The 272,500-nt window shown below is 46.3% G+C and overlaps 2 protein-coding genes across 4 annotated transcripts; both read left to right on the top strand.

Annotated features, from left to right (window-relative positions):
* The first annotated feature begins 33,362 nt into the window (after positions 1 to 33,362).
* Positions 33,363 to 116,577, top strand: LOC137437647 (SUMO-specific isopeptidase USPL1). Of its 3 annotated transcripts, XM_068132125.2 has the most exons (10): positions 33,370 to 33,473; positions 41,253 to 41,285; positions 53,454 to 53,596; positions 54,450 to 54,974; positions 60,479 to 60,607; positions 79,144 to 79,273; positions 84,445 to 84,570; positions 109,852 to 110,006; positions 113,494 to 114,508; positions 115,654 to 116,577. In XM_068132125.2, exons 4-9 carry the CDS (start codon positions 54,548 to 54,550, stop codon positions 113,766 to 113,768), a joined length of 1,242 nt encoding a protein of 413 aa, XP_067988226.2. In that variant the 5' UTR covers positions 33,370 to 33,473; positions 41,253 to 41,285; positions 53,454 to 53,596; positions 54,450 to 54,547; the 3' UTR covers positions 113,769 to 114,508; positions 115,654 to 116,577. The 3 variants fall into 3 exon arrangements, with proteins under 3 accessions (XP_067988225.2, XP_067988227.2, XP_067988226.2); XM_068132124.2 differs by lacking the exon at positions 41,253 to 41,285 and having other exon boundaries at positions 33,363 to 33,473; XM_068132126.2 differs by lacking the exon at positions 41,253 to 41,285 and having other exon boundaries at positions 33,369 to 33,544.
* Positions 116,578 to 127,434: 10,857 nt separating this feature from the next.
* On the top strand, positions 127,435 to 189,704 carry LOC137437323 (uncharacterized). The gene is made up of 5 exons (XM_078766111.1): positions 127,435 to 127,919; positions 186,188 to 186,381; positions 186,525 to 186,673; positions 188,497 to 188,720; positions 188,885 to 189,704. The coding sequence occupies exons 2-4, from the start codon at positions 186,190 to 186,192 to the stop codon at positions 188,525 to 188,527; spliced, it is 372 nt and encodes a 123-aa protein (XP_078622237.1). The 5' UTR covers positions 127,435 to 127,919; positions 186,188 to 186,189; the 3' UTR covers positions 188,528 to 188,720; positions 188,885 to 189,704.
* The last annotated feature ends 82,796 nt before the right edge of the window (positions 189,705 to 272,500 follow it).

Here is a 272,500-nt window from a genome sequence, read left to right as displayed (position 1 = left end):
GGCCCCGCCCACAGCGGCTTCACTCGGCCCCGCCCACAGCGGCCTCACACGGCACTACACTCCTCCTCTCCCCCCCCCCCCCCCCCTTAGTTAAGTCACATAGTCTTTCAAATATGCTGGTCGCACTAGAGAGGCACGTGGGCATTTAGCCGTGGACACGACCGGCGACGGTGAGGCATTTTTAACAGACGACGGCTCCCCACCAGACACCAACTAGTCTCAACCGAAACCTGAGGAACATCCACACTACTCTCACTGCATCTTTGACGCCGTTTTGACCCTGGCACACTACACAGATGGATGTGCAGCTGACCAAAACATGGTCACGGGCACCTCAATGGATGAGGACACATCACACGGTGTAACGAATTGGTTGTGTGTGAATGTCTGGACCCGCGAGCCAACAACTGATTCGCATGACGTTTCCAGATAAGCCCGTCCGAAGTACGAACAAGGTAGTTAGGCGGACCGAAAACTCGGACCACAACAGCCGGCACCCATTTCTGTCGGTGTACATAGTCCTGTGCCAAAACTGGCTGGTCCAACGTGAATGATCGAACATTGGTCACCGTAACAACTTCAGGTGCACCAGGTCGAAGCAAATCCAGGCGCGACCGCAACTGTCGGCCATACATGCGGAATGCAGGTGTTTCCTGTGTAGTAGAATGCACTGAATTACGATAGGCATGCAAAAACACGTCAACCCTACTCTGCACAGATCAAACCCCTTGGCCTCTACACAAGGCATGTTTCAACCTTTTGACAAATGACTCAGCCTGGCCATTTGTAGCTGGGTGGTAAGACGCCGACCTCAGGTGTTTGATACCATCAGCACGCATGAACACAGCAAACACCTCAGATACAAACTGCTAACCATTATCCGAAACTAAAATCTCCCGAACCCCCTTCTTCGCAAAAATACTCAGCAGATGCTCCACCGTGTTCTCTGCTGAGGTGGACTCCATTATAACTACGTCTGACCATGTTGAGTAAGCGTCGATCACCATGACTCGCCCTGCAAAATCTACATGAATGCGCTGCCACGCTCCATCAGCAGGCGGCCATAACAACGACACACGTGAGGGATTATCATCATCAGTTTGACATGTATCACATGCTTTTACCGTCCACTCGATGTCCGCATCAAGCCCGGACCACCACAACAAACTCCGGGCTAAACTCTTTGTTTTGACCAAACCCAAAATGACCCTCATGCAACTCATTGAGACAGTGCTGACGTAAAGCAGCAGGAATGACCACCCTCATGCCCCACATTACACAACCTTGAGCTAGAGACAGCTCAGACACACACGGCACATATGGAGCATATTCTGATGTCGGGGGCAACTCGTGCCAATAACATGACAAAACAACGTGCGCAACATGTGACAGCACAGGTTCACGACGAATGGCAGCGGCCACTTCCACAGCGATTACCGGACCAGATTGAATCTGTTCCTACATGAACACCTCAACCTCATCCGCAGGTTGGGCACCGGCCTTTGTAGACGGCAATCGTGACAGGCCATCACAGGTAGCGTGCCGTTCGGAAGCACGAAATTTTAGTTCATAGTCGTTCGCACTGAGGACAAGACACCATCTCTAGCCGAGCAGCGGTAGTGACTGGAATGCCCTTCTGAGGATTAAACAAGAACTGAAGTGGCCGATGATCAGTTTGTCAGAGAAAACACCGACCTATCAAGTACTGATGAAATTTCAACACGCCCCGTACCAAACTCGATGCTTCACACTCAATCTGAGAATAGTTCTGCTCTGCAGCTGTCAGAGCACGTGACACAAAACACACCGGACGCTCAGCACCGTCGCTCATCACTTGAGACAAGACGGCACTGATGCCATACGACGAGCTGTCACAAGCCAGAATGAGTGGACATGAAGGTTCATAATGTGTGAGTTCCGTGTCTGCAGTAAGGCGAGCTTTGACTCATTCCAATGCTGCTTGTTCCATCGAACTCCACCTCCATCGAACATCTCAACGCAGCATGCGAGTCAGCAGAGCAAGCTCAGTGCTTAGGTAGTCGACATACCTCTGGTAATACTGAGCAAGCCCAATGAAGGAACGAAGCTGAACTTTGTACCTTGGGCTGGGCATGTCAGCTATAGCGTCGACTTTCTGAGGGGTCTTGACAGCCCCTTTGGGGTGATGACATGCCCCACTTGCCCCAAGTACTCCACTCGCTTCTGAAAGAAGAAGCATTTGTCCTTGTTCAAGCCAAGGCCTTGAGCAGCTAACTTAGACATCACCTTGTCAATGTTCTCAAGATCTTGTTCAGCCGTGGTGCCCGCGATGAGGATGTCATCCAGGTAGCATTGTGCAGGTAAGTCGATACAAAGATGATCCATCGCCTTCTGTCACATTACCGGAGCTGAAGCGATCCCGAAACAGACAGGTATACTGGTATATACCCTGACATGTATTGACGGTAAGGAGGTGATGATCCTCCTCCGCGATCTCGAGATGAAAGTACGCATCACGCAAGTCCAACTTCATGAAGTACTGACTGCCCGCCAACTTTGAATATATCTCATCAATGTATGGCAGTGGATACTTCTCCACACAAAGGTTGGGGTTAACAGTCGCTTTAAAATCACCACACAGGTGAATGTGTGAGTTCCGTGGACCGAGGCTTTGACCCGATCACGAAGGGCATATGGCACCTGTCGAGGCTTTCAGAATTGCGGACTGCCACCCTCCTTCAGGTGCAGGTAACCTTGAGCACCTTTGAGCTTCCCAAGTTCAGGCCTGAATTGAATTTGGTGTTTTTCCAAGATCCCCTCCAAGCACGTAGGAGATGGAAATGACGTATGCACACTGTAAGTGTTTGCCCAATCCAGACGAATGGTGTGCAACCAATCACGACGAAGTAGAGATGGTCCAGAACCATCAACCACATGCAGGAGCAATACCGCTTGCTGGTCCCGATAACGAACCAATACATCCATCAAGCCTAATGGCTTTATGATCTCCCCTGTGTAAGTACGAAGGGTAATGTGTATCGAGGCTAACACCGGACAACCAAACTGATGCCAGATCCGTCTACTCACGAGACTGACTGATGCCCCAGTATCCACTGTGAAGTTGACTGGCCTGCCATTCACACTGGCAGCCACCACAAAGGGGTGATTCGCAGCTGACGTCATCAGAAACATGCCCCGTTGATCAAACTTACTGCCAGCCCCGACCACATCAACTGATGATGGTGCCCGGCACCGACAGACCCTCCGCACATGGCCCGTCTTACCACACCGACAACACACCGCAGTCTGAAATGAACAGCTCCCACGCGAATGTGAACCACCAAGGCTGCTGTGGTAGTTGTTCCTGTAACGCACTGATTGCATGTACTCGGGAAGAAGAAGAAGAAGAAGAATAACAATCCTGATCCGCCGACCCAGTTGGAGAATTGGGAACACGTGACCCTCCAGCAGCTTTGGCATTAACCGCAGAGTCCTCCCCAACAATGGCGTGAACATCCTTTTTAGCTTGTTCCACAACAGCCGCAGTTTCAACCACTTTAGCAAATGTAATCTCTTCAAACTTTATCCGTAAAATAAACGCGACCAGCTTCTCATCTTGCATCATTCTCATCTCGCAACCCCACGATAAAACGATCCTTCAATCTTTGTGGTCGTTCATCATCACCAAAACGACAATCCCTGCCAAATGCTTGAGCCTGGCCACGAAATCAGCTACCCTCTCATCGGGAAATCGAACCAGGTTTTCGAACTCATACCGCGATAACTGTGGTGACTTGCCTGGTTTAATGTGGTCGTGCAACATCTTCACGATGGAATTGTAGGTAACAGCATCATCCGACGTCCTCGCCGGCGAAATCAAGTCACAGCAAACGGAAAACCTCCGCCGAGAGGGACGATAGAAGAATCGCTTCCTGCTTCCCCACCTCGACAATGTCGTTGGCGATGAAATATAAGCTGAGTTGCTCCGCAAAAAGTTCAAAGTTGTCCCCAGCATACTCTGGGACCTTTCTATACGATACAGCCAGGGTCCAAAAAATCCCATCCTCGTCGCCAATTGTAATGTCTTTGTTATAATGATGTCAAATCTCCTCGGGCAATGATGGCATTGCCTTTCTATGGCTGGTAGACATAGGTAAGTGTGTGGTATAGACGGGGGTCGCCACTCCTCTCCGTCTCTCTGCTGGCCGTTGGGGAATTCATCCTCTTCCGCCCAAGCTGTTGGAGTCGACTGGACTCTCATCCACCAGATGTGCAGAGCCATCTGCCATTTAAACCGCATGGCTGCAGACCGTTACCCTGGTAGGGGGTGGGAGGGGGCTGACAGGTACTACGCCTTGCCCACAGGTGACCTGGGGTTATGAAAGGTGGGGGAATCCATCTCCCTGAGGTATCAGCAGACACCCGCATACCCAACATAAAGAAAGGATGCGAAAATTATTTGTTATAAAGATGCGGGCACGCAGAGAGGATTAAGCACCATCTTTATTCCAGGCAACAGCAACAAAGGCCTCACTCGGCACCGCCCACAGCGGCCTCACAGTCATGGCATTACAAATTGTACGATTGCACCCGCAATAATCACTGATACTATAAACATATAGGAAGGCAAGATGTTCATGGCTTTCAGCTCACTGCAATATGAACATCCCAGAGGCAGTAAGTCTGTTACGTGTTCAAATAATAAACCCATAAATTAAGAGGATAAGCCTGTAGTGTGATGTCATTTGAGTTGCTTAACCTTCGCTGCAGATGACGTCATCTCATCAGCGCACGGTCACTGCAGCTTACACATCTCAGATAAATTTTAAAAAACGAGAACAATGCGACCGTGTCGCCAATATGCCTCCACATAGTCCCACAACGGGTAGATGCCATCACTCTGCATATGTATGGGTAGGGGATCACATTTGTGAAGTTTCGTGTTGATCAGATAAGGTTCATTTTTCTATCCAAGATGGCTGCCAAACCACGGGACCGATGACATCATCAATTTCAAACTATATGCAACAGTGCTGCTAGATGATATTTGTAAAATTTTGCATTGATAGGGTGAGCGGTTTCAGACATATAATTATTTAATATTTTCCTTCAATCCAATATGGCTGCCAAACCATGTGATCAATGATGTCATAAATTTAATATTTCAATAAAAATGGGTCATAGATCATGTGCATGCAATTTCTGATTTTTGGCTAAGGAATTCGATTAAAACATTTTTGCCTGGTATGCCACTTAACATATGATGTCATCATCATGCTTTTGTTCCCCATTGGGAGTTACTTGACAATGCACCAAGTTTCAAATTTTTCCATTTGGTGGTTTCCGAGAAATAATTTTTTAATTATTTTCTTTTAATCCAAGATAGCTGCCATACCACGTGACCTATGACGTCACAATTATCATAAAACCATTATGCATGGGTGTCACTCCTACCCTGAAAGTTTCGTCTCAATTGGACATATTGTTGCTGAGAAAAACGAGGTTTAGCTGGTACGGAAGGATGGACGGACGGACAACCTGAAAACATAATGCCTCCGGCGACTGTCGGCGGAGGCATAAAAATGTGCAGTATTTCGTATTAATTAGAATGGAAGGAAAACACAGTAAACTGTTGCAAAATGACGTCACAGCGCCCGTGCAAACGAAGCTGGCGATGACGAAGTGCAATTTGAAGGAGCACGAGTCTCAGACGAAACATGTAAAGTTATAGGGAATGGTGACGGTTGTGTAACTGCAAGAGGTGATGCGGCTATTGCTCCTCCATCCGAATTCCGCACTGGGAGGTCTGGACATTGTTGCATGAGCTCCCGCCAGACGTCCCCTCGCCTCCTCATCCATCTCGCCCCTCCTTCCTCCCCACTCTAATTCCCCCCTCCATCCTGACTGCAGCTTTCATTCCAAAGTATCACAGAGAGGGCGCGACGGCACGAGTTCAGCGTTTCAAGTTGTCATATCGTGTGTGTGTGTGTGTGTGTGTGTGTGTGTGTGTGTGTGTGTGTGTGTGTGTGTGTGTGTGTGTGTGTGTGTGTGTGTACATATAACAAAACGACCCCATATATATATATATATATATGCGCACACGTGCCTTGGATTGAAAGCATGTGTGTATGACGTGCGAGCGAACCATATGACGTCACAATGTCGATCCATGGTTCCCGCGTCAACTGCGTGCGTCCGAAGGGCATCCATCGTGCGCAGCGCAGATATCGCAGGAAAAGCACGCAAATTGCTCGGGCAAGTGCTGATGGAAAGCAGTGCAGAATGATGTCATAAAAAGATTGATGAAGAATACACACGTCGCGAGACTTGGGTGCACCAAAGAAACAGGATCCTGCCATTTATAACTCCTCGCGACAGTGTGCGCCAGACTAGACTGTGTGTGTGTGTGTGTGTGTGTGTGTGTGTGTGTGTGTGTGTGTGTGTGTGTGTGTGTGTGTGTGTGTGTGTGTGTGTGTGTGTGTGTACACATGCAACTTTATAATTTGCTCGATCTATCATACACAACATGGTATTTAAATACCACGGTGATTGTACTTGTGCGGTGTGCCCCTCGCTCTGTTGCTACTGCTGCTGCGTTATTTCACAATCGCAGACACGCATGGGTTACCCAACATTTTGATCAGTGACACCTGCGGGTTGCAATGCGATAATGTATTTGAGAAATGGCCGCACACCCCGGCCGCACATTTATGATGTTCTCTTCTTTCGGTTTTACTGCACGTCAGGTTCCTTATCATATACACAGGGTGAGCCATAAATATGGTCATTTTTTAAATAAGCGCGAAGGAAATAAAAAATTATATTTCAAAATAAATTAATTCATGATATTGAAGTACATAACATGCATTTTTATTATCCTTTTTTTTTACTGATTTAGTTTTATTTTTTTGCAGGCAGAGCACTTGAGTGACCATGTGGAACTGGCCGGGTGAAGAACGCACTGTCGCTATCAAAGCTTTTTTTACAAGAATAATGATCATGCAACTGCTGCACAACGTCAATTCAAACTACATTTCAATGTTCAACGTCATGGAAATGTGCCGTCTGTCTGTGCTATCAAGTTATGGGTTCAGAAGTTTAAGAGGACTGGTTCGACTTTAAAAGAGAAACCGTCGGGAGTACCCAAATCAGTAAGAACGGCACAAAACATTGAGCGTGTAAGGGAGTCAGTTTTGAGAAGTCCGCATCGCTCCAGCTGAAAGCATGCATCGGCCTTAAGAATTTGTCACACGTCACTACGCCGCATATTGCATAAGGATTTAAACTTTTATCCCTATAAAATTCAAACTGTCCAGGAATTAAGCCATGATGATGAGATTCCCCGCCATAATTTTTGTGAGGGAATGCTTGGCCATGTTGCAGAACGTCATGAATAATTGGCGTTCAAGATTGGAGGAATGTGTCAGATGAAATGGCGCGCATCTCTTAGATGTTCTTTTCCATAAATAAATGGCATGTTATGCACTTCACTTTCTTGTAAGAATTTGTTTTGAAATACAACTGTTTATTACCTTTACACAAGTGTTAAAAATAACCATATTTCTGGCTCACCCTGTATATACACTACATGACCAAAAGTATGTGGACACCCAAACATCGAACATCTCATCCCAAAATCATGTGCATTAATATGGAGTTGGTTCCCCCTTTGCTGCTATAACAGCCTCCACTCTTCTGGGAAGGCTTTCCACGAGATTTTGGAACATTTCTGTGGGGATTTGCTTCCATTCAGCCACAAAAGCATTAGTGAGGTCGGGCACTGATGTTGGGTGATTAGGCCTGGCTCGGTCGGAATTCCAATTCATCCCAAAGGTGTTCGATGGGATTGAGGTCAGGGCTCTGTGCAGGCCAGTCAAGTTCATCCACACCGATGTCGACAAACCATTTCTGTATGGACCTCCCTTTGTGCACGGGGCCATTGTCATGCTGAAACAGGAAAGGGCCTTCCCCAAACTGTTGCCACAAAGTTGGAAGCACACAATCATCTAGAATGTCATTGTATGCTGCAGCATTAAGATTTCCCTTCACTGGAACTAAGGGGCTGAGCCTGAGCCATGAAAAACAGCCCCAGACCATTATTCCTCCTCCACCAAACTTTACAGTTGGCACTATGCATTCGGGCAGGTAGCGTTCTCCTGGCATCCGCCAAACCCAGATTCGTCCGTCGAACTGCCAGATGGTGAAGCGTGATTCATCACTCCAGAGAACGCATTTCCACTGTTCCAGAGCCCAATGGCGGCAAGCTTTACACCACTTGAGCCGACGCTTGGCATTGTGCATGGTGATCTTAGGCTTGTGTGCGGCTGCTCAGCCATGGAAACCCATTTCATGAAGCTCCCGATGAACAGGTGTTGTGCTGATTTTGCTTCCAGAGGCAGTTTGGAACTCGGTAGTGAGTGTTGCAACAGAGGACAGACGATTTTTATGCGCTTCAGTACTCGGTGGTCCCGTTCTGTGAGATTGTGTGGCCTACCACCTTGCGGCTGAGCTGTTGTTGCTCCTAGACGTTTCCACTTCACAATAACAGCACTTACAGTTGACCAGGGCAGCTCTTGCAGGGCAAAAATTTGACGAATGACTTGTTGGAAAGGTGACATCCTATGATGGTGCCACATTGAAAGTCACTGAGCCATTCAGTACGGCCCATTCTACTGCCAATGTTTGTCTATGGAGATTGCATGGCTATGTGCTTGATTATATATATACCTGTCAATAATCGGTGTGGCTGAAATAGCCGAATCCACTAATTAGAAGGGGTGTCCGCATACTTTTGGCCATGTCGTGTATATATAAAGCTCTTTCTAACCCACTGACTGACTGATTGATATTAATGTTCGGTTCCTTTCGGGTGATGTAGAAAGCTGAAATTTGGCGTGCCGATGGAAACCGAAGCCGGTACACCAGGAAAAATCGCAGAACCGTCGGAGGGGGGCGCCCGTAAATGGGAATTTACGTTAAAAACCGGAAACGTATACGTAAAAAAAAAAAGACTTCAATCGATATCTAGCATTTGAAAATTGTAATTTCTATAACTAAACTGTGAAATAAAAATTTCAATGAAAATTTACGTGAAAACAGCAAACACGTCTGTAAAATAAACAAGACCAAAAGTCTAACAGCAGCGTAGCCGGGCTTGTAAAATATTATAAGCCACAAACACACATGATTAGCTTTTAAAACAGTGGCTAATGCTGTTGATAACATTAAACAAAGAAATTTGGAGGTATCCAGACATCCGTGAGGTAAGTTTTACTTACAGAACTGAGCGAAGATTTACTGTAATCTAGATTATACCCCACAGGGTTGGTGGTGTGCTCATTTACCAAGTAACCGTTCCTTAAGGGTTTTGAATGGAGTGCTTGCGCGAATGCTTAAACCATTTGGCGCACTCTCCACAAGAAACTTGGTAAATTAACACACACTCAATGTTCTTGAGACCCGATCATAGAGAGACTGTAATCTATATACCCCAAAGATTAATGGCCCTTCCTGCCACTCCCATTGTGAGCGGGTGTACTTGTAAATTCAAATGTCGGTCGGTGCAGTCAGCCATCATAATGACATGGTAGACGGATTGACGTAACAGACACAAAACTGATATATTTTAACTTCCAGTACGTTTGCAGTCACTACGAAGGGATTCGTGTTATGATTAGATTTACTATGGTATTAACTTTAACGTTACGTTATCAATATTTCGAAAATGATATTACTATCCAAAAACCGAGGCGAATTCCTTACTTCCTCGGTTATTAATATTAATGCCGAACAACGCTCATCACTGATCATGAACCATACACCGCTTCAATCTATAAACCTTCAATTCACGACATTGGGATTAAAGTATTATGGTTATATTCACTATATTATTATTGTTACTATTACGAAAACGATACGACTGAAACGATACACTACTGTATTAAGAAACCTGGGCTTAATTTGTCTGAGGCGGTCGAAGATGAGGCACAACGCCTTTTTTCAAATAATGCACCATTTCTTCCTAAAAATTGTTGAAATTAATCAATCTTTTGGTATCCACAAATGTATTTCTTTGGTTTGCAGTAGAACAAAACAAATAAAGCTGAAAAATTACTAAATTGTAGCTTATTCCACACAGAAATCCTAAAATGGCCCGGACAATATTATTGGCACCTTCTAGAAGTTGTTAGAAATAATTAGATTTCAAGCTGGTGATTCTCCTTTACTTTGGAATTGAACTCAACTGTAGTGAGTTGCAGGTGCCTGCAATAGAAAAATCACTCATTCAACCAGTTTGAATAGAGAAAATGAGTTATTCTGCTGTTTTGTATCACTGTGTACCACAATGAGCATGGAGAAAAGAAAGAAAACCAGAGAATTGTCTGAGGAGGTCAGACACAAGATTGTAGCCAAGCATGGATGTCCATCTCCAGTCAATCTCCAGATGTCCATCTCCAGAGACCTTGATGTTCCTGTGTCCAACGTACACAATGTTATCAGGAAGTTTAAGACGAATGGCACTGTAGCCAACCTCCCTGGACGTGGCCACAAGAGAAAACTTGATCGAATATTACAGTGAAGGATTGTTTGAATGGTGGAAACAGCACCTCATTTAACTGCCAAACAGATTCAAGTTGACCTTCAGACACAAGGCATGACCGTTTCAACTCGCAGCATCCGTCGCCAACTCAATGAAAGGGGGTTCTATGGTAGGAGACCGAGGAGGACCCCACTGCTGAGAGAGAGACATAAGAAAGCCCGACTGGAGTTTTCCAAAACACACCTGAACAAGCAAAAATCCTTCTGGGAGAATGTCCTGTGGACAGATGAGACGAATTTAGAGCTTTTTTGGTAAAGCACATCATCTCTATGTTTACAGAAAACAAAATTAAGCCTTCCAAGAAAAGAACACCTTTCCTACAGTCAAACATGGAGGAGGTTCAGTGATGTTTTTGGGTTGCTGTGCTGCCTCTGGGACTGGGTGCCTTGAATGTGTGCATCGCATTATGAAATCAGGAGATTATCAAGGCATTTTGGAGCGAAATGTTCAACCCAGTGTCAGAAAGCTGGGTCTCCGTCGAAGGTCATTGGTCTTGTAGCAGGACAATGACCCCCAAACACCCTTTCTGACTGACAATGACCCCAAACAAACACACACTGTTCTGAAGTGGCCAGAAATGAGTCCAGATCAAAAACCCATTGAACACCTGTGGGGAGATATGAAAACAGCAGTTGGAAGAAGGGACCCTTCAAATCTGGGAGAACTGGAGCAGTTTGCACAAGAAGAACAGGCCAAATTGCCAGTGGAGAGGTGTAGGGAGCTCATTCACGGCTATAGGAAGTGCTTGACTGCAGTTATTTTGTCCAAAGTCTGTGCTACCAAATATTAAGTCTATGGTGTCAATAATTTTGTCAATGCCATTTCTTTTTCTTTTCTGATTTAAAAGGATATATTAAATTCTGAACTAAAAACAATGGTTCTGTAATATTAACAGTGAAGTAAAGAATTGTGTAGACCAAATACTTTTGTCAATTTCAACTTATTTTTAGAGAAAATTGTGAGTTATTTGAAAAAAGTGCAAAGGTGCCAATATTTTTGGCCACGACTGTGTATATATTGTTACGTTTGTGGGGGGTACCAATGAAATACCTAAGGGCCAGGTAGGATTGCATAAGGTAGTGTGCTCCGACTGTCATGAAGAAGAAGAAACCTGTAACTTAAGTCAGCTCCATGTGTCCAGTAAGGTCGTATATTTGTCTCCATGGCGAGGGGTGGAGCTATGTTAATTAGTTAGGGTATAAGAATAATTCCCTGCATGTAAAACGCCTCTGATTTTTCCCTTGTTCCTTATGACAAACACCTCACCGTAGTAAGGGAAACATATGAAAATCTGTTAACTAAATTGTTACCAAAAAATTTCTTCACCAATATGTTTGTAAAGGTGTGTAATAACATGTGTTAAAATGTTGAAGGTCAACTCCCGTGGGAAACCCAGAAAAAAAGCTGTTGAATTCGGGTACCGAAAAATTATTTTCGAGAATTTTTATTTTTTTAAATCGGCCCTTAAGTAACTTATGAGGGGTCAAATAAGGGTTTTTCATGATTCTGAGTTGATTGTTAACATTTATATTTCACCACAGACACTCCTTTGTGGAAAAATAATTTCTAAATATATCTCATTTTCTACTTTGCAGGACATGGAGTCTAGCAATATGGATGAAGACGTTACTCCACCTGTGCTCAATTGCTTCATCTGTGCACGCTCGGATACACCAGCTGAAAGGCTCATACAGGCAACTCCAAAGGGATACTCAACTTTATTGAAACAAGCAGAAACTGTCGAAAATGTTACTGTTGTGGAACGTATGAAGGAGGCTCAAAAGGAAGGAAAACTGAGGTACCACCAGAAGTGTAAAAATGATCTGTACAACAACTTTGTTGCAACCACCAAGAAGTCAGCTCAAGCATCAAAGGCAGAGAAAGAGTCATCAAAGTTGAAGAGAAGACGCACTACTTGTGAGTTCAGTTCATCAACTGGCTGCAGTTCTAGAAGATCACAGTCAGTTGACCTCCTGTATAAGGATGTATGCATTCTTTGCAACCAACCAGCCCAGCTCTACAAAAATAATCCAGCACAAGCTAGAAAGAAATAGAGTGCCAGATAATTTGACTGCAGATACACTGAAGGCAAGCTTGCTGAAGACAGCACGGAGTCGCGGGGATGACTGGGGCACTGAAGTCACTGGACGCCTGGAAGGGATCAACGACTTGGTAGCAGAAGAAACACTGTACCATTTGCGATGCAAACTTATGTTTGCGAGAGGTGACAGTTTGTCCAAGACTGATGAGGAAGGAAAAAGGAAGAGAGGACAGAGGAGTATTGATGAGGAGCGAGAGGCAGTTTTTATTGAATTCTGCGAATGGTTAGACTCAGAATTAGAGCATGGGGTAATGAACATGGACCAAGTCCATGAAAAGCTGCAGGAGTTTGATCAGTCACCAGAGAAGAGCCTTTCTTATTCAAAGCATTGGCTAAAGATAAAACTTCTAGAGAAATACGAAGACACCTTGTATTTCACAACACAGGAAAGAAGGGCAGATGTACTCTGTCTCAAAGATGGCACCGACAATATTCTGCGAGAGCATCATGCTAATCTTGACCATGGAGATGAGAAGACTCAGATCATAAAGACGGCACTCAAGTTCATATCCAATGATATTGCCTTGATTGATTTAGGTCCAAAGTCATACCCCACCACACACAGTATGACTGACATCGATAGTCAGCTGACACTTGTTCCTGCATGCCTTCAGATGTTCTTGAGACCGATTGTCAAGACAGACGAAAGAGTTGCCGTTTGGGGGCAGAATTTTATTAAGGCCTGTCGACCTTGGTCTGGAGTATTGCCACACCAAATGGGGCTTGCCATACAACTTGATCATAGATTTGGGTCAAAATGGATGCTCAACAAGTTCCACCGGCTGGGATACACTGAGTCTTACACGGAGACACAAAACTACAAATACTGCTTCCTTAATAGTAGGAGTGGAGATGATATTCCAGATACTTCTGGCACTCTTGACACCATTGTGGAGGAAACCGATGAACAGATCAATGATGAGGTTGCGGTTGATGCTGCGCTTGAGGATCAATCAGTGATGACAGCCAAAGTGCCAGCCAGTGAAAGTGAATTGTCAAGTAATGATCAGGTGGTCTTTATGGAGGTTGGGGAAACAAACAATGCAGTCACTCAGTTTGTTGGAGACAATATAGATTTAAACATTGTCTCTATTCACGGAAACACTCCCTTTCACTCAATGGGTTGGATCGAAGTCACCTCTCCGGCACCACCTTTGCCAGATCCACAGACAACAGCAGCTTTCCCCCGGGTGAAGTTGAAGGCACTCGACAAAGCTAAGATCCTGAGAGGAACTGAAGTAAAGATTATTCCATTTACGAACAGGAAACAGATAGGAACGAACGCGATCATGTTTCTCCCCCTCGCTGAGCTTTCCTCCTCCCTGGCTCATGATCAGCCACTCCTCACTCCAGGTGACACACTCTGGGCAGCGGGGTGGGTGATCAAAGCCAACGATCCTGAGTTCCCACACTCCAACTGGAATGGCTGGATGAAGAGAATCCATGCTAATGATGCAAAGCAGAGCACACAGATCGAGTTCCTCCCAGTTATTGAAGGAGACCCGAATGACCTCAACACCATCTTCACCACTCTGAAAGAGTGCATACGGCACGCTGGGGTCGCTATAGTGACCTTTGGTCTTCCGATTTGGCTGAAGGCTGTGAATATAATAAAGCAGGCAAATCTACCCATCATTCCAAGGTTGGGTGGTTTTCACCTGCTGAAGTCTTATCTTGGATCAATGGGTAACATCATGGAAGATTCTGGAACACTAGATGTGATCCAGTTGATCTATCCTGGAAGTACGACAGCCAACCACATCATGGATGGAGGATGTTTTGACAAGGCAATCCGTGTTCACCTCCTCATCGATGCAGCCATCTATCAACACATCATGAAACTTGCCTTCACTGAGGAGGAGCGTGGTGACATGAAGACCTTCATGGAGAAGGTGGCTGATGGGAAGATGGGAGCCAGACACTCAGACCCAGTAGCTGCAAGAAGAATGGGGTCACGTGCATCTCGGCCTGTGGAGTCTGTAACGGCATTACATGCAGAAACTGCAGTCATGATGTTGTTGAGTCTGAAGAAGACATAGACAATGACTGTTGAAACTTCTGACATTGTGAATGAGAAATAACCCTTGAGTATTATATATGTATGTGAAATAAAAGCTACTTTGTGTGTAAATGTAAAAGTGAAAATATAAATGTTAACAATCAACTCAGAATCATGAAAAACCCTTATTTGACCTCTCATAAGTTACTTAAGGGCCGATTAAAAAAAATAAAAATTCTCGAAAATAATTTTTCGGTACCCGAATTCAACAGCTTTTTTTCTGGGTTTCCCACGGGAGTTGAACTTCAACATTTTAACACATGTTATTACACACCTTTACAAACATATTGGTGAAGAAATTTTTTGGTAACAATTTAGTTAACAGATTTGTGAAATATCTCATAAAATGCCCTTACTACCAGCCATGCACTATGCACCTAAATGAATAACACTAAATAAAAGCCACCAGGATTCAGACATTGAACGCTGGCTGCCGCCAGCCGAGTCATCGCAACACCAAGCATGCAGGGCCGTGGGGCCCCACCCCGAGAGGTGATGATTGGTCAGGGCGATGGACTGCTATGATGGACTCGTTGATTGGATTGTGCGCGGACGTCATCATATGACGTTGGAGACCGGGGAACAAAGAGGTGAAGTGGCCGCCATTTTATTCTCTTGCACTGGGTTGTCATGAGAAGCGGACGCATCTCTGGGAGTTCCAAGATTCGTAGCGAACAGTCGCACGGCCTTGCAGCTTCTTGACTCGGACTCTCATAAAAGTCGGTGGCAGTTCGTGTACTCTCTCCCTCGTGCTGGCTTTGTGGCGAGCAGAAGTTGTTACCTCTGACTCTCGGCTGCGCCTGGCTCATGTGCGCTTTTGTGATGAGAACCTTTTGGAGCTTTGGGGAGCCTTTGCCTCGTTGAAGTAGGGGAGGCTGTGCAACTTGGTGCTCTTCGGGGGAGCTGAGGACCGTGTTGTGCTAGCTGGCCCGGGATTGAGCACTGAGACATTTGGCTGCCTGCGGCATGGCTCGGTGCTCACGTGATTGACGGGCGGCATTGGTTGAGTGCTCCAAAGCGGTTGGTTGAATGGTTGAGTTGATTGTTGGATTGGTTGAGTGGTTGAGCGCGGTCCTCTCATCGACCGACCCCACCAAAGTGCTCGTCGAGGCCGGAGCTGAGTATCAGGCAAACGCACCTCATGACATTTCGTTACTTTCGTTATTTTATCATCCCCTTGTGCTGTTTTACGAGTCTGTGTGGGGGTGCTCCAATTTAGGAAATATTTAGTTTTACAGTGCATTTCTTGTCCTTGGCATTATTTTCATTAAACCTGTTTATTTGTTACATTTTAATTCCGTGTCGGTCTTGTTTGATTGTCGTGGTTCGAGGACGCTCCAGTGGAATCCATGCAGGTAAAAGCTTCATCACCCTCCGCTTCCGCGTGTGTAAAGAAGAGCTGCCATTTTTTGATTGAACACCTCGGAGTTTCAGCTCTATCGGCCGTTCGTACCCAGGGGATCTTAATACCCGGGAACAGGACAATAGAAAAATATATATTAGGGTGGTCCCGAAAAATGAGGTTGAAGATGTTATTGCAACCACCTTGCCATTTCTTTACATAGTCTGAAAGAAGTTAGAATACAAAATTTGGTAGAGATTCGACAACGTTTAGAGGTGCCACAAAGCCATTGCAGATTGAGCTCACAACAGTATACAGTACACTATAGTGTATTTGTTATTTAATGTTAATACAAACGATGCATCAAATTAACCACTTTTGTTCAACTAAAAAAGCTTTATAGCAATGCCTAAAATGTGTCTGTGACAACTAAACTTTTTCTCTCATAACTGACCACAGCAGGGGCCTATTCAGATCTTATTCGAGTTCTTACAACCCAGCAACAAGTCTTTTTCTTTGCATCAGGGAAGTTCTTTTGGTGGTTGGCCACCACTTGAACAAGGCATTGCCTTTGCTCTTCATCTTTCGTGAGGAAATGTATGTAGTCTTGAATGAGAGCAACACCTCTCTCAGCTGTGTCATTTAATACTCTCAACTGTGTTGCTTTCTTTTGTCCCTCACAGTAGCCATCATCAGAATGCCACAATGACGGTGCCAAGGACAAGAAATCGGTGGACAAATTCAGAGAGTTGAAGAACTGCATTGTCCTTGCTGAAACAAAGTCTGCCATGTCACTTTCTTCAATTTCCTCCATTGTCAAGCTGGCTTTGATGGTGCGACTGCCTTGTTCAGGCTTTTCCAGGTTATTGACCATCCGTTGCTTTGTTTCTTCATCAATACCATCATCGAAGAACGCAAAACCCACGACTTCTTCACTCAAGTACCAAAGGTGGTTGAGGAATTTTCTGCACGTCACCTTGGAGACGCTATTGTTGACGGAGGCATAAGCTTTCAGCTTTTTGAAGAAGGCCAGGTCATTGGCTGGTGCTGAAACGGCTACCGGTGCCTCAAACCAGGCTCTGAAGTATGCCAAGACTGCGAACATCACGACTTCTGCAAGCCCGTTCTTTTCCCGTGCTGTCAGTTTGAACTGTGACCGAAACATCCAAATCTTAAGAGAATAAAGGACTTTGGTCATATACCTGGCTCTGTGGAAAGCTCCAGGCTTTCTGAAAACCAAACGAACCCGGTCTGGCATTCCACCAAGGAAGAGTACAATTAATTCCAAAAATTCTCGGTAATCGTCTCTTGGTTGTAGTGTACGGAGGTATTTATTTGCAGACATCAGCAAAGAATCACGTTCTGGTGCAATATGAACCTCCATTGAAGGGTCACTTGCTGCAGTTTCAGAATTGTCTTGCACTACATCTGGCCAGTGTGCTTGAAACCGCTTGAAAATCCGTGTTTCAGGCCCAGATGAAAGTCCCATAGTGTGCTATGATTCACCCATCTGGGGAACCTTCTCTTGTCCTTTATTCCCCTCCTGTCTGTCGTTTTTCACATCACTTGCTTGTTCCCTCAGGAACTGGAGCTGTTTTGGGGTTTAGAGAAGTTCTTCACATTGGTCTACTCGGGACCAATCCTCACCTTACTAGTGGCCACTTGTGGCACCTCTAAATATTAACCAATTTTGCTGAAATGTTGTATGTTAACTTCTTCAAGTCGATGTAAAAAACTGGCAGGGTGGTCATAATGTTTTTATGAATTTAATTTTTTCCCATTCATTTGGGGACCACCCTAATGTGTATATATATATATATATATATATATATATATATATATATATATATATATATATATATATATATATATATATATATGTATGTATATATATGTATATATGTATATCCGTATATATATATATATTATATATATGTATATATATATATTATATAAAGACGGCATTTAATATGGAATATTTTTTTGTGGGGGTGAACTTACTTCTCAAGTTGACTTAGAACCAAAAGTTCATTAGAATTATGTTGAAATTATTCGAGATTTTGTTGATGTGACCTTTAAAAGAAACAAAAACCACATTTGACATTTTGAAGCAAATAAATTGATCCTTGAAAGTGATGGAAACTGATATCGAACTCAATTGACGGACAGTACTGTGTTAAACTTCTGTACGTTTTCCAGAAGTATCTCTTTATTTTGCACATTAGCCAAAAAATTTTTAAAGAAAAACAAAAGCTAAAATTACGACTGGGATTACGGACAGTAAAATTACAGTTCAGTACTTCGTGTAACCCCCACGAGCATTCAGGAGAGCACGTACACGTTGAGGCATGCTGTTCACGAGATTTGCCAAGGTTTGGACAGGAATCGCTTGCCATGCAGTGACAATAGTCTGCTGCAATTCACGCACAGTGGTAGGCTGCTGGTCAAAGTTGTCGATTTGATGCGTTAATTCTGCCCACAAGTTCTCTATCAGATTCATATCCGGGGACATGGCAGGCCACTCCATATGCTCTACACCACTGTCAGCAAGAAAGTGTTGAATCATGCGAGCACAATGAGGCCGTGCATTGTCATCTTGGAAGACATAGTTTCCTCGAAAGGCTGCATGAGCAAATGGAAGCGATTTTTCTTCCAGAATGGCCCTGTACTTGAACTGCTTCAGGTTTCCATTCAGAGCAACCAGGTCAGTTTTGTCCCCTGCATGAAAAGCAGCCCAAACGGTCACCCCACCACCTCCAGCTTGGACTCTTGGCACTATACAATCTTCGTTGTAGGCTTCATGCACTTGTCTGCGCACTCGGACACAGCCATCTTGACGATAGACCAGAAATCTAGACTCGTCACTGAATATCACGTGATTCCAGTGTGCTGGCTGCAATTGACGGTGCTCTCTGGCCCACTGCAATCGGCACTGGCGGGGTTGTCTGGTCAGGTGTGGCTTTCTCAGGGGACGCCTGGCACAATAGCCTGCTTGAACCAGTCGATGGTTGACTAGCCTTCTGGATACAGGCACATTTGTCAGTTGCTGCCACTTAGCCCTAAGCTGATTAGCTGACTTGGTACGCCTGGTACGGCCATTGTGGACTAACCGGTGCAGCTGGTGATCATCCCTCCTTGTGGTTCTGCGGGGATGTCCTGGCCTCGGTATTGGAGTAGGGACACCCCTCTGAGCATTTCGTTTCAGGATCTTTGACACCTGATCTTGAGTGATGCCAGACTGCCGAGCAATATCATGCTGTTTCATGTCAGAATTTCGTAAAGCCACCACTCCATGACAAACAGCATTGTCGAGTTGACGGACCATCTCCAGAGGAAGCGGCAATAACTTTTGTAGATGTGCAGCAGTTGTTTTCCACGAATACAGAACGCAACAACCCTTATATATCCGATTGTGAAGCCAATCGTCAAATGTACCTGTCCGTACATTTTGTCACGCCACCTGTGATATAATCCTGTCATTGACTTATTGCTGCGACAGACAATCAGTGACATGGTTCTTTTAACAAAGAAATCACCGAAGCGTAAAAGCAACTCACTAGATTGATATACTGAGTTCAGAAAGTAAACCCAAGTCAAGAAAAAAAAATATTCCATATTAAATGCCAAGTCTGTGTATATATATATATATATATATATATATATATATATATATATATATATATATATATATATATATATATATATATATATATATATATATATATATATATATATGTATATATATGTATATATATATATATATATATATATATATATATATATATATATGTATATATATGTATATATATATATATATATATATATATATATATATATATATATATATGTATATATATGTATATATATATATATATATATATATATATATATATATATATATGTATATATATGTATATATATATATATATATATATATATATATATATATATATATATATATGTATATATATGTATATATATGTATATATATATATATATATATATATATGTATATATATGTATATATATGTATATATATGTATATATATGTATATATATGTATATATATGTATATATATGTATATATATGTATATATATGTATATATATATATATATATATATATATATACATACAGTCACATGAAAAAGAAAGTACACCCCATGTAAAGTTTTGTTTTTTCCAACATATTTCAACATACAGCTATTTGATCTTCATTTCAACAATATTGATAGATAAAGGTGATATAATATAACAAATATCATGAAACATTTACATTTTGTAGTCCATTGTATAATTTAAATAAACATAAATGCAAATTTCGCATGTGGAAAAAGTATGTACACCCCTACATTTATCACTACTTTAAATACCTAAAATTATAATCAGGTGCACCAGCTCAGGTGCAAATGATTAGAAAATCGTTAGAGAGGATCTTGGAGGAACCTGTCTTATTTAAACCTCAGACATTTGGTTTGGTTTGCTCTTTGTTGTTGAAGTGTGCAGCATCGCCATGCCTAGATCAAAAGAGCTCTCTGAGGCCTTCAGAAACAAGGTTATAGATGCCTACGAGTCTGGGAAGGGATTTAAAAAGATCTCCAAACAATTTCAAATCAATCATTCAACTGTCCAGAAGATCATCTACAAGTGAGATTCCATGCAACTGCCAACCTGTTCAGGCCAGGCTGCCCCAGCAAGTTCAGCCCGAGAGCAGACCACAAGATGCTGAAAGATGTCTCTAAGAACCCCAGAATGTCATCACGGGACTTACAGGTAACTCTTGCCACTGTTGATGTCAAAGTGCATGAGTCTACCATTACAAAGAGGCTGCACAAATTTGATCTACATGGGAGGTGTGCCAGGAGGAAACCTTTGCTGTCCAGAAAGAACATCAGGGCAAGACTAAAGTTTGCCAATGAACACCTCGGCAAAGACCAGCACTTCTGGAACAATGTGCTCTGGACAGATGAGTCAAAGGAAGAGCTATTTGGCCACAGTACCAGAAGACATGTTTGGCGAAAACCAAAGACAGCATTTGACCACAAGAACCTCATACCAACTGTAAAGCATGGTGGTGGAAATATTATGGTTTGGGGCAGCTTTGCTGCATCAGAGCCTGGGCAGCTCACCATCAAAGAATCCACTATGAATTCTTAATTGTACCAGGGGGTGCTTGAGGATAATGTGAGGCCATCTGTTGGAGAGTTGAAGCTCAACCGAAGGTGGACCTTGCAACATGACAATGACCCTAAACATACCAGTAAATCCACCAAGGAATGGCTGAAAAGGAGATTGCCAAACAGGAAATTAGAGCTGTCTCCCTTGACATATCACGTGCCTTCGATACGGTCTGGCACACTTCTCTGCTCACCAAACTCTCCTCCTATGGTATCCATGGAAATCTCCATGTATGGCTTGCGGACTTCCTCTCTGGTCGTAGTCAACGTGTGGCCCTGAATGGATTTCTCTCATTGCCCCTTCCTGTCCTGGCTGGAGTTCCTCCATGTAGTGTTCTGGGCCCTGTGCTTTTTCTGGTCTTCATCAATGATCTATCTGACTCTTGAAAATCCTCTCCATCTCTTTGCTGATGACTCCACTCTCTGCCGCTCCATTCTTCATCCCTCAGATTGGCAGTCTGCAGCCTCCTCACTCTCTGCAGACCTGGGCAAAATCACAGACTGGTCAAACAAGTGGAACATGTCTTTCGATCCTGACAAATCTCACACTCTTACTATGTCTCTCCGAAAAGACCAACTCGACAACCCTCCCATCCACTTTCTGAATAATCCTCTCCAAGAAGTTCTGTCACACAAGCTTTTGGGTCTCACTATCTGCCATGATCTTTCCTGGGAAACCCATATTTCGAATCTGGCCTCGAAAGCCAGTCGCCGACTGGGCATCCTCCGTCGTGCGAAGTCCTTCCTTGGTACACCTGAGCTCCTCACCACATACAAGGCTTTCATCCGCAGCTCAATGGAATACTGTTCTCCCCTCTGGGCTGGTGCTCCTGTCTCACACCTAGCTCGGCTTCACGCTGTTGAAACCAAAGCTTTCAGAATCATTGGAATCTCCCGCGATGAAGCAACTCCGAGGGCCTTTCACTTACTCACAGCAGGCAGGTTGGTGGTCTTTCTGTCTTTTACCGACTCCTCTCTGGCCTTGCTCCCCCAGCTCTCTCTGGGCTCTGTCCCCCAAATATTCCTACAGGTTGCACAAGATCTGCCTGCAACCCTCTTATGGTGAAATTGCCAAAATCAAGACTCTCTGCTCACCTTTACTCTTTCATTCCTCTTTTCTCCCACGTCTGTAACAAACTCCCTCACTCTCTTCAATCCCACTCCTCCCTCCAGGTCTTTAAAACAGCTGTTCACCACCATCTCTATTCTTCCCCCATCCAAAACCTTGATCTTTTCTACCCCCGCTAATTTCACCCCAGATTCAGTTTTTTGAAATACCAACTTCCTTCCTGGAAGTCCTTGCAGTGTCCTTGTGTTTTATACTTCTCCCACCCCTCCTCCCCCTTCCCATGCCTCCTCCCTCCAAGCCCTCTCCCTCCCACAGATCTCCCGATGTCCCTGCTCTCAAATGTTGTGTTTGTGTGCTTCCCCTTCTGTGCCCATCTTGTCTACCGCTACCCTTATTTTATGTTTTGTGTGCCTGTTTGATTTTTTGTGTGATAAGTGTTAGCTCTTTCATGAGCCTCGATGCTGTATATATTAAAAAAAAAAAAAAAGTATGTATATATATATATGTATCTTGGTACTACATAGACTGATCTGTGGACTCGGTGGTATTATATTAACTTGCAACAGGCTTCAATTGGGAGGCCCAAATGAAAAGGCAAAATATCATAAATTGAAGGCTTTTTATTTTTATTTTAAACGATTTATATAAACATCCGTTAAATCATATCACATGCAAATCATCAAAATCTAAACAGTATTTGTAGAATTTCAATAAAAGCCACATCACTGTTCATATCGGTAAATATTATTTCATCGTGTTTGTGAAATTTGGAAAAGTTGGGGAAAGAATTCGAAAAACAATATAGCCTAATTTACTTACTCCAGGGGGTCCCAGGATTACCCACCCAAAATATCGTTGCGATCGGTTCAGCCGTTTTTGCGGTACCTGGGAACGGACAGACATTTGGTAAATTATCGTAAGATTGAGAACTTTGAAATATAACTTTTTAAATCCTGGCATACAGAAAGCCGCCCTGTTCTTTCATTTCTGACACTGAAAGGTGTTACTTATGCTGTTTTCCTGGACCATCCATCATAGGTCAGCAAAACATCCATCATAGGTCAAGTCCGGATTTATCAACTTTTAGCAGATGGTCCCATGACATATCTCCACCCTACATGGTACCCCAACATTATATTAACCGTTGCTGCACATACCAATTTCCCCTAGTACCTACCACATTTAACTCCTCTTTCGCTTCCCTTTCCGCTTACTACCTTCCAATTGCTCTTTCTGTTCTCTATTTTTTTAAGTTGTTTCTGCATTATTTATTTCAATCAGCATTTTGCAGCCTGCTCTGAACAAATATCTATCAGTCTATCTATCCACCATCATTTTTCTGTCAAATAAACATCATTATCCCCACACTTTTTGAAAAAAATACAAAACGGGCAGATATTGTAAATTACTTTGGTGTAAAGGACGTGAGGAGAGGGAGACCCTGGGTAGAGTGTACAGCAAAGTGTGCGAAGCACAGAGCATGCTGTGCCCATTCAGGGAGCACAGCTGAAATGGTTGTGGAAGCCACGGCTGCTGGGTCGCCGTGGGGAATCCTCGTGGTCCAATGCGGAAATAAATACCAGGTAGAAGACAGAAGCAGGCAGGTTGATGCAGTGAAGGGAGACGTTTGGAATAAGAAAGGATTATAGAGACATAAATGGAAGACATTTCAAATTGTAATGAGAAGAGAATTAGAAATTGTAAGAGCTCCAATTGCAGATGGTTGGAATTTGGATCAAATTGGCTGACATTTGGTTGGAGCCCGAAGGTGGCCGGAGGCATTATGTTTTTGGGTTTGTCTGTGTCCGTACGGGCTAAACCTCGTTTTTTCTCAGCAACCACATGTCCGATTGAGACAAAACTGTCAGGATAGGAGTGGCACCCATGCAGAATGTTTTAATGATAATTGTGATGTCATAGGTCAGGTGGTATGACGGCCATTTTGGATTAAATTCAAATAATTAAAAAAATATTTCTCGGAAACCACTGAATGGAAACATTTTAAACTTGGCACTTTGTCAAGTAACTCCCAATGGGGAACAAAAGCCTGATAATGATGACATTACAGGTGAAGTGGTATACCAGCCAAAAATGTTTTAATCGAATTCCTTATCCTAGAAATGTGAAATTGCACGCACGTGACCTATGACACATTTGTATTGAAATATTAAATTTATGACATCATAGGTCACATGGATTGGCAGCCATATTGGATTTAACCTAAAACCCCAAAAAACATCTTCTCCCAAACCACCAAATCGATTGACTCGAAACTTTACCTGTGTCATTGACTTGGCATGGCGATTAAAAGATGATCATGAAAACATCATTGATCACATGGTGTGGCAGCCGTATTGGATTGAAGGAAAATATTAAATAATTATATCTCTGAAACCGCTTACCCTATCGATGCGAAATTTTTACAAATATCATCTAACGCCACTGTCGCATATAGTTTGAAAATGATGATGTCGTAGGTCACGTGGTTTGGCAGCTATCTCGGATAGAAAAATTAACCTTCTCCAAATAACACGAAACTTCACAGACGTGATCTCCTACCCATGCATATGCAGAGTGTATAATTTAAGGTCATATGTCACATGGTGTGGCAGCCATATTAGCTTGAAAGCCGATATTTAAAAACATCCCAGCTCTGAAACTGCTTCACCGATCGATGTGAAACCTGTCATGGCTGGTGAAAATGTGATACTTGAAAACAGCTGAAGGGATTTAAATCAAACTTGTTTATTTTTAGGACAGTGAACGATGGCATCTACCCGTTGTGGGACTATACAGAGGCATATTGGTGACAGTCACATTGCTCTAGTTTATTTATTCCTCTCTCCGCCCTGACGGCGTTCAGAATGAAAGGACGAATGAGCGACGAGTTGATTAATGATGGGTGGTGGTGTGTATGATGAAAAAGAGGAAGCACACTCCTTCATGGAGAGAATCCTTGCGTTTGTTAGCGATACATAGTGGGGTTCAGCTTTGTAACATCAATGCCATCCCAGTGCTTGCGCTGGAAGAAGTAAGTTATTTTATTGCAGAGTATTGAGGGATTGCAAGGGTGCAATACTTTGTTGAGGGGCTGGGCATGTAGCTCATTGGGTGTAGGTGTTTGGCAGAAGGGCATCCTGGGAGCTGGGAGCTCGCTGGCATGGAGCAGGCAATGGGTACCACAATTCCTCAGCCCCGCTCCCTCACCTCTTACTCATTGACTCATTCACTGATATAAATGATAAGTACTTTCTAGATGGGCTAGTAAGCTGAAACTAAGGCATACTGATGCAACTCAAAGCAAATATCCCAGGAAAAATCAGAAAACAGAAGGAAAATTTCCGTGAACAAAAATATCCACAAATACAAGTTGGCCGGTGTAGACTCTGTCTGCTCACTGCTGGTCACGTGACGCAAGACAATGGAGTTTACACTGGAAATGGTTGCTAGACAATGCTAACACGCATCTCTTCCTCCTCTTATTTTATAACTTAGGTGCGTGTTTGCATTAAAAATTAGTACAGCTGTAAACTTTTAAAAGAAGAGCTAATTCTAATCACTAATTGTTGATTCACTTGAGTTATTGATTCACTGAGATTGAAGAACAATTACACGATGGTGATGCTCGTAACGCTTGGAGGGGACTCAGACATATGATCGGCATGAATGAGAGGCTGAAGGACAGAAGATTGCCCACCAATGTTCCCAATTCCAAATTTGTGGATGAATTGAGAGACTTTTACGCTAGATTTGATGTTCCGGGAAACCGAGTAAAATGTGAAGCTCTCTGTGAGGATCTAGATACTCGAGCGTGTCCCATACCTGTAATTTGTGAACCTGATGTCGTCAGGTGTTTCAAGGGGTTGAGTAAAAGGAAGGCTTGTGGTCCAGATGGCATCAAGTCTTGTATTCTGAAAGAGTTCTGTTTAAAACTTAGTAATGTTTTTACTCGATTGTTTCAGTTACTTTTGGCTACTCATATTGTTCCTATTTGTTGGAAAAGGTCTATCATTATTCCCGTGCCAAAAAAGGTTCACCCAAGGCAGCTCAATGATTAATAGACCTGTTGCCCTTACCTCCATCTTGTGTAAATGTATGGAGAAATTTATGGTGAAGTTTATAACATCAGATGTAACTCCTAAACTGGATCCTTTACAATTTGCATACAAAGCAAGACGAGGTGTTGAAGATGCCTCGCTCAGTTTACTTCATCTAATCACAAGTCACCTTGACCAGAATGGAACCTATGTTCGTTTGTTATTTACTGATTTATCATCAGCCTTTAACACTATGCAACCATTTACCCTTCTGAAAGTGTTGAGTGACCTGTGCCTGAACCCCCATATCCTACTGTGGGTGGAAAGTTTTTTAGGAGACCGTCCTCAGCAGGTGAGGGTGAATGGTAGCTCATCAAAGTTATCAATCTTGAATACTGGTGCTCCACAAGGCGGTGTATCGTCACCCCTACTGTTCAGTTTGTACACCAATGGATGCGTAGCTCTTAAAGAAGTTTGTAACTTTATTAAGTACACAGACGATACCGCCATTGTTGGCTGTCTTTCCGATCAATCGTCCTTTGTATCTTTACCTCGATGAGATTGACACATTGAAAAAGTGGTGTGGGGGACTTTTGTTTTACTCTAAATGTGTGAAAAACTAAGGAGATGATTTTGGACTTTCGGAAAGGTCACAACCATGAGCCTGTAACCAGAAATGATGATAAGGTAGAAATTGTTAACAAATTTAAATACCTGGGTACCTTTATTGATAACAAGCTAACTTTTGATGGAAATACTGATGCTGTGTACAAGAAATCAATGCAAAGATTGTATCTTCTCAGGAAGTTGAATTCATTTGGTGTTAGCTCTCGTGTGATGCGGATGTTGACCAATTCCTTTCTGATCAGTGTTTTGTCATTTAATTTGATTTCCTGGTGCAGTTATCTAAATGTGCGGAATAAGTCACGATTGAGAAAGGTCATTACACTGGCATTTAAAGCTGTAGGTTGGCCTTCAACCAGTCTGGAGTCTCTATACTTGCGAGCATTGAAAAGGAAGTCTGTGCAGGTGTGTACCGATGAAAGTCACTTCTTGAAGGGACTTTTTGAAAAACTGCCATCAGGGAGACGCTTTTGTGAAAGGAGAATTAAGAAGAACATTTTCAAAAAGTTATTTGTACCATGTGCAATTCAAATGCTAAATTCTAATTATAATTCGTAGCCATTTTGATGTTTAGTCCATCTTCCATATTTTATATCTTTTTATTTTGTTTCTTATTCTCTTTGTGTTTTGTTTTTTATGATGGTTAACTTACGGTATCACCAAAGAATAATTTCCCTGAATATGGGACCATAAAGATTATTATTATTATTATTATTACTAGGACGTGCCCGTACGTGGGTGCCCGTTCCTTGGTGCGGCCCAGCATCTAGTCGAGACCCAGTCACCCAGGCCGATCACCCATTCCGACCCCAAATTCCTCATCGACGATAACTAAACAATATATTATATGAATCGCACCGTACATACCTCCTTCTAGATCTTGTTCTTGTCTTGATATACTCACTCAGGCTCACTCTATCACGACTGAGTCCTCCCAGCTCCTCCAAATGGCGCCCGCTACGCCTCGAATTACTATCCGTAACGGCGCACGCGCTCTCGCATCGGCCACGCCTACGCAACAACGTGTTCTGTGATTGGCTGGCGTACCCCGCTACCTGTTCTGTGATTAGTTTGGTAAATAAATCGCCATAGCTCGGTAACTACTTCTCCGATTAATATGAAACCTTGAAAAGGCACATCCTCAGGTCCCCAGAGCAATATATCTGGCAAGTTTCAATTAGATCGGACCCGTGGTTGTCGAGAAACAGCGGTCACAGACACACACACATACACACACACACACAGACACACACACATACACACACACACACATACACACACACATACACACAGAGATTACTGGAATTATAGATAGATTATTATTATTATTATTATTATTATCTACCAACATTGAGCAGACAGAGCCTGCCGAATCTTATTCATGGATATTTTCATTTACGGACAATTTCTGATTGTTTTGTGATTTTTTTTTCTTACCTGGGATATTGGCTCTGAGTTGCATCAGGATGCAAAGTTTCAGCTTTCTACCCCACCCATAAGGTGCGAAACATTATATCGGAGAGTGAGTTGGTGGTTAGAAAGAGCTTTATATATTAGATTCTATATATTGTGTACATAGAAAGTTTACTCCCCCTTTCAACTTTTTCACCTTTTGTTGCCTTATAGCCTGGAAAGGAATTGCATTAAATCAGACTTTTTCCACCTTTATTTACACATTATAACCCACAACTTCCAAGTGAAAAAACAAATTATACAAATTTCAGAGAATTAATAAAAAATACAAAACTAGCATATCTTGGTTGTCGGCACTGTATATCGTGCACACTGGCATGATTGCCTCAAGGTATCCTGCGTGTGTGTTTTCGACACAGATATGGAGAGTTCGTAGAACGTACCTTTTGAACGACCCACATGTCATCCGAATCGTTCATGCTAATGTCATAGAAACAGTCGTTGTGGCCATTAGAGGTTTGATATCGTGGAAACGAGCCAAATGGAGCGGAGACTCGATAGGAATGGTACTAAAAGCTTCGGGCCCAACAGCTGATAGCGCTTTATCTTGCTGGAGGAATTCGTCGTTTCTCTGGGGACTTTGAAAACGTTCCCACGGACACACTCAAGGCGCGTATGGAGTCACCACGTGGTATTTAGGTACAAGCAAAATAAGGGATATCAGCAGTGAAAATTTGTGCAGTAAATAATCTTTGTTTTGTAATGTACAACTAAGTGCCCATTTTTGTTTTTGTGGTTTGTAGTTACAATAGGGCTGAGCGACATTTCCACTCATAGGAGTGTGGAGCAAAAGGCCTGCAGTAGTTGTCCCATTTCAGAGGATCCTCGACTGAACGCATACTTACCAATGGTGAATAGTAGCGAAAAATACTTACAAAGTACCTGGCAGAAAATGACAAATGCTGCCTCCTTTTACAAGCATTTATTGATCCGGAAACTTAGGATGTTGCTCATTGTCATTGGTTGATTGATATGATGTAATTCAGAGCAAAACATTGTATCAACTTACTAGAGTGACACCTCGGTAGAGGGCACACCTCCGCCAGGTTGAACAGTTTTGTATCCACTGATAGGGTGGATCTGGATTCGAACCTGAACCAAAATCTAATCAGCTTTTTCTTGTCACCTAACAAAGTCATTCACCTAGAGTAGTCATAAGTCATTCATAACTTTTTGAAATATCATGTTATATATCGCTTTTCGCCCAATCCCTCAATGGTGAAGAATCACTTAAAAATAAAATATTTGTCGTATCCGAAACCATATACAGATCTTTACCAAAATCGAATCGATTAGTCCTTGTCACACACACCACCTGTCCACCAAGTTTTGTCCAAATCTGTCCACACCTTTTTGAGATATCGTACTATATATCGTTTTTGGCTCTATCTCCCAATGGTGAATAATCACTTTAAAATTCTACTAGCCGGATCCGAATCCTGATCTTCACTAAAATCGAATAATTTCGTCCTTGTCACATACACTACCTCTCTGCCAAATTTCGTCCGAATCCATCCATAACTTTTTGAGATATCTTGTTCAAACAAATAAACAAACAAACAAACAAATGAAAAATCGGTCAGACAGAGGACTTGCCGGAATGTACTTTTTTATCGGCCATTTTGGACAAATATAGCGGCCGAACCATGTGACCGATGACGTCATCATTATTTGTTTTCTAAACTAATTTATTCCTTGATGATGCTCAAGAAATTTCATCTTCATCGGATGAAGTTTTGTACTTGTCGAATTATGACGTCATAATGGAGGCACCTATGACATCATCATTAACATCTTTTATTCCCCAATGGAGAGTTATTTACAATGAGCCATGTCTCAATTTTTTCTATTCAGCACTTTCGGAGATATAGTGGTGCAAAGGTTTTCCGTTTTTCCAAGATGGCGGCCGAACCACGTGACCGATGATGTCATCATTATTTTTTTCTCCACCAGTTTATGTCGACATGGCGCTCAATAAATTGCATCTTGATCGGATGAAGTTTTGTACTTGTTGAATTATGACATCATAATGGAGGCACCAATGACATCATTAACATATTTTATTCCCCATGGAGAGTTCTTTACAATGAGCCATGTCTCAATTTTTTCTATTCAGCACTTTCGGAGATATAGAGGTGCAAAGTTTTTCGGTTTTTCCTAGATGGCGGCCGAACCACGTGACCTATGACATCATCACTAACATATTTTATTCCGCATGGAGAGTTCTTTACAATGAGCCATGTCTCAATTTTTTCTATTCAGCACTTTCGGAGATATGGAGGTGCAAAAATTTTCGGTTTTCCCAAGATGGCGACCGACCCACGTGACCGATGACGTCATCTTCTTCTTTCTTTTTTTCTCCACCAGTTTATGCCCTCATGTTGCTCAAGAAATTTCATCTTGATTAGATGAAGTTTTGTACTTGTCGAATTATCGAATTATGACGTCATAATGGAGGCCTTGGGCCGAGAGAGTTAAAAATTGGGCACAGTCTATTCCAGGGCAAGACAGATATGTGTGTAAAGCTTGGCGATTCTACATGCAACAGTGTAGATGTAGTACTGCGCACAAACAGACAAACAGACAAACCAACCAACCAACATACTTGCCGGAATCTTTTCCGTCAAGTAACAAACAAATGAAAAATCGGTCAGAGACCAAGGACTTGCCGGAATAAAAAATATGGCGGCCGAACCACGTGACCGATGACGTCATCATTATTTGTTTTCTCCACCAGTTTATGCCGAATTTGCGCTCAAGAAATTGCATCTTGATTGGATGAAGTTTTGTACTTGTCGAATTATCGAATTATGATGTCATAATGGAGGCCTTGGGCCTAGACTAGAGAGTTAAAAATTGGGCACAGTCTATTCCAGGGCAAGACAAATATGTGTGTAAAGTATGGCGATGCTATGTGCAACGATGCAGACGTAGTACTACGCACACACAGACAGACAAACAGACAGACAGCCAGACAAACAGACAGACAAACCAACCAACCAACATACTTGCCATAATCTTTTCCGGCAAGTAACAAACAGACAGGGGTGAAAACATAACCTCCATCCACCTTCGGTGGCGCGGAGATAATTATCTTCCTCTCCCCCTCCCACCCCCACCCCCTGTGTTTCACCCGTCCAAACACCTCCCCCCCTTTCATACACTCTCTCCCAAACCGTTGTCTTCACACACCGTCCCACATCCACACCACCTACTCTCACACCCCCCTTTGTTTAACACCCCATTTGTTATACACCCCCTTGGTTATACACTCCCCCTTTGTTGTACTCCCCCTTTGTTGTACTCCCCCTTTGTTGTACTCCCCCTTTGTTGTACTCCCCCTTTGTTATACACTCCCCCTTTGTTGTACTCCCCCTTTGTTATACTCCCCCTTTGTTATTCACTCCCCCTTTGTTGCACTCCCCCTTTGTTATACACTCCCCCTTTCTTGTACTTCCCCTTTGTTGAACTTCACCTTTGCTGTACTTCCCCTTTGTTGTAATCCTCCCTTTGTTGATACTCCCTCTTTGTTGTACTCCCCCCTTTGTTGTACTCCCCTTGTGTTGATACTCTCCCTTTGTTGTACTCCCCCCTTTGTTGTACTCCCCTTGTGTTGAAACTCCCCCTTTGTTGTACTCCCCCTTTGTTGTACTTCCCCTTTGTTGTACTTCCCCTTTGTTGTACTTCCCCTTTGTTGTACTTCCCCTTTGTTGTACTCCCCCCTTTGTTGATACTTCCCCTTTGTTGATACTCCCCCTTTGTTGTATTCCCCCTTTGTTGTACTCCCCCTTTGTTATACACTTCCTCTTTGTTGTACTTCCCCTTTGTTGATACTTCCCCTTTGTTGATACTCCGTCTTTGTTGTACTTTGCACTTTGTTGATACACCCTCTTTGTTGATACTCCCCCTTTGTTGATACTCCCCCTTTGTTGTACTCCCCCTATGTTGATACTCCCCCTATGTTGATACTCCCCCTTTGTTAGTACTCCCCCCGTTGTTGGTACTCCCCCTTTGTTGTACTCCCCCCTTTGTTTGTGCTCCCCCTTTGTTGATACTCCCCCTTTGTTGATACTCCCCCTTTGTTGATACTCCCCCTTTGTTGATACTCCCCCTTTGTTGTACTCCCCATATGTTGATACTCCCCTCTTTGTTGTATCTCCCCTTTTTTTTGTACTTCCCCCTTTGTTGTACTCCTCCCTTTATTGATATCTCCCCTTTGTTGATACTCCCCCTTTGTTGTACTCCCCATATGTTGATACTCCCCTCTTTGTTGTATCTCCCATTTTTTTTGTACTTCCCCCTTTGTTGTACTCCTCCCTTTATTGATATCTCCCCTTTGTTGATACTCCCCCTTTGTTGTACTCCCCATATGTTGATACACCCCTCTTTGTTGTATCTCCCCTTTTTTTTGTACTTCCCCCTTTGTTGTACTCCTCCCTTTATTGATATCTCCCCTTTGTTGATACTCCCCCTTTGTTGTACTCCCCATATGTTGATACTCCCCTCTTTGTTGTATCTCCCCTTTTTTTTGTACTTCCCCCTTTGTTGTACTCCTCCCTTTATTGATATCTCCCCTTTGTTGATACTCGCCCTTTGTTGTACCCTCTTTCCCCTTTGTTATACACTTATTGAGTTATACTGCCCCTATCCCCTTTTGCTCTACTCCCACCATTTGAAGTTTAAGATTGGTGTAAGTGGTGTAACATTTAAGATCACAAGGAAAATTTATATTAATTATGTATTTATAAAGTATATTCAGCAGGATGTTTTAAAAAAGTAATTTCATTTTTGCCAGGTGACGGTTATTGTTTGGGCTGTATTCCAATTTCTTAGTGGTTTACCTGGTGTGACGTCAGCACCCACCCATGTGACACCCTCCCCCTCCGGCTCGCATCGTTTCCTGCGCTTGCGCAGTAAGTGCAGGCGTTCGCGTGTTCTCGGCGTTGTGCGGTGCGTGCTGTTTTGACCTAAAACAAAAGCGCAAACAAAAGCAAGTGGCGGCTAACACGAACAGTAAGGATTCACAACCTTGTGGGAGCTGGCAAACCGATGTGCTCGGGTCGTCGGGCTTTCGAGGCCTCTTGGTGGGAGTGGGAAACACGAACGAACGAACCTCTTAAGTCTTATTGTTAAACGTGTGCTTAGGCCTAGCATGTTGTTCCTGCTTTTGCTTCGCGTGTCGCTGTTTTAAAACGCTTATTTCCCTCATTTATCTGTCGGTTTATCCATGTACCTCTGACTTGTCTTTTGCGAGTTATTCCGATGTCTAACTAATGCCAATGGGTTATGTGTGCATATTGATATGCTTTTGTTTGACATTAAGTTCGACAGATCCATCTTTCCGTTTTCTCCTCAGTGAACCTTTAATCTCTGCTCTTCTTCAACCTTCCTTATTCTCCACAGTCACTTTGTCTATGTGACGTTTTGCTCCACAGTCACTGTCTGTGATGTCCTAATTCTCCACAGTCACTTTGTCTATGTGACGTTTTGCTCCACAGTCACTGTCTATGTGATGTCCTTATTCTCCACAGTCACTTTGTCTGTGTGACGTTTTGCTCCACAGTCACTGTCTATGTGATGTCTTTATTCTCCACAGTCACTCTATGTGATGTCCTTATTCTCCAGTCACTGCCTATGTGATGTCCTTATTCTCCACAGTCACTGTCTATGTGATGTCCTTATTCTCCACAGTCACTGTCTATGTGATGTCCTTATTCTCTACAGTCTGTCTATGTGATGTCCTTATTCTCCAGTCACTGTCTATGTGATGTCCTTATTCTCCACAGTCACTGTCTATGTGATGTCCTTATTCTCTACAGTCTGTCTATGTGATGTCCTTATTCTCCAGTCACTGTCTATGTGATGTCCTTATTCTCCAGTCACTGTCTATGTGATGTCCTTATTCTCCACAGTCACTGTCTATGTGATGTCCTTATTCTCCACAGTCACTGTCGATGTGATATCCTTATTCTCTACAGTCTGTCTATGTGATGTCCTTATTCTCCAGTCACTGTCTATGTGATGTCCTTATTCTCCAGTCACTCTGTCTATGTGATGTCCTTATTCTCCACAGTCACTGTCTATGTGATGTCCTTATTCTCTACAGTCTGTCTATGTGATGTCCTTATTCTCCAGTCACTGTCTATGTGATGTCCTTATTCTCCACAGTCACTCTGTCTATGTGATGTCCTTATTCTCCACAGTCACTCTGTCTATGTGAAGTCCTTATTCTCCACAGTCACTCTGTCTATGTGAAGTCCTTATTCTCCACAGTCACTCTGTCTATGTGAAGTCCTTATTCTCCACAGTCACTCTGTCTATGTGATGTCCTTATTCTCCACAGTCACTTTGTCTGTGTGACGTTTTGCTCCACAGTCACTGTCTATGTGATGTCTTTATTCTCCGCAGTCACTCTATGTGATGTCCTTATTCTCCAGTCACTGTCTATGAGTCTACGCAATGCGTATTTTCATATTAAACTTAACTTAATAATCGTTTTTAACTTGATTCTTACTTCCATGGGAACTTGAGACTCGTTTTTGAATGAAACGTTTTTAGCAAAGAACACTATTTTAGTAGTTAGGACAGCTGTTACTGTTAGTCAATTCTGAAGTTGGAATTTTGAAGATCGGTTCGGATGAAGAGTTTGTGGAGCTTATCGCATTGTGGGTTTTAACCGTTTGCGGAAATGTAATAAAGGGGTGGGGAGGGAGGGGAAGGGTGGAGCAGGACCAGTTGCAACTACTACACCAGAAAGCATCTGAAAATGCAAAGCCCGTCCGAGTCTGTTTGTAATCAGACATAATCTTCTGCTTCTCCTTCGTCTCCTTCCTCTCCTTCCTCTCCTTCTTCCTATTCTGCTTCTTCTTCCTATTCTGCTTCTTCCTCCTCTCCCTCTTCTGCTTCCGCTTCTTCTTCTTCTTCTTCGGGCTCAATGTAACGAAAAGAGTTTTTAAAAATACAAAATGAAAATTGATGATTTTATGCAGCCTTGACCTTTGAGCTTTAGATCTAAAAAAAACAACAATCTGTTTCTAGCTTTTGATTGGTGAACAAATTAATTGACCCAATATGCAAATTATTAAAATTTCAGGTCAATCGCATGAAAATTGATGATTTTATGTGGTGCTGACCGTTGACCTTTTGACAAAATTATTAATTTACCTTCTTCATATTTTCATAATAAAGCTTTGGTGAAATTTGATGACAAAACTCAAATGGTAAAAAGGTTACAGCCCTGACACAGACACTGCGCATACACACACGGACACACAAGCAGGGGCACACACGGGAACACAAATGGACACACACGGGGGTGGGGGGACACACATATATATATATATATACACACACACCCATGGGGACACACACAGGGACCCACACACACCCACACGGACACACACACACACACACACACACCCCCATGGGTACACACACACAGGGACCCACACGGACACACACACACACACACACACACACATCCACATGGGGGCGCACACACACAGGGGCACACACACACACACACATACACACACGGGGACACACACACACACGGGGACACAAATGGACACACACAGGGGGACACATACACACACACACACATACACACACACTGGGACACACATACACATGCAGACACACACACACGGACACACACACACACACACACACACACAGACACAAACACATTGGACAACACACACACACACACACACACACACACACGGACACTCACGCACACACACACCACACACCACACACACCACACACACACACACACACACACACCATTCAGAATAATGGGAAGTTACGTGGGGCGGCAATTTGACATCTTGCCCCGAGCGTCATATTTCCTCGATATGCCACTGCTCCACTGTACTTGCGATCTGTTTTTTAAATTCCTTCTAGGATCTAGGTCATGGACCCAGATTGCATATGTCATATTCCCGCCATGAAGCGCTGCATTGTTACCCGGGTACTTTTGCTAGTATATGTATATCTATCTTCTATCTATCTATCTATATATATATAAAAGAAAGTTTTTGTTTGTTTGTTTGTCTGCACGCACAAATCTCCTGAACGGTGAAAGATAGGAGGAAACCTCTGAAACAAAAAATGTCGGGACACACACACACACACACACACACACACACACACACACACACACACACACACACACACACACACACACACACACACACACACACACACACACACACACACACACACACACACACAGGGACACAAATGGACACACACAGGGGGACACATACACACACACACACACACACACACACACACACACACACACACACGCACACTGGGACACACATACACATGCAGACACACACACACAGGTTATATAACCCCGGGAAGGTTATAGGTTAGGTGGCGAGGCCGGTCGAGGCCGCTTCGGCCGGGCTGGGCCCTTTTCGCAATTAAAAGCTGAGCTGAATTATAGTAGTCAATCTTCTACGGCCGCGAGTAAAAGCTGAATTATAGTAGTAAATTCATTCAAAAAGAACAAAAAATGTCGGGACGGGCCCCAGGAAGGCTATAGGCTACGTGGTGAGGTCGGTCGAAGCCCCTTCGGCCGGGCTGGGCCCATTTCGCAATTAAAAGCTGAGCTGAATTATAGTAGTCAATCGTCTACAGCCGCGAGTAAAAGCTGAATTATAGTAGTAAATGAACGAAATGTGGCCGCGGCCGGATAGTCAAACTCCGCTGCTTCACATGGCCGCATTTTATTCCTTTTTTTTATTTTTATCGTTGAGCATGAACTGGGCTCGCGTGAGACCTATGTACAGAAGATTCAATTCATTCAAAAAGAACCTGGGCAACGCCGGTGCATTCAGCTAGTCTACTATATAAGAGAGCCGTTGGTCTGTCTGCGTGTTTGTTTGTCGCCATTGTTCTCAGAGATGGCTGAATGGATCTTTGTCAAACTTTCAGAGGTTGATCAGTGAGTGCCTGGGAGTGTTTTAGGCCAAAATAATAAATAAAAAAAATTGAAAAAGAAAAGTTCGTTTTTTTGCATTAAAAAAAAAAACCGCTCGATATTGCCTAAGCCTTTTTTAAATGAATGACAGTTATATACAAGTACACATTCGCATAAATAATTACAAAACAATCACCAGACATTTGAACACAAATAAATCAAACAATTCCGGAAGTGTACGAAGGTGGTAGTGAGGCTTCATCTTCTTCCTGATCAGCATCACACTTAACTCAGAAACGTGATGAACGGCACATTCACCAGCATATATTCAACGAAAAGGTGATGAACCCCCTTCCACTGCCCCCACTCCCTTCCTCACCCCATCCCTCTTCTGCCACCTCCCTTCCTCCTCCCCTCCCCTCCCCCAACGCCAGGTACTCCTGCTAGTATATGTATATTCCTACTAGTATATGCTAGTCTCCTCCTATATAAATAATACAAGGGTGTGTGTGTGTGTGTGTGTGTGTGTGTGTGTGTGTGTGTGTGTGTGTGTGTGTGTGTGTGTGTGTGTGTGTGTGTGTGTGTGTGTGTGTGTGTGTGTGTGTGTGTGTGTGTGTGTGTGTGTGTGTGTGTGTGTGTGTGTGTGTGTGTGTGTGTGTGTGTGTGTGTGTGTGTGTCGTTGGTTATCTCCATTTGCGGGTTTCAGGAGGTGGAATGGAGCCCTCCCAGGACCTAAAGTATCCATCTCCGGATGTACACTTGTCCGGCTGGCTCAGTCCCGCCATCTTTTAAAATCAATTGGTGTTGTGTCCTTGATCTTGGGCATTTATTATGATTCGTTCGCTGTCCCAGTTGAGCTGACCTTGTCTTAGTCATTCCAATGAGCCTTCTTTGTCTATCCCCTCTCTGTCCATTTAAAAAAAAAAAAAAATCCTGCTCTTTTGTCATTCTCTCAGTAGTTGTTGTATATTTTTTGATATTTATTTTTATGTATTTCTTTTGTCTTTTTTTGCAATTGTTCGGGCTGTATTTGTTGCTGCTTCATATACCTGTGTGGCATCTTCTATTCGCACCTGTTTTTGGAAATTTTTGCAGAGTGAGTTAGGGATACTTTTTCAGGTTTATTGTGTTCATGTTTGTTACTCCCGCCAGGGAGTAATGCATTCACTCGTGTCCGTGTGTGTGTGTGTCCGTGTGTGTGTGTGTGTTCGTGTGTTTGTGAACAAGATATCTGGAAAAGTTCTGAACGGATTTGGAAGAAAGTTGGTGGGATGATTGCCCTTGGGATGAGGAAGAATTGATTAGTTTTTGGTGAAGCTCAGGATATTATTCCCGATCCAGGAATTTTTTGAAGGATTTTCTTACCATTGGAAGATAGGGCTCATTTTTTTTTAACATTATCTTCTATATATTCGATATTTAACATTGTGATATGAAAATAGTTTTCATATTTGTTGTAAATATAGTTTAAACTCGTGGTTATGCGTTAGAGCGGTGTATTTTTTTTAGCAGCGTCGTATTCAATGTTCATTTTTTTTTCTTTCTAATAAAGACATATTCTGTCATTTTAAAACCACCAAAGTGTGTATTAGGTTTCGCCGTTTCATAAAATGTATCGTTTGATCCGTATAATGCTTTAAAACATTTTTTTTTAAACCTCAGAAGAGATCAACATTTAGCTCAGCGAATGTCATTCGCAATGTCAGTATTTGATGAACTTGTAAAGACTTAGTTACAGATTTGTCAATGGCTGAGGTATATTAAGAAACGAATAAAACAGATTTGGCAGAATTCCAACTTTTAAAAAAAATATCGCATATTCACCCAGGGTTGTGAGAGGCTGAAGAAGAAGAAACCTCACATGGGCTTCCCAGACCAAATAAATAATTCTGGTTCTGGCTCTGCGATTTTCAGGTTTATTACTCCCGCCAGGGAGTAACGCATTCGATCGTGTCCGTCCGTGTGTGTGTGTGTGTGTTCGTATGTTCGTGTGTTTGTGAACAAGATATCTGGAAAAGTTCTGAATGGATTTGGATGAAAGTTGGTGGGATGATTGCCCTTGGAATAAGGAAGAATTGATTAGTTTTTGGTGAAGCTCAGGATATTATTCTGGATCCAGGAATTTTTTTGGGGAATTTTTTTGGGAAAGATTTTTTCTGTTTTACTGCATTAAAGCTTTTATTCTTATTCTTAAATGATGTTTTTCTCCTCTAATTCCGAGATATATCAAAATAAATTATCTGACAGTTAGGGCCTACTTTCTTTTTCATTTATTGTTTTGGGGAGAGGGGATGTTAAACAAAACGTATTATTCCAACTAAACCCACGGCGGGAGTATGCGCTCTACTGCGTGGCGTTTTAGTTTACAAATGGCATCCGATAGTCTGTTGAACATTTCACATACTCATCTTTTCCTACACTCGTCGCTCTGTGCATCTGGTTGAGTTCCATCAGGCCGCTTCCTCCCTCTCGTCTCGGCACGTACATTCTAAGGATACACTGTTTTTTGTAAAACATTTTGCGGATGGTTTCAGGAGTTTTTTTGTTTTGATGTCTAACCTGTTGATTTCTGATTGGGGCCAGTTTATTATTCCGCAGCTATATTGGAACACTGGTACTGCGAGCTGGTTTATGGCTTTTTAATTTTGTTTTTGGGGAGATGTATGTTTTCAGGATCAGCTTCGTTCTACGTGTGTGTGTGTGTGTGTGTGTGTGTGTGTGTGTGTGTGTGTGTGTGTGTGTGTGTGTGTGTGTGTGTGTGTGTGTGTGTGTGTGTGTGTGTGTGTATGCGTGTGTGTGTGTGCGTGCGTGCATGCGTGCGTACGTACGTGTGTTAGTCTCTTCCATAATTCCAAAACCATGGAACCTAGTGACCCCAAACTTTGCATGCATACTAAGGGAACTCCAAGGTGTTGCATGTTGCATGAACGAAAACTGAGTGTTTTTGTGTGATTGTGAAAATCGTTTACGCGAACAGGCTTACCTTTGGTCAGCCTGTATTCAAGTCGCGCTGCTTTGGATGTTAATTCCGCCATTTTGTCTACTCAACTCAAGTATGCCTTGCCTCAGAACAGGTCGGTTTCTGCAACATAAAGCTTCATATCTACGAATGGTAATATAACAGATCTTCCTATGTACAAAGAAAGAACCGCCTTTAGAGGCGATTTTTTTCCCCCGCTCCGCGGGGGTTGGCCTTTTTCGGGCACTGTGGTCCCCTTTTTGAAGCCATGTTTGATGGCTTCCTGCTGCCAACCCTGTTAGCTGCCTCTTGCGACATGCAGAGAATTACCAGTGAACTGGTCCTCAATTTGCCGACCTCGGAAGGATGACAGGCTGAGTTAACCCCCCTGTCGTTAATTCGGCGATTGGCCATGATTCAAACCCAGGATCCTAGGATCCCAAGCTGGCACCCTAACCGCTAAGCCAACACCAGGCTGATCTTCGTATGTATGAATCGCTGTATTCCTGTATACATCACCATGCTTATAAACGCCAGCATTTGTGCCTTTATTTAATTTCTGCAAGGCGATTACAGGAGACAGCGCTCCCTTGGAATTCATCGTGTTTGTGTTTGGAATTCCACCATGTTGAACTGCAGCTTTGCAGATTTCACCATTTCCTGCTCGATTTTCACTTTTCTAGACCGAATACTATTTCAAGGTAAATATTTGTGGCCGTTTTTGTGCTGAGTAAAAATGTAAATTTGTGAACAATTCGATTGTCTTCTATTGGGTCTACTCAACTTATATTTCCATTTTTAGAGGTCCCTTGAAGTGCTCCACATGAAATGAAAACAAATCTGGTGGAAAACGTATGTTTAAAAATGAAATCGCATTGTTCTGTGCATTCTCCAGGCAAACCGACCAAGTGATTACACGGATGTGCAGGCAAGATGACGCGTTTCCTGCGTGGTTTATCTATGTTACACGTGATTGTATTAATGGATGTACTTGAGGCTGTTACACTTGCGCTAAAATATATTTAGGGGAAAATGTGAAGTTTTTGAGGGATTATACACCTTGATGACGATGTAGAATTTGGGAGATAGCACATGCATGCATGCGTACATGCATAGCACATGCTTGCCCGTTTTGATATAACTTGATAAGATACCTGTTCTATGCCTGGGGAATTCTGAGTATGTGTGGGGCAGGGGGTGGTGTTGTGAGGGAGTGGGGGACGCAGGTTGTTGGGGAGTGAATGGGATCAGGGGGGAATCTGGAGGAGTTTGGTGAGGGTAGGGGGAAGGGGCTGTGGAGGTAGAAATTGGCGTGGGAGAGTTATCTGGTTGCCCAGGTGAACCTGAGTTTGGGGTGGAGTTTGGAAGGGGTGAGGTTGAGGGGGGCATGGGGGTGTTGGGGTGGGGTAAAGTCAAAGTGCAAAACCATTCTGGAGTAATGGTCACTTGATGCCAATTGAGAGCTCTGTGGGTCAGATGGTTTGGCCGGTGAAGCAGAAAACACGCACACCCGCACACCCGCTCACCCACTCACCCACATATGGAGACTACAGTGCAGAGGGGAAGAAGGAAGGTGGGGGATCCAGGAGGGGGAGGGGGAAGGGTGGGAAGCAGAAATGTTACTATGCATGCTGAAAAACATGACAATTGCAAGTTTAAAACAGCATGGAATATGACACATAACATAATTTGACAAAATCTGTGCAGAGCAAAATATGTAAGTTTTATATTTTGTTTGTAGGATGTAAAGGTGGCTTGGCTTTTTCATGCTTTTTATTTCATTGTCAAGTCTAGACGCCCTGAGCACATTACATCAACAGCACTGTGTATTTTCCTCACATTTTATGTGTACACATGGCAAGAAGGGGTACATTACCCCCTCCTGCATGCTATAAATAAGGCAGCTTTTTTTTACTGACGACCTGCTAATGATATCCCATGGTAATTATGAAATGACTTCAGTTCCTAGAAACTGAGAATGCAAATCCCTTATAATTCTGCTCTTATCTGTATTTTAACTGACACCATGTAATGTGCCAGGCAGTTCCCCACCCATCTTTGCAACGAGTAATAGTGTCACAAAACCCAACGTTCTTTGACCGATGTCCGACGTAGTACAAGCTTGCATTTATTTATACCATAAAACATGAACACGCCGACACGGGTCACTCACTGTACACAGCAAAGCAAATGGTGACTCACCCTTCTCCCTCTCCCACTTGGCTCACCTCTGCTTTATTATTCACTTGTATACTCGGTTCACGAACATTACCGAAATCCCCTCCGCCTAGTAAAGCACTTGTAAATCCGAGACAGTTCTATAATCAGATGGAGCCAGAAACCACAAAATAGCTCTGGACATATCCAGAAGCAGTTCGAACTTCCTTTTGCTCTACTCCGCATTTACATTCCTTGACGACCCTGAGCAAATGTCACAATTTCTTCCACAACTAATTGTAGGTAAAACAATAAGGCCAAACAATGAACGCAATAAACCGCCAAAGAATAAGATACCACGATCTCGCAGTCACTTGTAAAGAATTTGACAAATAGATATGCAGGTTGATAATTTAATGTGGGGGGTTTTTCCCCGGCCGAAAACGTATCGTGCTTTTCAATGTACAAATCCACTGCTTGCATGACTCAGCAAAAAGGTTTTCACCCGCAAAACCCGCAAAAAACCCGCAAAAAGGCACGCAAAGCAAAACGCGCTGTTCTTGGTTCATGTCGGTTCTACAAACGTCAGTTTATGATCGAGTAACAACTTAATTTCAGTTACATTGTATATTTTGAACATGAATCGGAAAACAAACCTGTAGTTTAACAGTACTTTGGCTCTGAATTTGGCCCGATCGCACATGATCATTCATTCATATTTTTTTCACATGCGCAAAGATGAATGAGATGATTTTTAACCAGTGAAGCTGTTTCTATGTTTGGCTATGTCCTTCCTTCCATCCGTCCATCCACCTGTGAAAAACGAAGAAGAAGAACCTTTATAATCCACCATGTTTGATTCTAAAGTGTAATTCTAGAGGGTTCTAAAGGATAATTATAAAGGGTTCTAAAGGGTAATTCTAAAGGATAATTCTAATGGGTAATTCTGAAGGGTAATTCTAAAGGGTGATTCTAATGGGTAATTCTAATGGGTAATTCTAAAGGGTAATTCTAAAAGGGTAATTCTGAAGGGTAATTCTTTAAAGGGTAATTCTAAAGGATAATTCTAATGGGTAATTCTAAAGGGTAATTCTAAAAGGGTAATTCTGAAGGGTAATTCTTCAAAGGGTAATTCTAAAGGATAATTCTAATGGGTAATTCTGAAGGGTAATTCTAAAGGTTAATTCTAAAGGGTAATTCTGAAGGGTAATTCTGAAGGGTAATTCTCCAAAGGGTAATTCTCCAAAGGGTAATTCTCCAAAGGGTAATTCTCCAAAGGGTAATTCTCTAAAGGGTAATTCTCCAAAGGGTAATTCTCCAACGGTTAATTCTCCAAAGGGTAATTCTCCAAAGGGTAATTCTCCAAAGGGTAATTCTCCAAAGGTTAATTCTAAAGGGTAATTCTAAAGGGTAATTCTAAAGGGTAATTCTCTAAAGGGTAATTCTTTAAAGGGTAATTCTAAAGGGTAATTCTAAAGGGTAATTCTCTAAAGGGTAATTCTCTGAAGGGTAATTCTCTAAAGGGTTATTCTAAAGGGTAATTCTTTAAAGGTTAATTCTCCAAAGGGTAATTCTCTAAAGGGTAATTCTAAAGGGTAATTCTCTAAAGGGTAAATCTCTAAAGGGTAATTCTCTAAAGGGTAATTCTCTAAAGGGTAATTCTCTAAAGGGTGATTCTAAAGGGTAATTCTCCAAAGTGTAATTCTACAAAGGGTAATTCTCCAAAGGGTAATTCTCCAAAGGGTAATTCTCTAAAGGGTAATTCTCCAAAGGGTAATTCTCTAAAGGGTAATTCTCTAAAGGGTAATTCTCCAAAGGGTAATTCTAAAGGGTAATTCCAAAGGGTAATTCCAAAGGGTAATTCTCTAAAGGGTAATTCTCTAAAGGGTAATTCTCTAAAGGGTAATTCTCTAAAGGGTAATTCTCTAAAGGGTAATTCTACAGGGTAAATCTCTAAAGGGTAAATCTCTAAAGGGTAATTCTCTAAAGGGTAATTCTCTAAAGGGTAATTCTCTAAAGGGTAATTCTCAAAAGGGTAATTCTCAAAAGGGTAATTCTCGAAAGGGTAATTCTACAAAGGGTAATTCTCAAAAGGGTAATTCTCAAAAGGGTAATTCTCCAAAGGGTAATTCTAAAGGGTAATTCCAAAGTGTAATTCCAAAGGGCAATTCTCTAAAGGGTAATTCTCCAAAGTGTAATTCTCCAAAGTGTAATTCTCCAAAGGGTAATTCTCCAAAGGGTAATTCTCTAAAGGGTAATTCTCCAAAGGGTAATTCTCCAAAGGGTAATTCTCTAAAGGGTAATTCTCTAAAGGGTAATTCTCTAAAGGGTAATTCTCTAAAGTCTAAAGGGTAATTCTTTAAAGGGTAATTCTTTAAAGGGTAATTCTTTAAAGGGTAATTCTCCAAAGGGCAATTCTCCAAAGGGTAATTCTCCACAGGGTAATTCTCCAAAGGGTAATTCTCCAAAGGGTAATTCGTCAAAGGGTAATTCTCCAAAGGGTAATTCTCCAAAGGGTAATTCTGAAGGGTGATTCTGAAGGGTAATTCTGAAGGGTAATTCTTTAAAGGGTAATTCTGAAGGGTAATTCTCCAAAGGGTAATTCTCCAAAGGGTAATTCTCCAAAGGGTAATTCTCCAAAGGGTAATTCTCTAAAGGGTAATTCTCTAAAGGGTAATTCTTTAAAGGGTAATTCTCCAAAGGGTAATTCTCCAAAGGGTAATTCTCTAAAGGGTAATTCTCCAAAGGGTAATTCTCCAAAGGGTAATTCTCCAAAGGGTAATTCTCCAAAGGGTAATTCTCCAAAGGGTAATTCTCCAAAGGGTAATTCTCCAAAGGGTAATTCTAAAGGGTAATTCTAAAGGGTGATTCTAAAGGGTGATTCTAAAGGGTGATTCTAAAGGGTAATTCTCTAAAGGGTAATTCTTTAAAGGGTAATTCTTTAAAGGGTAATTCTCTAAAGGGTAATTCTCCAAAGGGTTATTCTCCAAAGGGTAATTCTCCAAAGGGTAATTCTATAGGGGAATTCTAAAGGGTAATTCTAAAGGGTAATTCTAAAGGGTAATTCTAAAGGGTAATTCTAAAGGGTAATTCTAAAGGGTAATTCTAAAGGGTAATTCTAAAGGGTAATTCTAAAGGGGTAATTCTAAAGGGTAATTCTAAAGGTTCATTCTAAAGGGTAATTCTCCAAAGGGTAATTCTCTAAAGGGTAATTCTCTAAAGGGTAATTCTCTAAAGGGTAATTCTCTAAAGGGTAATTCTAAAGGGTGATTCTAAAGGGTGATTCTAAAGGGTAATTCTAAAGGGTAATTCTCCAAAGGGTAATTCTCTAAAGGGTAATTCTCTAAAGGGTAATTCTCCAAAGGGTAATTCTCTAAAGGGTAATTCTCTAAAGGGTAATTCTGTAAAGGGTAATTCTCTAAAGGTTAATTCTCTAAAGGGTAATTCTCCAAAGGGTAATTCCAAAGGGTAATTCTTTAAAGGGTAATTCTCTAAAGGGTAATTCTGTAAAGGGTAATTCTCTAAAGGTTAATTCTCTAAAGGGTAATTCCAAAGGGTAATTCTCTAAAGGGTAATTCTCTAAAGGGTAATTCTCTAAAGGGTAATTCTCTAAAGGGTAATTCTGTAAAGGGTAATTCTCTAAAGGTTAATTCTCTAAAGGGTAATTCTCCAAAGGGTAATTCCAAAGGGTAATTCTTTAAAGGGTAATTCTCCAAAGGGTAATTCTCTAAAGGGTAATTCTCCAAAGGGTAATTCTCCAAAGGGTAATTCTCCAAAGGGTAATTCTAAAGGGTAGTTTAAAGGGTAATTCTAAAGGGTAATTCTAAAGGGTTCTAAATGGTAGTTATAAAGGGTAATTCTAAAGGGTAATTCTCAAGGGTAATTCTAAAGGGTAATTCTAAAGGGTTCTAAATGGTAGTTATAAAGGGTAATTCTAACGGGTAATTCTAAAGGGTTCTCAATGGTAGTTATAAAGGGTAATTCTAAAGGGATTCGTTTGTTTCTCAGGTTTGCCTATTTCATATTAAAAACTAGCAGAAGTACCCGGCATTGCCGGGCGGGGGAGGGGGAAGGGGAGGGGAAGAGGGAAGGGGAGGGGAAGGGAACGGGGGGGGAGGGGAGGAGAGGGGGGGAGGGGAGAAGAGGGGGGAGGGGTAGGGGAGGGGAATGGGGGGGAGGGGAGGAGAGGGGGGAGGGGAGAAGAGGAGGAGGGGAGAGGAGGGGAGGGAGTGAGGGGGGAGGAGGGTGGGGAAAGGGCGAGGGGGAAAGGGGAGGGGGTAGGGTGTAGGGGGAAAGGGGAGGGGGTAGGGTGTAGGGGGAAGGGAGGGTGGAGGGGGAAGGGGAAGGGGGGGAAGGGGAAGATGGTGGAAGGGAGGGCCGAGGGGTGGGGAAGGGGGGGGGAAGGGGAGGATGGAGGGGGGAAGGGAGGACGGAGGGGGGGAGAGGGGGGTGGAGAGGGGGAGGGGGGAGGGGAAGGGGGGGAAGGGGAGGATGGAAGGGGGAGGGGGGGCGGGGAGGTAACATTACATTACACACACACACACAAACTGTGTTTTATGTTCAATGGTCTGGCGGCGGGGATGGAACATCACGTGATCGCTCTGAGCGAATCAGCGCGCTGCTCTGCCACCGGCTCAGATTCCGTGTATAATACTCCTCGCTGAAAAAAAATCTATGTGAAACATGCTACTATCTATGCTAAATCATGCTAAATCATGCTAAATGCTAATCATGCTAAAATCTATGCTACTTGCTGTGAGTTTATGGCGACAAGGAACATCACGTGATCGCTCTGAGTGAATCAGCGCGCTGCTCTGCCACCGCCTCAGATTCCGTGTATAATATTCCTCGCTGAAAAAAAATATGGATCTAAAGATGAAAGAAAAAAAAACCTATGTGGTGTGAATGGCAATGTTCCTCGCTGAAATGTGAAAAAATGCAATCGCTTTTCGCTCTGAATTACGTGCGAACGCATAACTGTAAGTTTATGGCGGCAAGGAACATCACGTGATCGCTCTGAGCGAATCAGCGTGCTGCTCTGCCACCGCCTCAGAATCCGTGCATAACATTCCTCGCTGAAATGCGCTGAGGTAAAAATAATATGAATATTGGTAAAAAAATATTATGAAATATTTTTTTTTTAGGTCGGCCATGTTCTTCCCAGGCTCAATGGCCATGTCTATGCCAAATATCAAGCACGTGAGCCTCTCCGTTTAGGAGTCTATCGGTAACATTACACACACACACACACACACACAAACTGTGTTTTATATATATATAGATGCCAAAATGAACTACTTCAGAAACGGGTGCGATTTATTTATTTATTTATTACTCTGTCTCTCTGGCAGTCAAACAAAATTGAAAATCATTCCAAACAGGATACTTGCTGTGTTGAAGGATGTCCTAAAGGACACAAACAATAAGCACGAATAACTCGTGTAATGTGTTCGATCGGGTGGTGCAATCAACACTGTGTCAACGGCAGTAAATTCCGGAATTTATTTATTTGTATGACTTTTGAAATCTTTATTTTATTTAAAATTAATTATAAACTTGAATGCTATAGAATTCAAATGACCTTCTTTGCACTTCCAAAATCCTTCCGTAGCAGTACTTGGACATGTTAAGCGAGATGGTGTATAGCGGCGATGTACAAGACTGTTTCAATAGCGCTAAACGATTTTTTTTAAACGATCTTTAAAATCATTATTTTTTTTGAATTGAAGTATACACTTAACACTGTGCGGGGTAACTTGTTCTATGAACTCCCTAGTTCGCTCACCTGTAATGAAGTTCAGGGGAGCTTATGCGAAGGCACGTCGTCTGTCTGTCCGTCCGTCCGTAAACACTTGAAACTTTTTCTCAGAAACCGCTGATGGGATTGCGACCAAATTTGGCACAAATTATATTTGTTGTGTTGTGACTAAAGTTTGTTCACGGCGTTTAAAAAAATCGGGGTTAAGGGGGTCTACTAGGGAGGGGTCAAAGTGCATCCAGGTTTGACCCCCCAAAGTAGGAATTTGCTTTTTTCTTTGAGACTACAAACACAATTTCGATGAAACTTGACCACAACCATCATCACCCATGATGTACCAAAGTTTGTTCACAGCACGAAGAAAATTGAAGTTTAAAATGGTCAATGGGGGGGTCAAAGTGGGTCCATGTTTAACCCCACAAAATAGGAATTTGCTTTCTTCTCTGAAACTACACATACGATTTCAATGAAACTTGACCACAACTTTCAGCACCCGTGATGTACCAAAGTTTGTTCGCGGCATTAAAAAAATTCGGGCCCTGAGGAGGTTTATGCGGGGGGGGGGGGGGGGGGTTCTCCCCCAAAATAGGTATTTGCTTCTTTTTCCAGAATATACACACGCAATTCTGATGAAACTTGGCCACAACCTTAATCACCCGTGTTGTACCAAAGTTTGTTCACAGCATTAGAAGAAAATTCGGGTTGTGGGGGGTCTAAGGGGGCGGGGGGGGGGGGGGGGTTGTCCCCCAAAATAGGTATTTGCTCTTTTCTCTGAAACTGCATAAACTATTTCAATGAAACTTCACCACAACCTTCTTCACCCGTGATGTACCAATGTTTGTTCAAGGCGTTGGAAAAATTGGGGTCTGAGGAGGTATACAGGATGGGAGGGTATTGGGGGAGGGTAGGGGTTGCCCCCCAAAATAGGTATTCTTTTGTTTGTTTGTTTAAAATATTATAATTATGTTAGTATGACTCTCTATGCTGCCCTTTCTTCTAGAAACAATTCAAATTGGTTTAAAATACCTTTAGTCAGTGTAGTATACTGTTTATTCTACCAGGTGAGCACCAGAGGTATTGCCCCTATGTTTATTATAGTGGAAGATGACAACCTTTCTAAAGAGTCTTCCTTATGCACGTCTAAGCTTTTAATTGTTTAAGCAGACATTGGAATTGGACCTGTGCCTTTTTCACTGCTCTTTACCAATCCCCCCCACCCTCTCCTCACCCACATGCCCCCTCAACCCTCTACCCCTATTAAATATCTCAGACCAATGGGTTTATAAGCCATCTGGTCACCCACATATTTTAAAAGCAGTGCATCATAAATTACCTACTGGCTTTTTTCTACATTTTTCTTCCAACCTTTCCACTTGGGGGAAAAAAAAATGTAGGCGGTGACTAAGGTTCATGGAGGAGCTTGTACTACATGGTAGACTTGTATTCGATGTAGGACAAGGACAGTAGCAGACATCATTGTACAAATGTACATTAATTGCAATGACGTTCTCCAAAACTTTGCAGTTGGACTTCATATTCCAGTTTCATGTTTCATCATCGCATTAGGAGAAAACATTTTCTCAAACCTCATTCCTCTTTATCAACACCCACAATATGTCGACCTCTTCCATCATGCTCTTCAGAAAACGGGAGAGAACTCGTCCTTAGATGTCGATATTTTTCCACGACGGCGGTTTTGCGGTTTGGCTATAGCCAGAGGTACGGTATTTTGACCAGCTGCCTCTCTTTATCTTTTCGGTCCTGCCATAAGCCTCAGCTCGTAAATCCACATTCGAGGATGACTTTACATGAAGAATAATAAGGTAACGCATTGGGTTTTTTTTAAGGCATGGCTGGATCACACCAAACAAGTTAGTGTGAGCAATTGGCGAGACACATTTTTGCATTATTCATCGTTATGAGTTACAGCCTTGCAGCCTGAGGTAAAATCCCATAAACATGGCAGCATTGCACGCAATGCGATGTTGATGACGTTTTTATTTCAGTAATTGCAGACTGCACAAATATTAAGAAAGAAACGAGCGTTTTGCTTGGAAATATGGTCGAATGTTTTGCTCTGTCGGCTGATAAGATTGCTCAGAGACGATTACTCACCTTATGAGTTGTCCAGTCTGGGTTTGATTCCCAATGAACGGAGATCTTGCCCATATACTGTGGCCTTGATGCTTCATAGGCAGGGCATTGCAAAATGTATACCTAATGAACAAGATTCGAATACGCCACATACCCATAGCACGATGTTGCTGCTGAACGAAACATCTGAACCATGTTGCAAAATTGCTGAACTTTTACTACGATGAAAAAGGGGCACATAACTATTAGCCATCCCATCTGGTTCGTAAGGCTTCTAAAGGACAGGAAAGATGCTCCAGAAATGTGCATGTTTTACGATGGGCACCCCAAAATTGAAAAATGTGAAGTTGAAGAGCATATTCTTACTCGGCCAACCAGGGGAAAACTTCATGCAGCTCCGCTTGTGCTCCCGGGGATAGCTCAATTTTCTGTTGGCCATGAGTGGCTAACCATAAATGGCGTCTTCGCTCGTAGTTTTCAACGGGGAAGCCAGCAATGCCGATGAGATTCCCAATTTTGTAAAATTAATGTAGTCTCGTCACATTATCCACTCGCAGATTGTTTTCTCTGCTCGAGGCAAGAATGTCTGTTCCACACAACTCCATTGTCAGGGTAGCATCTGTCTTTTTTTTTTTTTTTTTTTAAAGAAGTTTTGGCTCTTTATGAAGCTTCTGTTTGTGTCTCCTGTGCTTATAGTGTCTGAATAATCTGTCTTCTAAACCTTGCACTATTGAGGGTTTGCTATGAATTCTTAGTCATCTGTTGAAGCTTTTTCTTTAATGGAAGTGTGTGTGTATGTGTGTGTGTGTGTGTGTGTGTGTGTGTGTGTGTGTGTGTGTGTGTGTGTGTGTGTGTGTGTGTGTGTGTGTGTGTGTGTGTGTGTGTGTGTGTGTACGGGTGTGCGTGCGCACGCGCACACACGTCATCAGCTGTCATCTGTCGTTGGTTATTATTTATCGATGTTTGGAACGGAGTCCTACCAGGGCTCAAAATACCCACCTCCGTTTTGAAGATAACATTGCACATGACACTGTGCCAAGATATTCTTATTTGGAGGCTGCACATGCATGTTAGTGGCATCGTGGTAGAGAAACATCTCGTTAACTCGGGCACTCGGTAGAGATCATTCCTTCACCAGGCTGAACAGTTTACATTTTGGATCTCACTGATCCAGACCTAAACCAAAATCTAATCGGCTTGTTTTTCTCATCTAACCAATGCATCCACCAAGTTTTGCCATAACTCGTCCACAACCTTTTTTAAATATCGCGGAATATATCATTTTTGGCCGGATCTCTCAGTGGTGAAGAATCACTTAAAAATAAAATATATATTGTATCCAAATCCAGATATTCAATAAAATCTAATCAATTTGTCCTTGTCAACGCCCTAACTGTCCACCACGTTTCGTCCGAATCCGTCCATAACTTTTTGAGATATTCCGCTCACAGACAGACACACCTTCGGTGGCAGATGTAATTAACGCATTTTGCAAGCACAGAAGAAATATACCATGGGCATGGCACTCGGAAGTGTGTTACAAGTGGGTTGGTTCTCAACACGGTGTGTGTGTTTGTGGCTGTATAGTGATAACATTAAACCGGGTTGAAAACTTTAACACGGTCTAGAAGAAACCAGGTTTAACATGCGTGTTGAACCTGGCTTCATCTAGACTGGCTTAAAGTTTGCAAACACTTTATTGGACGAGACAAAACGAGGTACAGTTTTCATTCGATGGAAGAAGAAGAGGGTTCTATTGACTAGCACACTCCTGGTAAGTTGTCAACGTAACTGCGATAAAAATGGAACACTCCATTTTAAACTCTATTGTAGCTCGGGTTCCCACCTAATGGATGCTTTACTTTGGTTCGTGATTCGTCGAATATTGTATGATAAATACTGCACTCCACACTGTACAAAATGACGAACTAGGATGAAAAGTGGAAGAGGATACACAACAAGTCACATGTTTTTTTGGGGGAAGGGGACTCTGAACGTACACGAGTACAGTATTTAAAAAAAACAACAACAATAAGAGCAATCAGAGATTGCAGACCCTCACCAGAAAGGAATTTGTGTGGTGTATTTTGTGTGGTGTTTATTAGCTGCTGTGTTTGGGTGGTTTATTGATGACATTGATATATGTTCAATCCAATATGGCTGCCAAACCATGTGAACAATGACGTCATCAATTTAATTCTCACATACAATGTTTGTGGAGATCACGCCGAAGAAATTTCAAACTGATCGGATTAAGCGTTCTACTTGTCCAATTATGACGTCGTAATGAAGGCACCGATAACATCATCATGAATATATGTTGGTCCTCATAGGGAGTACTTGACAATGAGATGTTTCAATTTTTGTCATGCAGTGGTTTCAGAGATATGGAGATGCAGTTTTTTTTCCAAGATGGCGCCCATACCACCTGATCTATGACGTCATAATTAAAAATTATACAGGGGGATGCGCTCCTACGGTGAAAATTTCGTGTCAATCGGACCAACGGTTGCAGAGAAAAGCATACTCATTCTATGCGGACAAACAGACAGACAACCAAAGAGACCCAAATGCAATACTCTCTCCTCTGGCGAGGGTAAAAATCACGCACACAGTAGAAAATGATTTTGTGCAATCGAGCGGAAAAATGGCCGAACTTTTTCACCTTCTATTGAGATGATTCAATCATTCAACCAAATGTGACTGAGTGGCGTTTTACTGTATTAACTAGTATGGTGTGGATGGTGCGATTTTATATGATGCGGTGGCATCTTGCCACATCTTGCTCTATGTTTAATATATTTAAAGTAGGCCTACTGCTCTCATATTGCAGACAGATCGGTGGACTCCTTTCTTTTTTTTTTTGTTTCTTTTTTTTTTGTACCACCTCTCCTTTGGCCTCGCTCCATCTGCTCTCTCAGCCCTCAAACCCTCCCCAGCTCCTCCAGGACACACATGTTCTTCCAGTTTCCTCCTGGTTAACTCCCCAAATCCTGGCTTACCGCATGCCTCGGTTCTTTTATTCTTATTTTCTCCTCGTTTGTGGAACCACTTTCATGAGTCTGTTCAATCCCACTCTTCCCTCAGGGCTTCAAGCAGTTGGTGCACCACCATCTCATGTTATCCCTACCCACAGTCAAAAGTGGTATCTACCTTGCAGCAAAAGTTGCCATCTGAGACCATATCACCTTGACCTCCTGCAGTTGATATGTTTGCATGAACACCCTCAGGTATGTAAGCTTAGCCAAAGGGGTGAGCATTTGTTGTTTTGAGGAGCTGCATTTTGAGGCTTCTCCAATAGGTAGTTTTGGGGTATAACTCGTCTTTCTGTAGAGCCACAGTGATTTAGTTTACCCTGTGGTATGTATTCTCACAGCAGTGATGGATCATGATTAAATTTTCCCGCGTGTGCCTCTTTGTCTTTACCTTGGTTATTTTGCGTTGAGGTCGAGAATATTGTAACATTGGAGGTTGCACGCACTCCTGTACTCAACTTGTGCAATGGATCATTTTTCTGAATCCTTGCAATGGTAAGCACAAACTTCCACAATGGTATTGGGTGCTGTTAGATTTAAGTGCCATGCCTGGCTTGCCCATCAAACCTTTTAGCTGAAGGCTTAATTGTACAAATACATTGAAACAGATGAGGGATTGTTAAATGCATCGACAATTTGCATAATGACAACATTGCCATTTGCTGGAACAATTGCCGACAAGCGGCCACCGACGGTTGACGCTGCAGCAGACGATGCAGAGATCAGCTTGACCTTACAACTTTTGACCTCCACCTTTCCGTGCCATTCTCTATGGTGTGGTCGCTGCTTTTCTTTATGTATAATTGGATTTGACCAGCTCCGTTCCAAAAAGTAGCTGCCACCACACTGTGTGGCTGTGGAATTTTGGGATTAGAAGAAGGGATAATAACACCAAGAATGTATTTGTGTAAGACATGAAATATGTTATTTTTGTCCAGTTTATTAATTATTATTTTTGCATGTATTGAACCTTTGTTTTCTTCACTGCATTCATGTTGGTGCTTTGGCTGCTCCATATCCATGTTGTGCATCTGTTGTTTTCCTGCAGTGCATTTTTTCATTGCAATGCCTGCCCTGGGAGAAGTATCTGTTTGCAAGTGAAGTTGTCCAGGAGTCGTGCAAAATATAACCACCATCTCCTGCAGCATGCCTCGTCGCAAGTGTTTGTCTCGTTGCTTCATCCGCGTGTGCAAGCCTTCCCATAAATCAAAGAAAAAGCTTTGTCACACTAAAACCTCTGCCGCTGCCACCAATTCAAAAACGGCGGGCATCTCACGAAAAAGCTCAACTTCTTCGGTCACCAACAACTCTGCTGGTTCTACTGCCGAAAGTAAAGATACGGCCAAATCCAATGACCTTTTGTTTGCTGTACCTGCAAGCATGCCGATGCTGCAGTGGCAAAGCGGACGCATGCCGAGCTGGCTCGACTGCCTCCTCTCGCTCTTCATATACTGCTCCTCGGTGCGTGCAACAGCAGCAGGCCGGGGACCCGGAGCAGGAGCTGCCATCCGATCGCTCTTGAGTACTTATGATGCAGAAAACGAAACGTTGTGTCAAGCTCTCGCTCGGCATGGTGAGCTGTCCTTTGATGTCAAGGGGATTGGTCTTTTCGGACCAAAATATTCCATCAAGTTGCTCCTCCACTTGTGTTTAAAAGCAAAAACAAAACTTTAATTGTGCAATCAAACTCATCAGGGTGAAAGCAAATCCATATTATCAACAAAATTGAAACTGTTTTCTACCATAAACATCAAATTTGATTGCCTCCACCACCGAAGGCAGAGAGAGGTTATGTTTTCACCCCTGTCTGTCTGTCTGTCTGTTTGTCTGTGAGCGGGATAGCTCAAAAGTTATGGATGGATTCAGACGAAATTTAGTGGACAAGTTCGGTGTCTGACAAGGACTAATTAATTAGATTTTGGTGAAGATCCGGATTCGGATCCGGAAGATCTTGGTGAAGATCAAGAATTTTAAAAGTGATTCTTCAGCATTGAGAGAGAGGGCCAAAATGATATATAGCATGATATTTCAAAAAGTTGTGCCTGGATTATGCCAAAACTTGATGGATGAGTTGGGTAGGTGATGAGAACAAGCCAATTCGATTTTGGTGTGACAAAAACGAATGGTCTGGATGCAGATCCGGCCCATCGGTTGGATGCAAAACATAAACTGTTTGCGGAGGTATCCGCTCTACTAAGTGCCGTTTTAATTTTACATGTAATTTATCGGTTGGCGTTTGCTTATTTACAATGTGCTGTGTTTCTTTTCTTTCAAGCAGTCAAATGTTAATTTCCAATGCTGGCCATAATTTTGGCCAAATAGTCATTGAGGCCAAGTAAAATTTTACTTCCAAATTGCTTGTTTTCAAACCACCTTGAGCAGCTCGACTTGGCTATTAAAGCTCTCATGATATGCATTTGGGTTTGGAAACTGGGAGTTCGAGAACACTCTACTGTTCACTCATTGTTGTTAAAAGTCGTCAGTTTTGGACAAAATCTTGAAATTTTACAATGTTTTCTTAATAGGAAGGTGCATTCGTTCGAGCGTGTGTGTGTGTGTTGTGTGTGTGTGTGTGTGTGTGTGTGTGTGTGTGTGTGTGTGTGTGTGTGTGTGTGTGTGTGTGTGTGTGTGTGTGTGTGTGTGTGTGTGTGAGAGAGTGTGTGATTAACCATGATTTCAAACAAAAACAAGTTTCTCTAGACAAAACTACAGTCGTGGCCAAAAATATTGGCACCTTTGTACTTTTTTCAATTAACTCACAATTTTCTCTAAAAATAAGTTGAAATTGACAAAACTATTTGGTCTCCACAATTCTTTCTTTCACTGTTATTATTACAGAACCTTTGTTTTTGATTCAGAACTTGATATATCCTTTTAAATCAGAAAATAAAAAGAAATGGCATTGACAAAATTATTGACATGCTCGACTTAATATTTGGTAGCACAGCCTTTGGACAAAATAACTGCAGTCAAGCACTTCCTGGAGCCATGAATGAGCTTCCTACACCTCTCTACTGGCAGTTTGGTCCACTCTTCTTGTGCAAACTGCTCCAGTTCTCCCAGACTTGAAGGATGCCTTCTCCCAACTGTTGTTTTCAAACCCCCTTATAGGTGGTCAATGGGGTTTAGATCTGGACTCATTGCTGGCCACTTCAGAACAGTCCAACGTTTTGTCTTGAACCATTCCTGGGTGCTTCTTGAAGTGCGTTTGGGGTCATTGCTTCGGATATGAAATCTTTCCTCTTCTCCAATGGCTTGATCTCTGATCATCAATTTGGTTTCAGACCAGGTCACTCTACTCTGGACATGCTGCTTCTGCTGTCTCAACAATGGATGGAGGTCCTCAATGCCAAACAGGAAATTAGAGCTGTCTCCCTCTACATAACACGTGCCTCCGATACGGTCTGGCACCCCGCTCTGCTCACCAAACTCTCCTCCTTTGGTATCCATGGAAATCTCCACGCATGGCTGGTGGACTTCCACTGCAGTCGTAGTCAACGTGTGGCCCTGAATGGGGTTCTCTCATCTCCTCTTCCTGTTCAGCCTGGAGTTCCCCAAGGCAGTGTTCTGGGCCCTGAGCTTTTTCTGGTCTTCATCAATGATCTCTCTGACTCTCTTGAAAATCCTCTCTATCTCTTTGCTGATGACTCCACTCTCTGCCACTCCATTCCTCATCACTCAGATCGGCAGTCTGTAGCCTCCTCACTCTCTGCAGACCTGGACAAAATCACAGACTGGGCAATCAAGTGGAGCATGTCTTTCAATCCTGACAAATCTCACACTCTTACGATGTCTCTCCGAAAAGACTGACTGGACAACCCTCCCATCTACTTTCTGAATAATCCTCTCCAAGAAGTTCTGTCACTCAAGCTTTTGGGTCTCACTATCTGCCATGATCTTTCCTGGGAAAACCACATTTCCAAGCTGGCCTCCAAAGCCAGTCGCCGACTGGGCATCCTCCGTCGTGCGAAGTCCTTCCTTGGCACACCTGAGCTCCTCACCACATACAAGGCTTTCATCCGCAGCTCAACGGAGTACTGCTCTCCCCTCTGGGCTGGTGCTCCTGCTTCACACCTAGCTCGTCTCCACGCTGTTGAAACCAAAGCATTCAGAATCATTGGAATCTCCCACGATGACACTATCTCCGAGGGCCTTTCACTTACTCACCACAGGCAGGTTGGTGGTCTTTCCGTCTTCTACCGACTCCTCTCCGGCCTAGCGCCCCCAGCCCTGTCTGTGCTCTGTCCCCCAAATATTCCTACAGGTCGCACAAGATCTGCCTGCAACCCTCTTATGGTTAAACTGCCAAAATCAAGACTCTGCTCACCTTCACTCCTTCATGCCGCTTTTCTCCTGCCTCTGGAACAAACTCCCTCACTCTTTTCAATCCCACTCCTCCCTCCGGGTCTTTAAAACAGCTGTTCACCACCATCTCTTATCTTCCCCAATCCAAAACCTTGATCTTTTCTACCCCACACTAATTTCACCCCAAATCCACTTTTTTGAAATACCAACTTCTTTCCTGGAAGTCCTTGGTGTCCTTGCGTTTTATACCTGTCCTGCCTCCCCCCAAGCCCTCTGCCTCCCACACATCTCCCGATGTCCCTGCTCTCAAATGTTGTGTTTGTGTGCTTCCTCCCCTTCTCTCCCCATCTTGTCTACCGCTCCCCTTTTTATATAATTTGTTTGCTTGTTTGTTTGATTTGTTTGTTTGATAAATGTTAGCTCTTTCACGAGCCTCGATTCTGTATACAAAAAAAAAAAAAAAAAATTGTCCTGCTGCAAGACCCATGGCCTTCGACGGAGACCCAGCATTCTGACAATGGGTTGAACATTGCGCTCCAAAATGCCTTTGTCATCTGATTTCATGATGCCTTGCACACATTCAAGGCACCCAGTGCCAGAGGCAGCACAGCAACCCCAAAACATCACTGAACCTCCTCCATGTTTGAATGTAGGGAAGGTGTTCTTTTCTTTGAAGGCTGTATTTTGTTTTCTGTAAACATAGAGATGATGTGCTTTACCAAAAAGTTATAATTTGGTCCCATCTGTCCACAGGACATTCTCCGAGAGGGATTTTGGCTTGTTCAGTTGTGTTTTGGAAAACTCCAGTCGGGCTTTCTCAGCAGTGGGGTCGTCCTGGGTCTCCTATCATAGAACCCCCTTTCATTGAGTTGGTGACGGATGGTGCGAGTTGAAACTGTCGTACCTTGTGTCTGAAGGTCAGCTTGAATCTGTTTGGCAGTTGATCGAGGCGCTTTCTCCACCATTCAAACAATCCTTCGCTGCAATCTTCGATCACGTTTTCTCTTGCGGCCACGTCCAGGGAGATTGGCTAGAGTGCCATGGGCCTTAAACTTCCTGATAACATTGCATACTTTGGACACAAGAACAACATCAAGGTGTCTGCCGATGGACTTGTAGCCTTGAGATTGTCCATGCTTGGCTACAATCTTGTGTCTGACCTCCTCAGACAATTAATTCTCTGGTTTTCTTTCTCTTCTCCATGCTCATTGCGGTACACACAGTGACACAAAACAGCAGAATGACTCCTTTTCTCTATTCAAACTGGTTGAATGAGTGATTTTTATATTGCAGGCACATGCCACTCACCATAGGTGAGTTCAATTCCAAAGTAAAGGAGAATCACCTGCTTAAAATATAATTATTTCTAACAACTTCCAAAAGGTACCAATAATTAATATTGTGCAGGCCATTTTCGGATTTCTGTGTGGAATAAACTAAGATTTAGTAATTGTTTTGAGCTTTTTTTTGTTCCACTGCAAACCAAATAAATACATATGGAGGTACCCAAAGATTTTAAAATTTCATCAATTTTCAGGAAGAAATGGTGCATTATTTGAAAAAAGTGCAAGGTGCCAATATTTTTGGCCACGACTGTATAACTAGTTAATAATTTCTAAACAGTGTGTGTGTGTGTGTGTGTGTGTGTGTGTGTGTGTGTGTGTGTGTGTGTGTGTGTGTGTGTGTGTGTGTGTGTGTGTGTGTGTGTGTGTGTGTGTGTGTGTGTGTGTGTGTGTGTGTGTGTGTGTGTGTGTGTGCGTGCGTGCGCGCATGCGCACATGCGTTTAAGTGTGATTTAAAACAAAAATAGGTTTCTCCAAACAAAACTATTCCTAGTTTCTAATTTTGAAACAACCAAGAAAGAACTAGGTCTGATTCCTTGTTTTTCAAAATTGGGGTGGAGTAGAACTTTGGTAACAATTGGGGTGGAGTCGAACCAAAGCCTAGTAACAGCTTTGGTTGGAACACACACACACACACACACACACACACACACACACACACACACACACACAACGTTGAAAAGAACCCTCGGAATGAAACTTTGAGAACAAGAATCTTCACAGCTTGGTCCATGAATCGTGACCCCCCTCCGAAACGGAGGTGGGTACTTATAGATCCACCTTCTGAAACCCACATAGGAATGACAACAACAACACCACAAACATCTGCATTATTATATATATTATGCAATGAAATGACCTTGAATGTGCCATATTTAATGGCACTTTTGTAGCCAATAATTAATCTCTCATTGAGCTTACAGCATATTGATGCTCGGAGTACAATACTGGATCCGAACATGCAGGGACCCAAAATGTTCTGGTGGAAAAATCGTCTCTGAATCTTACCTATTTTGGTTTGTTGAAAGTTGTGCGATTCTACTCTTTGCTAAACTTCTAGCCATCATAAACCAAGTACTGTACAGCAAAGTTTAAAAGTGAATCAAAGACTGAAATGAATATGCAGTTTAAACATAAATTGCTTTTGAATAGGTTGTGATTGGAGCAGTTTGGTGTGATGCGCGCCCCGTTTTGGTGTGATTTGAGTATACATTACACTGCATAATATCTGTGTTATCATATTCCCCCTTCCTATCACCCCACCATCCTAATCGTTCATGATTATGGAATGACTAAGGAAACATTCATTATTGCCTTCATAGGACAAATAATTATTAATGAATAAACCTTTATAGGACAAATAATTATTAATGGATAAAGGATAATAGATTAATCATTTTTGAAGTCGAATGTGTATTTCCCTGCACAGGTTGGACTCCTGAGCAGAAACTGGATGAGAGCTCGGTGGCGGCCGTCCTCGCTGCATGCGCCTCACACCTTGATGAGGCTCGCATGGCCTTCTTCCGCACTTTGCCGCCCCGCTTACATGTCACACTCAGTGAGTCCTCAGCATTCACCTCTCCACTAATGGTAGAAGTATAAAGAATCCACTGTCCTTGAATAGGAGCAGCAGGACAGTGACATTTTGAGAACTTCAAGTTTGATTGAATGGCTAACTATATGAGCAATTGAACCAAACAAGCATACATCTATCATACAGTGCATGCACCCAGGCCTTCTGCTGCTGCGAGTTATTAGAATTGGTTTGGCTGCATCTTGTATAGCTCCAGCGGTGTCTCGAGGGAATAAATGTCATGCTCTTCAAAGACTAGATGATCATTATATGTGGTCTTATACTGGGTACCTACCACCTTTTGTTCAGATTCTCATCGAGTTGATAACTTTGTCAGAGAGTCTCGAGTGCCTTTGCTTCGAAAAGCGGCCATCCTTGTGGATTTTAATACCTATGTTGAATGTCATATTTCATAACGGTTTTCAAATATTATTTCTGCTCCTCTGTATGCCTTTTCTCTATTCTTTTTTTTTTTAATATAAATACTTTTATTCATAGCTGAACAGATCAAACTAAACACTTGTAGTTGAAGTAGGTTACATGTCAGGAATACCTACAAAAAACATGAACAAATCAAAATTCACTGGTTGCAAAAGTATTCAGCCACTTAGGTCAGTACTTGCTTGAAGTTGAAGGTCAGTACAGGAGAAGAACCTTTTGCAGCAATGACTGCGATGAGTCTTTTTGGGTTGGTCTCTACCAGCTTTGCACAGTGAGATGGTGAAATCATTGCCCATTCTTCAGGTGAAGATTGCTATTGTTCTGCCGAGTTTGATTGGGATTGTCGATGGACCGATCTTCAAGTCTCGCCATAAATGTTCAATTGGGTTCAATAATTCAGGACTTGGACTGGGCCACTCAAGAACATTTATTCTCTTCTTATTAAGCCACTCCAGTGTGGCTTTATCTTTGTGCTTCAGATCATTGTCCTGCTGAAATGTGAATCTCCTACCCAGTTTCAGATTCATGGCTGACTCGAGCAGGTTTTCATCAAGGATTCTCCTGTATTTTGCACCGTCCATCGTCCCTTCTATCATGACAAGCTTGCCAGTCCCTGCTGACGAAAACCATTCCCATAACATGATGCTGCCACCACCATACATGCTTTTCAGAAGGGATGGTGTTGATTGGGTAATGTGCAGTGTTAGGCTTGCACCAAACTTAACTCATCTTTTTTTTTTCCCATGGGCCAAGGCTCATAATTATAGAGCTGACACCCACCCACAAACACACACACAAACGCACACACTAACACACACACACACTAACACTGACGAGACAAACACTTAAAACGGCCACTGAGCTTGGGGAAAGTGCCTTCACTAACATCACTTTCCAGGATACTCTCGGTACCCAGTGACATCATAACAATGGCGCTACTTTTCTCACCGTACTCAGCTGGACATTACCTCAAGAGGAATTTCCTCCTCCCCATGGATGCCAACTGAAGGGGATTGTCCGTGCTCTACCTTTTCAAGCAAGGAAGCAGCACGTACCATTTTCGTATAGTCTTTGGTGTGACTTGAACTGGTCCAAACTGGATGGGTGTTTTTTTAGGAGACACCATCTCCTTACTGGATGGCCATTGGCTCCCTACCTGAGCTCATCAGCCCATTGCCAGGTATTGTTTTTATTCCTGGCAGGGTGTCACAGTCAACCTCCCCACTAGCAAAGCCAGTGAGGGGTGTCTGTCTAGTCGCCGACAACCCGACCATGCAGTCGGTAGCACTGGGTTACATGTTACCAGTGGCAGTCCCAAAAGACTGACCACAAATTAAAATTTTAAACTCATCTGACCACAAATCTTTCTCCATATGCATGCCGTATCATTAATATGCTTTTTAGCTCACCTGGAACGAAGTTCAGGGAAGCTTATGCGATGGCACGTCGTCAGTCCGTCCGTAAACACTTGCAACTTCTTCTCCGAAACCGCTGATGGGATTGTGACCAAACTTGGCACAAATGATACTTGTTATATTGTGACTAAAGTTTGTTCACGGCATTAAAGAGGTCTGGGTTTAAGGGGTCTACCGTGGGTCAAAATGGATCCACATTTGACCCCCCCCCCCCCTCCCCAAGATAGGAATTTGCTTTTTCCTCTGAAACTACACACATTATTTTGATGAAACTTGACCACAACCTTCATCACCCATGATGTACCAATGTTTGTTCACGGCACAAAGAAAGTCGAAGTCTAAAGGGGATCAACTGGGGGGGTGGGGGGGGGGGGGTAGGGTCAAAGTTGGTCTGCCCTGTCTTCTAGCAACCATTTAAATTGGTTTAAAATGCCATGATATGGTTTAAAATACCTTTAGTCAGTGTAGTGTACTGCTTTATTCTACCAGGTGAGCGCCCAGGTGTATTGCACCTATGTTTTGCAAATTCCATGGATCTTTTAGATGTGTCTTTTCAGTAATGGCATTTTTCTTGCCATCTGTCCATAGAGGCCTGCTTTGTGAAGGGAACAGGATATTGTTGATTGATGAGCACTGACCCAAATCTCAGAACTAGAGCCTTGCAGATCGTTCAAAGTCATTGTTGGATTTACAGTGACATCCCGAACCAGTTTCCTGCTTGCCCGTCTGCTGAGTTTGGATGAGCGACCTGATATGGGTAGAGTCTAGGTGGTATGATTGTTCACAGCATTAAAGAGGTCTGGGTTTAAGGGGGTCTACCGTGGGTCAAAGTGGATCCACGTTTGACCCCCCAATTTGCTTTTTCCTCTGAGACTACACACATAATTTTGATGAAACTTGACCACAACCTTCGGAGAAGAAGTTGCAAGTGTTTACGGATGGATGGATGGACGGATGGATTGATGACGCGCCATCGCATAAGCTTCCCTGAACTTCGTTCCAGGTGAGCTAAAAAGCATCTTAATGATACTACATGCATATGGAGAAAGATTTGTGGTCAGATGAGCCAAACATTTAAATTTGTGGTCAGTCTTCCACTTCTTATTGATGGATTTAACCCTAATCAAAGGGATAATGAGTGACTTTGAAATCTTCTTCTAACCCTCTCCTGAACGATGCTTTCCACCACTTTATGTCTGACTTCTTTGGTAAGCTCCTTGGTCTTCGTTTGCCATGTTGGTTGACCAAGTGAGTTGCTCCTTTAAACTCCTTAGATAAGTGGGGGAGTTTAATTTTTTAGTTAAACCATTGATTACATACAGGTGAAACCTATTACACTTATTTTGTAACCTTTCAAACAAATAATTAGGTCATGAAGTGATTTAGGGTTAATTAGGCGAAGGGTTTGAATACTTATGCAACTAACACACACACACACACACACACACACACACACACACACACACACACACACACACACACACACACACACACACACACACACACACACGTTTTGGAGGTTTAACTTGGTAACATCTTTTCATCAAGGTTTGATTTAGTGACGATGTTCATAAAGTGCATCTCTCTAAAACAGTCTTTTCGACATCCACTTTCCCTTGTTCACATCTTCCATGGGTATCTGCCAATATCAGCTTTGTTAAAGAAAGCAGTCTTTCTGTCTACAGTAAAACAATCAGCATGACTCCTTTCTCTGTAGTCTTTGACAGAAATGGACTTACTCGTACCATACAAAGGCTAACCTTTATCTCAGATATGAAAAAGGCTCAGATAGGCTGTATCTTCCCATTGTTGATCAATTAATTATGAATCTGCAGAATCCGAGATCATATTGAAAATGCTCCCCTCTCAAATAGATAGGAGATAACTCCTTCCCCCACCTCAGAATGAACACTCATCACATTCTTTTGAGTCTAGAACACACTCATGCATAAAGCTCACTTCCCCTTTTTGGGGGGTTGGTTTTCATAAAAATTTAAAAAATCTTTGAAAACATGGTACCCCAGGAGCCACAAGAGTTCCAATAAATCGGTCATTAAACCAACTTGAGATATCTGCCCATCATTGTCAACGGCTCTTTCCAAGTCCATTTTTTGGACCGATTGCGCATCCATTGACTTGGAATGGCCCTCTTACCTTTTGCCACTGAGCTCACGGCATCATCGCTGTTTAGCATGGTTATGTAACTTTTGCCCTCTTTTAATTCTTATTCTGCAGTGAATTTCCAACTTTCTCAATTTTCCAAATTCCAACTTTTTCCAAAGTGAGGCTCTTTTGCATGACTGGATACACCATGCACACATTTCCTGTCTCGGGTTCCAGACTGCAAAGTGCCATTGAAGTTGTACGCAGGAAGGAAGCATCTTTTGGGTGGAGAAAAAAAAGAAAGAATATTTTGGGGTAATCCAGGTCATTTGCTTTTTCGAATACCTGGACAGTGAATGCCGTTTCTGTGTCAGAGTTTACGTTTTTTTCACGAATCAGTCGTAGATTTGGAAACTTATGCAACATGGGTCAAAGGTGAATGTCAAAAACGGCCTGGATGGGGCAAAAGGGAATTTATGCGGCCACATAAAGAACCTCTTGGCAGTTTGGGCAGCAGGTATGTAAAAAATCCTGGCCGCTGATATTTCCCTCCCCTTTTCTTGGTATGGGTTTAGTGCTATTGTGGTGCTCCTCTTTTTTCCTGTTGTTGCTGCTCTTTAGTGATAGGCTGAAAGCCCCAGCTTCGCTACGAGTGTGCAACGGAACGCGGAGGGGGAGAAGTGCAGGGCGAGAGGAAAGGAAGGAGGATCCGGTTGATAAATGGCCCGGCAGTTGCTGGCGAAAGGCTGTGCCAGGCTGGGGAGAGGGTGGACTTGTCGCTTCTTGGATTTGTTTGTCTGTGCGATTTGAATGTATGCCTTCCTGCACGTGAGGCTCCCTCTATGGGATTCCAGTGCCAAGCTCTCCCTGTTAGTTGGAAACTTTGTGCTTAAAGTCCCCTGACGATGGTGCTAACTGTAAAACTAATGGAGATCATAACAAACGATGTTACTGCTTTTGGGGTATTAAAAGTAACCAGGCAGTGAGGGGGGATAGGTGGGAATCCAGAAAGTCTTCTGATAAGGCTCAGATAGGCTGTATCTGCCCGTTGTTGTTCAATTAATGATGAATCTGCAGAATCCGAGATCATATTGAAAATGCTCCCCTCTCAAATAGATAGGAGATAACTCCTCCCCCCACCTCAGAATGAACACTCATCACATTATTCTCTTGAGTCTAGAACACACTCGTGCATGAAGCTCACTTCCCCTTTTTGGGGGGTTGGTTTTCATTTAAAAAAAAATCTTTGAAAACATGGTACCACAGGAGCCACAAGAGTTCCAATAAATCGGTCATTAAACCAATTTGCTTGTCATCAAACTGAATAAAGTAGTGCAGTACACATGCTAATCATTCTTTATATTTATCACGTGATGGATTTTTCTGTTAAATTAGTGAATTGTGCGTTCATAAACGTAAACTTTGAAATTGTGTAATATTTAACAGCAATGAAGCAGGAAGTAATAATCGGATCTCATGTTTCCCCCCTTTTTAACGCTAATGTGTGTATGGCTTATAGGAGCGGCGATTTATATTATTTAGTATTATATTATTATTATATTATTTAGATTTATTATATAGATTTATATTATGATATAGATTAGATTTATATTATTATATTATTAGCGATTTATATTTATAGTTTGTGAGGATGGGGGTGAGGGGTTGAGGGTGTGTGGTTTGGGGACGTAGATACAGGATGATTTGCTTGGATTTAGGGGAACATACATAATTTATCTGTGAGAGCTGTCTTTGAGAATTATTTGTCTTCTCCATTATATTATGGAAGTATTAAATTTTTTGTAGTTTAAGTTGTATTGCAATTTTATTGGTATATAACTATTCGAGAATGTATGTGTAATACTCACCATTCCCCCTTCCCAAACACATAAACTTATACTACTCCCTATGTAAACAAGCCGGTGATCAAGGAATTTCCTTACGAGGTAAGAATGAAAAATACGATTGTACGTACCTATTGTGCAGCGTGACTCTCAACCCCAAAAAAACAACTTTTAAACATCCATTATTTATAGAAAAAAAAAGTGAGCACTATAAGCAAGAAACTACGATAAGTGCTCTAGATTAGCTGAACTAGCGCTGCACTTATCTCGTCTGAATGAAGGCAGGGCTTGAAAATACATCCTGTTAGGGTCGTGATTGGCGTGTGTGGAGTCCCTCTGGGCATAGGTCTCTCCTCGGTATTGTCACTGCTGTGGCGCAGAGTGTGAACGTCCGCAAGGAACGCAAGACTGTCGGCGTCACGAGCGTGCAACATGTCTCGAGATACAGATGCAGTTGAAGACTTGCAGCTGCGGCGTGGGAAAGGGCACGTGGGAAGGTTAACACCGGCTGTAGGGCAGCACTGAGGCTTGCAGGAGATTTTATTTCTTTTAATAGGAAGACTTGTCAAGGATGAAATTTCTCCCAGCTGAATTTCTTCCAATCCGGACTTGTCCAAAGCAGCCAGGCATATTTTCCTGTTTTGATTGTTTACGTGTTGTCCTTTATCAAAAGAAGCTCCTCTTTGGGTCCTTGCCCTCATTACTCACTAGAATCTTACAGGAACTGCCTCCGCATCAAATATGGCAAAACCTGGTTTTATTTATTCATTATTCCTGCTTTCTGCTTGGTGAAAATCCTGCACTTTCATGATCCTGAAAAGTTTGGAGAAAGTGATGACGCTGGCAGACTATTTATCTGGCTTGCCTCTAAACTACAACCTCCGTGAGGTGTGTTGAGGTCCAGCGGCACGTTGTAGTCTTTTGGGAGAATCTGTACTTTCGGGCTCTCTCTGCGGCCCTCTCGGCTCGTCGGGGAGATAAGGAGCGACCGGGAGAAAGGTGGAGCCTCACTGTGGGTCCGGCCTCGAGCCTCGCGTGCACTCCTGATAACGGCGGCGCCTGAGCCTGCTGCTCGGCCTGTCGCATTCCTGCGCACCTCGTTTGTCTCGAGCTTTTATCTTCTGGCTGTCTGTTCGGGCTTCAGCCGGCCCCCTGCCCCGGCTCGAGCGCACTGTCCACCGGAGGGTCCGTGGCAGTAATTTAAGGGAGATGAGGCATGGTGCATTAGACCCTATATGAGTTTTTAAACCTCATTGAATATGATGCGGTGTTTCCAAGAAACTTCTCCGTCTTTCAAGTTCAGCCACACATGTCCTTCGACAAAACTTGCCTGCAGTGTCTTCCCTCGATGATTTACTTTGCCCCCAATGTTTTGTTTGAAGTTCTTGAGTTTAAGGTTTTTACACTTATTTATTTATTTATTTATTTTGATGCACCTTGACATTTGGCTCCTTCGGGGAACATTCTTGTGCTTCCATGAGGTGGAAAGTTGTCATCTTCCCTGTGAGGCTTAGCTTGTTGTTTATATCGGGTTTTCCTGTTTTTGTACGATCAACTCACCTCTTCAGGTATAAAGCTGAACTTGAAAACAGGTTAGCTGTGCTGATAATTTTACAGTGTCGTGTTCTATTAACAACGGCCTCATCCAAGCGTTTCACAAAATGTGTGTTTTAAAATGGCAAGCAGTCAGGATTATTTATGGACCAGAAACGTTCTTTCCATCTGGATGTACATTCACAGGTCCTGATGATGTGGAAACATTGCGACGGAGTGACGCCCTCGAGGCCTCCTTTTGGTTGTTTTCCTTGAAATTCGCTCATTCTTAGGGAGGACTATTTGGTTGAGTACGATAAGGTTGAGAAACACGCTCTAACCACAGCTTTGATCTTTGACATCACTGTCGGTGTTTAATGAAATGGCACATTTTCCCATCTTGCAGTCATTTCATCCAAACGCGATTTGCCTGAGTTCTGTCTGTTTTATCTGCCTTCCCTTGTCTGCATCGACGCTTGCCAATCAGCCTTTCCCCACGTTTGTTTACTCGTCTGCTTATTTACTCTTCAAATGTATATGCTGTCCCTTCTTTGGGATTAGCTATGCCTAGTATCTATAGTATGTGCATCCGGTATTTATATTAGGGTTTCCCTGTTCGGCATCCCCATTAGAGCATGTATCTCGTGATGATGGCATTCGGGTTCGTTTCCCATGTAGTGTTTATTTTTCTGTTGTCTACTAATGTCTTTGTGATTAATTTTAAAGGCCACTGAGGACTCTTCACGTCTTTGCCCTGTATGCCATGAGGAGGATGAGTGGGAGGAAGTTGATAAATAAAATAAATCGGAAATACTTACATTGGGTGTTCAAAAGGTTTTGCAAATGAGGTACTCACAATAGTCCAGGACACACAAAAAGGTGTGTGGTGTGTGTGTGTGTGTGTGTGTGTGTGTGTGTGTGTGTGTGTGTGTGTGTGTGTGTGTGTGTGTGTGTGTGTGTGTGTGTGTGTGTGTGCGTGTGCGCAATATGTCGCACGTAACGTGTATACAATACAACATGTATATAATATGTATATAATGCATAAATATAATGTGTGCATATGATGTCATGCAAAACATACCAAAGCCAAACGGGTATAAACCATAATCGTGCATCTGTAGAGTCACGTGAAAAAGTAAGCACACCCCATGTAAAGTTTAGACTTTTTCAACATATTTCAACATACAGCTATTTGATCTTCATTTCAACAATATTGACAGATAAAGGTGATATAATACAACAAATGTCATGAAACATTTACATTTTGTAGTCCATTGTATAATTTAAATAAACATAAATGCAAATTTTGCATGTGGAAAAAGTAAGTACACCCTTGGCTCTAATAGGTGGTATTGTCCCCTTTGGCAGAAACAACCTCAAGTAGGCGTTTCTTATAACTGTCTACCAGTCTCTGACATCGACTGGGAGAAATTTTTGCCCACTCCTCCATGCAGAATTCTTTCAGCTGTGCGATGTTTGAGGGGTTTCTTGCATGCACAAAAAAAAAAAACCCCATCTTTAGAGGCCATTTTTCCCCGCAAAGCGGGGGTTGGCCTTTTTCGGGGACCGTGGTTGTTGTTGTTTTTTGGTCCCCTTTTTGAAGCAATGTTTTGCGGCCGGATGCCCTTCCTGCCGCCAACCCTTTTTGTCGCCTTTTACGACAAGCAGGGAATTACCAGTGAACTGGTACTCAATTAGCCGACCTCGGAAGGATGACAGGCTGAGTCAACCTCCCTGGTGTTAATTCAGCGATCGACCGGGATTCGAACCCAGGATCCTAGGATCCTAAGCTGGCACCCTAGCCACTAGCCCAACACCAGGCTCTTGCATGCACAGCTCGTTTCGAATCCCCCCACAACATCTCGATCGGATTTAGATCCGGGCTTTGACTTGGCCATTCCAGAACCCTCCATTTCTTTCTTTTCAGCCATTCCTTGGTGGATTTACTCATATGTTTAGGGTCATTGTCATGTTTCAAGGTCCACCTTCGATTGAGCTTCAACTTTCCGACAGATGGCCTCACATTATCCTCAATGAAGATGGCACCCTCTGTTACAATGAAGAATTCATAGTGGATTTCTATGATGGTGAGCTGCCCAGGCTCTGATGCAGCAAAGCTGCCCCAAACCATAATATTTCCACCACCATGCTTTACAGTTGGTATCAGGTTCTTGTGGACAAATGCTGTCTTTGGTTTTCGCCAAACATGTCTTCTGGTACTGTGGCCAAATAGCTCTACCTTTGACTAATCTGTCCAGAGCACATTGTTCCAGAAGTGCTGGTCTTTGCCTAGGTGTTCATTGGCAAACTTTAGTCTTGCCCTGATGTTCTTTCTGGACGGCAAAGGTTTCCTCCTGGCACACCTCTCATGTAGATCAAATTTGTGCAGCCTCTCTCTAATGGTAGACTCGTGCACTTTGACATCAACAGTGGCAAGAGCTACCTGTATGTCCCGTGATGACATTCTGGGGTTCTTAGAGACTTCTTTCAGCATCTTGCGGTCTGCTTTCGGACTGAACTTGCTGGAGCGGCCTGGCCTGAACAAGTTGGCAGTTGCTCGGAATCTTCTCCACTTGTAGATGATCTTCCGGACAGTCGAATGATTGTTTTCAAATTGTTTGGAGATCTTTTTAAATCCCTTCCCAGACTCGTAGGCATCTATAACCTTCTTTCTGAAGGCCACAGAGAGCTCTTTTGATCTAGGCTTGGTGACGCCGCACACTTCAACAACAAAGAGCAAACCAAACTAAATGTCTGAGGTTTAAATAAGACAGGTTCCTCCAAGATCCTCTCTAACGATGTTCTAATCATTTGCACCTGAGCTGGTGCACCTGATTATAATTTTAGGTATTTGAAGTAGTGATAAATGTAGGGATGTACTTACTTTTTCCACATGCGAAATTTGCATTTATGTTTATTTAAATTATACAATGGACTACAAAATGTAAATGTTTCATGATATTTGTTATATTATATCACCTTTATCTATCAATATTGTTGAAATGAAGATCAAATAGCTGTATGTTGAAATATGTTGAAAAAGTCAAAACTTTACTCTACCAAACAAAACTTTACTTACCTTTTCATGTGACTGTATGTCCAAATTTCAGGCACCCCCTTCCACTCGGATTAGCCAAATCTCAGTATTCCCTTCCACTTGGGTCCGCCAAATCTCATTCTCCCCTTCCACTTGGGTCCGCCAAATCTCATTCTTCCCTTCCACTTGGGTCCGCCAAATCTCATTCTTCCCTTCCACTTGGGTCTGCCAAATCTCATTCTTCCCTTCCACTTGGATCCGCCAAATCTCATTCTGCCCTTCCACTTGGGTCCGCCAAATCTGATTCTTCCCTTCCACTTGGGTCCGCCATATCTCATTCTTCCCTTCCACTTGGGTCCGCCAAATCTCATTCTTCCCTTCCACTTGGGTCCGCCAAATCTCATTCTTCCCTTCCACTTGGGTCCGCCAAATCTCATTCTTCCCTCCCACTTGGGTCTGCCAAATCTCATTCTTCCCTTCCACTTGGGTCCACCAAATCTCATTCTTCCCTTCCACTTGGGTCCGCCAAATCTCATTCTTCCCTTCCACTTGGGTCCGCCAAATCTCATTCTTCCCTTCCACTTGGGTCCGCCAAATCTCAGTCTTCCCTTCCACTTGGGTCCGCCAAATCTCATTCTTCCCTTCCACTTGGGTCCGCCAAATCTTATTCTTCCCTTCCACTTGGGTCCGCCAAATCTCTGGCCCCCCTTCATGTGCACGCGTGCATCTCCTCGATGGGCCAGAGCAGGCAAAACACATTAAGCCACAGGCGCCTCTCCCCTCCCTCCACCAAAGGCGCCCACGAAGCTGTTGTATTTGGCATGTTACTGGATCTCACGGAGCTCGGTTCCCTGCAGGCCTAACAGGGCTGAAAAGGGAGTCACCAAATCCTGGGCTCTCGCTCCCAGTATGACGAAGTCTGAGAAACCTAGCAAGCCGCTAGGCCAGGCCGCGTCCAAGACGAGACCTCTGGATCTCCGGCTCCTCGTGCATGGCCTTCCACCCCATCAAAGCCACCTTGTACTTTGAATCCACCGCATATGGCACGAGTCCCCAATATCACCTCGCTCTCTCGCTTCTTAAACAGATGGAGCTCTACAGGATTTAGTCAGTCAAAGCTCGGGCCTTCCCACCTGGCAGCACGGGGCCCACAAGTCCCACCAAGCTCAAGATCCAGGCCGCCCAAACATACGTCAAACGACGCGACACCGACCACCATCCCATTCCATCAAAGCTGCCGTTCTCAGGTCAGTCTTTACTGTCTACAAAACTGATTTATTCGACACATCTCCTGGTCCTCTCCATCCCAGACGAGAGGGAGGCGGCACGATCAGCAAGTCTTGCCACCTCTCTCCCTGTAGCCATCGTGTGTGTGTGTGTGTGTGTGTGTGTGTGTGTGTGTGTGTGTGTGTGTGTGTGTGTGTGTGTGTGTGTGTGTGTGTGTGTGTGTGTGTGTGTGTGTGTGTGTGTGTGTGTGTGTGTGTGTGTGTGTGTGTGTGTGTGTGTGTGTGTGTCAGCATGTTTTTTGTGGTGTTCTAACTGGAGCTTTCTGATGTGGAATATGATACACCAAAATGATCGTTATGATCTCCTGAGTTGATTAGGCTAATTACCTACCATGAATCCGGAAGATTACCCAAGTTTCTAAATGCGCGCCATGTTAAGGTGTATAGATCAGCTTAAAGGTCCTTCCATTGCATGGCATTCTAATTATAAAATAAATCCCAAAAAGAATGATAACATTGTTACAAAGCATATTATATTAATTAATACCAATAATATTGTTATGTCAGGGGGGGTAGAGGAATATCTAGAGCTAGGTAGATCTGAATAGGTAGGTACTCGACTGCCGTGATAGGGAATCTACCTGTAGTAAGTTCTGTGTGTAGCCCAGATGTCGGTATAAGGCGTATCTGTGTCCCAACCATGAGGGGGTGGGGCGTGCTAAATAGTACAGGGATTATGGGAAACATTCCTTCGTTTGTCGTCCCCTCTGTCACCAACCCAGTGTCCATTATGGCAACGCACTCATTTAGACACTTAGATAGGTCCCATAGTGCACACATTAATTAAATCCCCTCCCTTACAAAAAGACGCACCGGAAAGACAAGCAGGAAGCTGCCGCGTACAACGCCGGCATGGGCGTCAAACATCTTGCAAGGCAGGCTATCACCACGCCCAGGGAACGTTTGATTGGTTGGTGCGGAAGGCGCGAACCTTCAGCCAATCAGCGCGGAAGGTGCCAAACGTCCATTTAGAAGGGGGTCGCTAATTGGAGGAAGAGGGCCGCTGGCGTCGGAAGGCGGGAAACACCACGTTGGAAGGCGGGAAACACCACGAATAATCGAGGCTCTGAATAGTAATGCGCCAGAACTGATGTCACACCGCACATGACAAAACGTCAGGTTGGCGGGCATTTCGCCTTTCGTGTTGGAGATCGCCCCTTCGTGCTTGTGTGGCTCTGCGCTGGACCCTTCGTACTTCGCTCTTGGAGATCTCTTGGTTCTTCTTCCCTGCATTCTTCCCTGGTGGTCATTCGCCTTCTTCCCTGTTGGTTCGTCATCTTCGTGGTGCTCGGTGCTTTTGGTGCTGGGAGCGAGGCGAGGCGCTACGAGCAGACGGGACCTCGCGTGCGACTGACGCCACGGGCGTGAGCAAGGCGGACGGAGGCCTCCTTCGTGCCAACACCGGACCCTCCTTGACTGCAGACTACAGACAGTTAAGACGCACCATATCTCACACAAATACACGACGAACGTTTTATTTTATTAATTCATTTCCTTTGTCTCGTATTTGAAGTCTGTGTGGGGATGTCCCAATTTAGAATTAGGTTTTATCATTGCGTTTCTTTGTATCGGGTTCTGTTCAAGAAATCGTTTATTTTTACTCCCGCCAGGGAGTAATGCATTCGATTGTGTGTGTGTGTGTGTGTGTGTGTGTGTGTGTGTGTGTGTGTGTGTGTTTATTTGTGTTCGTATGTTCGTGTGTTTGTGAACAAGATATCTGGAAAAGTTCTGAACGGATTTGGATGAAAGTTGGTGGGATGATTGCCCTTGGGATAAGGAAGAATTGATTAGTTTTTGGTGATGCTCAGGATATTATTCCGGATCCAGGAATTTTTTTTGAAGGATTTCTATTACCATTGGAAGATAGGGCTCAGCAGCGGCCACCCACGGCGGGAGTATGCGCTCTACTGAGTGGCGTTCTAGTTGTACATTGAATTCAGGTTTCGTTTTGAGTTACTTTCCTCAGGATCGGAGCTGCCGTCTGGGCTACAGGTACGCGCTTGCCGCTTCTTCCTCTTCATTCTACCCCCGCGTTTTTATAGTAGAATCCGTAATTGATCGTCGCCTCCATTTAAGTCCGTTTGGGCCATCCGCGATCCTACGGTATTAACTGAGGGATTCGCGCGACAATATTAACAACAATAATAATATTAGTATCATTTGGCAATAATAATAATAAAAAACATATAATCCCCATCCCTCCACCCTGGGCCAAGCACATCTGGGCTTGGTGAAAGGCAAGCTAATGTTCAAGCACCACAGCAGGCAGGTATTGGGCAAGGCTGTGAAGAGAAATGAAAAATTGGTCCAATGGGCCCACTAGTATACATAAACTCAGAAGTCTTGTTGAGTGTACGGAATTTTTCTTTGGGCGGTGTATAGGCAATATTCCATTGCCTCAATAGCTTCTGAAAATAACATGTATTACCTCATTTCCTCCATGGGTTGTAATCAAAACGTACCTTCCTTTCATGGCAAAAGACGTATTGTTCAGTCTTTAAATGTATACTAGAGGCCTTAAGACTTGTGCCCTAGTACTGAAGCCTGATGCCTATAAATGGCAGGCATATGTTTTTTTTTCGGATTACAATTGTGCGTAGAGTCAGGCCAGTAAGCCAAGGTCCTCCTCACGGACAGAGCTTTAGAGCAACTGGCTGAGAATATTATAGTGGACTAGCAGATACCTGCGGAACATCCGCACAATGTGACTTCAACTCCCCAAATCTCCCCCACTCCCTCTCGCTACAACCTCGCAAACCCCAAGTCATCAACGGCCCCTCCCAAACCCCAAGTCAAAAATGGGCCCTCCCAAACCCCAAGTCATCAATGGGCCCTCCCAAACACCACGTCATCAATGGGTCCTCCCAAACTACAAGTCATCAATGGGCCCTCCCAAACCCCAAGTCATCAATGGGCCCTCCCAAACCCCAAGTCATCAATGGGCCCTCCCAAACCCCGTCATCAACGGGCCCTCCAAAACCACAAGTCAACAAACGGACCCTCTCAAACCTCGTCATCAATGGGCCCTCCCAAACCCCAAGTCATCAATGGGCCCTCCCAAACCCCAAGTCATCAATGGGCCCTCTCAAACCTCAAGTCATCAATGGGCCCTCCCAAACCCCAAGTCATCAACGGGCCCTCCCAAACCCCAAGTCATCAACGGGCCCTCCAAAACCACAAGTCATCAATGGGCCCTCCCAAACCCCAAGTCATCAATGGGCCCTCCCAAACCCCAAGTCATCAATGGGCCCTCCCAAACCCCAAGTCATCAATGGGCCCTCTCAAACCCCAAGTCATCAACGGGCCCTCCCAAACCCCAAGTCATCAATGGGCCCTCCCAAACCCCAAGTCATCAATGGGCCCTCCCAAACCCCAAGTCATCAATGGGCCCTCCCAAACCCCAAGTCATCAATGGGCTTTCCCAAACCCCAAGTCATCAAGCCCCCCTGTCAAATCCCAAGTTCTCGCCCTTGCAAACCTCCATTTTTCAACCTCCTCCTCCCAACCTGAAGGCTTCAATCCTTCCCCCCTCCCCCACTCCAAGCGTGCAAGCCCCTTCCCCACCAAAAATCCTCACCCCTCCCCTCCCAACTCCATCCCATCTCTGCTATCCCTGTCCCCCCCCCTCCAGGCCCCAACTATCTGTCTTTCCCTCCCCTCCTCCCACTCATAAAAGCAAAAGGGCATTCTTAAATAGGCCATTACCTCCGCCACGAAAGGTGGATGGAGGTGATGTTTTCACCCCTGTCTGTTTGTCAACAAGATATCTTAAAACATTGTGAACGGATTTGGACGAAACTTGGTGTGGAGGTTGGGAAAGTGACACAGACTAAATTATTAGATTTTGGTGAAGATGCGAATCCAGATCTGGGTCAGAGAAATTTTTAGTGATTCTTCACCGTTGAGCGGTAGGGCTAAAACCAATAAATAACACAATTTCTCAAAAAGTATTGGATGGATTCGGACGAAACTTGGTGGACATGTTGTGTGTGACCCTTTTCCCCTTAGCTCCCCTCTCCCCCACGCATCCCCTTCTGCTCGCTCCTGGAGGGAACTTCCAAGGTTGGGATTTCTCTGCGCTTTTCACTGCATCTCGTAGTTGGCTCTGCTCACTCCTTCATTTGCCCAAGATGTCTGGAAAGCGACCTTCAAGTGACGAATTGCCGGTTGTGTGTAGCGAATGGAGGATGTGGTGGATGTATGTACCTCAGCCTGTCACCCCTGGACCTGCCACTCCTGGGCCTCGGAGTGATGTCACAGCGTGTTAGAAGATGTGACAGACTAGCTGTGGTAAACACTGTTGCCATGGAGACACCACGGTTCACCACCACTCCAGCCACCCCACCCGGCATCGTCGTCAGTCAAACAGTATTTTTCGTTTTGCTCACTGTAACAGTTTATTTTTACATTTTCTATTGAAGTCAACAAGCAAAGCAGATTTGTGTACATTACTGTTCTCCATTTTTTTTCATTAAATACATAGTATTGCATTAATAGTTCAGAGTTTCAAGTAATGCACAGTGTATTGTAATAAAGTTTGTTGCCGTGTTACCTCCACCACAAAAGGTTGGATGGAGGTTATGTTTTCACCCCTGTCTGTTTGTCCGTTTGTCCGTTTGTTTGTTTGTTTGTTTGTTTGTTTGTGAACACAATATCTCAAAATGTTGTGGACGGATTCGGACGAAACTTGGCAGAGATGTAGCGTATGTGACAAGGACGAAATGCTTCCATTTTGGAGAAGATCCGGATTCGGATCCGGATACTAGAATATTTAAGTGATTCTTCACCAATTTTGTGGTGAGGCGCGGGGCGGGATAGGGCCAAAAACTTTGGGCAGGATCGGGCCAAAATCGATACATAGCAGGATATCTCAAAAAGTTGTGGACGGATTTGGACGAAACTTGGTGGACCGGTTGTGTGTGTAACAAGGAAGAATCGATTCAATTTTGATGAAGATCTGGATCTGGATCCAGCTCGTATAATTTTTTAAGTGATTCTTCACCATTGAGTGATATGTCTAACCTGGCGGAGGTATGCTCTTTACTGAGTGCCGTTCTAGTTAATTGTATTTGCTACATTGTACTTGCGGAGTGAAGATTTTGTTTCGTAGAAACCTATGTGCACTTATAAATGGGAGTATATGGGAAAATTGGTTTAGATTTACGGCAATTTACTGCAGCTTTTTCGGAAATTTGATTTACAGGCATTCACTGACAAACGTGCTTCCCTCACTCTTCTTCCTCCTGACTCTCCCCACACCTGTTTCCTTCTGGTCGATCATCACGTCACGTTCTCCAGCAGCATCAACATTTCATACAACAACTTGAAAGATCAATGGATAAATCTGAAAGAATATCTACAAAATATCTCTCGGGAATTTCCCCAGCCTCCCGACGAATTCATTATATGCATGCCGGCATTTCACTACCAACCCGCTTTTCGTCGCCTCTTAATTTGCCACGTATGTTTATTTGGGCAGGTAACAAGGATTTGTTGGGTAGGTAACAAGGAGAAGCCGATTCGATTTTGGTTCAGGTCCGGATCCAGATCCGGCCTATGAGTGGATACCAAATGTAAACTGTCATCCCGGTGTTTCACAGGTAGGGTGATTCATCAATGTATGTGCCATCCCTCGGATGGATGTGAAACTGGACACGTCCCATCTGTCGGCATTAGTTGGTGGACGGTAAAGATCCCACAGTGTGCTTCACCAAGAGTCGGTGAGCTATCACTTGAGCTAATCCTGAGCAAATTCGAAATTTCTGTGGAATTTTGGGGGCCAACCCCCCCCCAAAATGTGGGAATAATTGTAGCAGTTCAAGAAGAAGAAGAAGAAGTAGTAGTATGATGAATTAAGGATTTAATTTCTAACCCTAACAACTTGGGATCTGTAAAATGATACTCATTCATGATCGGTGCCATTAATTTTGATAGTCCAAGGCCCATCAATTTATTACATATGCATGAGGTTGGTATGTAAAACCTGGTGTTGGCTTAGCGGTTAGGGTGCGGGCTTGGGATCCTAGGATCGTGGGTTCGAATCCCGGTCGATCGCTGAATTAACGCCAGGGGGGTTGACTCAGCCTGTCATCCTTCCGAGGTCGGCTAATTGAGTACCAGCTTGCTGGGATGAATGATCACGGTGTGTACCCCGATTTAGAATAGGTACACCGTATCCCTGTGCATCGTAAGAGGTGACTGAGGGTTGGCGTCAGGAAGGGCATCCGGCCATAAAAACATTGCCTCAAACAGGGAACCATGATTGTCATGGGGCCCGCAAGGCTAACCCTCGCCCTAGCGGGGAAAAATGGCCTTAAAACGATCATTCATTCATATTTTTCATGAGGTTGGTATGTCAAAAAACATTGCCATATCTTTCCTGACCTATCATATTTGCTAACCCTCTCCTATCATATTTACTAACCTAACTCATCGTATTTACTAACCTCAATCGGTACGTAGTCAGTAGACAGCCTCTCATGAGTAGTTAGGACATTTTGATTTGTGTGAGGATTTGTGAGATGCTCCCGCTTTTGGGTTTAAAAGAGGTGCCCTGGAATGTGAATTGATGTTTTTGTTCTTCCTTAAAGCTCCATGGGTGTTGATCATTGCTTTAGTGTACGACTCGTTGTTTTACGCGGCGTTCTCTGCAAAAAGCCATGCATATTGTGTTTCAGCCAAAAATGTCTAATAGCACGTTTCCTCAGTCTTTTCAAGGGACCATTAAAGCCTTCGGTCTTCAGCCTTGATGCATTTGGAATTGCCATCCTTCAGCTTCGCAGAACTGTGGCAGAACTGATGTTTCTGCACATTCCCGGTTGGATTTCCAACAAGCGATGAACAAATATGGTGTGTGGTGCAGGTCGGGCCGAGGGCCCAGCTTTGGCGTGGCCCCATCTGCTCCGTGCTTCACCAAAGCTTGAAGCTCTCTTCCTGCTCAGTTACTCTTGGGAGTCCTGCTGTGAGCACTGTGAAAATCCCTCGCGTTATCTGTGAGTACCTTCCCCATTCCCAATCAACCCCACCGTATTCCACTCCTCCCTCCTCCACACAGTCATCTTCCTTGTGCTTCATCTACAATCATACATTGCTAAGCCAAGTTCGGGGTGGGTGAGGGAGGGAAGGGGGTAGAAATCTTAAACTCTGCAAATGTTTTGAGTTGACCTATGGCTCTCCACATCAAGGAAATGTCCAGACATCTTCGTTTGGTCGAACTCGCGTTTCATTGTTAATCTGCAGCTCTTCACACCCTGCCGCACTCCTCGTAATGCGTACATGTACGTAACTTATACTGGGTACCTTAATTGTTCCAAAGCACGATGCCGATGTTTGGCAGCTGGACCCATGGATCCGCCTGGTGTGTAACGTGCGGTGTCTGCCCCAACAGCTGTTGCATCCTTTTGGGTGTTTAAACTTGCAGCTTTCTCTCTCTTCCCCTCCACCGCCTCTTTCCTCCCTCCTCCTCCCAAGCCCTCCCTTCTCCTCTTCTGGCATGCTGTGTTCCTATGGAGATACTAAAGAATGTACAAATGGCTCCCCCCACCTTCCAAATATTAAGATTGATGATGGCCTTCTCTCTGACACCCACCCCTGCTTTACTCTAGCCAAAGAGATAGATCTTGAACATTTCGAAGGCTCGAATCTTGGTCACCTTCCCATCTTCCGAAACCTCTTGGCCTTCGTCTAACCTCCACGGGTCTTGCCCCCGTTCTCTATTGCTGAAGGAGACTTTGTTTTGGTCATCTTATTTCCGTGGGTGAATCATTCAGTGAGTAGTACAACAACCTGCGTGCAGATTCTTTGAGGTCGCACTATGAATCGAAGCAGAAAATATTTGGAGCCAACTATTGCGACCTACTTTCTTTTTAATATTTTCAGCACAAGCAGCCCACTTTCTTCAGATTCTATCCATCCTCTGATATGAATCTCTCAAATGGAAAACGTTTGTGATACCAACGTCGGATTAATGTCATCTTCCTTTCTATCTTCAAAATTTGTCTTTTGCTCGCTTTTCTCAATCGTTTCCTGTTTCCATCCCTCCGGTCTGTTTTATTTCCCTTGGCAGACACTCTCAAATGTCATGTCATGTTGCTTGCGAGCTGTCTTCCTGAAATCCGATCTTCTTTTTTCGTCTATTTATCAAACTTGATTTTGCCAAAGAAATGTTGGCCTTTTAAACCAGGTCTGTAAATTTTAGTCTTGCATTAAGACCCACTTTGTCTCTGATATGTAGAGGAACACTTCCATGTGGGCGAAGGATCTTTTTTATTGTTCATGACATGTTCTGCTTTTGGCTGTATTATATGAGCGAGCCAAGCTCTTGCCACCTTGTCGTAATGTTTAATTGAAGTTTGGTCCCCGGTGAGCGTCAATTTTGGAAAATTCAACCAGACTTCAATTCGCGTGTGCATCTCTGGTTCCATTTTGGTTTTGGTGAGTCTGTCCTCTTGAGTTACTGGTTCTCTATGCTTGATGTGCCAGACCTCCACCAACTGGTTGATATCCACTGGTTTGCCTCCAAATTATGGGTGGATTTTGACTGACGATGTTTGAATGATTTAAAACTGTTGTAAACAATCTAAAAACATGATACTGTTGTTTTGCAATCGTCAATCAAATGTACCAGCCTTTTGACAGTGTCGGTGCTGCCAAAGTAGTTCCTGGGCAAGATTTATGCCGGGCGGTTTGGACGTGCCTTGCGGTTTAGACGTTCCGGGCGGTTTGGACGTTCCAGGCGGTTTGGACGTGCCGTGCGGTTTGGACGTGCCGGGCGGTTTGGACGTGCCGGGCGGTTTGGACGTGCCGGGCGGTTTGGACGTGCCGGGCGGTTTGGACGTGCCGGGCGGTTTGGACGTGCCGGGCGGTTTGAACGTGCCGGGCGGTTTGGACGTGCCGGGCGGTTTGGACGTGCCGGGCGGTTTGGACGTGCCGGGCGGTTTGGACGTGCCGGGCGGTTTGGACGTGCCGGGCGGTTTGGCCGTGCCGTGCGGTTTGGACGTGCCGGGCGGTTTGCATTGCTTTCAAAGTAGTCAGTCGGGGCAGGAATTTACAATTTGTTTAGGGTGACTGCAGTAACTATTTTACTTTTTTGTGAAAGGCATCATAGGATCTTTAATGTCAATTGATGACAAATGCTGACAGACGGGTCATCTGGCTTTGTCTCTTGCACGGTACGTACATTGATGGCACACACCCTGCCGACAAACCCCAATGGTGACGGTTATTGTTCGTTCGGAATTTGAACCCAGGTTAGACAACTCAAGGGCTACATTGCCCATACCTCTAAGGCCTAGCCTTAGGCTATTAGGCCAGCCCCATTTAACAATACGATGGTTTCAATTTTTCGTTTTTATTTTTTATTTAATTTTTGCTTATTTATTGTATGTGCTTACAACTATACATATTTAATTATTTTTTAGTTCTTTCCCTATTCCATCTTACCCACCAACATTCCTGGTAGGTGTCTCAAACATTATGTCAAACTCATCAGTGATTGATAACCTGTTACTTTTATCAACCATACTCATTTTGTGTAACCTGTTTTGGTGCTATTGTAAACCTTCTTCACCTTTTATCAATTTTGATATCGTAAGGATCTATAATTAATCGTCAGGACCGGTACAACTACTCAACAAACTAAGCATTCGCCTAGAGTGGCAAAATTTTGTGGGGCGGCAAAAAACCAAATGAATTATTCATGAAATTGCATCAGTAAACAAGCAGACATCAGCAATGGGAAATGAAAAGTCTGGATCTTCCGATATATGTTACCAACATCTGTAGGGGGGATTACAGGCCTGTGTTCAAACATTAGCTCATGTTGGAAGCATTTTTATTTTATTCATACCAATGTTGGAAGCATTCAGGCTCACGATGGGAATCCTGTGAGCAGGACGGGCATGGCTGGCTGGCTTTGGCAGTCATGGCACAAAACAGATGGCATGCACAGGCCAGTGGTAATTGCAGGTAAAGCAGCGGTGATGGTGGGAGAGGCCGACAATGCCGGCAGGTAGGTGATGCAGGCCGATGATATGGCCGGCAGGTAGGTGATGCTTGCCAGCAAGCAAGCAAGACAGCCGGCTTCGCCCAAATGTATCCTTAATGGGCCCTTTGTTGCTTTAATTCGGTACAGACAGTAACAACCTGACCATGTTCCCTCAATCGCGATCATATATCAATTCATGCATATGCAGTACTAGATTCCAATGTTGTTGAATTTGTTTTACAGTTCAGATGTTTGATTTTAAAGATTGTTCATGGATTGTGCTGCGTACATCAATGACAAGTACATGCAATTGATACACAGTGAGGATTTGCTATAGCGTGTCCTCATTATTTGACCATTTGTGTTCAACAGATACTGTGTTGGAAAAGCTAATTGGATCTTCGTTGATTGGATCCTGTAAGATTGGATCTTCGTTGATTGGATCCTGTAAGATTGGATCTTCGTTGAAACGTTTCTTAAATAACAGTTTCAAGATTGGTGGTCATAAAACCTGTGAAGTGAAGTGGTTTGTATGCACCAAAATGGAGGCTGCATTATTGAAAATTGTAAGTCTTCCCGGCAGGCATCGATCAGACACACTTGTCCATTTGACTTGGATAACAATCGAGATCCCGAGATGAGTTTTCAATCCATGAGGATGATTTTGGGCCCAGCCCATGTCAAAAACAACATGTTTACATGACGAAGCTCCCAAATCGTTGTGCGGTTTTTACGAGGCATGATGGATCGTGGCACCCTCTTGGGGAGGTTGTGCCACACCCAAAAAGCAGCACATTGCTTGTGGTGGAGAGGAATTGGGGGAGGGGGGTGATGGGGGGGGGGGCTGTGATGGGGGGCGGGGATCCTCAACTTTCTAAACATTGCACTTGTATGCAGCGAATATAACCGTAATCTTTTGAAGCAAAAAAAAATCACTTTAATGAGTGCCATTTTGACATGAAGGTGGTTCAGGTCAGTGTGAAACTGCTAACAGGTGTGGCTGAGCATTGCAAATTTGCAGCATTACTAACAGCTTCCTTACTGGTTTGTAACGAAATGGTAATCTTGAGGAAGCATCTTGGGATGTTTTCATCAAAATGATTTGGGCTCTCTGTTGTGGAGGGGGGGGGGGGGGGGGGTGTGACGGGAGAATACTTTTAAATAACCACCTTTTTTTGGGACACACTCCCCTCCTCCCTGGCCCCCTTTACTTTGTGCTTATCTTTTTTCTTTTTTAAAACTCTATCCCGCTTTTTTGGTTATGTAATATGTAGATGACTCCTTATCTCACATTTGGTGCTTTTCCTCTCTTTTTGGTATAACAAAAACACACATGTTGTTTCCCTTTGAATTGAACTGCTCTTCTCAGATGTTTTTATGAATAGAAGAATAACTTTTCCTGATGCATGGCCAATATTATTCAATATTGGAAAGCCACCTATTGGCCTTGCATTAGGGATAGTTGTTTTAAAATTCTCTACGGGCTTCAAGTCTCATGGGAAAGCAGGACCGGTACAAGATGTGCACTCTGGGAAGAAAGATGATGTGAAGGGAAGATGTGAAGATGTGTCTGTACAAGATGTGAAGGGAAGAAAAGAACAAGATGAAGGCGAAGGAGCTTTCTTCAGCCTTCATGAATGAACCTTTCGGACATTTGAGAACCCTGGACCGCTTTATATGACCCGTACGGTCGTCATGAGTGTCATATTCCCCAAATCGGTCCTGATCACTCATTGTAAACAGAACCAAAACAATGTAACAAGTCATGATTGTAGGTGGTCGATTTGTTTGTAGTGATTGTGACAGCGGACATAGCGGTGTGTACCCCAGTTTAGAATAGGTACACCGTACCAGCTTGTACGTTGTATTGTACCAGTTGTGTTGTACCAGTTGTACGTCAAGTTGTATCCCTGCGTATCGTAAGAGGCGACTCAAAGGGTTGGCGTCAGGAAGGGCATCCGGACATAAAAACATTGCTTCAAAAATAGAACCATGACAATTGGGAGAAGATTGTCATGGGGACCGCAAGGCTAACCCCCGCTCTTGCAGGGAAAATGGCCTTAAAATGCCTGTTGTTGTTGTTGTTGTTTGATTGTGACAACCTGTACGTTTTTGTCTCACATGGGTTTAGCCAAAGCCCGATGTGAACCCTCTCCTGCTTTATGCTGCCCCTTTCAGGTGCCATGGTGTGTTACCAACGATTATGGGTATAAGCTCTGACTGGCATCCTCTCAATGCCACCCAGCTGGGACCCTGCCCCAAATGTCAAGCTTCTCAACAACACAAACAGCTGCGCTGGCGTAGGTGAGCCTGACCTTGTCTTCAGTATATTCATCTATACGATGTGAGTGAAAATGCAGCAGATTTCATGGCACAAATGACCTCTTCTGCACCATCGCTTTCACCTTTTTATACTTTCACTATTGCAGTAAAAGTTGCCGAATGCACATTTCAAATTTTTTGTTACCATCATCATTCTGTATGCAGGGTGTGGCTGCAGGTTCACATAATTGCTGGAAGGAGCGGCTGTGCCGCTAATGCAGTGCCCCCTGTAGGTTAGAACATGAATTTGTGACTTGTTCATGATGCTGGCAGTAACTTCCCTGCACTTCGGGAATGATACCGTGGGATCTTCAATGTCCACCAACAAATGCTCACAGACGGGACATCCGGCTTTTAAAATCCTCCTGATGGACGCCATACACAATGTTGCCTTGCCGTGCATGTGAAACACCAGGATGGTAGTTTATAGTCTGGTCGGGATTCGACTAGACAGCTCAGAGGTACTCACCTCTGAGCTGTCTGGTCGAATCCCGACCAGAGTGCACATACCTCTAGGGTCTAGGCCATCCATGCAGCCGCATCTTTTGTATTGAAATGCAATTACTCGTCAATTTTTTGAAACATTTTTTTCCTCTTTCTAATTCTGTTTCCCTACAGCAAGGTTGATATTTATTTATATTTATTTATTATTATTATTATTATTATTATTATTATTATTATTTTCTGTTTCTACCTTTTATTTTTCCTTTCTTTTATTCCTTTCCCTTCCATTCACTCTCTTCTTGTTCCAACAATTATAGTCACTGACCATTCCTTAATCTCTGACAAATCCTCCTCAAATGGAGGTGCAGTACCTTGGTTCATTACATCCAAACGCTTTTTTATCTTTTTTATAATTTAGGCCCCATTGCAATTTTAAGGGGTCATTGGTAAAACACTAAAAATACCATTTTGCCTTACCTTTCCCCTATATTTGAATTTATAAAGGTGAAACATGTGTCCTCAACCAGGCCCTGTAGGATTGCATAGAAACATTTCGGATTGGAGAAATTTTCAGCATTATACAGGGGTCAAAGATCAAAATCTTCTCTCAAAATGAAGGTGTTTGGCTTGTGGGGCCTCAGTATTTTTAACCAATTCAGACAGCATTTGATAAAATGATCTCTTACTACATACAGCCTCTAAGCCTGGTGTTGGCTTAGCGGTTAGGGTGCTGGCTTGGGATCCAAAGATCCTGGGTTCGAATCCCCTGTCGATCGCTGAATTAACTCCAGGGGGGTTGACTCAGCCTGTCATCCTTCCGAGGTCGGCAAATAGAGTACCAGCTTGCTGGGATGAATGATCCCGGTGTGTACCCCGATTTAGAATAGGTACACCATATCCCTGCGCATTGTAAGAGGCGACTAAGGGTTGGCGTCAGGAATGGCATCCGGCCATAAAAACATTGCCTCAAACAGGGAACCATGATTGTCATGGGGCCCACAAGGCTAACCCCCGTTCTACCGGGGAAAAATGGCCTTAAAACGATCATTCATTCATTCATTCACTACATACAGCCACTACAGATTGAAGTAAATAGACATTAATTTTCTGCTTATCTTCACATTCGTCGAGAGGGGCAAAGGTCATCATCGGAGATGATATGTAGGTGTTTGGCTTGATGAGCATTTACATTGTCAATCAATTCAGACAACACTCGGTACCAAAATTACCTTGTCACAGACTAAGTGAGGTATACATTGGTATGGTGCCTTCCTTTTTATTAGTCCCCTACTGGTTTCAATGGAGGGGACTATAGGTTTTGTTACGTCCTCCTCGCCGACCCCCTGGTCACGGTGTACCTTCGAGCCCCGAGAGGAGTCACGGCAGAAAAATGTGTTATTCTGTGTGTCAAAGATTAATGGAGAAGCCACCCCAATAGTTACTCACCAACAAATATTGTATTAAGATCACACAAGAATAACAGTACAACAACAATAGTGTTCAAAAGTACAATCAATATGTCCTATGATGGTACCATCAGTTTCGTAATATATATAACTCACTGTGCCGACGCTGCATGATGGTACCATCAGCCGACGCTGCACAAAGGCGCCCTCAAGGCGACTGGGAAATCCAAAGGCGCCCTACAGGCGACTGAGAGATCACACCCTCGGGTATGGATGAAGTAACCTTCAAAAAGCCACGTCACACACACGCCCCAGATCGACGTCTGAATGCGGTGACAATGGTCGAAAAGAAACGAAACCGCGAGCAAAGCACAAGTCCTGCGCGAGTCAAAATGGCCGACGACCCACTCTTGAGACGTACCGGCCCGGCGCTAATTCTCCTCGGAATCGAACGCCCAAAACCTGACCCGCAGGTTGATCGACCACAGCGATGACAACTCTGTCACAGGAATTTCCTTTCCCGGAAACCCGAAAGTTCGCCAGTGACTCTAGCTCGCCAACGTTCGTTTCAGAACTCGGAGCAACTCGGCTTTCTTGTCCGACTCGACTCGCTCCTCCCTCTTCTCTCCTCTTCTTCCTCTTCATCGCTGTCCGGTTCCTGTTTCATTTTAAAACATTCCTTTTACCTTTTGACAATAATAATTGCTATTTCCCTCAAACAACAATAATAATAATACATGGAACCAGAACTCTCAAGTGGATGAAAGCCACCACAACGGAATTGACGAATCCGTAACAGTTTGCTCTCCATCCTTCCATTTGTCCGTCCGTCTGTCTTTCCGCCCATCTCACCTGTGGCTTTCCAGACTTTTTCCCATACCCTCCAACATATTCAACTGAAATGTAGTACATGGCTTTATTATGATAAGTTACAGAAGTAGTTTCAGTTTCAGTGTGTTTCGTCAGTTTTTCAGAGTTATGCCCTTTTTGGACTTAGAAAATATCACAAAGGTAGGGGACATGTGTTGCAAAGCAATTCTCGCTCCTGTTGTACAAGGGTTAACATATATAGAGGGGGACGGCCGGGGTGTGGAGACATGTCCCATTTACTTGCGGATGTCTGTGATTCTATTTAATTGTTATATTTGCTTGCTTGACAAGTTTGAATTTTCCATGCTTTGTGGAAAGGTGTTGTTTATTAATCCCATTTGCCCTAATGGTTTTGTGTAGTGTAGTTCTGAGCCTGGAGTTCTGTTCCTTTGCACGAGTGATAGATATAAGTAAGTATTATACGCATTTTCTGGATATAATTGGTTTCTGATGCTCTATATCCCTGCAAGAGACCAAATGCACTGTAACGGACACGCGAATTTGAGCCCGATGGGCTTTTCCTGCGCAACATCTAAATTATTCACTCCTATACACAATAATGTCACGGTTCAAAATAAAGAAATAAAGGGGAGCTAGTGTCACTTTGTAGATTGCATAAAGTCTGCAGCGTTTCATCAAGTGGGATCACTATGATCATGAATGTTTCCTTCGCTGTTAGGTGCTCGGTGGTTCCAGTGTAAACAAAAGTGTTCATTTGCTGGTTTTGTTTGCTCTGTTGATGTGGATGTCCCCATGTTGGTTTAATTTGCATGCCCAAGCGTTCCAGTATTCGTATGTTGGGTGAATTAAAGTTTAAAATAAAATATAAAAAACCCAGAATACACAATAAATTGATGCTTGTTTATTAATTCCATCAGTTAACAGTCAATAAGAAAACGTTTTGGGAGTTGTGGACAGAGGGTGGTCTTTCATTCAGGTTTTGAGGAGGTTCTGTGGGCCTCAGTCAGTTTGATGGAGGCAACTACAAATTAATGTGAACTTGATGTTTTGTGTTGGAAAAGCATCAATTTACTGACAATGATGTGTTTTTAAAAATCAGTATTTTTTATGCCTCCCCGCATATGAATTTAACCCCCCGAAAGTGTCTGGAGGCATTATGTTTTCGTGTTGTCCGTCCGTCCATCCGTCCGTACGGGCTAAACCTCGTTTTTCTCAGCAACCACATGTCCCATTGAGGCGAAACTTTCAGGGTAGGAGTGGCACCCATGCAGAATGTTTTTTATGATAATTGTGACGTCATATGTCACGTGGTATGGCAGCCATCTTAGATTAAACACAAATAAAGAAATTTTTTCTCGGAAACCGCTGAATGGAAAAATTTGAAACCTGCCACATTGTCAAGTTCTTCGAATGGACAACAAAATGATAATAATGATGATATTATAGGTGAAGTAGTATACTAGCCAAAAATGTTTTGATCAAATTCCTTATCCTAAAAATAAGCCTGGTGTTGGCTTAGCGGTTAGGGTGCTGGCTTGGGATCCTAAGATCGTGGGTTCGAATCCCGGTTGATCGCTGAATTAAATGGCCTATAAAGGCGGTTCCTTATCCTAAAAATCAGAAATTGCATGCACATGATCTATGACCCATTTGTATTGAAATATTAAATTTATGACATCACAGGTTACATGGTTTGTCAGCCATATTGAATTTAACCGCAAACCTTAAAAAAACATCTTCTCCCAAACGACCAAATAAATTGGCTCGAAACTTTGTGTGTCATTCACTAGGCATGGCGATTAAAAGATGATCACGGAAACATCATTGGTCACATGGTGTGGCAGCCATATTAGATTGAAGGAAAATATTAAATAATTATATCTCTGAAACCGCTTACCCTATCGATGTGAGATTTTACAAATATCATCTAACGCCACTGTTGCATATAGTTTGAAAATGATGATGTTGTAGGTCACGTGGTTTGGCAGCCATCTTGGATATAAAAATGAACCTTATCCGATCAACACGAAACTTCACAAATGTGATCTCCTACCCATTCATATACAGAGTATACATTTTTTTAAGGTCATATATCACGTGTTGTGGCAGCCACATTAGCTTGAAAGCCGATAATTAAAAAAAAAAACCTTTTCTGAAACCGTGTCACCGATCGATATGAAACCTGTCATGGCTGGTGAAAATGTGACACTTGAAAACAGCTGAAGGGATTTAAATCAAACTTGTGTATTTTTAGGACAGTGAACGAGGGCATCTACCGATTGTGGGACTATGCAGAGGCATATTGGCGACAGTCGCATTGCTCGTTTATTTTACTTTAATTTTCTTTGAATGTCATGGTCTATACATTCTATCAATTATAAACTCAATGGAATCTTTATATATATCTTCCGTTGAACTTGGGGCCGACTCAGAAGAAGACCTTTGTTGGTCGAAAGCTTGTCGAATTAAAGATCGAAGCCCTGAAGCTACGTCCGCGTCTTATTCAATCTCCCGATTATTTATTCAATGCAAATGAGACGCCCTGCTCGTACTGTGGAGTTTCTACTATTTCTCACAGTTATATATATATATATATATATATATATATATATATATATATATATATATATATATACTGTATATATATATATATATATATACACATATATATATATATATGTACATATATATATATATTGTTGCAGTTTTGTGGTTGTGCAATAAAAGGTTAATTTCCCCTCATAGTGTAGTTACACTACAACATGTAGCCTCGTTTAAGCTCAGTTATTTCATAGTAAATGTAAGCGTAGTCCTTTTCCTGTGTTAGTTTTGCGTTGAGTAGAATAATGAGAGTTAGGTCTCCTTCCAATGCTTATGATGCCTTGATTGTTTGTGGATTTGGCGCGAAATCCCATGAGGCCGGCCTGAACAAGTCGATCAAGGCCAACAGAAGGCGGGACAGGAAGAGTGGGAGTGACCGGTAAGCACGAGCCGCCAATCAGGGCTTGAGGGGAGTGGCTTACCACTGTGGAAAAAGGCGTGGTTTGGAACATTCGATGCAGGTCAGGCCAGGGCGTGGCGATATAACCCTGTGCCCGGAGCGGAGCCCCCACTTCAGTTGTGAGCTGGGGTCCTCTGTTGAGTTGAGTTATGAGGTGAGGAGAGACGCGCTGTGACAAGTTAAGAGAGTCGGTTCGGAGCATCAAGTTATGAGCTCGGGTGAAACGCGCATGAGTTACAAGTTGAGTTCTCGGTTGAGCTTGAGTCAGATCCTCCGTTGAGTTACGAGAGTGAAAGCGCGCAGTTGTATTAATCGCGCTGTGAAAGACAGCCGTGCCGGGCTACAGATATGCGCGTATATTTTCCCGCCTGCCTGCCTTTGCCAAGACACGCGCTGCGAGGATTCCTCCTGCCTGCCTGCCTGCCTTCGTCGGGATACGTGCGGCGCCCGCCAGAGGGTCACGCCGGGTGAGCTGTTCCTGGACGACCAAGGCCGGCGCGTTCAGCACATGAACATTTCTTCCTTCATCCCCCTGTGAGTGTGAATGGGCCCATTGTCTGGGCCCATTCACAAGTAAGACTGTTTAAGACTGCCCTGTGTCTCTGCTTCTTCTACCAATCATTGTAAATAATAATTAAACCTGTTATTTCTTTGATTCGATCGCTTTTGTCTCTCCATCATTGACTAAGCATGGTACGAATTATATCGCTCTGATCGGGTTCCAATACCAAGGTAACAGCACGGACCACGTGGTACGCAATCCGCTCGGGCGTACTCAAATTACGCGTGGTTCGTGCGAGACTTGATCCCCGCTTCCGCGGCGGCGTGGGTACTTAGGTACGTGCGAACATTGTCCAGAAATCCTGTCCCGCGTCTGACCGGAAGTGGCGACTCAGTCTCGTGGTTGCGAATACCCCAGGAGAACAAGGGGCTTAATCTCCCCGTGGTAAGGGAACGGGGTCATGCGAAAACCGTAACAATATATATATATATATATATATATATATATATATATATATATTGTTACGTGGTCCCCTCGGTGACTACCTGGTCTCGGTGACCCCCGGACCGTGAGAGGAACTTCGCCAGAAAGTTGTATTATATATGCGCTCTCGCAACGCAATCCCTATGAATTCCACCCAAGAGAAAACTGATTTTCAATGATATATTTCAAGGGTAATGATACCATACAATTTCAATGATACAATCAAGGATATATTCCCCGAGCAATCCACCATCCACAATTCACACTCAACAATCAATCCCCTAGATGATTAAGATGGCCATCTTACATACGTGTGTCCCCTTTTGTACTCACGACCCCCTTTGGTCTCTGTCCCTCACAATGTCTCTGGGCCCCTCCTGACCAAGATGATGGTCGGCTTCGCCGCACTCGGGTGGTTGAACGAACCCCGGGTGGACGTTTTCCCACCGGGCATGTATCGTACCGGGAACCAAGGTTGCAGCCCCCTCTTGGCCACGCGAAGCGGGTACTGTACAGCAGGCCAAAGCCACACGCCGCTTGCAACGCGTGTTAGGCCCCAACGTGCGACCCGTACGCGTCTTTGTAGACGGTGCCGCGAATGGTGCCAGACGCTGGGTCGGTTCACGGCCCCACGGCAGCTTGACGTGTCCACCGGGTAGGTACCCGTCCCGGTAACTCCTCTCGCCAGACGGCTTGGGAACGCCGCTTTTCCACACAGCTCAATATCGATCCCACCTCTCGTCGGAGCGGGGCGAGGAAGAAGAATCCTCGTCGCTTCTCTCCCTCGTGTCGTTTCTTCTTCCGTTTCCGGTCTCTTTTTCCAGAAGGGCTCCTGACCCTCCAACCACAACAACCCTTAATCGACTACACATTGATAAGCAAAGCCCTGGATAGTAATTCACATACATTCCCATAGATATGTAACAATATACACACACACGTACATACATACACATATACTGTTGCGGATCTCCCGAAGCCCGTTCCACGTTACAAAGGGGGGATTAAACCCCTTTTCACCCTGGGTCTTCGTGTCCACGAATCGTCACTTCCGCAGCAAGCATGAAAAAGGGTATTGGGTCGAATCCGCACGTACCTTTAACCCACGCCGCCACGAAAGCGGGGACCAGACCTCACACGAGCCACGCTTAATCGAGTATACCCGAGCGGTATGCGTATCACGTGACTCGTGCCGCTACTTTTATGGAACCCGATTCGAGCGGTTCTATTCATACCATGCGAGGCCAATTAATAGAAGGGACAGGAACGTTCAAATCAGAGGAATAACACGATTTATTACACAATGTACAGTGATCAGGATAAGGAAAGGGGACACAGAGCAGATGCTTAACAATGTTGACTTAAACCCCAGACACAGGGCCCACTCACGCACACGGGGAGAAGGAGGAAGAAGTTCGCGCGCCAAACGCACTTTGCCGTCGGTCGCTCCGGGACAGCTCGCCCGGCGTGGCCCTCTGGCGGTCACGGCATGTATCCAGGAAAATGCAGGCAGGGAGGAGATCGCGCGTCTGTGGCCTGGAACGGTCGTCTTCCGAAGCGCGATTAATACAGCGCAGAGCGCAGGGCACGGGGCACGGGGAAAGTTCGTGTACTATTGCAAACAGTTCAACCCACTCGTTCTGCTGCTCAACTCGCGCTCCAGCTCCACTGATCTGAACTCGGAACTGTGCACACGACTCAACTCAATCAATGCCTCGACCCGACTCCAACTGAGGTGGGGGGCTCGGAGCAGGGTTTTATGGCTCCGCCCCGGCCTTACTCGAATGTTCCAAGCTCCACCTCTCATCGCCGTGGTTAGCCACTCCCCTCGCGCTCTGACTGGCGGGTCGCGCTTACCGGCCACTCCCTCTGCAGCGCCGCCCTTCGGCCTTGCCAGACTTGTTGAAGGCCTACCACGTGGCATTTCCAGCCCAAAAGACCGCCCTACTCACGGGCCTGCTCAACGCAAAACTAACACAGGAAAGGACTACGCTTACATTCACTAAGAAATAACTGAACTATCACGAGGCTATAAGTTGTGGTGCGTCTACTTACGAGGGGGATTATCCTTTATTCCAAAACCACAACACTACACCCCTCTCTCACCAGACTCGGCCCGAGTTGAACCCACCAATGGAACGACCGGTAGAGCCTGACATGCAAAATTAATATTACGTTTAAATGTGACACATAGGTGTGGTTCCCCCTAGCATTTACTCTGACCCATTTGTGCGACAGTTTTAACACTAGATATGTCCCTCCTATTGCGTTGAGCAGATATCTAACAGTTCACACCCACAACTACCCGAGTATTTCCGGAATTTTCAAACTAAACACATAGCCGGTGGGCACATTCTTATATTTACAAGCATGTATATGTACAATTCTATGACCCAAGACCTGCACCTTTTGGAAGAGAAGATTGGAGGGGTAGAGAACACAACAACACACTCAAAAATGGCACTTGCTGCTTGCATCTTGCTTCTTCCGTGTGCGTCTAACAAACCGGCTGGCCCCCTGACCGGCATTCAGGCCATTTGAAGCATCAGGGCCATCTAAACTTGCAGAACTTCTTTATCCCTAGCACACAATAATAAAGAAAATGCTTTTATTTGGCCAGCAGGGCTGTTCTCACGTGGTCCAACTGCATGGCATCAATGCCACTCAACAAGTGGTCCGAAGGTGCAAGATGATTTTGCAGCAAGATGCTGCACAGCAGAGGTGCAAGGCCGCAAGGCTTGTGGTCCTTTAGTGTGATGAGGTGCAGCAAAAGGGTTGGCAGCAAAGTGCTGCACAGGTCGGCTGCACAGGTGCAGCAAGGACACGGCAGCAAGGTGGTTTTGGCAGCAAAGTGCTGCACAGTTCAGCTGCACAGGTGCGACATGGGTGCAGAATGTATTCTGCTCAGGTGTGACGGTGCTGCACAGTTCGGCCTCCAAAATGGTCCTGGGGCGGGGAGGAAGACAAGGCACAACAAGCAAGCGGAAAGGACGCAATGGCACACAGAAAAACAAGGTGGTGCGGCGCGAGGGACGCGGAAGAGTGAGCAGAGCAGGCTCGTCCCTCGCCGTCCGTACCCCCACCGTTGGCTACACTACCCTAGCCCCCCTTGTATTTACAATCCGTCACTACGTCTTGTCTCCCATATCCCCCTCTAATTCCGAATTCGTCTCCCAATCCCTCCCAGGAAGGAAGGGATGGAACAAACACAGTCTCCTTACGTCATGACGCGTCTTACAACTCAAACGGCTTACAGAGCCCTGGTGTGGAGCTCGTCGTCCTCAGTGAATGGCTGTGGATGGTGCGAAGGGATTTCTCATCCTAACTACTCTAGTAACGTTAACTCATTTAAACAACTCGGGTCGTACCCTGCCAATCGGCCTCTTTAAACGATGTGGTTCTAAGAACCCGAATTCCCATTGCCCACACTGTGGTGCCCTCCAAAATGTGGGTCTCACTCCCGCAAATTTTCATACTGTGCCCTCGCACAATTTCGGGGCTGGGTCGTGTGGCTCCACTAGCAGGTCCAACTACCTGCGCACCTCCGCCACTGAAGCCGCCACCCAAGCTTACCTGCTCCTCGCGACTACCTAATTGGGGAAGGCCCTCCCTGGCTTTACCCCCTCTGTGCCCACCTTGGCATCCGGCAACCCAGGTCCTCTCCTGGGATCCTCGGGCCCCACTCAACAACTGACCTAACTAACCGGCTCCCAGAGCCTACCTATGCCCTACGGCCTCACCTGGCTGACAAACTACCAGTGGTGGAGTGCCCCAATAACCATACGCACTAAGCAAGCCACACACCCAGCCATTCCACAGACTCATGCACCCCGCAAAACACTTCTTGCTACTACCTGCACCACTGGTGTCAATATCCATACAAATTTACCTACGCCCTCTACCTGGCTTTACACTACCCCCCCCCCCCCGGGCTTTTGCGAATGGGTTCCACTTCCCCCCATTCACTCCTACGCACCATGCATTCCACAAGCATTCCACCCCTTTTATTCTGCACACCAAACATTCTCACACCACTACGTTCCATGGACCTCAACACAATTCCATTTATCTCACTCACAATTCCTCAAACACACAGCATCATCTACCAAACTGATTTCCCCTAAGACTCGTGCTTCCCTCGTCGTCCCTTTACACTATGCACTCCCTTTCTTTTAACAACCTCCTAAACTGTCTACGTCCCCTCTGTAGTCCAGGTGTCACTACTTAGTTCTCAGTCTCTACTGTCTTTCTAATTCCCTAACAATTATCTTAGCCCTCCCTTGGCTAGCTTCGGTGCCCCATGGAGGCAACCATTGCTGGCACCCCCATGTGCCTAACACTGCCATCCTCCTAAACGAATGCTCATGCCCCCCCCCCCCCCCGTGTGAGGAACGGTGAGACACTACCATTCCCCCACATGGGGTACACTACTTCCATCTGTCCGCTACACTACGAGCCTCTCCATGTGGATGTACGTTGTCACTGCTCGGCCTCGAAGGGCCGAGCGATCCATGCGGGTGGTTGGTCGCCTGAATGGGGTGTCCGTCCGGCATTTTTGATCCAAGGGGGGAGGGATGGATGGGCCCAGGTTCAGGGCTCCATCCCTGCGCGGGGCCGGTCCACGCTCGATGACCTAACCGGCCCCGGTCGGAGCACCGCACCCGATAAGGTGCGTGGCTCTGAAAACTCCTACCTCCCCTTGAACCTCGCCGATCGCCTTTGCCTCCACGGCACGGCACCAACCATACAGTGCGGGGGCCGGAGGCACGAATCGTGCACGCCGGTCCTTGTGAAACCGACGCGGCACCGATCCCCTCCGGTCCCTGCAGCACACAACTCACCAGGGGCTCACGTCTGCTACCCGTCCCGCTAGGCGCTACCCCGGTCAGTGTCGATGCTTGAGCCGCATCCTCACCACGCGTGACCCACTCCGCACTCGCACACCCAGGCGCACACCTGCCTCCCACACACTCCGTTACACACTCTTCCCGCACACAGTCCGGTGTGCATTCTCCCTCACACTCTGTTATTGCACACTCTGGTGCACACCACCCAGGTGCACTCACACCTTTCACACACTCCGGTGCACACCTTTCTTCCACGCACTCGGCCCTCACACACTCCGGTGCACACTCGGCGATCGCACACTCTTCCCACACACTCTCCGGTGTGCATTCTCCCTCACACTTCGTACTCATACACTCCGGTGCACACTCGGCCATCACACACTCTGGTGCACACTCGGCCATCGCACACTCTGGTGCACACTCGGCCATCGCACACACTGGTGCACACTCGGCCACCGCACACTCTGGTGCACACTCTTCCGTTACACACTCCGTAACACACTCGGTCATCGCACACTCTGGTGCACACTCGGCCATCGCACACTCTGGTGCACACTCGGCCATCACACACTCCGGTGCACACTCGGCCATCACACACTCTGGTGCACACTCGGCCATCGCACACACTGGTGCACACTCGGCCACCGCACACTCTGGTGCACACTCTTCCGTTACACACTCCGTAACACACTCGGTCATCGCACACTCTGGTGCACACTCGGCCATCGCACACTCTGGTGCACACTCGGCCATCACACACTCCGGTGCACACTCGGCCATCACACACTCTGGTGCACACTCGGCCATCGCACACTCTGGTGCACACTCGGCCATCGCACACACTGGTGCACACTCGGCCACCGCACACTCTGGTGCACACTCTTCCGTTACACACTCCGTAACACACTCGGCCATCGCACACTCTGGTGCACACTCGGCCATCGCACACTCTGGTGCACACTCGGCCATTGCACACTCTTTTTCAACACCCCCAGGTGCACGCTCCCGCTCATACTCCGAAACACACTCTCACCACGCGCTACGGCATGGACTCCCTCTCACACCGCACAATGGGCCCTTCGCAAATCGTGCCACCCTCACTCGTACACCACACAATATGCCCACTGCGAACGCCCGGGTCTCACCTTTCTCTCAAGCGCGCCGAACACCCGTTCGCGCCAAACACATTCGCGCCATTTTCGCTACTCACCGCAGGGCCCTCCTTCTCCGCCAGCACCTGCAAACTTTTTATTTTGTTAGCAAGCCCGGCATTACGGTGCAAATACAGACTTTGTTCACATTTGTTTGTTCACAGACAAATCTGCAAATACAGATTTGTTTGGTCGGTTTGTTCACAGACCGACCTCCACCTAACCGGAAAAACAAGCTTACTGACTCTATGTTTGTGACCCAGCTTCCTAATCTGCTCGGCCACTGCAATACTCTTCCTGGTTTCGTCTTGATTCTTGGAGATTTCAACGTCCACTACGACCAACCACAACATCCTCTCACTTCAAAGATCATTGACCTCCTTTCTACTTTTAGTCTGTCTCAGTCTGTCTCCCAACCTACACACGTTAAAGGACACATTCTGGATTGGTTAGTGCACAGATGCGATTATCAGTTGGTGCAGTCCACGTCAGTGACCTGTGCTATCACCTCGGACCACTTCTGTGTCACCAGCCATCTGAGTATTGCTGTTCCTCGTCTTCAGCCCACCTTCATCACTGCCAGCAACATTCGTGCCATTGACCGTTCCGCCTTTAAAGAGGACCTTCACACTCGTCTCTCTGGCCATTCCTTTGTCACTGCAGAAGACCTCGACTGTTGCCTCCGCACAGCGTTGGACTGTCATGCTCCAGCGACACGGCGCGCCGTTCCCAGATGCAGGAGTACTCCGTGGTTCAGCGCAGTCAGCGACGAAGTCAGGGCTGCCAAAAAGGAACGACGACGTGCCGAGAGACAGTGGCTGAAGACTGGCCTCACAGTCCATAAACAGTTGTATAACATAGCTAAAAGACTCGTCATAAAAATCATTCTGAAAGCAAAAACGTCATATATTTCTGATCGGATTACTAGGAGCTCCTCCTGCAAGCAACTGTTCAGCATTACCAACCGCCTGTTTGCCACCAAAAATAAATCCGTTCTTCCCACTGTATTTCCTCAAAACGAACTACCCCAACGCTTCCTGCATTTCTTTCACAATAAAATTCAGTCAATAAGAAACAATCTTGACAAGCAGTCACTCCTTTCCTTCGATGATGCTGAACACTGCTTTCACGGACGACCTCTTAGTTCGTTTACTCCTGTTACTGAGGAAATTGTCAAATGTACAATCCTCAAGTCAAACACAGAAAAACATGTGATCTTGACCCCCCCCCTTCCCACCGATTTGTTTATTGAGTGTTTGGACACCCTCCTCCCATTTATTACTGCAGTTATCAATGATTCTCTGACTACTGGTTCATTTCCGCTTCTCTTTAAGCAAGCTCTTGTTAAACCACTTCTTAAAAAGCCCACCCTTGACCTTAACGACATGAAAAATTACCGTTCTATCTCCAACCTGTCTTTCCTGTCAAAGATCACAGAAAGAATTGTGCTATCACAGATGAATGACCTAGTTTCAAATAATCTTTTCAATTCTCGCCAGTCAGCATATAGACCAGGCCATAGCTCCGAGACCGCTCTCCTAAGAATAACCAATGATCTTCTGATCTCTCTTGACTGTGGTAAGGTTTCCGTTCTTGCTCTTTTGGACTTGTCTGCCACCTTTGACACGATTGACCATAGTGTCTTAATTCGTCGTCTTGAAATCACATTTGGTATAACTGGTACTCCCCTTTCTTGGCTGATGTCCTATCTTACTGATAGAGTGCAAACAGTTGTTGTCAATGGCTAGAAATCAGCCCCTTCTCCGCTTTCCTTTGGCGTTCCCCAGGGCTCAGTCCTGGGACCTATCCTCTTTCTTTTGTACACTCAGCCTCTATTTGATCTTGTTGCCAGACATTCAGTTGATCACCACGCCTTTGCGGACGACAATCAGCTGTACAAAGGAAGCACGATTCAACAAATCGTGCCCACTGTTGAAGTGTTAGAAGGCTGTATTGCCGACGTGAAGGCGTGGATGACCCAAAACAAACTTCAGCTGAACGATGCTAAAACAGAGTCTATGATTGTAAGATCGCACAGATGTCCTCTACAATGTTCACTTCCTACCACTATTCATGTTGGTGAAACCGATGTAAACTTTGTTTCCTCGGCCAAGAACCTTGGTGTGGTTTTCGACTGTAACATGACATTTTTCAAGCAAGTACTTCAAACTTGCAAATCAGCATACTTTCAGCTGCAAAAGATCGCATCCATTCGCCACTTCCTTACTCCTCAAGCTGCTCTAACTCTGGTCTGTGCCCTTGTCCTCTCAAGGCTAGACAATTGTAATTCTTTGTATGCTGGCTGCCCTCAGTTTCTCTTGGATAAGCTACAAAAGGTTCAAAACTCTGCCACTCGTCTTGTCTGTAAGGCGAAGAAGTCTGACCATGTTACTCCGCCTCTTGAATCTTTACACTGGCTGCCTGTCTCTACTCGTGTGCAATACAAAATTTGCACACTGTGTTATAAATCATTGTGTGGAATGGGACCTCACTATCTCTCTGATTTACTCACTCTCTATGAACCTCGGCGACGGCTTCGTTCAAGCGACGACTCTATGACCTTAGAGCCGCCGCGCACCAACACCAAGTCGTTTGGCGAGAAATCCTTTTCCTTTGCTGCACCTCTGCTCTGGAATGACTTTCCTTCCTCTGTTCGACATGTTGACTCTCTTCCTGCCTTTAAAACCTCCCTCAAAACCTATCTGTTTCACAAGTCTTTCAAAGTCTAAGTCCTGTTTTCCCTTTGGTTTGACGTGGGACAGAGATCGAGAGTATGCCTGTGTACATGTGCGGGGGAGGGAGGGGAGGAGGAGGGGGAGTACACATCTGTGGGTTTTGAATGGGGAGGGAGAGGAATAGGGCAAGAGAGAGAGAGTGTGTGTGTGTGTGTGTGTGTGTGTGTGTGTGTGTGTGTGTGTGTGTGTGTGTGTGTGTGTGTGTGTGTGTGTGTGTGTGTGTGTGTGTGTGTGTGTGTGTGTGTGTGTGCGGTGTGTGTGCGATCGCATGATAATGTAAAGCGCCATGAGGGTCATTAACTCTGCTTGATGAGGCTATATAAGACTCCTTTATTATTATTATTATTATTACTAGGGCATGCCCGTACTATATATATGCCCGTACTATATATATATCTAAAATTATATCCCCCCCCTCTATTTACATGAAATGGTTTGGTCCATTCGCAACGCCAAAGCGAACGGCGAACGGCTTGCGAGTACGGTGACAATCCCCCCCCCTCTATTTACATGAAATGGTTTGGTCCATTCGCAACGACCACAGAACCCCCCCCCCTCTATTTACATGAAATGGTTTGGTCCATTCGCAACGCCAAAGCGAACGGCGAACGGCTAAATCGCCATAGCTCGGTAACTACTTGTCCGATTAATTTCAAACCTTGAAAAGGCACATCCTCGGGTCCCCAGCAATATACCTGGCAAGTTTCAAGTATATCGGACCGGTAGTTGTCGAGAAACAGCGGTCACAGACAAACATACATACATACATACAAACATACAAACATACACACAGAGATTACTGGAATTATAGATAGATTATTATTCCATTTCTTCCTTCTCCCGTGATTTATTCTCTGGCTCTCCCGTCTCTTCGGCCCAAATTATTTTTTTTTCTACCCGGGTTGTCTCCTCTAACTCGACGATCGTCGGCGCCCATAAAATTTCTTTTTCCAACTCAGCCTTCGCCGGTGCCCCCAAAATTTTATTTTCCAATTTGACGATCGTCGGCCCCTCTACACCCCGTGTCACTACTCCCATGGCCCCGGCCACTTTGGCTGTCCTCCGCTCTACCTCGCTCCCCACGCTTTCTCCACACTGCTTCACCTCGCCGTGTACCACTGCTACTTCCTCGCTCAACCTGCGCCCAATGTCCTCCCCTGCCTTTTTCATGTCCTTTTTTGACTCTGCCCTCATCTTCTGCAGATCGCACCTGGATTCCTCCCTCACTTTTTCCATGTTACACCTGAATTCCTTTATTTCTCCCCCCAATGCGTCCATTTTTGCATTCATTTGGGTTAGGTCTAATTCAATGTTGAACCCGACTCGCACAGCGGGCCCGGCTGCCACCGCCACGTGCGAGGCGCCGCCACTTCCTTCGCCAACTGCCGCACCCTCGTCAATTTCTTCCTCGACCAACTGTCCCTGTTGGTCCTGGGTCATGAATTCCTCTTCTTCTACCCCCACCGGCATTTGATGACCACCTTGGCCAGCCATGGTACGAATATAATTTCGGTTTTAATACTAAATTTCATACGCTCGTAATTTCGAGTGCGTGAAGCGCACTCTAGGTCCAATTATCCCACTCCTGGACACCAATTTGTTGCGGCCAATTTGTCCAAATTGGTGTCTAATTTGTTGGTGTCCAATGTTTTTTTTTTTTTTTTTAAGGGTTCAAATCCCACTCCTGACACCAATTTGTTGCGGATCTCCCGAAGCCCGTTCCACGTTACAAAGGGGGGATTAAACCCCTTTTCCTCCCTGGGTCTTCGTGTTCCCGAGGCCGAATCGCCACTTCCGCAGCAAGCATGAAAAAGGGTATCGGGTCAAAGCCGCAGGTACCTTTAACCCTCGCTGCCACAAAAGCGGGGACCGGACCTCACAGGAGCCACGCTTAATCGAGTACACCCGAGCAGTATGCGTATCACGTGACTCATGCCGCTACTTTTATGGAACCCGATTCGAGCGGTTCTATTCGTACCATGCGAGGCCAATTAATAGAAGGGACAGGAACGGTCAAATCAGAGGAATAACACGATTTATTGCACAATGTACAGTGATCAGGATAAGGAAAGGGGACACAGAGCAGATGCTTAACAATGTTGACTTAAACCCCAGACACAGGGCCCACTCACGCACACGGGGAGAAAGAGGAAGACGTTCGCGCGCCAAACGCGCTTTGCCGTCGGTCGCACCGGGACAGCTCGCCCGGCGTGGCCCTCTGGCGGTCACGGCATGTATCCAGGAAAATGCAGGCAGGGAGGAGATCGCGCATCTGTGGCCCGGAACGGTCGTCTTCCCAAGCGCGATTAATACAGCGCAGAGCACAGGACACGGGGAAAGTTCATGTACTATTGCAAACAGTTCAACCCACTCGTTCTGCTCAACTTGCGCTCCAGCTCCACTGATCTGAACTCAGAACTGTGCACACGACTCATCTCAATCAATGCCTCGACCAGACTCCAACTGAGGTGGGGGGGCTCGGAGCAGGGTTTATGTCTCCGCCCCGGCTTTACTCGAATGTTCCAAGCCCCACCTCTCATCGCCGTGGTTAGCCACTCCCCTCGAGCTCTGATTGGCGGCCCGCACTTACCGGCCACTCCCTCTGCAGCGCCTCCCTTCGGCCTTGCCAGACTTGTTGAAGGCCTACCATGTGGCATTTCCAGCCCAAAAGACCGCCCTACTCACGGGCCTGCTCAACGCAAAACTAACACAGGAAAGGACTACGCTTACATTCACGAAGAAATAACTGAACTATCGCGAAGCTGTATGTTGTGGTGCGTCTACCTACGAGGGGGATTATCCTTTATTCCAAAACTACAACAATACATACATACATACATACATACATACATACATACATACATACATACATACACACACACATACATACATACATACATACATACATACATTGCATTCAGAAAGTATTCAGACCCCTTCACTTTTTTCACATTTTGTTATGTTGCAGCCTTATGCTGAAATCGCTTAAATTCTTTTTTTTCCTCATTACTCTCCACTCAATACCCCATAATGACAGAGAAAACAGGATTTTAGAAAGTTTTGCAAATTTTTTAAAAAGAAAAAACTTAAATATCACATTGACATAAGTATTCATACCCTTTGCTATGACACTTGAATTTAGCTCAGGTGCCTCCCATTTGTCTTGATCATCTTTGAGATGTTTCTACACCTTCATTGGAGTCCACCTGTGGTAAATTCAATTGATTGGACATGATTTGGAAAGGCACACACCTGTCTATATAAGGTCTCACAGCTGACAATGCATATCAGAGCAAAAACCAAGCCATGAGGTCGAAGGAACTGCCTGCAGAGCTCAGAGACAGGATTGTGTCGAGGCACAGATCTGCGGAAGCCTACAAAAAAATATCTGCCTCATTGAAGGTTCCCAAGAGCACAGTGGCCTCCATAATTGTTAAATGGAAGAAGTTTGGAACAACCAGGACTCTTCCTAGAGTTGGCCGCCCGGCCAAACTGAGCAATCGAGGGAGAAAGGCCTTGGTAAGAGAGGTGACCAAGAACCCGATGGTCACTCTGGCTGAGCTCCAGAGATCCTGTGTGGAGATGGGAGAAACTTCCAGAAGGACAACCATCACCGCAACATTCCACCGATCTGGGCTTTATGGCAGAGTGGCCAGACGGAAGCCAAACGGTTCAATCTTGGTTTCATCAGACCACAGAATCTTGTTTCTCACAGTCTCAGAGTCCTTTAGTTGCTTTTTTGCAAACTTCAAGCGGGTTTTCATGTGTCTTTCATTGAGGAGAAGCTTCCATCTGGCCACTCTTTTGGCCAACTTCTTCCATTTAAGAATTATGGAGACCACTGTGCTCTTGGGGAACCTTCAATGCAGCAGAAATTTTTTGTAGGCTTCCCCATATCTGTGCATCGACACAATCCTGTCTCTGAGCTCTGCAGGCAGTTCCTTCGACCTCATGGCTTGGTTTTTGCTCTGATATGCATTGTCAGCTGTGAGACCTTATATAGACAGGTGTGTGCCTTTCCAAATCATGTCCAATCAATTGAATTTACCACAGGTGGACTCCAATGAGGGTGTAGAAACATCTCAAAGATGATCAAGACAAATGGGAGGCACCTGAGCTAAATTCAAGTGTCATAGCAAAGGGTATGAATACTTATGTCAATGTGATATTTCAGTTTTTTCTTTTTAATAAATTTGCAAAACTTTCTAAAATCCTGTTTTCTCTTTGTCATTATAGGGTATGCACACATTAAATTGACATTTAATGTCAATTAAATGCACACATTTCTAGGTCTACAAAAGCTCCGCATGGTTGTTGGTGGAGGTCGATTTTTAAAATGTACACCCAATGGTCGGACAACTGCTGGACCCCACCCTCATTTGTCACATGACTCCACCCACAATGACACGCAGCCAAAATAATACGGCCGCCATCTTGGTTTGCTGTACGCTGTTCTCTTTTAAAGGTGCTTTTAATGCGTGTTTCCCAATCAGCCCGTTACTTGATTTTGTCACAGGTTGTGACCTCAGTGTGGTCATTATTGTTTTAATCAGCTTTATTCTGCTGTGTGCAGGAAGGTGGAAAGAACTGGGAAGTGGCCATGTGCTGTATGCAGGAAGGGTGTCGGAGTGAACTCCATTCAATGTACAATGTGCGCTGAGTGGGTTCATCAAAAATGTAGTGGTCTGAGAGGGTCATTAACCAGTGTGGCAGCTACATTCAAATGTAAGGTGTTCACAGAGGGAGCTGCAGATGGAGGAAATGTTGAGTTGGATCTTGGAGACGGCGTGAAGCTGGAAGGTGTGAAAACATTTTGCTAACTCGGAGACATGCTGAATGGAGAAGGTGGATCAGACTCGGCAACGGTTGCTAGAGTGAGATGTTGCTCAAGGTCATCTGCCATCTGCTTGGAAATCAGCCAACATCACCGCTTTGCACAAAAAAGGTGCAAAAACAGATCCTAGCAACTACAGACCAATCAGCCTTCTCCCAATTATCAGCAAAGTCATGGAATCCATCATTGCTTCAGATATGAAATCTTTCCTCTTCTCCAATGGCTTGATCTCTGACCATCAATTTGGTTTCAGACCTGGTCACTCTACTCTGGACATGCTGCTTCTGCTTTCTCAACAATGGATGGAGGTCCTCGACACCAAACAGGAAATTAGAGCTGTCTCCCTTGACATTTCACGTGCCTTCGATACGGTCTGGCACCCCGCTCTGCTCACCAAACTCTCCTCCTTTGGTATCCATGGAAATCTCCACGCATGGCTGGCGGACTTCCTCTCTAGTCGTAGTCAACGTGTGGCCCTGAATGGGTTTCTCTCATCTCCTCTTCCTGTTCAGGCTGGAGTTCCCCAAGGCAGTGTTCTGGGCCCTGTGCTTTTTCTGGTCTTCATCAATGATCTCACTGACTCTCTTGAAAATCCTCTCTATCTCTTTGCTGATGACTCTACTCTCTGTCGCTACATTCCTCATCCCTCCGATCGGCAGTCTGCAGCCTCCTCACTCTCTGCAGAGCTGGACAAAATCACAGATGGGGCAAACAAGTGGAAAATGTCTTTCAATCCTGACAAATCTCACACTCTTACGATGTCTCTCCGAAAAGACCGACTGGACAACCCTCCCATCCACTTTCTGAATAATCCTCTCTAAGAAGTTCTGTCACTCGAGCTTTTGGGTCTCACTATCTGCCATGATCTTTCCTGGGAAAACCACATGTCAAATCTGGCCTACAAAGCCAGTCGCCGACTGGGCATCCTCCGTCGTGTGAAGTCCTTTCTTGGTACACCTGAGCTCCTCACCACTTACAAGGCTTTCATCCGCAGCTCTATGGAATACTGCTCTCCCCTCTGGTCTGGTGCTCCTGCCTCACCCCTCGCTCGTCTTCAGGCTGTTGAAACCAAAGCGTTCAGACTCATTAGAATCTCCCGCGATGAAGCTAACTCCAAGGGCCTTTCACTCACTCACCGCAGGCAGGTTGGTGGTCTTTCCGTCTTCTACCGACTCCTCTCTGGCCTTGCCCCCCCAGCTCTCTCTGGGCTCTGTCCCCCAAATATTCCGACAGGTCGCACAAGATCTGCCTGTAACCCTCTTATGGTTAAACTGCCAAAATCAAGACTTTCTGCTCACCTTCACTCCTTCATCCCTCTTTTCTCCCGCCTCTGGAACAAACTCCCTCACTCTCTTCAATCCCACTCCACCCTCCAGGTCTTTAAAACAGCTGTTCACCACCATCTCTTATCTTCCCCCATCCAAAACCTTGATCTTTTCTACCCCCGCTAATTTCACCCAAAATCCTCCACTTTTTTTTGAAATACCAACTTCTGTCCTGGAAGTCCTTGGTCTCCTTGTGTTTTATACCCCTCCCCCCCCCCTTCCCACGCCTCCTCCCCCCAAGCCCTCTCCCTCCCACACTTCTCCCTGCTCTCAAATATTGTGTTTGTGTGCTTCCCCTTCTCTCCCCATCTTGTCTTCCGCTCCCTCTTTTTATATATTTTGTTTGTCTGGTTGATTTGTTTGTGAAATAAATGTTAGCTCTTTCACGAGCCTCAATTCAGTATACAAAAAAAAAAAAAAAATGTGCATGGAAGAAGTTTCGGGAACTGAGTGGCGTGCTGATGATGAGGAGAGTGTCGTTGAAGCTGAAGGGAAAGGTGTATGCTGCATTTGTGATAAGTGTTATGATTTATGGGAGCGAGACATGGGTCATGAATGTAGAGCAGCAACGAAGGCTGGAAAGGGTGGAAATGCGAATGGTTCGGTGGATGTGCGGAGTATCGTTGAGAGAGAGGAAGACAAATGATGAATTGCGAAAGATGATGGGAATAGAGCCTGTGATTGATGCTGTGAAGAGGAACAGGTTGAGATGGTTTGGTCATGTGTTGAGGAAGGATGAAAGTGACTGGTTGAGAAGAGTGATGGAAATGAATGTAGAAGGAAGTAGAGGAAGGGGAAGACCGAGAAAGACTTGGCTAAAGATGGTGGAAGAAGAAATGCGGGCAAGGGGGTTAACAAGGAGAGATGCAGAAAATAGGGCAAAATGGAGAAGATTGTCATGGGGACCGCAAGGCTAACCCCCGCTCTAGCAGGGAAAATGGCCTTAAAATGCATGTTGTTGTTGTTGTTGTTGTTGTATTCTGCCATCGCGTGGCTTGCCACACTCAAAGCACAAACTTGTATTTTTCCCCGATTCCAAAGCGAGTTCTTATATTAACATTAACAACCTATTGTGGCATTTATCTGTCTCAGATTGTCACATGCGACACTTGTGTATAATTTTGGTCATGACAAGCCAAAATTGTCATAGTTTGTTGATGCGAGAATGATGTTAAGTTCAATCCCTTTTAAGATGTTTACAGTAATCCATTGGAGAAAAAGCTTTTTTCCTTTTTTAAATTTATTTTTCTTCAAAAAACAAATAAACCCAAACATGTTTTTGTATGTTCTACCCAGTCATGCCACTGGTTGATTGAAGTACAGTATCTTTGCACTACCAGGTTCAGATGATCATGGAAACTCGTGAACTTTAGCCTATAGCCGTACTACACACTTCCTTTGATGCTTTCATTCCTTAGGTACGACATCTGATCTGATAGAATGGAAAAGTAGCTTCTTTTTTTAAAAATATATATATAACTTTGACCTTGCATGACAAAACACAACTCTCTTGAAACAACATTGCACACAAGCATGTGTAGGTTTAAAATTGGTCGAAAAAGAAAACCTTCATCATTTGACGATCATTTAACCATACTTTGTATGATGGTTAGAGAGTCTGCTGAGTCTGCGAGGTTGACGGTTCGAACTCTGGCTCGGTCATACCGAACACTTTTAAAGTGCTACATGAAGGATGAAAGTGACTGGGTGAGAAGAGTGATGGAAATTAATGTAGAAGGAAGTCGAGGACAGGGAAGACCGAGAAAGACTTGGCTAAAGATGGTGGAAGAAGAAATGCGGGCAAGGGGGTTAACAAGGAGAGATGCAGAAAATAGGGCAAAATGGAGAAGATAGTCACGGGGACCGCAAGGCTAACCCCCGCTCTAGCAGGGAAAATGGCCTAAAAATGCTTGTTGTTGTTTGTTGTATGCTGTGTCCTTGCTTGATGCTCATTTAAAAAGGATAGAGCACAGACAAAACCATATGTTTGGAAACAGTGTGCCGACTTGATGGGCCTAAATGGCCTCCTGCCTCGAAGCTCCTTGTAATGGAACTATTATTGTCCAATTTTGGTTTGACTGGTAATATTTGAGTTAAGGTATGATCTGACATTGCCATTGACCATGGCAATTTTGCGTGCAGGGTATACCTGTGTATATCAACATGTCTGTTATTGCATCGCACCGTCGAGCATTATTCAAACATTCCCCTCAAAACGATGAGTTGGGAAGTTTTTTCGACTTTGTTTTGTTAAGTCAGGCCATGCTGGCCTGTATTTTCAAACGGAAGTCATTAAGACGTTAGCAGTAATCTCAAAATTGGCATAATTAGCTGCATTAGTGATAGAATGATCCAGTGGACTAATTTGGCAGAAAATGGGGGGAGCTAATTTGAGCTTGCAGTCCAGGCACTGATGGTCCTGACTCGGCTTTAATTTGGCTGCACAGACCCAGGCCTTGTTTTTGCAATTTGTGGCGGCAGCAGCGAAACTCCATCAGACCTGAGCAATCCCCAGCCCATTCGTTTGCGAGATACAGATTTGGAAGCGATCGCTAGATAAGCCGAACCATCTTGTGATGGTTACCATACGACCTTCATTCTTTGGTTTAAAAAGAAAAAGAAAGAAACCCCTTAGCTTGACATTTACTATCTCCTGATGCACGGCAAGAATTCCAGTGTGGATATTTGTAATTGTTTTGGAGCCCAGGTGATGGACCATGAGATCTGGTGGTTGATAAAGATGGCAATAAGAAATTTTAACATCAGGTGGCTTGCACAGGCCTCACCCCCTCCCCTTCCCGCACATCCACCCATCCTAACTGTGGTTTCCATTCATATGAGGATTAATTAGCCATCCATGAGGATAAGCCTAAAGGTGCCATCTCCTCACTTGTAGCTTTTGGCATCGTCAATGGAGATCCGGGGAAAAGAAAGGTGAGGGTAAAATGTGTGATGCATCTCCACATGGAGGAGGCATAAGAGGAGGAGCAGGAAATGAACCAGCTTGCTCTGTGTCAAAAGCATTTGGCGTTTTTATCGTGAAGGCGACAGTTCCTTGGCACGCATCATTGTTGGAGACTAAACCCGGTGCCAGAGCTGAAGGTCTCATTCAGCAGAGTGGCAAACTTCTCCGCATCTGAAAAAGGACACATGCCGACATGGGAGCCCGGAAGTGCATCACTTTTTACTTTAATTTTTTTCTTTTCTTAGAAAACATTGGCGTTCTGCTCAACCGGGCAGATCCTACTGCACAATGTAACGGTGATTGGAGGCTCGACTTCCATATGGTTTTGCCTGATCATCTGACACCTGCCGTGTGCAACAATTGTCCATCTCTGCTGAATCCATTTACTGTGTTGATTTGTCCATCTTCTATTGATGTCCTTGTAATTCATGTAAAAGTACACTATCATGTACCTAATGTCCTTGGTCTGTAATGGACATGTGTAAAAGCTCCACCAAGAGGCCTAGGGAGTGCTAGAAATAACGAACGTGTGTTTTTGCACCGATGACTTGTATTTTACGTTATTCAAAGTCAATGCAGCATATTGTTCATCGCGGGTTTTTGTCCAAATCAAGTATCGCCATTTTCGATGCATTGTAAGAGATTGTCATGGACCAATGGGTATATGGTAACAACGACGGTCTCACAGCAAGGCCATAAACTCAGAGGGGATTTTTTTGGTGGTGCGTGTTCCATGCAGGCTCTCTCGTTTGGTGCTGCTGAATTTTGAACAAGGACTTCCGCACACTCGCCTGCACGAGTACGACTTCAGCTTTTCTGGTGCGCCATATGCAATCAGCGCACTCATTCAGCGATGCCGCGGCCATTTCGTCTCCTGGCTTCGTGGCCGCGATGGTGAGTCCAATGTATGTGTGCTGTAGGAAAAGGGAAAGGTTTTATAAGACTTGTGCCACATGGCTGGACCAGGGTTGGCGCCAGAAGATGAGAGGATGACACCAACGTGAGCTTGCGGCTGAAGTGGCTCCAAAATTGGCTGTGTTTAAGGGAAAGTGCGGTGAGAGTGTGGATGATTACAGAGGGCCCAGCTTGGGCCTGGAGGAAGAAGCCGTAGCCTGGCACTGCGGTTATTGGTCTTGGGACTGTGCACTCGGCAGTAGGACGGTTATTGTTCGCAGCTGCAGGGTGTCCTGGGGCCCTTGGCGTCCGGCAACCGATGGAGCTTGAGGGATTGCGAGTGGAGGGCCTTGTAATTTACGGTGAAAGTTTTGATCTTGCCACCCGTGTTATATGCTTCATGTGTACAACTTGGAACACGTCCGATCCGAGCATCCATTACTGCCATCGTGTGTTGTGCTTGTTTCTCCTACTCTGTTTTACATTTATTAATTCTCACATCTCTGTGTACCTTTTTTAAATCCACTTGTCCTCGTGCATGTAATGGTTCCTCATACACGATCTGTGCGTCTTGGTTTTGCCAGCGAAGGCTCAGCACAGCAGATGTTTGCGTCATGCTCAAACACTCTCCTCACCTCGAGGCCTTGCATCGTTTCCCTCGGACGAAAGTAGAAACTCTTTGCTTTGTTAATCGCTAAGTTGCGGTGACTTTTGCTTTGGGTATGTAACAAGATCCATGTGTTGGAGGACATACGAGATGACCAAGGATGAGGGCTATTTTTCATTAGCGCAAAAGTGTGTAGATTTCATGCAGAGATTGCAGAAAAGGCAAATGGCAGGGATAGCAGCGTACCCAGAAGTTACTCCCCAAGCGCAGATTTGAATATGGCAGCAAATTAATAATGGGATTCCTTACAAGTGTAGTACATGCAGGGGAATGATGTGTCTAGAGTGCTTCTTGGGGGCAGGGAGGGTGGAGTTAAGGTCTTGTAAAGAAAAGGAAAAAAGAAACTCTCACTCAATGATGCGCAATTGCATGTTGGATTTAACAATATCTCGTGCAGACCGCTTAAGTGAGACCAGAAATTGGCCTATTAATCAGGCTTTTCATGATGGTGAGGCCTGCCAGCTATTGCTGTGGAACACTTTATAGCTCAGTCATTCGCAGCCATAGGTCCGACAAGTTGTCGGCAACATTCGGCAGCTGTTTTTTTCTCCTCTCTCCAACCTCCCCCCTTCCCCCCATGTAATGAGGGCTCTGTTTGTCTAACCTTTTGTCTAATGACATCCTAGTACCCTGGGTATAAAGGTAGAGATGCTGACTCAATCTCAATCAATCTGCCAGACATTATGCCGAAGTGAAAATGCTTTTCTTTTGTTCGTCGCATGCATTCCTCCTGCTGTCGTGCTCCCAAAGAAACTCCGAGAATGAAAGGAAATGCTGATACGTTTTGGAGCTTTACACTTCAGAAAGATTTTGCCGGGTTATTTAAGTCGTGCAGATGACCCGTCACATTCGCTGCTCCCGGCTCACCACGTAATTGGGCCCGAGTCAGGGTCTGCTTCTCTTGGTGAGTGCAGCCCCCTCGGCTCGAGGCCCTCCCTGCCTGTGTGGTGTCAGGAAAAGCAAACAAATTAGAGTCGCGTCTGCTCTCCCAGCTAGGCACGGCTAATGACGGCTAAAGGGGTGCTGCGCCAGCCTGCGCAGTGTCTTTTATAGGGTGTGTTGTGCGGGGAGGGGTGGGGCGAGTGGGGGGCAGCCAATCTCCACTCTTTGTTGGGCCGTCCAATCTTAATTCTTTATGGGGCCGGCAAATCTCCACCCTTTGTGGGGCCGGCAATTGTCTACTCTTTGTTGGACTGGTCAATCGACAACCTTTGTGGGGATAACCAATCGCCAACCTTTGTGGGGCCGGCCAATCACCAACCTTTGTGGGGCCGGCCAATCACCAACCTTTGTGGGAAAGGCCAATCGCCACACTTTGTGGGGCCGGCCAATCGCCACACTTTGTGGGGCCGGCCAATCACCACACTTTGTGGGGCCGGCCAATCGCCACGCTTTGTGGGGCCGGCCAATCGCTACACTTTGTGGGGCTGGCCAATCTCCACGCTTTGTGGGGCCGGCCGATCACCAAGCTTTGTGGGGCCGGCCAATCACCAAGCTTTGTCGGGCCGGCCAATCGTCACCCTTTGTGGGGCCGGCCAATCGCCACACTTTGTGGGGCTGGCCAATCTCCACGCTTTGTGGGGCCGGCCAATCACCAAGCTTTGTGGGGCCGGCCAATCGTCACCCTTTGTGGGGCCGGCCAATCGCCAGCCTTTGTGGGGTAGGACCATTGCCAGCCTTTGTGGGGCTGGTCCATCGCCAGCCTTTGTAGGGCCGGTCCATCGCCACACATGGTGGGGCCCCGCCAATTGCAATGCTTTATGGGGCCGTCCAGTCGCTACCCTTTGTTGGGGGCGGGGCCAATGTCCACCCTTGGCGGGGTGGGGCTATTCTCCACCCTTAGTAGGGTGGGGAAATTCTCCACCCTTGGTTGGGCGGGGCCATTCTCCACCCTTGGTGGGACGAGGGCATTCTCCACCCTTGGTTGGGTGGGGCCATTCTCCACCCTTGGTGGGGTGGGGCCAATCTCCACACTTAGTGGCGTGGGGCCAATCGCCTCCTTCAAGAGGTGGAGCAAATCTCTTCATGGGTCGGAGCCACCTGTGAGGCGTGACATCTCCACTTCAGCTGTTCAATAGAATGATTGACAGATTGGAGAATTGTTGCTCTTTTTCGATGGCGACTGTGCGGTTTCCTTTTAATGAAAATGGATGGTTTTGCGCACTTTTTCGGAGAACACTTGGCTGAATATCAAATTTCAACATACTTGGTGTGTTTGCTTTAAGCCAAAAATTTGTGATGGATCATTTGGGCTTTTCCTCACTTCTTGTGCTTTCCCTTTTTGTTGGGTGTTTTTGTTAAACCTGCTGAAGAAGAGGCATTCCACTTATTCATCAACTGTCTTCCTATAATTTAAATTTTTGTTCCTGGAAAAGGTTTGCATCTGTTTCTTCTATCTCATGGGGCAGCTTTTGATTTGTTCGTTTTTGCACGACCGTTGGTGGATTTTCCACTCCCCTCTCCTTCCGTCCCCCCCTCCCTCCACCTCTTTGGTTACTTTGAAATGCCCTCTATTGGAGACTCGCTGCACTACAGATGCACGATGTTAAAAGTGAACCAGATAGTTTCTTGATTTGTATTCGTTTTGAATGCAGGAGTTGAGCTTCATGGAAGATCTAAGACTACGTGATGTAAAGCTAAAATGATATTATTTGAGGGGTAATTGTCGGCCAAACTTTCAATGATAGTGTTCGCACAATGCAAGGACTGGTGTCCATAGGTTCCTGTAAGGTCACCGTCTTCTCATGGCCAGGCTGTTCTCACTCTTGTCTACTTGCATGGTGCGCACCACCTGCAAACCCGTGTCCCCTGGTTCTGCAGGTCGGTGGCTCGAGTGCGACGGAAAGAAGGGTCCACTCTGTGCTGTGCACAATGTGCCGATACTGCCTCCTGAGGAGGTGCATATCGTGTGCTGGGAGCGAGAGGATGCAGAAGCTAGCCCTCCCGAGATGTTTGTCGACTACAACATCCCAGAACCCTCCGACTGGAAAGACGCGGACGCCTCCTCCTCGGTTGATGAAAAGGATCAGGTGGAAGAATCTGTGGCCTCCAAAGTCTCAACACGGGCCTCTGCCAAAGTAGCCAAGCGGTGCTGAAGTCGTGTGACTTCATTGTTTAAAAAAAAAAAAATTGGTTTGAATGATCTGCCGCTATCCAAAGGTTTCCTTGACAGAGAAAGTAGACTTGTCTGAATGAGTTTGCTTTTTTTAAAAAATTTTTAAGGTCACCTGCTCTGCTCTCTTAAAGTAGCTTTGCCGAGCACAATGGCATTTCTGAAGCAATGCTTCATGCTGAGCTCCATTCAACATTGGGTCCAAAAATAATGGAAATTTAAAAACAATCAATGCCTGGAATAGTGACTTTTGGGACAAACATTTTGATTAGACGGGGGTTTGTACGAATTTTAAAGGGCAATTGTTTACGGGTAAGAATCTGCGCCGCGGCCTTTGCCAATTTTGAAGTGCAAAGAGCGACAGACGGCTGCCCAGGATGGATGTTCGCGCTGAAATCATGAAGTGAAGGGTTCTTTAACTGTGATGTGATATTTTTTTAATGCCGATGAGATACGTTTACCCCGTGGGGGCGAAGCGCAAAACCGATGTCATTGTACATGTTTGTATTGCTTTTAATTTTTAATTTTTTTCCAATTTAATTATATACTCAAACACTGTAGAACTCAAATCGCCTTGCTGGCACTTCCAAAAAAACTTCCAGGTTAGGAGTACCTGGGCAAAATATTACGCCATGTCGACCAATCAAATTTTTCGCTCGCGCTCTCAGCGTGGGGAATTTAGTGAGATTCCAACAAAATTGCGTCTCATAGGAGATATATAGTGTAGCAGCATAGCAAACCTGTTGTGCATTTTGTGATACAAACACCAAATTTGGCACAAATGTACATTAATATGTTGCGAACATTTTCAGATATTGGGCCACTTGAAATTCCGTAATTTTGTTTTTTCAAATTTTTTCAAATTTCGTAATTTCAAATTTTTCGGGTGACACCGTCACAATTTCGGTCTTCGAGGCCGGCCGATATAGTGGGGCGGCTTAGCCCAAATATTCAAAAGAATTGTGCATTTTGTGATACAAGCACCAAATTTGGCACAAATGTACATTAATATGTTGCGAACATTGTGTGGTCAGCAATGAAGACGAGAGTCTGAATTACATGTATGCAAAAGACCTTGTGAACCAGTGAAGCAAATACACGGGTAAGCATGAATTAAATCTAGGGCATGATATAATTTCCATGATGTTTACCTCTACACTCAATGGTGGAAGGAGGTAATGTTTTGATCCCAGCTTGTCTGTATGTCTGTATGTCTGTTTGTCTGTTAGTCCACAAAATTCCAGACAAAGCTTGTAGTAGTGGTAGTTGTAGTGGTAGTGGTGATAACAGAAATTGTTATATAGAACTGAACTTATATTATTATTATATGCAGAAAATAACTTCATTTCTATATGCCCTGCAGTGGACAGGTTAATTGGTTTATGCACTGAAGGGGTCACCCTGGTGTGCACTGCTGTGTTCTGCCTCACTGAGTTGTTCAGGTATGATGTACTCAGCACAAGCTTCCGGTCGGCCCGGAGGTGGGGGTGCGGGGCCTGTCACGGAACGTCAAAACAAACGGCCTGCCGGGGCCGCCCAAAAGTCGGGCGTGAGGGGCGCGTCCACTAATGGAACGCCTCTCGCTTCCCAGATCGAGGGCCACGTGGTCAGGAGAACCTCGTCCCTTCCGGTCACACTTTGCCTATCGGCCGGCCTCGAAGACCGAAATTGTGACGGTGTCACCCGAAAAATTTGAAATTACGAAATTTGAAAAAAATTGAAAAAAAAAATTACGGAATTTCAAGTGGCCCAATATCTGAAAATGTTCGCAACATATTAATGTACATTTGTGCCAAATTTGGTGCTTGTATCACAAAATGCACAATTCTTTTGAATATTTGGGCTAAGCCGCCCCACTAATAGGATAGTGTAATAGTGTAACATAGGATAGTGTAATATTAACACTATAAATGTGTAATAATATGAGTTATAAATAATGTAATTTTAATCAAGATCCAAATGAAATCCATGCCTCCTGGTTCATTGCTGCTCTGTTTTGGATGCTGTGATTGAATAACGTGGACCTGGGAGATGACTTTGACGCCCATTAGAGTGTCTTGCGCCACCCTGTTGCCAGCAGTGGACGCACCTCCACGAATTGGACCTTGAAGTACACCTTCGGTACTTCATTTGTCCGTCCTAAATGTCAAGGGCGTATATGATTGCTGTCCCCTTATTGGAGAAGGTCCTTGAAGTTGTGTGGCCTTCTTTTCCAGCAGACAATGTCGATGTTGGCACCTGTTTTGTTGTTTACACTTAGCCCACGGGATGGGGTGAGTTCTGTCATCGTCGGAGGAGTACTGGTTATCGGACGTGTGGTGGTGGGTGGTGTATAGCCTGTGGCTGCTTGGCTGCATCATTTTCTGGGTTGCGTCTGTGCCGCTGTTGCAGTGCCCCCTCTTACCAGTAAGCTGGTGCTCATTTTGCCGATCTCGGAAGGATGGCAGGCTGAATCAACCCACCTGGAGTTATTTCAATGGCACGACAGGGGCTCAAACTCAGGACCCTAACATCTTAACCGTGAAGCCAACGCAAGGCTCATCAGACGTGTGAAGGTGCATGAAGAGGAGATTTTGTGCAGGTGCAAGTTTGTTTGATCATAGTTGCTTTTAACTGTATTTTGAGCCACAAATTATATTTACCGTGCGACTTGTAGGTCTTAGTCACTTCGTTCTAGTAATCATGTGAATTCCCTTAAAAAGCAATAAACAAGAAATTTGCCTGAAGTTCCATGTCATGCTGAGTCCTCTGTATCTCTTGGTGTTAAAGCAATAAAAACATTTGGAGTTCTACAGAGACTGCAGATTTGTTCTTGTGCTCATGTGACTTGTCATACAGGTATCCCTTACCAAAGATTTCTTTACCGTAGAATTTGTATATCTCATAAGATATAGTAGAAGTCGAATCACAATCAGATCTCAGGAAGAATCTTCGTAATGGGTTATCGATTTATTACATACCCATGGGGACTTGGGTTGTTGGCCTGGTGTTGGCCTAGCGGTTAGGGTGCTGGCTTGGGATCCTAGGATCCTGAGTTCGAATCCCAATTGATCGCTGAATTAACACCAGGGGGGTTGACTCAGCCTGTCATCCTTCCGAGGTCGGCAAATTGAGTACCAGTTCACTGGTGATTCCCTGTGTCGCAAGAGGTGACTAACAGGGTTGGTGGCAGGAAGGGCATCCGGCCATAAAACATTGCTTCAAAAAGGGGACCATGGTGCCCAAAAAAGGCCAACCCTGCTCTGCGGGGAAAAATGGCCTCGAAAGGCGGTTCCATGGGGACTTGGGTTCAGGGCTAAATTCAAAATGAGAAAAGGTATATGAGAAGGAATGACAGTTATGGGATGGAGAGGGAGGCTAAAGAAGCTTGGGAGTAGAGAATAGTCGCTCTTTTCGTATAGCCGAAGATGGCCGTTCTCGTGTGATACGTGAACATCTTGATGCGTGATTCTGTTACTCCCACAACCGAAGGTGGATGGATTGAGGTTATGTTTTCTCCCCCGTCTGTTCGTCTGTCTGTGAACAGGGTATCTCAAAGTTGTGGACGGATTTGGATGAAACCCGGTGGGCAGGTTGGGTGTGTGACGAGGAAAAACTGATTACATTATTGTGATGATCCGGATACCGATCCGATAAATTTTTTTTAATGTTCTAGGTAATTCTTCACCATTGAGAGATGGGGCCAAAGCTGCTTTGTAAGCGCAGTTTTGAGCAGGAATTTGTTATTCGTCAGAATGCCGGCGATAACTCGCCGACCCTCTGCGTGGGATCTTTGGTCAGACAAGTTGGGTCACCTGATCAGTATTGGGTTATTTGTACTTTGGTACTGTAGAGTTTTCTGGGAAGACGACGGCAAAGCACCGACAGTTTACAGTGGGACGGGCATCGAGTCCAGGCTTGAATAAATAAAAAATCTCGCCATATTGGCGTACGTAATCAATTGATGGACCCGAAGAGACGAGTCAGGCAGTCTCAGTAATTTTGTACGGAGTGTCGCATGAGTTGTACCTCGTAATTTAAGAAGGAAATGATGTATTCGCAGCGTTTGGCGTATCGAGTTCCGTCTGCCGACGATGTCCTTTTATTCGGGACTTTGATCGAATGGCCTACTCGGGTTCATCCCCTGCTCGAGTTCTGTTTCCAGTTCAAAGGCGCAACCACGGTCCACGTTAAGCCCGCTCGGTGTTGACCTTTCCCGGGTGGAATCCGCCCGGGCGTTTCAATGCATTTTCTCCGCTTTGTGATCGACCGAGCCACCGAGGACCTCCACGTGGCCTTTTGTAAAACGCGCGAGTTCACCCTGCGGTGAGATTTGAATTTTTTTGGTGGTTTCGTTTTACCGCTCACATAAACCCCAACTATTTTCAAGTGAGTTCTAATGAAAGCAATAAAATTCTCAGCGCCATAATCAAATGCAACCCGCGGAGAAGTGCGCGCACGTGGAATTAGTCGCTTCTCAGCGTAATTAATTGTGCTTTGTGGTTTCAGGGTAAACATACTCTCGCCATATGGAAAAACATTTCGGTTCTTTGCGCGTGGTTTGTGGGTGTGGGGCTCGTGTTTCATTTGGGGGGGGGGGGGCGTTGTGTGCGTGGGGCTCACTTTGAGGGGTGTTTTGTGTGTGTGGGCTCTTTTTATGTGTGCGCGTTTCATTTTTGTGTGCGGGGTTGATTTTTGGGGAGTTTTTGATTTTTGGAAGAGTTGATTTTTGGGATGTTTTTATGTGGGGTTGATTTTTGTGAGGTTTGTATGTGCCGTGTTCGTTTTTATGTGTGGTTGATTTTGGGAGGTTTTTGTGTGGGGTTGATTTTTGGGATGTTTTTGTATGTGGGGTTGATTTTTCGGATGTTTTTGTGTGCAAGGTTGATTTTTCGGAGTTTTTTGTGTACGGGTCGATTTTTGGGAGGTTTGTATGTGCCGTGTTCGTTTTATGTGTGGTTGATTTTGGGAAGTTTATGTGTGTGGTTGATTTTTGGGAGGTTTGCATGTGCCGTCTTCGTTTTTATGTGTGGTTGATTTTTGGGATGTTTTTATTTGTGGGGTTGATTTTTGGGATGTTTTTATGTGGGGTTGATTTTTCGGATGTTTTTGTATGTGGGGTTGATTTTTGGGATGTTTTTGTATGTGGGGTTGATTTTTGGGATGTTTTTGTGTGCAGGGTTGTTTTTTGGGAGGTTTGTATGTGCCGTGTTCGTTTTTATGTGTGGTTGATTTTGGGAGGTTTTTGTGTGGTTTATTTTTGGGAAGTTTGTATGTGCCGTGTTCGTTTTGATGTGGGCGGTTGATTTTTGGGTGGTTTATGTGTGCAGGGTTCATTTGGGGAGTTTTTTGTGTGAGGTTCATTTTTGGGAGGATTGTGTGTGCGGAGTTGATTCTTGGGAGGTTTGTGTTTGTGTGCGGGGTTGAATTTTGGGAGGTTTGTTTGTGTGGTGGTCGTTTGTGTGTGCTGGGTTGATTTTTGGGATGTTTGTGTTTGTGTGTGGGGGGCTGATTTTTGGATGGTTCTTGTGCAGGCTTGATTTTTGGGGGGATTTTGTGTGGGTGGTTCTTTTTGGGAGGTTTTTGTGTGCGGAGTTGATTCTTGGGAGGTTTGTGTTTGTTTGCGGGGTTGATTTTTGGGAGGTTTGTTTGTGTGGTGTTCGTTTGTGTGTGCTGGTTTGATTTTTGGGATGTTTGTGTTTTTGTGTGTTGTTGATTTTTGGGAGGTTTGTATGTGCCGTGTTCGTTTTTATGTGTGCGGTTGATTTTTGGGAGGTTTGTATGTACCATGTTCGTTTTTATGTGTACGGTTGATTTTTGGGAGATTTTTGTGTTTGGGGTTGATTTTTGGGAGGTTTGTATGTGCAATGTGTACCATGTACCATGTTCGTTTTTATGTGTGCGGTTGATTTTTGTGAGGTTTGTATGTGCAATGTTTGTTTTTATGTGTGCGGTTGATTTTTGTGAGGTTTGTATGTGCAATGTTCGTTTTTATGTGTGCGGTTGATTTTTGGGAGTTTTTGTGTGTGGTTGATTTTTGGGAGGTTTTCATGCGTGTGGTTGAATTTCGAGAGGTTTTTGTGTGTGGTTGATTTTTGGGAGGTTTTTATGTGTACGGTTGATGTTTGGGAGGTTTTTGGGTGTGCGGTTGATTTTTGGCAGGTTTGTATGTGCCGTTTCGTTTTTATGTGTACAGTTGATGTTTGGGAGGTTTTTATGTGTGCGGTTGATGTTTGGGAGGTTTGTATGTGCAATGTTCGTTTTTACGTGTGTGGTTGAATTTTGAGAGGTTTTTGTGTGTGTGGTTGATTTTTGGGATGTTTGTATGTGCCGTTTCGTTTTGATGTGTACAGTTGATGTTTGGGAGGTTTTTGTGTGTGGGGTTGATTGTTGGGAGGTTTGTATGTGTGATGTTCGTTTTTGTATGTGCGGTTGATTTTTGAGAGGTTTTTGTGTGTGTGGTTGCTTTTTAGGAGGTTGGTGTGTTACCGTGGATCTATGGTGGATTGCCATAGTAAAATTTGGTTTTCAATATTGTTTGTACGTTATTCTTTCATGACCATAAAATCCCTTCCACCTTCCTTCCTACCCCTCACCCTCTGGGGGGGGGGGGGGGGGGGGTGGGGGGGGGAGGGGTGCCTGGGGGGGGGGGGGGGGGCTGGGGGGTGCCAGGGAGGGGGGCGGGGGGAGGGGGGTAGCAGCTTTTAATGTTTTATAAGGGAATTACTTGTATGTGTTGTCCCCGCCTTTAATCAGTCCGTTCAGGGTTCGATTTCCGACCTCCTACCTCAATGGTTATGCTGATGTTCCGCAGGTATCAATCAATGATCGTTGCGTACCTTGCGGGGATGAGCTCCTCCTTGAGCCTCAGATCAATGTATAAAATGAATAGACCAGTGGCTGCACCTCCCAGATTGGTGGATCGTTAAATATCACACAGTCCCTCTTGAAAACAGTACGTCAATGTGTGCCGGTCTGTCCCTTGTGACGAAATAAATACATTTAAACAGCCTAATGCTCATCGATGCCCCCCCATTCTCACCTGGAACCCATGATCATTGTGTTTTCGGGGTCTTCTCCAGGTGCACTCACACGGGCGGTCCCAGCAGCTCTCTCTCTCGAGCGCACTCAATATTTGAGTCCCACGGCAATCAACTCCACCATGATCGTGCGAACCTTCTGCTGACCAGAGAACCCCGTCCGGTCTCTGAGTTGTCCGTGTCATCACCAATGGGGAAACCAAGTTGCTGCCCTGACTTATATGTATCCATACGGTTGTTTTTTTTGGGGTTTTTTAAAGACAAGGTCGAGGCTTGTGTAAGAGCTAACATTAATCACAAAAAAAAAAAACTGACATAAAACATATGATAAAGGGAGCGGGAGACAAGATGGTGGGGAGAGAGGGAAGCACACAAGTACAACATTTGAGAGCAGGGACATCGGGAGATCTGTGGGAGGGAGAGGGCTTTGGGGGAGAATGCATGGCAAAATGGGTGGGAGGGGTTTTGCATACAGAGTCGAGGCTCGTGAAAGAGCTAACATTTATCAAACAAACAAATCAAACAAACAAGCAAACAAAGTATATAAAAAGGGGAGCGGTCGACAAGATGGGGAGAGAAGGGGAGGAAGCACACAAACACAACTTTGAGGGCAGGGACATCGGGAGATGTGTGGGAGGCAGAGGGCCTGGGGGGAGGCAGGATCGGTATAAAACGCAAGGACTTCCAGGAAAGAAGACAAAAGTCACCTCAAAAAAGTGGATTTGGGGTGAAATTAGCGGGGGTAGAAAAGTTCAAGGTTTTGGATTGGGAAAGATAAGAGATGGTGGTGAACAGCCGTTTTAAAGACCTGGAGGGAGGAGTGGGATTGAAGAGAGTGAGGGAGTTTGTTCCAGAGGCGGGAGAAAAGAGGAATGAAGGAGTGAAGGTGAGCAGAGAGTCTTGATTTTGGCAGTTTAACCATAAGAGGGTTGCAGGCAGATCTTGTGCGACCTGCAGGAATATTTGGGGGACAGAGCCCAGAGAGAGCTGGGGGAGCAAGGCCGGAGAGGAGTCGGTAGAAGACGGAAAGACCACCAACCTGCCTGCGGTGAGTAAGTGAAAGGCCCTCGGAGATATCGTCATCGCAGGAGATTCCAATGATTCTGAACGCTTTGGTTTCAACAGCGTGAAGACGAGCTAGGTGTGAGGCAGGAGCACCAGCCCAGAGGGGAGAGCAGTATTCCATTGAGCTGCGGATGAAAGCCTTATATGTGGTGAGGAGCTCAGGTGTGCCAAGGAAGGACTTCGCACGACGGAGGATGCCCAGTCGGCGACTGGCTTTGGAGGCCAGCTTGGAAATGTGGTTTTCCCAGGAAAGATCATGGCAGATAGTGAGACCCAAAAGCTTGAGCGACAGAACTTCTTGGAGAGGATTGTTCAGAAAGTAGATGGGAGGGTTGTCCAATCAGTCTTTTCGGAGAGACATCGTAAGAGTGTGAGATTTGTCAGGATTCCAGATTGTTCCCAGAGAGAGCCTGTCCCCCAGCCAGTCCCCCAGCTCTCTCTGGGCTCTGTCCCCCAAATATTCCTGCAGGTCGCACAAGATCTGCCTGCAACCCTCTTATGGTTAACAGGGCCCAGAACACTGCTTTGGGGAACTCCAGCCTGAACAGGAAGAGGAGATGAGAGAAACCCATTCAGGGCCACACGTTGACTACGATGAGAGAGGAAGTCTGCCAGCCCAGCGTGGAGATTTCCATGGATACCAAAGGAGGAGAGTTTGGTGAGCAGAGCGGGGTGCCAGACCGTATTGAAAGCACGTGATATGTCAACGGAGACAGCTCTAATTTCCTGTTTGGCATTGAGGACCTCCATCCATTGTTGCGACAGCAGAAGCAGCATGTCCAGAGTAGAGTGACCTGGTGTGAAACTAAATTGATGATCCGAGATCAAGCCATTGGAGAAGAGGAAAGATTTGATGTCAGAAGCGATGATGGATTCCATAACCTTGCTGTTTATTGGGAGCAGGCTGATTGGTCTGTCGTTGCAAAGATCTGTTTTTACACCTTTTTTGTGTAAAGCTGTTATGTTGGCTGATTTTCAAGCAGATGGCAGATGACCTTGAGCAAAAGAGAGGGTGAAGAGAACAGAGAGAGGGTGAGATAGAGCGGAAGAGCAGGATTTTTGGATCTGTGGGCTGATGCCGTCTGGTCCAGTTGCAGAATCAGAGTCGAGATTTGACAAAAATTTCTCCACCTTGTCAAGAGAGAAGGACACAGAGTCCAGGAGCAGCACACCAAGCTGAAACCGGTACGTTGCGGAACCCACACCAAGCAGGGAACCAGGTAATGGTCGTGGGCTCGTGGTCACGTGGATATGAATGATTTGAAGCACTCGATCTGATCGTTCGTGTGTATCGATGGAACGTAGGCCTACCTACCGAGTCTTCCTGGATATACCCGCACTTGTTCTCTTCACAACAAATACCAATCGGATCATTACGGGAAAGGTGGGTTTTGCACTCAACGTTGACCCAGCTCGTGCGCACAATTCCACGATGTCATATGCAACAACGTCACGCATAGCAAACACAGGTAAATCGAACGTTGTTTACCAACCACCGTGATTTGTCAACAACATTTCTGCCCTCGATCTGCTGGGTAAAGACCTTTTAACCCTCGGCTTGGTGGGGGTGTGGCTGAAAAGATCAGAAGCACAGGGGGGCCCAAACCCCAGGTTAGTGAGGTTTTGGGATAGAGAGGCCTTCATGAGATCTGCCAATGAATGGTGGTTGTCTTGTTGGTGTTCTTGTCATCCTGTTTGTCAGTGACGTGTGTCCCGATGTTTAAAACGTTCTGCTCGAAGCAGAAAGGACATTTTTGTGACGTATTTCGAAATCGTCAAATGACGTGATTGATGACGTCATTTGTGGTTAAGACTATAATATAATGTATAATAAGTTTTACTATTTAAAGAGCGTTATGGGACAAACTTCTGAAGGTCTCGGAAATGATAAAGTTCAAATAGTTGGTTTTTCTTCTTTTTCAAGTGATCATCAAGGCACAAATGACGTCATACATCTGTCTGCTGAGGTCCATCTTTTGGTGATGAGTCGAGTTAAATTTTACAAACCAATTTTCCTTCCTTCGATCACTACCTCTACGACACTAGTACTTCGTCGAGAGCCATAAATATGCCCACCTTATGGGGGTCAGCGGTGGAACGGTTTTGGGCCAAGTCTTTCACGAACCGGATGGCTAGGCCTGACGTTCGACCGAAGGTGATTTGAGTGGGAATTTGTAATTTGTTCATGATGCCGGTAATAACTCACCTACTCTTCACGAATAATCGCTGTGTTTAACTTTTACCAAGTACCGGTACTTCTGGACACGAGTACCTCTGATGATCGGTGCAAACATTGATGAACACCGGGAGGAAGGATGAGATGCGACTCTGAAAGTTATATTGGAATTTCAGGTGGTGCCCTTTGACCCACACGTGCTGTATGACGTATGAGGTGGACGTGGCGCGTCTTGCGTTATTCACATTTAACATACGTAACGCACGATTTGCATTGAAAAGTAGCCTGGAAGGTCTCCCCTCGGGAAGAGGGAACATTTAATGATGGCATCCCCAAAGTTATCCTCCTAAACTTAAAATCGCACTCCTGTTCACCTAATCACCGCATGTTTACCTTGTTTCTAAAAATAGCCCACAGCAGCCACCTTTAATCAACGTATCACGTAAATGCGAGGCTGGGCGAGAGAGAGCACGTCATCGCGCATGCGTGACATGACCTCGAGTGACGTCACGATTCGGCTTCTCGCTCGGTCGCTCCATGGAGGACACGCACAATCGCACATACAGAATTGCCAACGGGCTAACTCACGTAGACCGGGCGGCGCGGGTCACGCAGGCACAACCAAGGGCCGCCATAGACCCTCCATGTTCAGGTCGCGCTGCTGTTCGGTAAGTACGGAGCGAGTGGCGCGCCTGGCACGGAACACAAACGTGCTGCGGGGCTTTCATGTACGCGGCCGCTGCGGCTCTGTTTCCTGCAGCCCTCGTCCTGCCTTTGCTCATGATAATTTGCACGGACGGATAAACGTCGGCGGCGATCTTTACCAAGCTTCTCGGCGGCGTCGAGCATGGTTTAAATTACTATGCCGGGCACGGCCGGCTACGAGGGGTCGCTCACAACCCGGGGCTCGCAATTTGCGCGCGGTCTTTGCCATTTAGACGAGTTTCGTGCGCTCGTTAATGAGGGCGCCCTTAATATATACATTATATACATTATATATAGCACCCTCGTTAGTACGTCATAACATGGCTTTTGATCGAATTTCCTTGCTGGCAATCTGGGATCTTGAGTGACCTTTCATTCGAGGCAACGGTTATATATATATATATCATGATTTGGGATTTTTGTATGGGATTGGGTGTTTGCGATGATTTTATAGCGTTTGTTAAGGATTTGGGATTTTTGGATGGGATTGCAATTACATGTTTATGGTGATTTTAGATGGTATTGTGGCGTTTGTTAAAGATTTGGGATTTTTGGATGGGATTACATGTTTTTGATAAGCTTAGATAATATTGTGTGTTTTCGATTAGGTTAATTGTGGTGTTTAAGGGTTTGGATTTATGGACGGGATAGTGTGTTACGATGATTTTATAACGTTTGTTAAATATTTGGAATTTTTGGATGGGATTGCATATTTTCGATGATTTTTTGGCATTTGTTATGGATTTGGAATTTTTGTATGGGATAGTGTGTTACGATGATTTTATAACGTTTGTTAAATATTTGGGATTTTTGGATGGGATTGCAATTACATGTTTATGGTGACTTTAGATGGTATTGTGTGTTTTCCATGAGGTTAAATTGTGGCGTTTGTTAAAGATTTGGGATTTTTGGATGGGATTACATGTTTTTGATAAGCTTAGATAATATTGTGTGTTTTCGATTAGGTTAATTGTGGTGTTTAAGGGTTTGGATTTATGGACGCGATAGTGTGTTACGATGATTTTATAACGTTTGTTAAATATTTGGAATTTTTGGATGGGATTGCATATTTTCGATGATTTTATGGCATTTGTTATGGATTTGGAATTTTTGTATGGGATTGGGTGTTTCCGATTATTTTAGGCGTTTGTTAAGGATTTGGGATTTTTGGATGGGATTACATGTTTATGATAAGCTTAGATGGGATTGTGCGTTTTCGACAAGGTTAATTTGTGGTGCTTTAGGGTTTGGGTTTATGTATGGGATTGCATGTTTTCGATGATTTTATGGCGTTTGTTAAATATTTTGGATTTTTGAATGGGATTGTATGTTTTTGATTATTTTATGGTGTTTGTTAAATATTTGGGATTTCTGAATGGGATTGCAGGTTTTCGATTATTTTATGGCATTTATGGATTTGGGATTTTTGGTTGAGATTTTTGTTTTCGATGAGCATAATTATGGCGTTAATGTTTTGGGTTTTTTTGGATGGAATTGCATGTTTACGATGAATTTAGATGGGATTGCGTGTTTGCGATGACTTATGTCGTTTGTTAAGGATATGTGATTTCTGTATGGCTTTGCATGTTTACGATTAGTTTAATTATGGCATTGTCAATGCTTTGGGTTTTTTTGTTAGGTTGTGCATCCTTTTGCGAATTTTTTATTCACCTTCAGAATCTCACTTGTCGGAATGGGGTTTTTTGTTGTTTTTTTTACCCCCGGCCCACCACACCAACATCTTAGCGGTGCTGTTTGAGATCCCAAAGAAGCTGCAACTCTTTCCTATAAAATCCTAACCACACACCCTGGACCTTCAAGCACTTTGGTAAGTTTTCAAACATAGACCGTAACGGCAATTTTAACCGATCGCTTGAGACATCCCTGCATGAGCGCACCCAGTGCTGATGAAAGTACCAACGAGGGGAGAGAGCAGAGCTTGGAAGGGAGCCATGCTTGGGAGGGGGGGGGGGGCAGACGGTTTTTTTTTGGGAAGGAACTTGAGGGGGGAGTAGCTGGAGGTTGTTTGGTGGGGGTTCGGGTTGAAAATTACAATTGCGTTGACAGCGGCACTGCGCGCCTCGAATGAGCGCCTAAATGCTCGACGTATCAAAGTATTAGGGCTGGTTTCATATGGCAGCCCGAGCGATCCTCAAGTATTATGATCGAGTGCAAACTGGCCTGCTCTAACGTGCAATTCCGTAAGATCACAGCGCCACGGGTAAGCCCCGCACGGGGACCACCAATGCTCGCCGTCGAGTCAAAGGATTAGGCGAAATCATTTTGGGCAGCGGCACCGAATTCGCCCAAGGGTGGGGGTCTCGTTGGACCGTTCGGCCCATGGTATACCAGGCACCCGGAGCAGGCCGAAGCATGAGAGCGCGGAATGCTCCAGAAAAACAGATGCCCTTCACTGGCGTAGCGAGCCGGGGCTCCTGCAGACATAAACAGCAATTAAGGCTTGAGCCCCCTCCCTCATCTTTTTCCAGGTCCAAGAAATGCCAGACCGGGCTGGGACCAAACTCGACGTACGAATGTTAATGGACGGGCTATGATGTAGCGTAGGGCGTTGTTTTAAACGCTATATCTTTGTTATGTTCTTCTCTTTAAGAAGCCACTGACTGGTTCTGGCATGGCGTCGCCAGTTTGATGTGCTTCTCCCCTGAGAGCAAATTTCCTGGAAAGTTCATACCTTGCGTCCATCTGTTTTGGCTCACGTGAAATTGGGCGTCAGGCGGTGTACAATTAGTAGACTAAACACAAAGCAGCCTTTCCCCCTTTTGAGTTTCTTGGGGTCAGCGACTGATAAGGACTAAATAGTCCACGGCGCAATGAGTCGGGTCAAGGCACCAGAGCACGGACAATTGAACTCGATGCGTTTTTCTGGCCAAATACCCAAACACGACAAGACCGTCATGTTTAGTAAAGGGTGCAGAGATGCCAAGCTCGCTTAAGGACCACGGTCAGTGCTTGGTCGAGCACCACCAGAGCCTACATAATGGGCTGTTCGTTTGTTTGCATACCTGGTCACCCCCACACTCTCATTTGCCCCCCAAAGTCCCCCCTCTGTGCGCCAGGGTGGACCGCGACAACGCCCCGACTGATTGCTGGTCTCAAGAGTGGTTCTGTTCGCGGGAGTTTGGGGACACTGCATGAGGATTTCCATAAGGTGCGTTTAAAATCGTTATCTGATCAATTGCGAGTTTTACCTGGTCGAAGTTTTGCAAATATCACTACAATGATACTATAATTGGTAATCTGATTGCATTCCCGATCACAAGTGCACAGTTTATCCCATACTTATTGAGAACATTTATTTGTAAACCATATTTGTGACTGTCTATATATTACGTACACGTGGGTGTAAATTGAATACCTAACCTTGCGCAGTCTTAAGCAACAGGACATGGGAAGGGTCTTTTCAACTATTGCTTTGCGCGTCTGAGCACAATATATATTATCTTTGTTTGTAAACTTTAAATAACAGGTACGATGGCAACCATACGAAGCTGATGGGTCAAATGGAACAGTCCAAAGTTGAGCCTGCTGCCAACTCTTTTTGGAGAAACTGTCGATTTCGGAACGATCTTTGAGAAGATTTTTAGATGCACTAACAAAAGACAGATCTTTTGGACGAAGTTTGTTCTGTGGCTGCATCGCTAGGTGCCACCAATTTTTTTTTCTCAATCTCGCTGTTACTCCGCCCTGAAAGCGCGCGGCAAATTTCATTGGTTGAGACAGCGTAAAAATTTGCTGAAGTACTGCTAAACTGAAGGTTTATGGAAATGCCAACAATCTGCGTTCTCCATCAGCATCATCATCATCATACTAAAATATGCCATTTGGTGTCTGTCTGTTTGTCTGATTAATTTTTGACCCCAATACATTCCATCGTTACTTATCCAATCTCAACCAAACTTGACAGGATGACGAAGCGTTACACAATGGAGGTTGTAGCACATTCATTTGCCCCCCCCCCCTCCCCAAGGGAGCTTTCTCCCCCGAGCGGGTTTTCCCGGCCATTGCCATCAATGGGGTTGCATGTTGAGGTGTAGATCAATGTTAAATTAGCTTTATCATGGCGTTTTTCCAAAGAAGAAGAATTATCATGGTGTTTTTCCAAAGATGCTTTCAGCAACAAAATTAATGATAATCGCATATTATTAATGTTATTACAACAATATGAATACCAATAATGTCCTGCTTCCCCCCAAGGCGTTTTTCCTGCAGTGATAACGTGTATAAATAGCTTATAGTTATAAATACCTGACATGGCTCTAAGGTACTCCGCTGCAAGGCTACTTCTGCTCAACACTTACTCCACCCCATCATGCATCTCTGCAATCAAATACCACGGACTCCTGCGACGACCCACATATATTCATAGAGGCTCTGGTCGTAAGTTTGTTTACTTACAAACAGGTCACTTCATTCCCGTACTCTGGTCGGCTCAGCGCACTCCCACTCATCATCCCAGCGCACCTGGTCACAGCAACGCACACGATCGCACCTCCTGTCTGCAAACCCTGGCTAAATCACCTGAGTTCATCCCCACCATACAAACAAACATGAAGCTCACTCTGTTCAATACCCGGTCCCTCAATAACAAAAGCCTCATCCTGAACGACTACATTCTGGATAATAAACTGGACTTTCTCTATCTCACTGAAACCTGGCAACAACCTCTGGACTACTTCTCACTCAACCTCACTACACTCAATGGATATTCATACATCAATAAACCACGCTCGGAGGGCCGAGGTGGTGGAATTGCCGTAATACACCGACAGGACATCAAGACCACCCTCATCTCCATCTCATCTGCTCCATCATTTGAATACCTGGCTTTTAAACTCTCTGGTCACACGCAGTCAGTCATGGCTGTCGTCTACCACCCTCCCAAACCACACCCATCATTCCTGTCTGACTTCTCCTACTTTCTGACCCAGCTCTGTTCCCTCTCCCCCTCAATCCTCCTCCTCGGTGATTTCAATAGCCACATAGACTCCACTGACTCCACAATAACCACTGACTTCACTGATTTACTCACCTGCTTTAACCTCACTCAACACGTCAACTTTCCTACCCATAACCGTGGGCACATTCTGGACCTTGCCTGCTCTACTGGATTAATTTTGCACCATCTCTCTGGCTCCGACCTCACCCTCTCTGACCACTTGGCCATCACTATGACCATCAACATCCCCACCCCAGCACCAAGGCATTATCGCACTATCAACTTCCGTAAGCTAAACGCTCTTTCACCTACCTCATTCTCATCCCCCCTCTCTGAAAAAATGTCCACTTCTCCCTTCGTTGACCTCCACACCCCTTCTGACCTCACTGACTACTACAACCACACTCTCTCCTCCTGCCTTGACCAGCTTGCGCCTATAAAAACCAAAACAGTTTCTTTCACCCATTCTGCTCCCTGGTTTACCCCTGAACTCCACCTGATGAAAACTCGTGCTCGCCAACTTGAAAGACTCCGCAATAAAACAGGTTTCACAATTCACTCCCAAGCCTACAAGGACCACCTACAGCACTACAAAGATACCCCCTCCCGCGCCCGCTCCGCCTACTGCTCTCAAATTATCCACTCTGGCTCTGGAAACCCAAAAGCAATCTTCTCTACAATAAACAAACTCCTCAGCCCCCTGAACACCACCACCCAGTCATTCACAGTAGACAACTGCATCTCCTTCCTTTCATTCTTCCAAAGCAAAATTGACAACATCTACAACAGTTTAACCACCACCGCACCCGCTCCCCCTCAAACCACCTGCCCCCCCTTATCCTGCCAACCCCTGTCTCAGTTCTCCCCAGTCTCCCCTACTGACCTCTCTGAACTCCTCATAGGAATGAAAACTGCCACCTGCACTCTTGACCCCATCCCCTCCAGCTTTGTCAAGGCCTCCCTTCCTGCTCTCTCTCCACTTATCACTGCAACAATAAACTCCTCCCTGTCTACAGGCATCGTCCCACCATCCCTCAAAATTGCTGCTGTTACCCACATTCTGAAAAAACCTGGACTAAACCCTGACACCCTAAACAACTTCAGACCCATCTCCAACCTACCCTTTCTGTCAAAAGTTTTGGAACGCGCTGTAGCCACTCAACTCAAACATCACCTCTCTGCAAATAACCTGTATGAAACATTCCAATCCGGATTCCGCTCCAACCACAGTACTGAAACTGCTCTACTCAAAATCACCAACGACCTTCTCCTCTCCTCTGACGCCGGCAACCTCAACATTCTCATCCTCCTCGACCTCAACGCCGCCTTTGACACCATCAATCACACCATCCTCCTCACCAGACTTGAAACCACCTTTAACACTACCGGCACTGCCCTCTCTTGGATCAAATCATACCTCTCTGATAGACGCCAGTTCATCTCCATCAATAACTGCAAATCCCCCACTGCTCCCCTCCCCCAAGGTGTCCCCCAAGGTTCAGTTCTTGGCCCCCTCCTCTTCATCCTGTACCTGTCCCCCCTTGGTCACTTAATCCACCGTCATGGTCTCCAATTCCACTGCTTCGCCGATGACATCCAGCTTTTCATCTCCACCAAGTCCATCTCCACCGCCATCCTGACAAACTGCATCACTGAAATAAAATCCTGGCTTCAAATCAACTTCCTCAAACTTAACTATGATAAATCTGAAATAATCATCATTGGCCCAAAAACGCTCACCAAATCCACCCATAACTTTGCCCTCAACATCGACGGTTTCCCAGTATCCACCTCCCCTCACATCCGGAATCTTGGCATCATCTTTGACCAAACCCTCTCCTTCGACAAATACACTAAACAGATCACAAAGACAGCCTTCTTTCACCTGAAAAACATCGCCCGTCTCCGTCCATCCCTCTCCTCCACGGCTGCAGAAACCCTCATCCACGCCTTCATCACCTCCCGTCTGGACTACTGCAACAGCCTCCTCTATGGTTCACCCTCAATAATCACCAATAAACTCCAATACATTCAGAACTCCGCTGCCCGTCTACTCACCCATTCCCGGACCCGTGACCACATCACCCCCGTCCTTTATAAGCTTAACTGGCTCCCGATCCCCCAGAGAACCCAGTACAAAATCCTCCTCTTGACTTACAAAGCCCTCCATAACCTGGCCCCATCCTACCTGACTGACCTCCTCTCCAGACACATTCCCACCCGCAACCTCCGCTCTGCTGGTACCAACCTCCTGACCCCCCCCCCCCCACCCCACCCGGACCAAATTCAGATCCTGGGGGGACAGGGCCTTCTCCATCGCTGCTCCCACCCTCTGGAACTCACTACCTCACACCATCAGAGACTCCTCCTCACTCACCACAGTCAAAACATCACTCAAGACCCACATGTTCAACACTGCATTCAACATTTAACCCACAGCATTTAACCCCTGACTATCTCTTCTCCTTCTCCTTCCTTTTGCTTTGATTATTTACCTATTGATTTTTGTCTTTTTGCACTTGTTTTTTGTACTCTGTCAAAGCGCCTTTGGGCTTCTTGAAAAGCGCTATATAAAATAAATGTATTATTATTATTATTATTATTATTATTATTATTATTATTATAGTTTTTATGACATTTCCGTGGGAGCAACGGCTTCTACAGGAAGTAAAAATATAAACCACAAACACTTATGCTTAGCTTTTTAAACAGTCGCTAATGCTCTTTATAACACAAAATGAAGAAATTTGGAGGAATCCCGACATCTGTGAAGTAAGGGTTACTTGCAGAACTGAGCGAAGATCTACTGTACTCTATATAGCCCACAAATGTTGGGTTAATAACCTGGCCCTTTCTTCCGCTACCGTGGCATTTTTCGTAGCGAACGTTTGAAACTCGCTTCTGCTGTTTCATACGAAACTGAAAGGGAGAAGCCTGGGTTGTGCTCCTTTACCAAGCAGCTAGCTAGCGCTTGCCAAGCCAGCCGTTCCTTAACGGTTTTGAATGGAGTGCTTGCTCGAATGCTTTAACCACTAGGCGATCTCTCCACAAGATACTTGGTAAATCAACACACACCAAATGTTCTTGAGACCCGACCATAGATCAACTGTAATCTATATACCCCAAAGAGGAATGACTCTTCCTGCAGCTCCCGTAGTGGGTGGGTGTACTAGTTGGTCAAGTATATAATTCAATTGAAATAAAATAAAGAGTTTAAAGGTTGTAAACAAAAACAAAACATTGAATTGGTCGTTTACTGCCGCTGATTCGCCCTGCCCTACCAATGGGTGCACATTTCAAAATTCGACGCCTAACAATAACCACAGCAACAACCACACAGAGCTATTGTAGACATGTGATAAGTCGCAGGTAAAAATAGCTCGTCATGTGACCCAAAATGCAATATAATTTGATATGCAATATTTTAAGTGTGCTATTGTGGTGCTGTGCACACACGACTCGATTGCCAGAGAGGTAGGCCACAACGCTTGGATACAAACAAGAGTCTTTATTACAAGCTCGCATATCAGCACTGGGCGGGCTCGAGCTTAGAGCCCGCATATATGTCCCGAGGCCACGCCTTGCCCCCGGGCGTGGCCGATCGGCCGAAAGGCGGGGCATGTATTTCAGTTCCCCGCCTGGACGCTCACGCCACCCACTGGTGCGCGGAATTATTGACCGTTGTGCCCGCCACACGCGCCCCCCTAGAATTCCCGCGCACCTGAAGGGTGAGCTTGCGGGGAAGCCGGATGACCCGGCCGAAACGCCTCCTGGCGATGCGTGCAGGGCTGGGGGGGTCGCGGGATGGTGGGGCTGGGGGGTGCCGGGGGTCTGACCGCCGGGGGGCGGCCTCGACGCGGAGGCAGAGCTGCTTGCGGGGGGTGGTCCAGATCGAGGTGGGCCGGCTTGAGGCGGTCCACGGAGATATGATCCGGGGCACCGCCGATGTCCACGGTGAAATGTTTGTCCCCGGTCTCCAGCACGCAGAAGGGCCCGTCGTACGGGGGCTGCAGCGGTGCCCGGTGGGCGTCGTGCCGGACGAAAACGTACTCCGCCGTGCGAAGCTCCGGGGCGACGTGGGAGGACGAGCAACCGTGGTGTGCCGTCGGCACCGGGGCGAACCTCCGTGCGGTCTCCTGCAGGGTGGAGCGCTGTTGCACCGCGGACCGAGGAGCCGTGGAGTCGGGGATAAATTCGCCCGGTACCCGCAGCGGTTGTCCGAAGACCAGCTCCGCCGAGGACGCACGCAGGTCGTCCTTGGGCGCCGTCCTGAGGCCCAGCAGGACCCAGGGGAGCCTGTCGGTCCAGTTGCCGTCGCCGAGGCTGGCCCGGAGCGCGGCCTTCATCGAGCGATGAAAGCGCTCGCACAGGCCGTTGGCCTGGGGGTGGAAGGCCGTGGTGCGGTGCAGTTTGACACCGAGCCCTTGCGCCACGCGCCCCAGAGCTCCGGGGTGAACTGGGGGCCGCGGTCGGACGAGATGTCTGAGGGGGCACCGAATCGGGCAACCCAAGTGGCGATGAAGGCTTGCGCCACATCAGCCGCAAACGTCGCCGCCAATGGCACGGCCTCCGGCCACCGTGTGGTGCGGTCCACCATGGTGAGGAGGTGGGTGAACCCCCGTGAGGGGGGCAGAGTTCCCACCAAGTCGACGTGGACGTGGTCGAACCGACGCTCGGGCACCGTAAACGGGGCCAATGGGGCCTGGGTGTGGCGGTGGACCTTTGCGCGCTGGCACGTGAGGCACGTCCTGGCCCAGTCGCGGACGTCCTTCCTGAGGCCATGCCAGACCAACTTCGCCGCGACAAGCTTCTGGGAGGCCTTCGTGCCCGGGTGGGACAGGCCGTGGATGGCGTCGAAAACCGGGCGCTTGCCAGCCAGCGGGCACGATGGGGCGAGGCCGACCGAGGGAGACTTCGCACAGGAGGGCCGCGCCCACGACGTCGAACGGCACCCCGGTGACGCGGAGGCCCATGACAGCGGTCCGCAAGGCCTGGACGCCGGGGTCGGCGGTCTGGTCCTCCGCCATCCGGGCATAGTCAATACCGAGGTGGACCGCGTGCGCGACGGACCGGGAAAGGCAATCCGCCACCGGGTTGTCTTTACCCGCGACGTGACGGATGTCCGTCGTGTACTCGGACACGGCAGCCTGGTGACGTTGCTGCCGGGCCGACCATGGCTCGGCGACCTTGGCCATCGCGAACACAAGGGGCTTGTGGTCGACGAAAGCCATGAATGGGCGGCCCTCGAGCAGATGGCGGAAGTGTCGGACCGCCAGGTGGAGCCCGAGCAGCTCGCGGTCGAAGGTGCTGTAGTGGCGTTCGTGCGGGCGAAGCTGCCAGCTAAAAAACGCCAGGGGCTGCCAAGCACCACGCACCCACTGCTCGTGCACCACGCCCACCGCGTAGTCCGACGCGTCGGTGGTGAGGGCGATCGGTGCATCGGGCGCCGGGTGCGCCAGATTGGCCAAGGCCAGCTTTTCACCCGCAAACGCCGCGGCCATCGGCTCTGACCAGGCGATGTCACCTTTGCCCGGCTTCCCCTGGAGGGCCTCGTGCAGGGGGCGGAGGAGCTGGGCGACGCGGGGCACGAAGCGGTGGTAAAAATTGACCATGCCCAGGAATTCCTGGAGCCCCTTGATCGTGCGGGGGTGCGGAAAACTCTTGACGGCCTCCACCTTGGCCGGTAAAGGGACGGCCCCGTGCCTGGTGATGCGGTGCCCCAAGAAGTCGATGGCGGCGACGCTGAAGCGGCACTTTGCGGGGTTGATGATCAGGCCATGCTGGCCCAGGCGTTCGAAAAGCGTGCGGAGGTGGAGCAGGTGCTCCTCCCGGGACGCGCTCGCAACTAGGATGTCGTCCAGGTAGACAGATGAAAGGTAAGTCGTGCAAGACGCTGTCCATGAGCCACTGGAACGCCTGGGCCGCATTCTTCAACCCAAAAGGCATCCGCAGGAACTCAAAGAGGCCGAAAGGGGTGATGACGGCCGTCTTTGGGACATCGTCCGGTTGTACGGGGACATGGAGGTAGCCCTGGATGAGGTCCACCTTGGAGAACACGGTCGTGTTTGCCAACGGGGCGGAAAAGTCTTGGATATGCGGGACCGGGTAGCGGTCGGGGGTGGTGGCATCATTGAGCCAGCGGTAGTCACCGCACGGCCGCCATCCGCCGCCGGGCTTCGGCACAATGTGCAGAGGAGAGGCCCAAGCGCTGTTGGAGCGCCGTACGATACCCAGCCGTTCCAGCGTGGCGAACGCCGCTTTCGCCACGGCGAGCTTCGTGGGGTCGAGGCGGCATGCCCGGGCGTAGACCGGTGGCCCGACCGTGGGGATATGGTGCTCCACCCCGTGTTTGACGGCCACCGCTGAGAAGGTGGGCTGCGTGAGGGCCGGGAAACTGGCGAGGAGGCGGGTAAACTCGTCCGCTGCCGGAAGCGTACAGACTAACCTCGCCGGGACGGAACCTTTTAGCAAGCCGCTTGGCAAGCCGCTCGGTGAGCCGCTCAGCGAATAAGCGAGCGAGCTGAAGGTTTCGGCCTGTAGTAAGGTCGATATATGGAAAATACCCCCTCAACCCCCAAAAAATTGCTACAAAAGGTTTCTCAACTGATTCTGGTAGGGTTTAGTATACTTTATAACATACTAAAAGTTTACCAAAGTAGGACCCCCGGAAAAGTGTTTTTTTCAAGATGGCGTCCAAGATGGCCGCCGAAACCTCTTAATGATCATAACTATGTAACTATCAACTCAAATTTGATGATCTTGGGGTCTATCCCTAGGTTTTTGGGGGCAAGGAACACATTAAGACCATTAAAAATGAAAGTGGGCCATTATCTAACAGGTTGAGGGGGCATTTTCCATATATTGACCTGAAGAATGTGTCGAATTGGATCTAACTGAATAACTAATTCTCATCTTTCTCTTTTTCAGACATGATTCAACAATGAGTGCAAGCACAGCCAGTCAAGCTTTTTGTCCAATCTGCAAGGAGGAGATCGAGGATTCCAGTGATAACTGGGTTGCAATTCAGTGGAAGGGGGCGAAGGGAATAAATGAAGCCAGTGTAAAGCGGAAGGACGATCTTGTAGTTGAAGCCAGTACTAAAGTGCATAAAAGCTGTCGTCAACAGTACATAAATGATAAAAACATTAAAAGCCATGTTGCAAAGAAAAGTAGTGGTTCTGTGCCACCAAAGAGAACCACAAGACAATCAAGTGGAGGTTTTGACAGTGAAAAGGATTGCGTATTCTGTGGATGTACAATTGATTTGGACAAGGGACACTTTAGCTGGGTACGGACTGACAAATTTGTGGAGACAATTGTGGAGGTCTGTGAATCCCGTTCAGATGATTGGGGACATACTGTAAAGGGTCGGATTGAATACTATTTACGAGATTTACATGCAGCAGACGGACTTTATCATCATTCGTGTAGTGGAAATTTCCGGTCCTTCAAGTCTGTGCCTTTAGAGTTCCAGAAAGCCCCCGAAGCCAAGCGCAGAAAGTGTGGTCGTCCTAAAGATGAAGATAAGTATGAAGCATTTCAGAAAATGTGTGCTTACCTAGAACTGAACAGTGAGGAACAACTAACTGTTACATCTTTGAGCCTCATAATGAAAGGGTATCTTTGTAATCCTGATTCGGAACCGTATGACAATTACAGTTTGAAAAAGCATCTTAAAGAACGCTTTAAGGACTCAATTTTTTTTGGTGAAAGAGAAGGCGTAGACGATATTGTTACGATGAGAGAACAAACGTCGCATATTCTGAGATCATACTACAAGCAAACGTGTCAGGAAGGCGATGAAGAGTCCCAAAAACGCGCTATTATTGAAACTGCTGCTAGGTTAATCAGAAGTGATATAAAATCTCAGGTTTCTACCGTGACGAATCAGTATCCAAGTAGTGATGATTTAAAACTTGATTCAGCCCTATCGTTCATTCCGACTAGTCTGCGGACAGCACTGGAAACATTGTTCGTTGGGAAAGACACAAGACGCAAGGTTGCGGCAGTTGGTCATGCCATAATTCAGGCAGTTCGCCCACGAGCTGTCATTGCACCTCTACAAATGGGACTTGCTGTGCAAATCCATCATCTGTATCGTTCGAAGTTCATTGTGGATACTCTTCATGAAATGGGATTCTGTTGCTCATACACAGAAGTGATCAGATTTGAAATAAATGCAGCGGATTGTGTGGAACCTGATGTCCTAGGTGGTGATGTAGATTTGCTGGAGATGTCTGTCCTCTTTGCCGCTGATAATGTTGATCATAACGTTATCACTATTGACGGCAAAGGGACATTTCATGGATTGGGTGTAATTGCCTGTGTCACCCCTGGAAAACGGACGAACCATCTCATTCCGCGAAGACAGATCTCAGAACTGAAAACTGAAAACAAGACAAAAATTCCTATCTTGGAGTACAGGTTTGCAAGGCATGCTTGTCATGAGGTAGTCTTCGAGGACCTGCCGAGATTTCTTGACTGTGACAAGAGGATCGATATTCTGTGGGAAGTCTCCCTCGGCTTCAAAGAGGCAACACCGAATTGGCAGGGGATGATGCATATCTTGCATCACGGGAGCCAGCACCCTGGGCAGTCGTCAGTCAAATTCTTGCCTATGATCAATATGTACTCTGGAGACAAATCGTGCATTGTGTCTACATTAGACTTTGTTTGCAACCTTGCCATGAAGCACAACCTTCCCACCATTGTAACTTTTGACCAGCCCTTGTATTGGAAGGCTACCGAAATCATCATTGATGCGCCACAAAGTAGTCACCTGAAAGGCATTGTTCTGATGTTGGGGTGTTTCCATACACTTATGAACTTGCTGGGGGCCATAGGAACTCTCATGGAAGGGACCAGTCTCAAAAACATACTTGAGACTGTCTATGGAGAAAATGCAGTTGTGCACATGATAACAGGGAAAGCTGTCCAGAGGGCTTTGCGGGGCCATCTTCTTGTTGACAAGTGCCTACATAGCCAGCTTATAACGGAAATGGCCAAAGACGATCCCGAGATTCAGACACTGCTGGATCAAGCCGAGGAATTGTACTCCTCCCTTCTTAGCAGAGAGACGACGCTAGGAGATGCTGCTTGTTCTGAGGTTTTGATCCAACTCGAGACAGTAACGGAGAAGAAGAAATCTGAACTTGCTCAGACCTCAAAGACCAGCAAGTTGTGGCTGAATTATCAGCATATGGTTGGCATGGCAAGAATGTTGATCAAGGCGGATCGTACTGGGTCTTGGTTGATGCATTTGCAGGCAGTCCAATTGCCTAACTGTCTTTGCTGCAGCTGGGCACTTCAATTACCTGCGATCTGCTCATTACTACCTGCAGCAAATGAGCAACCTGGAGGAAAAGCACCCAGACGTTTATCGAAAGTTCCTTGATGGTTTTCACGTTGTTCGTGCTGGGCAGGGCTTAGTAGTGATCTTGTCATCGAACAAACGTTGATGAGGTCTCTGAAGAGCACTGGTGGTCTAACTCGCGGCAGTGGGATGACCGAGGACATGCGAAACCTTTGGACCTTATCTGCACCTGTAACATCCGAGTACAACATTGCGATGCAGGATTTCACAAACCTAACCTATACTACAAGTCCGCAACACAAAGACTCAACTGAGGCGCGCATCAAAAGAGATGCATCTGATCTCGAGAAAATTCGGATAAAGCTTGCAGCCTGCTCACCCTTCACATCTGATCCTACTCTGAGAAACATTGTCAACGGGATAGTGGCTGGGCCAGATGTGAATGTACATGACTTTGAATCGGTTGGAAACAAGATCATTGAAGATATAATCGGAAAGTCGGCATTTACTTACAAATTCAAGCGGAAAGACAGAGCCAAAACCCTTGGGAATATCTCTGCTGTGAAGATTGCTCCTGATCGTACCATTGATCCTGCCCTTCTGTTCCAGCGTTTCCTTCTGGTGTCAAGGTCAGGAGATCTTTCCCTTGAAGAGGTTTTGATGTATGAACTAAGCCCCTACCCTCCAGCCCTCTTTGAGACCAGGAACATTCTTTGAAAAGCAGACAAACCTCAGCTTGCTCAGGCAATTCGAGACCATGCTGCGGACTTATCAAGTGAGGCTGTGATGAACTCTATTCCCAAAACAGATTGTTACGTGCTTGATGGTGGCTCTTTGCTCCATCGTTTACCGTGGAACAAAGGCGACTCATATAATGCAATAGCTGAGTCTTATGCAGACTTCACTGTGAGACATTACGGACAAGCGACAGTGGTGTTCGATGGCTATGGTGAAGGTCCCTCCATAAAAGACAACACACATCAGAGACGAGGAAAAAACCTGCACCCTATTGTTAGTTTCACTGCAGAAACAGAGTTTGCAGGCAAAAAGGACGACTTTTTGTCTCGTGACAAAAACAAGGCAGACATGATTGCTCTCATCAGCGCAGCACTAACTAAAAGGGGATGCCATGTCATTCAGTCACCAGGGGATGCAGACGTTGATATCGTTAAGGCAACTGTTGAACGATCCCGTCATTGCACCACAACGTTGGTCGGTGAGGATACAGATTTGCTGATCTTGCTCCTTCATTACTCCAGAACAGACAATGAGATCATCTACTTCTGTTCTGATGCAAACAAGCAGTCAAAAGAACACAGAGTGTATAACATTAACCTGTTGAAAGAAACTTTAGGAGACGATGTGTGCAATGAGTTGCTCTTTGTACATGCCTACTCAGGATGTGATTCTACTTCAAGGATTTTCGGCATCGGAAAAAAGTCAGCCTTCCGGAAATTAGTGAAATCTGATCCTGTCATGAAGTCCTGTGCTAGTGCATTCATCCTTCAAAACAAATCTCAAGAGGACATATCAGATCTTGGCAAAGACCTGATGGTTGATCTCTTTGGTGGCAAGTCTAATGATATGCTATCATCACTGCGCCATATCATTTTCACCAAAAAAGTGGCAACTGCTCAAGCATTTGTCACTTCTGAACGGCTCCCCCCAACATCACCTGCAACAATATTCCATAGCCAACGTGTGTACTTTCAAATTATGGTATGGATGGGGATGGCAAATGAAATGAACCCAACTGAATGGGGATGGAAACAGGAAAATGATCAGTTAATTCCAATTATGACCCAAAACAATGCTGCGCCTGACGAACTCTTGAACATTATCCATTGCAACTGTTTGGGGGGATGCAAATCCTCTCGATGCAGCTGCAGACGCTATGGACTCCGCTGCACTGCTGCATGTGGCCCTTGCCAAACTGAAAACGGTGACAATCCAAACAACACTCAAGAGGTCGATACTGAGGAGGAGGATGACACTCAAAACTGAACGCTCTGAAACTTATTCTATGGACAAAGGTGTTTGTGCATTAGGTGACAGCTGAAGGTCATGAGTTCAATTTCATAATGATTCAACAGCTCAGTAATATCCAAAGTTGTCTTAATGTGTTCCTTGCCCCCAAAAACCTGGGGATAGACATCAAGATCATTAAATTTGAGTCAATAGTTATGGACTTGCGGTCATTTGGAGGTGTTGGCGGCCATTATTGACGCCATATTGGATTTTTGTGTTACATATAATGGCCCACTTTCATTTTTAATGGTCTTAATGTGTTCCTTGCCCCCAAAAACCTAGGGATAGACACCAAGATCATCAAATTTGAGTTGATAGTTACATAGTTATGATCATTAAGAGGTTTCGGCGGCCATCTTGGACGCCATCTTGAAAAAAACACTTTTCCGGGGGTCATACTTTGGTAAACTTTTAGTATGTTATAACGTACGCTAAACCCTACCAGAATCAGTTGAGAAACCTTTTGTAGCAATTTTTTGGGGGTTAAACTGTATTTTGACCTGACTACTGGACGAGACGTCTGCGCTTAACGTCGACCAACAGCCCATGCGCACATAGGAAGTCCGCGCCAAGCAGGGCCATTGGCACGCTGGCGGTGACGAACGACCATTGAAAGCGCTGCCCTCCGAACCGCAGTGAGAGGCAACGCTTCCCGAATGTGCGGATGGGTGTACCGTTGGCGGCAAGCAAAGCGGGGCCCCGGCCCGCGGCTTGCTTGTCGGACACGGAGGCAGGGAGGACGCTTACCTGCGCTCCCTTGTCGCAAAGAAAACGGCGCCCGGACAAGGTGTCCGTGATGAACAGGAGGCTGCCGGAATGGCCGACGCTCATGGCCGCAAGTGAGCGCCGGCCCGACCCGTCAAAAGAACACGGCGGGTGGCACGTTTTAGCCTTGCGGCCGAACCTGGCATGGTAGTACCACCAGGTTTGCGGCGGTGGCCCCCGCGGCGGCCGTGCCGGCGGCGGTGGTGGTGGCGGTAGTGGGCGGGGCGTAGCAGCGGCCACGAGGGAAGCAGGGGGCGCTGTACCCTCCGCACCGGGATCCACTACGGCAGCACCGTACACCGACCGCGTGTCGCAGGCCGCAAAATACTTGTCGGCCTCTCCAGCCAGGGCACGGGGTTCCGTTATTTTGGAACCGGCCAGCGCGAGGCGCACCTGTACAGGTAGCTGGCGTAGGAAAAGTGTTCAGAATAAGAAATCCGGGCGCTGGTCTCCAAGCAGGGACAGCATGAAATCCATCCGGATGGATGGTCGTGTGTCGCCGAGGGCGGGAAGGTCCAGGAGGCGGTCGGCACGTTCGACCTCCGTGAGCCCGAACGTGGCGAGGAGGAGACGTTTGAGTGCCTCGTACTTGTGGTCACCCGGCGGGTGCCGAAGGATGGACACGACGCGGGCGGCAGTGCCGGGTCCGAGGGCGGCGACCACGTGGTAGTACCTGGTCTCGTCCGCCGTGATGCCCCGGAGTTGGAATTGAGCTTCGGCCTGCACAAACCAAACGTCGGCTTGCGCTTCCCAAAACTCCGGGAGTTTGATTGCGACGGCGTTGGTAGCCATGGCGCGTTCAGGGGTCAGCAACGGCTGAACCAATCGGGGTCACCAGTGTGGTGCTGTGCACACACGACTCGATTGCCAGAGAGGTAGGCCACAACGCGTGGATACAAACAAGAGTCTTTATTACAAGCTCGCATATCAGCACTGGGCGGGCTCGAGCTTAGAGCCCGCATATATGTCCCGAGGCCACGCCTTGCCCCGGGCGTGGCCGATCGGCCGAAAGGCGGGGCATGTATTTCAGTTCCCCGCCTGGACGCTCGCGCCACCAACTGGTGCGCGGAATTATTGACCCTTGTGCCCGCCACACTATCATTACTTTGATATCACCTGGTGTTGGCCTAATGGTTAGGGCAGTGGGCTTGGGATACTGAGGTCCTGGGTTCGAATCCTCTAAATTTACGCCAGGTGGGGTTGACTCAGCCTGTCATCCTTCCGAGGTCGGCAATATGAGTACCAGATCACTGGTTACAGAGAGGCATTGCATCGGCGGCAGACGTGCCCACTGAAAATGATGCAACCAGCAGCCGGGTGGCTGCACATGAACCACCCACATTACCTTGATGACATAGTAATTAAATTGATATATGTGGGAAAATTACATGCCCAGACCAGGAATCGAACCCAGGTCCTCTGGTGAACTGCACCAGTGTTCTGCCATCTGAGCTATCTGGGCGATGTGTCACAGGTCTACAATAGCTCTGTGTGGCTGTTGTTGCTGTTGTTGTGGTTCTTGTTAGGCGTCGATTTTTGAAATGTGCACCCATTGGTCGGATAGGTAGCTCAGATGGCGGAGCACTTGTACGGTTTTGGTTGGTTATCTCCGTCACCAAAGGTGGATGGAGGTTATGTTTTCACCCCTGTTGTTACTTGGCAAAAAAATAAAAATAATAATTGCAAGTATGTTGATCACTCCGGTTTGTGTGTTTGTCTGTCTTCTCTCTTATACTTGTCTACAGGTCACAGTTTCAAACCGATCTTCACGAAACTTCACCAAATGCTAGAGATCGTGGTCTGACAAAATCCTATATATTTTTGAGGTCAATAGGTCAGAAGGTAGGTCAAAGGGCCAAAGGTCAACCACTTTTCTTTTTCAAATTTCTAAAATCCTCAATTTTAATCCGATTGACTTGAAATTTGAATAGGGTTTACATATCGGCTAACTGAATTCAACCACCAACTATTTTTGAGATTAGCTTCGGCTAAAAGGTCAACATAGGCCAAAGGTCAACCACTTTTTCTGAATTTCTAAAATCCTCAGTTTTCAGCCGATTGATTTGAAATTTGAATAGGATTTACATATCAGCTTGCTGAAACCAACCACCAACTATTTTTGAGGTGAACATAGGCCAAAAGGTCAACATAGGCCAAGTTTCTAAAATTGTCAATTTTCATCGGATTAACTTAAACTTTGAAGGCGATTTGCATATCAGGTCACTGAATTCAACCACTACTTATTTTTGAGGTCAAAAGGATGCACTGCTGAGTGCCATTCTACTTTGTTCTGTTTTGCCAAGTGTCACTAGATGAGGGATTTTTCATCACTTGGCAAAAATATATATTTTTTTGCAAGTATGTTGATCACTCCGGTTTGTGTGTGTCTGTGTGTCTGTGTGTCTGTGTGTCTGTGTCTGTCCGTCCGCTCACTTATACTTGCCTACAGGTCACAATTTTAAACCGATCTTCACGAAACTTTAGCAAATGGTAGAGTTCGTGGTCCGACAAAATCCTATATATGTTTGGGGTCAAAAGGTCAACATAGGCAAAAGGTCAACCACTTTTTTCAAATTTCTGAAATCCTCAATTTTCATCCGATTGACTTGAAATTTGAATAGGATATACATATCGGCAAACTGAATTCAACCACCAACTATTTTTGAGATCAGCATAGGCCAAAAGGTCAACATAGGCCAAAGGTCAACAACCATTTCAAATTTCTAAAATCCTGAATTTTCATCCGATTGAATTGAAATTTGAAAAGGATTTTCATATCACCTTACTGAAAGCAACCACCAACAATTTTTGAGGTCAACATAAGCCAAAAGGTCAACATAAGCCAAAAGGTCAACATAGGCCAAAAGGTCAACATAGGCCACATTTCTAAAGTTGTCAATTTTCATCCAATTAACTTAAAATTTGAAGACAGTTTGCATATCAGGTCACTGAATTTAACCGCCAATTATTTTTGAGGTCAAAAGGATGATCTACTGAGTGCCATTCTACTTTGATCTCTTTTGCCAAGTGTCGCTCTATGAGTGATTTTTGATTTGTTTGTTTGTCTGTCTGTGAACAAAATATCTCAAAAAGTTGTGGACGGATTCGGACGAAATTTGGCGCAAAGGTAGTGTATGTGACAAGGAGGAAATGATTAGATTTTGGTGAAGATCCGGATTCGGATCTGGCTAGTAGAATTTTTAAGTGATTCTTCACCATTGGGAGATAGGGCCAAAAACGATACATAGCAGGATATCTCGAAAGGGTGTGGACGGATTCGGCCAAAAATTGGTGGACGGGTTGGGTGTGTGGCAAGAACTAATCTATTCGATTTTGGTGAAGATCTGAATATGGATTCAGATACGAGAATTATTTAATTTCCAAGTGATTCTTCACCATTGATAGATCGGGCAAAAAGCGATATATAACATGAAATTTATAAAAGTTATGGACCAGTTCTGACTAAACTTGGTGGACGAGCTGGTTAGGTGACAAGAACAAGGCGATTAGGTTTTGGTTCAGGTCCAAATCCAGGTCTGGCTTATCATTGGGATAAAAAAAAACTGTTCAGCCTGGCGGAGGTATGTGCTCTACCGAGTGCCATTCTAGTTAATGGATATTTTAGTTCACGGACATTTTCTGACTTTTTTTCCTGGGACATTGGCTTTGTGTTGCAGCAGTATGCAACATTTCAACTTTCTATGCCACCTAGGAGGTAATAAACATTTACATCAGTTAGTGCGTTCGTGAGTGAGCGAGCCAATGGTTAGAAATATATATATATATATATATATATATATATATATATATATATATATATATATATATTGTTACGGTCCGCGGTTAAGGATGGTATGTTTGCCAAGCGGAGGCTCCGCGACCTAACAGTTTCCCCAATTCACCCGATCCACCCAGACGTTGGCCGTATCGCGCCACAGCTACTCAATAGGGAAAAGACTAAGACGACGAATGCAAAGAGGAAGAAGAAGACGTACAGAAGAGTAATGGGGTTTATTATTATTTACACACACATAAGCAAAAAGAGCAGTCACGGTTATTTACAGGGGACAAGAAAACGCAGGTGACACAGTGAAAATTACTAGCTTATACTGACTTAATTACCTACCCATGGACAGAACAAACAAAACAAACTCACGTACGCAAATGGATGGAAGGGTAGGAATCGTTTGGAGGGATGAGCAGGTGGGATCACAGGGCACAGCGAGCAGGTCCACTCCGGGCGGGAAGCGAGGAGCCGGCAGCTCCTTGTATTCTGCTTTACAGCGCACGCCGGCAGGGTCACTCGGCTGGTTGAAACGGGGCTGGTTGAAGCGGCTCTTTGTCAAAGGCTTTTCGTATCTCTCACGCAACTCCGGTGCTACTCTGAACTCTCTCCCGGTGGACTGCCGACCCTCTTACGCACCTGGACTCATCTGCCGTATCTCTGGTGTCGCTTGTTCCAGCGATCGTCGCACCCTTCTGTCCAAACCTTCAGCGCGGGTCTGACACGCCCTCTCGGTTTCGGTACCGCCCTCCCCCCCTGTGCTCTGTTTCGTGACCTTGTATGGTAATCCCACGGGCTTGTCTCCTTATTTGGGCATGGCGCCGACGGCACGCCCCTCGTGGCGAGCCACGGGCTTGTTTCCTTATTTGGGCATGGGGCTGAACAGCCCCGCCCTTCGTGGCGCGCCCTGGGCTTGCCTCTCCCTGGCGACCCCGCCCCTCCTGTTCAAACAGAGCACGGAGCACATATTCACTATCGCAGCGAAATGAGAGGGCGTGCACCCCACGCTTGTGAACTGCTTTACCCACAGATGGAGAGTTTGGCTGGGAAATGGAATTATTGAAGGGGAGCTATTCTTAATTGATTCGGTGCAATGGAATATTATTTTAATGGAAGACAAGGCCTTACCCTAAAACACATAATAAGATATAAGCTACTGAACAAGGGTTTTATCGTGTCCTTCAATGTGGTGTTTAATGGAATTAACTACCGGGACGCCCTTTTTACCTTTACACAACTCTGGAGGCAGGAGGGGCCATATTCAACCAATGTTACACAACAATTTACCACTACAATACACACAATCAAAAAAAATGCAATCCTCATATCCGCAACAATATATATATTGTTATGTCGGTGGGGTAGAGATGACTTTAGACCAGGTAGATTTGTGTAGGTAGCATGCTCCGATTGTCGAAGAAGAAGAAGCACCACCATGTAATAAGTAGAGGACCTGTTTAGCCCGAATGTCGGATGAAGTTGCATATTTGTCCCCGTCACGAGGGGGTGGGGCATGTTATTTAGCTCAGGGATTAGGTTAAGTAATTCCTTGTACGTCGTTCCCTCTGTGATTTATCCTTTATCTCTTTTGGCACCGCACCATAGACAGTTAGACACTAGCGCAGGAAGTGCCCATTAAATTAAATAATAATAATAAAACCAACCGGAAGCCAGTTCTGAGCACTGCCGATAGGACACCACCAGCTACATCACCACGATGGTCGAGCAGGCCGAAGACACGCCCAGAAGGACAGTGATTGGGCGGGAGTTGACCAACAGGAAGGCCGGGGTAAGAAGGGACGTGTTGATTGGAAAAGAAGCGCCAATTACGTGAGAGGGAGGACGTAAAAACCAGGTCTGACTGGCATTTTCCCTCTTGCTCCATTTTTCCTCTGGCTCCATTGTTGCTCTTGACCTCCTGTCTCTCTTCTCCCTTTTGGCTTTCTCGTTCTGGACCTCGGGAATGATTGTGCTTGGACCAACCATGTTCAGAGACACCGTCGGAGACATGCAGAGGCAACAGGAAGAGCCACGGCCCGGGAACTGCGGTTCTCCGTGAGGGCGACGCGTGGACAGGCGCGGCTTGCTGCTGCAGTGTGACGAGGCCAGCGTGAGCGAGACGCCGGGTGAGGCCTAGTGGAGAGCGGACTGCGGCCTTCTTCCCGCCAAGAACGCCACCGGGTCCAGACTGCACACACGGTGCCTTGACGATTCCTGACGAGGCTCTAGCCGCTCACAGATAAGTGCAATAAATAATCACACTATTCCTTTCCAACGTTATTTTATCCCTTTGTCTGTGTTTAAGTCTGGCGTGGAGGATCCCGTTTAGGAATTTAGTTTTACCGTCGCGTTTTCTTGTTATCGACATTTCTTTTAATAAACCCTTTTGTTATTTTTGTACATTTCTAAATCCGTGTTTGAGTTATTCTTTGCAGGCTTTGGGACTGGCGGCGGGATCGACACGTAAGGCTCTTCAGTGTTTTCTCTTTTCTCTTTCTTCCTCCCCCACATATCTATAAAAGTCCGCATTTGATCAGTCGCCTCAGAGTTAAAAGGTCGCTGTTGGCTATCCGTTCCTTGGAGAGTTTTTTTTATAGCCAGTACCACGACAATATATATACATACATATATACATACTGTAAATATATTGTTACGTGTATGAGGGTAGGTAATGAAATACCGTAGTCAAGGTAGAATTGTATAGAGTAGCATGCTCCGTATGCCGTGAAGCCACCTCGATGTATTTTAGTTAGGACAGAATGTCCTTGTAAGTGTTGTGTCTCCATGCGAGGGGTGGAGCTATGCTAATTAGTTATGGCCTATGGATAAATTCCCAGTGTGTAATTGCCCTTGTGATTTTTCCCTTCGTTCTTATAAGGCCCACTCGGCTAGCCATGCGACCGGCCCATGATTGTAAATAATATAATTGCTGACGATACCCAGACGCGACGACACCACCTAGTCCTAGCCGAATCATCTCGATGGGCGCCAAGTGTGGCAGTGAGGCCATGCCCTGAAGAACGATTGGTTAAAGAATGATGAGGTGAGTGAGTGGCGCTCGGTGATTGGAGCGTGGGTGACATCAGAGAGAACATTCGAGACAGTCGGAGTAAAAAGGAAAAGCACCGCCATTTTCTCTCTCTCTCTCTTGGCCCTGGGCTCTTGGTACTAGCGGTCACACTTCCTGCTCTCTCTGTTCCTCGCACGAAGGTCGCATTTTGCATTCTCTTGTGCTGTGTTTCATCGCGAGCAGTCACACCCTCTATCTGTCCTGGGCTTGATCGCAAGCGGACGCACTTCCCTGTCTCTCTCTCTGTTCTGGCGTTGGTGGAAGCGGCCGCATATTTACCCTTTCTTTGGTACTGGCTTTGTGATGGCTGCGCTTCGTGCCGTGTGTGCCTGAGGGAAACATCGGAGGTTTGGGAGTGTGGGATGATCAGAGGAGGAGGGAGTTTGGCCGTCGCTCCGTGGGTCGGTGGCTGCTCTGGGCGCGACTGCGCGCCATCTTGTGCGGTTCCCGTGCGGTGGTTCCAAGACTGGTCAAGGACGCCAGGCGGAGTATCAGCCAACGCACCACACTACATGTTATTTTTATTTCATCACCCCTTGTGTTGTGTACGAGTCTATGTGGAGGGTCCCTCATTTAGGAATTTCAAGATTCAAGATTCAAGATTCAATACTTTATTTCCACATCAACTTGACAGTTGTTAGGAATTTGAGGTCATGTGCTCTTAAAGACAATAAAAAACATACATTAATGGGGCATGGAAAACCTCCAAACATTCAGTGGTCGTTGTATACATTATAAAGTGCAACAAAAAAAAAACATACATTAATAAGGCATGGTAAACATCCAAACATTCAGTATACATTATAAGGTCATAGTATACATTATAAGGTGCATATAAGAGCATTTAAAATGGCCTTTAGTTCAAGTGCCAAGTGCATTATAAGCTCATGAGTAGTTAATAGTTATAGGATTGGTACTGTGCATTCAGAATGCGGATGGCAGTAGCGTAGGTGGCGTTCCTGAACCTAGAGGTTCTGACCTTGTGGGCTCTGAGTCTTTTCCCTGAGGGTAGGAGTTTGAACAGGGGGTTGGCTGGATGAGAAGCGTCCTTAAGGATATTCAGGCCAACCCTATGCATTCGGGACTCGTGGATATAGGAGAGAGAGGGCAGGTCGGTTCCAATGATTTTGGAGGCTGTACATATGACTTTGTCCAGCTCCTTTTTTTCCTGGGCCGTGATACTGCTGAACCAAACAGTTATTGAGAAGGTAGGTGTGGATTCAATGACAGCGCGATAAAACTGGAGCATGCCCTCCCTTGACACCCTGAACTTCCTAAGTTGCCTCAGAAAGAATAGTCTCTGGTGGGCCCTTTTTATGATAGAGATGGTGTTATCCTCCCACTTCAGAGAGGAGGAGATGGTGGTGCCTAGAAACCTAAAGTTGCACATCTGCTCCACCACCTGGCCGTTGATGACCAGAGGCGACAGCTCCATCCCGTCCCTCCTGAAGTCCACAACCATCTCTTTGGTTTTTGTGATGGACAGCTGTAGATTGTTGTTGTGACACCAGTTGACCATGAGGGAGATTTCGGGATGGTAGGCTGATTCATCACCAGAGGAGATGAGGCCCACAACTGTCGTGTCATCTGCGAACTTGAACATTCTGACAGGGTCCTAATGAGAGATGCAGTCATTTGTATACATAGAGTACAGGAGAGGAGACAGAACATATCCTTGAGGTGCTCCTGTGCTAATACTTAGGGGTTTAGAGTATCTGTTATTGATTTGAACCACCTGAGTTCTATTCTGTAAGAAGTCAAGGACCCAAAGGGCCAGAGATTGATTAATATCTAGGTTGAGGAGGCAGTCGAACAATCTAGAAGGCAGAATACAGTTAAAAGCAGAGCTATAATCAACAAACAGAACACGTGCATAGGTAGCAGGAGCCTCAAGGTGTTGTAGGATGTTATGTAGGCAAAGGGAGACAGCATCATCAACAGACCTACAACCTCTGTATGCGAACTGGTAGGGGTCCAATACAACATTAGACAGGTGGTTACATATCAGCTGCTCAAATACCTTCATAAATTTAATTAATTCTAAATTTAATAACCGCCTCTCTCTCGGAGGAGTGTTACGTGGTCCTCCCGGTAACTACCTGGTCCTGGTGACCCCCGGACCGTGGGAGGACCCCGCCAGAAAGATCTCTGATTTATACGCGTTCGTAATGCAATCAATATGAAAGACACAAACAATTCAGGTCAATAAGCAACCCCACACCAAGGATCCGGATTAATTAATAATATATTCTCAATCCATCAACCACAATCAACAATCAATCAGCAATATTACTAAGATGGCCATCTCATATATTTCCCCCCTTTCCCCACTCACGACCCCTCAATGGTCACGGTCCCTCACAATGTCTCTGGGCCCCTCCAGACCAAGGTGAAGGTCGACTTCTCCGCACACGGGCGGTTGAACGGACCCCTGGCTGACGTGCTCCAACGTGCACGTCGCGTACCGGGAACAGCTGCTGCAGCGCACCCCTCCTTGCAAAGCAAAGCGGGCAGAGCAAAGCGCGCGAGGCCCAAGGTGCGACCCGTACATGCCCTCGGAGGCGTCGAGGCGAACAGTGCCGGATGCTTGGTTCCTTCCAGGAAGCCACGGCAACCTGACACGTAACAGGCAATCACCCTGCGCCGGTAACTCCTCTCGCCAGACGGGCTTTTCAAACTCAGCGTTCCCCACGCTAATCAATATCGACACCACTCGCGTCGGAGCTGGGCGTGGATCCGAAGATGGCTGCGTTCTCCCGGACCTCGTGTGTTTTTCCTCTCCTTCCGGTTCACTATCCCGTTTCCGGTCTCCTGTTATCCGGAGCCTCTCTAACCATTTAACCACAACAACCTTTAATAGAATAAACATTAATAAGCAATGACATGAATAGTAATTCACCTAAATCCGGGATCCGTAACACTCCCCCCCTTCAAGAAAGAAAGTTTGAACCCCGCGAAAACTTTCTGGGCCGGCCAACTTTGATAAACAAACCCGATACCCCAAATCATCAGTTCCCCCTGGGCACAATTATCGCATCTCAAAAATAAAGCAACAAACTTTCACCAAAACCCCCCAGAGATTCCAAGGTAATTCCCTCTAGACCAAGCATTAACAACTTCTAGTTGCTCTTGGATGGAGGCCCAGCTGAGTACTCACTACATGGACGCCTTAAGGAATGTGGGGTTCACGGTTAGTCCGGGGAGGAAAGTTCATTACATGGACGCCTTTAAGAACGTGGAGTTCATGGTTAGTCCGTGCAGGAACGTTCCCTACCGGGACGCTTTTAAGAACGTGGCGTTCACGGTTAGCCCGTGTAGGAGCCCAGGCTCGGCGGCTCCGCCGTATATAGAGTGCTTCAACTTCTCCGGACTCCTAACAGTTACGGTGGGACCCCTTGTCCCAGCAGTCACCTGACTGGCGGTCTCCTTCTCGGCCAGTCCTCTGCCAATCATTCTTTCGGGAGATGCCGTAACTCTGGGAGCCTCCATAGTAATATCGGCTGCTGCCAACACCAAAACTACTGCCAAGTGGTCCTCTTCTGTAGACCTCTCGACGCCTATGAAATGCCTTCCCTACTGTTATGGTCCGACCCTCCAAATCCTTACCATTCCAATTCTTCTCTGCCTCCCTGGCGTCTTTTGTGCTTGCAAACGTGACAAAGCCGAACCCTCTTGACCGTTGCGTTTCCCTGTCTTTTACCACCCGCACTTCCACCAGCGGCCCATATCTGTTGAAGACAGAGGTCAGAACTTCTTCCTCTGTGTTGAAGTTCAGTCCCCCTACAAATAACTTGGCACTTTTGTCGCCATCCCGAGCTGGGGTGGTGTTATTTCCCCTGCGGTGCTCTTTACCCACCCTCGGGTTACCATAAATTTGCCCCCCGGCCAAATCATTCCCGATAATCACAGATACTCCCTCTACAGGAAGCGTGGCTTGTAAACCGACGGTGACCGGTCCTGACACCAAATCGGATTCCAAATGGATAACATGAAGTGGGGCACTAACACAGCCACCGATCCCTTGTAACCGAACCCTATCACCAGTTGCGGTACTCTTTGACAATGGCAAAATGCCTTCAAGCATTAAGGATTGATGGGCTCCTGTGTCCCTCAATACCCTAACAGGTCTTGGGTTAGTCAAGTCTCCCTCGAGTGAGACCAACCCCTCATAAATAAATGGTTGGTAACTCTTCTGTGGGCAATTTCTTACGCTTGCCATCGCATTCGGAGTTGTAATAGTCGGACTCCGCTCTGGGTTTTCCCTTTTCATGAGGTAACAACTGGACATCAAGTGTCCAGGTTTCTTGCAAAAAGCGCAAGTAGGTCCGGAGGAAAAACTCGTGGTCTGCCTCTGGCCCCCCCCCCCCCGAAAAATAAGTTTGTCCTGGGCCCGTCGCCCTCTGATTTCGAACAGTTCGGGTATCAGCGTTTGCCCCATAATCATCTCGAGGCCGCCGCCATGTATTGTCGTTCTCCGCACCTGCTGTTCCACAACTCCCCTGCGGAAATCTAGGCGAGGAGTTAGGTTCGTGGACCCCTATCCGGTGTGTTAAGGCATAATCATCTGCCATGGTGGCTGCGTCCCACAACTTCGGTACTTTCTTTTCCTGCAGGTACACTTTAATGTCCTCGTGGACACACTGTTGGAATTCCTCCACCAGGATCAAGTCACGCAATGCTTCAAAGTCGTTCCCGACGCCTTTTGACTCACACCACCGATCAAACATGTTTTCTTTCACTCTGGCAAACTCCACATGGGTCTCACTCTCCCTCTTCCTGGCATTCCTGAATTTTTGCCGGTAAGCTTCAGGAACCAACTCATAGGCTTTGAGGATGTGCTTCTTCAATACCTCATAATCTGCACATTGGTCCATTGGTAGCGCCGAATAAATCTCTTGAGCTTTACCCACCAGCACACTCTGCACCAGTATGGTCCAGGCCTCCTCCTGCCAGTTTAACTGTCGAGCCACTTTCTCAAAGTGTGGAAAAAAATTAGTGACTTCCTTTTCACTGAAGGGTGGAACCAGCCTCACATGTCTGCCCACATCCCAGGTTTTCTGGCTAGGTGTCGGCCCAGTCAGCAAGGGTGGTACCTCTCCCCGTTCTCTCATATAACTCCAGCTCCTTGAATTTAATTTCTTGCTGAAGCGCCATGTCACGTTCCTTTAATTCCCTTTCGGCTTTTCTCTCCTCTGCTTCGAGTTCCCTTGCAGCTCTCCTCTCCTCTGCTTTTCTCCCTTCTAACCTTTCCTGGAGTTCTCGTTCCACTCTCCTTTCCTCTGCTTGTTTCTCTTCTCTCCTCTCTTCTGCTTTCCTTTCTTCTTCTGCTCTTTCCTTTTCTGCTTTCCTTTCTTCTTCTGCTCTTTCCTTTTCTGCTTTCCTTTCCTCTTCTGATCTTTCCTTTTCTGCTTTCCTTTTCTGCTCTTTCCTTTTCTGCTTTCCTTTCTTCTTCTGCTCTTTCCTTTTCTGCTTTCCTTTCTTCTTCTTTGATCCGTTCCTGGAGTTCTCGTTCCACTCTCCTTTCCTCTGCTTGTTTCTCTTCTCTCCTCTCTTCTGCTTTCCTTTCCTCTTCTGCTCTTTCCTTTTCTGCTTTCCTTTCTTCTTCTTTGATCCGTTCCTGGCTCCGTAATTGCAACTCCAGTTTCCGGAGCTCAACGTCTTCTGGTTCTTTGGGTAGCCACTGCCAGGCTAACTCGTCCCATGTTCCTAATCCCACCATAGATTGTATCACCATGGTCTGCAACTCTGCCTTCCTCAAATTAGTTCGGACCTCCAAGTTAAAATGTTTGGCCAATTTCAAGAGGTCCGCTTTTAGTAACGCTCGGAACTGTGCCTCACTAGGTGTTACCGCAAAGTTCTGTGCAACAAACGCCATGGTGACTATCGTTAACACCTGTTAACCTTCACCCAAGACTTTACCACAATTTCTCAAAAATTTACCAATTAATAATTAATTAATTAATTTTAATTAATAAAAATTATTATTTTATTATGTTATACAATTTTCGATCCCGGAATTCAATTGGACGAGCCCCCAATTCTGTTACGTGGTCCTCCCGGTAACTACCTGGTCTTGGTGACCCCCGGACCGTGGGAGGATCCCGCCAGAAAGATCTCTGATTTATACGCGTTCGTAATGCAATCAATATGAAAGACACAAACAATTCAGGTCAATAAGCAACCCCACACCAAGGATCCGGATTAATTAATAATATATTCTCAATCCATCAACCACAATCAACAATCAATCAGCAATATTACTAAGATGGCCATCTCATATATTTCCCCCCTTTCCCCACTCACGACCCCTCAATGGTCACTGTCCCTCACAATGTCTCTGGGCCCCCCTAGACCAAGGTGAAGGTCGACTTCTCCGCACACGGGTGGTTGAACGGACCCCTGGCTGACGTGCTCCAACGTGCACGTCGCGTACCAGGAACAGCTGCTGCAGCGCACCCCTCCTTGCAAAGCAAAGCGGGCAAAGCAAAGCGCGCGAGGCCCAAGGTGCGACCCGTACACGCCCTCGGAGGCGTCGAGGCGAACAGTGCCGGACGCTTGGTTCCTTCCAGGAAGCCACAGCAACCTGACACGTAACAGGCAATCACCCCGTGCCGGTAACTCCTCTCGCCAGATGGGCTTTTCAAACTCAGCGTTCCCCACGCTAATCAATATCGACACCGCTCGCGTCGGAGCTGGGCGTGGATCCGAAGATGGCCGCGTTCTCCCGGACCTCGTGTGTTTTTACTCTCCTTCCGGTTCACTATCCCGTTTCCGGTCTCCTGTTATCCGGAGCCTCTCTAACCATTTAACCACAACAACCTTTAATAGAATAAACATTAATAAGCAATGACATGAATAGTAATTCACCTAAATCCGGGATCCGTAACAGGAGGAATTGATTGTTGTACCGGGGTGTCCAATTTTTCGTCGATTGGTGTGCGAAAGTGCAACATCGCGCTTTCAAAAATTTTTAATCTTCTTTTTTTTTCTGACGTAAATTACCTGTGCGCGGGAACTGCCAGCCAGCACGTATGGCGGACGTGAATGAAATGGCAGAGCAGATAGAGTGTCCTGAAGGACACGGAAGCGGGCCGGGGGTAGAGTTTGATGAGGGTAGTGTTGGAGCTTCCCTCATCCCGAGTGTTCGAACTCCCTCCCCCGTAATGTCAGAGTCTAGGACGCCGGGAAAAGATACGATGGATTTCCAGGCCATGATACTAAATTTTATTCCGTAAAATTGATAGAATGATCGGGCTAATGAAGAGAATGAACGATGGAATGAGTGCCCAGCATAGAGGTATATTGTCATGTGATTGCCCCTTGGTTAAGACCAGGGGATCGCGGATGGGATATCGAGCTTAATGAGGTGTTTATGCAATCCAATTGATGGCGGTTCGATACACGAGAATGGGGGAGGGGGGGGGGGTTTCGGGGGAGAATGCCGGCTTACCTGACGGTCCGACGATGTCTTCACCCTTGGAGAAGAACTCACAAACGAAAACGGGATTAAAGTCGGTTGGGAAAATAATACAAGGGTTAATTTAATAAATATCGGGACAGGAAAAGAACGCGCCGGTAATAATTAAACCCCCTAATGAGCGCTCTTACATACACACTTCGAATACAAACAAATGGGAATGAAGCAAATAAAATGTTGTGTTCATTCGTAGGGACTTAGCTCTGTCCGTGGTGAGTCAGGGCTCATCAGCCTCGAGCGCCGTCGTTCGACGCGGCTCCGTGCTTGGCGGGAAGTAGGCCTCAATGCCCCCGTTCGCATGCTGCTAGGCCCACGTCCGCCGGTGCGCGGCAGGCCTCGCGTCCCCACGCGAAGCGAGCGAGCGGGCCTGCAACCCGCCTCCACAGCTGTGCAACGTCCTCTTTGGGTTCGGCATAGCCCTCCGATGCACCCGACGTTCGTGGCGAGCGAGTCGCAGATGAAGGGACCAAACGAGCAGGGCGAGGGCGGAAGGAAGGTCTGGGAAGGCAGAAGCCAAAGCGAGAAGAAAGGTAGAGACGGATGTCCTGGCAGGATGGATCCAGGAACGAGAAGGGAAAATATTGGCGCGCACACATGTTCACCACCAAAGTCCGAACCGAAGTGACAAAATGTCCGCCGCTCCAAGTCTCTTGTTCGGTGTGCTCTGACGTCAGCCGGGCCTCTTCCCCAACCAGCGCGGTGCCCTTCGACCTCCCGAATCTTCTCACCGCGTTGGTGTCCTTCCATTGGCCAAGCGCTTCCCACCCCCCATGTCATGCCATCCGTTGGTGGCCAATGAGTCTGCCGCTTCCTTCCACCTTCCTTTCACCAATCAGTGGCCAGCTTCTTACCCCAACCAATCACACGTTCTCCTGGGCATGGCTATTGCTTGCCTTGCACGATGTTTGATGCCCATGCCGGCGTTGTATGTGGCCGCTTCCGTCTGCTCTTCCAAAGTCATTGTGGCGGCAGGGGAATTATTTAATGTGTGGTGCGCTAATGGGCCAAGCTCATGTCTATGGGATGGATTGCCATAAGGGACACTGGGTAGATCACAGAGGGAACGACACAATGGAGTTCACATATTCCCTAATTCTAGTTACCAAGCCCCGTCCCCTCGTGGCGGGGACACAGATACGCACTTTTTCCGTCATACGGCTAAACACAGAACTTATTACAAGTGAGGTTCCCTATCACAACAGCCGGACACCTACCTATGCAGATCTACCTGGATCTAGATATTCCTCTACCCCAAATTCATAACAATATTATAGACAAGAGGGTGTACTCGCTATGCCGCGTACAGAACCCGGCCGTGCCAACATGGAGACCCGGCCGCCATGTTTTTGGGGGTCAACAAGTACACGTATGCGCACACTAACGCTATGGTGTCTAAGAACGAGTGGCCGTTTAAAGTTGATTTTTATTATTTGTTTCTTTTTTCTTTAATCTAAACGAACAATATAGTCATTGCCACTATTTATCATACATTAAAGCACCAATCTTGATTGAAGTTGGCAACCACACAAACGAACGAACGATACATTTATTTACCGAAAAAAAAAAGTTATATTTTCCTGATTATTAATGGAGTGTAAAACAGTTGATTATAAAACACCTATGATAAAACGAAGTTATACTCGGTCATCTGGACATTCACTCTGCTCACTGTAACGGGAAGGGGGGCACAGTCCCATTAATATGCTGATAGTATAAAACTGCAACATAAAAAACTGAGGCACAGTGACAAGAAAGATCACTTTCATCTTTAATTTAATTCATTGCAACTTGATTTAAAATTCAAACCTTAATAAAAAATAAAAATTAAAAAAATAAATACAAAATCAACCACCCAACCAACCAACCAGCCACCCACCCAACCAACCACCCACCCAACCAACCACCCAACCAACCAGCCACCCACCCACCCAACCACCCACCCAACCAACCACCCACCCAACCAACCACCCACCCAACCAACCACCCACCCAACCAACCACCCAACCAACCAGCCACCCACCCACCCAACCAACCAACCAGCCACCCAACCAACCAGCCACCCACCCAACCAACCAGCCAACCAACCAGCCACCCACCCAACCAACCACCCACCCACCCAACCAACCACCCAACCAACCAGCCACCCACCCACCCAACCAACCAACCAACCAACCAACCAACCAACCAACCACCCACCTAAACCAACCAACCACCCACCCAACCAACCACCCACCCAACCAACCACCCAACCAACCAGCCACCCACCCACCCAACCAACCAACCACCCACCCAACCAACCACCCACCCAACCAACCACCCAACCAACCAGCCACCCACCCAACCAACCAACCAGCCACCCAACCGACCAACCAGCCACCCAACCGACCAACCACCCACCCAACCAACCAGCCACCCACCCAACCAACCACCCACCCAACCAACCACCCAACCAACCAGCCACCCACCAACCCAACCACCCACCCAACCAACCACCCAACCAACCAGCCACCCACCCACCCACCCACCCAACCAACCAACCAGCCACCCAACCAACCAGCCACCCACCCAACCAACCAGCCAACCAGCCACCCACCCAACCAACCACCCACCCACCCAACCAACCACCCAACCAACCAGCCACCCACCCACCCAACCAACCAACCAGCCACCCAACCAACCAGCCACCCAACCAACCAGCCAACCACCCAACCAACCAACCAGCCACCCACCCAACCAACCGCCCAACCAACCAGCCACCCACCCACCCAACCAACCAACCAGCCACCAAACCAACCAGCCACCCACCCAACCAACCAGCCACCCACCCAACCAACCAGCCACCCACCCAACCAACCACCCACCCAACCAACCACCCAACCAACCAGCCACCCAACCAACCAACCACCCACCCAACCAACCACCCAACCAACCACCCACCCAACCAACCACCCACCCAACCAACCACCCACCCAACCAACCACCCACCCAACCAACCAGCCACCCAACCAGCCACCCACCCAACCAACCAGCCACCCAACCAACCAACCACCCACCCAACCAACCACCCACCCAACCAACCACCCACCCAACCAACCACCCACCCAACCAACCACCCACCCAACCAACCAGCCACCCAACCAGCCACCCACCCAACCAACCAGCCACCCAACCAGCCACCCACCCAACCAGCCACCCAACCAACCAACCACCCAACCAACCACCCACCCAACCAACCACCCAACCAGCCTGCCACCCAACCAACCAACCACCCGCCCAACCAACCACCCGCCCAACCACCCACCCAACCAACCACCCACCCAACCAACCACCCACCCAACCAACCACCCACCCAACCAACCACCCACCCAACCAACCTCCCACCCAACCAACCACCCACCCAACCAACCACCCACCCAACCAACCAGCCACCCAACCAACCACCCACCCAACCAACCACCCACCCAACCAGCCACCCAACCAACCAGCCACCCACCCAACCAACCAACCAGCCACCCACCCAACCAAACACACACACGCAAACACCCCAACAAATAAACAAACAAACAAACACCACATCAATTCTATGCATGACCTAACAAAAATCCAAAGCAGATTGTTGGATTTTGTTGAGGCTGCACATGACGTTGCTGCATGCATGTTTTAGAATTGACCTTGTGATGGTAGTCTGGATCGATGAGACCCCATCACATCACAGAGTCTCAAGATGGTACTGCCCATGGAAAATGTACAAATATATTTTGGGTCAAAAAGCCACAAAATAAAACACCAGAGGGAAAATGTGTAGTTGTTTTAGACTTCTCTAACATCTTTTGATACGTGGGGGAAAAAATGTCTTTAAGGTTTGCTATCCTTTAATGTACACCGGTATAAGGGCAAAATTAACCTGATGTTAATAATTTTTGCATGGGGGATGACAAAAAATAATTCAAACTCTGAACCTTAGTACATGTTAGGATGACATTTTTTTTCCAGACATCAATCTCTTAACGTTCTTACACTGCCATTAGGGTAGGCATGAACAGATGAAATATTTCATCATTTCTGTTCGAAGCAGGTCAAGTTGGATCCAAACCATCTCGGACCCAACTAATGCCAACCTAGACCCAACTAATGCCTTCGAACCCAATCCAGAAACTTGGACCCAAATTTGAAAATTTCTTACAAATTGTAAAATGTTGAAATGAAAGAGTGCAACAACTTTTGCGTAGCTTTATCACTAAGAATAGACATACAAATTATTTATTATTAGGGGCTTATTATTTATTGATTTATTGATTATTATTATTTATTTTATTTTATTTGGGGGGGGGGGGGGCTTATTTAGGTCCTCGCTAAATTTAAACAATTGAAAAGGCCTACAAAATTAAAACGAAAATGTCGACAAAATGCAAAAATTATTTTCTGGAGAATTTTTCCGTCAGATTTGCTTATCTGTAAAATCACGAAAATTTAAGTGAGAAAAATTAAGAGTGAATTGTAAAACCTGAACCAAAAATTAATTTTACTATTGAGGCCTACATGTATTTACTTTTACTTTTCCATTTGAATAATACTTCATGATAAGAATTAAGATAAGTCACACTGAAAAGAACTTGGGTCCAAGTTGGTACTTGGTTCTGAGTTGGTCTGGACCCGAGCTGGTCTGGGTCTGAGATGGTCTGGGTCCGAGATGGTCTGGGTCCGAGATGATCTGGGACAGTCTGGGTCCGAGATGGTCTGGGTCCGAGATGGTCTGGGTCCGAGATGATCTGGGACAGTCTGGGTCCGAGATGGTCTGGGTCCGAGATGGTCTGGGTCCGAGATGGTCTGGGTCCGAGATGGTTCGGGTCCGACTTGCCTCGAAACATTTCTGTAGTATTGTAGGTGTTATCAGTCCATCAGTCACGATCATCAGTCCATCAGTCACGATCATGATGACGACAAGATGACAGACAAAAATAAACTCTCGCAGGTTTGAAGTTCATTTTTAGTCTAAGGCCTAGTGTAATGCTTGGCCACAATGGCATGAATGGAAAGGCCTTTGTTCCAAAGATTGAAAGAGTTGCAAAGAGACATCAAGTCCGCCTGTCATGCCTGTGCCTGTTTAGCCCTACAAGCAGGGCAGGACTGTATGGCTCTCTTTTACCATGGGTCTTATTGTAATGGCGACAACAATAAGACCCATGACATAAAAGAGAGCCATACAGCCTTGCTTCTTGTTGTATGCCTGTCCGCCACTCTCAATGCATCTGACCAAATTCCGACCAAAATTTCTACTTTTAAAAAGAACAAGTGCAAAAAGTTTTAATTAAAACAAAAGCCGCGTCGATGTTACACAATGCCTAGATGCAGCTGTGCCTATAACGTCGATGTTATAGGCACAGGACATTCCTATTGATTCGATTACTTGATGTTATTTTTGTGCAAAGTGAAAATATATCTCGGCAATTTCCCGTGTGTGGCAACGAATTTTTAATATATCTCAGCATTTTCCCGTCTGTTATTTCAGGCGGTGTATGACTGACCATGCCGCGATTTAAAAAAAATATATCTCGGCAATTTCCCGTGTGTGGCGACACGTGAACGAAGATATGCTCCTCTCTCCACATTATTGTGACGACGTATAAATTAAATATTTCATCGTGACGATTGTCATCAAATGGACGAATTTTTAATATATCTCGGCATTTCCCCGTCTGTTATTTCAGGCGGTGTATGACTGACCATGCCGCGATTTTAAAAATATATATCTCGGCAATTTCCCGTATGTGGCGACACGTGAACGAAGCTATGCTCCTCTCTCCACATTATTGTGACGACGTATAAATTAAATATTTCATCGTGACGATTGTCATCAAATGGACGAATTTTTAATATATCTCGGCATTTTCCTGTCTGTTATTTCGGGCGGTGTATGACTGACCATGCCGCGATTTAAACAAAATATATATATATATCTCGGCATTTTCCCGTCTGTTATTTCGGGCGGTGTATGACTGACCATGCCGCGATTTAAAAAAAAAATATCTCAATGGACTTGAAGTTACAGGCCTTTGAGAATTCATTTCGTTCTATAAAGGGCAACTTTCATCAGATTTTCTTCCCGTTTTTTTTCAACCGAGTCTAAAACTATGTTAGCGACTGTGAAAAATGAAATGATATATCGAATTTTATTTGAAATAAAACTGTGTGAGAGAGGAAGACACCACGGGCCTACAAAACAGGCCTCAAAGCTATGCGAGTTAATAAAATGGTGGATATTTGTTTATATGAAGCCTCTCCCACAATGGGTGGAGCTATGGTTCCCAGAATGGGTGGAGCTTTGAGGTTTTGTCTTCTCTGCAAGAACAAGAACAAGAACAAGAAGAAGAACAACAACAACAGCAGAGGGCACTCTATTAGCAGCGTCTGCGACGCGGCTAAAAACACAGACAGAGCACTCACCTGCGAAAACTAACATCCTTCTTCTGGTTGCTACGATTTGTGCACCCGTAGCAGGCACAACTTTTCGGCATCTTGCCACTAGAAAATATTCGCGACACAACTAGGTTATGTACATTGTCAACAAATGTTGCCCCCAAAAAACATGGCTGCCGGTCGTCCTTGTCGGTACGGGGTCACGTGGTATGTACGCCCTCTAGTCTATAATATAACTCTATGGTACCCAGTGAGAACAAAGGAAGAAATAAAGAAAGAATTGAAGGGACAAATCAATGGAATGGAAAACAAAATTTATCAAATTGGGGGCACAGGAGAGGGAATGTTCGAAAGTAAATAAGGGATGTTTAACTGAAAATGACCTGGAAGGCTGTCGACCTGTGTGGATGCCAGAATATACCAGCATGGGGAGGAATTGGAATTTGTGCAGCACCAGGGCGGTGGTTCGGAGCAAGAGGTGGAGAAAATATTGGAGGCCCGGGTTACGGAACCGGAGCAGGTGTTGATAGATAAAGACCTGTTGGGGCCAGAATTTACCGGGGAAAAGGTGAATGTTTTGACATAGGAGTGGCTGGAGACCTGGGACAATACCATCAAGGGAGAGGTTGCTCGGGTCCAACGGAGTCTGCGAGATGAGGTGAGTCGGTCCATCAAATATCACCAGAGCGAAATTAAGGTGACCAAGGGGACCCTCGCCACAAACCACATTTGGGTGCTGGAGGCTCCGAAATTGAATGTACATCTGGGGGGGGGGGGGGGGGGGGGAGGGAGGGTGTTTTGGCCCTGAGCTGGACTGGGACATGGAGGAGTCGGGAAATAGAGCCTCGGAAAAGGCGATCACCATAGCAAATTTGGTATAGCTGCAGGGAGGGGCAGAAGAACCCAAGGAAGTGGTTGTAACCTGCAGCTGCAGTTGGACACACGAGGCCAAATTTTTTAAAATGAAAATTGAACTCAAATTTAAATGGGAGTTTGTTTTGCAGCAGCCATGGTGGGAGTTGGTCTTGGGGCTGTGGAATTCGGACGAGGAGAGGTCATTGGGGTCGGCCTCATGGGAAATTGCCCCACTTGGAAATTGGTTGATGCCAGCCAGCTGGGGGGCTCCGCTGGTGAGATTTTGGACGTGGGGTCTGACCATGGGTGTTGTGGTACGATTCGGGCCTCACAGAGGGTCTGGTGGAGTGTGGCGTCCCTGGTCCATCGGGGCGCCGCCCGAGAGAGTGTCTCGGGCCGGCAGGGTCGCCGGACCCTGGAGGGGGTTGAGACCTCTGGGGGGGTCTGAGGTGGTGACTCATGGACGCCTAGTATGGTGTATCATGAGGACCACTAGGGGGAGGTGTTGCAGGTCGCGCTTTGGTGGTGGCACCATGGACGGCCAACAAGGGCCTGATGTGGTGACTGCCCGGGCATGCAGTCTGGCAGCTCTCCCTGAGACTCTGGGACAGCCAGCATCTGATGACCTGCCATGCTGTGCTGGTCTATGGACGCGGGTCGAACTGCATGGACAGGTATGATATAGCCCACCGGACAACCAATGGGGAATCTGTGGAACATGATGGGATGAGCATGGTCTTCCACAGATGTTCCGCTGTGATTTGTGGACTCTCGGCTTGGGAAGAGAGCCATGGGATTCAATTGGATATAAATTGGAACGAGCCGAGCATACGGGGCCATGCACGGCTGGCAAGTATATGGAGAAGCGCCCTTCTTTGGTGAGAATCGTGAATTGCGAAAATAATTGGCATGGGTAATTTGAGGGTTAGATGCAAAATTGAGTGTGAATTGTGTGAGGCCAGGTTGGACACTGGGGCCGGTGACACCATTATTAATCCGAACGTGTGAGACCAAAGTGTTGGAGGCTGGGATAAAATTGATAGGTTGGTAGGACACAGCCTTCAACTGGCTACGGGGGCGACGGCTCCAATATTGAAATGCGGGGTTGTAAGGGTGGAGTTTGGCAGTCTGGAGGTCAATGTGGTGGTGTGGGTGGCCGAGGTGTGCTACCACGTCTTCTGGGAGTGAGTTTATTGGTGGAACATGACTGTCGACTGGATGTTGGGTGTGGTAATATGTGGGTGGGCCCTGATGGGGCTGAATGTGGTAGGACTGTGGGGTGTGAGAGGTGCGTTGGACATGATGGGGATGCCACGCACTGTGACCGTGTCCCCAGGTCCAAAGCCTTGGGAATGGTGGAGTTGGCAGCAGGTGCTCACCACATTGGCCAGCTTGGGCAAGTGGAGCTGTGGTCCTCGCAGTGGGGCCGAAGGATGGATGGTGGGTCGCGCCCTTGTGGGCCATGTTGGCGGTCCGGCTGTTCAACTTACCCGATAGCCCTTGCACGGTAGAGGGACCGACTGTTGCAGCCAAGTTTAGTAGTGTATTTGAGGTCACCAGAGGAGGCGGATCCACATGCCTGCCAGTACAGCGGATAAAAGAGAAATTTGAGGAAAGTTGATTGGCCCCATGGGATAAATTTGAAATTCGGCATGGTGGATGACACTCTTGGACCCGACCAACCTGCGACTACCTGCACATTTAGGTGAGGTGCCTTGTTGTTTACCGTCAAGGGCTTCGGTACTTGCTCATAAATTGGGACATGAGTAATTTTGAATGGGGGTGGGTGAGAGTGACTACATGGGAGGTGAGTGGATTGGGTTGTGTGCCACAAAGTGTCTTGTGGGTGGTGTTTGTTTATGTGTAGAGGTTTTGTGATTTTGTTTGGTCATGAGAATGGATTGAGATGTGTTTGGAAATGTGAATGGGGATTTCACATGTATGCAGGCCATGGCAGTGTAGGAACACGATTGACATATTTTGCACTGCAGTGTTTGAAAATTGAATGGCAGCGGGGAAGGGAGTGTCATTGTGGATTTTGTGGGTGGGAAAGGCGTGTGTGTGTCCGCAGGTACGGATCAAGCTCTGGAGGAGCGGTGACTGCCCCCCCCCCCCCCCGGAAGTAAATTGTCCCTGTCAGCTGGTGGTGTCTGGAAATTGAAAACGTGTTGGAACGTGGGGGGGAGGGGGGTCTCGTTGGGCGCCCTGAGGGTATGTAGACCCGGAGGCTATGAGAGTCTGAGGCCGAAGGAGCCTGGTGTGGAGACCCTTCCCGGCATGGACGACAGCTAAGGAGCTGTGTGGCTGTCATGGGGCCGAGAATTGAAAGTGGGGGGGGGGGGGGGGTGAAGAAGTCGCAGGTCGGGCACTTGCTTTTGGGACTGCGGGCACCACAGCCTGGAAGCGCACCCACCATCTTGCGTGTACGGTACCTCCCCGCTGCCCAATTGAGGATCACACGTGTGTAATGACATTTCAGCCATGGTCTTGCAAAGGGGTTGGAATGAGTGGTTTTGATTATTGAAATGTGTGTGACTGATTATTGGGATTTGTGTGAGTGAATGGGGGAGGATCCACTGATCCATGTGACTCACCTGTACTACCAGGACAGGGCCCATGGAAATTTGGGTAAATTGGGATGGCCCCGCAGGTAACGTTGGGCATTGTGGCATCCACCGGGGGACGTGGTCTGCAGAGTGTGGTTGTATAAATGCTTTGCATTCTTGAATTTTAATAAGGTTTGTGGGTAAGATAGACTTTTTGTGTGTTGACCATTTTTCTACCCACCACAGGAATTGACGGAGGATTCAACGGTGTAGATATTTGAATTGTTGTTGAGGGGTGTAGAATGGTAAGGAGAACAGGTAAGTTAGCTACGGCTCGCTTCCCACAGCCCCTCCTAATTTATTTCATAGGCTAATTAAGTGTGAGTCGTTAAGGGTTAAGGCTGGAACGGTAACGCCTGCATTGAACCTGGCAGGAGCTACGGTTTCAGGCCAGGGGCAATTACTGCCAGGGGCAATTACCACAGAGGGGGGCCGCAGTCACTGCTCCTCCAGAGCTTGATCCGTACCTGCAGACACACACACCTTCCCCAGCCACAAAATCCACAAAAACATTTCCTCCCCCGCTGCCATTCAATTCTCAACCACATATTCCCATGAAAAGATGGCATAAAAAGGTACTGCCATGGCTTGCTTACATGTGAAATCCACATTCACATTTTAACCACATTTCAATAACAATAATCACAACTCGGTCTCCATACTCATGACCACACAGAAACACCATAACCTCGACACACAAACAAACGCCACCCACAAGACACCCTGTGGCACACATACCAATCCCCTCACTGGCCATGCCATCACTCTCTCCCGCCCCCTATTCCAAACTCGTGTCCCAATTTAAAATGAGCAAGTCCTGAAGCCTGGTACAGTACACATCATGTCACTTACCTCAAGTGCAGGCAGTTGCAGGTTGGTCAGGTCCAAGAGTGTCATCCACCCTACTGAATCCCAAAATTTATCCCATGGGGCCTACCAATTTCCACCAAATTTCCTTTTGTCCCACAGTAGCAAGTATGTGGAACTGCCTCCTACGGTGACCTTTACTACACTACTACCTTTGGTTACGACAGTTCCGCCCCTCTACCGTGCAAGGGCCATTAGGACAAGTTGAGCAGCCAAAATGTCAACATGGCCCATGAGCGTCCATAAGGGTACCACTCACCATCCATCCTTCGGCCCCCTGCGAGGAACACGGCACCACTAGGCCCAGCTGGGCAATGTGGTGAGCACCTGCTGCCAACTATACCATTCCCAAAACCTTGGACCTGGGGGGAACAGTCGCAGTGCGTGGCATCCACATCACGTCCCCTGCACCTCTCACATCCCCCAGTCTACTCAACTGCAGCCCCCAGTGCCCACCCACACTTGACCACGCCCAAGGTCTAGTCGACAGCCATGCTCCCCCAGGAGACTCGACCCAGAAGACATGGTCCACACACCTCAGACACCCACAACACCACGTTGACCCCCAGACTACCCAACTACATAACCACAATCCCGCGTCCCAAATATCTGCGCCATCGCCCCCGTAGCCAGTTGAAGGCTGTGTCCTGCTACTCTATCCATTTTTGTCCCAGCCTCCAACACTTTGGTCTAACACACCTGGATCAATAATGGTGCCTCTGTGCAGTGTCTACGTGGCCTTCTCACAAAATTCACCCTTAAATTTCCATGTAACCCTCAGATTACCCATGCCAATTATTTATCACAATTCACTATTTTCACCAAAGAAGGGTGCTTCTCTCCATACACCTGCCAGTCGAGCATGGCCCATAAGCTCGACTCGTTACAAATTCCCAATTCATCAATCCCATTGCTCTCTTCCCAAGCCGAGAGTCCGCAAATCATAACGGAATATATGTGGAAGATAATTCTCACACCATCACATTCCACAGATGCCCCAATGGTTGTCCGGTGGGCTATAACATTCCTGTCCATGCGGTTCGACCTACGGCCATAGACCACCACAGCATGGCATCTCATCACATGCCAGCTGTCCCAGTGTCTCAGCGAGAGGCTGCCAGGCCACATGCCCGGGCGGTCACCACATCAGGTCCTTGTTTGCCGTCATGGTGCCGCCACCAAAACGCGGCCCACAACACCTCCCTCTAGTGGTCCTCATAATACACCATCCTAGGTACCTGTGAGAAACCACCTCGGACCCCCGGAGGTCTTAACCCCCACTAGGGTCCGGTGACCCTGCCGGCCCAAGACACAAGCTCGGGCGGCGCCCCACTGGACAAGGGACACCACACTCCCCCAGATCCCCCATGGGGACCAGGTCGTGCCACGACAACCATGGTCGGACCCCACGTCCAAATCCTGCCAGCACAGCCCCCCAGCTGGCTGGCATACCCCAGTTTCCAAGTGGGGAAACTTCCCATGAGGCCATCCCAATGACCTCTCCTCGTCCGAATTCCACAGCCCGGGGACCAATTCCCTCCAAGGCTGTTCCAAATCAAATTCCCATTGCCATTTAATTTTAAATTTCTTTTTAAAAATCCTGGCCTCGCGTGTCCAACCGCAGCTGCAGGTAACCACCCCTTCTTCGGGTTGCTCTGCCCCTCCCTGCAGCTGCCCCAAATTCTCTGTGGTCTATGGGGACCAGTTTCTCCGAGGCTCTATCTCTGAAGTCTTCCATGTCTGAGTCCAGCACAGGGCCACAACACCCCCCCCCCCCCCCACCCCCTTCTCCCCCTTCTGGGTATCCAATTTCGGAGCTTCTGTTACCCAAATGTTGTTCGTGGTGAGGGTCCCCTCGGTCACCTTAACCTCAACCTGGGGATATTCAATGGACCAACTCACCGCATCCCCCAGACTCTGTTGGACCTGAGCAATCTGTTCCTCAATGATACTGTCCAAGGTATCCAGCCGCTGTGTCAAATCATTCTCATCCCCATCAATCAATTGTGGCCCCAACAGGTCTTTATCTATACATACCTGGTCCGGTTCTGTAACATGGACCTCCAATTCCTTTACCTGTTCCAAACCACCGCACTGGTGATGCACAATTCCCAATTCCTCGCCCTGCTGGTGCATTGTGACATCCACACAAGCCCGACAACCTTCCAGGTCTTTTCCAGCCAAACATTCCCCATTTACTTCCAAACATTCCCCATTTAAATTTGAGTTTCCCCTTTTTACTTCTAAACATGCCCAATTTAAATGTTCCCTCTCCTGTGCCCCCAAGTGTATCAGCTTGGGTTTCACACTCTTCCATTCCAAATGCCATCTCTTCCCATTTTGAATCAAATTCTGTTGCCTATCCCTGCTGCTGCTGTGCCCCGAGTCTATCAGACTGGGTTTCACCCTCTTCAATTTTCAATGCCAACTCTTCCCCTGCTACTTTGTCAATTCGTTCCCCCAGTTATTGTATTGTTCCCTCAATTTGTCCTTCCAATCGTTCATTCCTTCCCTCCATTCCATCAATTTTGCTCCAATTGTTCCCCATGCTCATTCTGAGCATTAATTTGTTCACTCAGGCTATCTTTAAAGAAACCCTACTGTGCCCATAATTCATTCTTTTGTTCTTCCTTTATTTCATTCGTTTGTTCACTTTGGGCACTCATTCCATTCTTATTTCCCTACATCCCTCCCATGCATTCATCCAAAGTAGCTAACAATCGTTCAGTATGGGGCTCCATTCCCCTCATTATTTTGTCACACGTGGCCTGGAAATCCATCGGACCTATTTTTTCTTTCGATCGCTCAGGAACGGAGGAGGTTTTAATCCTATTCTCAAGGCCACCGACCCCCGGCCCGCTTCCGTACTCTTCAGGATCCTCCACCCGCTCGGCCATGCCGTTCACGTCCGCCATTACATGCTGGCCGGCGGTTTTTCCCCTCGCGCTTAATTTACCTCAGAAAATAAAAGATTTAATGTTTTTTCGAAAGCGTGACGTTTCGCTTTGTACACCAATCGACTAAAAAAATTTGACACCCCGGTACTACAAGTGCCTCCCCCTCGACGAGAGAAAGACAATCGTTAAAAATTTTGCTTCTGAAAGCTGAGTGCAATTTTGTCCTCAGCGGCTGTCGAACTCGCAACCTTCAGACACCAATTGTCCGAAGTTCGAATTCCAAACTCCTGACACCAGTTGTCGTGTGTCTACCCTATAGTGAACACCGCAGGGTGACACGAATGACCAAACGAGCTTTAACTCCAAGGCATTCATTCCAATGGCGGACCTTCGTTATACCCGCGGGGGGAAGAGTGAGGGGGAGAGGGTGGGGGTGGGAGAGCCACGAGCGCTTAACTGCACGGGTCCACTGGCCATCTTCGCACCTGCGAGGATTAATTCAAAACCGACACAGGATTTAACTGTACAAAAATACCGGCTTTATTAAAGAAATGCCGGTAACAAAATAATGCACGATGAAAACAATGATTCCTCAATGGGACGTCCCCACACAGACCCGTATACAGACAAAGGGGAAAAATAACTGGAAAATAAATATGTGTGTGTGGTTGTGAGCACTTAGCTCTGAGTGGCTCTTGAACCCTGTCAGGAATCGTCCAGGCCCCGAGCGCCTAATCCAGACCCGGCGGCATTCTTGGCGGGAAGAAGGCCGCAGTCTGCCCGTTCGCGCTCTGCTAGGCCTTGCCGGGCGTCTCGATCACCCCGGTTTTCAATAAAGCCGGTGTTTTTGTAGATTTAAATCTGTGTCGGTTGAATTAATCATCGCAGGTTCGAAGACGGTTAGTGGAACCCGTGAAGGTAAGTTCGTTATTTTCCTTTCCTTCGCGTGTAAAGATGGTCTGCCTTTGACTGAATATATATTGTCCTGTCCGTAGCTAGTAAAGATCAGCCTTGGACGAATAGCCAAGACAGATTTACTCCCGAGGCGAACAGCCAAATATATAGCGGTTATTTTTGGCGTGCGCGCGCGGGATGGAAGAGATGCGAGGTATTTATCTCATGAAACACACGGGTTTATTCCGAAAACACAACGAATAAACATGACAGTAAATTCAACAAAAAAATTTATGAAAATATATGTAAGACAAAAATGTCAAAGTAAATATTGAGGTAAAAACTAAAATTCTAACTGAGGTACTCTACACGACTCAAAAATGGACAAGGGAAAAGATAAAATAAAATAAAGTCCCTTTTTATAGTGCTGGACCATAGCTCTGGCGTCACGAGTTCCTCTGCAAGGTTGGCAGCGGACGACGAGGCCCAGAACTCGATGCCCCTCTGGTGGGAACCTTGCACAAGCTGGCGGCCACGCCGCGCCCAAAGTCGCCACCAGCATGAGGAAAGTTGTGTAGATGGCCCTCTCTCGCTCTCCACTCTGTCAGAAGTGCCAAGAGCCCCACAAACCGCCGCCTTCATTGCTCCTCCTTCACTGCCACAACAGCCTCCTCCTCCAAAGCACCAGAAATCCACACAGCACAAGCACAGAAATCGCACCAATACAACAAAAAAATGGCACAGCTTTCTTTTCCGTCCAGGAGAGATATCGACCCTTCTTCTTTACTCTCTTGAGCCAATCACGGAACGTCCCTATCATTTCGCCCCGCCCACAACCTCTGGGCTAGTCATGTTCCTCAGGGGCGGGGCCTGTTTCTTCTGGTACCTCAGAAGCGGGGCTTAGTCCGATCGGCGCTGTTCAGGTACTGTTGGTGGTTGTTGTCATTAAAAGGAGGTTTTGCATGGCCAGCCTGGTTACTCCCGCCAGGGAGTAATGCATTCGATCGTGTGTGTGTGTGTGTGTGTGTGTGTGTGTGTGTGTGTGTGTGTGTGTGTGTGTGTGTGTGTGTGTGTGTGTGTGTGTGTGTGTGTGTGTGTGCGCGCGTGCGTTCATGTGTTTGTGAACAAGATATCTGGAAAAGTTCTGAACGGATTTGGATGAAAATTGGTGGGATGATTGCACTTGGGATAAGGAAGAATTTATTAGTTTTTGGTGAAGCTCAGGAAATTATTCTGGATCCAGGAAGTTTTTTGGGGATTTTTTTTTTCCTGTTTTCCTTTAAAAACCATTTTCTCTGCAATAATTGGAGTGATTGAGAGCAAATTTTTACCATAGGAGTGACTCGGTCTGCAGAATATTTTAATGGTAATTATGACGTTACAGGTCACGTGGTTCGGCCGCCATATTGTTTTGAGTGAAAAACACTAAAATCCAATTTTCTCCAAAACGCCTGAACAGATCGAGGCCAAACTTTGCAGACAGAATCGCATACCCATGACGAACAAAAACGTCAGCGAGCATGACGTCATGCATCACATGGTTTCAGAGTTATGACGTTTTTAAGCACAAACATTTAAAACCTAGCTCCTCCCTCATTTGTGATCCAATCGAGGGGAAACCTCACAGATCTGTTCAGCATATCATTCTACTAAAATGCCCTTTTGGAATTTGCGATAGGTCACGTGGTTTGGCAGATATCGTTGATTAAACGCAAATAATAAAAAACATTTATATCTCTTGAGCCACTTCATTGATCGACGTGAAACTTCATACTGTAGAAGAAGTCATGAAGAGTAACAAGTGTGCAAAATTTGAAGATGATTGGATGTACGGTCTGGAAGCTGGAAGTTATTGCGTGAAGAAGAAGAGTCTTCGACTGTGGACGATTAATTATAATTTATCACACTAGGGCATGCCCGTACTATATATAAGCTAGGACGTGCCCGTACGTGGGTGCCCGTTCCTTGCAAAAAAAAAAAAACTGCAAAAAAAAAAAAAACTGCAAAAAAAAAACAATGGTTTGGTCCATTCGCAACGACCACAGAACCCCCCCCCTCTATTTACATGAATGGTTTGGTCCATTCGCAAAGCCAAAGCGAACGACCACAGAACCCCCCCCCTCTATTTACATGAATGGTTTGGTCCATTCGCAAAGCCAAAGCGAACGACCACAGAACCCCCCCCCCCCCCCTCTATTTACATGAATGGTTTGGTCCATTCGCAACGGCAAAGCGAACGGCGAACGGCTAAATCGCCATAGCTCGGTAAGTACTTGTCCGATTAATTTCAAACCTTGAAAAGGCACATCCTCGGGTCCCCAGCAATATACCTGGCAAGTTTCAAGTATATCGGACCGGTAGTTGTCGAGAAACAGCGGTCACAGACAGACGTACAGACGTACAAACGTACAAACGTACAGAGATTACTGGAATTATAGATAGATGTTATGTACCGACTTAGACTTGCAGGCATCGTTTGATACAATCTCCCGGGTTAATTTGAACCTCAAATGAAATTATAATTCCAGATTTGTCAATGCCTGAGGTATATTAACAAACGAATAAAACAGACTTGGCAAAATTCGAACTTTTTAAAAAAAGATCGCATATTCACCCAGGGTTGTGAGAGGCTGAAGAAGAAGAAACCTCGCATGGGCTTCCCAGACCAAATAATAATTCTGGCTCTGCGATTTTCAGGTTTATTTATCTATATATCTACATATCTGGGCAGTGTCTGTTGTCACTGAACTACTCCCTGAAACTTTTGTTTCCGTGGTTGTGAAGTGTTTTTAATAAAGTGGTGGTGGTTTTGAATCAGGTGGTGGTGAGGTATTTTGAATTATGTGGTGGTGAGGTGTAAAATGATGTGGTGGTGAGGTGTTTTTAAATCACGTGGCTGTGAGGTGTTTTTAATTAACATTGTGATATGAAAATAGTTTTCATATTTGTTGTAAATGTAGTTTAAATTCGTGGTTATGCGTTATAGCGGTGTATTTTTTTTAGCAGCGTTGTCTTCAATGTTCATTTTTTTTTCTAATAAAGACATATTCTGTCATTTTAAAACCATCAAAGTGTGTATTAGGTTTCCCCGTTTCATAAAATGTATCGGTTGATACGTATAATGCTTTAAAACTTCTTTAAAAAAAAAAAAAAAACCTCAGAAGAGATATCAACATTTACCTCAGCGAATGTCAATCGCGGTGTCAGTATTTGATGAACTTATAAAGACTTAGGTGACTTATAAGTGTGACAAGCATGTGCACAGGATTCTTCCCAGAAGAATGAGTGGTCGCATTAGCTTGTACGACCTAAAATGAGCGAGTTTAGTTTTCACGTTTGGGCCAGTTTTACATGTTGTATCCCTAAGGAATGAAACGAACGTTTTTCCTGGCTTACAATTTTATTTGAAGTCACACATGCCTCAAAATACACTCACTATATAGAATTGAACGCTGAATCCGAAAATGTAAGTGAAATTGCCTTGTTTTTTTTTTTTACATTATCTTCTATATATTCTAAATATATATCTGTGCAGTGTCTGTCTTGTGTTGTCTTGTCTTGTGTTGTCACTGAACTACTCCGTCAAACTTTTTTGAAATCATACTATTCCAACTTGACCCACGGCAGGAGTATGCACTCTCCTGAGTGGCGTTCTAGTTGTAAATGTTGTTTAATGGGGGAAATCACAGAGGGAAAAAAATCACATACTGGGGAAAACTAACCTTAATCCCTAACAATTATCACTGCCCTCGTGCGAAGACACATGAACCATCTTAAGCTACAGTCTCCCTACTTAAGTACATCAAGATTTATCCTATGTGTCCATGGTCCATGCTATAATTATACAATCCTACCTTTGCTATGGGATTCCATCATCTACCCCCACAAATGTAACAATATATATATATACAGTCACTGAAAATGTAAGTACACCCATGTAAAGTGTTGACTTTTTCAACATATTTCAACATACAGCTATTTGATCTTCATTTCAACAATATTGATAGACAAAGGTGATATAATATAACAAATATCATGAAACATTTACATTTTGTAGTCCATTGTATAATTTAAATAAACATAAATGCAAATTTCGCATGTGGAATCCCTGGTGTTGGCTTAGCGGTTAGGGTGCCGGCTTGGGATCCTAGGATCCTGGGTTCGAATCCCGGTCGATCGCTGAATTAACGCCAGGGGGGTTGACTCAGCCTGTCATCCTTCCGAGGTCGGCAAATTGAGTACCAGCTTGCTGAGATGAATGATCACGGTGTGTACCGCGATTTAGAATAGGTACACCATATCCCTGCGCATCGTAAGAGCGTGACCAAGGGTTGGCGTCAGGAAGGGTATCCGGCCAAAAAAACATTGCCTCAAACAGGGAACCATGATTGTCATGGGGCCCGCAAGGCTAACCCCCGCTCTAGCGCGGAAAATGGCCTTAAAACGATCATTCATTCCTGTTTCCTTGCTTGATGCTCACCATTTAAAAAGGATAAATAACCATCGGTTGGTGTTGATAATAGCGCAAGCTTTGATTGGCCGAAATGCCTCCTCCTGCGATGAAGTTCCATGTAAGGGAACACGTATCAATATCCCGATGGGAAAGCATTTGTTGCCATTCTTAATTCTTCCACCAGAGGACAGCAACGTCCGGGTGCAGGTGCGAAGTGAGACGACGGTTCATGGTGTTTGATCTTCATACTTTATCCAGTAAAAGTCGTGTTTTGACATTTCAAAATGTTTTCCGAGCAAGTTTCCCACAACAATGGAAGAAACTCCAAGGGTTTCAATTTTATTTAGTGAGGAGCTATGGGTTGGAGAGTGAGGAGCTATGGGTTGGAGAGTGAGGAGCTAGGGGTTGGAGAGTGAGGTGCTAGGGGTTAGAGTGGAGTGAGAAATTGGAGAGGAGTGAGGGGTTGGAGAGTGAGGAGCAAGGGGTTGGAGAGCCAGGAGTTGGAGAGTGAGGAGCGAGGAGTTAGAGAGTGAGGAGCTTAGGGGTTGGAGAGTGAGGAGCTAGGGGTTGGAGAGTGAGGAGCTAGGGGTTGGAGAGTGAGGAGCTAGGGGTTGGAGAGTGAGGAGCTAGGGGTTGGAGAGTGAGGAGCTAAGTGTTGGAGAGGAGCAACAAATTGGAGAGGAGCGAGGGGTTGGAGAGTGAGGAGCGAGGGGTTGGAGAGCGAGGAGTAAGGGGTTGGAGAGCGAGGAGCGAAGGGTTGGCGAGCGAGGGGTTGGAGAGCGAGGAGGTAGGGGTTGGAGAGCGAGGAGGTAGGGGTTGGAGAGCGCGTAGCGAGGGGTTGGAGAGCGAGGACCGAGGGGTTGGAGAGCGAGGAGCGATGTGTTGGAGAACGAGGAGCGAGGGGTTGGAAAGCGAGGAACTATGGGTTGGAGAGCGAGGAGCTAGGGGTTGGAGAGCGAGGAGCTAGGGGTTGGAGAGCGAGGAGCGAGGGGTTGGAGAGCGAGGCCCGAGGGGTTGGGAGCGAGGAGCAAGGGGTTGGAGAGCAACGAGCGAGGGGTTGGAGAGCGAGGGGTTGGAGAGCGAGGAGCGAGGGGTTGGAGAGCGAGGAGCGAGGGGTTGGAGAGCGGGGAGCGAGGGGTTGGAGAGCGGGGAGCGAGGGGTTGGAGAGCGAGGGGTTGGAGAGCGAGGAGCGAGGGGTTGGAGAGCGAGGAGCGAGGAGTTGGAGAGTGAGGGGTTGGAGGGCGAGGGGTTGGAGAGCGAGGGGCTAGGGGTTGGAGAGCAAGGAGCGAGGGGTTGGAGAGCGAGGAGCTAGGGGTTGGAGAGCAAGGAGCGAGGGGTTGGAGAGCGAGGCATTGGAGAGCGAGGACCGAGGAGTTGGGGAGCGAGGGGTTGGAGAGCAAGGGGTTGAGGAGCGAGGGGTTCAGGAGCGAGGGGTTGGAGAGCGAGGGGTGAGGAGTTGGAGAGCGACGAGCGAGGGGTTGGGAGCGAGGAGCAAGGGGTTGGAGAGCGAGGAGCTATGGGTTGGAGAGCGACGAGCGAGGGGTTGGAGAGAGAGGAGCGAGGGGTTGGAGAGCGAGGAATGAGGGGTTGGGGAGCGAGGGGCGAGGGGTTGGAGAGCAAGGAGCTATGGGTTGGAAAGCGACGAGCGAGGGGCTGGAGAGAGAGGAGCGAGGGGTTGGAGAGCGAGGAGCGAGGGGTTGGAGAGCGAGGAGCGAGGGGTTGGGAGCGAGGAGCAAGGGGCTGGAGAGCGAGGAGCTATGGGTTGGAGAGCAACGAGCGAGGGGTTGGAGAGCGAGGAGCGAGGGGTTGGAGAGAGAGGAGAGTGAGGGGCTGGAGAGCGAGGAGCAAGGGGTTGGAGAGCGAGGGGCGAGGGGTTGGAGAGCGAGGGGCTAGGGGTTGGAGAGCAAAGAGCGAGGGGTTGGAGAGCGAGGGGTTGGAGAGCGAGGACCGAGGGGTTGGAGAGCGAGGGATTGAGGAGTGAGGGGTTGGAGAGCGAGGGGCGAGGAGTTGGAGAGCGTGGGCCGATTGGAGCGGAGAGTGAGGAGCAATTGGAGCGGAGAATGAGGAGCGATTGGAGCGGAGACTGAGGAGCGATTGGAGCGGAGAGTGAGGAGCGATTGTAGAGGAGAGTGAGGAGCGATTGGAGTGGAGAGTGAGGAGCGATTGGAGTGGAGAGTGAGGAGCGATTGGAGAGGAGAGTGAGGAGCGATTGGAGAGGAGAGTGAGGCTCGATTGGAGAGGAGAGTGAGGAGTGATTGGAGAGGAGAGTGGGGAGCGATTGGAGAGGAGTGTGAGGAGCGATTGGAGGGGAGTGTGAGGGGTTGGAGAGGAGTGTGAGGGATTGGAGAGGAGTGTGAGGGATTGGAGAGGAGTGTGAGGGATTGGAGAGGAGTGTGAGGGATTGGAGAGGAGTGTGAGGAAGTATTGGAGAGGAGTGTGAGGGATTGGAGAGGAGTGTGAGGAGGTATTGGAGGGGAGTCTGAGGAGGCGTCGGATTGGAAAGGCATGAGGGTGGAGAGAGACGAGAGTGTCTCGTGGAGAGGAGTGAGGGGTCACATATTATGTGAAATAAATAAATTGTGTTCATTACACCATTTCTGGATCTGATGAATTGCCAGTAACCATTTTGTAAAATTTAATGTGCAGCATCTAAATCAAGATGTCCAAATGTCACACACGTCCATGCCCATGGGATTCCCACAGGTGATCCCACTCAACTGAAGCAAGAAAAAGAACGAGATGGGAGAACGAGACCCTCGACGAACGTGATCACAGACTCGCACAGGATGCTGCTGCAACAACGATGAGGAGGGTTGGAGAGGAGCGAGGGGTTGGAGAGTGAGGAGCTAGGGGTTGGAGAGTGGGGAGTGAGGGGCTAGGGATTGGAGAGTTAGGGGCGAGGGGTTGGAGAGTGAGGAGCTAGGGGTTGGAGAGTGAAGAGCTAGGGGTTGGAGAGTGAGGAGTAGGGTTTGGAGAGTGAGGAGCTAGGGTTTGGAGAATGAGGAGCTAGGGGTTGGAGAATGAGGAGCTCGGGGTTGGAGAGTGAGGAGCTCGGGGTTGGAGAGTGAGGAGCTCGGGGTTGGAGAGTGAGGAGCTCGGGGTTGGAGAGTGAGGAGCTAGGGGTTGGAGAGTGAGGAGATAGGGGTTGGAGAGTGAGGAGCTAGGGGTTGGAGAGTGAGGAGCTAGGGGTTGGAGAGTGAGGAGCTAGGGGTTGGAGAGTGAGGAGCTAGGGGTTGGAGAGTGAGGAGCTAGCGGTTGGAGAGCGAGGGGCGAGGGGTTGGAGAGTGAGGAGCTAGCGGTTGGAGAGCGAGGGGCGAGGGGTTGGAGAGCGAGGAGTGAGGGGTTTGGAGAGTGAGGAGCTAGGGGCTGGAGAGTGAGGAGCTAGGGGTTGGAGAGTGAGGAGCTAGGAGTTGGAGAGCGAGGAGCTAGGGGTTGGAGAGTGAGGAGCAAGAGGTTGGAGAGCGAGGAGCAAGGGGTTGGAGAGCGAGGAGCAAGGGGTTGGTGAGCGAGGAGCTAGGGGTTGGAGAGCGAGGAGCTATGGGTTGGAGAGCGAGGAGCCAGGGGTTGGAGAGCGAGGAGCCAGGGGTTGGAGAGCGAGGAGCCAGGGGTTGGAGAGCGAGGAGCCAGGGGTTGGAGAGCGAGGCGCTAGGGTTTGGAGAGCGAGGAGCCAGGGGTTGGAGAGCGAGGAGCCAGGGGTTGGAGAGCGAGGCGCTAGGGGTTGGAGGGCGAGGAGCTAGGGGTTGGAGGGCGAGGAGCTATGGGTTGGAGAGCGAGGAGCCAGGGGTTGGAGAGCGAGGAGCCAGGGGTTGGAGAGCGAGGCGCTAGGGGTTGGAGGGCGAGGAGCTAGGGGTTGGAGGGCGAGGAGCTAGGGGTTGGAGGGCGAGGAGCTAGGGGTTGGAGGGCGAGGAGCGAGGGGTTGGAGAGTGAGGTGTTGGAGAGCGAGGAGCAAGGGGTTTGGAGAGCGAGGAGCGAGGGGTTGGAGAGCGAGGAGCGAGGGGTTGGAGAGCGAGGAGCTGGAGAGTGAGGAGCTAGGGGTTGGAGAGTGAGGAGCCAAGGGGCTGGAGAGGGAGGAGCTCGGGGTTGGAGAGTGAGGAGCTAGGGGTTGGAGAGTGAGGAGCTAGGGGTTGGAGAGTGAGGAGCTTGGGGTTGGAGAGTGAGGAGCTGGGGGTTGGAGAGTGAGGGGCGTGGGGTTGGAGGGCTAGGGGTTGGAGAGCAAGGAGCGAGGGGTTGGAGAGCGAGGGGTTGGAGAGCGAGGACCGAGGGGTTGGAGAGCGAGGGGTTGGAGAGCGAGGGGTTGAGGAGCGAGGGGTTGGAGAGCAAGGGGTTGAGGAGCGAGGGGTTGGAGAGCGAGGGGTTGGAGAGCGAGGAGTTGGAGAGCGAGGGCCGGTTGGAGAGCGAGGGCCGATTGGAGCGGAGAGTGAGGAGCGATTGGAGCAGAGAGTGAGGAGCGATTGGAGCGGAGAGTGAGGAGCGATTGGAGAGGAGAGTGAGAAGCGATTGGAGAGGAGAGTGAGGAGCGATTGGAGAGGAGAGTGAGGAGCGATTGGAGAGGAGAGTGAGGCGCGATTGGAGGGGATTGTGAGGGATTGGAGAGGAGTGTGAGGGATTGGAGAGGAGTGTGAGGAAGTATTGGAGAGGAGTGTGAGGAGGTATTGGAGGGGAGTGTGAGGAGGAGTCAGATTGGAAAGGCGTGAGGGTGGAGAGAGAGGAGAGTGTCTGGTGGAGAGGAGTGAGGAGTCACATATTATGTGAAATAAATAAATTGTGTTCATCACACCATTTCTGGATCTGATGAATTGTCAGTAACCATTTTGTAAAATTTAATGTGCAGCATCTAAATCACGATGTCCAAATGTCACACACGTCCATGCCCATGGGATTCCCACAGGTGACCCCACTCAACTGAAGCAAGAAAAAGAACGAGATGGGAGAACGAGACCCTCGACGAACGTGATCACAGACTCGCACAGGATGCTGCTGCAACAACGACGAGGAGGGTTGAAGAGGAGCGAGGGGTTGGAGAGTGAGGAGCTAGGGGTTGGAGAGTGGGGAGTGAGGCGCTAGGGATTGGAGAGTTAGGGGCTAGGGGTTGGAGAGTGAGTGGCTCGGGGTTGGAGAGTGAAGAGCTAGGGGTTGGAGAGTGAGGAGCTAGGGGTTGGAGAATGAGGAGCTATGGGTTGGAGAATGAGGAGCTCGGGGTTGGAGAGTGAGGAGCTCGGGGTTGGAGAGTGGGGAGCTAGGGGTTGGAGAGTGAGGAGCTAGGGGTTGGAGAGTGTGGAGCTAGGGGTTGGATAGTGAGGAGCTAGGGGTTGGAGAGTGAGGAGCTAGGGGGTGGAGAGTGAGGATTTAGGGGTTGGAGAGTGAGGAGCTAGGGGTTGGAGAGTGAGGAGCTCGGGGTTGGAGAGTGAGGCGCTCGGGGTTGGAGAGTGAGGAGCTCGGGGTTGGAGAGTGAGGAGCTCGGGGTTGGAGAGTGAGGAGCTCGGGGTTGGAGAGTGAGGAGCTATGGGGTTGGAGAGTGAGGAGCTAGGGGTTGGAGAGTGAGGAGCTATGGGGTTGGAGAGTGAGGAGCTATGGGGTTGGAGAGTGAGGAGCTAGGGGTTGGAGAGTGAGGAGCTAGGGGTTGGAGAGTGAGGAGCTAGGGGTTGGAGAGTGAGGAGCTAGGGGTTGGAGAGTGAGGAGCTAGGGTTTGGAGAGCAAGGGGTTGGAGAGCGAGGGGTTGGAGAGTGAGGGGTTGGAGAGTGAGGAGCGAGGAGTGAGGGGTTTGGAGAGCGAGGAGCGAGGGGTTGGAGAGCGAGGAGCGAGGGGTTGGAGATCGAGGAGCGAGGGGTAGGAGAGCGAGGAGCGAGAGGTTGGAGAGCGAGGAGCAAGGGGTTGGAGAGCGAGGAGCTAGTGGTTGGAGAGCGAGGAGCTACGGGTTGGAGAGCGAGGAGCTACAGGTTGGAGAGCAAGGAGCCAGGGGTTGGAGAGCGAGGAGCCAGAGGTTGGAGAGCGAGGAGCCAGGGGTTGGAGGGTGAGGAGCTAGGGGTTGGACGGCGAGGAGCTAGGGGTTGGAGGGCGAGGAGCTAGGGGTTGGAGGGCGAGGAGCTAGGGGTTGAAGGGCGAGGAGCTAGGGGTTGGAGGGTGAGGAGCTAGGGGTTGGAGGGCGAGGAGCTAGGGGTTGGAGGACGAGGAGCTAGGGGTTGGAGGGCGAGGAGCTAGGGGTTGGAGGGCGAGGAGCTAGGGGTTGGAGGGCGAGGAGCTAGGGGTTGGAGGGTGAGGAGCTAGGGGTTGGAGGGTGAGGAGCTAGGGGTTGGAGGACGAGGAGCTAGGGGTTGGAGGACGAGGAGCTAGGGGTTGGAGGGCGAGGAGCTAGGGGTTGGAGGGCGAGGAGCTACGGGTTGGAGGGCGAGGAGCTAGGGGTTGGAGAGCGAGGAGCTAGGTGTTGGAGAGCGATGAGCGAGGGTTTGGAGAGCGAGGAGCTAAGTGTTGGAGAGCGAGGAGCGAGGAGTCGGAGAGTGTGGAGCAAGGAGTTGGAGAGTGAAGGCCGATTGGAGCAGAGAGTGAGGAGCGATTGGAGAGGAGAGTGAGGAGCGATTGGAGAGGAGAGTGAGGAGCGATTGGAGAGGAGAGTGAGGAGCGATTGGAGAGGAGAGTGAGGAGCGATTGGAGAGGGGAGTGTGAGTGATTGGAGAGGAGTGTGAGCGATTGGAGAGGAGTGTGAGCGATTGGAGAAGAGTGTGAGGAAGTATTGGTGGGGAGTGTGAGGAAGTATTGGTGGGGAGTGTGAGGAGGAGTGGGATTGGAGAGGCATGACGGTGGAGAGAGGAGAGTGTCAGGTGGAGAGGAGTGAGGGGTCACATATTATGTGAAATAAATAAATTGTGTTCATTACACCATTTCTGGATCTGATGAATTGCCAGTAATCATTTTGTAAAATTTAATGTGCAGCATCTAAATCAAGATGTCCAAATGTCACACACGTCCATGCCCGTGTGATGGACGGATTTGGTTGCCCTCATACCAACTCTCTCTCCATGCCCGTGGGATTCCCACGGGTGACCCCACTAGTATATATATAATATGTATACCAAAAAGACAGCAAGCATCAGTGCTATGATGTATTCATCGTTAAATTGGTTATTTTGGACTTAAATCAACATGTACATTGCTACCCTGTATATTCTATGAAATGGGAATGTTATATTTACTTTAGAGAAGTATATGTTTGTCGGCCTATTCTGTTTTCGTAAGTGCTCAATCATACCCTATTTCTTCCTGACTATGTTGGACTAACAATATTCATCCAGCTCCCGTTCATCAGATGCTATGCCTGATACCCCTTCTGGATCAGTATTTTCACAGCTATTGTCACCAGAGGCATGGCACACCTCGGTACGTGGTTGCATCTCCTTAAAACAAGTGCAGACAGACTCAGGTATCACATGTTCCATGGCAGTTGCATTTAATCTGCTCCATGATAGTTGATGGTGTTGTCCCAGTATTGAGTGGAATAGAGTTCCAGTCATTGCCACCCCTCTTCCAACCAAACACACCACTCTTCACACCAAACACACCACTCTTCACACCAAACACACCACTCTTCACATCTAGAGTTGGTGTCTTATAGGCGGATAAGCATATCACCATATGTATGTCTGGACCAAGGCCCTGAGCAAATGTTCTTTGAAGGCATTTGGCGTTGGTGTTGGCTTCTCTCCTGCAGCCATCTTCCTTGTGTGCAAATGCCACCATGTGGCAGGGAGTGTGCTTGTACCCTTCACATAGCTGAGATAAACAAATCTCATGAGTGCCTGCTCTACAGATTGTGATATTTTTGTGGCATTTCTCTATTATGTCTTTAATTGTCCTTTTTTGTGTCCAGATGAAGGAACAAGTTCCACCAGGATTTTATTCCTCGTCCTGCAAATTTCCCAGCAGTATTACAACCTGTAAGAGCATGCCTTCCCAATACACCCATAGCTTTATCTTGGCCAACATAGCTGGATAGCCCAGTGATACTGTATCATACGTCTTCCCCTGCCAAAACATGCTTGTATCGATCAGTGGCGATGGCCTGTAGTGCAACAGCAGGAGTAACACATTGGTAACCAGACTCCAAATATGCAGGACATCTTCAGGTGAACCTTGATGGGTGAATTGAATAGCAGCTGTAATTACCTGTGCTACTGAAGGTGGGCGGAGGTTATGTTTTCTCTCCTGACTGTCTGTGAACAGGATATCTTAAAAAGCTATGGACAGACTTGGACGACATTTGGTGGACAGGTTGGGTGTGTGATAAGGACGAATTGATTTTATTTGGTGAGATCCGAATACGGCTCTGGATCCAAGAATTTGTTAAGTGATTCTTCACCATTGAGTGATCGAGCTAAAACCGATATGCAGCATGATATCTCAAAAGGTTATGGACGAGTTATGACAAAACTTGGTGGATGAGTTGGTTAGGTGACAAGAACAATTTGATTCGATTTTGGTTCCCGTCCAGATGTCCTTTTTGGGCTACAAAAGCTACTTTTTTGGCCTTTTTACTTTTTGGATACTTTTTGGGCCTATCAGTGGCCTCAAAACGTAAACTGTTCAGCCTAGTTGAGATGTGCGCTCTACCAAGTGCCTTTGTACTTCGCATTCATTTTACCTGCTTCATCATGATCCACCATCAAGTCAACAGTGTTTGTTGGACAATGACTCGGAACAAGGCTCGTTTGGGACAGTGGGACACTGGGACATCCATACCTGCCTTCCCTTCCTCATCATCTCTGTCCTATTTTTTTTCTTCTTCTCAGTACCTGTCCAATTTAATTTTCAAATGATCCATTGTTCTTCCTTTTACCCTTCTTGGCAAAATAATATACATAGGCCTAACAATTACTCCCTTAGTAGTGTATAAAGATCACTCTTTTCTGTTCTTGCTCTTTTTTTTTTTCTTTCTTTCTTTACATTAAGAAATCCAGATCCAAGCTTCATCTGTGAAAACCATTCAAGGTTTCTTCCCTCATGGAATTCAGCCTGGGGATGCAACCATCAACTCGGGACTTTATTTGATATACAACATTGCACCTTCTTTCGCTTTCGTTTTATTTTTGTGCCCCTCCCATCCAACAAGATCAGAGATTGGGACATTAAAATGAGCTCCGACCGACTGACCAATCATATGTCACTGTTCCTTTCTGTACGTGATATTTCAAAAACCGTTCAACATCCGTTCAACCCCCCCCCCCCTTCCCACGCCTCCTCCCCCCCAAGCCCTCTCCCTCCAACACATCTCCCTGCTCTCAAATGTTGTGTTTGTGTGCTTCCCCTTCTCTCCCCATCTTGGCTTCCGCTCCCTCTTTTTGTACATTTTGTTTGTCTGGTTGATTTGTTTGTGAAATAAATGTTAGCTCTTTCACGAGCCTCGATTCAGTATACAAAAAAAAACAAAAAAAAAACATTTATCTTTGATATTGTAGATATATATTCATCATGACGTTATCTCAACCTGATTAGATCACTGCTGGGATTGGCTAAATTATGTTGCCATGGGAACTAGCTCAGTAACTTGGTTTGTGTACGTGATATTTCAAAAATCGTTGAACATTTAGCTTTCATATTACACAGATATATTCTCCATAGCACCACCAAACATGTGAGGACATAGAGTATCAAGTCCTTGTCCACTTTTAAAATGCAATGACAGACGTCACATAGGTCTGATGTGTTTATTGAGTGGGTTGTGGACCTTGGTTAACGTCATCTTTATGCCTCAATACAGTCATTCCCACTTTTTTTTTTTTTTTTTTTGTGTACTGAATCGAGGCTCGTGAAAGAGCTAACATTTATTTCACAAACAAATCAACCAGACAAACAAAATGTACAAAAAGAGGGAGCGGAAGCCAAGATGGGGAGAGAAGGGGAAGCACACAACCACAACATTTGAGAGCAGGGAGAAGTGTGAGAGGGAGAGGGCTTGGGGGCAGGAGGCGTGGGAAGGGGAGGGGGGGGAGGGGGGGAGAGGTATAAAACACAAGGGGACCGAAATTAGCGGGGGTAGAAAAGATCAAGGTTTTGGATGGGGGAGGATAAGAGATGGTGGTGAACAGTTGTTTTAAAGACCTGGAGGGTGGAGTGGGATTGAAGAGAGTGAGGGAGTTTGGTCCAGAGGTGGGAGAAAAGAGGAATGAAGGTGAGCAGAAAGTCTTGATTTTGGCAGTTTAACCATAAGAGGGTTGCAGGCAGATCTTGTGCGACCTGTAGGAATATTTGGGGGACAGAGCCCAGAGAGGGCTGGGAGGGGCAAGGCCAGAGAGGAGTCGGTAGAAGACTGAGGTGTGCGATCTGGTCAATAACAGCTTGCTTTATCAACCGCATCGATAATTATGTCATGCACTAAGCATGCCTTGCGTCAGTGCATGGTAAAAAGTATACAGTTGATCGATCTGCGGTAACGTGTGGAATCATACCAGCAGCTATTGAAGCAAATGTAGCATATATGCCCCCACAGCCATTTAATTAATATTTTGTACCGAGGGCTGTATTTACCCGGAATGATTCGGGACCACATACTCCGAAGCCCGTGCAGCATAGTCAATGTGATGTTTTTCTCCCTGGACCAATTTGCCGGACGGTTGCACATCGTGAGAGTGAGGATGTAGCAACACGACCGGCATTAAAAACAAGGAGGAAACGGTCCAGTTACACCATTTCTGCACCAATGATCATCGGCACCGTCAAAATCGTCCACATCAATATCCAATTACCGCCTCCGACGGCGGCTCCTGCTCCGCCGCCGATCCCGAGGATGGTAATGGGATAGCTAGCCGCGTTCCTCGTTTTGCAACAGGTATACTGCGTGATGAATGCGCACTGACCCAAAGTTGCGCACATCCTCCTTGATCAACGGAAATGCTCCACAAATGTATTAAAGGCAAAGTGAAACGGGCCACACATGCGCACTGACTCGTCATTATGCAACGTCACAATGGGCTACCTAAAGTCTATTTGGGACATCTATATGGCAATTGTTCTCATCACTAGCCAAGGTAAATGTTTTTTGTTTTTTTTTGTTTGTTTTTTTGCAGGGATGGGCTGCGGCTGCCTTCGTGCTATGCAAGGTGGACGGGAAGCATTTTTCACTGAACCCAAAGGGCACGGTGTGAAATATAGCTTTGCGATGGCGTCGCTGACCCGAGGGCTCGGTCATGGTGTTTCGGCGCAGAGGGCAGTCGAGGGTATTCTTGGACACAGCACTCAGAGCTATGGTGTTGCATTGCAGGTTACAAATGCGATCTGTTGGACATCCTTGTGTCGTTCACTGCACCTGTTGAGAATTTTGTAACAAGGAAATGACGTCGAGATAATTGTCAAGATTTGTTATGGATTTTCCTTTCCTCTTCTTCTTCTTGGATGTATTTGCAGAATCTGGGACCAGCGGAGGCGAAGGTCGCACCAAGTGACGTGAACACGGCGTGCGCATCATGGAATCGGACTGTGCGATTTGAAGAACCTTTTCTGCGATGGAAAGTGCACGTTGTTCCCATGACGATGGACAATCATCAATTATCCAGGCTCGTTGTGCACCTTTTATTTATTTATTTATTTATTTATTCCCTTTTATTTTATTTATTTATTTATTCCACTTTTTTATTTATTTATTTATTTATTTATTTACTTCTTTCTTTCTTCCCTTTTATTTATTTATTTATTTATTCCTTTTTTTTTCCCCCTTTTTTTTTGAGCTTGGTGTCAAGATTGAGCTTGGTGTTGGCCTAGCGGTTAGGATGCTGGCTTGGGATCCTAGGATCCTGGGTTCGAATCACGGTTGATCGCTGAATTAACACCAGTGGGGCTTACTCAGCCTTAGTAAGGGAAACATATGAAAATCTGTTAACTAAATTGTTACCAAAAAATTTCTTCACCAATATGTTTGTAAAGGTGTGTAATAACATGTGTTAAAATGTTGAGGGTCAACTCCCGTGGGAAACCCAGAAAAAAAGCTGTTGAATTCGGGTACCGAAAAAATTGTACTGTCAACTCATGAAGGAACTAGAAACTTTGCCTGCTTACAAAGACACCTTAGAACGTCTCACTGCCCACGGGAACCACGTTGTCCGTTACTCAAGTCATGAGTGGTCCGGCACATGGTGTGACATTTGCATTGAGCAGACATTAATGAAGGCAGCCAAGTCACAAGGTGGACTGAGCAGAGGAAGAATGAGAAACAGTTTTTCTGGCCACAAATGCTGGGTGCTCACCCTCAGTCACCTGTCTGATGTCAACCGGCGGATGGAGGAGGACGTCAGTAAACATGTTCCAGTCCACAGAGACCTTGCCAAGACACAGATGAAGCGAGATGCAGAGGCAGTTGAACTTGTCCTAAAATGGTTTGAGGAGATCAAGCCATTCGACAACGATAGAGACAAGGAGTTGCTCGTGTCTTTCTCAACAGGATTCACAAGCACTGGAGATGACGCAGTCAATGCTGAGAGAGCAGCTGAAGTTGGGATGGAGATGCAGATCAAGCTGGATGGACAGTCAGTGACGTCGACCATGGATGTCAAGTCAAAGATAAAAGCCCTGTCATCACTAAGAAAATTTCCCTTGGTCAACGAGAAAAAGATTCACCTTGACTCACTAAAGTTGTTCAACCGACTGATCATTTTCGCCCAGCGGGATATGACAGTGGAGACAAGCTTACAGTATGAGCTGACTCCCTTCCCATTGTCCCTGTTCAGCAACAAAGATCAGAAGATGAACAAGGCAAACAAGGCAGACTTTTCAAATACAAGCCTGAAGGCGTTAACTGATCCACTTGACTTGACTAACCAACCCTGCTGCACCCTCGTAATTGATGGCGGATGGCTTGTCTACATGGTGAAGTGGGAACAACGTCAGACCTGGCAGGAGATCGCCAACAGTTACCTGAGCTACGTGCAGTATCTGGGCCGCTGCTCCCAGAAGATCATTGTGGTCTTTGATGGCTACAGCAGATCACCAAAAGATCACGACCACATCTGGCGTACCAAGAATTCCTGCTGTAATCTCCAGATTCGACCGGATATGTCCAACTGGACCCCAAGAGCAAAGTTTCTGGACAACACTCATAACAAGAGTGAGCTCATCCACCTTCTCTCTTCAACCTTCCGAAAACATCACCACTGTGGAGCAGTGTGACAATGATGCTGACACTTCAATTGTGAGAGAGGCATTGGCTGCTGCTTCAGATGGCTCTGTTGAGGTCAGTACCATTTGTGTCTTCAGTTAGTATAACTATTGGATGGAGCCCGGGGGGAGATGGGGTAATTTAAAAATAAGAGAATTCACACTGTTGAAAAGTTAAATCTGTTCTTGAACGGTTCATTATGCTTTGTACATGTTGTTATATTTTCAGGTGCGGGCAGAAGATGCAGACGTGCTGGTAATGCTGGTGCACCATAGCTCAGACAGCCACCATCCACTCTTCTTAACCACATCAAACGGCTCTTATGACGTCCGAAAGATCAAAGAATCTCTCTCCGAAACACAGAAGAGCTACCTGCTCTTCTGTCGCACCTTCACGGGGTGTGATACGGTTTCTGCAATCGCTGGTCATGGGAAAACAACTCTATTTGCCAGGTAATAATGATAAATACTACTATTACGTCGGCAAATAATACTAATACTACTAATAATAATAATTATAATCATTGTCATCATAGTATAAATGTTAAAAATAATAATAATTTTATTTCTGTTTTACATTATACTTTACTTGACATAGACCTGGTGCTTTTTTTTAGGTTTGTGAAGGGGACGTGGCTGAGTACATCGACATCTTCCTTGACACAGAAGCCACCAAGGAAACAGTGATTCAGGCTGGTACTGCGATTTTCAAGTACATTTACCATGGACGAGATACTACATTGGGTGAAATTCGGTACAACATGTTCTCAAGGAAGGCAGCGGCAGGAGTGATCAAACCAGAGACTCTACCTCCAACAGAGGGTGCAGCCGCACAACATTCACTCCGTGCCTACCTGCAGACCCGGGACTGGATCCTTCTACAAAGCATGTCTCTGAACCCCAGTGACTATGGATGGACAATAGGTGTGCATGGGTATGAGGCAGTTCCAACACTGGACCCCACGGCTCCTGAGGAGCTATTGCAGTTCACGAGCTGTAATTGTCATGGAGATTGCAGCAACCGGCGATGCAGCTGCAAGAAGAATGGGGTCACGTGCATCTCAGCCTGTGGAGTCTGTAATGGCATTACATGCAGAAACTGCAGTCATGATGTTGTTGAGTCTGAAGAAGACATAGACAATGACTGTTGAAACTTCTGACATTGTGAATGAGAAATAACTCTTGAGTATTATATATGTATGTGAAATAAAAGCTACTTTGTGTGTAAATGTAAAAGTGAAAATATAAATGTTAACAATCAACTCAGAATCATGAAAAACCCTTATTTGACCTCTCATAAGTTACTTAAGGGCCGATTAAAAAAAATAAAAATTCTCGAAAATAATTTTTCGGTACCCGAATTCAACAGCTTTTGTTCTGGGTTTCCCACGGGAGTTGAACTTCAACATTTTAACACATGTTATTACACACCTTTACAAACATATTGGTGAAGAAATTTTTTGGTAACAATTTAGTTAACAGATTTGTGAAATATCTCATAAAATGCCCTTACTACCTGTCATCCCTCCGTGGTCGGCAAATTGAGTACAAGTTCACTGGTGTTGCAAGAGGCGACTAACAGGGTTGGTGGCAGGAAGGGCATCCGGCCATAAAACATTGCTTCAAAAAGGGGTCCATGGTGCCCGAAAAAGGCCAACCCCCTGCTCTGCGGGGGGAAATGTCCTTTAAAGGTGGTTCTTCTTCTTTATTTATCTTGCTGCCCGCGATGCACATTCGGCGTTGTTCCGTGGGACAAAGCATCCACGGATTGCAGACACAGCCAGGAAATCCGGACAGTCGGCGAATTGGAAATGACACTTTTCTCGCCATACCTGGATTCAATCTTGGCCGCACGGCCACGCTTGGGGTTGTGGGAATGGTGGTGCGGGGGACGGAGGGGATTATGGTTTAGAGGGGAAAAATAAAAATTATGGTACTGAACCAACTTGATCCCAGCATTTGGGCCAAACCGAGCCCACGGAGGAGAGTGGGGTCGCAGATACCGCAGGGCAAGTCGGAGAGACGCATAAAAATTTCACGAGTTCCTCTGGGAAGAAATGGCGAGCTGCTAGAGGGAAACGGAGCCAGCAATCTATTTCATTTATTTGACATTTAATATAGTTCCGTGCACACGCATGAGCAATGGCTTATAATCTCATCGTGGATTAGCGGGTACGTGCCGGGATGCGCTTTGTCCCAGGCGCAGCGAGCGGGAGATGCAACAGTATTGGAGCTTATCCGGGCATGTTTTGAGCCTCTCCAGTGAGCAGACTCGCCTCGTTTCTAGCTCGTCCACACTTTCGTCTAATTGTGCACCCGCGGCGTGAGCTGAATGTCCTCAAAATGCCTCCGCGTGATGGCTGCTTCTCTGACGTCGTCGGCGTTTATGACGTCACAACAGCCAGTCTCAAATTTTCATTCCAGTCGACGCACACCTCCAGGCGGTCTCTCGGTGGAGCCTCGGGCGGAGCTCCAAAGCTGCAGCACCGTCTTCCATCTCTGTACCTCCTCCTCCTCCTCCAGCTCCTCCGAAGAGATATTCATTATGAGCTATCGATGTCCGGAGGAGGAAGACGAGCCGGTTAACCCGATCCCATTGTGCAAAAAGACTCGTTATTGGATGCCTTGGAGTCGCTGAGATTCACTTACATCCGGAATAGCCAGACATTTATTTTACAAACATGGTTTTTAAAGGACAGACGATGCAATTTTCTTCCCTTTTGAAATAACCTTTGCCAATTCCTAAATTGCATTTCACAAAGCACGACCTTGGACTCGCAGGTCGATGGTAAACACTTGGCTATAGATACTGTGGTTTTGGACATGCCGTCATTGGCAACGTCCTTTATGACGTCACGCTGTTGTCTCCATCTTAAATCGTATTCTTCTGTAATGCACATGTCTTGCTCGATTCTGACTCGTCTCGTCTAGGTTTGATTCTCCATGGAGAAGGATCAAATTTCGAATCACGTGCTGCACCTGCAGGATGCAGGAGAGTGCACCTATGATGTCCTCACTGTGCGGACACGTGGATCAAGCTGCCCCATTGTCTGTACGTATTCAGTTGTAGACGTGAGAGATTCCGAAAAGAGTGGGGCATTGTGTGCCGGTGCCTTTCCAAATTTCAATTTCCTGCTGCCCCTACGACACCAGGAGGGTTACCACTGCAGTTTGTAACGTCCGGTTAAAACGATAATGTGGCCATTGTGACGTCCCCATTGATTAGTAAAAATGTCATGACGTTCGCGTGAGATACAAAATGAATGTGTTTGAATCTATACATTGAATGATCCATGTGTGATACGTCATCGGCAGAAGTAGAACGTCACAAAGTATGTAATCTTGCAGGAAATGTTTTGTATGCAAGACCTATAGACCCATTTGGAGTTCACCAGCCAGGGGCGCGATCCCACACCAATATGGTTGGTATGGCTGCCACCTTGATTTCTCTAATCTGCTTCACTCGTCCATCCAACTCTGGCTCCTGTTTCGGAGAAAGCATCTTGCCATTTACACCAATCACGAGGCAGCTGGGGGTTGTGGCCATTTCCCACATGGTGGAGAGCTCGAGGAAGTGATGAATCCACGGCAGTAATGTAATTCCCATGGGAATAAATCATTCACAGGATCATCAGTCTGCTGGCTGTGGTCAAGGTGTAATAAAGATGCAGGTAGATTTAACCTTTCTGGTGTGGAATCTGTGAACGTGGGAAGATTGGGTAGGAAATGCGATTTGTGCAACGTTTATCACACACACACACACACACACACACACACACACACACACACACACACACACACACACACACACACACACACATACACACATACACACATACACATATACACATATACACACATACATACACATACACACACACTTATACACCCGCACACACATACTTATACACCCGTACACACACACACACACACACACACACACACACACACACACACACACACACACACAGTCATGCACCCGCACACACATACTTACACACACACACACACACACACACACACACACACAGTCATACACAAATATACTTATACACCCGCACACACAAACACAAACACACACACACACACACACACACATACAGTCATACACACACATACTTATACAACTACACACACAAACTCACACACACACACAGACATACACACACACACACAGTCATACACAGTCATACACAAACATACTTATACACCTACACACACACACACACACACACACACACACACACACACACACACACAGTCATACATACACATACTTATACAACCAAACACACACACACACACACAGTCATACACACACACACACACACACAGTCATACACACACACACACACGCACACACACACACAGTCTTACACACATACTTATACACACACAAACTTACACATACACACATTCACACATACTTATACACACACATACTTCTACATACAGTCATACACACACAAACTTATGCACACCCACACAGTCATACACACACACACACACACACACACACACACACACACACACACACATACACACACACACACACACACACACATACACACACACACACACACATATATACACACACACACACATATATACACACACATACAAACACACACACACACACACACACACACACACACATACTTACGCACACATACAAACTTACACACACACGCACACACACACACACACACACAAACAGGGGGGTAAATGAGCATTAGAGATGGATTGGTGTAAAGATTAATTATCTACGTCAGCGTAGGTGGATTTTCCCCACCACCCAACCCCTAAAGTTTGCTTTGCTGTTTGTCTGTTCATTTGTTTGTTTGCTTGTTTGTAAGCACGATATCTCAAAAGGTTGTTGACGGATTTGGCTGAAACTTTGTGGACAGGTTGTGTGTGTGACAAGGAAGAATTGATTAAATTTTGGTGAAGATCCGGATCCGGATACGTGAATTTAAATAGATTGTTTCAAGTGATTCTTCACCATTGAGTGATAGGCCCAAAAAACGATATATAACATGATATTTAAAAAAAGTTATGGACGAGTTATGAATAAACTTGCTGGATGAGTTGGTTTGGTGACAATAAGAAGCCGATTCGGTTTTGGTTTCGGTCCGAATCCAGGTCCGGTCTATCAGTGGATACAAAACGTCAACTGTTTAGTGTGGCGGAGGTATGCTCTCTAGCGAGTATCGTTCTAGTTCCTTCATGCAACTTCATCTCAATCGCGGATTGATGCACCCAACAAGTATTTTTGTATAAAGAAAAATGAAAAAAAAAAACTGACGTTTCTTGGACTATTGCGAGTATGTGTGTCCAAGAACCCCCCACGAAACAACCTCAGGATGTCGTTAGTTTCCACTTCTCTTCCCTGCGCTGCGCAAATGATTCTTTATTCATATCCATGAACATGACTTCCTGTCTCAACCAGGCATAACAGGCCCTCATGAATACCATATACAGACATCTCTTTGCACTGCAGACACTATTTCTCCTATCAATAATCTTACAGTCAAGCTCTGTGTCTGTGTGTACATCTGCTCAAGCCGACCTCGGCCATCATCGGGCTTTCTTGCGGTGTGAATGTCATGTTTTTTTTAAAGTTGATTATCGATTTTTAAGTTACTGGAAAAAATCACAGACTGGTCAAACAAGTGGAACATGTTTTTCAATCCTGACAAATCTCACACTCTTACTTTGTCTCTCCGAAAAGACCGACTGGACAACCCTCCCATCTACTTTCTGAACAATCCTCTCCAATAAGTTCTGTCACTCAAGTTTTTGGGTCTCACTATCTGCCATGATCTTTCCTGGGAAAACCACATTTCAAATCTGGCCTCCAAAGCCAGTCGCTGACTGGGCATCCTTGGTGCGAAGTCCTTCCTTGGCACACCTGAGCTCCTCACCACATACAAGGCTTTCATCCGCAGCTCAATGGAATACTGTTCTCCCCTCTGAGCTGGTGCTCCTGCCTCACACCTAGCTCGGCTTCACGCTGTTGAAACCAAAGCTTTAAGAATAATTGGAATCTCCCGCGATGAAGCTGATTGAGATGGCCTTTCACTCACTCACCGCAGGCAGGTTGGTGGTCTTCCTGTCTTCTACAGACTCGTCTCCGGCCTTGCTCCCCCAGCTCTCTCTGTGCTCTGTCCCCCAAATATTCCTACAGTTCGCACAAGATCTGCCAGCAATCCTCTTCCGGTGAAATTGCCAAAATCAAGACTCTCTGCTCACCTTCACTCCTTCATTCCTCTTTACTCCCCCCTCTGGAACAAACTCCCTCACTCTCTTCAATCCCACTCCTCCCTCTAGATCAGTGGTTCTTAACCTTTTCAAAGGCGCCGAACACTAACGAAACCCACCGAACACTCACGGAACCCCTCAAATTTAACCAAAAAATTAAGAAGAATTGCATCTTAATGTGTTTTCTGTTCTTCTTTTCGGGCGATCTTCTTCAGGCGATCTGGGAAATGCATGGTTTTGTTTTGGCAAGGGCCACCCTCAAATCATTTTCGCATGCAAGCCTGCTCCTTTTCTTTGTTTTAATGTCCACCAGTTTCGAAAACGCATGCTCGCAGAGATACGTTGTAACAAATGGCGTGAGGATCTCAAGGGCAATTTTAACGATGTGAGGATACCCTTCCATTTGGCGGCACCAAAACTTTGAGAGCGTTGTTGTGCCGAAGAGTTGTTGTTGAGTCAGGCTCTGCTGAAGTTTGATGAGGTCGTCGAGGTATTGGTCGTTGACATCTGCCGTTGCAACGTCGAAAGTAAACGGCTGCCGCACCCATGCTGGGTATTGCTCTTGGTCGGGGAAGTAGCCGTCGAATGACTTTCCCAGCTCACCCAAGTGCGTGGCAATCGCTTGCTTCAGTTCCCCCGGTACAGCAGTGCCTCCAATTTCAGACTCATCTTCAATCCCGCTCACGCACTCGTCCAGTAGAGAAAAGTTCGCGAAGTTGTCGTTCTCTGTTCGCCGCCTCCACAACGGTAACTTCTTTTGGAAAGCGCTCAGCTTTTCTTCAGATTCGATGACATTCACTCCACCGCCCTGCCTCTGGCAATTGAGATGATTGAGTGCATCGAAGATGTCAGCCAAGTACGCCAAGGCGAGGATGAACTCTGACTCTTGGAAGTGCGTTGCATGGCAATGCTGGTGTTCTCGCAAAAACAGGGCTAATTCTACACTCAAGGCAAAAACACGGCTCACTACCTTCCCTCGTGATAACCATCGAACGTTAGAGTGGTAGAGAAGGACTTCGAATTCAGAGCCGATTTCATTGCACAGCTCTTTGAAGATGTGATGATTCAGAGCACGGCTTCGCACATAATTCACAGTTTCAACGACGATTTTCAGAACATTGGCCAGTTTTGGAGGCAGGGTTTTTGATGCCAGTGCGTGTCTGTGCTGGACGCAGTGCGTGACGATGATGTGTGGTGCATCGGCCTTCACCAGCACTCCAAAACCGGAGTTGCATCCCAGCATGGCTGGAGCTCCATCCGAGCAAACTGCAGACACCATGTTCCACGAGAGGCCGTTGCTTCTGAAGAAGTCGTCCACAAGCTTCTTCACGTCTGCTGCCTTCGTCGTTGTTGTGAGAGGCTTGCAGAACAGAAAGTCTTCCTTGATCTCGTCTCCTTCGGCATAACGCACAAATAAGATGAGCTGGCTCAAATTCGAAACGTCGGTGGTCTCGTCGAGTTGAAGGCTGAATTTTGTTGGGCTCGCGACTAAATCTGCAACTACCTGGGCGAGGATGTCGTCGCTCATGTTGTCGATTCTGCATCTAATGGTGTCATTTGAGAGTGGAATGAGAGACAACTTGTTTTCAGCAGCTTTTCCCAGCATGATGTTGGCCATCTTCAACGCGGCCGGTTTGATGAGTGTCTCGCCAACGGTGTGTGGTTTTCCCTGCTTTACGATCAGGTACGCAACTTCATACGATGCGGTGAGGATCGGTTTGTCAATTGGAACGAAGCCTGGAGTGGGCAAGGTAGCACTTGCGTCGAATCGGACTCTCTTCAATTTGAATTCATCCAGCGTTGCGTCTTTGTACTGCCTCTCGCCATGCAGTTTTTTGAAGTGTTCCCGTAGTTTTGCTGGTGCTAGGCTGGAGTTGCTCAACTTGACATTGCAAAGCATGCATTGAGGACGCTGATTTCCATCCCGTTCCGTCAAACACGTGAACCCGTACCGCACGTAATCCTCCGACCACTTCCTTTTTTTGACATACTGCAACAAAAAAAAGTAACAAACTGATCTTAATTGAGTTCGGGCAAATAATTATATGACAAAAATTTAAAAAGGAACATGCTTAAATATAAATCAGTACCCCTCTGAAAACTGAAAATTTTTAACGAAGAAAACATAACTTATAGTTACAATGACGGGATTTATTATCTACTCAACTCTGTCACCTCAAATCCCATTATAATATTACATAGAAAACTGCGAATTGTTAGTTTTGAATTGCGACCAAAGGAGTTATATCACCTCCACCTAATTTTCTGAGTAATTCAATCATATTTTATAATCACCAGCCACTTTTGACTTTAATATAACTGTGAACCCACCCTGCATATCCACAAACATTTCCAACTTACTTTTCAATTGATCAGTAACTCCAAAGTAAGGCGCGCCCAATGACGCATGGCACACGGCAAGCTAATCGAGGCTATTCACTGGAATTTCCGAACATCTGCAAAGTCAAAAATCCAGTAAGTAAGTAAGCAAGTAAGCACCATCAACAGAATAATTAGCAAGTTGCTCATTGATTCAACTTACTGCAGTCAGTGTGAAACAACTTATCTTAAACACAGACCAGAGAAACCATGAATGGGATGGGAATACAATTACAAATAACATTTCCATTCGTTCGTAACATACATAGCAAAATAAGAATAATATTAATAATAAGCGTAATTGCACATAGATTCAAAATTGATACAAAACTAAAAAAAAAAACAAATTGCAATGCGTTTCGGAGGACCTCCGCCGAACCCCTGAGACTGGCTCACTGAACCCCTGGGGTTCGGTTGAACCCAGGTTAAGAACCACGGCTCTAGGTCTTTAAAACATCTGTTCACCACCATCTCTTATCTTCCCCCATCCAAAACCTTGATCTTTTCTACCTCTATTAATTCACCCCAGGTCCACTTTTTTTGAAATCCCGACTTCTTTCTCTCCTGGAAGTCCTAGCAGTGTCCATGTGTTTTATACCTCTCCCCCCCACCCCCCCCCCCCCGCCTTCCCATGCCTCCTCCCCCCAATCCCCCTCCCTCCCACAGATCTCCCGATGTCCCTGTTCTCTGCTGTTGTACTTGTGTGCTTCCCTCTCTCTCCCCATCTTGTCTCCCACTCCCTTTATTGTATGTTTAGTGTGTCCGTTTTTTTTTTTTGTGATTGATGTTGGCTCTTACACGAGCCTCGATCTTGTATCCACCAAAAAAGTTGATACTGACCAGTGACCACTTTTATAGCAAATCTCCAGTGGAGTTCCTTTTTGTAAGTGAACCTCAGCATTCGTGATGAGAGGAGGCTGCTCCTGTCGATTCTTCCAATTCTATCAAATATAAATTAGGTATTGGACCTTCTTCGGAAAGGACACTGGTACTTACGGGAGTAGGCGCAGAAAAATAAATCAAAACCGATAATACTATGGATCCGTAGTCTGGGGATAATGGACCAACACGTTCCCAGACACGTGAAACCCTCGCCCAAGGTGCACGCACCATCACGGTGACACCTCGGTGATGTGTTGCGGAAACTGCCACGAAATATATAAGCTTAATAAATCATCGCCGTGCTGCATGGTGTGGCTGATGCCCAGGGCCCGCTGCCGTCTCGCCATTGGCACGTCGGTGTCGGCCTTATCTCCAAACCGGCTCACGTTCGGTCTTGCACTTAAGCAGACACCCATAAACCGCATACACTAACCCTGTTCCGCCGCCCTCTGAAGTGTAATCTCATTTGTCTTTGGCCATTCGTCACCTTCCTATCCCGCCTTTGGAACATGATTCCCGACTCATTCGAAGCTGCCATTTTTTCCCCCTAAATAGTGTCCAGGTTGGTGGGGGAGCTAGGTAGGACACAGAACGGATCGGGACGTAACAGAACAAAAGGAACAGTATTAAGAGAAGGGGAATGAGAGGGGGGCACACAACGGCAGAGTTGAGGGACAATGGAGATTTACAGATGACGAGACACCACAACAAGGTAAAACACGGAAAATTGGACGAAAACACAACCAACTAGAAAGAGCACTCGGGAGAGAGCATACCTCCACCAGTTTGAACAGTTTATGTTTGGCATCCCATTGATAGGTCATATCTTGATCCCTTTCTTGTAACTCTTCTGTAATCTCTGACACACTATCAACTGCTGTTCCTACCTCCCCCTCTCACCCTTTACCTGACCCTACCCCTCCCCTCCCCTGTCCTGCACCCAATGCTCCCCTCTCTCCTCATTAACGGTATGGACCTCAAACATCCGGGGCCTTCGCTCAAAGCTGATTGATCTCTCCATTCAGGTTGCTTCTGACAATCCAGACTTGATCTGCTTAACAGAAACTTTCCTCCTTCAAGATGTCTCTGATTCCTTAATATCTCTTCCTGGTTACTCCCTCTTCCGGTACGATAGACCTGAGCCTCGTCCTGGTGGTGGAGTGGCTATCTTTATCAAAAACTCTCTTCCTCACTCTCCCTGCACTGCCCTCTCTCCACCCCACCCCCAGGAGTACCTCTGGTACGGCTTCCTCTCCGCTCCCACCTTTTGTTCATATGTGTTCTGTACCGTCCTCCAAACAGTGATAACTCCATTTACATTTCGCTGTCGGACAACATGGACCAACTTCTATCCACTCATCCAAACTCTCTCTTCCTCATATGTGGCGACTTCAACTGTCATCATGCCAGCTGGCTGGGTGTGGGTTCATCTCTCACCAGCCATGGCACCTCAGCAAAGGACTTCTGCGACTCATTGGGACTGACACAATCTGTCAATTTCCCGACCCGGATCTCAGTCGATGGAGTATCTTCTCTTCTGGACTTGGTTATGACTAACTTCCCTGCAAATGTCTGCTGCTCTTCTTCTGCTCCAATCGGCTCATCTGATCATGTGCTTGTTAAAGTGGACATCTCTGTGGCCATTCTCAGAGAGCCTCATCAGCGTCGACGAGTCTGGCATTTCACTCAGGCCGAATGGCACGGGCTGCAAGCAGCCATCAACCACCTGGACTGCTCTCCCATCTCTACTGCCTCTGACATCAACTCATCCTGGGAATTCTTCCAAAGTAAATTGCTCTCCCTCATGCACAGATTTATCCCATCTCGTCTTCAGTTGTCTTACCCTTCCTCCCATCCATGGTACACTGAATCTTGTGGTGAGGCAGTTGCCCTGAAACAACTTGCCTTTGCCTCTTGGAAGGCAAATCCAACTGAAGGCAATCTCAGTTCCTTCCACCAAGCTCGAAACAAGTGTGTGTCTACCCTCAGGAGTGCCAGGAAGCACTATCTCTCCACACTCAAGATTGAACTCTCAAACCTGTCTCCTTCCTCCAAATCCTGGTGGCGTCTGGACAAATCCGTTTCTGGTGTTTGTTCCCCCTCCATCCCCTCCCTTACCTCAAATGGCTACACAGTTGACACCGCACGTGACAAAGCCGAATGCCTCAACTCTGTGTTTGCCTCAAAATCTTGTGTCCCAAATCCATCTCTCTCTGTTCCCACCTTTCCCAGTCGAACCCAACTGCTCCTGGACTCTGTGTCCTTCTCTCCTGACAAGGTGGAGAAGTTTTTATCAAACCTCGACTCTGATTCTGTAACTGGACCAGACGGCATCAGCCCACGGGTCCTAAAATCCTGCTCTGCTGCTCTATCTCACCCTCTCTCTGTTCTTTTCACCCTCTCTTTTGCTCAAGGTCATCTGCCAGCATCTTGGAAATCAGCAAACATTACCGCTTTACACAAAAAAGGTGCAAAAACAGATCCTTGCAACGACAGACCAATCAGCCTGCTTCCAATTATCAGCAAAGTCATGGAATCCATCATTGCTTCGGATATCAAATCCTTCCTCTTCTCCAATGGCTTGATCTCTGATCATCAATTTGGATTCAGACCAGGTCATTCTACGCTGGACATGTTGCTTCTGCTGTCTCAACAATGGATGGAGGTCCTCAATGCCAAACAGGAAATCAGAGCTGTCTCACTTTTTTTTGTATTTTTTTTGTATACAAAGTCGAGGCTCGTGTAAGAGATAACGCATTAAACACAAAAAAAGACAAACAGACACACAAAACATAAAATGAAGGGAGCGGGAGACAAGAGGGGCAGAGAGAGGGAAACACACGAACACAACAGTAGAGAACAGGGACATCGGGAGATCTCTGGAAGGGAGAGGGCTGGAGGTTGTTGGAGAGGGGGGGGGGGATCTCTGATCTTGACATAGCACGTGCCTTCGATACCGTCTGGCACCCAGCTCTGCTCACCAAACTCTCCTATGGTATCCATGGAAATCTCTACTCATGGCTTGCGGACTTCCTCTCTGGTCGTAGGCAACGTGTGGCCCTGAATGGATTTCTCTCATCTCCCCTTTTTCTGGTCTTCATCAATGATCTCTCCGACTCTCTGGAAAATCCTCTCTATCTCTTTGCTGATGACTCCACTATCTGCCACTCCATTCCTCGTCCCTCAGATCAGCAGTCTGCAGCCTCCTCACTCTCTGCAGACCTGGACAAAATCACAGACTGGTCAAACAAGTGGAAAATGTCTTTCAATCCTGACAAATCTCACGCTCTTACAATGTCTCTCCGAAAGGACCGACTGGAAAACCCTCCCATCTACTTTCTCAACAATCCTCTCCAAGAAGTTCTGTCGCTCAAGCTTTTGGGTCTCACTATCTGCCATGATCTTTCTTGGGAAAACCACATTTCCAAGCTGGCCTCCAAAGCCAGTCGCCGACTGGGCATCCTCCGTCATGCGAAGTCCTTCCTTGGCACACCTGAGCTCCTCACCACATACAAGGCTTTCATCCGCAGCTCAATGGAATACTGTTCCCCCCTCTGGGCTGGTGCTCCTGCCTCACACCTAGCTCGGCTTCACGCTGTTGAGGCCAAAGCTTTCAGAATCATTGGAATCTCCTGCGATGAAGTTAACTCCGAGGGCCTTTCACTCACTCACCGCAGGCAGGTAGGTGGTCTTTCTGTCTTCTACCGACTCCTCTCCGGCCTTGCACCCCCAGCTCTCTCTGTGCTCTGTCCCCCCGATATTGGTTCAGGTCGCACAAGATCTGCCTGCAACACTCTTATGGTGAAACTGCCAAAATCTAGGCTCTCTGCTCACCTTCACTCTTTCATTCCCCTTTTCTCCCGCCTCTGGAACAAACTCCCCTACTCCCTTCAATCCCACTCCTCCCTCCAGGTCTTTAAAACAGCTGTTCAGCACCATCTCTTATCTTCCCCCATCCAAAACCTTGATCTTTTCTACCCCCGCTAATTTACCCCAGAGTACGTGCAGTGTTCATATGTTTTATACCTCTCCCACCCCCCCCCTCCCTTCCCATGCCCCCCCCCCAAATCCCTCCCCCTTCCATATTTCTCCCGACGTCCCTGCTCTCAAATGTTGTGTTTGTGTCCTTCCCCCTCTCTCCCCATCTTCTCTGCTGCTCCCCTTGTTTTATGTGTTTTATGTGTCGGTTTGACTTTTTGTGTGATTAATGTTAGCTCTTTCACGAGCCTCGATCTTGTATACAAAAAAAAACACAAAAAAAAACAACCAAAATCAAATCGATTCGGCCTTGTCGCGCATCCAACGTGTCGACCAAGATTCATCCGAATCCGTCCACAACCTTTTGAGACATCCTGTTCACAGACAGACAAACAGACAGGGGTGAAGACAGTACCTCCATCCACCTTCGGTGGCGAAGGTAACAACACAGGGATGAAACTATAACAGAAAGCCACGACAGATCTGGTCTGGAAAACTTAGCTTTGGTAAACTGCAAGGAGGTAACCGGAACCGGAAGCTGGAGATTTTCCTGCAAAGCAATGTTCCACTAGCAGCATGTCACCTCCATTTTGGATCTGTTGGCCTACCATTTGCTTTATCAACGCCATGACTGAAGCCGTATTCACGTTTGGAGGTTACTCTCTGGTGTACATCCTTTTGGGCTTTTGTTTCGTTTATCAAGTTTTTTTTTTTGTATACTGAATCGAGGCTCGTGAAAGACTTGCTCCTTGGTGTATCCGATCTGCTTGCATGACCTCGTGGACATTAAAGACCTTTGGTTATCTTTTGAAACAATTGTCTTCATTGGCCAAATGACGTGACCTTAATGATCAACTCTTCACGACTCATTTGAAGTTGGGATTGACCCATTTGCTCCAATAAGATCCTTCATTGCCTATTGATTGGCACGACGATCCTCGAGTTTGAATGAGTGGTGCACATAGCAAGATCGGATCGGATTCTGTTATTACACCTGATGAAGACAATTGTCATATATCACCTACCTGGGCTGATGAAACATTCGACACTTCACACAAATAGCATATCGAGAGGCCATGTACTGCAAGCTAATTCTCTATGTCCTAGCTCGTCCTATAATTGCCTTGTTGAACTATCGGGAAAACCCATGTGGCTTACTAATGACCACCAGAGAGAGGGTTATCTCCCTGCCAAACCTGGTGTGGTCTGAACGTGATGCCAGTCCACGCATTGTGCTTCATTCTTAATGCCCCCAGGGCAACTTGGGATGGACACAGGCAGGTTGGTGGTCTTTCTGTCTTCTACCGACTCCTCTCCGGCCTTGCTCCCCCAGCGCTCTCTGTGCTCTGTCCCCCAAATATTCCTACAGGTCGCACAAGATCTGCCAGCAATCCTCTTATGGTTAAACTGCCAAAATCTAGGCTCTCTGCTCACCTTCACTCCTTCATTCCTCTTTTCTCCCACCTCTGGGACAAACTCCCACACTCTCTTCAATCCCACTCCTCCCTCCAGGTCTTTAAAACAGCTGTTCACCACCATCTCTTATCTTCCCCCATCCAAAACCTTGATCTTATCTACCCCCGCTAATTCACCTCTTTTTTTTGTGTGTACAAGGTCGAGGCTCGTGTAAGAGCTAACATTAATCACAAAAAAACAAACTGACACATAAAACATATAATAAAGGGAGCGGGAGACAAGATGGGAAGAGAGAGGGAAGCACACAAGTACAACAGCAGAGAACAGGGACATCGGGAGATCTGTGGGAGGGAGAGGGCTTGGGGACAGGAGGCATGGGAAGGGGGTGGGGGAGTGGAATAAACAAATCCTTGAAATACCCTTGACTCATACCTTTGAAAAGTAAGTGCTACCAAACTCCCACCAAGCAAATCGGAAACCCATCAATCCCATGAATACAAAGCATTCTTCAACATATGGTGTTGATACTGGACCACCAATGACCAGCATCAGCTGCAGACCAACGAAGTCAGCTGGACATCAGACATGGATTGTATTGCTCTTTAATGGCAGGCAGGTGCGGGGAATGCCAACCCAGCTCTAAACTGCCCTCCTGGTGCTTCACAGGTAGGGTGAGGCATCAATAGGTGTGCTGACCCTTGGATCGACGTTAAACCGGGCGTCCCATCTGCTGGCATCCTTCGGGACGACTAGGGAAGTTATCGTCGGCATCCTGAACAAATTAGTAATTCTTGTCCAAATCGACTTCAGTCAAATGTCCTGCCTAGCCAGACAATTCCTGAAAGACTTGGTCCTTGGGACAAAAACGTGGTAATCATTGGGGCCGTTGAAGTAATTGGAGTAAAGGGTAGTCGTTGTCATAGTCAAAATGTTATCGGGACCCATGATCTTTGAACACTTGAAATACTAATTAAGAACAAGGCCAGACCAGGTAAAAATATTGAATGATTGCACCTGCAAAGACAACTGCACCAATAATTGAAGAATACCTTAATAGTAGGGGAGCCAAGGCCCTAAAATCCCGATGGAGGTGGGGATGGATGCTACACTTTGTTTGACTGTATTTTTTGGTAGATATATTCATTCCGCATAGATTCCAGGTTGTGTGCTCTGCGAAAACTCTTGCGAACTGAAATTATGGCCATAACTTTGAATTTTTGCATGCAACAATTTTGGTCAAAAAATTAGGGGTAGGGGAAATACATTTGGGATTTAGATGGGGTCAGCTTTGACGAAAACACACATGTTAGGCATCAGTAGAAAGGTATTGGCCCAGGCTACAATTTGGTAGTAAAATTATTTTGATTACATCACCGATGACGTCATCAGAGGTCAAAAGGTCACCCATTTGGAAGGGAAGTGAAAATTAAGGCATCTCGTCAATAGACTGCCCCATTTCATACATACCAATAAAGTGTAGAATAACAAAGATACTCTTTATATAAGAAGACTTATAGGCAAAGTTTTTAATATCATTAAAGTTTATAGATGATACATAGTTGTTATGTAAACCCCTTACAACAGAAAGGGAAAATGTTGAAAAATGACCAAAATCGGGAAATTCTTAGAAACACATATATCCTTATAAAAACACATATATTTCTTCTCATTTTATGGTGTAACAGCATATATTCTAACTTTATCCAGCTTCATAATGTACTCAATAACTATTTTGAATCAGAAATAACACTGAACTATACCTTAACACTAAGAGCTCAAAAGGTCATCGATCGTAAATGTCCCTGGAAGTGAATATCTAGCTCGGCACCTCTTCCATTAGATAACTAAAATATTACTGAGAATGTAAACTCATAAACATTATTGATAGCAAGACAATCATCATTCAGTAAAATAGTCGTAATGTTAACCCCAAAGAGACATTTTTACGCGATCTTCAGAAGGTGGCAATTAACGTATAAGCACGATCTGGATTTGTAATTCTAGGCACTGGGTAGCAAGGAAGTCTAGACTAAAGTAACTTCTCTAGTTTTAATCATACCAAAAGCTATTTGTAGTTTCATGAATTCAGTATTCACTATCTGATGATAGATCACACTTTTGTGGATCACCACGACACAAGCAAGCAATGGTACATTTAACAGTTGCCTCCCTGCAAGGGCAACGCCGTTTGCATCTACCTTTCTGGCATTTGCAGGAAGTGTTTACTAATTTGGGTTTTGGGGGCTTTGTCATTCTGTTTGCAATTAGGATGCCATTTTCTACTTTCCTTCCAAATTTGATTGGATCTGGTAGGGTTGGTTGAGACTGGGATGCTCGTTTGCAAATGGCTAGCTGGTGTACGGTTCGCAGTAGGTGGAGATGGAATGCATCCTCTGTTGCTGGCAGAGAACGAATATCCGCTTTCCTTGTCATGAAGAGGTGGCAACGGAGTTCATTTAAATTCCCAGAGAAATCTTTTTTTCCATACAGTGCAAAAAAGAATTTCTTGGCTGAAATGACAACATCTGCTGTGATATCTAAGGTGTCCCCAGTGTTGGCATATTCTGCTAGGGGCCCAAGAGCGGGAGCAGTCCAAAGCAATTTTGAGTGCGCGTTTTTTTCCAACGAAATAAGGGTAGCTGACAGTGTCACATCCTGTTATTATATATGCAGCCAAGAGTACTGCTGTTATGTCTACTGCTGGGTACGAAGAGGAAAGATAATCTGCTATTCTGTGGCATGGCAGGAGTACTTTGGTTCTCTCGATTGGACTGGAGCATGATGAGGTAGTTTTACATATCCACAGTTCATCTAATTCAGGCGTGTGTGATACATGGTAGATGGCCATGATTACGACATCTGTATCATTGGCTACAATCACCACCCTGTTGCATTTGTCTTCTCGCACGCAGTGGGAAATATGCGCAAATATCCTTGTGTCGGCCTCCTCATGGGGTTGACAAGTTAAATCGGACAATTCAGAGGCTGTATTTTTTGTTAACTGGATGGCTGGTCCAAGTGAAAATCCTCCAATGATGACTTGACACTGATCTGGGATATGTTGGGTGTTCTTTGACCAAGACTCTTGAAGGAAGTTCAGTAGCTTCTCCTTGTTCTCCATTTTAGAAATGAAGTTTTTCCACTGTGGTACAGACAGAGCAGAGTGGGGACAAAAGGTCTTGAGATTCTGTGTACCTTTTCGCCTGCGGTATCTTTCCTCATATTTCAGGCTACTTGATGGATTGATGTCATATTTGTCACCAATGACATGAATCACATCACAACCTACTGGTTTCATACTGAGAATCTTGTGAAGGTACTTTTGCTGTAGTTGATCAAAATCGGTGCATCCCATACCTTGACAACGTTGAATAAATGCCATCATATCAACTACCATGGCTGTCTTTTCTTTGGAAGGAGGCAGTTCATCCATCTCTTCCCAGTGAGAGCCCATTGTACTCTTCAAAGCCATAACATAATCTGCCTTGTTGCCTTTTCTCATCCCGTATCCGGATGGGTGTCCTTCATCGGGGTCAAACAGTGAGCTAGGGTAGTTTGCCCATTCATGTGAAAAAGCTTCCATTTTTCCCAAGTCATTTAGATTTTGTGCAAAGCACAGACGTCTTATCACTGCACTTTCTTGCATTTGTAGTTGTTTCGTCTTCTGCGCGGGTGTTGTTTGTTTTTTTCCTTTTTCAATGAATGTTTTCAGGCATATAGGCTCCACTTTGTGGCTATTGGCATTTTGTGCTACGTTGAGAGCTTTCAGTCCCCTCTCTTTTGCCTCCACTAGCTCGTTGCATGAAGCTAATTGGCCTGTTGAAATGTTTGTGAGGTCTGTAGTATTATATCTGAAGGGATTGATCATCTTCTCTTTGACGATGTTTAATTTTGGTGACCGTTTCCTTTTCTTTCTTCAACCTCTCTTCTCCTCCAGACAAGCTATCGTTCTTCAGATTCGCCATCATCTTAACTTGTTCTGATATTGATGTCATGCCCGGGAGTGCCTTCAGGTACTTGTGAATTGCAGCTGGCTGCTGTGATATGCCTGTGAAGAGCTTCGTTTTCGCGTCCTTATTATACATCTGCTCCAGGGCCATATCTGTCCATACTCCGTTTAGCTTTCCTTCCTTCTGCCTGACAACAAAGTTACCGTTCCTAAACTCGGCCTCAACTGTAGGCGGTAGTGTTTTCATAGCATCCAAGTAATGTGGAAGACATGATACATATTTGGTATGTCCAGCAGCCACTATATACGGCAGCATCTCTGCGGTAGATGCTAAATGAAGGTCCCAGTTGCCAGACCTCTCCGCGTGGATGTACTTATTCAGGATGCTAATTAATCGATATACATCAACCAAAGTTGGCTCGTTGGAGATTGACATGTCTTTATCAATTCGTCCAGCTTGCTCTTAACAGCCATTATACTCTCATGTGCGTCTTCACATGTTGAATGAAGATGTTCAATATCATAATTGTTTTTGCTGTTTATTAATTCACATACCCTGTTGACTTGAACTGAAAGTAAGGACATATCATCAGTTTCGCATGACTCAGCCAAGATCCAGTCCTCGAAAGCTTCCCATAGAAGAGCGTAGATCGCATTCTCAGCCAAGGTGTGTGCCCGAAGCATCTGGTAGTAGTCTTTCCCATCCATAATCTGTTTGGAGGTCCCTGGTAAACACACACCTGATTCGACAAAAAGGTCTTCAAGACCAGTGCATTTCATCAAATAACCGATGGCGCCAAGGAAATTCATGACGATGTGGAAGCCACCCATTCGTATGATAAGGTTTTGATATTTCTCTGGACGTTTTTTCTGCAATGCTAAAACAATCTCATAAATTGCCTGGTCACAAGTCAAAACACAAAATTCTTGGCCTAGATCTTTTGCAACAGACATGCAGTAATCGACAGACTCTTGGACCACATCTGGGCTTGTTGGGGACATAGGAAAGAATGGGCCATAGCCAATCACAGAGGCTTTCTGTGCAGTTTTGGTGAAAGTTTCGTTGAATTCCTTCCAGGACACTGGCTGCATTTCATGTGTAATATCCAGTAAGTTAGTAGAGCCAGTCTGACATAGCTTGAACAAGATATAACGGTTCTGTATTTCTTCAAATCGGTTCCTGTTATCTGGAATTAGTTTAACGCCACAAAGAGAGCGGCTTCTCTGTCGATCAGTAAGAGTGATCCCGCTTGACCGTGGTTGTAAAGGTTCTGGTTCTTTTACTGACACTGTGCGAGATTTCTGCAGTGGGATGCCTGATTTAACATGTTGGGAAGAATTGTTAGGATATTGATAAATTATGTGAGTGGTTCCATGAGTTGTAGTTCCATCAACAGTATTTTCTCTGAAATCTAGGTTGTCAATAGCAAATTGGGTAAAAACACTTTTGCCAATATTATGAGGGATGAAATAGCCTCGCCTCTCTTCCTGGTCATCGGTTTCAGCCGCCATAGTTGCTATATATCTCTGGGCATCCGTATAACTAATACAGTTGCCAAATCTATTTAGTAATGTAACTGTGTCTTTGCTCCGTGTCTGTTTTATTATATGTATAGCAGTACCTACATGTTACGGAGTTTTTACATTGGAAATGGCAGCACATATATCCTGAGTTAGGTTAAGAACATTTTCATGCTGTTTCTTTTCTAGTACAACACGCCCTTCAGACCCTATTTCTTCATCTGCTCCTGTTATCATCCATGCAATGTGGTTGTAAAGATCAGTTGGGACACATTTCTCAGCAGACTCATAAGAGATGGCCATGTTAGTTTGTTGAACATTCATTTGTTCTGATGACATACTTGATTGCATCTTATCCTTAATACTGATATATTTCACTTGACTACGAATAGCTTTCGCGGTATGGAATGATTCTTTCATAGACACATAGTATTGACCTACACCTACCTGTTCAGACTCTGTGGTAACTTTTTCATTTTCAGTGCCAAGCTCAATGTAATCAAAATATTTTAACTGACTCTTTACCTTTTTAACTTCTGCAAGTACTTTTGCCAAATTTAGCTCAGAGGAGCATAAAAGATTGGAAGCTCCAACCTGTGGAACAATAATTACCCTGTCGCCATAATGGTTTTGAAACTGCCTAGACAAGAGCCGCATATCACTACCAACTGACATTGCATTTTCAACATTATTATCAAGTAACCAACTTCTTAGCATATCACGCAAACAAGAAACTGAATAAACACAACCATCGTTGAACAATTTCGGTTCAATCTTAGAAATTACCCATAGAAATCCTTCTTCGTATGACGTTAACCCCTTATCAGTATTTTTTGCTATAACACGTTTCGTTAAGAAGTTCTCCAAGCACAGTTTATGATACCTGAAATCACTAGCAATCATATCATCACCACTTCCCTGCAATAAATGCAACATTGTTTCGTCATGTAGTTCTTTCGCTTTGTTCCATATCGATTGCTGTCGATCCTCAGTGGCAACAAGACGAAGTTTTCTATCACCTTTTCTGTCTCTCTCTTTACCACAAACAAAACATGTCGTTTTTAAATCGAATTTCGAAACAATCTTTGAGCGAGTTGATAAGCCAACAGGTGCTTCACTTGAATCGATCTCTGCTTGCAACTTCACCCTTTTCTGTTCTACGGTTTTCTTGTTGACATATGCACTGCGGCAGTCAGCGTGAACCTTGGGATTTCTGTGCAAGAATGAGTCCTTATTTTTGGCATCGTCTATGAGACGGCATGCGACACTATCACCCCGTTGCGTTACAGCTTGCAATAATGATGCATAACCTCTACTTGTGATTTTCTGAAGGGGAGATGATATCTTCTTCTGGCAGATTAGACAGGAGTCGTAATCTGTCTCATGAGGAGTCTTCCTTTTCTGACCAACTTGAATCGATGAGTCCCACAGAGGTTCCATAATTGTTGTGGCAACAAACCTGTAACATGAATAACACATCATGAGTACCGATGAGTAAAATAACAAAAAACATTATAATGTAAAATTATGCAGGATACATCTTTTTCTAGCAATTTCCACAAATTTGGCTCGAACAACACAAGGGGTCAACATAATGACTATATTACTTTTGATGAATATCTCGCTATCAAAAACTTTGTTCGTGAGTTCACTTTCTTCAGTAATATGTTTGTTATTTTCGTTCTCATGGTTTATGTGATATAAGACATCTTATTGAAGAGGTACCTAGATTTTCACATTTGTCCCATTAGGAGTCTTTCTTTTCTGACCAACTTGAATCGATGAGTCCCCTATAGATGTTCCAAGATGGGTGTAGCAACAAGCCTGAAATAAAAATGAATGACACATTATTCGATATATGAATAACATAAAAACAGATTTTCACTTCCCTTTTAGATCAATGACCTTTTGAGCTCTGGTGACGTCTTCGATGATGTAATCAAAATAATTTTACGACCCAAAGTGTTAATATCTGATATAAAATTGTTATTGAATGCATAATGAAGCTAGATCAAGATAGAATCTATGCTGCTACACCATAAAGTGAAAATAATGAATGCTATCTGTATTTCTCAAGAATTTCCCAATTTTGGTGATTTTTCCAAAAATTACCGTTCCGTTGAAATGGGTTTACATAACAAATACGCATCTTTTGTAAACTTTATTCATATTAAAAACTTTGCCTATTTGTCTTCTTATATAAAAAGTATATTTGTTATTCTAACTTTATTGGTATGTCTGAAATGGGGCAATCTATTGACGAGATACCTTAATTATCACTTCCCTTCCAAATCGGTGACCTTTTGACCTCTGATGACGTCATCGGTGATGTAATCAAAATAATTTTACTACCAAATTGTAGCCTGGGCCAATACCTTTCTACTGATGCCTAACGTGTGTGTTTTCGTCAAAGCTGACCCTATCTAAATCCCAAATGTATTTCCCCTACCCCTAATTTTTTGACCAAAATTGTTGCATGCAAAAATTCAAAGTTATGGCCATAATTTCAGTTCGCAAGAGTTTTCGCAGAGCACACAACCTGGAATCTATGCGGAATGAATATATCTACCAGAAAATCCATTCAAAGAAAGTATAGCATCCATCCCCACCTCCAACCGTTATTTTGCACGATAGCTCACTCTGGCGCCCCTACTATAATATACGGACCCTTGGTAGCTTGCACCTGTTGCTATGTTTGAGTCAGGGGAGTACTTGCTGAAATCGATCTATCCGGGTTCTTCCCGACATCTTTGTTCTTTCTTCCTTTCATATTTCTTTTTACTTTTCACATTTCTCTATATTTATTCTAATTCTGGCTTTTCTTTTCTTTTATCTCTTTACCTCCGCCACTGAAGATGTATGGAGGTTTTTTCACCCGTCTGTTTGTTACTTGGCAATTTTTTTTGCAAGTAGGTTGATCACTCTGGTGTGTGTGTGTGTGTGTGTGTGTGTGTGTGTGTGTGTGTGTGTGTGTGTGTGTTTGTTTGTCTGTCCGCTCACTTACAATTGCCTACAGGTCACAATTTTAAACCAATCTTCACGAAACTTCATCAAACGGTAGAGTTCATATCCAGACAAAATCCTATATATTTTTGATGTCAAAAGGTCCACCACTTTTTTCCAAATTTCTAAAATCCTCAATTATTATATATATATATATATATATATATATATATATATATATATATATATATATATATATATATATATATATATATATATATATATATATATTTTGTATACAAGATCGAGGCTCGTGAAAGAGCTAACATTAATCACACAAAAAGTCAAACCGACACATAAAACACAAAATAAGGGGAGCGGTATATTGGGAGAGAGGGGGAAGGACACAAACACAACATTTGAGAGCAGGGACATCGAGAGAACTGTGGGAGGGAGAGGGCTTGGGGGGAGGTGGGAGAGGTAGAAAACATATGGACACTGCAAGGACTTCCAAGAAAGAAGTTGGAATTTCGAAAAAGGTGTATCTGGGGTGAATTAGTAATTAATTAGTAAGTAATTAGTAATAATTAATTTTCATCTGATTTACCTGAAATCTGAATAGGATTTGCATATCAGCTCACTGAAACCAACCACCAACTATTTTTGAAGTCAACATCAGCCAAAATGTCAACATAGGCCAAATGTCTAAAATTGTCAATTTTCATCAGATTCACTTAAACTTTAAAGACGATTTGCATATCAGGTCACTGAATTCAACCACTAATTTTTTTGGAGGTCAAAACGATGCTCTACTGAGTGATACTTTGTTCTGATTTGCTCTGAGTGTCGCTCTATGAGTGATTTTTCATCTGTCTGTCCGTTTGTCTGTCTGTCTGTGAACAAGATATCTCAAAATGTTGTCGACGGATTCAGACGAAATTGAGCAGAGAGGTAGCGTATGTGACAAGGACGAAATGATTCGATTTTGGTGAAGATCCGGATTCGGATTCGGTTTGTAGAATTTTTTTTTAAAGTGATTCTTCACCATTGGGAGATAGGGCCAAAAACGATATATATATGTCAAAACGTTGTGGACGGATTTGGACGAAACTTTGTGGATCGGTTGTGTGTGGGACAAGGAAGAGTTGATTCGACTTTGGTGAAGATCTGAATATGGATTTGGATACGAGATTTGTTTAATTTTTTGAATGAAGTATTTCTTCACTATTGAGAGATCGGGCAAATATTGATATATAACAGATCTATTGTGGACGAGTTATGACAAAATCTGGTGGACGAGTTGGTTAGGTGACAAGAACAAGCCAATTATATTTTGGTTTCATGTCCGAATCCAGATTTGGTCTCTCAGTGGGATAGAAAACATAAACTGTTCAGTCTGCTGGAGGTATGTGCTCTATTGAATGCCTTCTAGTTTACCCTTTATGTCTCTCTTTCGTTATCTATCTGTATAAAAGTGAATTCTTGTAGAATTTTTTCTGTAAAGCTCACTTGGCTGTGCCTGGATGTGTTTGCGGGTAGGAGAGTGGTGGCTGAAACCTGAATCCTATCCAGGTTCCTCCTGAAGACTCCATCTTTACTCTCTACTTATTCGGATACTCACTGATGAGTCAATCTTTACTCTTCTCTTTTTCGGGATCCTTCTGATGACTCCATCTTTACTCTTTACTTATTGGGATACCCTCTGATGACTCCATCTTTACTCTTCTCTTTTTCGGGATCCTTCTGATGACTCCATCTTTACTCTTTGCTTATTAAGATACCCTCTGATGACTCCATCTTTACTCTTCTCTTTTTCGGGATCCTTCTGATGACTCCATCTTTACTCTTTACTTATTCAGATACCCTCTGATGACTCCATCTTTACTCTTCTCTTTTTCGGGATCCTTCTGATGACTCCATCTTTACTCTTTGCTTATTAAGATACTGTGGCGGACACAAAAGCCCACTGGCGTGGTGACATCATTCCGCGCACCAAGTGGGCGGTGGCCACGCCCGAGGGGTAGGCGTGGCCTCACGATATACACCGGGCGCCGAGCCCGGAGCGGGCCAGTGTTACAGTGAGCTCCTGAAATAAAGACGCTTGTAAGTTACCGCTTGTCCGCTTCCTCCTTGCTCGCAAGCAGCGCGCGTAACGCCGCGCTTTACTGGTGACCCCCTCGACGTTGGATCTGCCGGAGCGATCCTTCCACACGCGACGCCATTGCCATGGCCAACTTCGTCAAACTTCCCGAATTTTGGGAGGCTCAGGCCGAAGTCTGGTTCATCCAGGCCGAAGCCCAATTTCAGCTTCGGCGCCTCACCGGCGATGACACGCGCTATTGCCACGTCGTCGCCTCCCTCGGGCCCGGCACGGCCGCTCGAGTTGTGTCCGTCCTTCGCCACCCACCGGACGGCCACAAGTACGAGGCACTCAAGCGGCTACTCCTAGCCACGTTCGGCCTCACGGACGACACACGGGCCGACCGCCTCCTGGATCTCCCCGAGCTCGGTGACACGCGCCCGTCGGTCCGAATGGACCATATGCTGTCACTGTTGGGCGACGAAGCCCCCGGTTCTCTATTCCGGGCGCTTTTCCGTCGCCAACTTCCAGCGCAGGTTCGCCTCGCGTTGGTCGGGACCGGGCTAACGGAACCCCGAGCATTGGCAGCCGAGGCGGACAGGTACTTCGCCGCTTCGGACACGTGGGCGAGAGTCGGCGTGGCCGTCACGGCCCTCGAGGCTGATGCTGCTGACGCTGCTGTTCCACAGCATCAGCTTCTACAGCATACGCAGCATGCTGATACGCACCTCGTGAACGCCGCCACGCCCCGCCCACCGCCGTGGCGAAAACCGCCACCGCGGGGAAACCCGCCAACTCCACCGGCCTGGCGGAGCCAGCCGCGCTCCTCCAGCTCCACCACCTGGTACTGGTTCCACGCCAAGTTCGGCCACGAAGCTCGGCAGTGTCATCCGCCATGCTCCTTCAACAGGTCGGGAAACGCCCGGGTCGGCGCTCAATAGTGGCGATGAGCGCCGGCCGTTCAAGCAGCCTGCTGTTCATAACGGACACCTTCTCCGGGCGCCGTTACCTGTGCGACACGGGAGCGCAGGTGAGTGTCATTCCCGCCGGCACGTCAGACAAGCACGCTGCGGGTGGGGGCCCCGCGCTGCTTGCCGTGAACGGGACGCCCATCCGTACGTACGGAAAACGCTGCCTCTCTCTGCGGTTTGGAGGGCAGGTTTTCCGATGGACGTTCGTCACCGCCGACGTGCCCATGGCACTGCTTGGCGCGGACTTCCTGTGCGCTAATGGGCTCCTGGTCGACGTCAAGCGCAGACGTCTTGTCCAGGCCGAGACGTTCAGCTCGCTCGCTTGTGCATTGCCCAGCTCAACGAGCGGCTTGCCAAGCGGCTTGCCGAACGGTTCGGTTCCGGCCACGTTGGTCTGTACGCTTCCGGCAGCGGACGCATTCACCCGCCTCCTCGCCGGCTTCCCGGCCCTCACGCGGCCCACATTCTCGGCGGGGGCTGTCAAGCACGGGGTGGCCCATCACATCCCCACCGTCGGGCCACCGGTCTACGCCCGGGCACGCCGCCTCGAGCCGACGAAGCTGGCGGTGGCAAAAGCGGGGTTCGCTACCCTGGAGCGACTCGGCATCGTTCGGTGCTCAGAGAGCGCTTGGGCGTCGCCGCTGCACATCGTGCCGAAGCCCGGCGGGGGATGGCGACCGTGCGGGGACTATCGCCGTCTCAATGACGCCACGACTCCCGACCGCTACCCCGTCCCCCACATTCAGGACTTTTCCGCCCGTTTGGCGGGCAGGTCCTTCTTCTCGAAGGTGGACCTCATACGCGGCTACCATCAGGTCCCCGTCAGGCCGGAGGACGTCCCGAAGACGGCGGTCATCACGCCATTCGGACTCTTCGAGTTCCTGCGCATGCCCTTCGGTCTGAAGAATGCGGCTCAGGCGTTCCAGCGACTGATGGACAGCGTCCTGCGCGACTTGGATTTTGTCTACGTCTACCTGGACGATATCCTCGTCGCCAGCGCGTCCCGCGAAGAGCACCTACGCCACCTCCGCACGCTCTTCGAACGCCTGGGCCAGCATGGCCTGATTGTGAACCCCGCAAAGTGCCGGTTCGGCGCCGCTATAATCGATTTTCTGGCGCACCGTGTCACCAGGCACGGAGCCGTCCCCCTGCCGGCCAAGGTGGAGGCGGTGAAGGGGTTTCCGCGCCCCCGCACGATCAGAGGGCTGCAGGAGTTCCTGGGCATGGTGAACTTTTACCATCGGTTCCTGCCCCGTATCGCCCAGCTCCTGCGCCCCCTGCACGAAGCTCTCTGAGGTAAGCCGGGCAAAGGCGACGTTACCTGGACCGAGCAGATGGACACGGCGTTCACGGGCGCGAAGCTCGCCTTGGCTAACGCCACCATGCTCGCGCACCCGGCGCCCGATGCACCGATCGCCCTCACCACCGATGCCTCGGACTACGCGGTGGGCGCGGTGCACGAGCAATGGGTGCGTGGAGCTTGGCAACCGCTGGCGTTCTTTAGCCGGCAGCTTCGCCCGCCCGAACGCCGTTACAGTACCTTCGACCGCGAGTTGCTCGGACTTCACTTGGCGGTCAGGCACTTCCGCCATCTGCTCGAGGGCCGTGCGTTCACTGCCTTCGTCGACCACAAGCCGCTGATCTTCGCGATGGGCAAGGTCACCGAGCCGTGGTCGGCCCGGCAGCAGCGTCACCTCTCGGCCGTGTCCGAGTACACGAAGGACATCCAGCACGTCGCGGGGAAGGACAACCCGGTGGCGGATTGCCTTTCCCGGGGCCGTCGCCCACGCAGTCCACCTCGGCATCGACTATGCCCGGATGGCAGCGGACCAGGCCGCTGACCCCGACGTCCAGGCCTTGCGGACCGCCGTCACGTGCCTCCGCGTCACCGAGGTGCCGTTCGACGGCGCGGGCGTGGCCCTCTTGTGCGACGTCTCCCTCGGGCGTCCTCGCCCCATCGTGCCCGCGGGCTGGCAGCGCCAGGTGTTTGACGCCATCCACGGCCTGTCCCACCCGGGCGCGAGGGCCTCCCAAAGGCTGATCGCCGACAAGTTCGTCTGGCATGGCCTCCGGAAGGCCGTCCGCGGCTGGGCCAGGACGTGCCTCGCGTGCCAGCGCGCCAAGGTGCACCGGCACACCCAGGCCCCGTTGGCCCCGGTCACGGTGCCGGAACGCCGGTTTGACCACGTCCACGTGGACCTGGTGGGACCTCTGCCCCCCTCGCGGGGTTTCACCTATGTCCTCACCATGGTGGACCGCACCACCCGGTGGCCGGAGGCCGTGCCCTTGGCGTCGACAACGGCGGCCGATGTCGTGCAGGCTTTCATCGCCACCTGGGTCGCCCGGTTCGGCGCCCCCTCAGACATCTCATCCGACCGCGGCCCCCAGTTCACCTCGGAGCTCTGGGGGGCGGTTGCGCAGGGGCTCGGGGTCCGGCTGCACCGAACCACGGCCTACCACCCCCAGGCTAACGGCCTGTGTGAGCGATTTCACCGCTCATTGAAGGCCGCGCTCCGGGCCACCCTCCGCGACGGCGGCTGGGTCGACAGGCTCCCCTGGGTCCTGCTGGGCCTCCGGACGGCGCCCAAGGAGGACCTGCGCGCATCCGCGGCGGAGTTGGTCTTCGGGCAACCGCTGCGGGTGCCGGGCGAGTTCCTCCCCGACTCCACGGCACCATGGTCCGCGGCACAGCAGCGCTCCGCTCTGCAAGAGACCGCCCAGAGGTTCGCCCCGGTGCCAACGGCATGCCACGGGCACCCACCGACGCACGTCGCCCCGGAGCTTCGCACGGCGGAGTACGTCTTCGTCCGCCACGATGCCCATCGGACACCACTGCGGCCCCCGTACGACGGGCCTTTCCGCGTGCTGGAGACCGGGGCGAAGCACTTCACCCTGGACATTGGCGGTACTCCTGACCGCGTTTCGGTAGACCGCCTCAAGCCGGCCCACCTCGATGTGGACCATCCACCGCCAGTGGCCCGACCCCCACGTGGGGGCCGCCCTCCTGCGGGCGGACCCCGGCACCGCCCAGCCCCGCCGCCACGCCGCCCCCCGGTCCTGCACCCATCCCAGGGGCAGCCAGGGGCATCCCACCTGGCAGCCCTGCACCCCGGACGCCGCCGATCGCCAGGGGGCGCTTCGGCCGGGTCATTCGTCTGCCCCGCAAACTGGCCCTCCAGGTGCGCGGGAATTCTGGGGGGGGCGCGTGTGGCGGACACAAAAGCCCACTGGCGTGGTGACATCATTCCGCGCACCAAGTGGGCGGTGGCCACGCCCGAGGGGTAGGCGTGGCCTCATGATATACACCGGGCGCCCAGCCCGGAGCGGGCCAGTGTTACAGTGAGCTCCTGAAATAAAGACGCTTGTAAGTTACCGCTTGTCCGCTTCCTCCTTGCTCGCAAGCAGCGCGCGTAACGCCGCGCTTTAATACCCTCTGATGACTCCATCTTTACTCTTCTCTTTTTCGGGATCCTTCTGATGACTCCATCTTTACTCTTTGCTTATTAAGATACCCTCTGATGACTCCATCTTTACTCTTCTCTTTTTCGGGATCCTTCTGATGACTCCATCTTTACTCTTTGCTTATTAAGATACCCTCTGATGACTCGATCTTTACTCTTCTCTTTTTCGGGATCCTTCTGATGACTCCATCTTTACTCTTTACTTATTGGGATACCCTCTGATGGCTCCATCTTTACTCTTCTCTTTTTCGGGATCCTTCTGATGACTCCATCTTTACTCTTTACTTATTAGGATACCCTCTGATGACTCCATCTTTACTCTTCTCTTTTTCGGGATCCTTCTGATGACTCCATCTTTACTCTTTGCTTATTAAGATACCCTCTGATGACTCCATCTTTACTCTTCTCTTTTTCGGGATCCTTCTGATGACTCCATCTTTACTCTTTACTTATTGGGATACCCTCTGATGACTCCATCTTTACTCTTCACTTTTTCGGGATCCTTCTGATGACTCCAACGTTAATCTTTACTTATTCGGATACCCTCTGATGACTCCATCTTTACTCTTTACTTATTCGGGTTCCTCCTGATGACTCCATCTTTACTCTTTAGTTATTCGGGTTCCTCCTGATGACTCCATCTTTACTCTTTACTTATTCGGGTTCCTCCTGATGACTCCATCTTCATTCTTTACTTATTTGTGTTCCTCTTGATGACTCCATCTTTACTCTTTACTTATTCGGGTTCCTCCTGATGACCCCAAAGCAGTATGAACTCCAAAGCCTCCTGATGACTCCAAAGCCTGATGACTCCAAAGCAGTATGAACTCCAAAGCCTCCTGATGACTCCAAAGCCTGATGACTCCAAAGCAGTATGAACTCCCAAGCCTCCTGATGACTCCAAAGCCTCCTGATGACTCCAAAGCCTGATGACTCCAAAGCAGTATGAACTCCAAAGCCTCCTGATGACTCCAAAGCAGTATGAACTCCAAAGCCTCCTGATGACTCCAAAGCAGTATGAACTCCAAAACCTCCTGATGACTCCAAAGCCTGATGACTCCTCTCACCCCTCTTCTATTTGATTAAAGAAGCACGAGTCCTTAGAGAGAATAACACCTTGTAAAGAAACTCTTGTTCCTAAAGAATGTCACCTTATATAAAAGCTCGTCATTCAACCCGTGGATGCAGTGATTGGGCCTCGGAGGCCCACAAGGTTTTTTTTGTTGCAAAAACTATGCTGTACAATTTCTTTTTTGGAATGAGCCTCATTTTTTACCGACTTTCATGTTGTTACACAAAATTCAGTGACATTAAAAAAAAATTCATTCAGGCTTGTGGGAAAATCTTCATTCTTCACTTATAACCCGAAAATCCGACACCAATGTAGGCCTGGGGCCTTCGAGGCCCCGCAGAAATGTTGTTGTACTACTATGTTATATCATTATTTTCTTGATATGAGCCTCATTATATACTCCTATAACTTGGTTACAAATAATTCAGTGATAAAAATATGAAAATTAAAAAACTTTACACGAATACGTCCGTGGGGCCTCCGAGGCCCAATGGCTGCATAGGTGTAGGATTTTTGACAGTTGTGGGCATATATTCTAAATAAAAGGATTAGTGAATCATATTTTTTGAGCAAATACTGCTCCATGAGCCTAAACTTTTTCGAGGAAAAAAAAGTTGAAAAAGGAAGAACAAAAAAAATTTTTTGCAAAAAAAAAGAAAAAGATTCATTACTTGTATAGGATTCTTCCAACTAATAGGATCAATGATTCACATTTTCTGAGCAAATACACATCCATGAGCATCGACTTGGATTGAAAAAGGATATGAAAGAAAAAAAATCTAAAAAAAATCCATCAAAATATATATATATATTACACGAATACATCCGTTGGGCCTCCGAGGCCCAGTGACTGCATTTATGTAGGATTTTTAATGCCTGCATCTAAGAGTTAAAGAAAAACCTTGTAAAAAAAGAAAAGGAAAAAAAAGCTAGTCTTTAAAGAATAATGAATGCCTTCCAGCTCTGAAGATGAATATAGTGATTGGCCATACGTGTGAAAACATGAGTCGGCTCACGCTGTCCCATAATTATCTACAGGAAATGTAGTTTGAACAAGCAATATTGATAGGGGACCTCGTTGGTTTAAACACATTCCTTTTTTTTACACTATAGCCATGTCGCCTTCAGGAGGTAAATGCAATTTATATTTTGTTTTAATCGGGTTATCTCTTTGTGTGATTTTTTTTTTTGAAGTTCTCGCATCGGTGCATGCTCGAAAGGTGTGGACAGTCTCAGGGAAACGATGGCGTTTAATGAAGTGATGTGATGAGTGTTTAATGGCCGGAACATGCTGGAGGAAGCACGACGCAATATCACCCGAGGGACCGGGTGCTGGAAACTTTGAGTGAGTTTGAAAATGAAAGGTTTGCGAAAAATTTTATACCATTAAGAGGAGCTTCATTAGTTTGTCCTGAAATGGAGAACAACATTGTATCGTGAACGATATTGTCTACAAATACCTTAGGCAGGTGCAGGTGTGCACATCCTGTGCTCTAACCGCCATGATCGCTCCCATATGAACTCCACTTACTAAGGAGCGCGGACATCGCCTTATAAAGCTGGAAAAGCGCGTTTCAACAGAGGTCATGTGATCAACTTAAAAAAATTCCTATGTGTGTTCATATGTTTGTTTGTGTTCAACATTGTAACGTTTATTATTGCACGTCATTATGCAGTGTGAACTCTAAGAATATTCATGGTAACTGTTAAAGATGATGTAATTTTCCTGAGATTAAAACACCAAATGCCATGGGATGTAATGTAAGGTGTTACCAACAACAACAACAACAACAACAACATGCATTTTAAGGCCATTTTCCCTGCTAGAGCGGGGGTTAGCAAATGAAATGTCACCATGGGATGTAATGTAAGGTGTCACCATGGGATGTAATGTAAGAGGTCACCATGGGATGTAATGTATGGTGTCATCATGGGATGTAATGTAAGAGGTCACCATGGGATGTAATGTAAGGTGTCACCATGGGATGTAATGTAAGAGGTCACCATGGGATGTAATGTAAGGTGTCACCATGGGATGTAATGTAAGAGGTCACCATGGGATGTAATGTATGGTGTCATCATGGGATGTAATGTCGGGTGTCACCATGGGATGTAATGTAAGAGGTCACCATGGGATGTAATGTAAGGTGTCATCATGGGATGTAATGTCGGGTGTCACCATGGGATGTAATGTAAGGTGTCACCATGGGATGTAATGTAAGGTGTCACCATGGGATGTAATGTAAGGTGTCACGATGGGATGTAATGTAAGGTGTCACCATGGGATGTAATGTAAGGTGTCACCATGGGATGTAATGTAAGATGTCACCATAGGATGTAATGTAAGGTGTCACCATGGGATGTAATGTAAGGTGTCATCATGGGATGTAATGTAATGTGTCACCATGGGATGTAATGTAAGGTGTCACCATGGGATGTAATGTAAGGGGTCACCATGGGATGTAATGTAAGGTGTCTCCATGGGATCTAATGCAAGGTGTCACCATGGGATGTCATGTAAGGGGTCACCAAGGGATGTAATGTAAGGTGTCACCATGGGATATAATGTAAGGTGTCACCATGGGATGTAATGTAAGGGGTCACCACCATGGTATGTAATGTAAGGTGTCACCATGGGATGTAATGTAAGGTGTCACCATGGGATGTAATTTAAGGGGTCACCATGGGATGTAATGTAAGGGGTCACCATGGGATGTAATGTAAGGTGTCACCACCATGGTATGTAATGTAATGTAAGGTGTCACCATGGGATGTAATGTAAGGTGTCACCATGGGATGTAATGTAAGGTGTCACCATGGGATGTAATGTAAGGTGTCACGATGGGATGTAATGTAAGGTGTCACCATGGGATGTAATGTAAGGGGTCACCACCATGGTATGTAATGTAAGGTGTCACCATGGGATGTAATTTAAGGGGTCACCATGGGATGTAATGTAAGGGGTCACCATGGGATGTAATGTAAGGTGTCACCACCATGGGATGCAATGTAAGGGGTCACGATGGGATGTAATGTAAGGTGTCATCATGCGATGTAATGTAAGGTGCCACCATGGGATGTAATGTAAGGTGTCACGATGGGATGTAATGTAAGGTGTCACCATGGGATGTAATATAAGGGGTCACCATGGGATGTAATGTAAGGGGTCACCATGGGATGTAATGTAAGGGGTCACCATGGGATGTAATGTAAGGTTTCACCATGGGATGTAATGTAAGGTGTCACCATGGGATGTAATGTAAGGTGTCACCATGGGATGTAATGTAAGGGGTCACCATGGGATGTAATGTAAGGGGTCACCATGGGATGTCATATAAGGTGTCACCATGGGATGTAATGTAAGGGGTCACCATGGGATGTAATGTAAGGTGTCACCATGGGATGTCATATAAGGTGTCACCATGGGATGTAATGTAAGGTGTCACAATGGGATGTAATGTAAGGTGTCGACATGGTATGTAATGTAAGGTGTCGACATGGGATGTAATGTAAGGTGTCGACACCGGATGTAATGTAAGGTGTCGACATGGTATGTAATGTAGGGTGTCGACATGGTATGTAATGTAGGGTGTCGACATGGGATGTAATGTAAGGTGTCGATATGGGATGTAATGTAAGGTGTCGATATGGGATGTAATGTAATTTACGCAAACCATGGTATGTAGTGTCTGGTGTCTGAGAGAAAGAGCACGTTCCTAGACAATGAGATAAAGGGACATTGATTTATTAAGTAAGCAAATATGGGAGAATCTCATCCGCCCCACTGTCATTGCCCCTTATGTTGAATAGATGCCATTTTTTCTCTCTCTCCCCTTTCTTTCGTCTCTTCCAAAGCTTGGTTTCCTTCTATTACCCCCACTCCTCACAACCTCCCCATCCCCCTTCCTCTCTTCTTGGAATCCTCTATTATATCCCCACTCCTCCCTACCCCCTATCCCCATTTATCTCTCCTATAAATCCTTCATTCTTTCCCCCTACTCCCACCTTCCCTTACCCCCTTATCCTTCTCCCACAATCCTCCACTTTATCCCCAATCTTCTCTACCACATTTTCTTTCTGCAATCATCCTCCATTCTATCCCCAGTCTTCCCTGTCCCCTTTTCCTTCTCCTATCATCCTCCATTCTATCTCCACTCTTCCCTATCCCCTTTTTTCTCCTATAAATCCTCCATTCTATCCCCAGTCTTCCCTTCCCTCCTTGTCTTTCTCCTATAAATCCTCCATTCTCTCCCCACTCTTCCCACCCTCCAACACTCGTTTCTCTCTTTATCACCCTTCCTTAATTTCCTTTTCTCGTATTTAATTGTGTTTCTAACTCAAATGGACTACCGTCCAGTTGAGTTCATCACATACTGAACCCTCCGGCGTCCGTCGTCTCGTCGTCGTCGTCTGTCGTCTGTCGTCTGTCGTCCGTTAACTTTTCGACATTAACACTCCAGCGTCCACAAATATCAACCGATTCTGATCAAACTTGACATGTAGCATCCTTACCCCAAGGACCAGGTTGGTATTACATTTCAGCCCGATACGTTGAAAAATTGCGGACTTAGGCGACCATTTTGTTTTTGGTCATGAAAACGACGTTAACACTCTAGCGTCCACAAATATTAACAGATTTTGATCAAACTTAGAGTGTTTAACCCTTACCACACAAGGTAGGTTGTTATTGCATTCCAAACCCGATCCGTCATAAAATGGCCGCCATAGGCCGCCATATTGTTTTCAGCTCCGAAACGACGTTCAGACTTTAACGTCCACAAATATTTATGGATTTTGATCAAACTTGGTGTGTGAGACTCTTACCACACAAGGTAGGTTGCTATCGCAAGTCAACCCGATCTGTGACAAAATGGCCGCCATAGGTCGGCATATTTTTTTCAGCTCTTAAGAAAAGCACAAGAATTTAGGATGCCGAAACTGAGAAAGAAGTGAACACAACATTTACGGAAGTGAAATTACACAAGGTTGTTGGCTTTTCATTTCAGTCAAATCTAGTACAGACAACTGACCTACTTTAAAGTTGTCCAGTCAGTTCAGTTGAGTTCTGCTTCCCTGGAAGCTCTAGTTTATATAAACGTCTCCTCACCCCCAATTTCGAAAATAATAAACAGATAAACGCAAAAAAGAAATGAGACAATTTATGTTCACAAAGAACATCACAAATTTTAATTTGCTGAACGTGGCTATCAAACATCCCCTCTAATCCCTCCTAATTCCCCCGAATTGGCAACCTTCCCTCTCTGCCTTGCAGCGTAACCTTTTGTCATGAGAAGATTGCACCAAGTCGATGAAATTAGCACACCTGTGTTCCTGATTCGAGGCACTTTGATGCGCAGGGATTTTGTTATGTCGGTGGGGTAGTGATATGTAGAGTCAGGTCGATTTGTGTTGGTACACATGCTCCGACTGTCGTGAAGAAGAAGAACCTCCACCATGTAAGAAGCAGAGGCCCTGTTTAGCCCGGATGTCGGATTAAGGTGTATCTTTGTCCCCGTCACGAGGAGGCGGGGCATGTTATTTAGCTCAGGGATTAGGTTAAGTACTTCCCTGTTCGTCATTCCCTATGTGATCTATCCTTTGTCCTTTATGGCACCGCACCATAGACACTAGTTATAATTGCCATTAAACTACACTAAATAACAATAAAAAGCAACCGGAAGCCAGGCATCAAGCACTAGAACTGACAATCCCACTTGGCAGGCACACATATCTCAGGCAGCCCGAGAGCCACGCCCAGAAGGACAGTGACTGGGCGGGAGTTGACCAGCGGGAAGGCTGGGGTAGGATGGGACTCACTGATTGGTGAAGGAAGGATGAGGAGGAAGCAGCATGCTGATTGGCAAGGTTTGACTGATGATGTCAGAAGCAGACTGCGTGTGGATTGGTGGAGAGGCACAGATGACGTCACAAAACGGTCAATAAAAGAACTCTCGGACCGACATTCTCTCTCTTGCCTTCTGTTTGCTCTCTCTCTCTTTCTCTTTCTCTTTCTCTTTCTCTCTCCCCCTCTCTCTCTCTCCTCTCTCTCTCTCTCTTTCTCTCTCCCCATCTCTCTCTCTCTCTCTTGCCCCTCACGCCTTCCCCTGCCCTCGACGCTCTCCTCTTGGTTCCGGACTTTGGTGGAAGACGGCTGTGCATGGACGACGGGCTCCAGGAAGCGATCGGACCAACGGTGTTCAGAGGCGCTATCGGGAGACGTGCAGAGGCAGCCGGAAGAGCCGCTGACCGAGAACTGCGGTTCTCCATGCGTGGACGAGTGTACGAGCGCTGTAGCGCATAAGGGCGCAACGAGGCCTGATATCCGCCAACATGCGCGCTTTGCGCGCAAGGTCACCAGCACCCTGGGACCGTTCGCAGACACTGACGAGATCCCACCAGTGATCGGAGCTAAGTGCACGATAAACCACACGTTTTTATTTATCCAGTTATTTTATCTCTCGTTGTATTTGTGTCTGGTGTGGGGATGTCCCGAATAGGACTTTGGTTTTGCTGTCGTGTTTTTCCTGTCACAGGTATTTATTGTAATAAATTGTTTTATTATTTTACCTGTACATTTTAAATCCACCTGGTTTGAGTTATTTTTTGCAGGTTCAAGACTGCCCGGCGGGATTGCTCAGGTAAGCGCTTCAGCTCCCCCCCCCCCCCCCTTTCTTCCTCTGGCGCATATGATAAAAGTCCGCATTTGATCAACGCCTCAGAGTTAAAGCTTGCTTTGGCTATTCGTGATCCCTGTGGTGTTCACCTGGGAAATCACACGACAATATGCCATTTTTTTCTCTCTCTCCCCTTTCTCTCGTCTCCTCCAAAGCTTTGTTTCCTTCTATTACCCCCACTCCTAACAACCTACCCTCCCCCCTTCCTCTCTCCTATCAATCCTCTGCTACCCCCTTGCCTCTATTCTTGGAATCCTCAATTATATCCCCACTCCTCCCACCCCCTATCCGCATTTATCTCTCCTTTCAATCCTTTATTCTTTCCCCCTACTTCCACCCTCCCCTACCCCCTTATCCTTCTCCCACAATCCTCCACTTTATCCCCAATCTTCTCTACACCCTTTTCTTTCTGCAATCATCCGCCATTCTATCCCCAGTCTTCCCTATCCCCTTTTCTTTCTCCTATCATCCTCCATTCTCTCCCCACTCTTCCCACCCTCCAACACTCGTTTCTCTCTTTATCACCCTTCCTTCATTTCCCTTTCTCGTATTTAATTGTGTTTTTTATATTAAACATCTCCCCACCCCCAATTTCGAAAGGAATAAACAGATAAACGCAAAGAAGAAATGAGACAATTTATGTTCACAAAGAACATCACAAACTTTAATTTGCTGAACGTGGCTATCAAACATCCCCTCTAATCCCTCCTAATCCCCCCTAATTGGCAACCTTCCCTCTCTGCCTTGCAGCGTAACCTTTTGTCATGAGAGGATTGCACCAAGTCGATGAATTTGCACACCTGTGTTCCTGATTGGAGCCACTTTGATCCGCAGGGATTTTGTTTCTGACAAAACGGAGATAAAAGGGCTTTTAGGTGTAGCCAATACACCTTGACATCATGTTAGGTGTTACATAAGGGAGGGAGGAATGTCTAAATTAAGAAAAGAAATGAGAAAGGGAGAAAAATTAGGATGTAAAGAGAGAGGTAATTAGGAAATGGGGGGAGAAGTTTGGGAGTTGTTTTGAGGAATGGGAGGAAAGGGAGGAGTCTTGTTTGTCATAGAGTTAACGGGGAAGGGTGGTGAAAAATTCCGTGATATTTGCGTGTGTAATAAATAGATTGGCCCTTACAAACTGCACCTGGGGAAACGTTTTACCTGGGCCTCGCAGGCCCACGTTTCCAATTGTTAAAAGTGAACTTCAGAAAACAATAAACGTTAATTCGAAATGTAATTAGCTGGTAATGTTCATGTTTGATATTGGGAAAAAATATTTCCAAGATGTGATTTAGTCGGTACGCTCCTTGTGTTAACACTGGTGCCGCCATTAGGTGACATGACCTGATTAAAAACAAAACAAAACAAACTGGGACATGCTGACTGCATCCTTCTCTCGGGAATTAATGATCCTCAAGATTAAAATTTTCAATTGACAACTCTGGTGATTTAGGCTCAAATATCACAGGTCTCTCCGAACCCTCCCCCACTCTCACCTTTCCCTCACTTCCACACACGCACCCCTCCCCCACTCTCACCCCTCATTCACTCCCACTCTCACCCCGTCCCATCCACTTCCACCCCACGCCCACTGTCACTCCTCCCCGCTGTCACCCCACCTCCACTGTCACACTTCCCCCACTCACACCTCTCCCCCACTTCCCCACACGCACTCCTCCCCCCACTCTCACCCCGACCCCACTCTCACCCCTACTCCACTCTCACCCCTCCTCCCCTCCACTCTCACCCCTCCCCTCCACTCTCACCCCTCTACCACTGTCACCCTCCTCCACTCCCACCCCTCCACTACTCCCACCCCTCCACTGCTCTCGCCCCTCCTCTACTCTCGCCCCTCCCCTACTCACAACCTTCCCCCACTCTCACCCCTCCCCCACTGTCACACCTCCCCTACTCTCACTCCTCCACTACTCCCACTCCTTCCCTACTCCCACCCCTCCCCTACTCCCACCCCTCCTCCACTCCCACCCCTCCACTACTCCCACCCCTCCCCTGCTCTCGCCCCTCCTCTACTCTTGCCCCTCCTCTACTCTCGCCCCTCCCCTACTCACAACCTTCCCCCACTCTCACCCCTCCCCCACTGTCACACCTCCCCTACTCCCACCCCTCCCCTAATGTCACCCTTCCCCCACTCTCACCCTCCCCCACTCTCACCCCTCCTCCTCTCCCACCCCTCCTCCTCTCCCACCCCTCCTCCTCTCCCACCCCTCCTCCTCTCCCACCCCTCCTCCTCTCGCACCCCTCCTCCTCTCCCACCCCCTCCTCCATTCCTACCCCCTTCCCCACTACCACCACTCCCCCATTCCGACCCCACTCTCACTCCCTTCCCCCTCTTCCACTCACACCCCCTGCCCTACTTCCCTTCTCCTACACAAGTTGTGGTTCTAAGTACTCCCCCTCTCCCCAACCCCAACCCCATCCTCCTCCTCCTCCTCCATCCCGTGTGGATAATATACCAGTTGTGGTTCTATGTAATTTCATGAAGGAATAGCCATTTATTCTTACCTTCGAATACCTCCTTGAGCATACATACATACATACATACATACATACATACGACGTGACTGTGAAGGTGACTCGTGGGATACCAAGTCCATTGTGGACACGTGATGTGGAGCCAGGCTTAGCGTACAACAGGCTTTTATTGTGGAGCGATGTGGACAGGCTTTTATTATTTACATTTTTATAAATAATAAAAGTGCAGCGAGCGTGGTGTCGAAGTGACATTTTGTAATGAAGTGGTGATGTATAGCGGTTTGTTTTCGTTCCACCAGCTTTTGATCCAAGTATTGCCCTTAATTCCATTTATCATTCACTAAATTATACTGATGATCTTGCACTTTGACTTCCTCATGGATGCCATTAGGAGATAACTCCTCCACATATTGTGGAGCAAAATGGTGGAATTATTGGCAACCACCCCATGCCTCAACCTTTTCCTACGTCCCCCGTCCCCCCCCCCCCACCCCAACTTTTTCCTACTCTACTCTGCATTTGTGTTCAAATTTGCTAACCCTTCCAATTTCCTTGCGTATGTAATATGTAGATGACTCCTGACGCCGCTGGATGTTTCTCAAGGAATTTCGAGATTAATTGACGCGAAAAGAATATTTATTTGTAAGAAACGAAGTCTTGTCATTTGTGATAAATAAATCCTTCCTGTGTTTATAAATGTTGCTGAAGGTGTGGTGAGGATCAGGTATAAGCATAAACCACTTTAATCATGGAATACCCAGGGTCATCCATCACATCTGTCACAAGATGCTCCTTCACCCCATCAACAAACTCATATAAACGTCGCAAGTATTCAAAAAAACGATCACAGATTGCCTTTGATCACAACGTGGAGTTTCCTCCTTTCCTCTTTTTTTTTATTGTGATTCGTATTTAACGCTGCGAGCCATTTCCAGGGATGAAAATGTTTACATTAGGGGTTTATGAATAACCCAAAACCTCTCATTCCCTCCTCCATTCACCTAAATGAGCTTCCATCACTTTGGAAATTTCAGGTGCATGTCAAGAATATTTATCAAGACCATCCGTGACCAGCAAAGGGATATCGGCTTGAAGGCGAGCGACTTGGTGGGCAAACGTGACCAAAAGCGAAAATGCAGACCATAAAGGGTGCACGGGCTCGAGACCCGCCGTCTTGCCATGGAGACATCGAATAAAACACCAAGGCTTTTAAATTTGACATAAACGGTATATGTATGTGCGTATGTGTGTTTGTAAGTATATGGGGGCATGTAGGCATATATATATATATGTTTACATTAGGGATATATATGTTATCACATGTATATATATATGTTTATATTAGGGATATATATGTTATCACATGTATATATATATGTTTATATTAGGGATATATATGTTATCACATGTATATATATATGTTTATATTAGGGATATATATGTTATCACATGTATATATATATGTTTACATTAGGGATATATATGTTATCACATGTATATATATATATGTTTACATTAGGGATATATATGTTATCACATGTATATATATATATGTTTACATTAGGGATATATATGTTATCACATGTATATATATATATGTTTACATTAGGGATATATATGTTATCACATGTATATATATATGTTTATATTAGGGATATATATGTTATCACATGTATATATATATGTTTACATTAGGGATATATATGTTATCACATGTATATATATATGTTTACATTAGGGATATATATGTTATCACATGTATATATATATATGTTTACATTAGGGATATATATGTTATCACATGTATATATATATATGTTTACATTAGGGATATATATGTTATCACATGCATATATATATGTTTACATTAGGGATATATATGTTATCACATGTATATATATATGTTTACATTATGGATATATATGTTATCACATGTATATATATATGTTTACATTAGGGATATATATGTTATCACATGTATATATATATATATGTTTACATTAGGGATATATATGTTATCACATGTATATATATATGTTTACATTAGGGATATATGTTATCACATGTATATATATATGTTTAAATTAGGGTATATACTGTATATATACATATATATATGTGCTCGGGTCTGTATATATATATATTGTTATAGATCGCGGTTAGATGTTATAGACCGAGCGGTGGTGTAAGACCGCGACCTAACAAAACTCACCCGATTCACCCAGACTTTGGCCGTATCGCACCCCAGCTGCTCAATGAGGGAAAAGACAAAAGCGACGCAATGCAAGAGGAAAACGGAGACAAAAAAAGGTTTGAAATACTACCACATTTATTCCTACTATTTACACACAAGCAACAAAAAGCAATTCAGTTTATTTACAAGTACAAGACGCAGGTGACACAGTGCAAATTTAGCTTATCTACAGACTTAACTTATTACCCAGGACAGAACAAACAAAGACGACTCACACGGGGAATGCCAGGGATGGCAGAAGGTGGATGGCTGGCGGGAGAGGAAAGGTCCAAGGGGGGTCTTGCAGCACAACCGGCGCGTTCAGCAGCCGCCGTTCCGTTTCGGCCCTGCTCCGAACCGCCGTTCAGGCCCCCTTTGGCGGTGGGGTGGCGCGGCTGCGGCGGCCTCTGTCCGCTGCGTTCCCAGGACTTGTCTCACTGGTCTGGTCCCTCAACCCTCAACTCTTTCTTGCTTCTCTCACTTCTCACCACCGACTCCTCTCTCTGGCAACCGACTGTGACCAACTCCTTGCAACCAACTCCTCCTCTCTTCACAACCCTTCTTTTTCCAACCCAGAGTGCATCTCTCTTTCTACTTCTTCTCTTCCACTTCCGGTTGCGCCCTTTTATAGCGCCCCCAGCGATCACGCCCCCGGCGCTTTGGACACGCCCATCGGGGCGCTCACCTCGGCCCTGGCTGGTCGCACGACCCTCGGGCTCCGCCCCGGACGACGACGGGCGGGCGCGCCCCTCCCCTCCTCTGACGAGGTGGAGACACGCCTTTCTTCTCCGACCCGAGCCTCGTGGTCAATGGTGGTTATTGGAGGGGAGGTAATATGGGCAATCGAGGCTCGCCAATGACGAGAGGGGGATGTAATATGAGGTCATTGGAGGTTTTGGAGGGGATGGAAAGGGAGATTTTTGGGGATGGGAAGGAAAGGGGGTCTATTCTCTTTCACTGGTGCAATGGAGTACTTTTAATTAATGGGAGACACAGCCTTATCCTAAAACACAGAATAAGAGATAACTATCAAAAGAAAAGATATATCGTGTCCTGCATGTATGTTTTTTATGGACTAACTACGGGAACGCCCTTTGACCTTTATACAACCACAACGGAGGGAGGAGGGGTGATATTTTACAACAACCTTTTACAACAACCTTTTACAACATTTTACCACCACCACAAAATAAAAAAAACCATTCTCATATTCACAACACTGCACCCTCCTCCCCTTAGGCACGTCCTGGGCCTATTACTTTTACCTTAGTGTGGCATGTAGGTGTAGTTCCCTCTACTTTTAACCTGACCCTGAGTGTGACAGTTTTAAAACATAAATAAATGTGTCCCGCTGCTCCATTGCACCCTGCCTAACAGACTTACGCCCACAGTTAACCGAATTGCGGAATGGTCTTCAAACTATACAATGACGGTGGGGAGCATTATTTACACTGACGCTAATTTTATTTACAAAACTAACCCAGGACCTGTAATTGTTCTTTCTGGGGGGAGGACAGTCTGCTCTGCATCAATGCACCATTAAAGCACCCAAAAACGCACCAATACACACCCAAGCACCAATCGGTGCAGTCCCCATTGTTCAATGAATAAAATAAAACCAACAAACCCAACCCTGCAGGTGTCTCTTGCTCTTCGGCTCCCTCTGCTGGTTATCATTATTTCTTCCAGTTGTTGTCATTTTCTTTGCTTTGCTTACTGGCGGCCTATTTTCAATAAAACTTGCACCCAATGTGTCCTTTTTATTTATTTATGGCCCACCAGGCCGACTATGTGTATGGTTCACCTGTGGGGCATTGGTGCCCTGTGGCCAAGGTCCGCCAGCAAGATTTCGGGCCCTCATGGCCGGTTCCAGCAGAGGGGCCATGCCCCAACCCATGGGGTCCATAAGTGGTGCTCGGCCACTGACATGTGGTCCATAATGTGGTGCATCGATGCAGACAGCTGGTTCTGGGAATTTCGGGCGCACAATGGCCGACCCACGCACGCTCCCCTCGGCGCCCAACGGCGCTCAGGTCCTCATGTGGGAGACAAAAAAAAAGGGGGGACAAGACAGATGAGCGAGGGGTAAGGTCTCAAGGGTACACATCAAAAAGGCAATGCAAGGCGAAATGCGTACGGAGGGCGAAGTGAGAAAGCTCGTCCCTACCGTACGTCACCCCCCTGTTACCTAGCCCACCCTTGCCCTTACCCCATATGTACAAAACCTACACATTACCAATTCGTCACTACTGTCACGTCTTCCCCATATTTCCCCTATATCAAATTCGTCACCACAATCCCTCTACTTCAAAAATTTGCCATCATCAATTCATCATCAATCCTCATAAGGAGGCAGAGATGGAACATCAAAGCACAATGTCACACCCACGTCATGATGCGTCTCACAATCCAAACATTTGCATCATAAAAAATAATCAAAACATGGCATGGTGTGGAGTACCTGTCACCTCAGGTGAGTGGATGCAGATGGTGCGAGGAGATCCTTCATCCTAACTATTTTCTAAATGACTTTAACACACTTTACACTACCCGGGGTCTTTCTCCTGCCAAACCATTGGCCCTCTTACACTATGGGTTCTAAAAACCAATTCCCATTGGCCAAACTGTGGTGCTCTTCAATTTGGGGTCTCACTCCCCCGATTCATCTCCCGGTGCCCTCGCACAATTTCTGGGCCGCGACGTGTAGCTCTCCCAACAGGTCTACCCACCTGCACACCTCCACCACTGTAGTTGCCACCCGAGCTTACCTAGCTCCTCACCCTAACCTATCTAACTGGGGGCAGCCCCTCTCCTGGCTCTGTCACCCCATGGTGCCCTCTGGCACTGGGCTACCCGGGTCCGTCCTCCGGATCCTCGGGCCCCATCCACAACAACTACTACCGGCTCCCAGAGCCCACCTGCGGCCTCACCTGGCCGACATCCTTAGTGGTGGAGTGCCCAAACCAACTACACACACTAACAGGCTACACGCCCAGCCATTTCCACAACACTAATGCACCCATCCAAATACCATTCTTTCACCTCGCACCACAGATGCCAATATCCAAACCACAATTTACCTGTACCCTCTACCTAACACTTACACTACCCGCCCCGGGTATCCGTGATGGGGGTCCACTCTTCCCCCATTCACACCTTCGCACCATCCACTCCACAATTTCCACCATTCTCACTCCACGACCATCCATTCCAATCCTCCAGACCATTTATTCCATACACCTGTCTTTCATTCACCTGTTGTTGCACACCTGTGCAATCTCACCTGGTGCCACCTGCACCCTCCTCCTCTTTCTGGACCAGTTGGTCAACGCAACACACATCACCATCACACTCATACACTGCTCCACACACCTGTTCAGTTGCACACCTGTGCAATCACACCTGTTCCATTCTCACCTGTTCAATCCTCACACACACGGCATCATCTCAGCTAACTTCTCCCCTCTGAAACTTGCGCTTCCCAGTCGTCCCTTTAAACTATTGCGCTCCCACGTCATTATCATCCACACTAAACTACCTGCGTCCCCACTACAGGTATCAGTCACTAACTAAACTTAACGTCACCTAATGTCAATCTCTTCTAGGGCCCTACAATATAACCTAACCCACCCGGGCTAGTTTCCACTGCCATACACCCCATAAACTATTGCTCCTTTGCCCCCACTTTTTGTGAGGGATGACAGAGTTGCCATCCCACCACAGCGGGGCATCTCTCCCTACCAATTTCGCTCGTCCAAATCCAACAATTCAAAAATTTTCCCTTTACTGCCAATTCTATTCACTTTTCTAAATTTCGTTTTAAATCACTATCACTATCACCATCACCCGTCTACTTATTAGGTCCTCTCGGTGCGCCAATTCACATCTACAGCCCGGCTTCGTACAGCCGAGCAATGAACGCGGGTTCTTTTGTGCCAGCGGCTGGATACGTCCCGCATTCGAGGCAGGGACGGGGGCTTACCCGGGCCGAGATCCCATGCACCACCTCGGCGTGAAGCCATCCAATGTCCCGATCTCGACCTGCCGGCACGTCTCAATAGAAAGTGGTCGCCATGACGACCCTTCCTATCGAGCTGCCCGCTCCGCCCAGTGGAGCCCGGACGCGGCCGTTCCACGCGAGGCCCAGCGTGGATCGCGCACGGCGGTTCTTTCGAAACCGCCGTGGTTCGGATCCCCGCCGGTTCTCGCGGCACGCGAAGCCCGGCACGCACCGAGGGCCTGATTCGGCTATAAGTCGTTCTAAACTCTACCCCGTCTAACGTCGATGCTTCACCTGGACGCTTACACCCCGCAGCCCGTTCCTTGCTCACACATCCAGCTGTGCCCATGCTCCTCGTACCTTTCCTTACACACCCAGGTACACCCATTCCACTCACAGCCTTGGTCACACACCTGACCACCGAACACTTTGGCACACATTCGTTGCTCGCACACCTCACCAATACACCGCTTCGCGCCCCCTCCTCGGTCACCTCCTCTGTGACAATCACAGGTGTGCCCTCATTCGCACACCCAACCACGTGCCTCACCACCAGCTCCAGCGTGCATTCCCACTCACGCTCTACCATTCCAGGTGTGCATCCTTCCATCCCAGGTGTACATCCTCGCTCACCTGTCACAACCAACTCACGCTCCGTTTCACTCTCACTACTCTCACCTCCACTCTCGGTCGCGCACTCACCCTTACTCTCGACAGCACACTCTTTCCTCATGCACCCGTCCGTTACACACCTTTCTCGCGCGTCCTCCCGCGCACACTTTTTCGTTACTTCCTCCGTAACACTCACCACACCGCGCTTCCCTGTGCTCCCTCGCACACGCGCTTCGACCAACTCACTCTTGACGGCACACTCACTCCTCGGCGTGCACTTTTTCCTCACACACCCCATGGTCGGACATTCTCGCACACCTCTTTTTTCGCACACCTGACCTGTCACACACTTCACCAACGGCCTTTCACGAACACCCGGATCCAAACCAATCCCCAAGCCGACTGAAGCTTTCCTCACATCATGTACATTGCCACTCACCTCCGTACTTCGTCTCACCTCCTCTGCCACCTGCAAACTTTTTATTTGGTTAGTGAGCATCACATCATGATTTGAACACAGACCTTGTACATATTCCATGACTTCCTCCTTTATCTCCCTCTTAGTTTCTGTCCGTCCCTTCTTAATTTCACTCACCTCTTCTCCCACTTCCTCTAATTTTTGTTTAACCTCTTTTATTTCTCGGTGCGTCTCCTCAAGTTCGTCCTCTAAGGCTACCGTGACCGTTTCTACGTGCGTCCTTACCTCCCGGTCCTTCGTCTCCATTGCTTCTGTCACCTCTTCCACCCTCATTGTCAGTTCCTCCCGTACCATCTGACATTGCCTCTGCGTCGCTATTAATTCGTTTTTAATTTCTTTTTGTGTCGCCTTTAACCCTCCTAGTACCGCAGTGTTCTTTTGAACCTGCTCCACTAACTTCGTTTGTCCCTCTGTCAGCTGCTCCACCTCCTCCGTCAGATCTTCTATTCCCCCTTGTAATTTAGCCGTATTATTTCTCACCTCTTTCTCTATACGCTTTTCGCCTCGCTTTACCTCCTCGCGCAGCCCCGAGACCTCCTCACTCACCCCTCGTCGTATTTCCTCCATCTGGTTCCCCATCTGTTCGATTTCCCGGGCGGATTGTTCCCCTATTTCCCGCAATTTGTCCTCCATCCTATTTTCCAACCCCATTAACCCATTTTTCACCCCCTCTAACTGATTCTCCTGGGCAGCCATTCTATTTTCCACCCCCCGTTAACCCATTTCTCACCTCTTTTATCCCGTTGTCTAACCCCTCAAAATTATTGTCTAACTTCTCACCGGTACCCCTCGCTTCGTCCCTCATTACCCCCATTTGGCCCTCCAATCGCTCACCCTGAGCATCCATCCGGTTCCCCATTACCCCCAATTGCTCACTCTGAGCATCCATCCGGTTCCCCATTACCCCCAATTGCTCACTCTGAGCATCCATCCGGCCCTCCAATCGCTCACTATTCTGGGCCATAAGGGCCTTCATTTGTATAAAAAAAAGGTTCAAATCCATTGGCATCTCCGGTTCGACTACCGCGACCATGGGCGTGGCTAAATGTGGCGCCGCTGTAATCACGTGCGCTAGAGCGCCATTTTGTGCACCTGAAATTCCCGCAACCACATTGCCATTTTCCTCCTCCCTTTCTTCCCCGAAGTCCTGGGTTACTTCTAACCCCTCTATCTCTCCCACCGGCATCCCGTCGCCTTGGACAGCCATGGCGCGATTTCAAAATTCGGGCTCTTCCTTTAAAACAAAACAAATTTCGTACTTTATAATTTTGAGCGCGTGAAGCGCGCTCCGGGTCGATCTCACTCCCCGACACCAATTGTTATTGTACTAACACAATTGGTGTCCAAAATTTGGGCTAAATAAATTTAGTCCCAGGTTCGAATCCAACTCCTGACAACCAATTGTTATAGATCGCGGTTAGATGTTATAGACCGAGCGGTGGTGTAAGACCGCGACCTAACAAAACTCACCCGATTCACCCAGACTTTGGCCGTATCGCACCCCAGCTGCTCAATGAGGGAAAAGACAAAAGCGACGCAATGCAAGAGGAAAACGGAGACAAAAAAAGGTTTGAAATACTACCACATTTATTCCTACTATTTACACACAAGCAACAAAAAGCAATTCAGTTTATTTACAAGTACAAGACGCAGGTGACACAGTGCAAATTTAGCTTATCTACAGACTTAACTTATTACCCAGGACAGAACAAACAAAGACGACTCACACGGGGAATGCCAGGGATGGCAGAAGGTGGATGGCTGGCGGGAGAGGAAAGGTCCAAGGGGGGTCTTGCAGCACAACCGGCGCGTTCAGCAGCCGCCGTTCCGTTTCGGCCCTGCTCCGAACCGCCGTTCAGGCCCCCTTTGGCGGTGGGGTGGCGCGGCTGCGGCGGCCTCCGTCCGCTGCGTTCCCAGGACTTGTCTCACTGGTCTGGTCCCTCAACCCTCAACTCTTTCTTGCTTCTCTCACTTCTCACCACCGACTCCTCTCTCTGGCAACCGACTGTGACCAACTCCTTGCAACCAACTCCTCCTCTCTTCACAACCCTTCTTTTTCCAACCCAGAGTGCATCTCTCTTTCTTCTTCTTCTCTTCCACTTCCGGTTGCGCCCTTTTATAGCGCCCCCAGCGATCACGCCCCCGGCGCTTTGGACACGCCCATCGGGGCGCTCACCTCGGCCCTGGCTGGTCGCACGACCCTCGGGCTCCGCCCCGGACGACGATGGGCGGGCGCGCCCCTCCCCTCCTCTGACGAGGTGGAGACACGCCTTTCTTCTCCGACCCGAGCCTCGTGGTCAATGGTGGTTATTGGAGGGGAGGTAATATGGGCAATCGAGGCTCGCCAATGACGAGAGGGGGATGTAATATGAGGTCATTGGAGGTTTTGGAGGGGATGGAAAGGGAGATTTTTGGGGATGGGAAGGAAAGGGGGTCTATTCTCTTTCACTGGTGCAATGGAGTACTTTTAATTAATGGGAGACACAGCCTTATCCTAAAACACAGAATAAGAGATAACTATCAAAAGAAAAGATATATCGTGTCCTGCATGTATGTTTTTTATGGACTAACTACGGGAACGCCCTTTGACCTTTATACAACCACAACGGAGGGAGGAGGGGTGATATTTTACAACAACCTTTTACAACAACCTTTTACAACATTTTACCACCACCACAAAATAAAAAAAACCATTCTCATATTCACAACAATATATATATATACTGTATATATATATATATATATATATACTGTATATATATATATATATATATATATATATATATATATATATATATATATATATATATATATATATATATATATACATATATATATATATATATATCCGGGCCCGAAAGGGGATGTGAAAGGAAATGGAGATTTTGGGGATGCGAATGAAAGGGGATCTATTCTCTTTCACTGGTGCAATGGAGTACTTCAATTAATGGGAGACACAGCCTTACCCTAAAACACAGAATAAGATAGAACTATCGAACAGGGGTATTCTATTATTGGCTGACGTGTATGCTTGTGGACTAATTATGGGATGCCCTTTCACCTTTACACAGCTCCGGAGGCAGGGGGTGCAGAATAAACAATAATAATAATAATAAAGCACACAATCAAAAAAATACAGTCCTCATATCCGCAACACTGCACCCTCCTCCTCTTAGGCACGTCCCGGGCCTACAACTTTTATTTAGTGTGACACGTAGGTGTAGTTCCCTCTACTTTTAACCTGACCCTGAGTGCGACAGTTTTAAAACATAAATAAATGTGTCCCGCTGCTCCATTGCACCCTGCCTAACAGACTTACGCCCACAGTTAACCGAATTGCGGAATGGTCTTCAAACTATACACTGACGGTGGGGAGCATTATTTACAATGACGCTATTTTTATTTACAAAACTAACCCAGGACCTGTGATTGTTCTTTCTGGGGGGGAGACAGTCTGCTCTGCATCAATGCACCATGAAAGCACCCAAAAACGCACCAATACACACCCAAGCACCAATCGGTGCAGTCACCATTGTTCAAGAATAAAAAATAAATCAACAACCCCTAACCCTGCAGGTGATCTCTTGCTCTTCGGCTCCCTCTGCTGGTTATTATTATTTGTTCTTCCAGATGTTGTCATTCCTTTGCTTTGCTTACTGGCGGCCTATTTGTATTAAAACTTGCACCCAATGTGTCCATTTTTATTTATTTTATTTATGGCCCACAGGGCCGACTACGTGTGGTTCACCTGTGGGGCATCGGTGCCCTGTGGCCAAGGTCCGCCAGCAAGATGTCGGGCCCTCATGGCCGGTTCCAGCAGAGGGGCCATGCCCCAACCCATGGGGTCCATAAGTGGTGCTTGGCCACAGACATGTGGTCCATAATGTGGTGCATCGATGCAGACAGCTGGTTCTGGGAATTCCGGGCGCACAATGGAGGACTCACGCACGCTCCCCTCGGCACCCAATGGCGCACAGGTCATGTGGGAGACAAAAGAGACAATTGAGCGAGGGGTAAGGTCACAAGGGTACACATCAATAAGGCAATGCAAGGCGAAATGCGTACGGAGGGCGAAGTGAGAAAGCTCGTCCCTACCGTACGTCACCCCCCTGTCACCTACACTACCCTTGCCCTTACCCCATATTTACAAAATCTACCCATTTACAAATTCGTCACTACTGTCACGTCTTCCCCATATTTCTCCTATACCAAATTCGTCTTCACTCCCCCACTATCCAAAATTTGCCATCACCCAATTCGTCATCAATCCTCATAAGGAGGAAGAGATGGAACAACAAAGCACAATGTCACACCCACGTCATGATGCGTCTCACATTCCAAACATCTGCACAATAAAATAACAAAACATGGCATGGTGTGGAGGTACGTCATCTCAGGTGAGTGCATGTAGATGGTGCGAGGAGACTTCAATCCTAACTATCCTCTAAATGACATTAACACACTTTACACTACCCGGGGTCTTTCCCTGCCAATCCATTGGACACTTACTCTATGGGTTCTAAAAACCAATTCCCATTGACCAAACTGTGGTGCTTCTCAATTTGGGGTCTCACTCCCCCGATTCCTCTCCCGGTGCCCTCGCACAATTTCTGGGCTGTGACATGTAGCTCTCCCAGCAGGTCTACCCACCTGCACACCTCCACCACTGTAGTTGCCACCCGAGCTTACCTGCTCCTTAACCTAACCTATCTACTGGGGAAGGCCCCTCCTGGCTCTGTCACCCCACTCGGTGCCCTCTGGCACTGGGCTACCCGGGTCCGTCCTCCGGATCCTCGGGCCCCATCCACAACTACCGGCTCCCAGAGCCCACCTGCGGCCTCACCTGGCCGACATCCTCACAGTGGTGGAGTGCCCAAACCAACTACACACACTAACAGGCTACACGCCCAGCCATTTCCACAACACTAATGCACCCATCCAAAGACCATTCTTTCACCCGCACCACAGATGCCAATATCCAACCACAATTTACCTGTACCCTCTACCTAACACTTACACTACCCGCCCCGGGTATCCGTGATGGGGGTCCACTCTTCCCCCATTCACACCTTCGCACCATCCACTCCACTCCACAATTTCCACCATACTCACTCCACGACCATCCATTCCAATACTCCATACCATTTATTCCATACACCTGTCCTCCATTCACCTGTCGTTGCACACCTGTGCAATCATACCTGGTGCCACCTCCTCCTCTTCCTAGACCAGTTGGTCAACACAACACACCTCACCATTACCATCACTCAAACACTGCTCCATACTCCTGTTCAGTTCTCACACAGCATCATCTCATCTAACTACTCCCCTCTGAAACTTGCGCTTCCCAGTCGTCCCTTTAAACTATTGCGCTCCCACGTCATTATCATCCACACTAAACTACCTGCGTCCCCACTACAGGTATCCTTGTCACTAACTAAACCTTAACGTTACCTAATGTCAATCTTCTAGGTCCCTACACATGATATCCTAACCCACCCGGGCTAGTTTTCACTGCCATCAACCCCATAAGCTAGTGCTCCTTTGCCCCCCCTCGCCGTGAGGGATGGTGGATTGCCCATCCCACCACATCGGGGAGGTCCCACTATCAATTTTGCTCGTCCAAATTCCAACCAATTCAAAAATTTTCCATTTACTGCCAATTCTACCCACTATTATAAATTTCGTATCAAATCACGATCACTATCACTATCACCATCATCACAGTCCTCTATATCCTAGCCTCGGTGCGTCGTGACATCATTAAACTCGGTTCGTGAAGCCGAGCAATGAATTCGGGTGGTTTGGTCACCTGCAGGTTGAATCCGTCCGGCTTTCGGTTCAAGGGAGGTGGTTTGGTTGGACCGAGGTTCCACGCACCATCTCGGCGCGGCACCTTGCGGTCCCGGGCCCGATGGCTCAATCTCCCCCGGTCGGAACCCCGTCCCCACGAGGGGACACCGTTCCGCCTCCTCCCACTCGCCCTTGAACCGGACCGGTCGCCTCGCCCGACAAAGCCCGGACTCGACCGTGCGGGGCGGGGCCAAGCCCGAATCGGCAACGACGCTTCGAAGAGAAGCGACGCAGCATCGACCCGCGCCGGGCCTCGCACCCGACAAAGCACCCCGCGCCCCGAGTGCTCGCATCGGCTATCCGTCGCCCTAACCATTAACCCGGTTACCGTCGATGCTTCACCGGCATGCTCACACGCATACGCTACCCCTTTCACCCTCACAAAACCCGGCGTTCCAACGCCGTCCGTACATTCCACCAACGCTCTCCCTGTTACACACCACCCCTCTCGCGCACACTCGCCACTCGCACACCTCGGTCCACACCTCTCCTCCGTTACGTCCTCCGTAACACTCACCATGGGCGTGCACTCTTGCATCCACCCACTAACGCGCTCGGATGGGCTCTCCCACACTCGCGCTACCACCAACCCAGGTGTGCTTCCTCGCACACCCTCTACCATTCCAAGTGTGCATTCTCGCACCCGCTCCACCACCAACTCACTCTCCGGGTCACTCTCACCCTCGCACGTACACTCCGTACACCCCGACGTGCATTCTCGCTCGCACTCGGTTTCACTCCCACACTTTATAACACGCCCACTCGCCGACGCACACTTTTTCCTCACACGCGTGCCATTTCCACTCACACTGGACCCTTCACCAACGCCCGGATGCTTCCTCGATCCCAAGCGCGCGACAATTCTCTTGTCGTCTAACATCCTCTTACAAAATCTCCCCGCACAATACACAGCACGTCTCACCTTCGGGGCTCTTCTTCCTCCCTGCACCAAAACCTGCAAATATTTATACGGATTAGCAAGTACGGCATCAGGATGTGCATTTAGACTTTGAGCAATTTCCATTCCTTCCTCCGATTGTTGCTCTTTTAACTTTAAGTCCCCGGTCCCTCCAATTTCAACTATACCCATAATTTCTTTGTTCACCTCGACGACCGTTGGCTTTAATAAAATTCCCTCTACCTCATCGGTCGCCGGCTTTTCCAAACCCCGGGTCGCGATTTCTACCCCGGTCATTGTACCCGTGCTTTTCTCCGCTTCGTTCAACCAGTGCTTCTCGACCCGCGTTACCTCGTCGTGCACCCCTGGGACCCTTTCACCCAACTTGCGGTCTCTGTCCCTCTGCTCCCTTTCCTCCCTATCGGCCCTCATTCCGTTTATTCTGTTTTCCATTTCTAGCATGAGGGCCTCCATTTGTAGCAAAAGGTTCGAATCCAACAATACTACGGTCACGGGCGCCGTCGCCGTAGCCATGTGCGAGGCGCCATTTTGCGCGCCCGTAACCTCGTGCGCGAGAGCGCCACTTTGTGCGCCCGATACCCCCTCAACCACATTGCCAATGTTCTCCTCCTCTCTTTCATCCACATACATTTACCTGAGGTCCTGGGTCGATTCTACCCCGTCTATCTCTCCCACCGGCATCCCGTCGCCTTGACCAGCCATGGCGCGATTTCAAAATTCGGGTTTTGTAAAACAAAAGCAATTTCGGTACTTTGTAATTTTGAGCGCGTTAAGCGCGCTTCGGGTCCAATCCCACTTCCCGACACCAATTGTTACTGTAATAACACAATTGGTGTCCAAAATTTGGGCTAAATAAATTTAGTCCCAGGTTCGAATCCCAACTCCTGACTACCAATTGTTACTGATCGCGGTTTAGGATGTTGTTTGCCGAGCGAAGGCTCCGCGACCGAACAGTTGTTCCCCGACTCACCCGATTCACCCAGAACTTTGGCCGTATCGCACCGCAGCTGCCCAATCTGGAAAAGACTAAAACGACGAAATGCAAAGAGGAAAAGGAATAAGACGAGAAGACGGACAGAAGAGTAATTGGATTTATTATACACACAAGCAAAAAGAAAGCAGTCACGTTTATTTACAACACATAAGACGCAGGTGACACAGTGCAAATACTAGCTTATACAGACTTAATTAAATACCCAGGGACAAGACACACAGAACAAACTCACGTACACAAGAAGGGTGGAAAGGCAGGAGGTGGATGGCTGGAGGGAGAGGAAGGTCCAAGGGGGTCCTGCAGCACGATCGGCGCGTTTAGCAGCCGCCGTTCCTTCGCGGCCCTGCTCAAAACCGCCGTCCAGGCCCCAAACGGCTGTTGGGTGTTGTTGCTGCTGTGGCCGCCGCTTGCTTTGCCAGGACTCGTCTGACTCGTCTGGTCCAAACCCTCAACTCAACAACACTCTTGCACGTCTCCCTGTCCAACCACTCTTTCTCTCTCTTGGTCCAACCACTCTTCCTCTTTCTTGGTCCAACCACTCTTTCTCTCTTGGTCCACTCACTCCTCACCACCGACCCCCCTCACGCTTCTTGCGTGCGCGCCTTTATAGCGCCTCCAGCGATCAAGCCGCCGGCCTTTAGGACACGCCCATCGGTGTGCTCACCTCGGCCCTGGTTGGTCACGCGACCCTCTGGCTCCGCCCTTGATGACGACGGGCGGGCACGCCCCTCTTCCCCGACCCGAGCACATGTTCAATGGTGGTTTTGGAGGGGATGTAATTGGCAATCGAGGCTTGGCAATGACGAAAGGGGATGTGAAAGGAAATGGAGATTTTGGGGATGGGAATGAAAGGGGATCTATTCTCTTTCACTGGTGCAATGGAGTACTTCAATTAATGGGAGACACAGCCTTACCCTAAAACACAGAATAAGATATAACTATCGAACAGGGGTATTCTATTATTGGCTGACGTGTATGCTTGTGGACTAATTATGGGATGCCCTTTCACCTTTACACAGCTCCGGAGGCAGGGGGCGCAGAATAAACAATAATAATAATAATAAAGCACACAATCAAAAAAATACAGTCCTCATATCCGCAACAATATATATATATATATATATATATATATATATATATATATATATATATATATATATATATATATATATATATACTGTATATATATATATATATATATATATATATATATATATATATATATATATATATATATATATATATACTGTATATATATATATTGTTATGAATTTGGTAGAGCAACATCTAGAGCTAGGTAGATCTGAATAGGTAGGTATTCGGCTGTCGTGACAGGGACTCTACATGTAATAAGTTCTTGATGTTTAGGCGTTTGTCGGGGGAAGATGTATGATTGTGGATCTACCTGGAGGTTCGAGTGTTAAATAGTGAGGGATTAAAGGTAACGCCCCTGTGAGTTTCACCTAGTAGTCAAACCTTTGTCCATTATGGCACTGCAAACCACATAAACATTAGTTAGATCCTTAGCGCAACATTAAATAATTCCTTTCCCTGACAATGACTTCGGAACAAATGGACAGGAAACCAGGCCAAAAACACCGCCACAATTGGCCGCCACCGTTTACACCTCCAAGGCCTACAAACCTCGCCTGGCACGTGTTATAACACAAGGACCGCGGGGTCGGGGACGGGAGAGTGGAGCGATGCCGCAGAGGGCGTGACCTGGGCGAGCCGGCGAGTTGGGAGGCTATTATTGGCTGAGGAGGGCGCCAATGTGACGTCAACGGCGAGAGATATATTCGACGGTCGGACGCCATTTCAGGGAGAGTTCGTTGGAGTTGGCAGTTGGCACTGAACAGTTGGACTTGGCTGCCAGCACTCCCGAAGAGAGTCGAGTCGAGTCAAGTGGAGTTCGTTTGCTTTGTGCAGCCCTGCGTTGGACCGTTGGAGCAAAGGAGCTCGTGGTGTGGGTGGGCCGTTGAACCGACGAGGCCTGGTGGCGCTTGGAGGCGGACGGAGAGGGCCGCGGGGCCGTGGAACTTGGAGTGAGGCGTGCCACGGGACGAAAGGAGCCGGGTGTTGGACGGCGGTCACCAAGACGACAAGGACGAGATAAGGCCGTGCCCGCGAATACACTTTGCATAAAACTAAAAGACGTGTTATTTTCATATTCACCTCCCTCGTATCGTGTTTGATATCTGTTGTGTGTGGGATCCCAATTTAGGCTTATTCGAGTTATTAGTATTACCGGCGCGGGCTTTTTCACTGTCTTTACTTATAAATAATAAATCCTTATATTATTTTCTGTATATATCTGAACGCAGTTTTCCTGGGTGTTTCATTTTAATAGATAGGGCTGCGGAGCTTGCTGTGTCTGCCCTTCCGCGCGTCTAACTTTGTGTTGAGTTTGAATCCGCCATTGAGTTTTCGCCTCGGGAGTGTAAAGTCTCGCAATCGGCCATCCGTAACTGTGGTGTTAATCACGGTTGCGTAACAAGTGGTGTCAGGAGTGTAGGATTCGAACCCGTCGGACAAATTTTTTTGTCCGCGGCGAGACATCGACACGGTCGGGCGTACATTGCGCCCGACGTTCGAACGCAAAATTTTTATAGGCGAGGCGGAGAAATTTAGTAATCAATTGGGCATACGGAGCGCGATATCGCGTCTTCGTCAAATTTAAATTGTGTTTTTGGAATTGAAATAAATACGCGCGCGGGGAACGACATTCCGAAAAGCGGATGTCGGAGGTCGACGAAATGGAGGTGCGTAGCGAGGCCTCCGTCAGCGTTGGGAGTGAGCCGGAAATAGGGGAATTTGATGTAGAGGTGAGCCTTGGAACCTCCCTCGTCCCGAGCACCAACTTATGCCCCTCCCCTACCGGGGAGTCGGGAACAAGTGGGACGGCCCCTAGAGACGACCAGGCGTTAATGAAATTTTTAAAGGAATTAATGGATGCTCAGAGTGAGCGAGCCAGTCGGGAATTGAATGACAAAATTGAAGGGATGGAAAAGAACGGTGAGCGAAACCTTGCAGAAATTCGGGGAATAAATGATAAAATTGACGGGTTGGAAGATAAAATAGAGTCCCAGGGGAATGAATGGAGGGAAGGACTGAAGGACATGAGTGACCAAATTAATGGATTAAAAAGGGAAATGGCAATTGTGGCAAGTGTACAGGTGAGCGGGGAAGGAAATTTGGAATGTGAGAGTTGTAATGGGGAATGTTTCCCACATTCTGGCCTGGTTGTTTATCGGGACCGTGTGGATGTCACAACACCCCAACCGGGGGATGAATTTGGAATTGTGCAGCACCAGGGCGGTGGTGCGGAGCAAGTGGGGGTAGGGTTTTTGGGGGTCCGTGCGATAGAGCCGGACCGGGTATTTATTGGGGATATTGATCAAAGCCTGGCGGGGCCAGGAATGATTTGTAATGATGATGATGATTATTTGATCCAGCGGCTGGAGACCTGTAACAGTCCCATGGAGGTAGAGCTGGTTCAGGCCCAAAGGAGCCTGGGTGATGAGGTGAGTTGGTCCGAGGAGGTGGTTGGAATGACCGAGGGGACGCTCACTGTACACTGCTATTTGGAAACAGAGGCTCCAAAATTGGACAACCAGTTGGGGGGGTGTTTTGGCTCCGGGCTGGATTTGGATCTTGGAGGATCGGGAGATAGAGCTTCTGGAGATTTGGTCCCTGTAGGGAATTTGGATCAACTGCAGGGAGGGGCAGAACAACCGGTGGTAGAGGTTGTTCCCTGCAGCTGCGGTTTGGCAGTGGGAATGAAAATTTGTAAAATAAAATTTAAAATAAAATTACAATGGGAACTTGATTTGGAGCAGCCATGGTTGGGATTGGTCCCCGGGCTGCGGGATCTGGACATGGAGAGGTCATGGGTGATGGCCTCGGGCAAAAGTTGCCCCTTTCAAAATTTGGGTATGCCAGCCAGCTGGGGGGCTGTGATGGCGAGATTTGGATGTGGGGTCCAGCCATGGGTGTCGAGGTACGACCTGGGTCCCACGGGGGGTCTGGTGGAGTGTGGCGTCCCTTGTCCGTCGGGGCGCCGTCCGAGCTGGTGGCTCGGGCCGGCAGGGTCACCGGACCCTGGTGGGGGTTAAGACCTCCAGAGGGGTCCGAGGTGGTTTCTCAAGCCTGGGTTGGCATTTATTGAGGACCACTAGGAGGAGGTGTTGTGGGTCGCGCTTTGGTGGTGGCACCGCAGATGGCCAACTTGGGCCTGATGTAGTGATCACCCGGGCATGCGACCTGACACCCTCTCCCTGAGACTTTGGGACAACTGGCATGTGATGACCTGCCATGCCGTGTTGGTCGATGGACGCGGGTCAAACCGAATGGACAGGGATGGAGATAGCCTGCCGGACAACCATTGGGGCATCTGTGGAACGTGATGGTGTGAGTGACCTTCCACAGATGCTCCGTTATGATTTATGGACTCTCGGGTTGGGAAGAGAGCCATGGGGATGTGAATCGGGAGATGTGTAACGCGCCGAGCATATGGGCCATGCTCGGCTGGCATGTGTATGGCAAAGCATCCTTCTTTGTTGAGGTTAGTAAAAGGTGACAAATGTTTGGCATGGGTAATCTGTGGGTTAGATGCAAATTTAAGGGTGGATTTTGAAATGTCATGGTGGACACTGTACAGTGACGCCATTATTGATCCAGGTGTGCAGACCAAAGTGTTGGAGGCTGTGATGAAATTAATAGGGTAGCAAGACACAGCTTTCAACTGGTTGCGGGGGCAACTGTGCTGATATTTGGGATGCGGGATGATGGGGATGTAGTTGTGTAGCCTGGGGGTCAACGTGGTGCTGTGCGTGTCCGAGGTGTGTGGACCATGTCTTCTGGGTGGGTCTCCTGGTGGAGCATGGCTGTTGACTGGACCTTGGTGTGGTCAAGTGTGGGTGAGCACTGGGGGGCTGCAGTTCTGTAGTCGGACTGGGGGATGATGGGGAGGTGCAGGGGACGTGGCTGTAGGGATGCCACGCACTGCGACCGTGCCCCCCAGGGCCGAGGTTGTGTGTGCGGTAGTGTGTGTTGTGGCAGCATGTGCTCACCACATTGGCCAGCTGGGGCTGGTGCAGCTGTGTTCCTCGCAGGGGGGTCGAAGGATGGATGGTGGGTCGCACCCTTATGGACACTCATGGGCCATGTTGGCGTTTTGACTGCTCACCTTGTCCCGATGATCCTTGCACGGTAGAGGTGCAGAGCTGTCGTGGCTACAGGTAGTTGTGTAGTGATGATCACCGTTGGATGCGGATCCACATACCTGCCAGTGTAGTGGGGACAAAAGAGAAATTTGGAAGTATTTGGTAGGCCCAATGTGAAATTTTGGGAATTGTATGGGTGGATTGCACTTTGAACCTGACCAACCTGCAACTACCTGCACTTGAGGTGAGTGTTTTGAGGAGTACTGTCCCAGGCTTCAGGACTTGCTTTGGAAATTGGGGACATGTAAATTGGAGTTGGGAGGCGGGTGAGAGTGATGACATGGCCGGTGAGGGGATGGAATGGGAGCCACAGTGTCTTGTGGGTGGCGTATGTTTTTGTATTGTGGTTAGGTGTTTTGATGTGGTCGTGAGAGTGGAACCTGGAGAGTGAGTGATGATTATTGGAGATAATGAGGGGCGATACTTGTGCTTTTGGAAATGTGCTTTTGGAAATGTGTGATGGTTTAAATGTGAACTGGGGGATTTCACATGTGGCAGGCCATGGCAAGCCTTGTAACACCTTTTACACCAAGAATTGTACTGAATTGCGCTGAGTTGTGTGGAGAATTGAATGGCAGCGGGGGAGGAAGTGTGTTTTGGGGTCTTGTGGGTGGGGAAGGTGTGTGTGTCCGCAGGTACAGAGCAGGCACTGAGGAGCGATGCCTGCGGGCCCCCCTCTGCGGCAATTACCCCTGGCAGCCGGTGGTAACTGGAAATTGGAGCTCGTCGGTGGAGGGTCTGGTTGGGCGCCGCGGGGTGAGGAAGTCCCCCGGTGACCCGTGTTGCTGCGCGAAAGCAGGAGGCAAAGGAGCCTGGTGTGTGTGGAGACCCTCACCGGCGAGGTAACGGCGGAAAGGGGCTGTTGGGCTGTCACGGGGCCAAGAGGTAAAGGGGGGGGGGGGCAATGAACTCGTAAGTCGGTTGACTTGTTTTTGGGACTGCGGGCACCACAGCCTGATGCGCCCCCACCATCTTTTTGTGCGGTACCTCCCCGCTGCCTAGTTGAGGAATGCACACACACGTGAATGACATCAATGCCATGGTCCTGCAGGGGGTGTATTGAAATAAGTGCTTTGTTGATTTTTGAAATGCCTTGATGACCTATGGAATGAGAATGAGTGGTTAAGGGGTCTGTGTTGCATGAATGTGGGCGAAATCCACCGAGCCGTGTCACTCACCTGTAACATCTGGACAGGGCCCGTGGAAATTTAGGGGGATGCATTGGGGATGGCCCCGCAGGTAAGGTTGTGTCTTGTGGCATCCACCGGGGGACGCGGTCTGTAGACCGGGGTATGTACAAAGGTTAGAGTTTTGAGTTTTGGAAAGATGGTTAAGTTTTGTGGTTAAGTTAGTGTTGTGTGTTGTTTGTTTCCTCCCTCCACAGGAACAACGAAGAAAATGTACATACTTGCATGATGGTTAAGGGGTTCAGCATGTTAAGGAAGTGTAGGTAGGTAGTCCGACTCACTTCCCACAGCCCTTCCTGATTTATTTCATAGGTTAATTAAGTGTGTGACAGTAAGTGTTAAGGCTGGAATGGTAGCGCCTGCGGTGAACCTTGCAGGAGCTACGGTTCCAGGGGGGGGGGGGGGCTGTGTTATGAATTTGGTAGAGCAACATCTAGAGCTAGGTAGATCTGAATAGGTAGGTATTCGGCTGTCGTGACAGGGACTCTACATGTAATAAGTTCTTGATGTTTAGGCGTTTGTCGGGGGAAGATGTATGATTGTGGATCTACCTGGAGGTTCGAGTGTTAAATAGTGAGGGATTAAAGGTAACGCCCCTGTGAGTTTCACCTAGTAGTCAAACCTTTGTCCATTATGGCACTGCAAACCACATAAACATTAGTTAGGTCCTTAGCGCAACATTAAATAATTCCTTTCCCTGACAATGACTTCGGAACAAATGGACAGGAAACCAGGCCAAAAACACCGCCACAATTGGCCGCCACCGTTTACACCTCCAAGGCCTACAAACCTCGCCTGGCACGTGTTATAACACAAGGACCGCGGGGTCGGGGACGGGAGAGTGGAGCGATGCCGCAGAGGGCGTGACCTGGGCGAGCCGGCGAGTTGGGAGGCTATTATTGGCTGAGGAGGGCGCCAATGTGACGTCAACGGCGAGAGATATATTCGACGGTCGGACGCCATTTCAGGGAGAGTTCGTTGGAGTTGGCAGTTGGCACTGAACAGTTGGACTTGGCTGCCAGCACTCCCGAAGAGAGTCGAGTCGAGTCAAGTGGAGTTCGTTTGCTTTGTGCAGCCCTGCGTTGGACCGTTGGAGCAAAGGAGCTCGTGGTGTGGGTGGGCCGTTGAACCGACGAGGCCTGGTGGCGCTTGGAGGTGGACGGAGAGGGCCGCGGGGCCGTGGAACTTGGAGTGAGGCGTGCCGCGGGACAAAAGGAGCCGGGTGTTGGACGGCGGTCACCAAGACGACAAGGACGAGATAAGGCCGTGCCCGCGAATACACTTTGCATAAAACTAAAAGACGTGTTATTTTCGTATTCACCTCCCTCGTATCGTGTTTGATATCTGTTGTGTGTGGGATCCCAATTTAGGCTTATTCGAGTTATTAGTATTACCGGCGCGGGCTTTTTCACTGTCTTTACTTATAAATAATAAATCCTTATATTATTTTCTGTATATATCTGAACGCAGTTTTCCTGGGTGTTTCATTTTAATAGATAGGGCTGCGGAGCTTGCTGTGTCTGCCCTTCCGCGCGTCTAATTTTGTGTTGAGTTTGAATCCGCCATTGAGTTTTCGCCTCGGGAGTGTAAAGTCTCGCAATCGGCCATCCGTAACTGTGGTGTTAATCACGGTTGCGTAACTATATATATATATATATATATATATATATATATATATATATATATATATATATATATATACTGTCTATATATATATATATATATATATATACATGTCGAGATCATGCCTTTTATTGTGCCTTATGTAATTCTGGTTTGCATTTAATAATGGTGGCTTTGTGAAAAGGATTAAGCTTACTATGTTCCCTCTTGCTTTTTAACTATGCTATATTTTCCAACTGTGCCAAGGAATGTAGAAAGATAGTGAAACTGCTTGCTCTGTTAGACCCCCTCGTGAAAACGCGTCTGTCTGTCCTTGACCAAAGGCCAACATGGAAGATAAGTTTTGAGAATGTCATGGTGCTCTTGTGCTCTTTCTCCCGCATCTTTCCCTTTGCTCATGCCAAAGAAGATAGGGTCTCGGTGGGAGATGTCGAGCCAGTTTTCCTTTGTCCGTGCTCATTTTTCAGCGGAGATTTTTTGTATAATTTTGTGTATATAAAGAAACTCTGGGTTGCCAATTTTCTAGGAGTGTATGTGGCCATGCTGTTCAATTGTGAATGGTATAACTCTTACACCCTCCACAGCGCTGTGATATTGGTTCATCATTAAATCTTGTTATCTCTTGAACTCAAGGTGTGGAACATGGTTCTATTCTCCTCAGTTTGGTGTCAGGAGTGGGATCCGACTCTGAGCAATATTTGGGAGGCAGACCCTGTGGAGACAGCGGAGAGGCTGGCCAGCACTGATTCGATTAACGTGAGCTTTCATAGTGAGGGGTCTTTCCAAATTGAGCTCCGTTTACTCACCCAGGCTGTCTGTTTCCCATTTCGTCGTTCCGTGCTTGGATCACGAACAAAATTGGAATCTGGCGTGTACGTACAGGCCTATTTGGCTCGGGTAACAAGTCGTCTATTGATGAACCAAGAAATGGGGGTCAGTTAGCAAAAAGGGGGGACTTCTTGGTAAAGCCAAGAACTTCCCAGGCAGGGCAGTCTAGAGACAAGATGGAGTTGATGGGGTTGATAGTAACCAGAGAAAGCATTGGCTGCGGGCTAACGGAGGGGACCCAAGGAGGATGGCCAGGATAAGTTAGACAAGTTAGAAGCGCTATACAGGCATTGACCGCGAGTTAGCGCCGCGGGAGGACCGGATTAGGGAAATATCGGCGCGGTAAATTAAAAGGCAGGATTTTTCGGTGGATGGCCTCGGGGCGCTTCCTTGCGCCTTGTACGCATCACGAGCTGCTTCTTGCAAATGGGGGTCGTGCTGCCGTGCGCTGGGAGCGACCGCCTGGGCGCATGGACGGGAAAATGTTCCGTGCACGTTAATTAAATATCTTAAGGGAGATTAAGGTATGTCGGAGTAATACTCAATCTGAAGTAAACTAGAATGATTTGAGTTCTGGAGACGGAGTGCGTGTATTCGACGCATTCGGGTGGCCGAGTCAGGCGAATAAAGGATTAAAATGAGCCAGGTAAGAAAATGATGCAACCAGCCGCATTGGGTGGTTGCACCTTTATGAAAAACTGAAGATGAGGGAAAGAATAATGTGCGGAGTTGCTGCATGGGGATGCAGCCCGGCTAGCATGGAGGCCGGCGAGATAAGCAGAAGATTGGGAGAGACCCAAAAATCCTGTGAACAGGTGCAGTTGGGATTGAGACGGACGAGTGTGGGAGAGCCGTCTGGAGAGAAAGGCGCATTATGGAACAGGAAGATGCGTGAGTACGGGGGAGAACCATGCTATGAGGTTGCTTGGAGGATGTGTGCCCAAATGCATTGTGGGCCACTTCAACTTTCCTACACGTGAGTCGTTCATGCCTTGCCAGCAAGGTGCTTCATGCGGTGTGCTATGCGCCATGTCGGTATAGTGGTCACCTGTGAATCCTGCCATGCAATATCATGAGGAATACATTGTTTGATAATGGAATTATAAGAGGAATGCTGAATTAACGTTGATAGTAACGCGAAGTATATTAAATGAGGCGATTGACGTGGTTGAATGTAGGATTTCAAGACAATAATGATATTTCCGGTGCCAACAGGAAGTCTTGTTCTTGTCCATTGTCCATACAATGAATGATGTATAGTGTGGATGAGGTCTCTCTGAATGAGGTGAATGAGGTTGTCTACAGCGGATGAAATAGAAAATGGCAGTTGCAAGACCGAGGTACGGATGTGATGCGGAATGGCAGCTGGACGATGCATCGGCACATTTGTGTTGATCAATGCGCCGGACAACGGCTTTCCAGGCAAGCGATGGTGGTATGATTTAGTTATGAAAATGCATATGGGTCTCAGGGCAGATAATGCGGGACAAGCTGCCCCACAGGCAGATGGGGGAAAGTATTGGAGAAGATAATGTGGGTCGAACGCTCATCCGAGGGATGAAAACGGTCGAGGTTTCAACTGTCGGCATGTGATGTGGCTCACACCGTGCGAATGATGTGTGGATGGGTTGCGTAATGCATCTTGGAGATGCATTGGTGCAAAGACACAGGGAAGGTGCTGAGAGTGGCACGGAGTACGAGTTGGTTGTGGCAGGTGAGAAGGAATGCACACCTGGAATGGAGTGTGCGAACGACGAGTGTGTGCGGAAGGTGTGCACCAGGTAAAGGGGGCTGCATGATAGAGCACGCCTCCCTAGGAAGGCTGTGGGGAAGTTATTGGTTATTTTGAGGTCCATTTCGCTCCATTTCGGATTTTAGTGAGACCCCTCTTGCAGAGGCAAGTTGTATTTTTTAAGATGACGTCTGTTTTAATTTGTTTTGGGATTTGACTTGGGATTGCGGAATGCGTTGAATAAAGGTAAGAATGACATGTGATGCTGGCGTGTGCCATTTATGGGTGCTGAGTGTACATGACTGGTGAGCGGGCGGCATGTGTGCTGAGTCCAATCGGAAGGATGGATGGTTATGGTTTCACCCGGTCTGTTTATCTGTCTGTCTGTCCGGACACGGAGCTCTTGGGGAGAGCCAGGATGGGTTGGGGTGACCAAGATGAATGTGGACAATATATTAATTGTTTGCCATTGTGAAAATTTTGCCCTCGATTTGAGACGAAGACATATGGCATTTGCTGTCCGGCTCAGGTTGGCTGGTTTCCTCAGCTCTGGAGGATCAGAGCGGGTGGATATTTTAAGCTGATACTCCTATGACAAATGTTGATACTCCTATGTGATGCGGGGTATGTGTGTGGTGATGGTGTCTGGGGCCTCGGGGTTTGCCCCTGCCTATTTGCCGGTCTGTCTGTCTGTTATATTTGACCCTCAGAAAAGGTTTCGTGAGATTTCAGAATTGGACAGCCCATGTGTTATGACATGCTTGGGTGTCTCAAAAATTTGCTGAACAGACGTGGTGCGTCAGACAAATCGATTAAATTTTCGTGGGAAAGATGATTGAGAAGGACTTCAAGGGCAGGTGGGTGGTCACCTGCTGTGAATTGTGGTGGAACATTCGAGATGTCCCCTAATACAACGAGGGGACGAATTGGTTTGTAAATGTGTTGTGCAAGTACTTTCTCTGTAAGTAGCCAAATTCTACCTGGGGTAAGTCCTGGTGGAGAGGGGAGTTGTCTCTGGTGCCTTGCTCCACGGAGCAGTCCTGGTGTTGAGTCTCATATAATCGTGGTTAAAGTACATGTGCAAACAAAAGTGTACTTTGGTTTGTATGACTGGAAAAAAAGACAACATGGGTTTGTTTTTGGGAATGCTAGCTTGGTGGGGGTGTGAAGGTCACGGCGTGCTGGGATATCTTTGTGTACAGTTGCTGGCTTGGACTGTCTTGTGTGCGGGGGAAAAAGAAAACAATTGGAACTGTTTCGGAGAAACAGTGGCTTGGTTGGAGGTTGGGATCCAGTATTCTGTTGGGAGCACGCAATCTGAACAGAATGGATTGCCATTGGCTATTTTTCAAATGATTTTATCAAAATGATGGCTCCTGAGTAAGGGGAGGGGGCAGGGGAAATATATTCACTGTAACAGGTGCATGTGATGCTGTAGGGAGGAATTGGAGGAAATCGGGTTGAATTTAAATTGAAATGAAGATTGAAAAATCCAGATGGGGCCATAACAGTGTATGGGGAAGCGTCGTTAAATGGTAGTAGGTTTAGACAGGTATTGAAAGGGTTCGTGCAATGTCATTTTGGGGGGTAACCATGCTCCAGGTGGTGGGGCAGCCGGGATACAAATGGGGGTCGGCCAATTTAAGGATGTGGATGCGCACACACCTGGAACAAGGCATGTTCCTAAAGCTTAGGTGTAAATGTTGGTTGGAAAGGGGAATGAGTTCTGGGAAAATGAATTCACTTATTGGATGTTGTTGAATCTGTCTGTTTAAGAACATTGGGGCTTGTGGCTCACCATTGTCTGTCTGCCAGTTATGGTGGGCAGAGGGAAGAGGGAGTAATGATGCTCCTGCCTCTTGCTTGGCAGAAGGTAGAGGTGGTGGTGGGCCAAGATGGGTCAGAATAGGCCATGGAACAAAATTGAGCTCTCAAGAGCTGAGGTGATTTTAACCTGATGATGCATCTCTCAAGGGACCCCTGGCTGGTCCGAGGTGTGAAATATGGTGACGTTGTCTTGTGGACACTTTGTGAGTGGCTAGACACGCACCTGAAAGGGGAAATTGTATTCATAACTCATGTGGGTTGTGTCTGAAGGAAAGGTTTGGGAGGAAGTGTGAAGAAGGTCGTGGAAAGTGCAAAGATTATTGGATTGGAAAGTCGACTCAGATGGATTATTTGTCAATGACAGGTGACTGCAGGAATTGTTGAGGAAGTAGAGGAAAAGGTTGTAAAAAGTTAATGGAAAAGACAGGAAATAAAGGAAAGTGGTTAGTTATGGACTGTTGTTTTTGTGATAAGGTGATACAAGGGGTTGGCTTGCACTGGGAGGGACCAATGAATGTAAAGTTGTGAATTTCGTTTAATAACGTTGCGTTAGATTGCTACATGCAGAATGACCCCAATCGAGGAGGTGATTGGGGGCTGGTGAAGATTGAATCACGGCTCTGCAGACTAGGTGAACAGAACTCCACCAGGTACGTGGGAATCACATCAATTGAATTATTGCTCAAAGGGAGGTGATAGAGCAAAATGAAGAAGATTGTCATGGGAACCGCAAGGCTAACCCTCGCTCTTGCAGGGAAATGGCTTTGGGAGGCTAGTTGTTGTTGTTTTGGTAGACTCTAGGTTCTAAAACCTAAGGCAAAATGCACAGGAGGGTAGAGTTAGTGATTGCGGACGGAGATTAGCTAGAGAACTTGGAGACGATTTCGTTATTTTTCAGATAATTTTTCCAGTGGGTATATACTGGTGTGAAATTCGCGTATCTAGGAAAGAAGGGAAAAAATGTCCAGGTATTGATAGGATAACAGTGAAATTTTGAAGGGGAGAATACCGATTATTTCCATTGACCGATTATGGTTGGGGGGGAAATGGTTGGTAAATCATGTATTATTAGATGTAGGGAAGATGATTAAAAGGAAGGTATTTTCGGAAATTGGTGAAAGTAAATATGGCATTTGAATTTCCAGACACGACGCAGGAAATGCGGCTATGAATAAGCCAACCATCTGAGAGATTAGGTAACTAAATGCCAATTGGTGGGACGGGGGGCTAGGAATTTGATCATGGTGTGTGTAAGAAAGTATTTTTCAGGATGGACGATGAAGAAACCGCCGTCGGAAGACCATGATCTTGACCGCCGAGGCCGTCGACCTGAACGAGCCCCTGGGCGATGCCGATGTGACCGGCGCATCAGAAGACTGTTGATTTATTTGATTTATTGTGATGATTTTGTTGTAAATCCCCTGCGGGAATTGGCTAATGCTTCTTATGTATTATAAGCACACAGCTGCACATCTCCGCTTGATCCGACTATGGATCTGACTGCAATGCTGGGTCTGGCTGCCAAAGGACCTGACACTGATACTCTGGTTCCACAAGCTGATTATGCGTCCATGAACGTCTTTGACATAAAAGGAAGTCTCTCTCTTTACTTTGAATTGTAATGCTCTGTACTCTGACCAGGAACACGTGACACAAGATATTAATTACATTATGTATTCCTCAGAACAACAGCATGGACGTCGATTAACTTCGAAGATCGGCAAGGACCGGGTCTGTGCGAGGACGGGGAGCCCTTCGATTGGGGGGGATTTCAGCCGCACCTACGCTGCTCCAAGGGTGGGTTGTTAGACCTCCCCGGGCAACATCCTTGGCCGGACCAGGCGCCTTCGTTGCGGATCTGAAAAGTTAATAGATCTTCATGTTCTGGACCTTCATGTTCCAAACACGCACAACATGACACACCTTTCAAGCGTGCATGCGGGGTACTTTATGTGCGTGGCATGCCCTTGGGAGGACACACATACAACACTCAATAAAGCCCGATGTGGCCACATATAACACTATTCTCTTTTGCTTTGCAAATAAAGCTGATGTGGCCTGGTCTCTGTGATACGTAGTCTCGTAGAGACCAAATGGGGGAATGTCGAGATCATGCCTTTTATTGTGCCTTATGTAATTCTGGTTTGCATTTAATAATGGTTGCTTTGTGAAAAGGATTAAGCTTACTATGTTCCCTCTTGCTTTTTAACTATGCTATATTTTCCAACTGTGCCAAGGAATGTAGAAAGATAGTGAAACTGCTTGCTCTGTTAGACCCCCTCGTGAAAACGCGTCTGTCTGTCCTTGACCAAAGGCCAACATGGAAGATAAGTTTTGAGAATGTCACGGTGCTCTTGTGCTCTTTCTCCCGCATCTTTCCCTTTGCTCATGCCAAAGAAGATAGGGTCTCGGTGGGAGATGTCGAGCCAGTTTTCCTTTGTCCGTGCTCATTTTTCAGCGGAGATTTTTTGTATAATTTTGTGTATATAAAGAAACTCTGGGTTGCCAATTTTCACCCTCGCAAGGACTACATGCTAAAACCCCATGCTAAATTTTCCTCTAATGTACACACACACTACATGGCCAAAAGTATGTGGACACCCCTTATAATTAGTGGATTCGGCTGTTTCAGCCACACCTATTGCTGACAGGTATATACGTATAAATCAAGCACACAGCCAGCAATCGTCATCGACAAACATTGGCAGTCGAATGGGCCGTACTGAAGAGCTCAGTGACTTTGAACATGGCACGGTCATAGGATTCCACCTTTCCAACAAGTCAGTTGGTCAAACTTCTGCTCTGCTAGAGCTGCCCCTGTCAACTGTAAGTGCGGTTATTGTGAAGTAGAAACGTCGAGGAGCAAAAACAGCTCAGCCGCAAAGTGGTAGGCCACACAAGCTCCACTGACCTTTCTCAAGAGGAAAGCAAAACAACTCTATACCCTTCCTTATATGAGGGAAAAAGGGGGTGGGGATGGGGTTTTTGGATTGGTGGTTCGGTGTCCCCAACCCCTTTTCCCCTTATATGAGGGAGGGTATAGAGTTGTTTTGCTTTACTCTTGAGAAAGGTCAATGGATGCACGTTTATCCATGTTGCTGATCAAAACGTCGAGCAGTTGTTTGTTTGCTCATTAAAGGTTGAAGAACTAAAGATGGATTCATTTGATATATATATATATATATATATATATATATATATATATATATATATATATATATATATATATATATGTATATATATGTCACCACTTACTGACTGACTGAGGTAAATGTTTGGTACCTACAGTCACATGAAAAAGTAAGTCCACCCCATGTAAAGTTAGAACCTTTTTTTTTTTTTTTTTTTTGTATACAGAGTCGAGGCTCGTGAAAGAGCTAACATTTATCAAACAAACAAGCAAACAAAGTATATAAAAAGGGGAGCGGTCGACAAGATGGGGAGAGAAGGGGAGGAAGCACACAAACACAACATTTGAGAGCAGTGACATCGGGAGATGTTTTTGGAGGGAGAGGGCCTGGGGGGAGGCAGGATAGGTATAAAACGCAAGGACACCAAGGACTTCCAGGAAAGAAGTCAAAAGTCACTTCAAAAAAGTGGATTTGGGGTAAAATTAGCGGGGGTAGAAAAGATCAAGGTTTTGGATGGGGGAAGATAAGAGATGGTGGTGAACAGCCATTTTAAAGACCTGGAGGGAGGAGTGGGATTGAAGAGAGTGAGGGAGTTTGTTCCAGAGGCGGGAGAAAAGAGGAATGAAGGAGTGAAGGTGAGCAGGGAGTCTTGATTTTGGCAGTTTAACCATAAGAGGGTTGCGGGCAGATCTTGTGCGACCTGCAGGAATATTTGGGGGACAGAGCCCAGAGAGAGCTGGGGGAGCAAGGCCGGAGAGGAGTCGGTAGAAGACGGAAAGACCACCAACCTCCCTGCGGTGATTAAGTGAAAGGGCCTCGGAGATAGCTTCATCGCGGGAGATTCCAATGATTCTGAACGCTTTGGTTTCAACAGCGTGAAGACGAGCTAGGTGTGAGGCAGGAGCACCAGCCCAGAGGGGAGAGCAGTACTCCATTGAGCTGCGGATGAAAGCCTTGTATGTGGTGAGGAGCTCAGGTATGCCAAGGAAGGACTTCGCATGACGGAGGATGCCCAGTCGGCGACTGGCTTTGGAGGCCAGCTTGGAAATGTGGTTTTCCCAGGAAGAAGCTTGTTTTTTCAACATATAGCTATTTGATCTTCAGTTCAACAATATTGATAGATAAAGGTGATATAATATAACAAATATCAGGAAACATTTACATTTTGTAGTCCATTGTATAATTTCAATAAACATAAATGCAAATTTCGCATGTGGAAAAAGTAAGTACACCCCTGCATTTATCACTACTTCAAATACCCAAAATTAGAATCGTGTGCACCAGCTCAGGTGCAAATGATTAGAACATCGTTAGAGAGGATCTTGGAGGAACCTGTCTTATTTAAACCTCAGACATTTAGTTTGGTTTGCTCTTTGTTGTTGAAGTGTGCGGAGTCACCATGCCTAGATCAAAAGAGCTCCCTGAGGCCTTCAGAAAGAAGGTTATAGATGCCTACGAGTCTGGGAAGGGATTTAAAAAGATCTCCAAACAATTTGAAATCAATCATTCGACTGTCCGGAAGATCATCTACAAGTGGAGAAGATTCCAAACAACTGCCAACTTGTTCAGGCCAGGCCGCCCCAGCAAGTCCAGCCCAAGAGCAGACTGCAAGATGCTGAAAGAAGTCTCTACGAACCCCAGAATGTCATCACGGGACCTACAGGCACCTCTTGCCACTGTTGATGCCAATGTGCATGAGTCTACCATTAGAAAGAGGCTGCACAAATTTGATCTACATGGGAGGTGTGCCAGGAGGAAACCTTTGCTGTCCAGAAAGAACATCAGGGCAAGTCTAAAGTTTGCCAATGAACACCTCGGCAAAGACCAGCACTTCTGGAACAATGTGCTCTGGACAGATGAGTCAAAGGTAGAGCTATTTGGCCACAGTACCAGAAGACATGTTTGGCGAAAACCAAAGACAGCATTTGACCACAAGAACCTGATACTAACTGTAAAGCACGATCCGAAGAGCGGGCCTGCTGGGGAGTGACTGGCACCCCGTACCTGCACTTTCCATCCCTGCGGTCCCAAATACCAGAACCACCCGAATACCACTTTATTCGACAAAATGAGGTGCGGCCTACATCCTGCCCCCAAGCCTCCTGCCCATGCCTCCTGCCCCCAAGCCCTCTCCCTCCCACACTTCTCCCTGCTCTCAAATGTTGTGGTTGTGTGCTTCCCCTTCTCTCCCCATCTTGTCTTCCGCTCCCTCTTTTTGTATATTTTGTTTGTCTGGTTGATTTGTTTGTGAAATAAATGTTAGCTCTTTCACGAGCCTCGATTCAGTATACAAAAAAAAAAAAAAAAGCATGGTGGTGGAAATATTATGGTTTAGGGCAGCTTTGCTGCATCAGGGCCTGGGCAGCTCACCATCATAGAATCCACTATGAATTCTTCATTGTACCAGAGGGTGCTTGAAGATAATGTGAGACCATCTGTCGGAAAGTTGAAGCTCAACCGAAGGTGGACCTTGCAACATGACAATGACCCTAAACATACCAGTAAATCCACCACGAATGGCTGAAAAGAAAGAAATGGAGGGTTCTGGAATGGCCAACTCAAAGCCCGGATCTAAATCCCATCGATGTGTTGTGGGGGGATTTGAAACGTGCTGTGCATGCAAGAAACCCCTCAAACATCGCACAGCTGAAAGAATTCTGCATGGAGGAGTGGGCAAAAATTTCTCCCTGTCGATGTCAGAGACTGGTAGACAGTTATAAGAAACGCCTACTTGAGGTTGTTTCTGCCAAAGGGGGCAATGCCACCCATTAGAGCCAAGGGTGTACTTACTTTTTCCACATGCGAAATTTGCATTTATGTTTATTTAAATTATACAATGGACTACAAAATGTAAATGTTTCATGATATTTGTTATATTATATCACCTTTATCTATCAATATTGTTGAAATGAAGATGAAATAGCTGTATGTTGAAATATGTTGAAAGAGTCAAAACTTTACATGGGGTGTACTTACTTTTTCACGTGACTGTATGTTTTGACACAAAAGCCTTAAAACCCACTGAAAATACATCCTGGCGAGGGTTTGCAATCTCTGATTGCTCTTTCTTGTTTGTAGTTGTAATTCGTTCAGGGATACCGGTGACAACTTGCCCACTCGTTGCAAAGCACACTGTTAGTCCAAGAGCTCACAGGGGGCTTTAATCTTGTGTCTGAGGCCTTAATGGTTGTGATTTTTTAAATTTTCTGATAGGCTATTTTGTCTGAGGCTGATAGGTTTGTTGGTATCCTCATCCGTGAGCTGTTATTTGCTGATGATGCTGCCCTCGTCTCCCATTCAGCCAGCGGATTAATTAATGGTTGTAATTAATTAATTTAATTGTTGTAATTAATGGTTGTAATTAATTTAATGGTTGTAATTAATGGTTGTAATTAATGTAAATAATTTAATTAATGTAATTTAATTTTATTTTATTTTATTTTATTTTTATTTAAATAATGTAATTTAAATTATTTAAATAAATAATGTAATTTAAATAAATAAAATTTATTTAAAAATTAAATTAAATGTAATTTTATTTAAATTTTATTTAATTTAATGTAAATTTAATTAAATGTAATTTAATGTAATTAAATTTAATTAATGTAATTAATTTAATGGTTGTAATTAATGGTTGTAATTTTTTTAATTTTCTGATAGGCTATTTTGGCTGAGGCTGATAGATTTGTTGGTATCCTCATCCGTGAGCTGTTATTTGCTGATGATGCTGCCCTCGTCTCCCATTCAGCCAGCGGATTACAGGCAATCTTTGATGCTTTCTTTTCTCTAAAGCATGTGACAAGTTTGGTGTCGCTATCAGCAAAAATAAAACAGTGAAAATGTCAGTGCAACAGTGACCCCATCGCATTGAAACGACATGGTAGAGTGAATAGTTCGCTTATCTTGGCTCTGTACACACCCAAATCTACTCAGACAAATTAACATGTTCCAGCACGTATTACCAAAGCTGCTACAACATTTGGCAGCTTGTGAAAGGGAGCATAGAATAACAATAGCCTTACGACCGACACAAAGCTACACATTATTATACCAAGCATCAGTGTACTTTACTGTACTCGGTGTACTTTACTGTACTCGGTGTACTTTACTGTACTCGGTGTACTTTACTGTACGTTTCATTATGCCAAGGATTTTATATGCCAAGCAGGAGCGCAGGCTGAATTCTTTCCACCTCCAATAGGCTATGAGCCAGACCCCCCCCAAATTGACCGGTCGGTACCATACAGATGGAGTAAGGCTCATTGTGATTTTTAGCAAGATATATGTCCCTAGATATGAAAAAAAAGTGATAGCAGTGTATAACTCTCGGCCATCTCTGTGTTATCACCCGAAATATTATTATACGCCTGCTTCGCTTCGCCAAAAAATGTGATATTTACTAAAATTGGAATAAATATGTTTTTAAGGACCACAGAGTGCCGAGATCGAGATCGAGATCGTATTTGTTCGAGAGATCATGATAAACCTAGAGTGTGGAGCAAGTTTGCATGCATTGTGAAATATAATGTAGCTGATGTTACAAACCTACTTTAGGATACTAGCTAATACCAAAAATACCCTGAGATACCAAAAGTAGTAGACGAATAAACCTAAAATGTTCAAAAGCTATGTTTCGTTCCAAAATATCAAAATTAGGGGGTATGGTTGAACATATTTTGAACTTTGCCAAAATATGTGCCCTAAACAACCACCATATTACAAAGTAATGATATATTCCAATGCAGTGGTTCCTTGGGAAGATTTTGAGGGGTCAAATGTTACTCTGGGAGTTTTCATTTTTGAAATATTGACAAAAACTGTACAATGTGAATTCTGAACTCGAAGCGATTTCGACCACTTTTTCACTAAATTTAACATATTTTTTGTCATTATATCAATATTTTGATAAATAACCCCCACAAATGTTCTATATTTCTATTACTATATTAGTTGGCATCCAGTATGCAAATTATTGGCACTCTGTGGTCCTTAAAAACATATTTATTCCAATTTTAGCAAATATCACATTTTTTGGCGAAGCGAAGCGGGCGTATAATAATATTTCGGGTGATAACACAGAGATGGCCGAGAGTTATACACTGCTATCACTTTTTTTTCATATCTAGGGACATATATCTTGCTAAAAATCACAATGAGCCTTACTCCATCTGTATGGTACCGACCAACCCCCTTGGCTCATAGCCTACAATGCCTGCAGAAGATCCTTGGGGTTTACTGGCAAGACAACATTCCTGACACAGAAGTTTTGACCATGTCTAAGTCAGTTAGTGTCATGGCGACGCTGAAGCGGCGGAAATTGCGGTGGTTCACGTATGGATGATGAGCATCTGCGCAAATCAATCCTCTATGGAGTTTTAGATGAGGGCATCCGCAAAATTGGAAGGCGAAAGCGTCACTTCAAAGATCTGTGTAAACAGGACTTTTCTATACAAGGTCGAGGCTCGTAGAAGACCTAGGCCACAACATAACATCGGGAACTGCAGGAGACATTAGAAACAACAATATCAGGGCAGAGGGAGAAGGGGAAGGAGAAGGTAGACGGAGTCGGACAAACAAGGGATGCAGCTAACAATGAGGGGTAGGGGAGAACGCAAGGGGTGGACAAGATGGATACATAAGCAAAATTCTGGGATGGGTGGTTTAATAGGTGGAGAAAAGATCATGGCTGAGATGGTGGTGAACAGCTGTCTTGAAGACCCGGAGGGAAGAACAGGATTGAAGACACCATATCTCGGAGATTGGAGGACTGATTTTGTTCATACTTGGCATAAAGACAATACATGATAATATATATATGCTCATAATGTTGTTTCACGATGCAATCAAAGATGGCCGACTGTCGGCCATTTTAGTTGCAAAAAACCCGATGTTGAACACATCCTCGATCATTTCTCGGACATGCATTTACTAGTGTTGTTCAAACTTGGCACGCATAATGAATAATGCCTTATGCACATCATTTTTGTTCGCGATCAGATCCAAGATGGCCGACTGGCGGCCATTTTGTTACTTAAATGTGTCCCCAATAATTTCTCGGACATGCATGCTCCGATTTTGTTTAAACTTGGCACAAGCACTGCACATGATGGCATACTCATACACCTCACCTTATTTTGTGATCAGATCCAAGATGGCCGACTGGCGGCCATTTTGTTACTTAAATGTGTCCCCAAGAATTTCTCGGACATGCATGCTCCGATTTTGTTCAAACTCGGCACAAGCACTGCAAATGATGGCATACTCATGCTCCTCACTTTATTTCGCGATGTGATCAAAGATGGTATACTGGTGGCCATTTTAGTTGTAAAAAAAAAAACCCAGATGTTGAAAATATCCTCAAACATTTCTTGGACATGCACTTACTGATCTTGTTCAAACTTGGCACAAAGACAATACATGAGAGTATACATATGCAGAAGATTTTGTTTTGTAATCCGACCAAAGATGGCCGACTGGCGGCCTTTAACTCTGCACGGCAAAATTACTAAAACCACGGGTGCTGACGTTTTATGTCTTTTTCTTCTTGTTGATGTAAAATTTCATTCCAAAAGTCCCAGCCGGATCCGAAATACAGCTCGGAAATTGGGAATGTAGGAAGTAATTTTTTAAAATTTTCTAAATGGAGGTTTAGTACTCCTAGGGGTCGAAGAAACTCTGGGGTACCATTCAAAATTGGGGGTGATAATTGTAGATACAAACCCAGCAACAGCAATAATCCTTCTCTATCCCATTGTATAGGGCATAAAATCATATACTATAGATCATATACATACAGATCCACTTTTCTGAAATACCGACTTCTTTCCTGGAAGTCCTAGCAGTGTCCATGTGTTGTTTTTTTAACCTCTCCCACCCCCACCTCTCTTCCCACGCCCCTCCCCCCAAGCCCTCTACCTCCCACAGATCTCCCGAAGTCCCTGCTCTCAAATGTTGTAGTTGTGTGCTTCCCCCTCTCTCCCAATGTTGTCTGCCACTCCCTTTATCTCGTCTTATGTGTCCGTTTGTTTTTTTGTCAGTAATGTTAGCTCTTACACGAGCCTCGATCTTGTATACAAAAAAAAAAAAAATCCCACAGGTGGGGGCTTAATAAACACGAAATAGAATCCAATAAATCAAACTGTTGCTACAGCTTTTTTTTTCACTAATGAGCAATTTTAATATCGTGCATGACAAAAATAATAGTATTCCTTTTATTGGAAAAAAGAATGAATTTTATTAGGGCATCTCATCTAGAGTCTTGAAGAGTCAAGACATCCGGATGTCTGTCCGTCCGTCTGGTGACGTTTTTGCTATTTTTGCTGCTCCTCCCTTACCATCCGGCTGATTGTTCTGAAACTCGACACATTAATACAAGACAGCAACCCGCACAAGGGCTCGGGCTTCCATTTCGGATCATGGGGGCTCCAACTTGAACTTACCCCCTGAAACTTCAGATCCCTACTCGTCCCTTATTTACCAGCCGATTGATCTGAAACCCGATCACAGCCCTCCGACTCGATGTCCGCAGGATCGCTCGGTCTTACCTTTTCCGATTTCGGATCAGAGGCAATCAGGGGGCTCCCAGATGGTTTCCACAAAATCTCAACCTCACGAGATAACCATCAGCCCACTTGGTGTATTTAAAATAAAAATAAAAACCTGGTGTTGGCTTAACAGTAAAGGTGGACTGCCTTGAGATCTTAGGGACTTGAGTTCACCTGGGAAATAACACCAGGTGAGTTGACTGAACCTGTCATCCACAATCATTAGCCAATCAACTGTCAACATGTTTGACGTCTTCGTTGACCAGAAATTGTACCTTTCTCTCCAACAACTTTAAAAAAATACATTTAGACATTGAACACCTTTTCTTGAAGCTCGGCGGAGGTATAAAAACATCTTGTCTTGCAGACAGAACCGACAACCCTGTCCTTGGTAACTCGGTGCCTTCTTGCTCAATCCGATGCCAAGCAATTTGATGCAAGGCAGTGCTTCGCTCTTCATCATAACCGCATGAAATATTCATGGGGGTCTTCACATAACCTGTCTTACGGAGATGCAGCAGATCCAATTCTCCACAAATACATGTCACAGGTACTTAGCATCACGTGAAAGGCACAGGCCAAGCCTGCACCAATTTTGCACTTTTATACACTTCCTAATGTCTGGGTGTGTGTGATGATGGTGGTATATGATACGGTTTACATTAAGGTTGCGAAGGTTGGTATGGATATCCACTTCACACCGTTTGAACGTATCCACCACATATGTGAAGAGGTGTGTGTTGTTGCTTATTTGTTATCTCCAAACGTGGGTTTTTAGAATGTTGAACGGAGCCCTCCCGGGCCTCGAAGTATCCACCTTCGTGTGTGTGTGTGTGTGTGTGTGTGTGTGTGTGTGTGTGTGTGTGTGTGTGTGTGTGTGTGTATGTGTGTGTGTGTGTGTGTATGTGTGTGTATATATATATATGTGTGTGTGTGTGTGTGTGTGTGTGTGTGTGTGTGTACATGTTAATACAAATTGGTAGGAGGAGACCCACATTTACCACCGAATGGAGTCACCTTGTATCAATTTCCATTGACCCGTTTCATCGACCTTGTTAACCCTTTAATGTCCTATTTATTACAGGGGGGGTTGGATGAATCCTTGTCAACCCTTTCTAATGCCCTATTTATTACCCTGCACTCGCGTAGCGAAAAGCGTGGTTAAGCAATCGTGTGCGTACGTGTGCCGTGTGCTGTGCGTGTGCCGTGCCGTACGTGTCTGCATTTTAAAAATTCATTTTCTCGGCAACCGTTGGTCCGATTGACATGGAATTTTTCCGTAGGGGGGTCTTCTCCTGTAGATTTTTTTGCTGATAATTATGACGTCATATGTCACGTGGTACGGACACCATCTTGGAAAAACGTTACAACTCTATATCTCCCAAACCGCTTAATGGAAAAAATTGAAACATGGCTCATTGTCAAGTACACCCCATGGGGAATGAGATATGTTAATGATGATGTCATAGGTACATCCATAATGACGTCATAATTCGACAAGTACAACGATTGATCTGATCAGTATGAAAAAAAAAATCCTCTGCAACTGTTAGTCCGATGAATACGAAATGTTCAGGATATGAGTGGCTCCTCCTGTAGAATTGTTCTAATGATAATTATGACGTCATTGGTCACGTGGTACAGGCGTCATCTTGTAAAAATCGAAAAAATTTGCACCTCGAAATCTCCGAAACCACTCCATGGAAAAAATTGGAATATGTCAAGCGCACTCCCCTTGGGGAATAAGATATGTTAATGATGATGTCATCAGTACCGTAATAATGACGTCATAATTTGGCAAGTACAATGCTTGATTCGATCAGTATGAATTTTTTCTCTGCAATTCTTGGACCCATTGACACGAAATTTTCACCATAGGAGTGCCTCCTACTGTAGAATATTTTAATGATAATTACGACGTCATAGGTCACGTGGTACAGCGCCATTTTGGAAAAATTGAAAAATGTTGCACCTCTATATCTCCAAAACCACTCCATGGAAAAATTGAAACATAGCTCATTGTCAAGTACTTCCCTTGGGGAATAAGATATGTTAATGATGATGTCATCGGTACCTTAATTATGACATCATAATTCGACAAGTAAACCGCTTGATTCGATCAGTATGAATTTTTTTTCTCTGCAATTCTTGGTCCAATTGACACGAAATTCTCACCATAGGAGCGCCTCCTCCTGTATAATATTTTAATGATTATGACGTCATAGGTCACATGGTACAGGCGCCGTCTTGGAAAAGCTTGCACCTCTATATCTCTGAAACCACTCCATGGAAAAAATTGAGACCTGGCTCATTGTCAACTCCTCCCCATGGGGAATAAGATATGTTAATGATGATATCATCGGTGCCTTCGTTATGACGTCATACCTCGACAAGTACAACACTTATCTGAGCATTATATATAAAAAAAATTCTCAGCAACTGTTGTTCTGATGGACATGGAATTTTCACCATAAGAGTGCCTCCTCCTTTAGAATATTTGAATGATAATTATGACGTCATAGGTCATGTGGTACAGGCGCCATCTTGGAAAAACCGAAAAACGTTGCACCTCTATATCTCCAAAACCGCTCCATGGAAAAAATTGAAACATGGCTCATTGTAAAGAACTCAATGTCGGTTGTTAACCATATAGGTGGTGTTATCGATGACGTCTTTTTCCCGTAATTATGACGTCATAATTTAACAGGAACAACGCTTAGTCTGATCAGTTTGAAATTTATTGAGCGTGATCTATGCAACAATTATATTAGAGAATATAAATTTATGATGTCATCGCTCACGAAGTCTGGCAGCCACATTGGATCAAAGAAAAGAAAAAAACGTTCAAAAACAGAAAAGTTGGCTCGCACCAAGTTGATTGCGTCGGGTAAGTATTCTTTAAATGCCATCTAGTTACAGGAGGGGTTTGATGTGTTCTTGTTAACCCTGTAATGCCCTATTTATTACAAGAGGGGGTTGATGTGTCCTTGTTAACCCTGTAATGCCCTATTTATTACAAGAGGGGTTTGATGTGTCCTTTTTAACCCTGTAATGCCCAATTATTATAGGAGGGGTTTGATGTGTCCTTTTTAACCCTGTAATGCCCTATTTATTACAAGAGGGGTTTGATGTGTCCTTTTTAACCCTGGAATGCCCTATTTATTACAAGAGGGGTTTGATGTGTCCTTTTTAACCCTGTAATGCCCTATTTATTACAAGAGGGGTTTGATGTGTCCTTTTTAACCCTGTAATGCCCTATTTATTACAAGAGGGGTTTGATGTGTCCTTTTTAACCCTGTAATGCCCTATTTATTACAAGAGGGGTTTGATATGTCCTTTTTAACCCTGTAATGCCCTATTTATTACAAGAGGGGTTTGATGTGTCCTTTTTAACCCTGTAATGCCCTATTTATTACAGGAGGGGTTTGATGTGTCCTTGTTAACCCTTTAATGCCCAATTATTATAGGAGGGGTTTGATGTGTCCTTTTTAACCCTGTAATGCCCTATTTATTACAGGAGGGGTTTGATGTGTCCTTGTTAACCCTTTAATGCCCGAATTATTACAAGAGGGGTTTGATGTGTTCTTGTTAACCCTTTAATGCCCTATTTATTACAGGAGGGGTTTGATGTGTCCTTGTTAACCCTTTAATGCCCGAATTATTACAAGAGGGGTTTGATGTGTCCTTGTTAACCCTTTAATGCCCGACTTATTACAGGAGGGATTTGATGTGTCCTTGTTAACCCTTTAATGCCCTATTTATTACAGGAGGGGTTTGATGTGTCCTTGTTAACCCTTTAATGCCCGAATTATTACAAGAGGGGTTTGATGTGTCCTTGTTAACCCTTTAATGCCCTATTTATTACAGGAGGGGTTTGATGTGTCCTTGTTAACCCTTTAATGCCCGAATTATTATAAGAGGGGTTTGATGTGTCCTTGTTAACCCTTTAATGCCCGACTTATTACAGGAGGGATTTGATGTGTCCTTGTTAACCCTTTAATGCCCTATTTATTACAGGAGGGGTTTGATGTGTCCTTGTTAACCCTTTACTGCCCTAACTATTATAGGAGGCGTTTGATGTGACCTTGTTAACCCTTTAATGCCCTATTTATTAGAGGAGGGGTTTGACGTGTTCTTCTTGACCCTTTAATGCCCTATTTATTAGAGGAGAGGTTTGATGTGTCCTTGTTAACCCTTTAATGCCCTATTTATTAGAGGTGGGGTTTGATGTGACCTTGTTAACCCTTTAGTGCCCCATTTATTAAAGGAGGAGTTTGATGTGTCCTTGTTAACCCTTTAATGCCCTAACTATTACAGGAAGGGTTTGATGTGACCTTGTTAACCCTTTAATGCCCTATTTATTAGAGGAGGGGTTTGATGTGACCTTTTAACCCTTTAATGTCCTATTTATTAGAGGAGGGGTTTGATGTGACCTTATTAACCCTTTAATGCCCCATTTATTAAAGGAGGAGTTTGATGTGTCCTTGTTAACCCTTTAATGCCCTATTTATTAGAGGAGGGGTTTGATGTGACCTTGTTAACCCTTTATTGCCATATTTATTGGAGAAGGGGTTTGATGTGATATTGTTAACCCTTTAATTCCCTATATATTAGAGGAGGGGTTTGACGTGTCATTGTTAACCGTTTAATTCCCTATTTATTAGAGTAGAGGTTTGATGTGTCATTGTTAACCCTTAAATACCATATTTATTACAGGAAGGATTTGATGTGACCTTGTTAACCCTTTAATTCCCTATTTATTAGAGTCGAGGTTTGATGTGTCATTGTTAACCCTTAAAAACCCTATTTATTCCAAGAGTGGTTTTATGTGACGTTGTTAACCCTTTAATTCCCTATTTATTGGAGGAGGGGTTTGATGTGTCATTGTTAACCCTTAAATACCCTATGTATTAGAGTAGGGGTTTGATGTGACGTTGTTAACCCTTTAATTCCCTATTTATTAGAGGAGGGGTTTGATGTGTCATTGTTAACCCTTAAATACCCTATTTATTAGAGTAGGGGTTTGATGTGACGTTGTTAACCCTTTAATTCCCTATTTATTAGAGGAGGGGTTTGATGTGACCTTGTTTACCCTTAAATACCCTATTTATTACAGGAGGGGTTTGATATGTGCATTCATCACTCTTTTGATAAGACGAATCTCACGATTACTCTTGACCGTTTCAAGGTACCTGCACTGGATAGTCCATTTGGCGTGCATTTGGTGTTCCTTAGGATTTTGTCTTTTCGGAAAAATAACTTCGAATGAAACAGGTGTCACTAACAATTTAGAGTAGGCAGGTAAGTTCGTCAGTATAGCTGGTCACCTAATCTGATCTGCTGCTGTCCCGAGACATCCCGATTCGAAGTACCATGTATACCATAATCTGGATTACAGAGCGTTCAATGTACCGAAACAGTTTCTTGGCCAAGGTTCATGCTGGATGGTTTACCATCCCTCTCCCAGCAGTAGTTAGGGCAGGAATTGGTAATTACCTCCGCCGCCGAAGGTGGACAATGGTTATGTTTTCATCCCTGTCTGTCTCTGAGTGTGGTATCTCAAAAGGTTTTGGAAGGATTCAGACGAAAACTTGGTGGAAAGGTTGGGGGTGTGACAAGATCACATGGCTTACTCTTCCCGAAGGACATCGTGTGATCTTTAGCGTAACTAATGCCGGCAGACGGGAAGCCCGTTTCGTGTCCAACCGAGGGACACATATTGATGAATAATCCTACCTGTGAAACACCGGGATGACGGTTTATGTCTGGGACGGAATTACGAACCCACGCTGGACAGCTTCGAGGCAAGTGTGTGTACCTCTCGGCCATCCTGCCAGCCCGTACCTGGATATAGAAAATTAATAATTACCTCCACCGCCAAAGGTGGATGGGGGTTATGTTTTCATCACAGTTTGTCTGTCTGTCTGTGAACAATATATCTCAAAAAGTTGTGAACGGATTCGGATGAAA

The sequence above is a fragment of the Myxine glutinosa genome, chromosome 12 (assembly GCF_964187855.1).
Source record: "Myxine glutinosa chromosome 12, kmMyxGlut1.1, whole genome shotgun sequence".
Lineage (NCBI taxonomy): Eukaryota > Metazoa > Chordata > Myxini > Myxiniformes > Myxinidae > Myxine > Myxine glutinosa.
Note: the sequence above shows the minus strand (reverse complement) of the source record. Positions and strands in the feature narration are given on the sequence as shown.

Bases quoted from the DNA above. Each gene is read 5' to 3' on its own strand.
- LOC137437323 (XM_078766111.1), top strand. From the start codon at position 186,190: ATGGGCTGCGGCTGCCTTCGTGCTATGCAAGGTGGACGGGAAGCATTT. The intron at 186,382-186,524 runs GTTACAAATGCG...ATGTATTTGCAG, and splicing joins GCTATGGTGTTGCATTGCAG to AATCTGGGACCAGCGGAGGC. The intron at 186,674-188,496 runs GCTCGTTGTGCA...TTATATTTTCAG, and splicing joins GACAATCATCAATTATCCAG to GTGCGGGCAGAAGATGCAGA.
- LOC137437647 (XM_068132124.2), top strand. From the start codon at position 54,548: ATGCCTCGTCGCAAGTGTTTGTCTCGTTGCTTCATCCGCGTGTGCAAG. The intron at 79,274-84,444 runs GTGAGTACCTTC...TGCCCCTTTCAG, and splicing joins GAAAATCCCTCGCGTTATCT to GTGCCATGGTGTGTTACCAA. The intron at 84,571-109,851 runs GTGAGCCTGACC...TGTTCCATGCAG, and splicing joins AAACAGCTGCGCTGGCGTAG to GCTCTCTCGTTTGGTGCTGC.